Here is a 256,297-nt window from a genome sequence, read left to right on the forward strand (position 1 = left end):
TAGCGAAAGCCTTTGTATTTATTAATCTCGACGGCCCGCCAGTCAGCCGCCTCCTTCAAGGTGATGGGAACGGAGCGCACTGGGGACTCCAAGCTGTGTCAAGCCGTGAGTTCTTTGGACAGTTGATTAAGTTATTCCCAGCTCTGTCCTTACTTCTTGACACGTGAAACTTCAGAACTTGCTCCCAGCCCAGAAAAATCCAGCATCCTTAAGCCTCTTGATGCATTTCCTGAGTAAGCCAGCGAGCTCCGTTCTGCCCGAGTTTGCCGCATAGCCGTCATGCGCCCAGCCCTGCAGGCAGGTAGATGGAGAGCAGAGGCCCCTCCGTAAACTGGATGGACGTGCTCGTTTGGGCAGCAGACATGGTGGTGACTTCTGGTTCAGAATGGGTGAGGCCACGTTGGGGAGAGTAATCTAAAGGAAAGAAGCAGGAAAGCAATGTATCCTTGACCCAAATCCTCCAGGAAATGAAGCTGGTAAGACAGAAGTCCATCTCAGGAAGGTCAAAGACTGTGTCCGTAGACTTGAGAGCTTTGGAGAATATTCAAAACTCTTACACACACAAGTGGGGCAAGACATGCTCAAGGGAATGAGGGACGCTTGCTCTGAGTGGAGGTCACATAGCATCAGTGATGCAGCTTCCCATGTGTACCCAGACAGGGCAGGACACCGGCCCCATCGGAGGTCACCTAGCTCACCGGCAGCCTGGCCACTGGCGAGAGCAAATCTTTCAGCAAAGGGAGCACTCTGGTCTTCTTCCTGGCCAACAAGCCTCGGGCTTCCCTTCCAACCCTTACACTGAGCTACCTCTTTCCGATTTCTTCTACAGTTAGAGCCTCTCCATGCAGAGAAAGCCTACATCCCAGAGGATCTGATGTTTGGGACTCTGGTCTAAGGCTTAATTTGTCTGTTTCGGGGAGAGAAATGCTGAGCAGATGGAGTAATTGGTCACTGCTTCCCAGAAACCTGGATAATGAATGGACTGTCCCCCCCAGCTAAGTATTCGGCAGCCAGGCCCAGCAACCCGTCCCCAGCTCCCACCAACACTGCAATTAGTGATTCCAGCCCCGGAGCTCACAGTTTGGAGAGTTTAAAGTTTATTATGAGTTTAAGTAAATCCACTCATTTAGGTTTACCTTAAACAGCTTTCTGTAATCACCTTCATTACATTTTTAAATGGGGTTGGGGAGGATGGCAATTAGGAAAATTTGCTTCAACCAGGGGCATTTTGCTGCTGCATGGGAGTGTCACCCCTGCACATCCTCCTCCCCCCCCCCCCATCATCTGGAGGTGACTCAGCCCTGGCCGTGAATCACAGCCTACAGAGATGTAGGGACAAGCAACTCCAGAGAGAGTGTTGTAAGGAACGGCCCCGGCCGGTGAGCAAGATGGGAATGTTTCCACTTTGGCCTCCAGGGTAATGATATTTTTTATCGTGCTTTACTTCCGGCGCTGGTCCCAGGAGTTTCGCTATCTTTGGCTAGCGTTGCCTCTGTACCCACCGTGCCCATAAAGGTTTGAAAATTGACTTGAAATCTTCTATTAGGATTTCCAATGACGGATGAAGGCGTTGGGCAATTGCTCCGTACTCGGTCTACCTATGTGAAGTCATAGTCAGTATCATTGCCGTCTGGTTAGTTTAGACATTTCATTAAGTAGAGCATTGCCAGCGGAATTAGGAGTACAACGTGAGTCCGTAAGACAGAAGCAGCTAAGGCTTTAAGTAGACAGCGGTGGGGACCTGCACGGCGTGGATTCAGTGCTGAAACAGGTAGGTCTGTGTTCCTAGACACGGTGTAATTTGCGTCACAAACTAGCTTCTAATTAAATCTGCAAATAAAATTTCTAACGCGGAGCACCTGCCATGCAGAGTGGAAATTTCCCGAGCTTCTGGCTTTGGAAGCTTTACTTTTGGTTTTCCCAGCGGGTTGACTGGAGGTATTCCGGTCTCCTTCCCAATCAGAGACGATGATGATCTGCAGAAACCGCGGGAAGCTCGCGGGGTGCCCGGGGTGCAGGCCCACCTCAGTGATGCGATCACCGTCCGGAGGCAGAGGTCCCCCAGATAAGCCTGCCTCTCGCATCCCTCCCCTGCCCAGAGCCGGGTCAGTGAGCTCGACGTCACTCACCCCTCGGTGTCAGCATGGGAGGCTCACATTTCAGGCCAAATGAGCCTGGTGCTGTGTTTCCTCAGGAGAGCACGACACAGACTCACGGATCCTTGAGGAGCACTACTCTATGCCAGCATCCCGACGCACCTGGCGCTCCCCTTGCCCCACCCCACCTACAGGCGAGGCCACACCTGCCACGTCTTGGGATCTCTCCGACATGTCCTCACCGACGAAGGACATCCTCAGCCCAGGCGCCGCTCCCGGGCTGCCTTGGGAAGCTATACTTCAGCGTCTCCCCGGCTCAAAATGACTCGGCAAAACTTCAAAGCACAGGCTGTGTTCCTGCCCCGAACACACATTGTACATCTGCTTCGTTAAAGAAAATAACCAAAACAGAGCATTCTGAGCACAAAAGATAAGAAAAAGTCAGAAATTTCCCCGGTTCCCCTAAGATTAAAAGACAGCCATGCGTATCCTAGAAACTTAAGGTCTACAACTTTCTGAATTGTTCTTTGTCTATGGATTTGTAACTTTTTATGGAAGAAAGGTACATAGCCCCGTGCTAAACGTTCCTTTGCCGGAGCAGGGCTCTCTCCTCTCTGTGAAGACTGTGTATCCCCCGCAGCCGACCTCACCTGGGCTCCAATACAACGACTGGGCTCCTTTCCTTTAGAAAGTCTAAAAGGCTTTTCGTTTGTGTTGACAGCACATCGCTCATCTGTATCCAGAGTCTCTCCGGTTTGCGATCCACTGGAGGTTGGGGCCCTCTGGGCGGCCGGGGCGTATTGACCGCAGACCTGCATCACTCACCGTCTGGCGGCTGGAAGACCACAGTCGAGGCTCGGGCTGATTCGGCGTCTTCAGACCCCGCTTCCTGGTTCCTAGACGGCATCTTTGGGCTGTGTCCTCACGTGGCAGGAGGAGTGGGGGAGCTCCGTGGGGCCTCTTTCATGAGGCACTCACCCTCACAACCCGATCACCTCCCAAAGGCCCCCGTCCTGACACCACCACCTTGCCGGCTAGGATCTCACCATATGAACTTGAGGCGGGGCACAGACATCTAGTCCATAGCAGGGACGGGTCCGTAGTCTGGAACGGTCCTGTTAAAACGTAGTAAGTGTCCAGGAGGAGTCACACGTGTACACACTGACACTGTCCCATCTCTGCCTTGGATGGTGCTGGATGGGGGCCAAGACCCCGCACCTCACCAGGGCAGCGTCGGACAAGAGAGGGGCTGTGGGTCTGGACACCCCCTGAGCACCATGCCATCCGGCGGGGAGCAGAGCCCTGGGGTAGACGTGGCTGGACTGACGTGGGGGGCCCGTGGACAGGTCGGAGGGCAAGACCCTTCGGGAGAAGGTCTAAGTGGTTACAACAACAAAGCAGGAGACAGCACTGGGGCCGTGGGCGGCCTGGGCGGGGGTGAGGCCCCGAGGGGGGAACCGGGAAGCGTCTCAGTGAGCACTGCTGAGCAGCCATCTGCCTTCGTCTTTATTCACATGGTCTCTGTGAGGTGGGAGGGGTGGTGATCCCCAAGGAGCCTGGGGGCGAGGCGATGGACCTGGGGTGGGTGCTCTCTGAAGGTCATGCAGAGGACAAGGCATGCAATCTTGCATCAGTTTGAAACTGTTCTACAGATTTGAAACATCCCTTGCCCCCCTTCTGCATGCCCCTTCCATGAATTCTGAGCAAAATTTATGCCTCAGCAGCGCTGCCCTGGTCAGGTAGAAGGAGGGATACTGCACCAAAGAGACCGCGGGATTGCCTGGGACTGGCAGTCCTCGTGATTTAGAGTGATTACGCCCGGCTGTAATGAATGCATATTAGCCTTTCCTTCAGAGCCCACAGAACATTTGAGTCATAAACAAATTACTCTGAGCCCGTAATGCAGGAGAGAGAAATAGCAGCTAATTTAACCAGTGAATCAATGGCGAGACAGCACAACGTAGATCACGTAATTTGAAGCATAATGGAGAAAATGTAAGTCAGAACAAGAAGCCCACATGCTCGTAAGGACAACCCGGTTCTGCAGGCTCTCCGCACCGGATTCCAGCTGGAGCTCCACAGGGAAGCTCTGTGTCGCTCTGGAAGACGGGAGGAATACAGCGGGGCTTAAGGTGGCTCCACTCCAATAGGATGCCTTCCCTGGGAACAGGAAACCCGGGTAGCCCTCACCGGAGACCAGCCGGCTGTGCACGGCAGCCAGCCCAGCGAGGTACGTGTCCCAGAAAGAGCGTCAACTATGGAGTCAGCCAGTCAGCGTGTGAGTCTGGGCTCCCTCGCTGTCATTGTGACGCCTCAAACAACTACTGGACCCTTCTCAGCTTACGTACCTGGAGAATGGAGGTATGCCTACGGAGTAGAGCAGGTGTTTGTAAATTAGAAGCAACCAGCCCAGCGTGAGAAGCAGAGTCTCCTGCTCTGAATGGTGGCCCTGCCTCCCTAGGCAAGTGCCAAAGACTTGGCTCTGCCCCGTCTGCAAAACCGGTTGATGCAGGATTAAGTCACATGGTCAGCAGCTAAGCCCGGTGCCCAGCAAGCCCACGATAAACCAGCTGGTGTCCGTACTCCTCACCAATATGACACTACACGCATACGGCCCAGGTCCTGGCTTGTTCCCCACAGAACCCACAATAAATGCCATTTACGTCTCTCCCCCAAAGTCCCGGATCTCAGCTCTGCGTGGGGGAGGGTCGGCTATGCTTTCTTGAGACAATTCTCATTCCTCCGTTTGGATGTCATGGGGATTGTCTTATACCAATTGTTTGAACCTCCATTTCTGTACACGCTTCACACCATTTGGGGAGAATTCTGTTCCACAGAACGCGTCTTGTGGTGCACGAATCCTTCTAGGTGACGTGGTGGGGAGGGAAAAGAAGCCGGTTCCCGGAGCCCTGTCGAGTGCCTGCATGTGGTCACGGGACATGGTGCTTGACTTGGAGGCGTTGACCTCTGCTGAGATGACGCGTGGAGCACGCTACAGGTGGACTCCCTTCTACCCCTTTACCCCCGTGGAGAAGCAACTACCATGGGACTGGCAACTCCAATTTCTTTTCTGGGGGGCCAATACTCCACATTGCCCAGGCCATATCAGTTTACCACTTCGTGCCTGAACATTGTCTTGAATTGCTTCCCTTGGTGAACCCGTGTCTTCTGACTCAGAACCGGTTTCATCCTGCCTTGACTCATCACTTCTTCCGACTTCAAAGGAGAGGGGGGAAAAAGCCCGTTTCTGGCAATATTATGTAAATGCCCGCATGCCAAAAATAGTTTGCACACCTCGGAAGGGCACGCAGAAGCATCCTGTCACATTTGCTAAACCTCTAAATCAAAGTTTTATGACACCAGAGAGTTTGCTCAGACACCAGTCTAGCGATTTCTATGGGATTCATTTTCCTGAAAGAAAAGCGGGAGGTGGAATAGGAGTCTTTAGCCAGGCCGTTCGGAAGGATAAACATGGAGACCCAAAATGGGAGCGAGGAGAGTTTACAGGTATCCGCACCAACTGAAGCAATCAAATAGACAATAACAAAGCTCAGCCACTCTTGGTCAATGTCAACCACATCAAGATGGCGCACTCCGGGGGATCAGGTCCCCTGAGATCCCCGTCAGAGCCCCCAGTTTTGTTGGGTTTTACAGTTCCAGTTCCAGTGGTACCCGTAAGAGCCTGGAGGACAGCCTTGCTTGAGATGCAGAATGAGGCCTTGGGTGTGTTCTTTCCTCCTCAAAGGAAATGAAGGATAACCACGGAAGTTTCTCTGAAGTTAAGTGTGGGTAATGCATGCATTAATTCTGAGCGTCTGACACACTTCACCATGCAGGGTTTTTGAGTTAAGAAGGATGGATGTGCATCCCAGGCATTGGAACTGAACTCCCAGCTCCTCAGGGAAGGGAGCCCTGGTGCTCACGAGCCTGGACGCCATTCACGTGAGCATATATGACGGGCGTGTTGAGGTGCCAAGGCCTGCCCGCAAATCTGACAGAAACTTGAGAGGACAAGCAGATGGCTGGAGGGGCAGCATGGGGCCAGGTTTCTGAATTTGAGTCTGGATGGTGTGGACTTCTTGTCTACAGAATTGAGTGGGGGTGTTGGAGAAACTGCCTGAGCCCTATAACTCAGCACCAGGAAATGAGTCGGTGGGTGGCAACCAGTGGCATACTCATGCTGGCTGGTCTGCTGGTGGATCCGTGGTCCTGGGTGAGGTCCCTCCTCTTGCCCCAGGCTCTTCTTTAACACTCGTACCATCCTGCATCCTTGAAGCTCCGCCCCTCAAGACCTCCCTGAATGTAAGATACGGTTGTTCATACCCGTGACAGATTTCTCCACAGCCCTGAGCCAGGCTGAGCGGGCCTTCGGTTGAAAGAATGAATGAATGAATGAATGAATGATCAAATGTGGAGCCATAAGTGGACGGTTATCCCAGTCTCTGTGAAGGTCTGGTGCACGAGGACGGTGCTTGCACATTCTATGTATTCCATCCTAGTAACGACATCGCTAGAGACTGAACATTTGCGTCCCCCCAAATTTCACATGTCGAAATCCTAACCCCCAAGTGATGGTATTGGGAGGAGGGACAGTTTGGAAGGTTGTTAGGGATGAGTGCCCTTACATTTGAGGTCCCCAAGAGCTCCCTTACCCCCCTCACCCCCCCCCCCCCCGAAGCAGGTGAGGACAGAGTGAGAAGACAGCCCGGCCATTGATGAACCAGGAAACAGGCCCTCACTGGATACCAGATCGGTGCTTCCAGAACTGTGGGAAATAGACGTCTGTTGTCTGTAAGCTTCCCAGGCTCTGGTGTTTTCGTTGTAGCAGTCCGAGGAGACCAAGGCACACGTCCAGCACTACGGAGCCTGTTATAACGGGGGCTCTGGAAAGCCTCTGCCCACATCATCTGTGTTAATTGCTCATGACAACTCCCAGATAGGAGTCACTCCTCTCCCCACTGTGGACACAAGACAGCAAAGGCTCCGGGGGCTGCGTCTCAGGCCACAGATGGTAATTAGCTCCTCCGACTCTGAACACTGCTGCTGCCTTTCCTTATCATCGAAGGAGGAGAATCTGCTCACATCACACCTGACATCTGAGGCTTCAGTGCTTCCCAAGAGAAAAGAGGGAGAGAAGCTTCTCCAGGAGATGAGCCCTTGTAACTGATGGTGGGGGCTCAGTGGTGGGGCAAGGCCTTGCAGGAAGCCCACAAGGATGCTGACTTGCTCCCAGCTGCAAAATGACTCCTCATTGGTCCCTGCTTTCTCCTCAAAGCCATCTATCCATTCCTTCACTCATTCATTCCTTCACTCAACAAAGAGTTCTGAGCTCTGTGTTAGTCAGGATTCTCCAGAGGAAATGTATACCTACGGAGAGGTGTGTTGTAAGGAGTTGGCTTATGTGATCATGGAGACTGACAGATCCAGAATCTTCAGGATGGGCCAGCAGGCTGGAGACCCAGAAAAAAACAATGATAGGGTCCAAGTCCAAAGGTTGTCTGCTGCAGAATTCACTCTTGCTAGGAAGAAGTCAATCTTTTTTTTCTAGGAAGACCTTCCACTGATTGGTTGAGACCCAACATGTCAGGGAGAGCACTCTTCTTTACTTAGCGTCCACTAATTAAAATGTCAGTGTCATCCAAACACACCCAGAAAAATGGTGACCATATCCCTGGGCCCCATGACCTAGCCATGCTGACACGTTAAATGGTCCAACACAGGCTCCTATTCTAGGTCACAAACAACTCCTTCCACTGTGGCAGTGGTGGTCGATTAACAGTAAAATAATACAGAAGTACATACAATGCAGAGGGCTGGGCAAGGAGAGATGCTGAGCAGGACAGAACCAGCAAGGTGGGGATCAGGAGTGCGTGAGGGGGAAGGGGTGACTGGGGTGGTCAGGCTCACCGTTTGCACCAGAGTTTACGTGTCCGCCCCCCGATATGGGAAACCAAGGTTCCTATCAGAGGGAGGTTTTGTCCATCTACAAGTCTCTGCATTTTGCTTTTGGTATTTTTCACTCTCGTTTCTTATTGATTTTGCTTTAAGATGATGAAACAAGACCACTTCAGACGTGTGAAATAGATGTATACTAACACGACCCCGGCGTCCTCTGTTGTCTCCATGAGGACTTCCGTGAGGAAAGGGCTGTGCTGGCTCAGGGCGTGTGGACGAGGATTGCGTCCCCCCTTGCTGCCAGCCCTTCCCTCCTCCAGTTGCCAGCCAGCATTTCCTCACAGATGTACAAAGTGGAATTCCGTGTCTGTGACACAGGTGGGAAAGAAGGCCCCGGGCCGCACTGTGTCTTTGGTGGTTGTGGGGCCACTACGGTGTTGCCCTTGTCTTTTCCCATCCTCTTGCAACAGGCTCAGGAGTCTGGATCACAGAAATCCAGACGTGCACGTGGAAGGCTTCTCCCATCCTCAGGATCAGAGAACCAAGACCCAGCCAGGCTGGCACTCACCTGAGACCCCATCGATGAGTATCGGCAGGGCTGGGCCCCTTGTTGATAGGCGGTCACCCAGGCTGAGAGGATGGATTAGGGGTTCAGTGGAGGCAGTCACCAGGTGACAAAAGGCAAAGAATAAATGCCCTTCATGTCGATCCATCCAATCCTAGGTATGTGGGTGGCAATCAAAAGAAGAAGAAAATTGATAGTAATAAGTGGTAGTAATTAATATTTTTAGCGTTCTTGACAACCACGTCGGCCCCTGTCATTTCCTGTGGGCTGGTTCCATTCTAGGCATCGCACTAGGCAGTTTGTATGAGCCGTCCTGAACCCACGTCCACCCAAAGAGGCACTTCGCATCATGCCGCATCTCAGACCAGGGAACCGGGGCTCAGAAAAGTCCAAGACCTCACAGCCTCAGTGGTTAGGGCTGATGCACGCGGCCCCATTGGGGTGAGGAGGGTTCTCATCATGGACAAGGACGCTGTGGAAACAATGCCCATCTCTAGGGTTTCTCTTTGTGGCCCCCCAAATAGTTGGCTGTTTGGTAAAGGAATCCAGAGCCAAGGAATTAAAGGAGACCCAACAGCCCTCCTGAGACCATGACTGAGGACTTTCAAGAGGGAAAATTGCTCATGGGACACTTGCCTCCAGAAGGCATCAGCTCTGTAGCCGCCAAGTTCCCACTTGGACCCTTTGCTTAATTCCAGGATGACCTTCTAGGGATGGCCACTGAGCATGACTCTCGAATCATTTAGAAGCATAGGCGGGACCCCTGGCTGCCTTCTGTTTATATCTGAGCTTCTGGTCAATTAGTAGTAAGACTATAGTATGGGTTTGGAGAATGTGCCTCAAAAGGCATTCACACACTTGCAGGTTGGCTCAGTGGTCCAGCTAACATCATGAGAAATGGGTGGAGGGCCTGGTCCCTCTTCGGCTGCCACCCTCTAGGCCCGGGACAAAGGGGCTCATACTTTGATCTTTCCATTTGAAAAGGACCAAAAATCTACTCTGAAAACTCAGAGTTCCACATGGATCATTGGTGTCCATTCCGTTGCCATGTGTCACCTTCCAAAGCATGCGTGTGTAGGGAGGGAAGTGAGCGTGTGTGAAAAAGAGAGACGGAGACAGAGACAGAGACAGAGACAGAGAGATTGATTGAGATTCACTCCCATTACTGGCAAATGTCTAGAATAGAGTTTCTTGATGCCTTATTTTTGTCTGACATTTCAAAAAGATTAGTGTGTAGGTGTCCAGGTATTAATATTGATCTCTGTTCATTCCTTTGGGTAAACAGCTGCGCAAACACAGCACCACTTGATTACTTTAATTCAGAAATAGAGGGAGAAGAAAATCGCCTGTTTTCATCTTCATTTGATAGCTGCGGTAGGTTTCTTGATGAAGCAGGTGAGGTCAGTGGTGGGCACAGGTGATTTTCCTTGTAATAAAGGCATTTTCGTGAGCCCCATTCCTTGCAAAGGCTTTGTGGATCCTCGGTTTCCCCGTGGTAGAACAGGCAGGCTGGGACATGGCTGAGTTCCGTGGCTCCAGCCTGTGGCTTCTTTTCCATAGGAGCTTTGTGGTCTCTGGACCACAGAGAAGAACACTGCTGCTGTGATCCATTTTCTCATGTGTCCCCGACCACATGAGGGGGCAAATGACCTGTCTGGCTGCCCTCCAGGTCCTGTCAGGAGAGATGTGGCTTTTCCTCGTCTTCCAGTGAGGAGCAGGACCTGCGAAGTGGCTTGGAGGTGCACTCAGAGGTGCAGTTGAGGAGCACAGAGCGCAAGCCCCGCCAGCCTGAGTTTGGCAGTCCCGGGGACTCTGTAGTCAGACTGGGGAGCGCGGGGTGCCGATCCCATGCCTAACATGCTGGTGTTAACTGCAATGTTTATTCCTGTAATTATTCATTTATTTAGCCTGTGTGATGGAGAATTATGTGCTTTGGCAGGGTCTGTCCTGCTGATGGGTGGTGATTAGTGTTAAGGGGACAGGTGATTAAAACTCATTTTCGCTCTGGGGTTTCTGGGAAGGGCAGCACATCATTTGTGCTCCATGACAGGCTGTTCCTGGGGGCACAAGCTTTGGGCTAACCCAGGGCTCCCCCTCTAATTGCTTTCTGGAGTGTTTTTGCTTTAATTGGTTTCCTCTGATGGTCTCAGGGACCAGAGGCTACATCATATCAGTAGCCAAGGATCTCAATTTCCAGCGAGACTCAGTGCAGAGACTTCCTCTCCAAACTCAGTTCTTCCAACCAAGCAGCAACTAAAGATCTCAGCAGTGCCCTCCTAGATCCTCTCTAGAGGCAGTTTGTCCCTCCTGTAGCACTGTGGTTAGCCAGAGCCTCTTCTAGGCAGACCCTTGGGTTGGGACAGGCACCATATCCATCCCACAGCCAGGATTCCCCCACAGCACCCAGAACCTTACCCTACCAATAAAAGTTTTCTTGGGCAGATGGATGGACGGATGGATGGATGGATGGATGGACAAACAGATCTCAAAGGGGAATGGTATCACGCACATATCAAAGGCCAGCAGGTGACTGCTGGAGGTTCCTACCTTGATGGGTCCCAGGCACGTCTAGTTGAAGTTCTTTAACCCAGGAGATCTACAGAACATTTGTTGGGCATCAGGGGTTCAAGGGTTTCTCTTGCCCTTGGGTCACAGAACTAGTAGAAGGGCTACCCCTCAAATAACCACGGATAGCCTGGAAACTGCTTGCTCCTCAGAGTTAGTATGTAGCCTCTGGAAGAATTAAACTGACACATATCTGTGACCCCATCCCAGTTCTAACTGCTGTAACACCCCCTCACACGCAGTCAGCAGAATGACAGCCCCTAAACATGCCCACACCCTAATCCCTGAACCTGTGACTATCCCATGCTATGCACAAAAGGGACTTTGCAGGTGGAATTAAGATCATGGACCTTAAGATAGTGACATCATCCTGGTTTATCTGAGTAGGCTCAGTGTAATCCCACAAGCCCTTAAATGAAGATGAGGAGAGAGGAGGGTCATTGGGAGGGAATCAAACTATGAGAAGGCCTTCATCCCCTGGTGCTGGCTTCAAAGGTGGAGTTGGGGGCATCTCAGCTTGCATAGGCCAGGCAACTGGTGTCAACAGATGGACGTTTAGTCTCACTGTTCTGGAGGCTGGGAGTTCCAGGTTGAGGTCCTGCAGAGGGGATTCCTGGTGGGTGAGAGCCTGCTTCCTGGCTTGCATGGGGCCACCTTCTTACCATGCCCTCACAAGACAGAGAGACAGAGTTCTCTGGTGGCTCTTCTTATGAGGACACCAATCCTATCAGATCAGGGACCCCACCCTTATGTCTGCATTTAGCCTTGATTACTTCCTTAGAAGAACCAACTCTAAATACAGCCACACTGGAAGTTAGGGTTTCAACATATTAATTTGGGAGGGACACAGTTCGGTCCGTAGTAGAGGCCAAGAGTCAAGTATATGCGAACTTCCAGAGGCTGACGACAAGCAGGGAAAACAAGAAACACAGAGAAAAAAAGGGAAGGTCTTGTTAAGACAGAAGCAGAGAACGGAGTGACACAGCTATAAACCAGGAAGGCCTGGAACATCAGAAGCTGGAAGAAGCAAAGAGCAGATTCTTGCTTAGAGCCTCTTGGGGGTGGGGGGGGTGGGTCGTGGTTCTTCTCACACTGTAATTTTATATTTCTGGCCTTCAGAATTCAGACAGAATAAATCAGTGATGTTTGAAACCCCCAGTTTGTGGGACCTCATTAGAGCAGCCCCAAGAGACTAATACAGGCCCAGATCACAAACTTGTGGCATTAGAATTGTCTGGGTGGGCCCTAAAACCAATAACAAATGGCCTTCTAAGGGACACACACACTACTTGCTTTATCTTGCACGCTTTCCTCCCTAGCTGAGATTAGCCTGAATGGTTCATGACACACTGTATTTGTATTTCCAGGTAGATCTGGGGAGAAGAGCACCATCACCTCCATTCCATTCATTAGAATAATGAAATAAACCTACAAAATCCTAAGAACAGTAGGGACATCCTCATGCAACTTCAGTGTCTGTCCCTTGGTCCTCCTCTCCTCTTAGGTAGAAGGAAGACTTCAGTCCCCTGGATGGGGTCGGGCATAGAGCCCTAAGAAGCAGCTTTGCTGTTGGTAGTATGATTACTGTATCAATATTACTACTAACATTTAGTTAAATTAAATCTACTCTTCAACCATTTTTGTAAGAAATCAATATATATCACATGTATCTCTTTGTCTTGTCTTATTCTTTTCTATTTGGGTACATTTTGATGGTTCCATATAATTCAGAAAGGAAATCGAAAATGAAAGCTGCCAGGATTAATTTGTCACAGATCAATTTTCTTGTATTTGGGACAATCACTAATATGTTGGAGCCCACCCACTCCTGCGCTCCAAGGTTGTCATAATGGACTTTGGTCGATACAGCTTTTGATGGTAAAATGCACCCTTTGTGACCTTCTTGTGGTCCCTCCTGTCATCCTGTCTGTGCTGAAGACAGTAACTGGTTGTGATGAGCTATTTTATGTTATGACACACATTCTTTAATCTGAAATGTGTTCGCTGCTCCACAAATCCTACTGCAAAATGAAAGTCACTTTTCCTCATTGATCAACAAGAGCCATCACTGATGGTCACTGTGCTGGGAGCAGATGTGGTGGTGAAAGACTCACAGTCATACCACAGTCTTAGTAGGGGACAACAGGAACCCAGAAGTTCCCAGCATAGGGAGGGCTGTGCTAGGGTTAGGCAGCTGGGGTTTTGGGGGCACAAAGAGGGAGCCCCACCACCAAAGGGGAGTCGGTTCAGGCAGGGTTTTTCAGAGGTCTGTAGTTCAGTTAGGGAGGACCTCTACCTCTCTCAGCAAAAGGGAGGGAGACTGCTGGTGGGGGCCTTGAAAGCACAGTGGGCTCCATGGTTTTGTATTCCCAAATCCCAACCCCACAATTAAATAGAATTCCATCCTGGCCCCCAGCATATTAGGAGACCAGAGTCCTGGTCCCAGCTCTGTCACTAACTCCTTATTTGGGGTTATTTGGTGCATGGATAGTAAATAGCCCAACAGTATGGGTTAGGGATTGGCGGGCCTCCCCTCCTACTTCACCATCTCCTCCTCCTTCCTCTGGGTACCATGCTCAAAGCTGGGTCCAGGCCTCTTGAAGTGGGGGTGCCAATATCTTTATCTTCGAGGAAGATGACACTTACTGACATTCTATATTTTTCACTCCTCATCCAAGCTCCCTGCCATCTTGGAAAACCCCAAAAGGGTAACAACTTCCTCCTTGTTTTATCTTGCACGCTTTCCTCCCTAGCTGAGATTAGCCTGAATGGTTCATGACACACTGTATTTGTATTTCCAGGTAGATCTGGGGAGAAGAGCACCATCACCTCCATTCCATTCATTAGAATGAAATAAACCTACAAAATCCTAAGAACAGTAGGGACATCCTCATGCAACTTCAGTGTCTGTCCCTTGGTCCTCCTCTCCTCTCAGGTAGAAGGAAGACCTCAGCCCCCTGGACAGGGTCATTTCTGAGCTCTAAAAACCAGCCATTATGATTCCTATATTCCTAAGCTCATGTGAAAGTGAAGATGGTAATGGTATCCTCTTGGCAGCGCTGTGATGAGGTTTAAATGAGATGATCCATGTAAAGCTTAATGCCTGGTGCTTGCCCAGGAGACTCTTGATGGATGTTGGCTGCTGGCCTCAGGATCACAGACACTGTTGCCATCATTGTCATTGACTTCATCGTCCATAGACCCATAGTTCTCCAAACATCCTGGCAGCTCCAGCGACCTCATACATGGGGCTGCCCTGCCCTCCATCAGGTAAGGGAGACGGTTACTTGTGAGATGTGCCTTCTTTGTCCAGATGATGCCACTTACCCAAAAGAATCATGCATGTACATTCAACAGGAAAGGGGATCCAGGGACTTCCTACACTACAGGACTGATTTTTGTAAGAGTTCTGTGTGTGCATGAGGAGAGTGTTTGCTCACTTTTTGGGCACAGGTTTCCATACATGCTCCATATATCACACTCACCAGGGACATTATTTAATTCTTCTATGCCTTTAGAAATGTTGCTTGCTTCTTTATAATTAGGTAGGGAATTATGATGTCTTCCAGTAAGATAGATTTAACCATTTCTCCCATCAGGCATTGCTTTATATACTTTAAGGCAATTTTATTAGATGAATATGAATTGGAATTGCTGCATCGTACTGGAAAATTGAACAATATGTCCTACTGTGGTGACTTAGTTAATGCTTTTTTGTATGTATGCTACTTTTTGTCTGATATTAATATAGTGACCCTGCATTCTATTGGTTGTTAATTACATAGTCTAACTTTTTCTATCCCTTTATATCCAAACTTGTATGTCCTCAGTTTTTAGATGAGGTTCTTATAAATAGCATAAGGTTGAATTTCCTTTTTTAAATTGGATCTCACAATCCAGGTCTTAAATTGGCAAATTTAGCCCATTTACATTTATTGTGATCACAGAGCTACAACATTTGTTTCCACCATCTGACTTTTTTGCCATTTGTCCACTTTTACCATATTCCCCTCCTTTCTTGCCCGTTATTTTATTCAGGTGTTTTTTCCCCCCTATCTGTGTGACTCTGGGCAAGTCACCCAACCTCTCAGTATTTTTCTCTGTGAAAGTAAGGATAGTAATGGCAACTTACATCAGAGAAACTGTGTGAGCGTTTAATGAGTTACTATGTGTAGAATTTTAAAGCAGCATCTGGCATATCATGTTTGTAGTTTCTTACTCCTTTTTTCCCCCTTCTGGCTTAGAATTTCTACTTTTTTAGTGATTTTTCCTTGGTAATTCACCATGGATACTTAACAAAGTCTAAGGCAATACCATAACCCCCTTCAAACCAGTGCAAGATCTTAAAATCATGCTTTGCCTGACTTTGATGTTTCTGTCCAAAACTTTAGGTTTGCCTTTTTCAGACTCCCATGAATTAGAAATGTTATTATTTTACAGCGATGTTTTTCCTATTAAAAATGATTAATCACCACTTCTGTGCTGGACATTGATCTGGGCTCTGGGGTAACAGACAATGCCCTTTAGATTTATCCATTTCCACTTACATCATTCCTTCTGAAAACTCACACCTCCTTTCTGGGTCATTTCCTTTTCCTTACAGTGCATCTTTAATTACTTCCCAGATTAGGTGGGAGGATAGCGCATTCACTTCACTTTTATTTATCAAACATGTCTTTATTTTGCTCTTATTTCTGAAAGATAATTTTTCTCCATCCACAGTTCTAGTCTGACATTTATTTTCTCTCCAGAGTTTGAAGATATTCCACTTTCTGCTATCATTTTGGTATGTATGCTGCCAAACTAATTGTCATCTCTTTGCAGGTGATCTTCCAGAGTTCCTCTTTTTCCTTTGTGTTCTGAATTTTACCACAATGTGCCAAAGGAGTAGGTTTCTTTTCACTTACTCTACTTGAGTATAGTGTCTTTTATCACTGATGTAAAATTATTGGTCATTACCTCTTAATATATTGTCTCTGCTAATTTTTTGGCCATTTCCCCTTCTGAGACTACAAACAGATTTATATTAAAACCCCTCACTCAATTGTCCATATCTTTTGGTCTTTCTTATTTTTTTTCTCCTTAATTCTCCATAGTATGTCATAGGTGTTGTTTGAGATCAATCTTCCCATTCATCAATTCTTTCCTTAGTTGTGTCCAATCTGTTTTTTTTTTTAAGATTTATTTGTTTACTTGAGAGAGAGAGCATGTGAGTAGGGGGAGGGGCAGAGGAAGAGGGAGAGAAGAGAATCTCTAGCAGACTCCTCAATGAGAGCAGAGCCAAACACAGGCTTTGATCTCATGACCCCGAGATCATGACCTGAGCTGGAATCAAGAGTCAGCCGCTCAACTGACTGAGCCCCCCAAGGGCTCCTCCAATCTGCTTTTTTAACATATCTCCTAAATTTTTCATTTCAACAATTATACTTTTCTGTTCAGAAAGCTCTATCCCAGTTCTGTGCTCCATCTGCCTCTTGTTGCTCCCTCATCTTGTAATTCCATTTTATTTTCCTTAAATGCTTCTCAAACTACTATTTTGTATTCTTATTATGATAATTCTAGCATCTCATTTCTTAGGAGAGCAACCTGAAACTGCTGACTCTCACTAATGCCTATTTGTTCTGGCAATGGCTGACCATGAGCTCAGACAGGTGGACTTTAACTGTAGGTCCCCAAATGGAGACTATTTTCCTCAAAAGAGAATTTTAATTCATTTCAGCTTTGAACCTGGGGAAGCCACCTCTCAGGGTGATTCCAGCCCTTTCCACATTCCCAGACTTAATGTGGAATCTGAGTGTTACCCTTTCTCCTTACCGCTGACCCAGAGTCCCCACTGCAAGGATGCTTTGCTATGCACATGGCTCATGGCTCAGGGATTTTTGTTTTTGTTGCTGGTGTTGTTTTCCCTCTTAAGGTCTTCTCATGTTTTCCATGCAAGCCCAGCAAGGCAATAAAAATTATGTTTTGTGCAAGAATGAATTGTTTCATGGCAGGAAACCTCCCCAAGGTATCTCTCCATTTCTCATTGTCATCACCTGTGATTGAACAGTAAAGGGAAATGTAATCATGAGTGTGATGTCATTGACAAAAAACGGTAATGAATCACTTTCCAGATGATTCCAAATGAAGCCTTGCTCCATTTCTCTCTGCTTATGCTGTCTTTTAAACCATTATCATGGTTTAAAAGTGGTTCTGTGGGATTGTAGGATCCACTAGAACGTAAACTGCAGAAGGAGAGGCATTGTCTCAAGGTTACCCATCCATGGTTCCCCAGCGTATACAATGGTTCCTGTCATATAGTAGATGCTCATTAAATATTTGTCTCCTATTGAGCAAAGACTAGGTTGACTTGCCAAGCCTATTAAGAAGTAAATTATGAATCCCCATGTGCCATCTCCTTATTCCTCTCATCACCACTACCACACACACACAAACTGCTAGTATTGGGGGGATTGGATGTAATTTCAATACATATGTTATTGTACAATGACTTTCTTCAGGTTGTGTATACCCACAGGAGACAGGCTGCCCTGTAATTGTGTCACGTGACCATGCCTAGACCTGTCTCAATGGGAAAGCCTCCCCCAGAGTGTTGATTCAGGTCACCAGTTACTTTTCAGGAGTGTGGGCTGGAGCAGTGGTTCTCACACCAGAGCTTGTAGAAGGGTCATCTGCAAGGCTTGTTAGGACACAAATTGCTGGCCCCACTGTCAGAGCTCCTGATTCAGGTAGTCTGGAGTGGGTGTCAGAATTTGCACATCTAACAAGGTCTTTGACGCTGCCAGCCAGTGGCTGCACCTTGACGACCCCTGACCTGAGGTTTTCTTGCACCGCCATTTGCTTGGCACATCTCACTCTTTTCTCATTTGGAGGGGTCTCCAGCTTGAATCTGAGAAGCCTCCGTGACTCTCAAGGGGAATACCGATGCTTGCTGCATTTTTCTGGACTTTCTGTAATGGGGCATGCTAACTTTAGAATTAAAAAATCCAGTGAAACATATGCCTACACCCAGCAGCAGGTCCTTCCAGCCCATTCTAAGGCCCCCTCCATGGTTTGGGGCTTACTGAAAATTAACTTAAAAGCCATGCGCCAAAGCGAGCCCAGGAGAAGCCAGTTTGATGGGTACAAATTGCAGGCTCTTCTATGCAAATGTGTAATCATCAGTTGGTTCAGCAGCACATCTTTTATCTCGTCCCTTCTGGAAGGATGACACGTCTTGCCTCGTTTCATTGAGGAGATTGATGGTCTAGTGTGGGGATACAGACAAAGGCTCCCAGTGTTCCCTTTCATCTGCTCCTCATCCCAGAGCACCCCCATTGGTAATAAATGCAGGGTAAAAGATGGGGTGTCAGTGTAATTAGTTCTCAGCAGCAAGATCGCCGGTGATTTATAGACAAGGGTCCATATGCCCTTTGTTCTCAACCTAAAATCAATAGCAAAATGAGAAAAGTCCAGTGGACATTCATGGACAAACCAGGTTGGTTGTCTTATGGACACAGTGTAACATATCAATATAATATTATTAACATCCCAAAAAAGAGAGAGATTAAAAAACCTTCCCTGTTTATCTTTGACCATGTACTGTATCTGAACACTGACACTTAGGATGCTGTTCAGAAACTCCGTCTCTCCTCTCCTCTTCCTGCCTCTTCGCCTCCCTTTCCTCCCTCCCCCTTGGGCACAACCAGGGTGTGAAGATGTTCCACACATCGGATTCCTTGGGGCCAGAGTCCACGTGCACCTGCTGTCCGTGCAATGCGGCTAAGGACCCCATCGTCCCCTGCATCTGGCTAAGAAGAAGAATATCCCAACAATGCAGGCTATCAAATCCAGGCTGAAACCACAGAGGGGAATCTGAGCCAGGAGGGCTCTTCCCACTGTGTCTGCCTTCACCACGCTGCCCGCTGTGCCGGCGGGGAGGCTCCGGCAGTGGCAGCTGGGTCCAGAGCTCACCCCAGGTCTGTAGGGACCGAGGAGCAAACCGAGCTCCTGTACCGGATAAAGCAGGTGTTGGAGCACGTGCTTAGGGCTGCGTCAACAGCACGCCTCCTCATTCTGACCCCCAAGTGGAACAGACACAGGCGGGGCATCCCAGCCACGACGAGCAGGGACACAAAAGCAGCAAGGTGAGGACGGAACTAAGCCCTCTGAGCCGCTTCCTTTTCTGGATTCCTCAGTAATTCTTGCTGAGGACGTAGAGGGAGGCCTTAAGGGTTACCGTCATTAACATCCTTTCCCACCGAAATGGAAAGCTCGAGAAGGAGGTTCCACTTCACCTGCTTCGTGAAACAGCTTCCTAAGCAACTTCTGGGATGGACTCAGGAAACTCTGAGGAAGAGGGTCCCTCAGGTCTTCACGGGGGCTGGGGGGGGGGGGTTCATGGGGAGGGGCACACAATGAGCGAGGATTTCAGGGGGAGGAGGGAGCTGGAGCTCCGGCGGTCTGCTGAGTGTCCAGCTCACCACTCACATCCTTCTCTCAGACATCCTCTGCGGTGTCACCCCTCCTGCCAGAGGGTGGTGTGCGCTTGTCGAAAAAGAAGGGTGGAGGTGGAGGTGTGGGGGTGGGGGGCTGGGGAAGAAGGGGGAGGCGGAGGTGTGGGGGTGGGGGGCTGGGGAAGAAGGGGGAGGCGGAGGTGTGGGGGTGGGGGGCTGGGGAAGAAGGGGGAGGCAGAGGTGTGGGGGTGGGGGCTGGGGAAGAAGGGTGGAGGCAGAGCTATGTGCGGGCTGTGCCATGAAGGCTTCCTGGAGTCAGCGTCTGCAGATGCGCTGGTCTGACCCGCCAGGCAAAGGGAGCCTCTACCAGCAGGAGAGGAAAACTGGCCGGGTTCTTCCTAGGAAACGTGCCCCCTGGAGTGTGAACGCCCCACTCAGATTTCCTGCCGCCACCCCTGCTCCGTCCTTGTTCAACACATTCATATTCATCTCAAAGAAAGGGAAAAGTCTCTTTTGCTTTGGCCTGGTGTCCATCCGGCCTCTGAGATAATGGATTAGCCTGTTTTTAGAGCCATGATTGGAGGTCAGAAGAGAGACTTCCCAGTGGAAATATTCAGGGAAAATAGAACTTTCAACGAAGAGATGGTGATGAGGGAGGAGGGGATGGTGCAGTGGAGAAAGGGGTGGGGTCCCCAGGGAGGGTCTCCCTTCTTAGGCAGTGATCTCGTAGGAGGCTGGGCAGCAGCCCTGAGCTGGCTGAGCTTGGCAGCTGTCTCCAAACACAGTCCACAGCTTCCTCCTTCTGGAACTGTCCCTTTGAAGCCACTCCACGCTCTCCCGCACCCTCTGGCTGGGCTCTGTAATCTCACAGGTGGGACGGGAAGCTCCCCTTTCCCGGCAGGTGCTTTAAACATCTCCCAGGATGCTTAGTGATCAGAGAACAGAGCACAGTGCCCCCCACCCCTGCTTTACATGGAAGGGCCTGTAGTGCCCCAGACCATGGACACATCCTGGGAACCCATACTCTGATAAATTTCAGAAAGGTGGGAGGGGAATGAATGCATTGTGGGAGAAAACCTCTTGCTTATTGGTTTTCTAGCATCCACCCAAACCCCCACTTTCCCCTCGTTTTATCTCTTTGTCGCTGTTGCACGGCGAATGTCTCAATTCATCATTTCCGTCCCATCCAGAATGTGGTGCTTGGAGGAGGAAAATCCTCAGTCTTGCAAATCGCAGTGCTTATGCAGATGACTGGATGAATTTATGCCTTTAATTAAGGAGATGTTTCTGGGGACGCACTGGTTAAACTACAGCGCAGATGTGGCGTCGTGCAGATTAGAATGTGCTTATTGTATTTTTCTTTTTAATTACAGCTCCAAGGGCAGCAGTGAAGGAAGTGTTTTTGGTGGAATCAGAGGACTGCGGAGACTAGGGTTGAGGACTCCTGCTGCGGGTCCTTGTTGTGTTGCTGTCTCCCTACATTGTCCGTGGGCCTTGCCTTACTTGTGGTCAAACAGAAGCATGCAACCAAGTCCAACCAGATCGCATGCAAGAGAATTATGCGCATTTTCTAAAATAAAAACCGCATCCCCATATATAAGTACAATTGCATTCCCAGTAGCTAGCATTATAGTAATAGCGGAAAAACAGTTTCTATTATAAGTTTCTTTTTGATCGATAATAACTCATCCTGAAAATGGCTTTGAGGCCAAAATCATTTCCTGTTGGTCTTGGCCAGAAAACAGACTCTTCTTCTTCGTTCCTTTTTAAAAGCTTTTAGAACTTAATCCCTGTAGTCATCTTGGGAATAATGAAAAGCCATAGGAAAAAAACAAAATACAATGGTCATGATTCTGTTTAGTGTTCACATAATTTACAAGCGAGCCAGAACTGTAGCTCCCGGTGGCGACGGTGGCAGCTGTATCCACACACGAGGAAGCAGCCGTCCGATAGGAATAGAGACTTACGGGGCTTTCCCTGGGGGCTTGAGTTGCTCTGACGCTGAGCCAGCGTGCATAGTAACATTCCGACCTTACCTTAGCTGGTCCTCTTCTCAGCATTTGACCAAATCAGTTCCTCACTGAAATCAACACATCCTTCTTGTCTCATGAAAGGGAAAACACAGGTTATCTCTCATCTTACGACAGGGCCAATAACCCAGGTGGGATGAAAGCATCCTCAGCTGGCTATGTGGCTGATGTTCACACCTCCTGCTCCGTTCCCGTCATTATTTAGTCTTTCCTTTGATTCCATTTCATGCAATCTCATTAAACTCCGCCAATATCTTCAGACCCCTTTTATAGGCAAGGAAGTGTCCTTGGTGCAGACCCAGAAGCTCCTGGGAGACTCCAGTGTTTGATATAATCTACCATGAGAATATGCTCCCAAGGTGTTTTCCTTCAAAGTCTCAAACGAGGGTCAAGTCTACATTGTGGATCGTGGTCACTAGCTGAGCGGGAGACCTAGGCAAGGGTCTAAGAGTCCCCTACACGCGTCATGAGCTCCAGGGCACCCATCCCTGTTTCAAAGTGAGAAGCCCCATTCTCCTGCCTGCAGATGAGCTCAGGGAGACGGGTCCCAGCTTATCGCTCCTTATGGGAGGGTCTGTGTCCATGTCAACGAGGGACATACTCTGAAGTATGAGACTTGCACATTCTCTGTCTGTGATGCTTACTTGAAATCAGTGCAAAAGCTCATCCGACACTCTCAGAAGTCACCCACATGCATACGTGCATATTCCCACATACGTGTACACACATAGCACACACATACACACGTACACAACCCCTTACACATTCATGCACGCACGCACATCCAGTTACGTGCTGCTGAAGATGTTCTTTTTTTTTTAAAGATTTTTAAAAGAAGATTTTATTTATTTATTTGACAGAGAGCGTGAGAGAGCACAAGCAGGGGGAGCCGCAGAGGAAGCGGGGGAAGCAGGCTCCCCGTTGAGCAAAGAGCCTGATGCAGGCTCAATCTCAGGGTCCTGAGATCAGGACCTGAGCCAAAGCCAGATGTTTAACCAACTGAGCCACCCAGGCGCCCCTGAAGATATTCTTATGACACTATGGCTTCCAGGTCCTTGCTTGCTCATAATTCTGAGCCCATAATTTTGAACTATATAATGTTTTAAAAAATTATAAGTGCTGGGGCGCCTGGGTGGCAGCGTTGTTAAGAGTCTGCCTTCAGCTCAGGGCGTGATCCCAGCGTTATGGGATCGAGCCCCACATCAGGCTCCTCTGCTATGAGCCTGCTTCTTCCTCTCCCACTCCCCCTGCTTGTGTTCCCTCTCTCACTGGCTGTCTCCATCTCTGTCGAATAAATAAATAAAAAATCTTTAAAAAAATTATAAGTGCTTAAGAATAGAATAAGGAAGATACAGATAATTTCAGATTAAATATTCCTTCTTTCCTATAATAAGCCTGTGTCATATCATTTTGACCTTGTGGTTCTTCCTTGTTCAGAATTAACTTGCAAAGGACGGTTTCCCATAGATCTTGGAAAAGCTGTTTGTCACAGACCTGTGCCTACGATATCCAAGATGACCCTGTCGGCTCCATCATGCATAAAGGATTAGCTTGGAGCGATTTCCCAGTGGGGTGCCTTCGCCGGGACTGACACTCGGGTCCCCGTGGCAGCCGTGAGAGTCATCTTCATGTTGACAATCTATGTTCATGGAACAAAGGAGGTCTGGGCCACACAGGCCCCAAGCCTGCAATTCACGAGTTTTAAGTCTCTGCCGTCCTCTTTGTGTAACTTTGAGAAGCATCCTGGCCTGGTGGATGGGATGCAGGGCTGGAGCTCAATGTTCATCCCTGCCTGAGTCTTGCAGCCTCAGCTGTGCGGGCAGAACTAGACAGGCCTGGGAGCAGGTGGGGGGGGGGGTCATCTGAAATTAGCTGTATCTCGTGTACTCTATTAAGCCCTTTCGATTTTTAAAAACATCATACAGTTCAAAGTTATCGCTCTAAGTGGTTCCTAGAGATCAAAGTGTTTATAGGACCCAGGAAGAGGGAAGACCGCATTTTCATGAATTGTATCTGATCGAAAGTGACCAGAAGTGTTGGGAGAAAGGGAACAGGGTATACAGTGGTCTGGTTGGAATCCACTCCTGTTTTGTGAACACCATTCCGAGTATCTTCATTCACCCTCCCACTGCACCAGGCAGGACCCAAGAGAGAAAGCGAGTAAGAGACAGTGAGTTCACGTCCATGTGTGTTAACACAGGTCAGCCTGTGATGTGTCCACACCAGCCCATCTGGGAGCTGGTCTTGCAGGAAATGAGCCTCTGTGCTTTTCCACTCTCCGCTTCACCTCCCTGCCTGGTTCCAGGAAAGACCCTCCTTATGCAGGGATCCAATTCTCCATGGAGATTTCTTGTAGGCTTCCATGTACGGGGGACCCTGGAAACACACGTGAGTCCACGCTCTGCAACATTAGTGGGCAAACATGCCAAATCACCCCAACTCACCTCATCAGAGGCTCAGGCAAGGACAAGAAATGTGCCCTTTCACGGGACACTCATAGCAATTAAAAACAGAGTTCTTTCCAAGAAAACTGACTGGCAGTAAACGGGAGCTAGAGAATTCTTTCACTCACTCAGCCACCTCTACTGCTGTTTTGGCAGCAGGCACATAAGACCCCAACTTGTAAACCAAGCAAACCTCTGAGCCACAGACACCGCTTGGGTACCAGCCAATAGGTCCATGAAATTTCTCTCAAATTCCTATTTAGCTACAACTTTGACCAGCCCGGCAATTAAGATGCCAAGAACAGACGCCCTTGTTCTTTGGGAATTTATAAATTAACAGTTGGTAACGATCGGAAATGATGGAAGTGCCACCAAAATCCAAGTTCCTTAAAACACAGGATTCCCCAACCTGGTGAGGTACCGGGAACGCCGCAGACGCTACCGCGGTACTGTTGGCCATGATGATGGTTGAACTGGAATACCCCCACCCCCTGGTTCTTTACAGCCTGGATGAATAATTCTGCTGATGAAACACGTAGTAGATGAGAAGGAGCCATGCTAGGGGTTCCGCGGCATCATGAAGGGTTCTCCAACAGCTAACCTACAGCAAGTCCTCTCCCGTCTTCCTACTTGTAGAATTGCTGGCGAGTGCCGACTGTCTTCCCACGCTGGGCCAAAGTGACATGAAAGCTGAAGATTGGCCTCCTGTGGGTCTCCTGTGCCCAGAAAGGGCACGCCACTGGAGTCCTGAGACTCTCTGATGGTTAATTTCATGTGTCAACTTGACGGGGCCGTGATACCCAGTTTTTAGTCAAACATGAGTCCAGGTGTTGCTGCGAAGGTATTTTTTTAGATGTGATTAACATTTAAATCAGTAGCCTTTGAGTAAAGCGGATCATCCTTCATACACGGGTGGGCCTCATCCAATCAGTTGAAGGTCTCAAGAGAAGAAGACTGGAGTCTTCCATAGAGGAAGGAGTTCTGTCTCTAGACTGCAGATCTCAGACTCAACACTGCCTCATCAACTCTTCACTGGGTCTCCAGCCTGCCAAGCTGCCCTGCAGATTTTGGACTTAGGCTCCCACAATCTTGTGAGCCAATCCTTAAAATAAATCTCGATAGATAGATGATAGATAGATAGATAGATAGATAGATAGATAGATAGATGATAGATAGATGGTTGTTCTACTCTTGATAACAATTAGGAGCAATTGATGGGCTACCGAAATCTAAGTTTCTTAAAACACAAGGATTCCCCAACCTGGTAACAGGTTGTTGGACAAAAATTTATAGAGACAGATACAGATATGGTATAGACATTGACATCCCATTGGCTCTGTCTCTCTGCAGAACCCTGACTAATGCGGAACCCAAGAGCCATCCCACTGCCATTCTCTGGGGTGTGCTCTCCTTGGGGTGTGTTCTCCCGGGTTTCTTTCCACCAGCCTTCAGACAACCTTCACCCCAGTCTTGGTGAAGTATGCTCTGGCTGCAGAAAAGCCTGTGCACTCCACACGGATCTCGGACCTCAAGCAGGAGGCTCTGAAGGGCGCACCCTCTTCTGGAACATTATCTCTAGATTCTGAAATCAGTCCTCAATCCCATTTATTTGTGTTCCTTCCTCAATTTCTCGGGGATCCAAGGATGTCAGCAACCAGAGGGCGAGCCCCAGGGCACGTGGGTGGATACCACAACAGGCAGTATTTCCCACCTAATTCTCCCCCACCCTTTCTTCCTCGGCTGCTGCTTTTAGTGGAATTGGGTTTTCCTTCAGCCAAAGCTATGCTCAGGCTTTTAATTTTTGCCGTGCATACTAATGCTGCAGTGCTTGATAAAAAAAAAAAAAAATCAATAAACCAAGACTGTGTAAGAAGAAACGTTACAATTTAACATTTTTGAGCGTTGCTAATTTATTTAGGAGTTAACTTGAACCGAAATTCTCAGGAACGGTTATTACCATTCTGCCCCAAAGGCCATCCACCATGAGCGAAGACAATAAGAGTTTTGGGCCCTGCAAGAGCCCCATTTGTCACAGAGCTCATAATGTGGCTGCAAATCTGCTGTCCTCCTTCTGCCATATGTTTGCATTTTCAGTTTGCCGGGTGCTTTGGCTGCACTTGGTCAGACGGAAGCTTCCATCCAAATAGCCCATTTGGATGTGTCAATTTCCCAAGCGGGGGTCTGTTAGGCTCTGAAATAGAGTCATGGAATTTAGGATAAACGGAGTGGATGAAACATCTGATTTGGAAATATGTCATTGAAACATGTCCAGTCACAAATTAAAGCTCATCTGAGCCTCCGGTTCTTCTGCCAAAGGAGAAAGAACATTGCACGCAGGGGCCCTGGGGCCGCCGTGTGTGGGGAAGGGAGTGCAGCGTGAAGACAAACCCGCGTGCTTGGGCAGACGGGACCTGGGCACCTCTCGCACAGAAGCTGTCCCTCCCCACGGGGCTGACCCCGTGAGTGTCCCCAGGGGCAGCTGTCTATGCTGTGGGGTGGATGGGTACAGAGCACCAAAGGGTCACAGGTCCCCGAGGCACCTCTGCTCAGCCACATTCAAGCTGTGAACTCAGACAAGTCGCTTTGGAGGTGGACGAAGAGGACGTTACTGACTTGCTCTCACTCTCAGGGAGCTTGGCCAAGTCGTTTACTCGTTTGGATTCTCTGTCTCCCCTTCTCTCACATGGGGCAAGCAGTGCCCACCACATGGCGCTATCAGAAGTCAGGAAGGTTGTCTGGAAGGTGTCTTGCTTGGTGGTCAGTGCATGTCAGGGACAGTAGATAGAGTGGCCACTTCGTCTCACACAGATCAGACAGACATGTCACTCTGGCCTACAGCAAGGAAGCCTCGATGGGGAAGAGAAGGAGGGACGTGGGACTGCCCATTAGGGGATGAGGGGCAGTGATCTTTCCCTCTACTCATCTCAGGCTGTCCTGCCAGGCCCTGCCAATGAGACAGGGTGAAGACAGCTCAACAAGAGGAAACAAACAGAAGTGTCTGAGCACGTGCGTCTGGCGTGCACCAGTGGGAACACCCAGCGAGGAGTCACCCAACGTGGTGGCTAGAACTCGGGCCAACACAGGAAAGGGGGTTGTGGGCTTCAAGGTCGGGAGTCAAGCTATAGGAAGGTCTCTAGGAAAGGTGTGGTGCCCGAGGGTTGGTTAGTAGGGTTTGTTAAGCAGATGTAAAGCCTGCCTCCTCCGGGGCTAGGAGTGGTGAAGACTCCTTCTCTTCCAGGTACGGGAGACGGAGACATCACACGAATGGGGATTTCCTTTATAAATGAAATTGCCTTTACAAAAGGAAAAGTACCCTCTGTTCTTAAATCTTTTCCTGTATCTGCTGGTTCTCAATGGCCTTCAGCTCAAAATAGTCCATGTGCCAAAGAAGCTCGTTTTCTGGTGGCACAAATGTACCCTTTGGGGGCTCTGCGGTTGCTTCTACACTTCCCCTCCCCCACTCCGTTCCCTGGAGGCTCCAGCTGCTGGGAGGCTTGTGAGTCGAACGAATGTGGAGCCCGAGTGTACCCTGACCTCTGCAGGGGTGTGGCCCACGTGTCCTCCAGCTGGTGTCCCCAGTGCTGCTTCACAACATAGCCCGAACGGATGTTCACGTTACACTTGCCTGCTAAACAAACAGGGTCCTTATTCTGGGGTGCTGGTGGAGGAGAGGACAAGGGCCGGGGGCTGCTTGGGGCAGTGACTGGCAGGGCATGTCGTGGAGGTGGCAGCATGGCCCCGAAGACCAGCAAAGAGGGTCATGAGTGTCTGGAATCAAATCACATGACCCAGCGCTGCAGACACAGTAACAGACTCCCAGGAAGATGCCGCATGGGGTTGAGGAGACCATGAGCTTAGAACCACTCACACCCAAGTCTGAGTCTAGGCTGTGCCCCTCCTGCTTGCACCATCCGTAAAATGGGGAGACCCTAATCCTGCATCCCTGCACCAACCGGGCACCGTGGGGCCCCAGGAAGCTTGGACTGAGGCTGGCAGCTGGGGCATGAGAAAATCTTCTGGGGTCTAAATTCTACAACTGCCAGTGGGACTCACCCTTAGAAGAACAGTCCACTAGATGAAGATCTTGCCTACCGCTCTCTGGGGGCCACGTTCACTGGCTGCCACCCTTCCAATTGGAAAAAAACATTCACATTGACATGTTGGAGTCTCGACACATTTCCTCTCCCAGGAGTCCTTGCAGCTGAGAAAGAACGCCTTTCTGGAGCTGCTGGTAGAATTCTGGGTATCAGATGGAGACAGATTTTCAACAGAGGGACCCCCTGGTCATATCCTTGGAGTTCCTCTTGTCCTTCCCCAGAGCGAGGCTGCTGGGGTGGGTAGGACTGCGGGAAGGCTGGGGTGGGCTGGGCTCTCCCAAGTTGTTAAAAGACACAAAAGGACTGGTCAGTGAACTCTGGGGGATCAAGTGTGGGGATTTCTCCTGGTTGGGCATTTTCTCCGCAGAAAGTACCCGCTGGGCAGACTCTGCACAGGCTTCCGTGTCCCCACAGACACCTTTCCACCCACCCCTCTCTCCCCAAGCTTGTCGTCACTGGCCTTGAATACTTAAGGCTGGCCACAGCCTGACCATCGCTAAGCAATCCTCTAGGTTTCAAATACTTGCTGAGCGATGCCAGGTAGCCGGCTGGCTGGTTACCTGCACGGCTGAGCCGCACGTGTTAGAGAGCTGGCTTGTTATGCATCACCTGTGCAGAGGTCATAAAAGTCGCTCTCAGAGCATGAGGTGGAGTTAAATGTGAAGAATTTAGTACAGAGCCGGAGAGAGGTGGAACGGTAGCATAAATATTCTGCTAATGCGATCTACAGCCTCTTCCCCGCCAAATCCCCGGCCAGCCCGCCGGGCCTCTCCACACCAGAACTGCAAAGTTTCCCCCTAAAACCCAATCTGTATTCCGCCTCTCTCCCTGCTCGCTTTTTTTTAAGACTTAATTTCCTGAGTGATTACTTTGGAAAGGAGGGATGATCACTGGTTTACTGAGAGGCCATGCAATTCCTAATGGCCTTTCCAGAAAGTTTTTCTTCCTGCGTGCAGCAAACTTTCGTCCCAGGACCTCTGTTATCCCTCCTGCCCCGGCTGACTTCTCTTCACCTCAACTGCAGCAGAGCCGTGGCCTGGCTGACCCGATCCTAGAGATCCGTGCCCCTCCCCATAAACCAGGAGGTCCTGCCTCTCCTCCCAACCTCTTCCCCAACAACCACCTCCCTGCCCCCTTTCCATGCTCCAATTCCACTGGCCTGCCTGCAATTCTTGAAAAGTGTTTATTGAAGCGTCATTGCACGGGTCTTGATGAGTTCGGGCGTGTGCAAACCCCCACGGTGCCATCACACAACCACGGTACTAAGCGTATCCGTCACCTCCCAAAATGTCTTTGTGTTCTTTTTGGTTTTAGCTTTTCTTTCTTTCTTTCTTTCTTTTGGAAGAACACTAAACATGAGATCTATCCTTCAGCGTATTCTGAAGTGCATAGCACCGTGTTGCTAACGATAGACGGTGCTGCACAGCAGATATCTAGAACTTATTCCTCTTGCGTAACTCAAGCTTTTTACCTATTCACCAGCATCCCCCCCGTCCTCTCCCCCACGCCCTGGAACCCGCCATTCTACACTCTGCTTCTATATGTTTGACTCTCTTAGATTCCACTTACAACTGAGATCATACGGTGTTTGTCTTTGTCTGACTTATTTCCCTGAGCCTCGTGTCCTCCAGGTCCATCTGCGTTGCTGCAAGTGGTAAGCTTTCCTTTCTCTAGGGAATACCCCACGGTGTACGTATACATTTTTCTTCATCCATTCATCTGTCGATGGACATTGACGTTGTTCCCATACGTTGGCTATGGTGAAGAATGCTGCAATGAGCATGGGCGTGTAGATGCCTCTTCAAGATCCTGATTTAATTATTTAGATAAATACCCAAAAGTGGGATTGCTGGACCCTAGGGTAGTGGTACCTTTACTATTTTGAGGAACCTCCACGCTGTTTCCCACAGTGGCTGCACCAGCTTGCATTCCCACCAACAGTGCAGGAGGGTCCCCTTTCTCCACATCCTCCCCAGTACTTGTTACTTCTCGTCTGTCTGATAACGGCCATCCTGACAGGTGTGAGGTGGGATCTCACTGTGGTTTTGATCCGCATTCCCCTGACAGTGAGTGATGCTCAGCATCTTTTCGTGTGTCTGGTGACCATCCTTGTGCCTTCTTTGGAGAAATGTCTGTCCGAGTCCTCTGCCCACTCTCTCCCGGTCTTAGCCAGTTTCGTTCCCTCTGCCCCCAGGCTTCGCACATGATGTCACCCCCCTCTGGAAGGTTCTTCTCTAGATCTTTCCATGACCAACTCCTTGTGTTTGGAGTCTTGGCTGAAGACCCAAACTCTGCTGAGCCCACTGCCCCAAGTACTTGCCATTGCATGGTCTGGCTTTATTCTTCATGGCACCTTCCCTTTCATGTACAGGTGCGTGTCCTGCTGCCGTCCCGGGAAAGGAAGTTCTGAGTAATCACAGACAAGCCTGTCTCGCTCACGGCCATCTCCACATGCATAGATGGTGTTTATTCATATTTGCTGGGCTAATAAATAAATCTTCTTTCAAAATGGCACGTTCTTTCGTTTACCTTCTCCCCTCTCTCTGCTTTCCAGCCTCTCTCTTCATGGTCATCTTTTAAGATGAATGGTCTAAACCAGACCGATCTAATGTGCCTATAAATCTCCTGACGCTCTTACTGAAATGCGGATTCTGGTTCACAGGTCTGGGGCCTTGGAGACTGCATTTCAGAGGAGCTCCACTGATAAACCAGCTGCAGAATCTCTGACTCAACCCAGCCCCCCGAGCAGACGGTGTATTTCAACAAGCTGCCCAGGTGGACGCTCTGTGCTTTTCAGACCAAGAACCATGGGCTCAGCATTCGTCTGGCTTTCCTCACTCCACTTTTGTGCACCCCCATTCCTTCCTACCCCACCCCCACTCCATTTCAACACACGGAGCCCACCCAGAGCCCTCTGAGGCGGTGCACCAAGGCCGTGGCTGAATTTACAAGCCTCGTTCACCTCTCCTTCTTCCCCTTTCTGCAAGGTTGTTACAGGCCCTCCTTGGGAACTCATGGCCCCAGGAGCCTGCAACAGCCAAGTCCTACCTTACTGACCAAGAACCAAACCTTCTTCCTATCTCTGGACTGTGGCTTGGCCATCTTCCTTTCTGTTCTCTTTTTCTCTCTTCTGCGGTGGGTGTTCAGCTGCAACCCTTCATGACGACATCCCAGAAACCTCCCCACACCACCTGCCTTCTCCTGCATCCCATCCTAACTAATGGATATTTCCTCTTTTTGGCTCCCTCCTTTCTCCTCTAGCACCATTGTCAACTGCAGCTCCTACTCCGAATTGAAAAAGGAGGGAGGGAAGGAAGGAAGGAAGGAAGGAAGGAAGGAAGGAAGGAAGGAAGGGAGGGAAAGGAGGAAGGAGGGAAGGAAGGAGGAAGGGAGGGAGGAGGAAGGAAGGGAGGGAGGGAAGGAGGGAGGGAAGGAGGGAGGGAAGGAGGGAGGAAGGAAGTCTTGGATTGCTTCTTTTGACTTCTCTTTCTTTCCTATGTTCAGTGTTTCCAGAATTGCCCAGCTCAGGGCCTGGGTGTAGGCTGCTAAGCCATGTTCTGGGATCTCCGATTTGCTGGCGTAGCTGTGATAGGGCGTTCTGGTGGAAGGAGCTTCTACCATCTTTTCCCTGAGCCCCGTTGCTGGACCAGCACGGTTTCCTGCAGAGCTTCTGTCTTACAGAACAGGATACAGGACAACCTCCTTTTATTTCTAGCAGCTAAACTTGCTGCCACTTATTTTTTAAAAATTTTAATAGGCAATAGCTTCACTCTTTTGAGAGAACTGTTCTTTATGTAAATGCAAATCTAATGAATAAGAAATAAACGTCTCCCATAAAGCATTTACTGTTATGATTCAAAACACAAATCAATTTCTGTATCTTTCGGGTTTGATGGAAGTGCGTTTGGAAGGAAAATGGAAAGGCAGCCTCTTTTTTTGAAAGGAGTGTGTTCCCATCTGCCACGCCCCCACCTTTCTCTCATTTCCATGGTGAACTCGTCCAAGCTTACCTTTAAATGCCATCGAAAAGAGCTTTGCTTGTTCTCTTTCCGTCCTAAGCTAACCATGCCACCAGGTGCATCCAAAGAGGCACCATCTCCCCGCTGAGCGGGGAGAAATGTGCCGGTGGGAGCTCTGCAGCCCTGTGCTGGAAGGCTTGCGTAATCACTGCACTGACGTAGTGATCACACTGGGCAGGAGGCCGTGCACAGGCCAGTACCCAGATTTAGTGTTATTAATACAGGAGAATCCGCATAATCACCGTTCCCTCAACAAACAGCACGTCTGCTTAACTGGGACAATGGCCAGGGGCCTTTCCGTGTGCTTCACATCCACTCGTTTTCATGAGTCCAAAAGCTTTCCCTAGGCGTGGCCGGCAACCTACCTCTTGCACCTGAACCTCTGGTGTAGCCAGAAACCTCGGTTGCACTGGCCTCTTAGCTCTGCCTAAGTGTCTCAAAGCCTAGAAAGACTGATGTCAACAACAGCTAGAAACACACATTGCTCTGTTCCAGGGACTTTCACAAACGTGGTCTCCTGTGAGCGTCACAGCGGCCCTGCCAGGCTCGATCCAACACACTGCCCGCTTTGCCTGTGATGAACAGGAACCCGGGAAGATGCCAAGTACCCGCTGAGGTCCCACGGTGGGGAGCAACAGATGGGGGTCTCCACTGGGTCTGCGCGTGTCACAGCTGTGCCTTCCTCCTTCCCGACATGCCGTGATCCTTATGAATGCAGGCGCCCTCCTTCCCGTGGCCTTTCCAGAGCAAGGGGGATGCGTTGCCGAGTGAAGTCCTTTCTCGGTGTGTGCGTCAGCCGCATAAAAGGAGAGGGTGGGAGTAACGAACGAGCTGTCAAGTGTGGGGTGTGATTTTTATTTTTTAAGGCAAATGCAAAACAGATCAAAACATCCTTTATTCCCCCACCATTTGCCGAAAGAAACAACCTCAGCCTGAAGGTAGAAATCAATGTTCAAAGTCCTTGCCCATTTTTTAGAAAGATAAGTGCTGTGTTTAATACATAACAGAACGGCTGTCAAGGATCCACGACTGTCAGAAGTGAGGCAGCGGTAGGACCGTGTTAGACCATGTCAACATATTGGGGGAGAAAAAGGAAAAGAAAAAGAAAAATTAGGCGTGGAGCAGCAGCCCCGTGAAGGCAATCTGATCTTCTCGAACCAGTCCTTTGCGTTCCTGATTCACGCTGTTCTGAGCGTGGGGGTCCATTGGTGCCGCCAATGAGCAGGGGAAGGGGTTTCATTCAACTGAACTCAGTGATGCTTGTAATTTGCCTATGTGTGCTGCAAAACGAGCTAGATGCTAGAGGGCCTAAAACACGGACAGAACAGGGGTCCTAACCCTTGCGATCAGTAAGGAAAACAAATGTAGTTATAATTGAATTCTACCCGATGCATGGCCACGTAAGCATCGCCTCTGCCCAGAACAGGACAACCCACATCAGCCTTGGGAAGAGCCCAGTTTGGAAAGCAGATGTGCAGCGTGGCGCGTGGGTACGCCGTGAGCGAGCGGTGGCGGAAAGGGAACACCCTCTCTCTTCTCTCTAGGAGCGCACTTTTCTAGTTGCCCCTAGTCCAGCACAATTAACTAAGTCGGGGACTAAGACTTGCTCCGGCCTTAGCAGTCCACGCAAAAATCTCAGCTGCTCTCAGGTCAGCAGTGCACAGCTTCTGGCTCAGACTCGGGGCGGGGAGGGTTCTGCCTGCCTTCCTCCCCCCACCCCGGGGCTGGTTCTTGCTGGCTGAGGACACAGCAGCTCCTCTCCAAGCTCACTCCAGACTTGCTGAAGGATGCTCTGTGACCTCAGGTAGGTCCCCGGCCACTCTGGGCTCCGGATCCCTCCCCGTGAGGCCGAGTAAAGCCTCCCTTGTCCCCCAGGCAGTGTCTTCAGAGTAAATGATAGAGATGAGAGTGGGGTCAAAGTCAGACTGCATTTGGCCATTGGCCATGGGAGGACATGCTGAAGAGAGCAGACGATGGTGCCACTTTCAAAGTGAATAATTCCAAGCCACACATTAGGATGTCAGAGCACTCCACGTGCCCTCCCCGCTCACCCTCCACCAACCTTGGCTGCCCGGGGGCAGGTCCCTCCTGGGGGACTAGATGGAAGGACTAGATGGCTCGTTGCAAGGGCCCAGGGGAAACCGATACCTCCGTGCGGCATGCTGAATTGGTTTTCTAGGGCTCCCATCTCATGGTACCACAGAAGGGGTGCTTCTACAGCAGAAATTGATATTCTCAGAACCCTGGAGGCTGGAAGTCCAAGATCAAGCTGTCAGCAGAGTTGGCCCCTTCTGAGGTCTCTCTCTTTGCAGACGGCAGTCTTTAAGAGTCACACCTGCCTTCCGAGCATCCCCTGTGTGCCTTCCGTGCCCTGCTGGGGTGAAATCCAAGCAAGGCCATGAGGGCAGAGCCACCCTGGATCACGGCACCTGCCGTGTTCTCTCCCCAGAGCTTGCTGAGGAAGCACCAGGCTGGGTGGTTGCTCTCTGATGGGCTGTGAGCTCACTGCACCTGTTGCTTTGCTCAGAGCCAAGCAATCTTCAGGCAGCCAGCAGTCTCGGCCCCACTCCGGCCCCACGACCCTCCTCCGGACCAGGCTGGGCCAGTCTCGATGTGTCACAGCCCAGGTGTGAGGAGCTGAGAGGAAGGAAGGAAAGTCCCCGTTAAGAAGCATCTCTTTCACTCAAGAGGACACCGTAATGACTTTTTAAGGGTTTAGAAACTAACAAGTGTTGGCCAGGCTGTTGGAGAGACTGACAGCTTCGTACGATGAAATGCTGCCAGTTCCTTGAAAAGCTGAACGTAAAATTACGGCATGACCCGCTCCCCAAAAACGTCTTCAAACAGAAACGTGTGCACGCACGTCCGTAGCCGCACCTTTGCGAGAGCCCCATGTGGAAGTAACTGGAACGTCCATGACGGCGTCATGAGTCACCAGGCTGGATGGGTCCATGCGCCGGAGCACCGCTCGGGTGTGCGAAGGAAGCAAGTGCGGACACACGGTGCAGCAGGGGTGGGCCCTGGGGGCATCCGCGGAGCGAGAGCAGCCAGACCCGCAGGACACACACTGTACGTACAGCAAATGTCCAGAACAGACAGGTTTGCAAGAACAAGGGACGAGGGCTGCGGGCTCCAGGAGACAGGAGCAGGCCCAGTGATGGCTGATGGGCACAGGCTTGCTTTCTGGGGAATGAAACGTTCTGGAATTAGGGGTGATGTTTGCATAGCCCTGCGAGGGTTCTAAAAACCACTGCACTCTGCACTGTAAGATGATTAAAGTGGAGAATGTTATGTTATAGGAATTTTACTTTCAAAAAGTGTTATCTTTTTGGCAGATTATGGAAAAAAATTTCAAAAGAAAAAGGGAAAAGTCTCTGGAATTCTTCTACAGCTCTTACCCCACTTGGCCCTGTGCTCAGTACTTTTCCCTGGGCTGGGTACTCTGCCCTGTGTTGAGTACTCTGCCCTGTGCGGGGTACTCTGCCCTGTGCTGGGTACTCTATCCTGTGCTGGGTAACTATCTTGTGCTGGGTACTGTGCCTTGTGCTGGGTACTGTGCCTTGTGCTGGGTACTCTTCCCTGTGCTGGGTAACTATCCTGTGCTGGGTACTCTTCCCTGTGCTAAGTAACTATCCTGTGCTGGGTACTCTGCCCTGTGCTGAGTAACTATCCTGTGCTGGGTACTGTGCCTTGTGCTGGGTACTGTGCCTTGTGCTGGGTACTCTTCCCTGTGCTGGGTAACTCTCCTGTGCTGGGTACTCTTCCCTGTGCTGAGTAAGTATCCTGTGCTGGGTACTCTGCCCTGTGCTGGGTAACTATCCTGTGCTGGGTACTGTGCCTTGTACTGGGTACTCTTCCCTGTGCTGGGTAACTATCCTGTGCTGGGTACTGTGCCTTGTGCTGGGTACTCTGCCCTGTGCTGGGTAACTATCCTGTGCTGGGTAACTATCTTGTGCTGGGTACTGTGCCTTGTGCTGGGTACTCTACCCTGTGCTGGGTACTCTGCCCTGTGCTGAGTAACTATCCTGTGCTGGGTACTCTGCCCTGTGCTGGGTAACTATCCTGTGCTGGGTACTATGCCCTGTGCTGAGTAACTATCCTGTGCTGGGTACTCTATCCTGTGCTGGGTACTGTGCCCTGTGCTGGGTAACTATCCTGTGCTGGGTACTGTGCCCTGTGCTGGCTAACTATCCTGTGCTGAGTACTGTGCCCTGTGCTGGCTAACTATCCTGTGCTGGGTACTCTGCCCTGTGCTGGGTACTGTGCCCTGTGCTGGCTAACTATCCTGTGCTGGGTACTGTGCCCTGTGCTGGGTAACTATCCTGTGCTGGGTACTGTGCCCTGTGCTAGGTACTGTGCCTGTGCTGACCAGTCTGCCCTATGCTGGGTACTCTATCCTGTGCTGGGTACTCTGCCCTGTGCTGGGTATTGTCTCTGTATTGGAGAGCTTGTTTTTGGCTCCCTTCCAGCTGCAAGCTCCCTGGGGACAGGAGGTACAATGGGTGAATTCTCGTGTCCCCCACGAAGCCTAGCGCATCTGTATGCAGAGTCAGAGCTCATAGGCTGTTTGTGGAATGACCTTGAATACACAAAGGTCCTACTATGTGCCCAGAGTCATGCTACATTAGTATGTGGATGAGGGTCACCCAAGGAGACAATGCCCGGGGGCTTGAGGGAACACACTACCTCTTGGTAAAGATGAGTTTCCTGATGCAAAACCTTAGCAAATGAGTAAAACCTTCTAACGCAAAGTGCAGCTTTCGTGGATTGATGAACAATCTAGACTCATGCCCAAGACCAGGGCTGTGAGAAAGGGGAAGAAATTCAGTGGGACCCAAATAGCTGTCCACCTGCCCTAATGTCACCTGTCGTCTGTCCCTTCCCTCCTGCCACATGCAAACAGGGGAGAACGGATTTGCTCTGAAGCCTGCAGATGCCACCGCACCCCAGAGAAAGGAGGGTCGTGGTGAGCAGGGAGGTGGCTGGAGGGTCTGCACACACAGACCCAGGCCTGGAGCTCTGGGAAGTTAATTAGTTTTCTCCCCCTTCTATGTGGACTGAGAAGAAGCTGGCTGCCATCCACTTTGAATATCGTCCACCACAATCCTGTACACATCCAGCCTAATTTAATTTTGAAATTGCATTTGGAAAAAAAAGTGTGAAAATACCAATTGTATGGCATAATTTAGAAAACCCATTATCTACGGGTTGCCTGCCAATGCAGTGATGTGGTTATGGAGACTGTATCGCGTGACTCCTAACGATGGTACATCCTTTGAGTTCTCTGCCTCTCTCGGTTAGCAAGAACGAGAAAGAGAACGTGTCCGTGGACTGATCCTAGGCAGCGATTTATGTGGGCCCCAGGGCATGAGTCCTGTGAGACATGTCGGTTCTGACTTAGAAGCAAGGGCGCTGGGACCTTGTTCTTGGTCCGGGAGCTGCCCAGCCGGCCATCCCTTACCGCGGGCGTGCATCCCCATCGCCGTGGTTTGGAAAGAGGAAAGCAATAATGCTCACATGGAATGACGCGACGTCCCAGACTCATCAGTTTCTCCTCTTAGAATTTATTGCAAACGAGTTGTCAGGCTTTGGGGAGCTTAAATTTTGCACCATCAACTTTCGGCATAAAATATCAGGAGGAAATGGTTTATATCCTCTCATCAGACCCTTTGAGGGTTGTAATTCTCCCGATGCCAATTAGAATTAGACAAATCAACCGGGGGAGACACCAAGCGACCCCAGACTTGTCCTGAATCGCCAGTCAAATCCCAAACCTTTACACCATGGCTGACGGAGTCCAATTAAGCAAACGTTTTTATCTGTACATTGCCAAGATTCGATGAGAGCTATCTTCCCCCATCAAGAGAAAACCGTGGACATATACGGTATCTAAGCAAATCGGACACCGCCCACAGAATTCTAAGTATTCTCAGAAATCATATCCCTCCACTAAAATGCTATGTGATGCAAATTAATTTACTGAACAGAAATATTCCAATAACGTTGGCTATAAACCGAGCATCTGTATTTAAAAATCGTATTTTCCCACTCACCAACGTGATGAAAATCAGAATGTATTTCCTCAAGGGAAAATCACGTCTCCAGTAGCCTGGCTGAGACGCGCTCTGCCACGGGCCCTGTCACACCTCAGCATCCTCGCCCCTGGGGCATCCGTCCACGGGCCTGTCCTCACCTGCTCCGCCAGTCTGTCCGCAGCGACCCATGAGCGCCTACCTCGTGCCTGCCCCTGGTGACACAGCCATGGGAAACCCAAAGTCCCCTGCCCTCCCCAGCTTACATCCTAACGGTTCACAAGGTGGGGACATGGGATATTTGCGAGGTTCAACAGGGCCGGGCACTGAGGAGAAAAGCAATGCAGGCAAGCAGGTAAGTGTGGGTGGTGGGAAGGTTGCAAGTTCGTCCTGGTGCCCAGGGAGGCCCTGCAGCTTGAGAAATTATCTGGAGGGCGAATGTCCCCGTGCGCCCCCGCCATCTCTCCCTGCGGCCACCACACAGTGTCCTCTGCCCCCCTCCCCCCCAGCTGCATGGGGTTCCCATGTGGGCCGTGCACAGGGATGAAGCCGTCAGAGGGAGAATCTGGGATCTGTTCCTGGTTCTCAGAGTAAGTTGTCGCACATGGGAGTGACGTCGGACCCCAAATCCATCTCCTTTCTGCTGGAGAAGGAGAGCCTAGGGAGTCTATGATGGGCTAATTTGGGCTACACACCCCCCAAAAAAATTCATATATTCAAGTCCCATTACCTCAGATCATGGCTTTTTGGAGACAGGATTCTTACAGAGGTGATTACTGGAAAATGAGGTCAGGGCGCCTGGATGGCTGAGTCGGTTAAGCATCCGACTCCTGATTTCAGCTCAGGTCATGATCTCAGGGTTGTGGGATTGAGCCCCTAGTTGGGCTCTGTGCTCAGCGCTAAGTTGCCCCTCCCCCCGCTCACGCGCTCTCTTTCTCTCTCTCTCAAATAAATAAATCTTTTGAAAAAAATAAAAGGAAAGTGAGGTCGCGAGGGCAGGTGCTGAGCTAATCTGGTTGTCCTTGTAAGGAGAGGAGGTTAGGACACAGACACAGGCAGAGGAACGACCGTGCAGGGACCCAGCGAGGAGATGCCCGTCTGCACACCAAGGAGAGAGGCCACAAGACAGCCGACCCGGCTCACACCTGATCTCAGACTTCAGCCTCCAGAACCGTGAGACGAGACCGCTGGGCTGTGGAAGGTGCCAGTCGATGGGGCTGTCGCGGCCACTCCAGGAAACACAGAGCGCGTTTCCACACGGGAAACAGGGCATGGTCACGGCGGTAGCCGCAGGTGTCAGTGGCTGTCTTCTCGCCTCTGCCCGAGCTCCAAACCCCAGTTCCATCTGGGGAGAGCTGTCTTTGCGGATGCGGCAGGGGGAAGCGGGCTCCCGGATCCTATCCTGAGTGTTTTCCTCCTACGAGGCGTGTCCTCACCAGGCCGGGCTGAGGCCGTCCATCAGCCTGCAGTCCTGCCACTTCAGCTCAGCGTTCTGAGCAGGGAGAAGTTTTCAAATGACTCCTGAGCAGAGTAATTTCATTTGCTGTGAAGTAAAGTTAAAAGTAAATTGCACTAAATTAATATTGATTCAAATTAAGCCATTTATCTCTTTATGCATTTCAACTCCACATCAAATACAATCATTGCGTAAGCTGTTCCGCGGCAAATAGAATTACAAGTTAAATTGCATCTTGCGGTGGTTTCCCTTTTCTGGGAAACGAAATAAATAAGTAAACGTGCACACGCATGCAGTCCAAAGCTCACAGCCGAACCCACAGTGGTTTTCCAGCTGAATGAAACGGGAGGCTCTGTTCACAGGGATCAGAGTTGCAAGGTGGCTGGATTGCCTCACCTTCTGACGCGATGCTGTCCTTTATTGCTCTGAGAACGGTTCCCCGGCTCTGGGAGGCTGCAGGAGCCGCGTGTGTGCTTTCCGGACGCAGGCAGGAGATGCTGACCTACGCCCCCCGTAGCCGAGTCTTCGAGGGGCTCAGTCTCTGCTTGGCAGTGAGCAGGGAGAACAGCCTGTCCTCCCGTCCCACGTGCTGCTTCCGATTTACTTCTGCGCTCCTCCTCGGGGGCGGGGCCCTAGGAAAGGAAAACAGCTCGGTCGGGGTGGCCGAAGCCCCGAGTCACAAAGTCTGTTCCAGGCTATTGGCCCCATCAGTGGGTGCACACATGTGCACACGCACCACACACGCGTGCCTGGCCTCTCCCGTTTGAAGACCTGGGACGACACAAATCAGTATACGATGTTGGAGGCCAGTGCCAGATTGTCCCTACTGCCCAAAGCCCAGCCAGCCGCTGACATCACCACCGGCTCCTCGCTGGTGTGCCAGCAGAACAGCTAGGCCGGACCGTGAATAGTGTCAGGGACACTTGTGAGTGAAGGCCTTCCTGCTCTGCAGAAACTAAAAACCTGATCCTCCCGGAGAAGCTGTAGGGATCCCTGGGTCATGCCCTCCGTTGGTCTGTCGCCTTGCGATCAGAGCTCGGTTCTTGAGCTTCCTTCTGGCTGCGCCGAGGGGACCCAGGAACCAGCCTAGAGCACAGCAAGGCGAGAGGTGTGTCTCCACCTGCTGGAACAGGGCACTGCAGACGGGGGCTTAGAAACCACTGGAGTCTGTCCCAGGTCAAGGTGCAGGTAGGACCTGGACTCCTGGAATCCTGGTGCGAATCCGTCCTTGGGAATCAGCTACGGAGCCCACGGTCTGTGCATATCCCCAGGGCGGCTGCTTCCCCCATTCTCCTACAGGGGATTCGAATGGTCTCTACTCCCTGTGCTCGTCTTAAAGCCACCTTTAAACTGCTCGCAAGGGCACAGGATCCTTGAAATCAGGCGGTTATGCACCAGGAGTAATCACACAAACTGGGCATAATAATAAGTCAAATTTCTCTGCCTCTTTCTTTTTTTATCAACTGATTCCGTTGTCCTCACCCTGGAAGCATTGAGACCAGCGTGGCTTGAGGAGGCTTCTGGCTAATGTGTCCTCCTCTCCTGGCGAGCACGGTGTGGCTCAAGGACAAGAAATCACCAGAGCGCCCTATTACATGAGGGTCTTAGCTAGGACCTGGACACGGGACAGCTGTCTCTTTACCGAGGGACCATTTGCTGGTGGTTTGTCTGTTGGCACAGCTCCCTCCCCTCCAGACAGAGAGCACTGCCTCATAACGTCCTAACGAGAGTGTGCTTACCTCCGCGGATAAGGCCTGGTGTCACCTGGGTAAACGGTCAATTGATAATGAATCCATGCATGGGATTGGCTGGTCAGGACAATCTGCTCTTCCTGGAACCCAGCCCCCACCCCAGCATGATCAGGCACCGGTGACGGGGTCCAGTCCACAGGCCTGAACTTCCACAAGAACTGGGGCCTGTCCCCTGCTGTCTGCCCAGGATGGACCTCGTTCCCCACCAAGGACGTCTGTGTGGCAGCCCTTCCCCCCACCCCCAGCTCCAAAACCATGTGGGAAGCAGGTAAACCAAGTGCTTTGAACTTTCCAGGGCAGAGCTCAGGGGCACAGGACCTCCGCCCCCCACCCCAAACCCGCACACTCCCCAGATTAGATAGAACAGAAGGGAGCCTGAACTGCAGCCCAGAAAGAAACCCAGCCAGCGGTGATGACGCTGTCATTCATGGCAGCCAGACCTGGCGTGCGCCTGTCCTCCTCCGAGAGCACACAGTTGATTAATGGCATTTGGAAGATGAATGCTAGGAAAAGCAGCCCAATGCCATGAGACCGTATCTTGGGTAATGTCTCTCCTGCAAACTGCATCCTAAAGCACTTTCCTGGGTTACAGGAATGCTGTTACCGAGGAGCGGCAGGCAGGCCTGAGTGGGCCGGCGGAGCGGCACCGGGAAGGGGCCAGGCGGGGTCTGGGGAGCTGGAGTGTCCAGCCCTGGCAGGACAGGGGCACACAGCCCTGGGGTGGGAACTAATTCGGGAAACATCCATGGCATCGAGCTGCAGGATGAGGAGTGGGGCAAGGGGGTGGGTGGGAGCCAGGGTTAGGGGGTCGAAGAAAGAAGGAAAAACCCACGTGTGGCTCCTGCCTTCTCCGGGTCAGACACTGGGGGTGCTACTTACCGTGACATTTTTCGTAGAAGTCTCCAAGCAACCTGGAGAGACCCGATTGTCACAGAGCAGTTATGACTCCTGCCAAAGCCATTGTGCTGTGGGGACACCTGAGAAGCTGAGAAACCAAGCAAACCGTCCAGGGTGAGGGCTGCCCTCCTGCCTCCAGCCTCAGGCTGTTCCCGAGACTGCACCTCGTCCAAAAAGCTTGTGTCTTAGTTTCCCGTGGCCGCTGTAATGGATTATCCCAAAGTTGGTGGTTTAAAACAGCACATTTATTCTCTTGTTGTTCTGGAGGTCATAAATCCAAAAATAAATCCAAAACCACTTTCACACGGCCAAATCAAGGTGTCAGCAGGGCCACAGTCCCTCCAGAGGCTGCAGGGGAGAATCGGTTCCCCGCCTTTTCCAGCTGCTGTCCACGCTTGTGACCTCGTCCCCCCTTCTCAAAGCCAGCACTGCAGTAGCCGGCTCCAGGCCACGTTGCTCCTTCCCTAGTCAGTTCTTCCCCAACCCCGTCCACACAGGCCCATCGGATGATTTTAGTGTCCACCTAGATAATCCAGCGTAATCTCCCCATCTCCAGATCCTTAACTTGGCCGCCTCTGACAAGTTCCTTCTGCTATCAGAGAGCACTCCCAGATTCCAGGGATTAGGACGTGGGTACTGTTGGGGGGATTCCTCAGCCCAGCACACGGGCAACCCCAAATCTTGGCTACGAGCCATTGATTTCCATCCTCCAGAGAGGTCCTGGTCATGTTCCCCCCCTCCGCCCCCGTGTCTCTCCAGCACCATCCCCACATCTTCCCGGGGTGTGAAATGCCACAAAGAATTCAGATTTTGCTTGTAACCTCTCCTGAGTCAAAGAATTACACAAGTACGGTCAGCTCTGCGGTGAGGTGACATCTGGGTTCCCACCAGTCGAGGCTTATGCAGGAATGAGTCCTCACCCCACAGGGTTTGTGAGGAATGGGGCCGGGGGTGACAGTCAGGAACCTGGATAGTGACAGTTGCAACGACATCCAGGAGCGCCCTGTTCTGTAGTTACAAAATACACAGATACCACAGCCAGTGCAGCTCCTTAGCTTGGAGAAGCCCCGCGGGGGCTTATGGACGTGGGCGGTGGCAAGGCTGCCTCTCCGGAGTGACTGTGGGGGCGGAAGGACGGTTGTCTGAAGTCACACGGGAAAGTGTACCAGCTGCCAGGGACGGGCGTGGCTCCCGGCACACACGGCGCACGGAGGCGGGCATGGATGCCGGCTCCGCTCAGCTGGGTGCAGAGAACGGCATCTCCTCCACCCCTCTGTCTCTTCCAGACAAATTCGCACATAAGCACACCCGAAATTCGGGATTGCATCCTGCTCCAATTGCTCTCCAGGCTCATTGGAACAAAGTCCTGTTTGCAAAGCCCACGTTCGAGCAGAACTGACTGTGGGAAGGACAGCAAGGGGGCCTGCATCCGCTCTTCTACCTGGTGGGGGGTTGAAGGTGAACTGAGTTCCTTGGAAATCGGGGAGCTGGAGGGGAGCAGGGTGTGCGTGCTGGGGGTGGCGTGTGCGTGCACGTGCCTGCCCGCACACACGCGCACCTGCACACATGCATGAGTGGGAGGTGCTCAGAACCACCTTGTTCCTTCCCCAGTTACACCTCCCAAGACCTCACCACCTGACTCTGCTGTGACTTATTCTCTCTGCTTATAAAGCTTCCTCCATTTCTTAACATGCCCCGGAGGGACGAGGCCCTCGACTTTCCTGGATAATATGAGCCCATCCAAAGGACCCAGGTGGTGAAAACTGCAGACAGAGTCAGAAATGCAGCCACAGAAGAGTGGGGCATGGCCCAGATACGGAGGCCAGGGTGATTAAAATGACCAATGTGTCAGGCACGAAATAGTAGCTCCTGATATCGACCAAGCGTCGAGAATAAGGCCCCTTATATCACTACAGGAAATGGGCAATTTTATGCCAACTCGGAGCAGCGTGTCTTGAGGTAATGGTGGGTATAATTCATGTCGTTTGCACTGCCCCAGACCTACTTGCAGAGAGAATTTGAGCCAGACCTCAGGTTTCCTGGCTTCTGGGTTTTCAAGCCAGACCCTTAAAATATATACTGAAAATGCTAAAATATTTGCTTGGCTCTAAAGGGGATTAAGTACCGGTGAAAATGGCCGGACTGATGGTCCCCGGAGATAAGAGTTGTCCTCTTTACGTCTGGATGAATCAGCCTGGACTCAGTCCCTGGTTCACACCCCCTGCTCACACACACACACATGCACACACATGCATGCATCCTGCCCCTTTTTTGTTCTCACCCTTCACTCCAAATTTACTTGCCCTTTCGAGCCGCTCACCTGGGCAGGTGCCAGTGAACGCCTGAGGTGATCCCACCAAGCAGGAGCTAGAAGCTGTTAGATCCCGTAAGGCTGTCCCTGGAGTGCGCCGTTCCTGCAGCCAGCGCTCCATCCCTGGAGCAGAAGACCTGGCTCCCAGAGCGGAAGTGGGAAGGCTGTCTCCCAGAGGAAAACTTAGGAAGTAAGACTTAGCAAAGCGATCCAAGGAAGAAGAGGTCTGGTGGTCTATGTTACTCTTGAATGCTCTGAAACAGTACATATTTTTCTGTTTTGCTTTTGGTTTCTCCCGTGAAGCCATGTTATAAATACCTAAAAACAAAAGAATGAACTTTTAAATATGACCCCAGGCACCGCTGAACAGAAATAATCACTGTCAGCAATTTGGTGCATTTCGTTTCACTCCGTTTTCTAAGCATATGCACACCTGTGTAACCATTATACATTCGCACACAAGACTTTCAGTGGGGACCACATCGTAAATAATTTCGTCATGAGACTTTCTGCATAACGTTCTGTTACATCCACTTCCCAGTAGATTGGAAACACGCAATAGTGTAGTTTTACTGTAGAAGCTCTCACCTAATAACATGCTGTAGCCATTGTCCCACCAGTTAAGTAGTTTTTAAACCACAGTTTAAAGGTGGGCCTCCCGAATTTTTCAGCTGCTCCTCTGTTGAACACATGGGTGACCAGCAGCTCTGAGCCACCCCCTCCCTTGCAGGAACGCCGCCGCTGCCACGAGAGTCCCCCGCGGGTGGCACAGGTGTGATGGGTGCTTTAGGACATGTCGTCCACAGCAGTTTGCCAGAGGAGAGCCTTCCGCTAAATGGTCTTCTCGGAAGGCTTTGCTGACCTCTGTTCCCACCAGCAGGGCATGGTGGTGGGGCTTCGCTCAGCCTCTGCAGCCCCGAGGAGTATTTTCCTTCCTCCGGCCAGCCGGAGAGCACGTGCACGCAGGCGGAGCTGAGTTATGTCGCATGCTCTCGGGCAGTGCTGAGGGCTTCTGCGCATTCTTGCACCTGTTGGGCTGTGCTGTGTCTCCCTGACTTCATCTGCCCCAGGGTCTCTTGATTCCATTTTCTGCTCTCTGGCTAAGGCCAAGCCACCATTGCCTCCTTGGTTCAAGCTCCGTACCAAGCCCCTCCATCACCCTCTCCCGGCCCCTCCGCCCTCACCTCTGTCTGGTGCTGCCTCCAGCAGGTGTACACTCTCGGTTTACTCCCCATTAAATCCCTGAGTTCAGCACGATGCCCGGCAGGTGCTTAATTACTGTAGGCGAGTTGAATAAATGGATCTTGGGGTCTGAAAGCATGGCTGCAGCCTCAACAATGACCAAGAGTAAAAAGCCAACTGTTGTGGGTTGAATTGTGTCCCCCCAAAAGGAATGTTGCAGTCATAACCCCCAAGACCTCAGAATGCAACTGTACTTGGAAATGGGGTCATTGCAGATGTCATGAGTTGAGATGAGGTCATGCTGGAGTAGGGACGGCTGATCCAGTGTGACTGGTGACCTTATGTGAAGCGGAGAGAGATGCTCAGGGAAGACAGCCGTGTGAGGGTGGGCGCAGAGATTGCAGGCATGCGTTTATGACCAGGGACCACCAAGGGTGCCCAGCAGCTGGGAGAGGCTCCCCAGGGCTTCCAGGAGTCAGCTCTGCCAATACCTTGCGTTTGGCCTCTTGTTTCGAGCCATGAGTCCATGGTTATTTGTCACGACAGCTGCAGGGGTCTCGTATGCCATACCCGGCCATCCCTTAAAAGACAGCGCATGCGTATTTCGGGGGGGGGGCACCGTGACCTGCCAAGGGTGCTGAAGGCGCTAAGCTGGGAAGACGCACCACACTCATCAGGCAGGCTGGCCTCTCTCTGGAGCTCATCCGGGGAGAAGCTGGAAACGAGAAACACCCAGTCCCGTGGGTGGGGGTGGGGGAGCTGACCTGGGCCACTGAGGCCTCAGGGCCCCTTCCTTCCAGGAGGCCAAAGGGGCTGTCTGCTGTGTCCAGGGACGCTGGCCTCCAGCCTGCCACCCAAGGGCTGCTTGTTTCCTGTCGAATATTCGAGCCGGACTCTGGTTGGGTGGCTGGCTCTGCAGGGAGGACGTGGAGGCTTGTTGCAGCATCCCCCCCAAACCTGCTTTCCAGAGTGAGGAGCGAGCACGCGCATTATCTGTGCCTCATGCATATGTATTTATGGACGTTGAAGGAGGCCCGTTGCAGAAACGCGCGCTTAGCTGCTGCACACGGTGTTTTATTGCCCATGCGGGTCCTTTGTAATATCCTCTGGAAATTCACATTAAAGGAGATTTCAAACCCAAACGACTGACCTGGCGAGCCCTTACGGTCCCTGTCTGTGAGGAGGTTTTATTTTATAACAGTGTTTTATTCAAAGTTGTGCCTGCGGATGAGATTGCCCACGGAGGCGCTAGCATTTCTGCGATGCGGTATTAGACGTATTATTGGCCGATCAACCATCGTTGCCTCTGTCGGGACAATTTCCCTTTTATGTTCTGGGTGCTTAAAAAGCCTTAGAAGATCCTCAAGTATTTTTTAGCCAAAACGTGTTGCAGATTTTCCCCCCTTTTTGAAAATGAGAAAGGCGATGTAAATCACGTCTGAAAGCAGCCCCTCGAGCTTCAGTGGAGATAATGCACATGGAAGCAGGAAGACGTGTTCTCTTCGCTTCAGTGCAAGACTGTGTGCACACAGGAGCATGTGTGAGCCGGCTGAGACCAGGGTCCACTGAGATTTAGAGAATTTCCTGGTGTGGGAACCCCCTGCCCCCATCTGATGTCAGAGGATTGAGAGGAGGGGGCAAAATAAAGTTTTCTCTTAGGGAATGGAAAAATAATTTCTGAAGTGTTTCCTGTCCCCCACCCTGCCCGCAAAACCCTGGTGCTGTGGATTGAATTGTGTCCCCCCAACCCCTGGAAAGATGAAGCCCTACTCTGTGTGGCTGGATTGGGAGCTGGGGTCTCCAAGGACGTAATTAAGGTAAACTGAGGTCGTAAGAGTGAGGCCCTGATCCTATAGGATTGGTGCCCTTGCGAACTCTCTCTCTCTCTCTCTCTCTCTCTGCATCATGGCAGGACACCGTGAGAAGACGGCCTTCTACAAGCCGGGAGGGAGGTCCTCACCGGGATCTGAATCTGCCGGCACCTTGATCTGGGACCGCCCAGCCTCCAGAACTGTGAGAAATAAACGTGGGCTGTGAAAGCCTTTGTGTCCGTGGCGTTTTGTTACGGCGCCCGAGCCGACAGAGACGCTGGCTCTGGCTCACGCTCCCTGGGGCCTGCCCACCCTGGCCCCTCTTGAATCCTGGCCAACGTGGGTATGTGGACACCTCTGAGCCCCCGAGCCCCGTCTGCCAGCAGCCTGCAAGCAACAGCTGCTACCGTGGAGACAGATGGCGGGAAGGGATGGTTACAGGTCCGGCCTCACTTAGTACACGCTCGCTCTTCACTCGTACATATTTCCCCGCTTAGATGAACACCAGAGGGAGAGGACGTCCAGTCCATGCCCTTTCGTCCCTGTACGAAGAGTTTATTTAAGCCAGTGAGTCGAAAAGTCAACATGGAAGGAAACAGAACCAGAAGGGCGCGGGGGGAGACAAGCCCTTTCTCTGTTTCATCGCACAGACAATTATGCAGGAAAGTGACACCGTTGGCTCAGGCGGGGATCGGCCCTGAATGGCTGATAATGTCTCTGATTCACCCTCTGTGCTCCTTTGGCCACAATTTAAAAATGCAGAGTATGTCCAATGAGAGTGGCCCCTTGACCTACACGCCGGAGAAAATGAGAACCAGGTAAGGGTCATGGAAACTCATGCTCTGGGGCTGTCTTCACGTGTTCTAGGCGCGGGCTTCTCCGACGAGAGTCTTAAAGATGCTGGGGGGTGGGGGCTGGCCCTCATTCAGCCCCACGGCAGCTCGCCCCCTGGACCGAGCCCTGGGGCAGGTGTGGTTTCGTGCTTCACCTGCAGGGGAGACACTGGTTGGCATCAGTAATGCTGTCTTCATGCTGAAGGATGCAGGAAGGTCTGAGCGAGAGGCTCCATAGTATATAATAAAAAATATTCCATCTTTGTCCTGGGTTTCTGGCAGGAGCTCCAGAAACCCTTGGAATGACCTAAGTGATAGGAGTGTCTTTGTTCTGCTGGTGAGCTGACTCCGGTAGGCCCCAGGGGGTGTCAGGATCGGGGCTGGTCACCAGGAAGACCAACTACGTGGTTCTAGGGCTGGGGCTTTGAGCCCACCAGATCTCCAGGAGGGGAGAGGGCCTGGAGGTTGGGCTCCTTCCTACGGCCAGTGATTTAATCAATTGTGTCTCCATAATGAAAATTCAAATCACACCCTGGACACCCAGATTCGGTGGACCTTCCTAGCTGGTGGACACACAGATGTGCCCGGAGGCTGACACACTCAGGCTCCCTGGGGAGAGGGCCCTGAAGCTCTGTGCTCCCTCCCAGACCTGCCTCTGTGGGTCTCGTGGTTGTGTACCCTTTACAGTAGCAGAACTGTAGCATGGTGCTTTCCCGAGCTCTGCCTCAAGTGAGGGGTCTGCCTCAGGAGCCCCTGAACTCAGAGCCCGTTGGTCAGAAGAGCCAGTGGCCTGGGAGCTCCACCGGCAGCTGCATTGGAAGGGGAGCCCCCTGGGGGGAGGATCCAGCCCTTCATCTGCGGGGTCTGACGGTGACTCTGGGCGGTGCGTGTCAGACCCGTATGGCAGGCCACCTGGTTGGGGTGGAAACACAACAGACAGAGCAAAGGAAGAAGGAAGCTCTGTGGGGGTAAATCCAGCAGAAGGGGCTGGCTTATCTTAGGGGCTGCTGCCATTTCCACAGGGGGGTCTCCATTCTGAGAGAGCATGGCACTGCCTCCCCGCCATTGACAAAGTCACTGGTCACATTGGTCATCGTGTTTCCCCATCATCGGAGCTGAGCCACTCAAGAGCAGAAGTGCTCAGATTACTGTCACAAGGAAATAGTTCTGGAAAACCAGCTGTGCCACTGACGGCTGCTGGTGGGGCTGAGACGTGGTCCGTGTGTCCACCAGGCGCTGGGGCTCGTGGAGCTGCCTTGGGGGCCGAGAACCCTGATGACATCAGTCCTGAAAATTTGATGATGAGTGCTTTGCCTGAGGAATTCGGAGAGAATTTTAAAGAACAAAATCTGCATACACACCGCACAGGAGCCCAACCGGGGGGACGACAGGGGTCTTACTCTTGACAGCCACGTAAGGACACACAGGATGGTGGTGAGGTTTTGACTTTGGAATCAGGCAGCTTCAGATCAGAGCTGCGCCCTCTGTCCGCTCGGTAAACTGGGGTGCCCTCCCTGACCTCGGGGGGCCTCCTTGTGGGTATCGTTATCGTGGGGTCAGTAGTACTACTATTTCCCAATGCATGGTCCTGTCTCAAGGACTGGGGGAGAGGACCTGAAATCCTCCTAGAACCTGGTCTGACAGAGGGTGAGCGCGTAGTAACCGCTAAGTGTGTGACTGGTTCTACCTCCGTATTTAAGTTGGGAAGACCAGATAGTAACCCAAGCCTGGATCTCAGTATTAAGCATGGAAATTATCATCCAAAGGCAGGAGAGAGCAGGGAGCCCGAGGAACGGGGCGGGCAGGAGACACCGAAGGCATCCGTCTGCTGGATTCTCTTTCTGCGTTCTTCATGCCCACTCCCCACAGGGCACCAGCATTTCCAGCTGCGGGGTGACATTTCCAGGTCCGGTAAGAGCCAAGGGGAGTGGAGGCCACAGACGCAGGTGCGGAGGGAACCAGCTTCCCCGCCCACCCCCTCCCCTTACAGGGCCGTCCTAACGAGCAGCTTCCTCCCTCGACTTTCTCCTCCTGGGCGCCCACTCCCTTCCTGCGAAGAAGAGGCTACCCGAGGATTCCGGAACGTGGCTCGGTGAACAAACTCCTGGATGAATGGACAAATACCTACCGCTGTCTTCATAGTCACGGGGGAGGGAACATCTAATTCTTTACTAGGCCAATAAATTCTGTGTCCGATTTATCTTCCATCAGGCCAGCATTAATATTAAAATCCTCCATGAATCATAAATCTGTCATACATCAAGAAAAGCAGCACCAGGACATCAAAAGAGCCCTCATTAACAAAAACGGAATTAGTCCTTTGAGGACCCTACTCGATGGCCAAACAGAACATTTACAGTCTGGTCATCGTCCTAATGGGCCATGCTCTGTCGTTGGGTCAGCGTTCTGAATCTAAATTGGCCAGTGATGGGCTGGTAATCGCTGTCCGGGGTGCCCAGGGTGACTTGGGGGCTCAGACTCTCCACACAGAAGATGAGTGAGGAGACGCACGAGCGGGTGGGTGAGAAGGAGCCCCTGGAGCCCGACTCTGCAAGAGGGACCCCATCACCTTGCGGCTCAGCGTGACCCACACCGCATGCTATGTGCCTGTGCTCAAGAGTCTGCGTCCACGAGGTCGCCGCCAGGGGGAATTACGGCTCCCTTGGAACATGCCAGAATGATCCCAGCAAAACCGTCCCCTGGGGGACCCAGACGAAAGCTGCCCGCCGCAGCACAGGCTGGAGGTTGGTCTTTGGGAACCTGCCCCAGGGGACATGCACCACTTTTTCTTGGAAGTGGTTTCCATGACGGCAGATCCTCATGTGGGTTTTATGGAAGTAGAGGCCAAGACCTCCCGGCTGATTGTGGGGATGGGGCGCCGGTTCCCCTGGAAGGAACTGTGCCTGGCCTCCCTCTGGGGCTCATGAATGACCTCAAAACACAGCTTCTACGTGGAGAGTGACAGCCCCATTCCCAGAGCTCGTCGGGTCCCCGGCCTAGATTTAGGATCTCTTCCGGGAGTAGCCCCTGTGTGTCGGAAAGTCAGCTCTGTTCGTGTGGAAAGGAAGTTTTGGTCCTGTCTTGAGAGTCTCCCTTGTTTCCAGAAGCAGCTCACGAGGTTTAGGAAACAAACAGATGTTTATAGTGAAATCTCAGCAGCTGCCTTGGCCTAGATGGGAGGAACTGAGTCACTCGTGATCGCAGAACCCTGAAGAGGACGTTCCCAACATTTGGGGAGAAGCCATTCCAGAGTTTCCTCCATGCATGCATTATACATGTGCGTGTGTGTAAACCCACAGCGGGACCACCACCATCTGCCTTCCAAACGTGTGGGTAACTGAGGACGGACAACGGGTGTCAGGCCGTGCTAGCGAACATTCTTTCCTCCAGCTTTACTGAGATATAACTGACACAGAAGTGTGTGAGCTGGACGTGCACAGTAACGGCGGTGACACGTGTGTATCGTAGAATTATTACCACACTAAGGTTAGCCAGCACAGCCGTAACCTCACGTTACCACCTCCTTTTCTTTCTCTCTCTTTCTCTCTCTTTTTTTCTTTCTTGTAGTGAGAACATTTAAGATCGACTCGTTCAGCAACTTCTGAGTCTAGGACACAATATTATTAATTATAATCACCACCCTACACATTAGGACCCCAGAACACGTCCATCTTACAACTGGAAATCTGTACTTTCTGACCAGCATCTCCCTATTTCCCCCAACCCTCCACCCCTGGCAACCACCACTCAACTCTGTTTCTACCAGTTGGGTTTTCTTAGATCCCACGTGCACCTCATACCATATGGTATTTGTCTTTCTCTACCTCATTTCATTCAGCATAATGTCCTCAAGGCCCGTCCATGTTGTTACAAATGGCAGGATTTCCTGCACACACACACACACACACACACACACACACACACACACACACTTTCTTCATCCATTTATCCACCGATGGATGCTTGGGTGGCTTCCCCTTCACCCTGCGACTTGGCTCCTGGACCCCTGTGCTGACGCAGCCTCAGGTTTTATTAATGACCGAGGGAACACTTTGTCGTGCTCGGTGCTTCCGAGGTGCCGGCTGTATTCACCATGTCTGTCCCTTAATGGCTAAGTGACCAGGACAAGTGCATCCCCGTTTGAAGGTGGGAAACAGGCATGCCCAGGATCACGTAGCTAGTGAGTGGTTATGTGGCGTGGTGTGTCCAGGCCTTTGGACTCATTTTGTTTCTCTCTTTCCATCATACCCAGCAAATGCACCATGTGAATCCCGGTTAGCTGCTCTCTGCAAAGGGGCAGTGGCGTCTGCCGGGGTGAGAGTGAGGAACCCCCTGCTCGCCAGCAAATCCTTTCCTGCCCTTTGGGAGACTCCTGTCGGCGGCAGGCAAGGCTGACCCAGAAAATTACCCTGGATGCCAATGGACACAGGAGGGGCGGGGCTGTCGTGGGGGCCACACTGATAGTCACACGTCCACATGGAAGGTGGCAGAGCTGGCGAAGGAAGGGGGGACAGGTGAGCGATCGCTGAGTTGCACCCCCAGCTCTGCAGCCACTCCACGACGGGCATGCATGGATATGGGGGGCACTGCAGAGACAATTGCCATCGTTGGCCACTGTGAAGAACGTGGGTCACCTTTGGGGAAAATCCACCATCCGGAGGAGGGAGTCTGTCAGAGGGGAGACCGGGTCACGGGGGGCTTCTCCATGTCCACTGGCAGCTGCTAGAGAGTCAGACCAGGGCTCGGGGACCAGTCTGGTGTGACTTCTGGTCACCTGCTGGCTGCCTGGAAACAGGGCCTCGTGCCCTGGACCCTCCCAAGTGAGCAGGACGCATCCTGCTGGCATTTCAGCTCTGCAAACACATTAGCTCACCCTCTAACGGGTTTCTGTTTGACCGAGAGGAGGGAGCAGCTGTTCCTGTGGCAGGAGGAGGAAGGCTGTGGCTCAGAGGGCCCCGTGGCCCCTGCCTTGTCTCCAGCACCTCCCATTCCCCAACACTTTCCCGGCCCTCCTTCCTGCCCCGCGCCAGGCCTCTGCTCAGCCTGCAGGCTCACACGCTTCTTGTAGCGTCTGCCGGATGCCGACAAGACTCGGAACCCCGGAGCCTCTTCCGAGCCAGTGTCCCGGCCAGCCCTGCTCCTTGCTCCTTCTTCGCAGGCTCCAGGCATTCAACTCGTATTTCTGAAGGGCAGCCGTGTGCCCGGGCCCTGTCGAAGGGCTTGAGAAACAGTGAACCAGAACTGGGAACCCCCTGCCCTCTTGGAGCGCACACCCTGGTTGGGAAGACAGACCGTGAGCATTCCGAACAAAACGAGGAAGTCCTGGTGCAGGTCAGGGTGTGCGGGGCACGAGGGGCTGGCGGTGAGTGGAGCGAGACATGGTGTGCCCAGAGCAGGGACATTGATCTATCGAATGGGTGGTTGTTATGGACTGAATTTTGTGTCCCCAAAACTCCTCTGTCAAAACCCTGACCCCCAATGTGACTCTCCGGAGATGGGGCCTTTAAAGAGGTAATTAAGGTAAATGAGGTCATACAGGGGGTCCTAATCCAATAGGACTCGTATCCCTTCCAAGAGGAAATCAGGACACAGACACACACCATGTGAGGACACAGGGAAAGGACAGCCGTCTGCACACCAGGGAGAGAGGCCGTGAAAGAAAACAGTACCGCTACACCTTGCTCTTGCCTTCCCGCCTCCAGGGCCGTGAGGGGTACCGTTCTGCCATGTAAGCCATCCAGCCCGTGCTGCTCGGCTGTGGCGGCCCGAGCTGCAACCAGGTGATTGAGGAGAGAGCATCTAACCAAAGCCTGGAGGAAGGAACGGAGCTGACCACGAGGCCATGCGGGGACGGAGGGAGCTCTCGGAGCAGTAGGGAGGAGCTGGCAGGGCTGCGGAGGGAGAGCAGGGGCTATGGGGCCAGACCAGCTGGGCCTTCAGAGGCATTTGCGAAGCTCTGGGCAGCCACAGAGGCACGATCGTACCGCTACCACGCAGCCCTTCTCTCCTCCACGATGCTGAGAGCTTCTTATTGCTGGATCCAGGCCGTCCTCCCCCCCGGCAGCCCCAGACCGACTCTGGAACCAAGGAGGGCTGCCCCCCGCAGAGAGCCCCTGTGTGAGTCATTGTGTGAGTCACTGCGAACACACAGACCTAGAACCACAACCCGGATTCCACAGTGACCTCCGCATAATGGGAATCGAGGTGCACAGGGCAGGGGGCACGGCGTGGGAGGGGCCGTAAAGATCACATTTCTCCCACCTGCGCTCTGAACCACTTGAGAAATGATATAAGAAGCAATGTTAAGACAAGAGGTAGAGACCATACTGGAGAATGTCACCTCCACCTGTCACCATGGAAACATCAGGAGAAAAGAGATTTCCCTACCCTCCACCCCGACCCCTGACACACAGCATGGAAGGAAAAGCAGGGGAGAGGATTCCTCTTCCCCCTCCCAACCCCCACCCTACAAAACACTGTGGTCACTTTGGGCCTCTTCACTCAGGTAAGAAATCATGTCCTGGGTCCTGGGAAGGTCTTTTCTCCCTCTCTCTCTCCGCCTTCAGCTCTCCAGGTGGGTGGGCTCCCCCGGGGGTGTCCATGAGACAGCACCATCCGTGGTCCTTATTGATGGCGGACCCCCGGGCATCACTCACAAGCTGCTCTGGCAGGGTGTGTGGTGACGAGTCAGAAGCAGCGTCCCCGGCCACCCCTGCATCCAGCCACCTTTGGAACCACCAAGACAAAGGGAGGTGACACATTTCATTTCTCCAGAACCTTCCACGATGGGAGCCCTGTGTGGGTGGTAGCTGGCCCTGTGTCCTAAGCAAGGGAGGACAGAGGACAGTGCCACGCACGGGCTGACGTTCTGCACGAGTCTGGTGCAGGCACAGATGTGCATCTTTCCACCTGCCTGTCCTGTGTTTTGTAAAACAGGCCCAGCCTCCTCCCCCCACGCGGTCGCTGCTGGCACCACAGACGTGAGGGAAGTCAGGGTGGCAGAGTCCTTTGAAAACTGTCTGAAGCAAGAAACTAAAAGCACAAACTATCATTATTGCTGTCAGCACCGCTAATCCTTTCACTGGGGATGCCAGGGGTCCTGGACGGAGAACAGAACTCGGAGGTGTGATTAGCTAAATTTAACTCAGGACACAAAAGTCTGCAGCTTTGAGCTTCTCGCTTTGACAAACGATGAGCTTGGAACCGCTGCCGATCTTTTGATTTCATTCCCTTGGTGGCCGAAGGAGCCAGGAGAGAATTACTTTCAGACAAGGATCTTAGCTGTTTGCATAGCACACATTTCCATGAGGCTGCAAACGCATGCTTTATTAAATTTCCTTTGAAATATAAGGCTTTGATTTAGGGGCAAGAATGTTTCCTATGCCTTAAAAATGCCATGCAAGTGAACACCAGAGCAGAACGTCCTTGCAGGGTGAGAACCAGGCAGGACCCCCTGCTTCCTCCCCAAGCCTGGGCGCAGAAACTCTGCTTTGCGAGAGCTACAGAGAGCAGCGGGGACACACTGGGTTAGTCTGCGGGGGTAGCCTGGGTGTCTAAATGGCAGATATTTATTCCCAAACAGTCTGGAGGCTGGAAGTCCAAGATCCAGGTGTTGGCCGGGCTGGTTCCTCCTGACGCTTTTCTCCTTAGCCCGTGGATGGCCGTCTCCTGTTTCCTCGTGCGATCATCCCTCTGTGTGTATCTGTGTCCCCCTCCTCTTCTTATAAGGTCACTGTTCCTAGTGGATTAGGGCCCACCTTACTGATCTCATTTTACTTTAATCACCTCTGAAAAGTCCCACCTCCAAATACAGTCACATTCTGACTTGCTGGGGGTTAGGAACTCCAGCAGACGAATTTGGGGGGGTGCCCAGTGCAACCCACGGCACCTGGTGTCGGGGGTGCAGAGCAGTAATGGAAAGCCAGTGGGGTGAGTACAGCTGGCCCCCCTTCCTAGGTTCTGAGGAATCACATGTCCAACTTTGCATGATGCCCCACCAGCAGCACAGCTCTCCGGTGGCCTTGGGTCTCCGTTCACTTCTACTTCCCACCTCGCTGATAACATGGAATAGGCTCTCATCGAAGTAGAAGAACCACCTGTTTTCCTGGCAGGGGGTGTTTGACCTGAGACGAGGGTCTGGACAAAGGCCCTGCCTCTGCTTGTCCATCACATCCTTGAGACTGGTGTGGGTAACTGCTCCTTTGCGGTCAGGAAAGGGATAGAGGTGGCAGGGGACTCACCCACCCAAAGAGCTGACTCCAGAACAGGGGCAGTGAAGTCCTCAGTCATTAGCAGGGGAAAACACCACAGCGGGACCCAGGCTTTCCGAAAGAAATCAGCCAGTGAGGTGGGTTCTCCGTCCTCTGTGCCCGCTGGGACAGCCACCCAAGGGGACTCAGCCAGCATTCAGTCATTCTAGGCACTGCAGTCCTGGCCGGGGACCAGGGTAGGACAGGAGTGCACGTGTGTGTGTGTGCATGTGCGTATGTATACACATGTGTGTGCATAGATGCATATGTATATATGCATGTGCATGTGTGTATGTGTGTGAGTGTATAGGTGTGCATGTATATATGTATGCGTGTATACACGTGTGTGTGCATATGTATACCCGTGTGTGCACACATGTGCATGTGTGTACATGCATCTGCGTGTGTGTGAGTGTGTAGGTGTGCAGGTATATATGTGTGTGTATACACGTGTGTGTGCATGTGTGTGCACAGATGCATATGTGTATATGCATGTTCATGTGTGTATGTGTGTGAGTGTATAGGTGTGCATGTATATATGTATGCGTGTATACACGTGTGCATGTGTGCATATGTATACCCGTGTGTGCACACATGTGCATATGTGTACATGCATCTGCGTGTATGTGAGTGTATAGGTGTGCAGGTATATATGTGTGTGTATACGCGTGTGCGCATGTGTGTGCACAGGTGCATATGTGTATATGCATGTGCATGTGTGTTTGTGTGTGAGTGTATAGGTGTGCATGTATATATGTGTGTGTATACACGTGTGTGCGCATGTGTGTGCACAGGTGCATCTGTGTATATGCACGTGCACGTGTGTATTTATGTGTGAGTGTATAGGTGTGCATGTATATATGTATGTGTGTATACACGTGTGCACACGTGTGCACATATGTACGTGCATCTGCGTGTGTGTGAGTGTATAGGTGTGCAGGTATATATGTATATGTGTGCATGTGTGCATATGCATACATGCATGCATGTGTGCATACATGTGCACGTGCATGTAGGTTGCACCGTATGTGCATTTGTGCATGTGTGTATGCATATGCGTGCTTGCATGTGTGTGTGTGTGTGTGTGTGGGCGTGCACATCCCCTGGCTTCCCGGGGAGACTTCAGTCACACCCGCCCCCTCAGAACATCCTATTCTGACAGCCTGGAGGCCTGTTAGCCTCCTAGCAGACAAAGCGCTGAGGTGGGAGAGATTCAGAGAAGAGTCGCAGTCAAACACAGTAACAATAACGCTCTTTGATGAATGTTCCCCATCAAACCTCCGGAGCATAAGTCTGAGAGTGTTAAGAAGGCAATTGTCGGGGAAAAAAACTGCCACTTATCCCTTTTAACCTATAGGCTCCATTTAGCCAATTAATCTTATTTAAAAAAGGACAAGCAAACAATTTAAGTTTATGTGGTTTTGGTTTTGATCATTTTTCTGCTGTTAACAGACAGGGTCATTCTTCCTGATAATTAAGACTCTTATAGTCAATAAGCCCTCGCTATTAAATGTAACTAGTATTGATGGCCCACACAGCGGTTGCCATCTCCACTGCCTGCCGCGCGCTGTCCCTCTGTGCCCACGGTTCAAGCACCGCTCCTCCACGCCTCCAGCCTCATTAAACACCGAGTCCTTATGAATCACAGGTTTGGGCTTCTGTGACCACTGGAGGAGCAAGGGGTCGCTGATGCACGGTGCTTCTGGTCACCTGGTCTCCGCTGGGAAGTGAGACGTGGAGGCGAGTTGTTTAAGTCAGACCCAGAACTATTTACAACAAAACAAAATAAAACCCTTTGAGCCCTGCTTCTTAATCTTCCGTCTTCCGATCTCTCTTCTTGCTTCTGCCATCTGACTTCTCAATATATAGGTGGTACAACCTATAGGGGAGGAAAGTCCTCTCCTCTATCCTCTTAAGTTCAGTCCCTGGGGGCCTGCGAATTAAAACTGGCAACAGACACTCTGAGAGGAGAAAGTCATACACACTAATTTTCAGTTTTCGAGTGTAGGGCATCACACAAATAAGTGAGATTTGAGAGATTATATACATTTTACTAGGGGATGGGAGGAGCACAGAGGCACATCTGGGAGAACAAATGACTGAGGTGGAGGACACTAATGGAAACACCAGTTACTTTTATTGAGAGATAAATGGGCCCTTAGGGAAACAGGTGAGAGACACGATCGCCCAGAAGAGGAGATCGCAGCTGCCCCTGGGGTTGGGGATTAATAGTGATGGTTCTTTAGGGAAGCTTTCCTTTTAGGGAGAAAAGGGACTTCAGGAACTCAAAGGCCTTTGACGTAAAATAATTCTTGGGTCAAAGTGGCATATTTTGGGGTGACACATCCTGACCCCCTTGATGGGCCCCATTCTCTGCTTCTGTATCCACGAGGGTGCCCTGCCTCTAACCTCTACGTCCGGCTTCCAGGTGCACTGGTGGGAGGCAGGAATCGTGGCGGGAGGGGGTGCTGGGTAGGTTGGGTCCATGCCTGGCAGTGAGATGTAGGGAAATACTGGGGCGGGGGGAGGATGGGGTCTGCTGGGAAATGCTGAAGTAGACTCTGGATACCAGGCTGAAGTGCTGGGTTGCTTCCACGTGGTAAACAGCAGAAAGACTCGAGATGGTTCTGGAAGTCCGATGGTATGTGATTCAACCAGAGCAGTTTGGGGGGGTTGTATGGGGGGGCACAGCATTAGTAATAATTGTGAGAGAGAGGAAGTAGGACTATGCCAGGAAGTGACTTTGGGGGGGGACTCCAAGGTGCATGGATGCAGAAGGGAGTAAATCAGCCAGCGGCTGCTGGGCGACGAGCGATCAGGAGATCTCAGGTGCACAGCAAGGACTGTCGCCCGTGCATTTTCAGGTCCCTTGGGCTGAGCTTTGCTGTGTCACTAGGCACCAGGCACAGATGCAGGGAGGGGTGGAGAAGGGAGCCAGTAATTCCATCCACAGCAAATGTGCTCATACAACCTGTTCCTTGTTAATCAGTGGGGTTTCTGAGTTTAAAGGAAAGTCGTACCTGGAGACCTTGATTACTTCCGACAACACACGCACACACATATAATTCACACCCGCTAAAGGGCCCAGGTTTCAGTGTCCAGTTGGATGGCTTTTGACAAATATATGGACCCATGCACATTGTGAAGACAGCACTCCGATCACGATATAGAAATTTTCCCTCACTCTAGAAAGTTCTCCAGCCACTCCCGGTCAATCCCCCACATCCATGGGCAGCTGCCCCTCTGATTGTAATTCCCGTAGAGTTTTGCCTGTTCTAGAAATTCCCATCGGCAGAACCCCACAGTGTGTACTCTGGTATCCCTCTTTTCTCAGCGTAATACCTGTGTGCGCCCTATGTTGTGCCAAAGGTCTGTTCCTTTCACCGTTGAGAAGTATTCTTTCGCACGGACGTATAATTTGCCCAGGCTCTTGTGGGTAGGTGTGTGGATAATTCCCAACTTGCACATGAATTCGGCTGCCATGAGCACTCATATCCAGGTGGGGGTTTCTAAACATTTGTTTTCGTTTCTCTTGGATAAACACCTAGAAGGGGAACCATGGCATCACAGGGTAAATGTGTATTAGCTCTGGGGGACATGAGGGTTTCCAAAGTGTTTGTACGATTTTACCCCCACCTGCAACACGCTGCTGCTTGCTCCGCACTCTTGCCAAAGTTGGGGATTTCTGAGGCTTTTCAAATTAGTGTTTTATGTTTCCTTATGGCTTTAATATTTCATTGTTTTAATTTGCATCTTTTATAACTAATGATGTTCCCTGTACATGTGCTTTTGGCCTTATGCACATTTTCTGTGAAGTGTCTATTCAAACATTTTTTTCCCCATTTTTAAAAAAAATTGTGGTTTTCTGTCTCTTTGTTATTGAACCGTAGGATGACTCCCCTTTTGGCTGCTTACCCACCAATCCCAAAGAGCATCATCTGCAAAGCCAGAAGTTAGGGCCCCCTCGGCTCCCCAGGAGTGGCCAGCCTCCGGGAGAGGACAGGCCTGCGTCACGGACCCACGGAAGCTGGTGGCCCGAAGAGAGACGCCTCCCACTGTGTAGCTGGAAATCCTGATCAGAGGGAAAACCTGAATCATTAGATCAGAGGGTTAGTTATCGGAGTTTGTTGGTAGAGAATATAAAGAGTCATTCGGTTTAGGGGAACGTGCCCAGGTCCCCCACAATCTTACGGAGTCACACACAATTGGGGAAGCGAAGATGCACTAGGACTGAACTGAGGCAAATCCAGCCATGCGGGAAGTTCACCACATAGAGGCGAGGACTGTAGTCACCAGACATAGAGACGCCCAGGTGCCCTGGCAGCTGAAGACTCATCATCTTGCTGGTGACGTTGCAACAGGACAAGAGCGAAGGCAGAGAGATAGGTAGCAGCGATGGTCAGCGTCACACGTGGCGCCCCTAGCTCTCCGGCAGCATGTGCAGGGAGGGCACTGTGAGCGGTGCTGGGGTCTGCGCCGCGGAAGCAGGGCCGGGAGTGCGCGAAGTCAACCGCGTAATCCAGGGGCAGCCTGGACGGCCCCGCGCTCTGCTCAGACCAAGTCCGTGAGGCTGCACAGAAAAGCAGGCTTCTGAGAAAGCATGTCCCAGGTCCCTGAGGCAGGGGCGAGGGCAGCACCCTGAGGGCTAGAAAGAAGCGGACGTCTGCAGGGGTGGGGAGAGGGTCGGTCAAGCTCTCAACACCTCCATCGCGTGCCGCAGGGGCTGGGGTGGTACCCGTCTCATGAAGCTGCTCCAAGTTTCAAATCAGCTCGCTGCCGCAGAAGCAGCCAGCACAAGACAATGCAAAAAGGAGGCGGTCAGTGAGTATTTGTTGAACAGAAGGAATAAATGATAGCTTATCTCGCGGGGTGCCTGTCCTGGAAACCTGCTGACAGGAAGGAACAATCTTTGAGACACCCAAAGACAGCCATCAATTCTGGGGTTCAGAAGCCTCTAGGCTGCCTTAACTGGGGGACCTCAGAGGACCCAAAGAACCCACAGAACCTCCTAGAACCCCTTGACTTATGACCCAGAGACTTGGTGTTACCCAGTGTACAATGCAGTGTACTATGATTTTCTTTTTATCACCTACTGTGATTTTGATTCATGGAGACGATATTTGCATTCTGAGGCGAAACCTCCCGCAAAGTATCAATCTTTATTACACCCATGTTGGCAGATCCACCCAGGACTCATTTACCACATTTTTTATTTTTAAACCAGGCAATGAGGTGCAGAGAGGGATGGTCTGTGATCTGCCGCTTCCTTCCAGGCACATGCAAAAATTCTAAAATATGACAATACTTAAACTTATTCTCTAGGATTTCCAAAGTCTGCTACGGGGGGATTTGTGTGGTCCTGCCACTGAATTGGATAGTGGTTGGGAACCCCACATCCCCATCCTCCCTCACCCTGGTTGTGGCAGAGATCTCTGAAAACCTCAGAGATGACTGCCAGAATTATCTCGGGAGTAGAGAGCCCTGACTTTCCAATACCCTCAAATCATCAAGTCTCTTAACGATTTCCAAATGGGAAAGTCCTTGTGGATGCCTGAGTCCCATCTCTGGCATGCTCTTGGAATGAACAGTGGGGCTGTTACCAGCATCACTGGCCTATTGACTGCTCCCAGGGAGAGGAGCCCGTGGCCAGCAAGGACCTGAGTGCCCATCTGCGGTACTGCGGGAGTGCAGGCCAATGACCAGCCCTCCAGGGCACTGGGGAGCTTATCCGTAATGTTTACTGGTTACCTTGTGTCAATATTCCCACCAGGACTAATTCCAAGCTACCGACACGGCATCATTCAAACACGGAGTTGGGAAGAGATGCTCTCCATTGGCCCTTGCAAGCACGTGTGGGCTGGTCCCAACCACCACTGGGACCATTCTCTTCCTCCAGATTCCAGACAAACTTTCCACCTGCTGTTTACCCCTGCTGTCGGATCTGTTCCTTATTGAGTGTCTCCCCTGTGTGTGACCTTCTGCAGCCACCCCCCAAGAAGCTCACAGTGGAATGGGAGAGACGGAGATTTCACAACCATAAGGATGAGAGTGGGGCTCCCGGACCCTCTGTCGTGGGGTATCTTTCTCGGACCCAGATCTGTTGAGGGCATGCAGGACAAAGTGTGAAGGGGAGAGGGGAGGGGGTCCCACACTGGTCCACACAGCAGAGATGTGTGTGGAAGCCGGACAAGAGAACCATTCACGGTCCGGTACTTCCGATGTTCTGAGACAGCACGGGGGAGTCCAAGAGGCACCCACCAGCCATGTGCCAGCAGCAAGGGCAGCCTCCCGTACCATTCTCTTTGGATTCTTCGGGACTGATTTTTTTCTCTGCCAGGTCTTGTCACTTCTGTCCACCACCTGCCATTCCAGAAGCTTATGCTCGGCTCCTGTGACCAGCAAGTTGCCATGGGTATCATCAGACGTCAAGAGGAGGGTGTCCCTGGCTGCGAGCAGAACACAGAGACCTGTGCCCACAGCTGACTCCATGCCCACCAGGCTGCCGTGAGCACTGTCGCTTTACAGGGGCACGTGTTCTCCTCTCCTCTTTCCATGACCCCAGGAACCTCACCACATGACGGAAAACGTGGGAGACACGTAAAAGAAGAATCTTTAAAGCACCCCCCTCTCTGCCCAATCACCTTTAGTACTGGATCCATTTCCCTCACGTTTTTCTTCTGGTTTTATTTGTTTGTTTGTTGCAGACTTGAAGTCCTGCGCTTCACCCAACACCACGTGATTCTCATTTGTCGTGTAACCAACACCCTTCAGGTTCATCATTGTTTCTTTTATTGAGTTTTCATTGTAATCGGCTACCTGGACACATAGTTACAGAATCAATTGCATCTGTAAGATCGATTATAAAAATCAGTAGCAGCGCCTGATCGAACTCCTGCCTGTTCCCTCCCCACCGAGTTTACCATTTTCCAATTTTTTCTGCCATTTTTTTGGGTCTTTACTCCATGTTTGTTCATAACATTCCTGTTGATTTTTCAACTTCAGCCTTTATTTACTGGTTTACTTGCCACTAAGGACAAGAAATGCACACGTGCCCCCTCCCCACTCCCCCACCATCCCGCCGTAAGGATGGAGTCACCACCCTGATCAGATCCGTGTTCGGTTTTTGTGTTTTTATATACATGCAAACGTGGAAGGTAACACGCGTTTCTGATTCAGTGGACACTTTGAGATCACTTGTCTTTCCCTGAACGGCTGTTCATTCTCAGTACAGTTAACCGTCTTGGCTGCTGTCTCCCGGTTTGTGTGTCTGCTTTCTTTCCCTAATCTTGTAGAAGCAGACTCTGCCTGGAGTCCCCGCTCAGCTCACTCAAACACGTCTGGTGAACTTCATCTTGGGGACGTCCATCCCAGCCTCCTGACCTGCTCTGATCTGGACACGGTTCTGATACATGACCGTCATCCCAGAATCTCCTTCCCCACGACCCTAGGGACCCAGCTTTCCTGCGTGCCCCCATTTACTGATGTCATGCCTTCCTCTCTGGTCGACTCCTTCAGGTTCCAGGGAAAGATGCATGAGGCCGATTGTATCTAAAATGCTATTACTCCACATTTACACTTGACCACCTGGTGGGGTATAGTCTGCTAGTCTGACTCCCTGTCCCCCAGAACCGAAGGCAATGCATTATTCCATTTTCCCCTTGTTTCCAGAATTGCTCTTAAGAAGAAGTCACATGTCATCCTGATTCTTGATCTTATAGGAAATGTGTTCTCTCTCATCTCTCTCTCAGCTTTTAGGATTTCTGCTTTGTCCCCAGGGTTCTGAAGTTCCACCATGCTATGGTTTTATGTCTTAGTATGCATGACATTTTATCCATTGTGCTAGACACTCAGATGGTCTTTTCAGTTTGGAAATTTCAGGTCTGGAAAACAAACTTGAAGTATTTCTTGGATTTTAGAAAGCTGTTTTACTGAGAGGCAGGCTAATGAAGTGGTTAGATCTCAGAGAAGACAGCCAGCCTGCCTGGGTTCAAAACCTTGCTCTGCCATTTATTAGCTGGGTGACCTTGGGTAATCAGACTTCCATCCTCTCTGTGCTTTACTGTCTTGATTTATAAAGTAGGATAAAAATCATGTCAACCCCAAGAGTTTTCATTAGAATTACATGAGCAAATATGCAATGCTTGAGTTAATAAGCAATGCTTGGAACACTTTGAGGCACCTAGAATTACTAGGTCACGACCAGTTATCTCTGCTGTTCTTTGACGATTTATCCCTTAACCCTTTGCTACATCCATTCTCCTTCCAACTTCTCCTCCTCTGTTTTATTTTTGTTGTTGTTGTTCATTCTCCAATTTTCTTTTTTTTTTTTTAAGATTTTATTTATTTATTTGACAGAGAGAGACAGCCAACAAGAGAGGGAACACAAGCAGGGGGAGTGGGAGAGGAAGAAGCAGGCTCCTAGCGGAGGAGCCTGACGTGGGGCTCGATCCCAGGACCCCGGGATCACGCCCTGAGCCGAAGGCAGACTCCCAACGACTGCGCCACGCAGGCGCCCCAATCATTCTCCAATTTTCTTATCTTTTAAAGTTGCTTCGGCATTTTGCTACTTCCTCAGCTTTGCTAGATACTTTCTTCTGAGTTCTCAATTTTTGCCGTTATCTTTTTAATATCCCCAAGCCATTTTGTTTGTTTTCTTTTCTAAGTGTTCCTTTCTAATGACATTCCGTTCTTATTTCATAGATGTAACATCTTCTCTTATAAGTCAGAGGATATTATTGGCATGTTTCTTCTTTGTTTGGCTTTGGTTTTCATCTTCCCACATAATTGTTGTCTCTCTGGGGCTCTGTTTGCTTGCTTGGTATTTGTCCATGTGACAAGGCTTCTTCAAATATTTGGTGATTTTTTTTAAAGTTTGTTCATATTTAATAGAAGGGCCCTAAAAAGTTGATTAGGAATCCCAAGTAATTCTGATTTGTCGACTGTTCTTGAAACGGGGCAACCTGCCTGAATGTCACTGTGGGGACCCTGCTGTTTGTGTCTTTAGGTCTTTTCTCTTCGGCTGGTGAGATTTTCCAGAAAAGAATCTTCTGGTCTTCTCGCTGGAAGGGAGAAGTCTGATCACCAGGATCCTAAGAGGCAACCAGGAGAAAAATCTCCATTTAATTAAATCATCATATTTTCAATTTGGCTGTTCATTTAATCCTCACATGTGACCCTCTGTTTTTGCCTCTCCAGAGTAGACCTCTAGTCTCTTGTCAGAGCCAACACACTGAGAGGGGGACGAAGGCACATCTGGGGGAGGAAGTGGTCAAACCCCAGATTTGCTTCCAGGGTGCCAGGGGCATTAAGTCCTCGCCCACTGGGGGTCTTCTATGTGTTGCATGTTTTCCTTTATGTTTGTTTTCTTCTGTTTTCTGTGTTTTAGGTACTATGGGTTAGATTCTCCTTTCCTGGGTGGCCCGGTCTATAAACACTTGTCTGTCTGCCTCTCAGCATCCACAGTCATGTTACCATTTCCTTTTCTGTCCTCTTTGTCCTTGCGATCTTGGGTGTTGCTAAAAATTTCCACTGAATCTCCTTTTTAGTAGGATTTAGGTAGGGACTGAAGATAAATGTGTTTGCATTCACTCTGACATCTATAACCTACAATCCCAGGTGCTATTTTGAAGTGATGGTGTATTGTTTCGCCAACATACTTCCGAGTCTTCACTATCGTAAATAAACTAGTGAGCATCTTTGTGTCAAAGTCGTCTTGGGATGGCGCACCTAGGCTCCTTCACAGACACAGGCAAATGAGTAAGTCACATGGGGCAGGAGAGGGAGGGAGTTGAGGGAACTTGTCTTGAGTTAAATGCTGTGTCTGTCACGAACTAGCTATGTAACCTCGGGCCAATTGCTTGAGCTCTTTCTCCTGTTTCTCTACTTGGAAGACAAAATGAAGATGATGGTGTATCTGCTGGAAGAGTCATTGCATTGGCTCCATATGCCTGTGTGTCTACGGTACTTAGATTTGGACCAGGTGTCTAGTAAGTGTCAACTATTCTTTTCATAGGGCTTTCTAATAAATATTAGAAATATTAAATATTTCTTTAATAAATATTGCTCAAAATATCTGTGTGCATAACCACCAGCAGTGACTAAGACTTATCATTTCACTAACTGGTCACTAAAAATGTATGTGGCTCCTTCTAGTTTGGTAGGCAAACACACACACGTCCTCGTACACACATATTTGAGCTATTGTTTGATTTGCAATTTTTAGTGTCGAAATTGATGTTTTTTTCCATTCATTTACTTCCTAGATGTATGTTTGTGTTTGCGAATTGCCTGCTTGTGTCTTTGGCCCATATCTGTGTGTGTGTGTGTGTGTGTGTGTGTGTGTGTGTGTGTGTATTAAGATTTTATTTATTTATTTGAGAGAGAGAGAAAGAGAGAGCATGAGCACGGGGAGAAGCAGAGGGAGACAGGCCAGCAGGCTCCACACTCACTGCAGAGCCGGACATGTGGCTCGATCTCACCACCCAAGATCATGACCCGAGCTGAAATCCAGAGTCAGATGCTTGACAACTGAGCCACCCAGGCGCCCCTGGCCCATATGTATTTATGTTTTACTCATTGGTTGGTATGACATCGCCAACATTTACCAAGACTAACTATAATACTGAGGAATAGTTCATTGCTGTCGGCCCCACCTGCTCTCCCTGGAAGTAAGTTTCCATCAGACGGATTCAAACGTCTAGGGGGCAGTATGGACACCAGTGTGGACGGGAAGAGCTGTGTCCACCAGAAGCTTCTATAGACCCGCTTTGGAGGTGCTGTTGACCTTTCGCAGCATGGGGAACGGTCTGCAGCCTCTTGTGGTGAGCACACCGGGAAAGGTTTGGAGGCTCCCGGGGCAGAACACTCCTGGATTTACATCCCCAGGCTCCTGCCAAAATGATAAACCTCTTTCCATCTTGAAAATCTTGAGCAGATCCTCTCGCTGAGACCCCAGTGCCAAATGGCTTTGAGCTGTTCTCATAGATGGAAAACTCTGGGCCGGAGACGCAGAATCGACCATCTGGGCGAGAGCTGTCTTTCTTTTTGACAACTGTTGCTGTGAAGAGAAAGCAGCAGCCCTTGTCTTTTGCTTGGGGGAATGGGAGGGAAACAGCCTCTGACAATTAAGGCCGACCGATTTTTCAAACCGAAATGCAGAGGCCCAGCAGAAAGGTTGAAATGTTGAAATGCCACCGATGACAGATCTCTTCCAAGTAGCACGAGGTAAAGGCTTCCCAGGGTCCGTTTGCCCTGGTGCAAATGCAGAAAGGAGGGAAGTTTGTTTTACCTTCCACACCATCTATGGGGGAGGAAGGCTGATATCCTTTTCTTATTTTTTTAAGTGTATTTTCTCAGGGGCCAGATGCTACTCAGTCTCGTGCAGTTAGTAGGCTGCAGAGATTTTAAACCTGCAGAGGGCCTTTGAGAACATCAGGACACTTCCCAGCAGTCTTCCTTTGGGAACTAGTGAGATGCTCCCATAAAACTAATACTCCGTAGTCAGACCCACCCAGGAACAGGCGTCCCACGCCTGCTCCCAGCGGACACCAGCCTACTAAAGGCCAGAAGATGCTGTTCAAAGTGCTTTGTTTAGTCCGGGATTTGCCAAAGGATTAGATCTGAGAAACCTGTTTACCTATAGGAGCTGCCAGCAGGCCTCAGAGCTCCAGGTCCGGGGAGAATCTATAAGAGCCTCTGAAGACTCATCCTGCCATCTGATGACGTCAGAAGGAGGAGGAGCTGCCCAGCCATAAACGCTCCAGGGCAAGACCCTGGATCGGGAGAATCTTGGCCCCAGATCCTTCCCAATTCTGGTTACTCCCCCGACGTCAGGAGCCCAGGCATCACTGCTCAGCCTGTATCTCCCGGGGCTTGGAGAGTAACAAGCGGCTGGTGCGCGTGATGGGGGTGAGCTCAGGGCGGCGGGTGCACCCAGGGGTGCTCCAGAATCATCGGTTGCCAAGTACTGAGACTCTTGGTTACACAGTAAATGGGGGTGAGCTCAGGGCAGTGCGTGGCTCCCAGCAGGTGCTCGAGGCAAACCGTGCGGCCAGCGCCGATGCAGAGATGTGCTCTGAAAGGTGACTGTTCCGATGTCTTTCCTGCTGCCTGAACAGAGCTTCTGTGACCAGACTGTAGTCAGGGCCTGCTGCAATCTCCTCCCAACGGGGCCACTACCTTTGGATTTCCACGTCCATCGATGCAGCACCCCGCTGGAGCAAGAACCCCTTTCGGTCCAGTCGGTTTAGCCGGAACCCCGGCCCTCAGCATCTGATCAGTCTGTATTGATTTGTATGTGATCAATCCCTCATACCCTGGCCTGCTTCCAGCAAGAATCCCATTGGGTCAGTTTACTGAAGAATCACCCCGTCCTCTCACCAGTTTTCCAGCCACTGCCTCTCTCCAGTCCTGCTCCCTTGCTGGAAGTCCAACCTTCTGTCTTGTGCTCAGAATTGAGCTCAGACCACCCCCTGCAGAAACCCCTACCTTATCGTCACGTCGTGGCCCCAAATAGAGCCTGACTTTCGAGTTTAAACAAGTGTCAGAATCATTTTGTCCTTAGCATGCCTGCCTCCAATATTTCTAAAATAATTAAACTCTCACCCATCTTGCACAATAATCAAGGACACATGCCTCATGGTCATAGGCCCAGATCTCTGTACTTCATGCATATTAACTCACTAACCCCTCAAACCCACAAGATGCAAGTTATTATTACCCCGTGTTGCAGGTGAGATCACAGAGACTGCAGAGGAATTAAGCAACGTTCCCACAGACCCGCAGCTAAGCTGGGAGCGGAGCCGCGGATGTGCACGCGGGCTGCCGAGCTTGCAGCACGTGTCCTTGGACGTGGGTCGCACGCCTTGTCCACGTGCCACAGCCACTGTCCACAAGCAGGGAGCTCTGTCCCCCTTCCTGAGACAAAGTGATGGCCCCCGCGAGCCGTGGCTGTGCACAGTCACCAACAGCGTTTGTTAGAATGAACGACCAATGAGGGGAAAACACGCGGTCCTGTAGGGGAGGGACAATCCTTTTCCTCCTACCCTTTCAGGTACTCAGCTGGCACTCCGACAGAAAGCAGATAACCGGGAGAAAAACGGGCAAACGTATCTCATGTCAGTGTTCTGTGCCAGGACAGCCTTCGTAAGGAAACGAAGATCCACTGAGTGGTAAAGCCTGGGTCTTTCCAGGCGCGGTCTGACCAAGAGTGGAAAGTCACCAGACAAAGGGCACGAGCTCGGGGTGCTGGACTGGGACAAACTCAGCGCAGCCTCTTCATTCAGATTCCTCTCAGCACCTCTCTGTCTTTTCAGAGATAAAGCTCTTTTCCACCAGGCACAGTGAGGGCACCTCTCGCAGGGGGGCCTGTGACCTGCTCTGGGGAGAGGATAGGGCGTCCGTCCCACAGCTTGCCATTTCTCAAGTTCCTTCAGCTTAAAATATTCTATTTGCCAAATTGCCATGTTTGGAGTGGTGTGTTCTGAGCCCCGTCAGTCCGCATTTTAAATAAGTGAAGTCAGAACAACGAGCTAGGCGTGGTTAACCCATTTGCTCCCAGGGCGGGGCGGGGGGGGGGGGGCTGGCATCTCAGCCTCAAGCATCCACGAGGCACAGAAGCCCCACACTGACCCGGTGCCCCTGAGTCCCAGAGTCCTATTTCCAGATCGTTCCTTAGGCCGCCTTCACTCTGCAATGTTTGGGGGAAGCTTCTGTCTCATCTGTTCTCGAGGTGTCAAGGAGCAGCCCGTAGGACGGTCTCTGTGGCAGGATGTGCCTGGATCATCCTTATCCTTCCTCCAGGTCTTTGGGTCACATTAGGAGAAGGGTCTCACTATCTTCTTCCTGTCCCCAGGGTGGTTCCTTGATGTTTTCATGCTAACCCTGAGAAAACGTCTCACAACCCTCTCCCAGTTCACGCATCTGGCCAACATTCCCCAGAGAGGGATGGCCATGCGCCGTCTCAGAGACCACCGTGGTCAACACAAAGGAACGTATCTCTCATGGAGAATGCCAGCCGGTGACCCCACATCTGTCTACAAATTGGGAACCCAGTCTGTGGGTCATCTCAGAGGTCCATGGGGGGGTGTGGGAGCAAGCAAAGTGGGGGTAAATCACCCCATGCCTGAAGGAGAGTGAAATGCCTTTGCACCTGGTGATGAAACAGAATGAAACGAAGTCTTAACAGTTTCCAGTTTCACCAAGCCAGTCTCGGGTGGTCCTTCAGACTGAGTCACTGGGAGAAGGTTCTGAGCCTTTGCTTGAAGCCCGTGTCCTGCTGCCAGATCCTTGCAGCTTAAAGGAGCAAAAGTCCTAATCGGACGACAGTGCCGCCCTGTCTGCCTGCCTCCGGGCCCTGCTGACCGGGCGAGTAGCCTGACCAGACGAGTCTCGCTTCTAAGCACACACACCCTGAGAGCTATCATCAGCGAGCCTTTCAAGAGCATCTTTCCAACTTATCCTTTAGGATCTGGCTTCTGTCCCTCGATGAAAGTGGGCCGAGATGGTGTTTTTGGCCTTGGAGTCCCCAGGGTAATACTTAAGGTAGAGGCGCTCAGTTCTCTATCCTCCCTGAATTTCCATCCGTGATCCCCGTGCAAACACCGCGTCCCCACCCAAAATCTCGGCACTGCTGTCTTTCCGTCCTCCGCCAGCTGACGGCAGAGCTGCCGCTGCACCCCCACATTATGAATCGGAGTCCGAGGACGACTCCTTCACCCCCTCTTACGTCAGCACCCAGTCTTGTGAGGGTCCTGTCCTGAACGTGAGTGCCTTCTGTGCCCTCCTCCCTGCCTTGGGAGGCTGTGCCCATCCAGGCTCCTTGAGGACCCCTCCCACCACTCACTTGTGCTCAGGCTGGCTCTTAGCACTGCTTGAAAGCCACCAGCGTGCGGTTCTGAACTCTTCTTCGCTGGGCTGGCGTGTGTCTACTTGGAGGAGAGGCGTGGGTTACCGGTGCTGGCGCTGGACAGGCCAGGGCCCTGGACTGAAAGAGAGAAGGGGCATCTTCCCACAGACCAGGGATTCATTCCTTGGCCCTGCAGTGACTTGTCTTTCTAGGGGCCCGAGGACTTCTCAGCTTGGGGAACCTGGGCGCTGGGGCTGATGTCTAGCGAAATCTGTTGGGATGGAACCAGGCTTAGCCCAGGGTGTTTGTGGAAAATGCAGAAGGAAAGCCCCGAAGGACTTCCCTTCTGGGGTTTTAGGAACACGCACAAACCTCCCAGTTAACTGACGACAAGTTCACATGCTCCAAGCCCCTTCCACACCGCTAACGTGCTCATCAAAACAGAAGGTCGAGTTGTGTTTGCTGTGAGCCGAAGTATGTAGTAAGACTTGCACCGGGCATCTCTCTGCTCCCCACTTCCTAAGGAGGGGTCCAGAGACTTGGAGGAACAGCCCAGTGTTGTCCCTTACAACACACTGGCCCTCAGCGGTCGAGTCCCACATCCCACCTGCCGAAGGTTTCACCGTCTGTCTGGTCCTGTAAGCCCACGAGCGTGATCCTGTCTAGCTGTTGGTCAAGGAGTCCTCTCTACGTGCCAAGCGGTGCACAGATTTTCCCTCTGGAGACTTGTTGGGTGAGGTGGCCCTGTCACGGGGGAAACCAGCCCACCCAGGGGAGGCAGGGCGCTCACATCTGTGACTGGGTGTGGGTGGGGGTCTGCCACCCCTCCTGGACCTTCACCCTCATTCTTTTTTTTTCTTTTCTTTTTTTAATAATAATTTTTTATTATATTATCTTAGTCACCATACGGTACACCCTTAGTTTTTGATGTAGTGTTCCATGATTCATTGTTTGCGTGTAACACCCAGTGCTCCCTGCAGTATGTGCCCTCCTTACTACCCTTCACCCTCATTCTTCAACTTGCCGCCCTGACTCTCAGTCCTTCCATCTCTCTCTCCTGCCCCTTGTGATTTAAGATTACAGTTTTAACTTCTGCTGTCCAAGACTGCCACCAGCAAGACTCCAAAGTTCCCCCCGGTCCCCGGGGAGGGGGGGTAGACAGCCACAAACCAGCCAGAAACAGGGGCTTTTGGAATAGATGAAGGGAAAAACCCACCCATCTGCCTTGCAGAAACCCTAAAATGGAGCTCACAGGGACCCCTCTGCAGTGGCGAGATCAGATGTGGATCTCTGTACCACCTCATCAATAGAAATCCCGCTGGCAGGCCGCCAGGCAGACAACCTTGGGCTCAGGCAACCACAGTATTCGCTGGCAACAGTCTCCACGGGTCTCCAGCTCAGCCCATCACTTTGGGGGAGGGGGATGCTTGACCTTGGCTTTGCCGTATCCAGCACGTGCTATCATGTTGGCATGAGGGCCAGATTTACCAGCTTCTGTTTTCCTCTAAAGGAGGTTGGGTTTTCTCTCACGTTAAAAGCTACCACCACCAAGCTGCCTGCATGGTATGAGGGCGTAGGGGTGGGGGCAGGAGGGAGAACCCCAGAAGGAGACCTAGGTGCTCTTTTACCCCAGGGGGGGGATGGCTCTGCCACGACTTCCTGGGAGACCTAATGAAAGGAGGTGTATCCCTATCAATGCAGTGAATGAATGAATGAATGAATGAATGAATGGACAATGTTTTCCATCCCCATCGATGGGGGACTCACTCACCCACTCACCACGCAGCCGTGCAGTGAGCGAGTCCTCTGTAGGGCAGGCTGTGCTGGGCTCTGGGAGCCGTGAGTTAATTTTAGTTCCGTCCTAATTACTAATGAGCCCTGTAACAAGCGCGGAAACAAAACTGCCAGTACTGGCTAGTACAGACGTGCTGCCGTGTCTCCCGTAGCAGGAGGCGGAGCCGCGAGGCTGGCACTGGAGCAAAGAGGTACGGACCGAACATCCTGTTTAAGGAGAAGCACTTGTGTTTGAACATCTCAGCATCAAGGTGTCTGCGAGTGTCCGAAACCCACGCAGGGAGCACTGGGCTGTGAGTCCCGGCTCCACGTCTCCCTGGCTCTGACCCCGTAAGCAGGCTCCTGGGCCTTCCTGAGTGTTTCTCCCCCGGGGAACCAGGACTGACGTGCGCCTTGGTGTTGTCAGGGACCCGTTAGGTAAGGATGTGAAAGTCCCCTCCCCGGGAAGACCGGCTCTGAGGACCAGCTCCTTTCACTCTGCTTCTGTCTACTCACCCAGCGGGGTCTGCATTTTGAGGTGGAAACCGCTCATCCTCCCTTCAGACGTCAGCCTGGGAAGATGTGCCCGTGCAGAGCTGATGGCCCGTTGCTCTGGCTCCGGGTTAAACGGCTGGCGGGAGGGTGAGCCGAGTGCCAAACGGCGTGAGATTCCATCTGTGAGTGCGGGCCTCGCCGAGGGCCCGGGAGCTGGGAACGGCGAGTTTTGCTGATGGGCCTGCCGAGGGGTTGGCTCCTATTGTCTCGTGTCAGAGCTGCTGGCGGGGAAGCTGGGGAGCAGGCTGCTTCCTCCTGTTCCCGCAGACTCTCGGCAGGTGCTTGAGGGGCATCCCCAGCAGTAATTAGGGGCCTCAAGGACTGATGAATCCCCAGGGGATGGCCAGGTCCCACAGGGTCTGTCTTGGTTGCCATTCAAACGCCGAAGGAGCACGGGGCTACGCAGGCACGGGGGAGCCAACCCGGCCACCTTCCGCAGGCTCGGGCTGGCTCTCCCTGGAATCTTAAATCTTCTGCAAAATGGAGTCAGCGAAACCATAACCCAGGGACATTTCCGAGAAATTGCTCTCTAGAATTAGCTGCAATATGGCTCTAATAAAGAGAACAGTCTATAAAACATTATCAGTTCTAATTGATAATTGGATTTTTTGTGTTGCCATAAGTAAGGCTAAAAGCTTCAGATATTGTATTTAAATTTCTGCTTTAAAAATCCAGGGAAACCCAGCCAGACTCTTCCATTAGAGAGACAGAGAGAGGGAGAGAGATTTGCATAATGCACATCGGAGACAAAACCGTGTGGACAGCAGGGGAGCACAGCTTTAGTAATCCAGAGCTCTTAAAAAATTTCACTTCGATGTAGTCTCCTTAATCACCTCCCCTCCGCGTGACACATGCTTAGTGCACTGTCACCTGAATGTGGCACAGGCCTGGCCCGCTCTCCCCAGGGTTGGTTCCAGTGGGCGTACTTGGGTTGAGAACGGAGAAGGCCCTACGAGGAAGCCTCAGGCTGCAGGACGCCGCTTGGGAAGGTCTGGGCCCGGCCCCGGGCAGGTGAGCGCCTGTGGACGGGCCAGTGTTGAAGGCCGTTTGCAGTGAGGTTACCCATCCTGCAATCCTGGTGCCGGAAGCGTCCCCAAGGACCATCCAGCTTAGACCCTCATTCATGTGACCAGTGTGGTGCGGAGCCCAGTACCTTCAGAGTGCCCTGGGGGCAGGGAGGGACACCAACTTTAAGTCCCAAGAGGGGGCAGTCAGCAGTGGGTCAGCTGGCGCTCCAAGGTCAGTAACTAGGCGAGAGGACACGCAGCCATTACATAAAACGTGGCCATCCAAGCTTTCTGGCAAAGAGTCTCTAAAGTTCAACATTCTACACTGAAAGATTAATGCTTCAGTTTCAGGCCTTGGCTTCTACGCCCCATTTGTCAACGCTGAGAAAGCAATGGCACCATCAGTGCCCCTCCCCAGGGCCACTGAGTGGTCAGAGCAGGACCAGGCAGGGGTGGTCCAAACACCAGCGCAGGAGTTGGTCTACCTGACAGGTGTTCTCTGTTAAACTGATGAGGGTCTTAGGGACACAGTAAGGTTGGTGGTTAAGGCTGGCTTAACCCAGATCCTGACTGAGGAGAAGCACGACCTTGCATGACCTTGCATCACCCTCCATGACCATGGATAGGTCCCGCTGGGTCTCCAAGGGCAGATTTCTCAGCCCGAGCAGATGGGAGCAGGACCCAGGCCACAAAACACTCACAACATCTAGTAATTCTGCGTCCCTGTGATTGTATGAGAGGACCCTGACCTAAAAGGACCGAGTGAGCACCGTGGGGTCCAGCACAGAATGAGGGGAGAGGTCACAGAAGAGGCATGTGTGCCTGTGTACATGCATGCTGGCTGTGTGATGTGTCTGTAGGAGCCCAGACCGAGAGCCACGCAAGAAGCAAACCCTGGGTCTTTGCTGTGGTTAAAGATGGCCCATCCGAGGGTCCCTGACACCCACAGTCTTGAGTCTGAGTCCTGAAAGCATCTCCCTCCACCGTGGAAGCAGGAAGCTTGGGACCATGCAGAGCCAGCAGGGTGCCCCCTGGAACCCACCCGTCTCCCCGTGCTGCCCTGGCACGGCCCCCCGCGTTCGCCGTGAGAGGCAGAGCCACGGAGCCAGCCTAGCTTCCAGCCGGATGGTGCAGTCCTTAAATTTGCCAAATTGCTACAAATCAGCCTACAATCACTTCTGTTTGCATTCCAATTATGGAGGAGGTGAATTTCACCGACTAAACAATTCATCAACTGAAATTCCCCTGGAGAAATATTTCTGTTGTCGAGACTGTCACCTTCGGATGGAGACCCAGCACCCGTGGAGCCACAGGTATAAAGCCCTGGGGAGGGGGGGCGGCTCCCAAAAACCTGCCCCTCACTGCTCACCACGTGGTCCAGAAAATCAGAGGATGTAACCTTGGAGAGAGCCACGTGCAGCCCCAAGAGAAGGAGTCACTTCAGTGCAGCACCCTGCTGAGCCCTGCAGCCCAGACGGGGCAACCGGGTGCCCTCGCTCCTCTCCCGTGACCTTGCTCACCCAGGACCATGACCGTCGCTGCCACTCCCACCCCATTCATGCCTGGCTGGCCGGTGCCGGGCGTGGTCCACAAGCCGCTGCCATAGACACAGTAATAGGGTCACAATCTGCCCTATTAGAATGGGTCTCGCGGGTGGTCTGGCCTGTGCCAGCCTCCTCATGAGGCTGTGACACAGGCACTTAACACCAGAGATCTATCTTCCCCAGTTCTGAAGGCCCAACGTCCAAGATCCAGGGGTGGGCTTGGCCGGTGCCTCCATTCCAGAGCCTGCCCCAGCTCCTGGCCGTCTGCCAGCCTCTCTGGCAATCCTTGGCTTGTAGAAGCCTCATTTCTGCCTCATGTCCACACAGCATTCTCCCGGGGGGTCCCTGTGTTTACATTTCCCTCTTAGAAGGACACTGGTCACATTGGACCAGGGCCACCCCACTCCAGCAATCTCATCTTAACTGATGACCTCTGCAACGACCGTAGTTCCAAATGAGGTCATATCCTGAGGTCCCGGAGGTTAGGACCTAGCGTTTGAATTTAGGGGGGGTGCACGACTCAGTCCACAGCATAACCCACCTGTCCCTTTGGTACGTCCGTGACGGAGAGCTTCAGGACATGTGCCAGAGAGGCATGCAAATTTGAGTGCCATCCTGTCCCTCAGTCTTGCAGACTGGTTCCCAAAGGGATCCTCCCCCTTCCCAAACATTAGTGTACCCTCGTTGTGTCCCGGGGAACTCAGCGGAGCGTGGCCAGTGTTGTTTGTGCGCTGGGCTGGTCCCTCCCACCTTGGTGAGCCGTGGTCTCCTTATGCGTAAAGGGGACGTGGGTCTCCCTCCAGGGAGTCACCTGCAGATGAAATAGGGCCGGGTGAGTCCTGGCACCTGCCTCCTGGTGCCACCCCCAGACACCTGTGCTCTTGTCCTCACGTCCCCCCTGTGCTGAGGGGCTGGCCTGGGATCCCGACGACAGAGCTGCCTCCGCCCACAGACAGGCTCTCAAGGCTTCCCGCACTTACACCATGATCTCTGCCTGACTCTCCATCCTCCTCCCAAATTCCAGCCCCGCTTCCCAGGACCCCTCCTCCAATAGTGATGACAAGCTCCGGTGACCTTGCACTGAGAGCTGCACTAGGCCTGGATGTGTCTTCGGTCACCTCGAGGGCTCAGGATCCAAACTGAATGTCCCCTGTCTCTGGAATTGGGATCCAATCCCGCTGGCCGACATTGGCAAGCCCCTGGGGACCCTCGGGGGGCAGATGCCATGGGAGCGGCTTGTGTTCATACTGAGGGAGCTCCTGCCACGCTCCTCATTCAGTAGAGACCGTCCCGCGGGATTCGCCCCAGCACACGAGGCAGGGCAGGTGGCCCCTCGGCAGCCGTGTCCTCGTCACACTAATGAGGAGGAGAGAGCGTGTGCAGGGAGAGCTCCTCTAATGGGCGTCCAGAGCAGCCAGCTCTAAATGAACTGCCTCTCCTTTTCTTATTCTCACTACTCAAAAGAAGATTCCCTTAAAAAAATTAAAAGTCGAAGGGAATTTGTCAAAGGGCCATTACCTGCAGACACGTCTACCAGGTGCCTGTCTGAGCACTCGTGCATAATTAATTAGCAGCACAGTCCCTACATTAAAGTTAAACACCCATTTTACCATGTTCCATATTTTCTGCTCGCATCACATCAAGCGGATTTCAAGGGAGACAGGTATGGGTATACAGTGCCAGGCTGGAGCTCTCACAGAGGCAGACGTCCCCAGAGAGCTGAGGACGGGCTTCGTCCTCACTTTTGGGTTCCACCCGGACGCCGTGGGCGAGAGATGCATGTGGGGCACGGGCACTTTCCAGTGCGGGAGCTAGAGCAGCTCCCCGTGGCCAGCAGTGCGTGCAAACAGCAGGCTGAGCTTCCCAGCCAAAAAAAAAAAAAAAAAAGAGATAGGTGATTTGTAGTTACAGTTTGGGATTAAGCAAGAGAAGTAGGAAAGGAGTAAGAAGACAAGGAAGAGGAAGAGAAGGGGAAGAGGAGGAAGGAGGAGGAAGGGGGAGGAGGAAGGGGCATCTCTTTCAACCTTCTTGTCAAGGAGAGATGGGGTTTTCTTTCTAAAGATCCAGGCTCCTCTACACCCAGGAGAGTGGTCCTAGGAAGGGGGATGATGGGGGAAGGTGGCATGAGCTGTTTTGCAGGGGGAAGCCCATCCTGGAAGGGAAGGCACAGGGGTCTGTGGTTAGGGGAACAAAGAAATGCCCCAAACCTTGGGCATGCAATGCCCCAAGTCCAGGAGAAGGACATCTGGTCGACTCCCTGAGGCATGGAGGGGACAGGACCCCCTCGGCAGGCACCTATGGAGGGTCGATCTCTGAACATGAGGCCTCAGGGTCCCCCGTAAGATGCCCTGTGGCTGAGCTCAGGCAGGAGAGATTCCTGGGAATGGGGTCCAAGCCAGGACACAGAGAGCAGAGGCTTCCAGACTCTGTCTGGGGGTCACCCAGAGCACCCCATTCCGGGGGACACTGGAGCGGGACAAAGAGGTAACAGGAAAAAAGTGAGCAGTGGTGGACTCATCTCCAGGCTTGGTTCTGAAGGAGCTGGCGAGAGCTGCATTTAAGAAATGGCATGTGTTTAACCGCACCTCTCACACAGAGGAGCTAGTCTTGCCACTACACGGGGCGAACACCGGTGTAGCAGCTGGTGAAACCATGCGTTTGAGAAACCAAGGGGAAGGAAGCCCCCCCCCACCCCCAGTGCACAGTACATACACTTTACGGGACGAGAGCCACGCACGTCATACCTTTCAAGCCTTCGGTCGGTCTGGAAATCAGGGACTGCACCTCTGTTTTCACTCAGTGAAACTGAAGCAAACGACTTGTCAAAAATTCCACAGGGGGTCATTGGTGTCATCAATGCTGACTTTCAAGAGTAATTCAGGATTGCCTCAAATGGAAGGATCCCTGAGATGTCTCATAAGAGAGACTAAACATTCGGGTGCCGGGGTTCGGGGGCTCATCCTGGCTCTGCTGCGAGCTAGCTGCATGTCAGAGACACACTTCACCTGTGCTCCCTCATCAGGGACGTGGGGGTGAGACTGGGGTCTCCCCCTGGAGAGGGGCTGTTCAGACTGTCACAGCCATGCAGGGCGGAGGGCAGAGCCAGCGCATGGGTGCCGGCTGGGGGCGGGCTGCTCTCGATTTGGTGAGACACCCGTGACACACCCCGTGCTCTCAGAGATGATAGAAATCCCTCCCGCAAATCCTTTCCCCATACTTAGCTTCCCAAGACAACTACCACCTTCTCCAACCTAATGAGAGATCTTGCTTTGGTGTCTCTAATGGTCAGTCTGCTGAGTCAGCCTGGCTGAGCTGTCGTCCCCAGTGAGTCAACCCAACACAATACAAATGCTGCAGTGAAGGAGTTCGGCAGGTGTGGTTAGCATCGACAATGAGCTGGCTCTCAGTAAAAGAGATCACCCTCGACAATCCGGGTGGGCCTGGCCCAATCAGGCGAAAGCCTTTCAGAACAGAGCTGAGCTCTCCCTGAGGAGGAAACGCTGCCTGTGGGTGGCCTCGCCAGCTGCTGGCCGAGAGTCTCCAGCCTGCTCTTGCTGATGGCCCACGGCGTGGATTCCAGACTTGCTTAGTCAGACCCACCACGGGGGAAACCGATTCCTTGGGGGAAAAAACCCTTAATATATGTATATCCAAATATTTCTATTTCTACTGCAGGTACAGATCTGCATCTCAGATCGATACAGATCACATATGCACATATCTACATTTCACATACCCTCAGCTGTGCACACATCCACAGACATACAGAAACAGAGATATTGTACAGATGTGGACGTAGACATGCAGATACGGGTGTGGATACACGCCGACAGGTGCAGGTATGGGTATGCAGAGAGACGCAGATCCAGGTCTCTTACTGGCTCCTTCCCCCTCCCCCAGAAGTACCCTGACCGATGCATGTCCTAAGTAAGCAACAAGCTCAGCAATCGGGAGGGACTCCCTTCAGATCCTCCCTACTCTTCACTGTCACACCCTGGAAGTGCTTTTCTCTTGCCCAAGGGGAAATTGTATCTGGAATGAAGCTCTTGGACGTCTCTGAGTCAGCCGGCAACCAGTGCGAGCCCCGCAGCTCCCGGAGCCGAGGCCCGTGTTTGTCTCGGTTTCCCGTTGCTGACCCAGCAGCCGCTCCAGCAGACCTTCCTGAGCCAGAGGGAGAGCCTTTCCTTGAACGCCTCGCTTTGATTCTGAAGAACAAGGCTCCATGTCAAGCCATTTCATCAGAGCCGCGTCCCTGTCTCCTGCGTGTGCCGCGGGAGGCAGGCACTTCGCCTGTGTTTATAAACACGCATTAATCAGGGGCATAGGGCTTCCTAATTGCCATCAATCTCTGAAACCCCACAATGAACACAGTTTTCTTCTACATTATTTTACATCTGAAAAGGCTTGTTAGGGCCTCGTGTTTCTAGGTGATGCATACAGGCAGAAAGGAATAAAAACGCAGTCGTTATCGTGAATTATAATCTCGCGGCTCATTGTACTGCGGAATACGTAATAGCAAGAGCACAGGTGAGCATCTCTGGATACTTGGGCGGTGAATGGGGTCTCATCAGGGAGGATAATGCTGCCTGATTAACAATTACAGAATTTACTATAACACAGTGCCACACCGCCGTGCTTAATCGACACCTTCTGTGCCGTGCCATTGGCCGCGACCATGCGTCTGGCCCGATGTGGGCTGTGGCTTTCCTTCCTCTTCCCCGCTAGACTCCTCGGAACCACGCTGCGCCGCGTGACGCTTTGTGAGGCTGGCTGAGTGACCTGCGAGTTTGTGCCGCCATCATAGCTCCACCCGCGGGTTCACCGAAGCCCTTTCTTTAGGAGACAAACAGGCACGCAGACCCTGCTTTCTAAGGCTTGGTGCAGCGGAGGCTGGGCTCATTTTCAAAGTGTTGGAGGGACGCCCTGGGGCGGGACGTGATGTTTTTGATGGAAAAATAAAGATTGGAGAATAGCACACCTATCAGGGAAAACCCACGCGGGGAAACACGATTGCAACCTACCTGCTTTTCTCCATGTTTGACTGTGGTTGGAGGAGAGAGTTGGCTGCTCACTGACTGTGAAGTAACCCTTGAATAGTATCGACGAGGGGGGTGAACAGCACAGGACTCTCTTGTTTGCAAAGATCTTCACTTATTTACCTAAGGAATCCTCATATCCATCTCATAGGCTGGGGAGAGGAGGAGGAGGAGGAGGGCAAGCTTGGCGCAGGTCCCCGCTGCCCAGCACGTGGCCGTCAGACTAGCATGGCTCGTGCACTGGCCTCCGCAGTACTAAGAGCCCCTAAGACGCAATTTGACTCCCTCCCTGTCTTGCAGCTGGGGAAACAGAGGCTCGGGGAGTTTAGCCAGGCTGCCCTAGACCCCACAGATGTTTAAGACTAAGCTTAAAAGCCGCTGAGAGGGAGACTTCCATGCTGAGCAGAGCGTGAGTGTGTGAGGGGACTGTCCTGCAGATGGGAGATAGGGTCATGGGGCTGAGAACCCCAGGCAGCTTTTGCTGAAGAGCAATCAGCTCGTTTGTCTGGGGGGCCTGGTGACAATGACCCATGTGTTGAGCTGGTGGCTCCTGAGTGCACTTGGGACATGACATCACAGCAGCCTTTGGTCAACGTGGAAAGGGATTATTGTACGGTTTCTTCTGCAATCTGGTCTAATTTAGAGGGTTTTATTAACTCTTCTCTCCTCATACTAAAGCCCTCAAGGGGGGTAGATTTTAAAGTGAATTTGGAAATCGAGTTTGGAACAGAAGCTGTCCATGAATTGACCATAGTGGGGGGTGGGAAAGGCTGAACAAAACAGGTGCATCCAGAAAGGCTCAGGTCCGGAGATTTTTAAAAACGAGTGGATGGACAGGTTAAGATGATTCCTAACGGAAGCTTAGAGATACGCTAAAATCTTACACGTTTAAAATGCCCTGGCTTGCTGAGCACCAAGCCCCTCTAACACGTCACCCTGTTCAGCCTCACGCTAACCCAGTGAGGCAAGCAGTATTTCACCCCCACCACAGATGAGGGAACTGAAGCTCAGAGATGTTACATAACTTTCCTCCAAGGGTCACAGGCTACAAGCATCAAAGGCTGCGCCCCACCCCAACCCCACTTCCACCCCTCCATCCTGACTTCCCACGGTGTGTTATAGAGGTCATGCCCCATGGGTCCCCCCATGCCCAGGTCGGGGCAGACTAAAGAAACCACTTCAAAGCAGGGAGTTGTCGCTTCAGGATGGGGGAAACGGCGTCACATCCTTACCTCGTAATTCCAAACCGGCGGGTGGAGGCCTTCCCATGGAGGCGGTCTCCATGGAAGCCAAGTACCTAGATGCCCTTGAGCTTAGAGAGTTTTGAGCGTAAAGCTGTGTTTGTAACTGTGTGAGTTGGACCTTCCGAGTACCCTCTGGACAGTCCTACATGCGGACAAGTGCTCACAGCTTTATCAGCCATGTCAGCAGAGGGAGTGGTGTGCAGTGTAAGCTGCAGAAGTCAGGAGAGCGACGGGGAGCCAGGCTGGGGCACCTCTGCAGTGTGCGCTGATCCAGAACGCCCACGAAGCACAGAGGACCCAGGCTCAGCAATCAGTCCAGACAACTCCTCTCCTCGCCCTATGACAGACAACAGCGGCTAACTTCAGTGGGCTCTTACCTCAGGCCGTACACTGGCCCTGAGCACCCAGTCTGCAACCCTGAGCCTCATATTTACTCTATGCAGTAGACACCATCCCTTTTTATAGATGAAGCCCAGAGAGGTTCAGTAACTAGCTTAAGGTTGCAGAGCTGGGGGGAATCCAGGAAGCCCCTTAGACGTTGAGTTCTTGACCACCACATTCTAGAGCATATCCCTCTAGTTCCCGTGAGTTTGTGAATGGCAAGATTCTAGAATCCACCTGCAGAAAAGACTCATTCCTCCAGCTCATCTCCTGTGAGAGGCAGTGAGGCTGGAGCTGGCTCCTCCACGCTGCCACCAGGAAGGGAGAGCTGGCACTCCCTGGTTAGAACCGACGGATGGAAAATGGGGCTAAGTGACAAAAGTTCTGAGAGCGTTGTTTGTGTCTTGGTTATAATTCTGTCTGGAGCTGAATATATCCCAAGATTTTCAGTTGCATGAGCCAATAAATCCCCATTTTTGCTTAAGACAGTTTCTATCAAGTTTTGTCACTTTCAATAGAAAGAGCCTTAACTGATTCAATATTCTCTCATTTTTCACAACTTAAATAGCATGTGAAATCTCAAGATGAAGTTGGCCTCTTTCTTCCTCAAGATAGAAGCCGAAACCACAGAAAAGCTGAGCAAGACATTCAGCATCTTGGGGCTAGCTCTGTGATGACAGGCAGGTGTGCTGGCCCACCGATAACCCTAGGACTTGGGCTATGCCTTTGCCTCTGATGTCAGCTTTGGGCCACCCCAACTCTGGGCATGTGCAGGAAGGGGGTGACCACCCACATGTTCCCCTGTTGAAATCTACTACTCCCCTTATGGGCACACAATGAGATTTCAGAGGAAATCTACTTTGATACGTTTTGAAACTTCAGACGTGGATATCGGCAGGAGCCTGGGACAAGAAAAGAGGTGGCGTGAGAGAGAGGCGGATGTGATTTTTGCAACAGTGGGCACACCGCCTTTTTAACTATAAACAAGAGAAAGCGAGTTGAAAGCCCTATCCACAGGGGACCAGACATCTAGTGCTGCTTGTTATTAAGTCATTATTGCTTTTGCATGCTCCTGACAACACGATATGCCTCCAAACTGTTTCACCCACAGCTGATTAATGTGTTTTAGAATTTTCCTCCAACTATCAACATGGATGAGTTGATTAGCTCATTAAAAATTTTCCTCTTCTTTCAGAGTCCAAGAAAATCACATTTGTTGTAATTCATTGATTTAAATAGAGATGGTTGCCCTCCAATAAGTCCTAATTTCACAGAGAAAAATAATTGGAAAAGTTATTTATCTTAATGTCAATTGAACCTAGCTAATTAGACATAACCTCAGTGTTTTGTACTTACCGAACACTGGGCCCCTGAGTCCTGTAATGGGGTTTATGGATTTGAAAGAGTTTTGAGGAATAAGAATTGGAAAGGAGTAGGGAACTGGGGTCCTGGCTGGCCAGTCTGGTTCATTAGTTTGTGATGGTGTCCGTCTCTCTCTTCCTCTGTTCCTGCCAGTGAAGTTGCTAGATTCTTACCAGGCGGAACCAGCCGTGGTAACAATAAAGGGACAGTCAGTTAAACCCATCCTGCATGCTCACTCTGCATCCCTTGCGACGTTCAAGGCACTTCACACAAAACAGCACGTTTCATCTGACAGCAGGTCTTTCCTCCTTACTGTGGAGGAAATGGAAGCACCAGGAGACACCATCACTCAGCCCAAATCCTACAACCAACCAGCAAGTGACAAGCCAGCATTCAAATCTGCATTTGCTTTCTCACATCCACGTTGGCTCCTTTCCCATGAGAACAGGGGTTGGGGTTAAGGGCCAACCACAGACGTGGAACTTGGTGCCAGCACGCCTGGGCGAGTCACTGGAGCCTGAGTGTCCGCCATCTTGTTTGGAAAGCAAGGATGACAGAGTCTAGTTCGTGGGGCTGTTGGCAACACCAGGGAGCTTGTGTATTTGGAAGGTGTCTGGCGTAGGGAAGGATCTCCACATATGTGTGAATGTGACGGAAAACTGCTGTTGTGATCAGGATACATTAGATGGCCAAGGCGAGGAGATTCTGCAGGTGCCATTGAGGTCCCTTAGCAGCTGGTATTGAGTCATTCAAAAGGGGGACCATGCTGGGAGGACCTGGGTTCTAGAGAGAGAGAAAGATATATGGATACATAGATAGAAAAACAGATGCAAAGAGAGTTAGTTATACTGTGTTTCAGTTTTCTCCTGCTGTGTAACATATAACCACAAATTTAGTGGCTTAAAGAACCACAGATCTGTTATCTCATCGTTGCTGTGCATTGGGAGTCTGGTGGAGTTAGCCGAGCTCTCTGCTCTCGGGGTCACCAGGCTGACATAAAGGTACCCACCAAGGTGAAGTCCCATCTGGGACTAGAGTTCTTTTCCAAGCTCTCTGGTGGGTGATATTCTGCTTCTCGTAATGGTAGGACTGAGGCCCTCGGGTTCTAGAGGCTGTCCACTTCTCCCTGCCATGTGGTCCCCTCCGGAGCGTGACAGCTTGCTGCTTTCCAGACCAGCAGGGGAGCACCTGCTGCTTCTCGCCTTGTTCGAGGGATCGCCTGATTAGGCCTGGCTCATCAAGGACGATCTCAAGTGGGTGCTAGGCAGAATTCTAGGATGGTCCCCACAGTTTCCACACCGTGGTGCACACAGTCTGTACATCCTCTCCCTTGAATGCAGGCAAAATTTATGAATATGCTGGGATCACTCCTGTGAAGGAACAGGTTATGTTATATGACAAAGGTGAAGGGATTCTGAAGATGTAATTAAGGTCCAAACCAGATTATATAACAATGAGGACCATCCAGAAATGGGTGGTTTCCAGGTATGGCTTGATCAAGGACCAGCTCCACTTCCTTAGGATAATCTTGATTCTCCATTTCTCTATGCAAAGACTGGCTTCCCTCACGGAGGAGAAATTACTGGAGGAAGTCTGCGTGAGTGTCTGACCGTCCTCAGTGCAAGTGCACACCTCTTTTCCTCCAGCCGTCAAGCAGCAGAACGCCCCAGTTAACCGATGTCCGAGCCAGGACAACTCTATGTGCTGATCCGCCTGTGTCCAGGCTTCTGCCCATTCCTGAGCTCATGCCTGTGGCAGGGTGGGCAGAAACACTCAGCCTGACGCACACCATTCAGGGCCCACTCCCGAGCCTGGAGCTGCGGGTGGTATAAACTCTGCTCAAACCAGAGCTGCTGCAGAATGGGGAGGCTGCGTGGTTGCCTGAGTGGCTGTCCCCGGAGTGCCACAACGATGCTGCTGAGCGATTGCACTCATCAGGGCCTACAACAGCCACCAAGCAGTTCAGTGCCGGGCCGGGTGCCAGGCTAGACATGAAAGACACAGTCCCTGCCCTCCAAGAGCTCGCAGCTTTCTGGGAGACAAGCCAGTGCCAGACAATTCTAATAAAGCATGAACTCACCCAGAGTTGTGCCACATGAAACCCCTCCTTAAACTGGGACACACTGGGTTGGTACGGGGAGTGGGTTTGTGGCTCTGCAGGGAGAGGGAAGGAGGGAGGAAAGATGGTCCAGACCCTCCCCACTCTGCCAGCCATGCATCTGTGTATGGCCATCGGGGTTCAGGCCCGCCTCCTGTCAAAAGTCTCTATTAGTTATCTAAGCTGTGTAACAGATGACCACACATTTGGAAGCCCATAACACCTTCCACCGATGATCTGGGGCTTCCAGAGGTCAGGAGTCTGGGCACAGCCCGGCTGGGTTCACACAAAACTGGGATCAAGGCATCAGCTGGCTGGGGCCCCTTCCTGGAGCTCGGGGTCCTTTTCAAGCTCATGTGCTGTTGACAGAATTCAATTTCTTGCTGTTGTAGGACTAAGGTCCTTGCTTTCCTGCTGGCCCACGGCCAGGAGCTGCTCACGTGGTTAACACCATGGCAATGTCCTCTGTCAAGGCCAATAGGAGAGCATCTCTGTGGCTCTGGGTCTCTCTGACTCCTTTCTCTGATTGCTAGACTCTTATTTCAAAGGGCTCACTTGATTAGGTCAGGCCCACCTACACAAGGGAGGGAGTTATACAGGGTATGCAAACCAGAAACCAGAACTCCTGAAGGCCATCTTCAAATTGAGCCTGCCACAAAGTTCCACCCTGCTGGTGTAGGAGAGCTTCTAGACAGAATGGAGACTTAAAATGAACGATTTCTTTTTAAAGGAGCAACTTTCTGGAGGCCACGTTCATGGGTAAAAATGAAGCAGCAGACCCAAAGCCAGAACGATCTCCTTCCCAGAATGATTGTAAGGGGTGGGGAGCGCCGTGGTGGCCCCGTGCTGGCTGTAGCCAGCCAAGGGCAGTTCAGCCCAGTCCTGCTGCAACGGATATGTGAGGTCCTTTCTGTGCGGACTCTCTGCCCCAGGGCTTTGCACCTTCTGTAAGATTCAGGAAGCCCCCGGGACCTACCTACCGTCCTTCTATCCCATGTCTGTGGAGGGGCACAGAGGTCTTGCCTCTGATGTAAAAGGGCAAGCTGCTGCGAGCTAGCTTGGAGGAGCCCAGTGCCCCACAGAAACCCCGCTGAGGTCAGGAGATGTCACCCTGTGGAATCAGTGTCCAACTTGCCGGCAACCCACATAAGCCCGAGTTCAGGAGACAATCAGCCGTTGAGTTTAAAAAGACTAATAAGCCCGACTCAAACCAACCTGGGTAATTTCCATGCTCCTTCCTCTGCTACGGCTTGCAAAGAGAGGCTCCCAATTTGTGGGAGGCGGAGGAAGCTGGAGAGAGGATCAAAGGGGTCCTTTCTCTCCCTTCATTAAAAATGACACGTCTCGTTCATTTTGAAGGGAATGGGAGCTGTCTTGAGGTTCCTGTCCTAACACTTTGAGATTTTTCTCTGTTAAGAACTTGAAAAATATGCAAATACCCTGCATAGAACCAGGCACTCTGCTTTTTTTTTTTTTTTTAATAGGTTGGTTCTGATGAAGACTGATTTTGCTCAAAAGTAGCTGGTTTTCTTGAGCTCAGAGTCTGTTATCATTCTTCTGCCTTAAATGAGTTTCTGCTGTATTTCAACCCTCTGCTGAGGGAGATTGCAGGTGCAAAAGGCTTATTACAACAAATTACCTTGACATCAGCTCTTTCATAACATTAGCTCCTTCCTAAGAGCTCACCTCAGCCCCAGGTGAGCCGCTCTGGCCCCAGAACAGGAGGAAGATACCTTATTTCAGACACTCAGTGTCTCCGACTCAGCGGTTTCAGCCTCGGCTGGACTAATGCACACTGTCCCCTGAGCACAGCAGATCGTCAGCTTTCCAAGGGGACTCCTTTGCATAGCAACATGCACGTGTGTGCACACACACAGGAACGCATGCACACATGTTGTATGCACATATACCGTGCACGTGTGCTGCACCCATGTGCTCACTCAGTCTAGACCACTGGGATCAGTGGCTGAAATTAATGGGCACATGGAAGTCCCCAAGCTCAACTTTTCTTGGAGGGAAACCAAGGATCATCCAGCAAACATACTTCTTCCTTGCTGCCTTCCCTCTCTTCTTTCTCCATTCTTCTTGTATCAGCCAGGAAAGACGAGGTTAGGCTGCTGTAACAAGCAGCCCCAAAACTCAGTACTTCAACATAACCAAAGTCATTCCTCATCACTCAAGGTCCTCGCAGGTGGGTAGGGGATCGGTGATGACTGTCATTCCTCGGGGAGGGTGAGGCTTTGTGACAGCACAGCTCCTGCTTTCACTGCACGGATGAAAGAGGATGCGTGAATACACATGGGGTTGGGGTTGTCTGTCAGAGTTAACACACTCCTTTTGCACGCCCTGTGCTGCACTGACCAAATCACATCCCATGGCCACTCCTAACTTGAACGGTGCAGGGAGCCATGGTTCTACCATGTGTGCAGAAGAACCAGATATACTTGGTGAATACAGCACAAATACTTACCACACCTCCTGAATGAGTCGCTAGGGCGGCCATGACAAGCACCACCTGCCCAGCTGTAAGCACCAGAGCTACCTTCTCCCATTCTGCAAGCTAGAGGTCCAAGAGCAAGGTGTCAGCAGTTCACTTCCTTCTGAGGCTGTGAAGGAGAATCTGGTCCAGGCTTTTCATGGCCTTTCCAGCTCAAGAAAGCCATGCAGGTGCCACGGAGAATCAAGTATCATCCATGGAGCGTGACTTTGGAAATATGTGTGCTTGGGAAATCTCTCAACTTTTCAAGCCCTTACTTTCCCTTATCCATGAATGAGGGATAAAAATACGATCCTTTGGGGTTCTCCACAGAGCAAAATAAAAGAAAGCATGTAGAGGACCGAGTGTGCTGTGAGCAGAATGGGTGACAGGCGTCCCTGCCGCCCAGGGATGGATTCATGGGTTGCGCAAAGGCCTGTGCTTAGAAGGGCCCATGTGTGGTTTCATCTCTTGCTGTTTTGAAATTCATAAGAATTCATGAACAAAGGGCCCTACATTTTCCTTTTGACCTGGGCCCTACACACTTTGAAGCCATTTCTCCACCAGAAAGTGGGCTTCGAGGTGAACACTTATTTCTTGTTATTTTCTTTTGCAGGGAGGATCCCAGGGAGAGATCAGAACTCCACCATGAGGAAGGGAGGAGATGCCCATGCACCCAAGGCACGTCCCATCCTGGCTGGCAGTCCCTGAGGATGGATGTGCTGAGCAGAGGCGTGAGGGAGGGATTGGCAGGTGCACTTGGAGAAGGGGCCCCTCAGAGCTCCTGTCACAGGGGACATCGTGCTTACGATCAAACAGCTCTTGCTCATCTGGGCGGGGCTTAGCTTCGGGAGCTCAGTGTCCCGACTGCACGTCGTCCTCAAGCCTGCAAGTTGGCATCATGACCCCCAAAGTTATAGATGAGGAAGTTAAGCCTCAGCAATTAACCCCCAGCCCAGGGTCGAGCAGCTGACAGCCGGGTCGGAGCACGACTCCCTCCGCCTCAGTGTCCCTCGGTTTCCTCAAGGCCAAGATGTCGATTGCTCCGAGACCACAGCTAGCTGGTAAACGATGCATGTGTGAAAGGGTCCTGCCTGCGTGCAGTGCTGAACAAAAGTGCCCTCAGGTGTCACTTAGGATGTTTTCAAGTAAATAAAATAATAGAAAAAATTAGGAGAAGAAATGGAAGAGTCAGGAATCCTGAACAGTCGTAAGAGAGACTCACAAGAACAAATTATGTCCCGCGTTCTTTATTGCGTGTTTCCTCCCAGTAGAATTTCCAAAAAAAAAAAAAGAAAAAAGATGATTAGACACAGTTGGTGCTATATATTTAGACTCATAAAATGTTTGATAGCATCTTGTGGAATTTTTACTGGTAGAATTATTTAAATTGGCCGGGTCGAGAACATCGTCACAGAGATTGAAGGCTGGATTATTGCCGGTGAATACAGGGTCATAATAAATGGCAAAAAGAGATCATTTGAAGACTGGTGTTCTGGGGTTTGCAGAAATTCCATGTTTTAGTTAACTCCTCTATCAATAATTAAAATAAGTAATTCTGGCTCTCTGGGAAAGGAGGCTGTAGTTGATGTGTTTGGACACAGATATAGTCCAAACATCGGCGACCACCACCACCACCACAATCATCAACCACCATCGCCATCATCAACCAGCACCGGCACCAGCAGCACCATGACTGCCACTGTTACAACAGCCGCACATCTACCGGCACCACCAACACCAACACATCATTATCAGGAACAACCCCCACCAGTACAACAACTGCAACAACAAAGTCAACAACTGTAACCACCACTGTCACCACCACCACATTAACAACAACCACAAGAGGAAGCCTGGGTTGAACATCAGGATGGAACTGTGCAGAGACCGCCGTGATCGTGGCTCGTCCTGTCTTCGACTTTGGCTCCTGGCAGAATGGATTCCAGCTGGACACTGTCAAGCAATGAAGAACGGCTGGTCCAATCTGATCTCCTTCGTCTCCGGGCTTCCTTCCAAGACCGAAATACAAACCCCTTGAAAGCAAGAACTTTGCCGGCCTCTCCACTCTGCAGCGCTGGTGTCTGGAGGGGAGCAGGTGCCTCAGGCATATTTCTGGAACAACGGACAAGATGAAGAGGGGCTTTGCAAGTGGACATGCCCAGACAAGTAGCCTCTTGGCATCGAGGCTGCCCTGCTGGTTGATCCGCGGTGATGGAGGGGCTCTATGGAGGCTGATGCCCACCTTTCCCCCGTGCACGTCAGCATCGATAACAACTGAGCTCCCTAGAATCCGGCATGGTTTGCAAAGCACTTCGGCAGTGCTCAGAGTTCTGATCCTTGCAGCAACTGGAGGGGGTACATGGATCTGGCACTCTCGCTGCCTTGCTTTGCTCACCAGGGAAAGGACACACAGAGAGGGGACTGGCACAGCAGGGTCTGGGGGAGGCACTGGGGAGGTGGGGTCCGGCCTCATCTGAGGTGAGGGCACCTTCCTTTTCCATCTCTCACATCACCTCTGAGCGTTTCCGTCACCGGGACACCAGCCCCAGAGCTTTGCAATCGCTCTTCCCTATCCTTCAGCTCTGCCAGGTTTCCTTACTTACATAATCCGTGGGTTTTTCGAGGGTTGTATGGTGGTGTGTGTTTATAGGACCCACGGAAGACATTGTAAGCGCAATTGTGAGCCACTCCAACTTTCCCCACCTGTCTGGGGACGTGGCCGCGGCCACAGGGGTGTGGCTGAGGGGTATTTGAATTGCAGGGGGGGGGGGCGTCCTGGGGGTGGTAGGGTGTGTTACCGGTGTAGGGCTTGTGAACTCTGGCATGGGAACAGCTTCTAGAATCCCCCCTGCTACCCTGTGTACCCACTCACTAAGACTTGTGAATTAGAATTGCGTCTGTAAGGTCCAAGCTCGTGCGCGATGCCATCAGCAGTATTCGTGTGTGACATGCGGGTTTCACACATGTTGAGATATTGGGTCAAGTCTTGGTATATCCAGTGTCTCTTGTCTTCACCAAGGCTCAGAGTTTTAGCTGAAGGAACACACGTTGCCACCGAGCCATGTGAAGCGTCTCGAAGCAATAAATGTCTCAGTGACAAAACTATACAAATTCATCAATGATTCAACCTGTACCGTGTGGGGTAATTTGACCGCGGTGATACCGCTCAATGCAACGCGGCAGCAGCAGCAAGACGCACTGGTTTCTAATTTTTACAATTTTTTCAGGTTTATGGATTACCCTCAAATTCAAATATGAGGAAAAGCAGTATTCTAAATGAAGCCAAAAATGTAGACCAGAGGAAAATGCATTTGTCAGCCTTTTAATATTTCAAAGGCATTATGATTTTTTCCCTCATTTTAGATATCCATCCCATAATCTGAGTTTGTATATATATATATTTGTGTTTTAAATATAAGAGGGTCCTAAAATTGTATATGTTTCTTGCACCCCCAAACGTGGATTCGCTCCTGCTGGTGATGATTCTGAAGGTTCCCTGTCCCCAGAGTAAGCACGATCACTGGTCAGATTCTGTGTTTGCTCTCCAGAGGCTCATCGCCCACTGCCCGAGGCCTCGGCTTCATCTCTGGGCTCCCCTGTGCATCTGGGGGAAGGGTTGCGGTATGCTTCCCTAAAGGCTGCCGTTTCACGGAGGTCGGGCTCGCTTTAAGGTGCAGGTGGTCATGGCTTTTGCAAGCGAAGGTTGCCTTCTATTTGGTAAACCAGTTTTCTCATAACCTCCCTGGCTTGCAGTGTGTCCCAGGCCCGAGCAACCACAGGCAAAGCCGTCCTTCCTCCTCGAGGCTTAAGCCTGCGCTCCTTACTCATTTGGGGGCCTCTGTGTTTGGCTCATCTTCTCCTGAGTGATGGCTTCTTTGAGACCATCGGAAGCGCAGACATGGGTGGGGAGTTCCCACCCTCGATCCGCCCACTGCCCCTGGACTGGCTCTACCATTCGGCCAGGCAGTATTAATGCGGGAGTTTTGTGGAAGGCAGAGGCCCCCACGCCGACCCCCAATTGTCTGTGGTTCAAAGCTGTTGACCTTCCCCAGCCAGCAAGGTCGTGGGACCTGGAGACTCGGGCACTTGGTATGTGGGTACCGGCAGAGCGCCTTCCCCAAGCAGAGCTGTGGGCCTTCCCCGCACCCCTGCCCGCAGGGCCGCTGGGACCTGCCTGTGCTCCTCCCTTGTGGGACTTTGCTCAGACCGAGGGGAAGCTGTCCACTAGTACTAACTTTCTGACTCTTCTCAACTACTTCTTCTCCAGCGGGGGGTGGACCGTCCCTGGTGTCGCCAGCGTCCTGAGACTGCCCCGCAGGGTGCCCGGACCGGCCGCCACTCCCAGCCTGCGAGACCTGGGCCTCCCTGAGTCAGTCCGCATCTCCTGGGTGTAAGTATGGCAGCTCCCACTTCTGTATTTATTAGAGAACAGTCTGCAGTGCTCTAGCTAGGGGAGCAGACTGACGGGGGTAGAAACGTTCTCTCACGTTCTAGTTCAAGGGAAGCAATTCACAGCCAGCCGGCCATGTCTGCACCGTCCTCTGGGCCACAGGGAGGCACCAACGCCTGCCACCCCCAGGCCAGGCGCATGAGAGAAGGACCAGGGAGGCACAGCTGATCCATTTCAGGGAAAGATCCCAAGATGCAGCATGTCTCACTCCCACTCACGCCCACTGGCCTGAACAGAGCCAGATGACCGCACCGCGTGCAAGGACGGATGGAGAAGACTGTCTAGGCGGCCGTCTACCGGGCTACAGTCCTTTCCTGAGGACCCCGAGCGGGTTAAGAGGAGTAACGGGCAGCCAGCACCTCCCACACGTGACCGAGGCTGGTTCTCCCCACCAGGCCCCGGGGAGGGCAAGCACAACACCGCATGGCAGTCGAGTCCACGAGCGCGGGCCCATGCAGCGCGGGGAGCGTGTCTGCCACCCCGCCAGCAAGCCTGGGTTACCAGCCTCATCCCCGCCAGCTCCGCTTCCCGGGACCATCGGTCTGGGACAGACCCTCGTTCAGGCTCTTTGCACCTAAAAACCAGAACCACAACAAGGCAAGCGGACTGCTCGCCATCACCCGGGACTGCCCCCCCCCCCAGGTTGTGCAGGTGCCCAGGGCGTGGGGCTGTCCAAGAGAAGCGTGGATGAGGGGACTTCTCTCCGTCTTGTCTCCCGTGGGCCTGAGGCCGTGTGTGGCGTGTGTGCATGACTGCGTGCACACACGCGTGTGTCTGTAGGTGAGACCCCGGGACACATGGTTCCCTCTTCAGGCAAGAACGTGAAAATGCCGGAGAAGCCACGCCTCTCATCCCCTAGATAAAGTCAGGTCTCTCCTCTGCTGGAGGCGTGTGAGAGGAGCTGGGGCTGAGGAGGAAGATGCCCGCGGGGGGAACGCAGAGACCATCTCACAACCCCACGCCAGGACGGCAGCCACGTGACCCCATAGGTGCCATAGAAGGGACATGCCGGCGGCCCCACGGATGCCCCCCCTCAAATCCACAGTCTGCTCCGTTAGTGACAGACGGACTCTTGTGGCCCCGACCACAGGCTCGTGGACACACCGTCATCATCAGAAGTCACGGCCACACACCCCTGCACGAGGGCACACACTTTCCTACACACCCACGTTCCTGCAGCTGCACACAGACCCCACACCCTTGCGTACCCACAACACCCTCTACACACCCTCACGGGCTCCACACCTGTGCAAACACCCCACAATCACACCTCCAGAAACACGATTCTCATCAGGAACCGGAAACCATCCCAACCCATCGGTACGTTGCTGCATTGACATTTATGCCCAGTAGGTGTCAGACAGATATTACCGGCTCCTGAGGGGCAGTAGCCCCTTCAGTGAGTCCCCAAAGGCCAGAGTAATAAGATGTGTTAACACAAGAAACAGGAGCCAAAAGAAGAGTAGAGGCGCCAGGACTCTTGGCTGCAACGTCGTCCGGAAGAGCCCGTTACCTGGGCTCTCCTGGCTCCTGAATTAATGCGTGCACACGTTCCCCAGGTGCAGGAGGCCAGGTGCTGGTGGAGTTGGGGCGTCAGTTCACAACCTTTGGGGGTACCATCTGCATACAGTGCTCAGGATGGGTGGGGTGTGGGGGTGGGGGCCTCCTAATGTATTTGCACAACCCTATTGAGTGTGTCTGTCGGGGGTGGGGGAGCAGTGAGTGCAAACCCAGTGCATCGTGGTGGGACTGGGCAGGCCTGTCTGGGCACTTCCAGGTCTCCAAATGTGGCCCCAGGAGTCAGCCTGAGCTGATGGCTAGCCTGCAGGGGGCTGAGGGCGGCGGGCTCCCCTCAAGCCCTTGGTCTTCCTGGTGTCACCTGGGGACCTCACGGGGCACCCCTGCTCCACGCTATGCTGGCAGCTGGTCTTGGGTCTGAGTAAAGGGAAACGTGTGCTGGGAAGCAGAGGTCCCTGTGGTTATTTAGGAAAGGAATTGCTACATCGTATTGGGGTTGCTACCAGCGGCTTCCCGATCCTGTCTCCGTTTCTCAAAATGATACGTTGACTGTGGCTTAAAATACCCCAGACATTCCTCTCTGCCTTAATCACAATCATTAGGTTTGGAAAATAGCTAATGATGGGTGGGTTTTGTTGTTGTTGGAGTTTTTGCGTTCTTTGCTCCGCTTTCATAATAAGCCAGCTGGCCTCTGGCCCACGTGGACCAGAAGTACTGTGGCCCCTTCCTGACCCAAGGACTCGGCATCCCATGCCACGGTCTCTGCTCTGGGGTCTAATAGCCCAGGACGGCTTACGGGAGCCCTGAGAGGTTTCACAGTGAACCCCTGCTTGTAAGTGAGCCGTTCCTCCCCAACCTTGGAGCTCCTGACCCACCCTGAGCGCTCAGTAAACGTGAGCTGTTACTTGGTATCATTATTAATAAATTACAGAAGAGAATTTCTCCTTCCTCTGTCTATGTCTCTCTTCCTCCACACCTCCCTCTCCAAACCGCGGGGTGCCCTCTCCCTCCCACAGCACAGTCAGGGCCACGCTAGCTTTCGCAAGTATCAGCTTGGGCCTCCAATGGGTTGATGGGGGTAGAGAGCATCTGTGAACCCCCTTAAAGGAGGTGCACAATTCTGGACTTACATCACCTTCTATGAGGTGGTGGGGGGAGGGGCGCAGCTTTTCTCAAATTTGCAGAGTCCAGAAGCCCCAGGCACAGTGCGGCTTCACCTCCTTTCCTGGGAGCTGGAGTTTCTTCCACTGGATGCGGAATTCCTATTATCATGCTAATATGTTAACAGAGTAGTGGTTTCTCCCCATCAGGAATCCTTAACCCGAGTTAATCTGCAAAATCAGAATAAGAAATGGGAAGGCCCCTGGGGGCACCGCCTGATGTTAAATCCTGGACCCTGAGGAGGTGACCACCTGTCTCTGGGTCTTGGTTTTCTCCCCCATAAAATGAGGGCCCTGACTGGCAAGGTGACGGCAAGTCCCCATTTACAGGAGAGGCTGCGGTCACGCCTTTGGTCACTTTTATGGCCCCCTCACTCTTTGCTTCCTCCCTGGGAGGGCCTGAGGCTCTGACCCCTGCAGCTCTGATCTCAGTGCCCCTGCGCTGGAGGGGATTCTTGTGGGGAAGCTGGAGGCAGCACTCGGGAAGGGAGCACTGGGAGGAGGGGCGGTTCTCTCGGTGTGGCCTCTTGAGGGGCTTGGTCTCTCTTCCAGGCTTCTCATTCTCCCCCCTGAAGTGTCTACCGAGGTCTCAGACCAGGACCTGGGTTCTCCTCTCTTGCCTCACTTTTGGCAATACTCGTGTCTGTGTGAGTGGCTCCCACTGGTGTTGTGCAGTATACAACCTGTGAGGCAGTGCATGGTGATCCCGTGCGTCTGAAGTTTTCAGTGACTGCCCCGTATTCTGCTGACCTTTTAAATATACATAAAGGTGCATAAAACATCACTGCTCAGATTACTAAATGGTGGTAAAGCATACATCCATGTAACCATTGATGGGGTTTGGGAATATAGGGAGGTTCAGTGGGAGCCGACGACCAAGAAAGAATTCATGAGATGTCTTTGTGAAAAATGGTGGTTTATGAAAGCACGGGGACAGGACCCGTGGGCAGAAAGAGCTGCTGCCCTGGGTTGTGGGGGGTGGCTGACTGTGTACTATGGGGTTGGGGGAGGTCAGGAAAAAGGGAGGTTTCAAGAAAGTACTTTCATATGTTAAAGAAGATTCACAAGAGGAGGCCTTGCTATTGTCAACTTGAGGCTGTTTACCCCTCTAGTGAGGCGTTAGCACTGAGATGGTTGGGAGCTTCCTGGAGGAACATTACACTCTGCCCGCCTCAAGTGTCTGTCTGTGGGCCGCAGGTTAGTTCAATTGTATCTCCATTCCCTTCCGGAAGCTGGTTATTGCTGGAAATGCTTTGTTCTTGTAAATCCGCTAAGACATTTGTGAATTGCGGGACTCAAGTCTTGCAGGATTGTGGTCTCTGTAGGTTACCATTTCTTTGTCCTTTGGGGCCCCCGGGAGCGCCTGAGGAATGTCACGTCATCCCATGGGGGAGGTTGCGGGGTGTCAGTTTCTGCTCTGTCCTCAGCTTGCCTTCTGTGCCCTCATCAACCATCACCCAAATCCGGACATGGACTTGGGCCCAGGAAGATCTCACGTCTCCCTTCCACAGAGCCCGGGAGGTCAGGACTTTCAGGACAACCACTTCTTGCTTTCGCTGTTGCTGTTGCTGCAGTGAGGCCAGCCCAGCGCACGCCCCAAACACCACACCTGAGCCTCACGGCTGCTGGGAACGCCGTGTAACCTGAACCAGGCCATGGGTATTCCGGGTCTGGCTGCTTTCACTCAACATGTGCATGGATGTACTTGCGTTCATCTTTATTGCTGCTTAAGTCTTTCAGTGAGAATACACACCCTTCATGTATCTATTCTGCTGATGGAAGTCTGGCTTGTTTCCAGTTTGGGGCTATTGTCATCAGGGTTGCTATGGTCAGTCTTGCATACGTGACCAGGTGCTTTTATGCACCAGGCTGCATGCCGGCGAGTGTGAAATCAGCAGGTCACGGAGAATGCGTCTGTTCAATTTCAGCAGATAACGTTCCCTTTGTTGGAAAGTAGCTGGAACCATTAACGTGTGTTTCTGTCCTACATCCCCAACAAACAGTAGATAATGTCACATTTTTGCCAAACACGTAAGTTCAAAGGGGTATATTCTGGGATTCCTTTTGCATTTCTCTGATGATTAAGGATATTGTGCACTTTTTCTTCTGTGTGTTGGCCATTTTTAGATCCTTCTTTGTAAAGTGTCTGTTCAAGATGTTTGCCTTTTTGTTAATGGGCTATTTACCTTTTTAAAGTTTTTTTTTTTTTAACTTGTAGATTTTTTTTAAGTATTACCTCTCCCTCACCCCTCCGCAAGTCAATTTCCAAAGCCACCTACTTCTCATTTAACATGCATTTTCATATTTAACTCCAGACCCTGGTCTTCTGTATGGCCTCTTAAAGTTTGCCATCCACGCAAGTGCCAGATGTGAGCATGAAAACCAAGTCTCCATACGTCAGTCCCTGCGTCAAACCCTTCATCAGCTCAGCATACAGGAACTGATCTCTTAGCGGCTGCTCGAAGGCCTCTTTCTACTGGCCTCACCCGCCTCCTCGGCAGCTCTGGTGAGACTTTCTGTCCACGTTATAACACCAGAATACTCACCTGGCTGCAGGTGTTAGTTCACTCGTCTCTGACGCCAGCCGCTTGTCCCTGGAATATCCCGCATGCTTTTGAAAACCAACATTATTGAAGTCAGTTTGCAAACAATAAAAAGCACCCATTTTAAGTGTAGACTTTGATGAGTTTTGACAGATGTGTAGGCATGTGTAACCACTACCAAAAATATATCTAGAATATTACAATACTGCAAAAAGTTGCCTCGGGCCGCCTTGCAGTAAAACTTACCCCTCCCAGGGCCTCCCACCAGGCAAACTCTGATCTGCTTTGCGCTTCTCAGTGCCTGCTCTAGGATGTGACGGACTTGGAATCGTCATCGTGTGTGCTTCTTATCTTGCTTCCCTGATTGTGCTCAGTCACATCATTGTCTCCTGGCACTTGCATCCTTTGCCACACAACAGCGTTCCTTAGTGCGGAGACGCCACGATGCCGTAGCCCTGTCACCTGTCAATGGACAACTGGGTCTTTTCTGCTGGGGACTGTTAGGAATACAGCTGCTATGAACACGCGTGACTTAGTCTCTGTGTGGACGTGCCTTCATCGCCCTGGCATAATTGACCAGGAGCGCAGTGCTGGCATCTATGCAAACTATGGAGGCTGTCAGACTATTTCCCTAAGTGTTTGGGTACCACCAGCAATGCGTGAGCATTCCAGTTACTCCACACCTCACCACTCTTGGTGTCTTCACGGCGAATTTAGCCGTCCCGAGGTATAAAGGTGTACCTCATTTCACAATTTTAATTTGCATTTTCTGATGACAAAGAGGCTGAGCGCTTTTCATGTGCTCACAGGCCACTCATCTATCTGTTCAAGCATCGTGCCCACTTTTAAAAATCAAGTTGTCTCCTATTTGGTTCTTTCCAATATATAGTGTAGATACTTTCTCCCAGTCTGTGACTTAACTTTATTTTCTTAACAGTGTTATTGTTTTGGGCTTTTTTTTTTGAAAAGCTGCAGTTTTAAATATTGAATTAAGTCCTGTTTACAGCTGTTTCTTTTCTGCTTTGGCCCCTCTGTGCCCTATGAAATCTTTGCTTACGTCAAGAGGGTGAATATTTATTCTATATTTTATTCCAAAAGTTAATACTTTGAGTTGTTACTTTTAATTCTGTGGTCCATTTCATATTAATTTTTGAATATGTCATAAAGTGAGAATCAAAGCTCATTTTCTTTTTTTTTTTTTGCATACGGGTACTTGGTTGCTTCAACACTGTTTTTGAAGAGACTACCATTTCTCCACTAAATTATCTTGACATCTTTATTGAAAGTTAATTGACCATATAAGCATGATCCTATGTCTTGCATCTCTGTGCTGTTCCGTTGATGTATACGTCTGTCCGTATGGCTGTTCCTCTCTCTCTTGATCACTATGGTCTTACAGTAAGTACCAAAATCAAGTGGTAAGGCTCCCGCTTTGCTATCGGTTATGGATCGCATGTTTGTGTCCTGTCCCCCAAATTCACCTGTTGGAACCCCAACCCCTAATGTGATGACGGTATTCAGGGGTGTGTCCTTTGGGAGGTAATTAGGATTAGGTGAGGTCATGAGGGTGGGGCCTTGGGGATTGTTAGGGTTACTGCCCTTCACCAGGGAGCTCTCTCTCTCTCACCAATCTCCATCCTCAATCCCTGCTCCCGCCCCACCCCATGTGAGCTTGAACTTCCCAGTCCCCAGAACTGTGAGAAACACATTTCCGTTGTTCAAGCCACACAAGCCACACAATTCATGGTGTTTTCTTACAGCAACACCAACAGACTAAGATACTTTTTTTTTTCAAAAGCATTTTGCCCACTCTAGGTTTTTAAAACTTTCCAGATAAAGTTTAGAATCAATTCGTCAATTTCTTTTTTTTTTTTAAGATTTTATTTATTTATTTGACAGAGAGAGAGACAGCCACGAGAGAGGGAACACAAGCAGGGGGAGTGGGAGAGGAAGAAGCAGGCTCATAACAGAGGAGCCTGATGTGGGGCTCGATCCCAGAACGCCGGGATCACGCCCTGAGCCGAAGGCAGATGCTTAACGACTGTGCCACCCAGGCGCCCCAGTTTGTCAATTTCAAAAAAAAAAAAGTCTGCTTGAATTTTTATTGGAATTAAATTGAATCTATAGATGGATCAGAAAGAATGAACATGTTAATATGGAGTCTTTCAGTCTTTGAACAAGATATCCCTCTCCATTTATGTAGGCTTTTCTTTCTTTTATCGATGTCTGGCAGTTTGCCAGTGGATAGTTCTTGCATGTGTGTATGTAAACATATGTATATTCCCAAATATTTACATTATATATATACACACACACTACGCTATACTATAGTGTGTGTGTGTGTGTGTGTGTACTATGCTAAGTATAGATAACTGTAGTGAATAAGCATATATCCTTAAATATTTTGCTTTTGTGATGCAATTTTTAGAATTTTGTTTTCCCTTTGTTTGTCGTTGTGAAATATAGGGCCAAACTGATTTTTGTATATTGATTCTGTTTTCAGGGTACTTGGTAAATTTGGTTATTTGTTCTAACAATGCTTTTCTAGATTCCTTAGGATATTCTATATACATGACCATGTCATCTGCAAATAAAGACAGTTTAACTGCTTCTTGTCCAATTTGTATGCCTTTTATTTTTCTCCCTGTGTCTTTTTTGTAGTGGCCAGGACTGCCAGTGAAACAGTGACGAGAAATGGTGAGACTGGACATGAGTCCTACATTCCTGTAAATGTCCAGGTTGTCACATTAACCATACGCTTCGTTTGGTTGGTTGGGGTTTCCCTGGAAGCCCTTTTATCAGTTAAGAATGTTTCCTTCTATTTCTACTTTGCTAAGAGTTTTTAACATTATGAGTGGTGAATTTTGTCAAAAGATTTTCCCTAATCCACTGAAAGGATTGCGTGTTCTTTTTTTCTGTCAATTTAATGAACTATCTATTGAGTTTTTGAATATTCAGCCAACCTCACTTTCCTGGGATGAGTACCAGGTGGCATCATCCTCTTTGCATGTGCCTGGATCTGATTTCTTGAAATTAAAGATTTTTGCACAAAAATTAATAAAAGATACTAGTCTGTAGGAGGTTTTGCTTCTGTATTTGTCTAAACTCCACAGAACACTACTGGGTTGTTGTTTTCTTCCTCCCTAATCGAAACAGTAAAATATCTTTTTAAAAGGCAAGATGAAAAGAGCTTATTTTAAATTTACCCACATATTTACCATTTCTGGTATAGAGCTGAGTCTCCCTGTTATCATTTTCTTTCAGCCTGAAAACCTTGAACATTTCTAGGATGAACCTGCTGGCGCCACATTCTCTCAGCTTTTGTTGTCTCTGAAGGTATTTATTTCCCTTTTTAAAGATGTCGTTCTGGCATCTTCTGTCTTGCATTGTTTTTGATGAGACATCTGTGGTAAGTCTTCACTTCATTCCCCTGTATGGGGCCATATCTTTTCTTACTCTGAATATTTTTAAGATTTTCTCTGCCACTGGTTTTCAGGAACTGGGTGACAACTTGCTTTCATACGGTTTTCTTTATGTTTATTCTGTTAGGATCTGTGAGGTTGGTTAGACCTGTGGGTAGTAGTTTTATCATATTCGGAAAATTTCAGCCTTTACTCCCTCAAATATTTTTCTGAAACTTTTTCACCCCCTCCTGGGACCCTAATCATACATGTTACATGGCTTGGATTTTTGGTCTCCAGGTCACTGGAGCTTCTGCAGTTCTCTCCAGCCTTTTTTCTTTTTCTGTGTTTCAACTGGATAATTTCTCCTTCTGTATCTTTGAGTTGACTGATTCTTTCTTCTTAAGCATTTAATCTGCTGCTAAGCCGATCCAGAGAATTTTTTTTTAATTTCAGATATTTTATTTTTCAGCTTCTCGAAGTTCCATTTGCTACCTTTTTATACCTTTCACTTTCTCATTGTTTTCCTATTTCCCTGTCATACCCTTGAGCATACTGACAATTACTGTTTGAAAGGCTGGTTGATAGTGCCATCATCTCTGTGACTTCTGGATCTGTTTCTATTATGTGTGTTTTCTCCGTGTAATTGGTTATATTATCCTGCTTCTGCACATATATAGTAATTTTTATTGGATGCTAGACATCTTTACTATCGTATCGTTGAATGTCTGCATTTTGTTTTCCTTTAGAATACACTGAGTTTTGTTCTAGGTGCAGTTAGGTTACTTGTGGATCAATGTGATCCTTTGGGGACTTCTTTTTAATTTCTTATCGGACAAGTCTGGAGTAGCCTGTAATCTATGGCAATTCATCCTTACTAATGAGACATAGCTCTGGAGTGTGTCTGGAGGGTCACAGATGTTAAGCAACTTCACTCTGGCTGATCAGAGTTCAGGATTCCAGGAATACTGTGTGGGGTTCGGAAAATATTTGCTTTGCAGGGTCTTGGTAGTTCTTCAGAAGTCTTACAGAATGTCACCCTTTGCTGCTTAGCTTAGCAATACACTCTTGAGAACCTCTAGGCTGATTTCTTGAGCTCTTTGTTTCAACATGACTCTCTTCTCTCCAATCCTGAACTCCGACCAATTCCAGCTTCTCTGTCCTCACCTCAGTGAGCCTGCGGTCTGCTTGGTTCCCCTCCCTATGCCACAGTATGGGAAGTACCTCTGGGGAAGAAAACAGTCACCTCGCTTGTTGCTTCCTTTACAGATTATAGTCCTATACCGCCAGTTCTCCGATGTTTCATACATTTCATCCAGTTTTCTAGTTGCCTCTCGTAGGAGTACAAGTCTGCTACTTTTTACTCTGGATTGGTGAAGGCAGAGATATATCTTCCTGCTCACTCTGGAGTCAATAAAACCAGCCCAGCCTTTTAGTAAATGTCTGGCTTCTCATCTCTAATTACCTAGGATACATCTCCTGCCCTGCCATTATCTCTGAGTCACATGTTCCCAGTGAATTCCTTATCTTTCCCTTCCCGTCTCTCTTCCTTCTAGTTCCCTTTTGTCTGCTAAGCTCAAAAGCTTGGCCATCTTTAAACATTAACTTAATTGTCCATCTCTAAAATCAATTCCAGTTTCAAGTCATGCCAATTCTTCCTCAAAGATCTTTTAAATTTACTCTTTTCTCTCTATTTCTACTCCATCCTTACTGGGACAGGCCTTCATCCACCTCCTAATAGCTTTCTAAATGCTACTGTAGGGGGAGGTTGAGGAATAGCGTGTATGTCAGAGGCAAAGAGGACCCCACAGTGGTCAGCAAGGCTCTTCAAACATGTCCAGTCCCCTCCATATCCTGTGTCCTGGGTACTTGTAGGGCCATATCAATCCCCTCCACTACATTCTCTCATCTTCCCACATACTGTTCCCTCTTCTTCGACCACTCTTCTTCACCCCACACCAGTCGTACTTTGTCTCCAAACATCTACTCATCCTTCAGTTCTCAAATCAGATATCCCTTCTTTCAGAAAGCCTTCCCTTCTCACCTCTTCCCACAAATGACGTTTGGTGTCTTCTCCCTGGGTTTCTTTCCCTGTGGAGCATTTCTTCTATTTCTCAGTTTCGTAATTGTCTACATCCTCCATAGATCCTAGGATGATGCTTGTGTGCCCCATGTATTTCCGGTGCTGCTACAATCACCATCCTTTCATCAGTGCTTGGCACAGGATCTGGCATCTACAGGATGCTTGGTACGTATTTGCTGAATAAATGAATGGCCAGATAATTAAACAAGAGTGATGTTTACATTGTAGGTTTTTGATCCCATCAATGGATCCAAAACAGACTTAGAGACTTACAGAAAGTCAGAACTACAAAAGACCTAGAAGCAACTTAGTTAAACAGACTTAGAGACTTACAGAAAGTCAGAACTACAAAAGACCTAGAAGCAACTTAGTTAACCTTCCATTCAGTACACGTGTCCCTTTGTCACTTCCTAGTAAATAATCAGATAGGCTGTGCTGAACCCACTTACAATTGGGAATTTAATCTTTGTCATAGCAGCCTGTTCCATTTCCAGACTATTCTATTGTTCCAAATCGCACCAGAATCTTCTTCTACACAGCTTGCACCCACTGGTCTCAATCTTCCCTCTGAATCTGTGTAGGCAAGTGTTATCTTATATTTCAATAATAGCTATCGAGTGTCTGAAGACTTCCTATAATCCCCAAATCTTCCTGCGGATGACAATGATTATCACTGTATCAGCTGATATTTCTCAGGTGTTTACCTGCTTGTTTGAACTTCACAACAATCCCACAAGATGGTTCGTATTATCAGTACCATTTTAGAGAAGAGGAAACCAAAGCCCACAGGAGGCCCACACAGAGATAGACAGAGATGCTTGAGGAGCCCCAGCTGTTCAGGGCTCCCCAACTCAGCTCCAGACACATGAATGAGGATTCTGGAGGATTCCAGGTCCAGCCACCATCGGACTGCAACCTGGTGAGATGCCTTGAGGGACACCATCCAGCTAACCCAGATGTCTTAGAGATAAAAAATTTTTGTTGTAAGTCACTAGGTTTGGGGTGGCTTGCTATGTAGCAATGGGCCGCTGACCTCATCTTGCACCGCCCGTCGAGGCCAGAGTCAGGTGTGCACAAGGTGCATGCTCAGTGGAACCCACCTGCTGCTACCATTTCCTTACATAAGGTCATGTCAGTAATAGACGCTGTTCCCCACTCATAAGATGAGTAGGGAAGGAGGATGAAAAGACCAGGAAGGTAGGCAGGAGCCCGTCCAATCTGGTGCCTTTTGAGGGATGAGGGCAACTTCCCACTGGCAGGAAGCATCCAGGCTTTGGAGACCTCTTCATTTGATTCTCCTGCGTGGTGCTATCTTACCCCAGTGTCAGAAACAAGAGAAAAAGCCCCACTTATCTGAAGAGTGAACAGGGGATTTATGAGATTCCAACAGATGGGCTACAGCAGTAAAAGATACGTCCCTGATTTGGTCAGTGTCCCACCATATTTTCAGAAGTTGACGTTGTAGGGTCTTGCTTGGGCAGATTCTCCTTCTGTGCTCAGCCCGGAATCCCCAGCTGCAGGCCGGGAACTGCAGAGTTCAGGCCTGTGCTTCTGGAACACAGCCAGAAGAGTGTGGAGTGAGGCTCCCTCTCCCAGGCCCCCGGCACCAGGCCTCCCAATGCCTGGTGGTTTGATTTTTATGCTTTTGGTGACGTTTGATACTCTTATACCCGTCCCCAGCCAAAGCCCAAACCTTAATAGAAGGGGAAAGAAGAAATCCTTTTTTGGTGATGAGTTTCTCCCCGGTCGGCTCTCAGACTGGCACAGATGACAGAAGAACAGCTTTCAGAGAAAACCACAGGCCTAACCATAATTAAAGTAGATCCAGAGAATCTGGTTGCACCTGAGAAGTAAGAAGCCACCACCAAGGGGAAGGTAGGAAATACCCCTAAAATAATTAGGCTTTATCTTTTACTGAATAAAATATAACTTCTCCTGGTTGTCAATTTCCAAAGGACTGCTCTTTTCTAGGCAAAAATTGAATTCAAGGGTGTTCATTCCCTGGGTGAGTAGATGAAACAAAACCCCAGCTGTATCCAGGATTAACACAAAGACAGGAAATGAATGGGTTTGGAGGCTCTGTAAAGGTATTTGGAACCACTGGAGATTTTTGTCAGGAATTATTTAAGGCCAGCTTTGTGATGGGCAGAAGAGGGGAGCGATTGGGCAGGCCGGTGATGGATGGGTGAAGGGCAGTGCTGCTTGATCAGAATAATGCAGGAGGGGTGGAGAGAGGGGTGGTTGCAGAGTCAACTCTGAGGAAGATGGCCTGTGGGGAGAACGGGGCTCCCCAGTGATGGGATCTTGGTGACCCACCTTGTGTTCCTCAGCCCTGGGCAGCCCTCACACTACCTCAGCCCCCCTCATCTCTGTTCACCTGAACACAACCCAAGACCCTTCTTCACTCACTGGCACGTGTCCCTTCCTTCTCTGTGGCCACCCCCTGCCAGGCAGAGACAGGACTTCCAGTGGGTGGTGGGTGAGAGGTAGGCAGTCTGGGATGATGGGGCTTTCGGGGCCTGGCTGGATCCCTGGTGTCTGTTTACCCAAGATCATACCAAAAAACCTTCCACCCCCACCTAGCCCCACCACCTTTGGGATTTGTGGCTGACACAGCCTTGTGTGTGGACATTTCCAGCATGGAGAGCTAGCTTCCTGGCAAGCACCCCTGATGGCCATCGAGACAGCTCCATGTTCTGTTCCTCCCACGGACACTCCCCTTGGGCCATGGCTCTGCCTCGGATGTCCTTTTCCCTTGGCTGACTGCTGGCTTGGGTCTCATTTCCCTCCAACCCACTGTCTGCCTCCTTCTCCCCAAACTCTGCTCTGTCCTTGTGAGCCCTATGCTCAAAGCCCCAGTGGCTCTTCATCACCTGGAGAAATGATTCTGCCCCAGTGGGTACATATGGCTCACCTGGGACACCTACCGAAACCACAGCCATTTAGTCTGAATGTGAACTTGTTCAGGTGATCCAGTGTGTGGCAATTGAAAGTGTCACACTGGTCCACAGAATGAAGTGTGAATGTCTGAATCCACCCTTCAAGGCCCGGACCTATCTCCTTAACCTCGTTGACATCATACCCTGGACAAAGCTCTATAGCAGACGGGTCTCCTTCAGGTTGCCTCATGCGGCCACCAAGCTGGGAAGCCTCCCACCCACCCCACACATGGAAGCCATACTTTCCCTCTGAGACCCAGCTTTATCTTCACTTGGATTCCCTAGAAACCAGCCTGAGGGGGACTTCTGGGCTGATGCTTTATTGGAAGAGGTGGATTCTAGAAGTGCAACATTGGGATGGGGGAAGGGAGGTGTTTGGAAGGGAAATGAATGCAAGACGGGTGGTAAGTTACCATGTTGGCCACAGCTTCCCCAAAACACACACAGCGGGGTTGCCTGGTCAGGCAGGGCTTCTCCAGAGACACACTGTGGGAAGAAAGGAGAAGAGTTGTTCCCCCAGCCCCTTCTTTCCTTCCTTACTTCCCCCATAGGGTGTTAGCTCCCATATTCCACTAGCAAACCTTGGTCAGGTGACCTAGAGAGGCAAACAGTTAGGGTGTGGCATCCTCACTCCTCTTGGACCCCTTAGGTCTCCCAGTCCCACTCAAATGTAAATGTCAGTGTGTGAAGCACACGTGGTCTTGGACTTCACATTTTGATTCTATCTGACTCAGTTTTCCTCCTGCACCTGTCAGGTGAGTCTTCTTCCTGGAACTTACAAGTCCTCCAGGAATGCTGGTCGAAGAAGACCTCTCCTCCAGAAGACTTTGCAGGATCCACCCAGCCACCACCAGCCAGTGACATTTTGGAGTGGCCTCCTTGGCAAGTGGCTTAACAGAGTGGTGAGTAGATAGGCTCTAGAGTAGGACCACTGGGTCCAGGTCAGCATGCATGACCGTGGATGAGTTACTAACCTCTCTGTCTCAGTTCCCTCATCTATAAGGCTGGGATGGCACTAACGTCTCTTTCCTAGTGTGGTTGTGAGAGGTAAATGAGGTGATGCAAGTGGTAGTGTTGTGCTTGGTGCTGGATCTGTGGTCAGGAAGGGCTCTGTCCCTCTTAGGACAGCACCATGGAGGAGGAGGGGGAAATTCAGGTCTCCTTGGAGGTCTGCATGCTTTCTGGCCTCAAGACAGTTCCTTCTTTCCCTCCTCACCTCCAACACATTGCTCCATGGGGATACATTGTGCCTTCTTGCTTCTATGTGATAACAAGACACAAAAGGTGAATGCTGACCATTGCAATATGCTGCTCACTTTGGGAACCACACCCTTGGGGGGTTGGCAGAGGCTTGACTGTCAAAAAGAGCCCTTCATCAGCAAGACTGACACATTGGTTTTGACCTCCTTTTTAGAAGAACAAGTAGAAAATTCTTGATTTGTAATTGAATCATCTGCTACCTGGGTTGGACAGGCTAGGAGAGAAGACATGTCCAACACGGAGGTGGTCTGGGGGCCAGTGAGACCCGACTGGGAGAGGTTGGGTCTGAGTTGGCATGTTCTCTCTCATATTCCCCTGGCTGGTTTACCTTTGCCCCTTGGCACCTGGCCATATGCACCACCTCTGCCCCTCAACCACAGGAGACAAGTCTATGCCTGTTGACATTCCGAGGAAGAGCCCTGGTGTCACACTTCCCATCCACCATGATCATGGAGCTCCTCTCCACACACCCTTCAGCCTGACTTGAGCTGGGGCTTCCTTGGAAGATGCAGAACTCCGCACTGCCCCCCATGCTCTTCCCCAGTGCCACATCCTTCCAAGTCTGTTTCCTGTGTCATTGATTCCAGAATGAGATGTTCATTTGCTCTTTGAAAATAACATTCAGAGCCATTCAAACAAGACTCTTCAGCTCAGATAAATCACAGAGAATGGAACAGGAGCTCAGAGTTGTTTTTCATTTAGAGGAACTCTGCTCTCCTGGAAAGCACCCAGGGCTTCCCAACTGAAATACAGCCTCCTCCTTGATTTCATTCCACAAGCCCCCTGCCCACTGTCAGTTTGATTTAAGTGGTAATTCAATCTCAAAGTGAGCAGCCCCTTTCAATGGTTCTCATTACTTTTCTGCATAATGTTATCATATATAAGGACCTGGGCTGAGGGACGCTCACACCCCAGCCATTACTCATGCACAGTGCCTGGTCTGGGAGCTTGGTGGGGGTCTGGTTTAGGGAATCAGGTGTCTGCCTCATTCTTGGGGGCAATTGTGGTGTGATTTCTTCTCTCAGGGGAAGAACAAAGCTCAGCTGAGGATAACAATTCATTATTTTTTTTCCTCCATGACCCAAAGTGATGTAGTATAATGGGGACCCCTTGCTGACTGGGGAGCACATGATAACCCAGGTCTCAGACAGAACTGCCCAAACACAGAACACAGACTTCCATAAATCAAGGATGAAACATTCTCAGAATGCTTGGGTGCTCGCCTGACTCAGCTGCTTTTGGTGATGATAAGCCCCACCAAGCCTGCTGGTATTGATGAGACCAGCTGGAGGTGGCTCGTGTTCCTAGGAAGATTTGCCCATGTCTATAGCTCAGGCAGAGTCATTATCAAAAACTCATTGTCTACTGTTTTTCAGAAGTAAGTTCTCGTTTGTGTGGAAGTGTTCTCAGTGACCACACTCTGGGCGACTGTCTCGACAACAATCAGCAGGATGTCCACACAGCTAGTTCTTGTCAAGATGTCTTACCAAGCCAAAGAGAACAAGTAAACCGACCCTAGCATCTCCAGCACCAAGGAGAGCTCCAGGGGCCTCCTGGACGGGTCCTGGAGCAGAGCGGGAGGAACAAGAGCAGCTCGAGTAGACTCATTGTGTGTCACAGATAAGATGCAGCTTCCTCCGCACCATCTTGCCCCCGCCTCTGGCTCTGGCACCTCCAACCTCAATCCTCAAACCCTGCAAGCCTGGAGAACAGCATCCTAAAAGGCCAAAGATTTGGCTGCATCATTTCTGCCAAGTTCAAAGCTTTATAGCTAGGAAGCACAGAGAGATGAGAAAAAGAGGGAGCACGAAGCATGGGGTCCGGACAGATCCGAGAGGAGAGGGTCCTTTCCATACCCAGACTCTCTTGCCAAAGGTGAGCAGAGGGAGAAACGTGGGGAAGAGCCCACCGGATCACAGGCCAAGTTGCCACCAGTGTTTGCCTCCTTCTAGATCGGTGCAGCGGAGTCTAACGGTGGGCCGCGATACTGCAGGGCGGAGCGCGCAGCAGCAGAATAGGGAGCTCAGAACGTCAGGGATGAAGTGAAAGGAAATACGGAATCGCAGATGCAAACACGGGGGAAAAAGAGGCACATCTCTGCTTGGCAGCTGCTCCCTGTGCAGAGAGATGTGTTCAGAGTTACCCTGTTCTCTAAGTTTTATGACAGCGTGTAACCGTGGCAGCTGCTTCACCTTTGTCTGGCAACCTGAAATCAAAACAAAAACACTATTCTGGGGACAGTTACTTTAGAAAGGAAGCTCTGTCTCCTTCTGAAGCCCAGCTGGGCCTCCGGTAGAAACCCAGCTGCCGCAGAAGGCAAAGGTGACACCACCACTGCTCCGGTCTTCCCCGGACCAGCTGCTAGCCTCACAGCGGGAGGAGAAGGAGCTTGAACCTCCTTCTGGATTCACCTGCCAGACCCCCCACTCTTTCTTAGGGCAGATACTGAACAAGGACATACAGATTTCAAATTAATGATAGCATCTCCCTCTGACTCCCCGATGCTCTGGGCTAAATTGCGTGCCCTCCCCCATATTCACATGGTCAAGTCCCAGCCTCCAGTAGCTCCCAACGAGACCTTATTTGGAAATAGGGGTACTGCAGCTATAGAAAGTTCAGATGAGGTCATATTGGAGTGGGGTGGGGCCCTAAACAAAATGACTGGTGTCCTGATGAAAAGGGGAAATTTGGACACAGATACACACACACACACGCACACGCACATAGGGAGAATGCCACAGGAAGATTGGAGTTCTGCTGCCACAAGCCAAGGAAAGACCAGAAGCCAGGAGAGAGGACGGGGACAGATGCTTTCCCGGAGCCTTCTGAGGGAGCACAGTCCCGCTCACACCTTGATTTTGGACTTCTGGCATCCAGAACCGTGAGACTACAATGTCCTGTCGTTCTAGGCCACCCAGTCTGGGGTACTTTCCAGCAGTCACAGCAAACCAATAATCCAGGTGAAAACCCAAAACCCAAAACCCCAAAACAAACAACAAAACAAGACAAAACAAAACAACAACAACAAAACAGGGAAAAGGGGCCTATATTTCACTTCTGGGGATGCTGTGACTGCCTCCTGCCCAAGTTGCTGTTTTAGGGAAGATTGAGTGTGGGTCAGTCCTGGAAGCCAACCATGGCAGACCAGATGTCTTGAATGACCAACATCCAATCTATTTGAAATCACCCTCTGCAGGAAGGAGGCAAACTAGAATTCCCCTAAAGCGGGGTCTCACAATGTGGGCACGTTCCCATTTGGGGCCAGATCATTCTTTGCTGGTGTGTGTGGGAGGGCGCTGTCCTGTGCAGGGTGGAGGAGTAGTGGCATCCTTGGGCTCTGTGTGCCGGATGCCAGCATGCCTCTCCCCAGCTGCAGTGATAACCAATCCCAGATGTCTCCTCAGGGGGTTGTGGGGGGAGCAAATTCCACCCTTGTTGAGAACACTGTCCTAAAGGAGCCATCATGCTTTCTTAGACCCCACGCTCTTGCTTCTGAAGCTAATGCATGGACGAGAGGGCCCGTGCAGACTAGAGAGGCCCTGTGGGCCGTGGGGTCTGGAAGCCTGCAGTCTTTCTCAGCCTGGGCCATTGCTTTGGCAGGTTTTGCAGGAGACCCAACATACACCTTTGATTGCTGGACTCCTGAATTGGCTTTCTCTTGCAGGAAGTGACGTGGGGATCCCCAGCTTCCCGCAAACCTATGTTCCTGCCTTCTTGGTCCGGAGTTGGTGGGGGGATACTTGCTCGGGAGGTCCCGTGTAACACTCCACAGTCCTGGAATGCTCCGCCCATCTTCCCTGCACCTGGAGGGAAACCTCTCTAGCCCTTGTCCAGCCCCAAGAGGCTTCTGCTGTGTTTGTATATTTGGAAACCCATCACAGTCAACTCTGCTGAATTCATTCAGCCATTTCGGGTCCCCGTATTTATTTTCTTGGCTTCAGTTCAAAAGCAAGAGCTCTATGCACTAGTAAATGGATGCTAGAATCCCAATTTCCTCCTCTCACTGGTGCGCAAATTAAGTTTATTTTAATGGTATCCAGGCTGTTGATTTGTTTAAATCAATTAAATGACCAAAGTGGTATTGTTTTTTCTGCTTGTTAAAGACAGTTATGTATCCCATTCATCATTGTGTCTCAGGGTATTAAGCCCCTCACTGATTCAGGAGAGGTTTTTCCCTGGGGAGCCCGTGGTCACTTCAGCCATCTGCCAGCTCCCAGCTTCAGAAACAAACAGAAGCTCCTGGGATGTGTACGAGAAGCAAGGACAAAGACACCACTCCGAGCTAAGACGGAAAGGAAGCTTGTGTGTCACCACAGGTCCTGGGTGCTGGAGAAGGCAACACGTGGTTATGGGGTGGAGGCAGGAGACAGAGAGCCACCTGCTTTCCTGAGCTAATTAGGGGGAAAGAATGCTCACTCCCAGTTTCAAGGAACGCTTTCAATTGTTGGTCCATCTGCATGTTTAAATGTTTTCCTTTTAAGAGAAGGTGGTTTAGACCTTCTTTATCCAGCTCCGCAGACCTTTGGCTGGGGTCCTGACGTGTACATCAGCTCTTTTGTATTGACTGATCCCTAGGACCATTACTCCCAACTCCATCCTTCTTGTCTTTCTGGGATTGGTCCTTGGCCTTGGCAATGACTTCACCCAATAAAGAGAACCAGAAGACTTAGCAACGGGTTAATCATGCCATAGATATGTTTCTCTGGGGGTTGGGGTGGGTGAGGTTCTGGTTGAATGGGGGTAGATTGGGTGAGGTGTTGGGTCCAGCGCGGCCCCACCCATCCTGGGCTAGAGGCTGTTCACGAGTTATGTGCCCTCATGGTGCCTTGGTCTGTCCCATTAAATGGCATAGGACTTTGGTGGTATGTTCAAATAATTCCAAATATGGGAAAACACATGCGACATGTCCAAAGGTGCTTAGCAAATGTAGAATGCACGGGGTGTGAGCAGCGTGGCTTTACTGAAAAGGAGGCTGCCTCACTGCCCTTGCTTTCTTAGACTAAGCCTTAGTGCCACTGGTCTAGGGGCGTGACGAGCTCAGCAGCTGGGGCAGGGACTTGACCTTGAAATCCACATCAGGATGAGCAAAGCCACCGCCCAACTTCCTGCGTCTCCTGAAGGAGGACAGCAGCATTTCTCAAGCTCAGCACTATCGACATTTTGTACTGGGTAATTCTTTGGGTGGGGGGGCTGTCCCGTGTACCATCAGGTGTTTATTGACCTCCTGCTTCTATCCAACAGACTCTCCAGACTTTGCCAGAGGTTCCCTGGGGCCAAACCCACCTGTGGTTAAGGACTGCTACGCTGGCTGCAGGACCCTTACTCACACATCAACAGCCTCACCTGCACCTGTAAATTCTGTGTGTTCCATGCACCCCTGGCTCCGATAAAGGAGGCCCTTTGGAATTTCTTGCCTGGGCAGGGGCACACGATTGTAAGCTTTGGGCCCATCTTTTCCCTAGGAGGTGGTTTCCTCTGCAGGAATCTCTGCAGACATGAGCTAGACTCACACTGTTCATAAAAGTGCGATGGAAATGCCCAAGCCTGCTCTTGCAGACGCTTGTGTCTTGGGCACGACACTGCGGGACGGGCTCAGTTGGTCCAGACTCGGTTACACCCAACCCCAGGACCCACACATGGAGACCCGGAAATGTTTTCTTCCTCGTTGAAGTAGGAAAGCTTTTTCTTGAAAAGAATGCAGACCCAGGGAGGAAATCTTAGAATCTGTGAACTATGGCACAGAAACACGAATGCCCATATTCTTAGAGTTGGTCTCAGATAATATTGTTAAAAAAAATAAATGAACAAATAATCTTTAAAAAAAAAAAAAAGCCCTTTTGAGGTCATTGCCTCAACTCATGGCAATTCTTTTCTCATTTTTTTTCCATAGTATGTTTTTTTTTTTTTAATAGCAACATCAGAGTACTAAATATACACAGGAAAGTTGGTATAGCTGTGGCATGTACAATGTTTTCCAAATACATAGCTTTGAGATACAGAAACAACTTAAAAAAATCCGGAATAAAAGTTCACCTGTATGGAAATCACACCCAGCCCCCCACCCCCACTCAAATATATCATGTCATTTCTGTTTATTAACATGATTATGGTATGCATGTAAAGAAAAACACAACAGTAAACTACAATAGTTGAACTTTCAAGAGGATGGCATATAAATACGTCTATAAGGACAGCGTGGTATAGATATATGTATAACACTTAAACAGAGAGGCTCTCGTTTTGCTGTTGAAAAATCAGTGCTCCATGTGAAAGTATAAATAAACAGTTAACAGTTTATTGTATCAGAAAATAATTTAGGAAAATCAAAATAAACCCAGCTTTACTATACATGAGGAAAGGGGGGAAATAAGGTTCTACAACATTTAACTTAAAACCTGTGAAAATAGGCCACTGCGGCCACCAGCATTTCTCGTCCTGTGGTTCAGGTTCGTGGTCTGTGGATTTTCCAGTTCCGTGGGTGAGCTGGGGGGGAGGAGGAGAGAGATGGGCCCGTCTTTAAATGTAGGTAACTAGACCTGGCAAATTCAAGTGTCAATCAGGTACACTAAGAATGTGGAAAATGGAAATGGACCCCTCTGTTTCCCAGACAAGTGTCACAAAGATGCCCCGTGTGAAAAATCCAGCCAATAATCTGGATGTTTCTCTGGGTGTTCTGCTTATCCCACCCTAACGCCCAGGTGAGCCCAATGGCTTGATGATGTGAAAGGAAAACATCCAAATGGTTGACTGCCTTTCCTCTCCTGGTGGCACTCTAATGATCGATGGTGAGTTTAGTCAATGACAAGTTAAATCGGCAAAGAGGCATTCAAAAGCTGATTGGGCTTTTTTGGTATAAAACATACATAGGAGCCAGATTTGTCAACTGTGCAACCATGGACAGATTTCTGCAACCGGTCCCACCGGTTCAGTGTTGAACAAACAGTTTCCATTAAATGAAACAACAATTGAAGGGTTTCAGATATTTCCCTTCTGTTTGGTTATTGGTAGTTTCTAAATGGTTTGCAGTAAACATATACTCCTTCTGGGGAAAAAAATGTAAAAATAATTTAAAAATATGATCCATGCTTCCTCCAATGTCCAGTGTAACACTTTCTGGGTCTAACTCATGTTCGAGAAGAGTCCTGATCAATGGCAGGTATAGAGAGACTGAAACCTTAAGGTCTTGCTGACCCATACGTCAATCACAAGTGAGGTAACCTAAAACAGCTTCAACGACGAGTTAAGGTTGTTAAAGCTCAGGGAAGGCTTTGTTGTTGCTGTTCTGCTTTTCATTTGAGTCATTTTAACTGAAGGGTAACCGAGCTCTGGGCTCCAGCACCCGCCATCTTGCTTTTGCAGGGAAGGTGGGAGAAGGAAATGATCCAAACGGGGCTGCCAGAAGTAAGGGAAAACAAAACAAAACAGAACTCTAGTCTTTAAGAAAACAATTACCTGCAGCTCAAAGCTGGTCACATGTTTCCCCAAATCTCTTTTTCATTCCAAAACTTCACAAGTTCCCACATGTCCCTTTCACCACGACTGGTGAGTGTTTCAGGGAACAATGGATGCCATGGGTGTTGTTTTGTCTTCCCACCGAGCAGTACAAACACGGGGGTCTCTGACACATTCGCTGAACCTCAAGCCATTCCATGTCATCTTAGGCTGGGAATCCGTCTTTAACGATCGATTCTATGGTCAGTTGACTGAAGACCAACCTTGCTAAGGACCTTTCACACGTCTGAGGAAGCAATCCAAATGCAAGTGAAAAAGCAAACAAAAGGCCTATTTTTTAATGTGTCTGTAGGTCATGACAGTTCAGTTCAAGGAGAGTGTGACCAAATATGGGATCTGCTATGCCTGCTGACTTTTCAACACCAGCTGCCAATCCCTGTCTTTAATGCCCTTCACTGGGAGGACAGTTGTGCTTGTATGCGGAAGTGGCGTAGTACCTTAGAGCACCTTAGACCCGTCCTCTCCAGGATTTCCACGTAAGTTTGTGTTTTCCTGCTGTACACTCATCAAGAAAAACACTCATGTTGCTTTGTAGACCTTAAGTTGTAGGCACTCACATAACATATTAGAAATCGATATGCATAAGAGAGAAAATGCCGAGTGGCGTTCCCAGCCCAAAACAGACTTCGGAGGCAAAGGGGGAGGGTCCCTTCCAGTGGCAGTGGCTGCCTCACAAAACCTGGTCAAGAACAGTACTATGGGCTTGCTGTCACACCGTTCTGTGGATTTCAACAGCCTACGACTTCAGCAAAGCCCCTCTCTCCTACTCCTGATGGTCCCCCAGAGTTTGGAAATGGAGGTTGGATGTTATAATGGCTTTGAGATTGGCCCTTTTGGCTTGCAATGATTGCAGAGTGAAGGACGGATGGTTGTCTTAGAAATGGGACAGTGGCCCAGGAGGGTGGTATATGTCTGCCTTTACGGTTCCCTGCATAATGATGTGAAATAATTATATGAGGGTCCTCAAGGGGTTCCCCTTCCTTGACTTTTGTAGCTACGAGTCTTCGTGGTACGTGATGGTGCCAAAGAGTAGATGTTAGGACTGCACAGTGTTCTCGCTTCTCCCCTGGCTCAAGTTCTCCCCAGAATCTCTGGAAGCAATAAGTTGCCAGATTCAGCAAGGCTAGAATGAACTGACAGTTGCCAGCCCAAAAGCTATAAGCATCCACACTAGGGCATTTGATTGCAGAATTTCAGAAATCGGATGAAAACGAAACCAGTGTGATGAGCTGCGTTAATGTCCACATAAGAACGAAGCTTGTAGGGATTTGTAACTCGGTGTTGCAGGTATTTAGATGCTGATGTATGTGTGAAAATCCAGGTCTCCAGGGGATCCTATTTTAAGAGAGAGGCCACCTGGGACAACACTAATTAACTTTCCTACAGCATTTCCTACAGTCAGATCCCCTGCATCATTCCCAGCACACGTTACTCAGCAGCTGTTTTGCTGTGAGATTCAAGATATCGGCGAGAGTGAACTCAGCGCCAGGGGATGTCTTAGCAACTCTCTAGGCTTATTACATTAACCTATTTCACACTATTCATAGCACATGTGTGTTCTGATTCTACCCTACACGGAAGAGATAACATGACTACTGACACAGCCCTGACCCTCACCCCACTACTCACTAGCTGTTCAAGCTCCCCGCACTCCGAGTGCTCAGAAAGCTGTACGTCCCAGGTGGGCAAGGTCAGCCTGGGGAAACCATGTCTCTTAAGCTGAGGTTGTTCCATACATGACTTAGATTTATGGATTCATTCAAAACCTCTCTTGATTCTATGCACACGAACTCTTGGAGCATTTCGCAAGGAATCCAGCAAGTGGGAAATGCAATGGAGCTACTGGAAAGGTTTGTTCTAGCATTCCAGCTCCAACACACACACGCATTATAACCAAGTTGACTATTCTCTTCAGTTGCCTTTACAACTGGGCACGGGCTGTGCACTTACAAGGGTGGAGTGTAGACCTGTCACTGGCATGGTATCTGAAAATCAATGGAGAGAAGCCCCTGGCCTTGATGCCCCTGCTGTCCATGCACTACTGTCTTAGAGCCCGTGGCAAGCATCTGTCCTCTTGCTCCTGGGTCGTTGGGCACTCATGGTGCTTTTGCGTGCCCAGCTTTCTCGTCTGCTGCAGCCTACGTGTTTAACCCGCTCCAGCCAAAGTGAAATGGAGCGGAGGGGAGTGTGTGCGGGCCCATCGGAGCTGGCTGTCCGCTCCGGTGGGGTGGATCCTCTGATTAAACTCAAGCACTACTAACGGCCCTTTGGCAGAAGACGGGAGATTGTGTGGAGTTGAATCCCTAGCCAGGGATGGCCTGCTCACACGGGGACCGATCTGAATTCCAGAAATCGGCTATCATGTGTTTGCTGATTGAGATCTTTCTAGAATCATTTGAGGCCCAAAAGAAGTTTACTTCTGTTTGCTGATGACTGGGGCGATCTGAACAATGATTCTCTGTCTACGCCTCTACTTACCTACTCCTCACCCTCGAGTGCGAGCGCTAACCCCAGAAAGGCAGAACTATGCACAACCACGCTCCACACTTTTCGGAAGGGAGGGCTGGCAGCATATTTCAAAATGTCAAACAACTATTTAAGACCTCGCCAAAACCCCACGAATTATGCTGAGTGTAACACACAAATCTTGGCTCAGAGCAGGGGAGGAAGAGCAAGCTCGTCTTCATGGCCGGAAGCACATCGATGTAAAATAAGTCAGGAAGAATAATCAAAAACTCTCAGATGGCGAGAGTTTTGCTCATTTATGTGGGCTGTGCTATTTACATGGGAAAACAAACAAACGATCAAAAAACAGGATGGCATAGCCAATTGACAAACTGCACCAAAATAACCATTCCAAAATTACATGAATCATGGCGTGTTTTGGAGTATCTGCTTACTTAAAAGCAGATGTTGTTTAAGAACTACGTTGCTAAGTGTGATCGGTATTGAGGGTGAGCTTTGGAAAAGGCAGCTGCCTTCTCTTCTTTACCAGGAGGGATGAGTCTCCCTGGGGCCCCCAGTGCCCTGGGGGCTGCGTCTCTGTCCTTGGATTCCTTTGCCTCCCTTGAGAATTGGTTGCCCTAACTAAAACTCGACAACGTGCATATGTGCAAGGGGAGGGGTCCACGGAGAGAGGCAGCACTCGGGGAAGAGGGAAGATCATTGCCTTGCCTCCCTGCTTCCCTGCAGGGTCACTCCCTTCTAGAATGACGAGGGGTTTGGTGGGAAACAAGTGGATGGTTTGTAGTGACGGGGGCATCTCCTCCGTGGCACTGCACTGTATTTTCATCCAGGAGGTAGAAGCAAGGCTTCCTGGTTCTCTTCAACCCCAGACCAGCCCTCGTTAAGCCAGTAACAGTTCCCAGGAGATGCGGACAGCTCCCTCTTCTCCTCCTGCTATCACTCTGCCCCATACTCTCCCTATTACTTATCCCTCTCTCTGGAAATCATTATTTTTTGCATCTATGTTAATTATCTGCCTCCTCCCAGAATGGAAAGTAAACCCATGAGGGCAGGATTATGTGGCCAACGTGATGGGAGTTCAAGTCTTTGCATGAGCAGATGAATAGCAAATTCTGGCAAGCCACAAAGCTTCGTTCTCTTCCAACTGCATCTGGGAGTAGTGTCTTCTTAAGGGACTCATGTGGTGAAACAAGAATGGCCCCAGTGCCCTTCCCCACTGTGACGTGTAGGGTGACTCGGCGGAGACAGGGCGGGGGGGAGAAGACGGTTCAGGGGAGTGCCAACATTCACTCCTGCTGTGACCTCCCTGATAAGACAAGATGACGGCCACAATATGGCAAAGAAAGGTATGTGCTGTTGCTATGCACTGAGATGAAAGCCATGGGAAGACCCAGCCTGACCCAACAGGGCTGCAGGTCCTGACCCTGAAACTCAGGCCTGGCTCCTCATCTTATCTCCCAAGAGACTGGGGTCAGTCCAGCTTCCTGAGCTGCTGATAATGCTGGACCATCTGGAAGAAGAAGCAAAAAAAAGATGGAGTAACTCCATGAGCAATAAGAGGCCAATGGAGACCTTACAAGGGCGAAAGGGTCAATTCTCCGATAGGTGCATTTCTTAATATGACAAATGGGAATGGACATCCTCACACAAAATTCCTGAAGACCAGAGCCTACACAGAAGATTCTGCATGATGCTGAAATGTGGCTGAGAAAGAGCCATGTATCTATGAGAAGGAAGAGCGCTCGAAGATGTCAAGGTCATGGGAGTAACTACTGAATTCCTGGGGGTCGAATTCAGAGTTGGTGGGGTTTGCTGATAAGACCAGGTTCCTAAGTGTCAAACGCTCCATGAAGGACTGAGATAAACATGTAGTCAAATGCAGCATGAGATGTCCACCCAAACTCAGATGGGAAGGACCAGAAACACTTGAGAGAAACCAAGGCTTCCGAAGTGGCGTCTCCTTCCTGCACACGAAGGACACTGATTGCGGAGACTAGCAACCCTCTGACGTGCCCGAGGGGTCCCTACGCTCCCATACAGCTGCAGCCAGGGAGGAAGATGCGGTGGGCTCGCAGCCTGGCTTTGCCCTGGATGCTGCTGGAATCCGAGCCCAGGAGACTTTTCCGGCCAAGCCTGGAGCCCCCTCCTCTTGGCACTCAGAGCTTGTCACCTGTTACACCCATTATTTCAAGCAGGTAAAAAGGACAAATGCACAGAGATTAGAAGTAAGCAAGCCTAGAAGCAGACTGGACCAGACAGCAGAGTGCCCAACGCCCAGCCCGGCTGTCCGAAAGCTTTAATGGTAGACGACGGACAGTGGTCTCTGTGTGGCAGGGGCCACTACCATGATGTCAGTCACTGAAGGGATGAGATGGAGGTGCACTTACCAAACTATGCTCTTCCTCTGAGTGCTTTTCTTGAGGGGATAAAAAAAACTACAGCAAGTATAAGGACCGGGCGGATGGAATTCTGGCGGAGCACTGCAAGGAGCACTGCGGGGCGGCGGGAGGCTGAGGAGAGCAGAGGCCACTGCAGAGCATGGCCCCAGGCGGCTGCACCCAGCCCATGGACACATGACACGCCCGGACCTGTGACCAAGGCCTGACACCGGAAACTCCCGTGCACGCTCACAGTACAGACGTTCTCACGGGCAGAGCTGAATTCCGTAAGCCTGCTTGCTTTCCTTCATCATCCCTGTGCAGAGATGATGCCTCCACGTTTCCAGGTGACCATTGAAAAACTAAAATCCCTACACACTCTTCCTCAATCGTCACGAAACAGTAGCCTTCCCTGAGGTGGATTTCTTTTGACAGATGGCCACTCCGAGCAGACCTCCTGGTGGGGAACGTGCAGGCACGTGCTGGCCGTGCGTGTGCATGTGTGCGGCGCCCGGCCCTGCCCGGAGCACGTGCCAGGCGGGCTGTGTGTGTTTGGGGGATTTTGTTATTTTAAACTTCCTTTGAAATCTCGGGGTCACATGGTGTTCTGGAAAGAGTTCAGGTGTCGGCAGTGCAGCCCGAGGTCCGAGGAAGGGACCGAGCAACAGCTGGACGTGAGGTGTGGATGCCAAATTGTGGCATCATCAGGAATCCTGGGTTCCTACTGTCGGCCCCCTGCCGTCACCTCCCTGGCTGGGCTCCCTGGAGCTCAGGGTGTCGGAGAGCAGAGAGCAGCTTCCGTTGCCCCGGCGGGTGCAGACAGCCCTTGCCTCGCACTCACACAGAGCTGGGCCCGCCTGAGTCGGGAAGGCCCCCCGCCACCTCCAGAAACCTGGTGATGAGATGGGTGAACATGGCGATGGATGGAGAGAGGGGTGCCTGCCGGCGCCATGCAGGTGAGCCCCGGGAACCCACAGACGCCAGTGGCCGGCGTGTGCAGTCTCCACACGTGCCGAAGCTTCGGGGGAAAATGACAAAGCCAAAACCCAAACCAGAAATCGGACTTGCCCACGTGGTGAGCAGTTCCAAACAACACAGACCTAGCACCATGGTTTCTTCCTCCCCTGGCATTGCTGTGGTCTCCCAGATTCCAAGACGTGCAGAAGCATGTTTCAAGATGTTGTGGAGGGAGACTGAGCCTGATGGAAGAAAGAGGTCACCAGCCTGGCCAGTAAGTAGACACAGGGTTGGCTGCCCACCTGACCTTCAAGCTTTTGACCTGGTCTTCAGGGCGTTTCACGAGATGGGTTCAGACACCCTACTGGTGAGATGAAAGTCACACGGGGGCCATTCATAGAAGACAGGCCACACGCACCCAATCTGGGATCCCTATGAGGAGAGCACAGTGTCCTACGGAGCCTCCCATCCTCACAGCGCCCCCTGTACACGGCACGATGGGGCACCAGGGCGCCATTACGTGGCCAGGATTGGGAGAGAGGTGCCCGCCCCAGACACGGCACTATTTCTAATGAAGTATGTGTGGTTGGGATTCCCTGTCCTGAGGCTCCAGCCTCGAGCCCCTGCTTCCACTGGGAAGCCCCACTGTAGGGTTCTTGATGGCAAAACACAGGTGCTGACCAACCAGTGCCAGCGAGAGACAGCATCTTTGCTACAGGTCCCACCAAGATTCAAAGCCATGCTTGGGTTCTAGAAAGAGCAGCAACCTGTCCACCAACGTGTGTGAAACAAATATGGAACGCACGGTAGGGCACAGCTCCTGTGGCAGCAGCCTGGGTCCTCTGCACATGATTTCTGCACGTGATCTCTCATTCTCAAACGAACTGGGGCTCTTGTATATTCTTGAGCTCTGTTCTGACGTACGCACACACATTATAAGGATATATTCCTTTAATTTTTGGAACTGGAAAATTCTCTTTAATTCGGTCTATGCTTATATAACACAAAGATGGTCAAGAATCCACCCCCCACCGGATCTGACACTCAGCCCCACTCGTAAGCCGCCGGCTACAGAAATGTGTGCGTGGCTGTGACGCAGCTTCTTCAAACAATTAAATGAAAAAAAAAAAAGGTCGTATTTATGTGTGTGTGTCTCTCTCTCTATGTATGTATATAAACCACAGCATTCTCAATTCTGGCCCAAGATAATAAAGTATACAGCTAGGGCTACTCACCAAATACCAGCAAATGCAGGAGGTGTCGTTGAGGGGGTGTTTGCGTGGGTCCAGGCTGTCCCCCGGGGTGGACGGCCATGGGAAACCAGGTCACCAGAAGGGTTATGCTCACTCGTGGAACTGCATTTCCAATATGTGCACACTTATGCGCGTGTGCGCACGCGGGTGTGGGTGTGCGTGCCTGTGTGTGCGATATGTTGCCACAGTAGAAAACACCATCTCTTCTGTTCGTACGAAGCATGGTAAGTAAATCAGATTCTGTAACTGATAACATTTTTTTTTTAAAAAGGAACATTGAAGATCTTCAAAAATTGCTACAGTACAAAAAAAGTGTGTGTGTGTGTGTGTCGGTGTGTATTTATATATTTATATATGTATATTAACCAGAAATAGCGACTCTATTGGAAGATTCCCACCCCGTGTTCGGTAAGATTTCTACGCGTGGTTCGCTTGGCTTCGCCTCGGTCACCAAGTCCTTCGGGTCAGTACATGGCACATAATGGTATTATTGGCAAAGGTTCGGAATCAGTTCACATCCCAGGCTCCAGGTGCTTCCTGCTGGCCTTCCTTCCCCGTCCCCAGCTTCTTCCTTGCTTTTCTTCTTTCTGTTCTCCAAAGACAGCTCTGGCAGAAGGCAGTCCCCCATAGGCGTGAACATTTTTATAAAAATATATTTGGCCTATAGCGTTCTGCTCTTTGAGCTCCCCACCGGCAAACTCAAGCGGTAGGTATGGGGACCCTCCCCGTAGAAAGTTTACTTTTAGGTTTTGTGTGTGTGTGGTTTTTTAAAATTTTTTTAACTTTTTAAAATTTTTTTAACTTTTTTTTTTTTTTTTTTTTTTTTTTTACAGGTTCACCAACGGAATCCTGTGTGGAAAGAAAACAAGAAGAGATTAAATAGCAGGGAGACAAGGGCAGGATGAGTCTGTGCAGCCCCTCTGAGCCTCCACAACCGAGCCCCAGTCTGCTTGCTGACACCGGGGTCCCCAGTGCAGGGAGGGCGTCTGCCAGCCCCAGCACCGGGGATTGGAGCCCAGGCTAGCAGTGCCAGGGACCTCGTGCTAATGACGGCAGTTGAGGCAGGAGCCGTCTCTTCTGCCCGCATCAGGAGCGGGTCTGGGCTTCCTAAGAGGGGCTGGGACCACCCCTGCATTAACTATGAGGGGGCCACGCACCCCTAGCTTGCGGCTGACTGAATGTCTCTGATGCCAGGCTGACTCCCTTTCCAGCTCCTACCCGCCCCGTTCCTGGATGGCAGGAAGCAGTGGGGTCCCTTTCAACCCACTGCTCAGCTGGAGGCTCTCTGAGGCTGGGACTTGGAGAGATTAACGGATCGCATCAGAAAACCACCCCCGGGTCTCCCCAAGAAGTGATCTTGCTGAAGAGAGAAAGAAGGCGAGTCACCTGCTTGTAAGCCAAGCCAGCTGACTGCAAAGAAGGGCGGCTCTCCCCCAGCCCGGGCAGAGCCTCAGAAAGAAGAACCCCGGTCTTCCTGCCTCAGTGACAGAGCCCAGACGTCAGCATCTCCCAGAGTCAGAGCTGCGGCTGTTCCGGGCATGGCCAGGGGCGCTGGAACACGTCAGGGCTCAGCCTGGAGGCGCTTCTGCTGGAAGGATGGGGCACGGTTTCTCTCTGCTGTCACTTGGAGCCCCCCGCACCCCACGACTACAGGAAACGAGGACCCTCAAACAGTACGAAGGGGGAGGACGCTGCGCCCCCCTCATCTATGCCGGTGAGACAGCTGGAAAGGGGACAACAATCCCAAGATGCAGCATACAAGCCGTGGCCGGAGCTCTGGCACCTGCACGGCTCCCGGCACAGCGGCTGGACTGGCCCGTCCCAGCCCCTGCTGAGCGCCTCTGAAATCCTCACTCCGGCCCCGCCTCCGGAGACCCAGACGCTGCTCCTCAGGGACCGGCCTGTGGATCCGGGTTTCTACAAGCTCCCGGGGGGCGCTGATCCTGTGCCAGGCCTGGGCCCCTGACCTCTGTCTCACCGACGAGGGGGAGTGGGCTTTGTCCTGAATCGAAGAAGCCTGCGGGGTGACCCTCCCAGGGACTGGGGGCTGTGGGGCACCCAGGCCGGGACTGGGGGGAGGGGGCTGCAGGCCAGCATCCTGCTCCGCACCGTCCGCACGGGGAGCTTTAGCACCGACAGCCTCCTCCACTCGGACTGGGGGTGGGGGGGCTCTTTTCTCTGGGGGAGCCTCCTGGTCTGGACAGCAAGGCAGGGCCCCCGGTTGCCTCCTCGCCTTGGCTTCTACCTCCAAATGACACGTTTGGGCAACTCCGGGGGGCCTAAAATGGAGCATGTACTCTTCTCCCGTGGGACTGCGTGCTCTGTTGTGGCCAGGGTGTCACCGCGTGGAAAGGAACAGGACATCCCGTCGGCTGGGTGCCGGGCCACCCGCGGCAGCGTTACTCCAACGGTGCCCTGCCCCCGCTCACCTCCACTCTCCAGGATGTGGGGGGCGGTTTCAGAAATGGAGAGAAATGTCCCTCCTGTTTGTCTGTCCTCGTTCTCATTTTTGGAAAGCTAAAAAACGAGGAGACAAATGCGCCACGACTCCACGCGTATGAGGAGTCAAGTGCGTGGAGCCTGAGAGGAGAAGGGGGCACCACGGGCTGGGGGTGGGGGCTGGGGGCCGGCGTTTCGTGGGGGCAGAGTTCAGTTCCGGACGCTGAGGCAGCGCCGGAGGCAGGTGGAGGGGAGGCGCGCACAATGTCGTGAATGTGCCTGATGCCCTGAGCTGCTCCGTCAAAAACGGTGAAAATGGCCCATTTCATGTTATGTACGTGTTACCGCAATTTTAAAAGTTAAAAAATACACATAAAAAATATATGGGGACACTAAAGCTTGTGCCTGGGGACCGCCGGCCCAGATCAGGCGGCCTGGGACGGTCTCCGGTTTGAGCAGCGCCCCCTCCTCGCTGGCAGAGGGTCCTGGGCTGGAGCACAGGTCAGATGGCTGTCCCCTCACGAAGGGGGGTTTCCTGTGAGGACCGTTGCAGGGCTGCGGTCTGATCCCTTATTCCGACCGTAACCAGACTGACGGAGGAGACAGGTGCCGCCTCGCCCCTTCCCTCGAGCCTGCCATCTCGTGGGGGGTCTTCCGTATGGAGTTTATGCGGCCGCTGTCCCACCTTGAGTCTTCAGTGCTTCCCACACCGGACAAGGTCCTGCCTCCTTGCCCCGCATCCCTCCGCCTCCACGTTCCACGTCCTTCGAGTGTCTGCGGACGGTCACCTCCCTGGGGAGGCCTTCCCGGACGTGCCCTCCTTTCCTAAATGCGATCTCTAGTTCATCTTTGTCCATCCGAGCGTGCTGTGGTGGGACTTCACAGGTGTAGGCGAGCTACGTGGGCTCTCCCTGAGCGTGTGTGTGCCACATGTCATCGCAGGTGTCACAGGGTGCCTGCTAGGTCCTCCGAGGCTCCAGCTCTGTGCCTGGCCAGGAGTGGGCCATCAGAACCGGACGCAGTTCAGGGAAGAGGCATCTGGGTGGAAGTAGCCTTGTCCTCAGCCCCTGATGAATGACCTTGACGTGCAACCTGCAGGGGTTATGACGGGGAGAGCTGCGTCCCAGGATTGACGGAGGGGCCCCTGCGCTGCCTGGGGGTGGAGCCTCTTCCAAATCTACGGGCATCTGTCTCTACCCAAAGTCTCAGGATAAAAGAGGCAGAGAGAGAGGGACAGGGAGATGGCTCCCACCCTGTGCCCTGAAATGCTGCTTGAAGAGCAGTGCTGGCTTCCTGCAGAGGTCGATGGGTTCCCTGCAAGGGGCTCTGGCAAGGGCGGGATCACCCCGTCAGGCCAGGAGGACGGGCGTGAGGCTACCGGCGGCCACCTTCCACATCAGCCGGACGTTCCTGCTGCTGGCACTCAGCTCACAGGAGGGCTTGTGGCTTTCTGTTCCCAAGGCTCGGTGTACGAACCTCTCAGCTGGGCACTAACCCTGAGAGGGACCAGAGAGGGACGTGGATCCCAGGCCAGTGGGAAAAGACAGCCAAGGAGCACGCCCCCCTAACTCCCGGCTGGAGAAACACAGCAAGGGCGTCCACACCTGGTCCTCAGCTAGAAAGGGAAGCTGCGTGTTGCAAAGTGATCAGAGAGATTGGGATCTGGGATGAGTTCTGACTTTGGAGAAGCTAGTGCCCTCTGCTGCCCGGAAGGAGATTCTGGGCTCGCCTGGCCCCACCAGCTGCAGACCGCACCTTGGGTCCCAGGCTCCAAGATCAGTGTCTGCTTTTGCAAACAAAGAACAGACTGCAGCAAGAGCCCCCTGCAGCCAGTGGCTGCTAGTTAATTTCTCTGTGTCCTGCAAGGGGTACTTGGCCACCAAGCTCGCCTCGCCGCCGGTGCTCAGCTGAGACAGGCCGGGCTGCCTCGCGGGCTGCACGTTGCTTTGAAAACAGTGCTCCTCTGAATTGCAAACGCTGGATATGTTGTTAATGTATTTTTTAGAACAAAGCGGGAAGGCTCAGGTGCATTTCTCAGTTTTTATTAGTTATGTCTTCAGTGTGTTTTTGAAAATAATAATAACACATGATTTATTTCTTACTGGCTTCAGATGCGAGAACTTTTATTACTTTTCGGGCTCTGTTGGGAATAAAGTGGCCTTGGCAAATGCAAAGATCTGAACACTAATGAGGTTTTCTGAAGTTTACTTGTTATATGAAAAATGACAGGAAATTAGCCCGAGAGCCAATGGCAGGCGCGTGTCCTCGGCCCCTTTCCTCGGTGTGCAAGAAGGTCGGAACAACTGGGCGCGACCGTGGAGATGGTCTGACGCAGGAATTTGCCGGAATCGACTCTAGACGCTGAACCAGGGAAACAGGGTGGACATCTGCCCAGACTGGGGTGCCTGTGTCTGGGAGCCGGCAGGGCAGTGAACCTGGCCACTTTTGGGTCCCACGTGTGCGTGGGGGTTGGCGTGAGCGGACAAGATGATGTGGTAACAAACTGCTATATCATCATTAAAAACGCATTTGGAGAGGCTCAACAGCTATGCAAGAGATAAATATCTCCGCTGGCTCTTAAACCTTAATTAAATGTTTTAGTATTAATTGCTATTTATTTAAGGGACAATAAGTACCCTAGTAAATCTGAGCGATCTTTCTGGCCATTCTCCGCTCGACGCTCATGTCTCAGCATTAATTGCGAGAATCAGGGATATTTAGAATCCGAATGTTTTCCTCCCAGTGAGTGATAAACGGCCTGTCCAGCACGTGGTGAAGGAATCTTTAAGCATTTATCAAAGGCTAACAAGACTGTTTGCGTAGCCCTCCTGGTCTGCGTCTGCGGGAACGTGACGTGGCTGGTGCACCCAGGGGTGGCGGCTGCGTGTGGCTGGACTTGGGGGAGGTCCTGTCGGCTCTTCTCACCTCCCCAGACGGCCCTCCTGGGATCCAGTGTGTGGGTCAAGCTCGTCGGACACAGATGCGTCCCCTCCTGCAAATGGAGGTGGTCCTGAGACAGTTCCTAGGACGACCTGGCAAGTGGAGTCCAGACACCCTGTGAGGAACGTGGTCCAGGCAGGGCCCACCCAGGAGTGGCAGATGGGGAGAGCCCACCAACAGTTGGCGGGGTCCTTCGATGCAGTGTGTTGCTAGAGGAGAGAACTGAGACAGAAAAGCTTTCTGGAGCAGAGGAGTCCATAAAAGCGCTTTTCTACTTTTTTTTCCCCCCCCAATTCAGGGCTGCGGCTCCCGGTTCCAGTGTGGATGAGGAGGCTGGCGGCTCAGGCTTTTGGGGGCTCAGGAGCTGGTCTCCCGTCGACGCAGCTCCTGCTCCGCAGAATGGAGCTGAACGTCCCAGGACGCCAGTTTACTGGGAAAGCCCACCTCCCGCTGCACCAACTCTCTTCCCATCGGGGCCGGGCTGAGGGTGGCACAGGGGATGGAGGCATAGCGCGGGGGGGCTGCAACTGAGGCTCTCTGACGGTGGGCAGAGCCAGGCCGCCTGGGGCGGATCCGGCCCCACCACTTGCAACCTGACTGACCTCAGGCCAGTCGCTTAACCGCTTCATGCCTCAGTTTCCCCTCTGTAAGGTGGCATTTCTGGGAGGACAGGATGAGTCCCTAGACGTGAAGAGTGCTCCATAAACGCCCCCTGGAAGTCCACATTAGGGAACCTGCTCCCCAGCCCCCGCGGGTGGGGGGGTGCTCCCTAAAGCGAGGGCACGCCCACCCCGTGAGCCCGCTGCTCTTGAAGGAAGGGAGCAGAGGCCTTGATGTGCAGGGTCAGGTCAACGTCTCAGGCTTTCATGCATTTTTAAAATCCTAACAGGGATGCTGGCGACCACGGGGCCAACCCACAGAGGTTTCTCCAGGTGGGTGGGCACTCCGCGGCTGATAAGAAGCTTCCTGTTGCTAGCCTGGTTGGAACTCCCAAGGGAGCTCCGTCCCTGGCCTTAACGGGGTGAGTCACACTGAGGCAGACAAAGGCCCCGGGGTCTGATGGATGGGCCGTGCAGGGCATCTCGCCCTTGAATGGTCGGGGACAAGCGCCTCTTACCTAACTTGCCATCTCCGTCTCAACAAAGGCCTTTTTGGGGGGGGGCGGGGAGCACTTTCCATTCTAATCTAATCAACGTTTCTTTGCCCGATGGCTGAACACCGTGCTGAGGACATCATTTTGGCTTCAGGACGGAAGTGAGGGCTGGAGATTTGATTTGGAGCAAACACTTGACTCATTAGGGCTGGTTTAGAACTGACCTGTTCGCTCCTATTTCTGAAAGCCGTGGGTTCCTCCAGCCCCCGGAGGAAGGGGCACACGGCCTGCGAAGGGGCACATGGGTGCCCCCGGAAAACACCCCCCACCCGCTCTGACGATGATTTCTGCATCGGAAGGTGGGCAGAAGGGAGAAGCAGGATTTTCAAATATCGATGACCCTTCCTAGAAGCTGGGTTCCCTACTCAGGGAAGGGATCTGAGGTCACAGAGTGTCTGAGGACGAGAAAAAACGAGGATCCTTAGAAAACCCAACATCAAAAAGAAAAACAAAACCAAAAAGTCTAAAGCCCGGGCTGCGTCTATGGGCTGCGTGTGGACGATGTGTGGTCATGGGGGCAAAATGCTCTTTCTCCCCCAGCAGCCGGAGTGTTCGCGAGACTCGGTGCAGAAGAAAGCAATTTAACGTGAGCATTAAAGTTAATATCACTGAAAGCAAACCAAATGTTCCTCTCCAGCAGAGCGTGGAAACTTCATCCTGTTTTGGTGCCGGTCCCTGGCTTCAAATTAGTAGATGTCTCAACTCTTTGCTTCCTTCCTTTATCATTTCCCTTCTTATCTCTTATTTTTATATTCCAAAATCATATTTTAATTCTGCGTCGTGCCCTCCCCCTGATGTAGAGACACCCGATGCAGGTGTGATGCCCGCCCACGCGGCCGCTGCCCCGGTCTCTGGCTGTCGCGAGGCTGGGTTTCCCTGCCGGCCGGCTGTGCGGGCTGGGGCCTTCCCAGGGGCTGGGACGGCGCTGTGGTTCCTGAGTGTCTGTCCCACCCTCCATGGGGGCATTTCTAACAAGTGCAGCAGAGAGACCACAAGCCCAGCCCTCCTGGCTCGCATTCGGGATGGCAATACCATTGGAATTCCACCTGCCATGTCGAGAAGGGCTCCTAGTTGCCCCAGAGTGGAGGCGGGGGTGGGGAAAGTGAGGCAAAGGGGGAAAAAAAATCAGTGTCCAGAAAAGGACGTACGTACCATAAAACAGACACATGGCGTCTGCCCTGCCCCCAGGAGGTAAACAAGACTTCGGCCAGTCAGCAGGAGATTTCAAACCATTTCTCAGACACAAAGGCCACAGGAATAAGATGCCGATCAGAAGAAGAGGGTCTGCAGCGAGCAGAAAAACAGGCTTGCGTGTGCTCGTACGGAACACCTGACAGCAGGCTAGCTCGGGCCTGCTGCCGAACACGGGCTTGCCGAGTCACAAAGAACCCAGAAAGGTAATGCTCAGCTTGGACCCACTGGCCTTCGGCAGGAAGGGGACCCCCTCCCTGTGGCCAGCGAACACTCACGTCCACCCGGGAAGGCTTTGGAGGACGCGGAGTCTGAAGGAGCCGTGCACAGAAGGAAGCTTAGTTTTTGATTTGCAGGACAAGTGCAAAGCCTGGCATCTCCCCTCCAGGGGCAGAGATTCCACCCACTTTACTACACATGATGGAGTGGGCAGGGCCTGACTCCTGAAATGGGTTTCCTCTCATTTGTCACCTTTGCGACCTAAGCTACCATTTCCAAAGGCCAGTGAGAGCCAACAGAGCATTACCTTAGGACAAAAAGCAAGAACCCGTTCCATCCGATGCTTCTGAGCCAGGGCTAAGCGTGCCAGCTGTGCCCACCTTGGGCCCACCTTGCGCATGGACAGGGCAAGGCCAGAGTGGGACCAGCGGGAACAGCCATGGCCGCTCGTCAACCCACCCCCTCCCCCAAACTGAAGCACTGGTCGGCCTGGATTCATATCTGAACCAACACACATGCATTCGGTGAAACGGTTTGAAAATCCTTTTGCCAATTCTTTGTGAACTAGGCCTTCTGGAAGGCTGGGATGCAACCAGAGAGCTCCCCGGATGTCCGCAAACATGGGCTGCAAGGACAGTCCCAAGGCTCCTGCTCTCCACTCACGGCCAGGGTAAGGACCCGTTAGCTATAGGCACCACAGCCAGATGTCACCCCGATGCTCCTCGGCCTTGGTTCTGGGAGGAAGGCTTCTGGGCCCCTTGGGCACTCACCCCTTGCTGCTACTCCTGCCGCTGACACCTGGGTCCCTCGGGTCCGCCTGGTTTCCTACTCATTTCTTCCTAATGTCTGAGTGGTTGGAGAATTTTTTTTTTTTTTTTAATTTACAGAACTATGCCTATGAGCGTGCTCACTTAAAAAAAATAGCATATTGATATTTTAATCTAATTCCAGATAAACCCTCGGAAGCTGACTCGAGGGTTTCGTAAATGTTCCCAGGGATGGTTTTAGGGTCATGTCTTTTTTGAAGGATTACCCATGATTAATAAAAAAGAGTATTTAATAACCAGGGGTCTGGTTGGTATTTGATATTTTTTCGAGATGCGCTGCTGACATTTTATTGATGGGCGTTCAGAGAGACTGACGGGAGTGCGTTGACTTCGGAGGCCCAGTGCTACGAAGCCTGCCGGGATGCCTGCTCAGCCTTCCCCACAGTGTCCAGGATGGGGAGGGCCTGCCGTCCGCTCACCAAGGGTGCGGTCTGGAAGCGAATTCTGGCTGCTGCTGTGTTCTGTCTCTGGTGTGAAACACCTCCTTTTGTCTACACTGCCCGCCCCCCTCCTTTTGCTAGACTGGCTGCGTGCATTTGCTCAGCACCCCCCAAAGACACGTGAAGGGTGCCCCCCACAGGTCAACAGTGCCTGGCGGCCATGCGGTGACGCCAGGGGTTTGCGGCGGCGGGTCTGGCCCGGGCCTGAGCTTACCGGTTCCCGTTAAAGGTGGATTTGTACTCGGCCGTCGGGTGCAGCGTTTCGTCGGTGTACACGGGCACGGACGCCCGGACACACTCGTGGGAGCACTGGAGGGTCTCATTATAGGCCGTGAATATGTCCAGGCTGCTGGGAACCCGGGCAGGGGTGAAGTCCGTCAGGTTCTGGCAGCTCTCCTCCTGCTGGTTGATCTTCCGCTGGTGGCTGTTCCGACGCGTGTTCCCGCTTTGGGCACAGCTGGAAGACAGGGGAGTCAGGGTGGGGGTGCGGCGGGCAGGTGCCAAGCCAGCACCTAGACGTGGAAGCTTCGTCTCTGGGCATTAATTATTCCTCATTTAATATCAGATGGTAATTCCCAGCCTCTTCAGAAAGATCAACCACAATCAAACAATCAGCTCACTCGCGCTCTCTCTTTTTTTTTTTGTTCATAAAATTTGAATTTTAAATGTGGCCATTACTGCAGGGAAGATTATGAGGTAAGTGTCTGAGCTGTGTTATCCCAGAACCAAGGCCTTGTCTGGCCGAAGGACGTCAGCCAGGCAGGGGTGCTGACTCAGTTTCCCCATGAAGGGATGGGTACAGGTGGGGCTGGTCTCGTGGCTTGTTCTGGAAGGGGCTATGTAACTATCTTTGGGGAGAATTATTACGTGGGGAACCCCACGTCCTCAGCCCTGCCCCTTCCCATGCTCCCAAGTTGGACTTGAACGTGGATCATTGTCCATCCTTCATGGCCATCAGGTCTACGGAGAGAACTGTTCTGCACACCCCATGGATGTTTCCTGTTCCTCTGGACCACAGAGCCTTCCCAGCACCACTAAGGATGGACATGGGAATCCCACCCTTGTCAGCCAAGGGATCTGGGGGAGCGGACAATCGGTGACCTCTCCCAGTCACTTCCAGCAAGTCACGAGAAGGATAAGTGAAAGTCCCATCCCCATGGAGGAGGGCAGCTAGGAGGAAATTTGGGTAGCCCCCAGTTTGGGGAAGCAGTTCCCCTTCTCCCCTTCCCTGCTGAGCTCAGAGCCAATGAGGAAGGAAGAGGCAGAGAGGGGTGAGGGCCCATGAGTTCGTCTTCTTGTAAGTCATGGACAGGCCCCATCTCATCTTTCCAACGAGAGGAGGCCTGCTTCCTGGAACAGAAGCCCCACCCCATAAACAAAGACAGGAAGATAAATGCAAAAGCCAGGGGACCCCCCCAAGGTCATGGAACTCCCTCATACACTGGGTTGTCCTCCCCAGAAGAACTCTCTGAGGCTTCACTGCAAACCCAAGCGTGGGAAACCAAGAGGGAGCTGGCCCGCCTGTCATACTGCGGGTGACAGAGGCCTCCGTCCCCTCAAGATGGTCGATGGAATTTGTCCAGCCACACGTCCATGTGGTCCTGGGCTCCAGAGTCCCTTCCCCCGCTGGCCAGCCCCTGCCCAAGACGCCCTGTGGCGAGCTGAGTGTTGTCCTCATCACCTGTCCCAGAAAACACCTGGGTCTCGGGTTTGCTGGCCTTCGGGAGGCCTCACTGGTCTGCTGTGAGGTCTGCTTTGGGGTTGCACCAATTCCTGCCCTCCCGCCTTTGCCAACCCTGGAGACCGGCTTTCTCTCGGATCTCTGTTATCTGGACCCTCGGGCGGAGGGGGGGCAGTTGTCACCCATCAGCCCCATATGACTTCCTATCACCACCTGCCGGCATCAGGGATCGTTTGGGTGTATTACTCTACAAGGGAGTCTGAGCTTTGATGCTAAAAGGAGACACAGTTGCTGGAGGAGTGGCTGCAGGCAGATGGGGCCTCGGAGCGGTGTGTGCAGCAGGGTCACCCAGCAGTGCCCCGATTCTCCCGGGGTGGAGCACGTGTGTTCACCCAGCAAGGCCAACCTCAAAGTAGGCCAATTTCCAGGAGGAAATAGGCAAAGACAGGCTGCCTGGAGCAAAGCAACAACCTAATTCAGCAGACACAGAGCGGCCGCAAGAGGAAGGAAGGATGCAAAGCGGCGGGCCGGGCACGGCCCCTGGACAGCTGGGGGCACGAGGGGTGGGCGCGGACCTGCCCAGGCTGGTGCTGTGTTGGGTGGGAGGCATGGAAGGGCACACGTGCATGCAGACAGAGGCTTTGGAAATCGGAACACCTGCCGCCCGAGAAACCGTCACAGAGGCCGGGCTCACTGGCATTCTGCAGAGAAAGCCCAGTCAGGGGGATGCCCCCCAAGGACAGTATCAGGGAATGTGGCGCCTGGGGCCGGCCAAGCTGCCCAAGAGCTGCACCCCATTCTCTGGCCCAAATGAGAAAAACAATGCGCTGGGATGCGATGTGGGACCGGGTTTGAGAAGTAGGAAACTCTCTGTGCACACTTCCCAGGGACCCCCACAGCCCCCGTGTCTAGGCCAGAGGGGCCGAGGAGCCTTACCAGTTTTTTAAGACAAGAGTTGTAATCAGAGCAGCTATGACCATGATGAGGGAGACAGTGATGGTGATAATCTGATGAACAGCCAGACCTGGAAAAGAGGAAGGGGGGCAGCCATGAGACCAGGGCATGAGACAGAGGAGCCTAGGGAGGGCGCGGGCCTGCTCCTGCCAACTAGGGTCTCTCCTTCCCCACGGCAGGTGCCGCCAGGTGCCCTGGGCAGCAGGGCTACTGTCACCTGGAGTCCAGGAAGAGAGGCCCCAGCTCCGGCGTCTCTTGCTTCCCCTGCTGTGACCCGGCCACGGGCAGCTGTGTCCTTTCTGCACCAGCCAAGCCCCTCACCTGGCCCAGGTGAGCTCTGGCTGAGGCATGCCCCCAGGACCTGTCATCCTTCCCTTGCCTCCTCCCACCTGGGTAAGTTCTCGATTCCGAGCACCAGGCCTTTGACTGGGAGCAGGTTTGGCCTGACACCAGAGGGGCCAAGGCAGCCCAGGATTTGTTGGGAAGGTAGGGGAGAGTGAACATGGGTTGACCCCCTGGCAGACTCGGGGGTTAACTGGATCACTGGGCTAAGTCTTCCTCTTTCCAGAGTCCTCTCCAAGATGCTCACTGCCTGATGAGTTTCCAGGAATAAAAGGCCCAGGTCTCGTGGTTGATGGTTCCCAAAGGCCCAGAAAAAGATCTGCAGTCCGGCCTCGCTGCCCTGGGTCTGCTGTGGGTGTGAGCATGGGGTAGGAGGATGCAGGGGTGCCCTGGCGGGTGAGGAGTGGAAACAAGAAGTCAGGGACGGAAGCAGGGCAGCCTGAGCCCCACCTGAGAGCTGTCTGCCAACCCCATACAGGGGCAGCAGAGGACCAGGATTGCCTCCTACACTGTCCCTCTTCTTCCAACCCCTGCACCATCTTGCCCTAACCACAGACACTGGGGGTGGGCGGCGAGGCTCCTACCTCTGCCCTTCCACCTGAGCCTATGTTTCTCCTGACAACAGAGCTGTCACATCCTTCCTGGAACATGGACCCTGGGGCCATGCCCAGCAGACTCCACTGGTCCATAAAAGCCACCTGCAAAGGCCCCGTCCTCCTCTGGTCAGGAAGATCCTGAGGAGCTGGGCCACAAGGTCCGGGGGCTCTGCAGTGGGCCGTGCAGGTGGCAGCAGCTCGTCCCACCGGAGTGCTGATTTCCCGTGTTCTTGCCCCAGGGAGGTGCAAGCACTTGCCCCTCTTTCTCCCGGAGTCCATCAGCAGAGGCCCGCCCCTCACCCCGAGGAACCCAGCGGGTCCTGGGGTGAGAACAAGACACACGTGTGTCCCAGTGTGGAGGATTTCAGAATATAAGATTTTTCTGGCAGTCTCCCAAGGACACAGCCTCGCAAACAGATGTTACCTCTCTACTGAATATGATCCTCAAGGGGGAAATTGCTAATAAATGATTCAAAGTTGGCATGACCAGAAAACAAGCTTTCTCTTCCTGTTTGCCCGTCTTCCGGGCTATTTCTGTTTGTGGTGAGGGATTTCCGTCCTGAGCCCACAGGGTAAGCACCACTAGGAAGACTGGATAAGACATGAATGTAATGGAAATCTCTTCATTTTTTCTCTTATCCACTGATTCCAGAACCAGTTACGGAGCACCTACTGCCCGCCAAGCAGTGTCAGGTTTGGCAAACTCGGCCACAGTGCCCCCTCTGGGGAGCAGCTTCTCTGGCGCCCATTTTTTCACTTGATCTTAGCCAAAAAGCTGAGAAGCAATCCAGGGGCCATCTTTCAAAATGGCAGCAATCACTGCTGGTTCTGGCTAATGGCTTCGCACATGCCTCTGCCCAAATTGTGGCACCTGCTATAAACCTCGGGGCCAGTTTGCTCTGTCATCTAAGACTGCCAAACCAGCTTTCCAATAGGACTGACAGCTGATTATGCCGCAGGGAACACCCTCAGTCTCACCAACAATGGACTACCCATCAGCCTCAGTAATCCTTAACTCTTCAGCAGCTTCCCAACACCCAACTCAGCCCTGCTGGCAGAGCAAGGGTTGGAAAGGATGGTGATGGTGATGGTGGTGGTGGTGGTGGTGATAATGGTGATCATGATGATGGGGGTGATGATGATGGTGGTGACAGTGGTGATGGTGATGATGACAGTGACGATGGTGATGATGTTGATGGTGATGATAGCGATCATGATGATGGTGGTGATAGTGGTGATGGTGGTGGTACTGGTGATGATGGTAGTGATGATGGTGATGATGATGATAATGGTGATGATGGTGATGATGGTGATGATGATGATGATAATGGTGATGATGATGATGGTGATGTTGGTGATGATGGTGATGATGATGATGGTGATGATGATGGTAGTGATGATGGTGATGATGGTGATGATGATGGTAGTGATGATGGTGATGATGGTGATGATGATGGTAGTGATGATGGTGATGATGGTGATGGTAGTGATGATGGTGATGATGATGATAATGATGATGATGGTGATGGTGATGATGGTGATGATGGTGATGATGACGGTGATGGTGATGATGATGGTGATGGTGATGATGATGATGATGGTGATGGTGATGATGATGGTAGTGATGATGGTGATGATGATGATGATGGTGATGATGGTGATGATGGTGATGATGATGGTGATGATGATGATGGTGATGATGGTGATGATGATGATGGTGATGATGATGGTAGTGATGATGGTGATGATGGTGATGATGGTGATGGTGATGATGATGGTGATGGTGATGATGATGATGGTGATGATGATAATGATGGTAATGATGGTGATGATGGTGATGATGATGGTGATGATGATGATGGTGATGATGATGATGGTGATGATAATGATGGTGATGGTGATGATGGTGATGGTGATGATGAGGATGGTGATGATGGTGATGAATGTGGGGATGATGGTGATGATGGTGATGATGATGATGATGATGGTGATGATGATGATGGTGATGATGGTGATGATGGTGATGATGAGGATGGTGATGATGAGGATGGTGATGATGGTGATGAATGTGGGGATGATGATAGTGATGATGGTGATCTCAGGCATGCTCAACAAGTGGTAACAATTGTCAGAGGTGCATTATCCAAATTATTCCTGGCAACAACTCTCAAAGGTAGACACTAGCATCATCAGTTATGGAAGTGAAAACTGCATGGACCAGTTTGTGGAAATTCCTTGGATCACACAGCATCCGCTGGCTCAAAGCCCATACTAGGGCAGTAGTATAATATGATTCTGAGCTCAGACTTGATTAATCTGTTTTTGCTCGGGCCTTCTCTAATCTCAGTTTTGGTCTCCTTATTCCAAGGCAGAGGCTGGGGCCTCTCGCATCTACATTCCTGGGGGAGAGCAAGCTTCTACATCACGAAGGCAGGTTCTCGAGCCTCACCACCTCCTCCATGAGAGGAACCCTCAGGAAGTGCTCCAGGTCCATGCCAAAAGCTTCTCAGCCATTTGTTGGCAGGTTGCACCCCAATCCCCATGGCAAGAACTGAGTCTTCATTTCTTGGACTAAACCTTCCATCTTCTAGGTCGGGAGAATTCAATTTATGGAGGCTGGTGATGTAAAAGTCCACAGTGAGCAGGGGAGCCAAGAAGAGCGGCGGGGGCTGGTCCCACTGCTAGGTCAGGCCCAGCTGAAGGCTTGAGAGCCCCGCAAGAGCAGAGTGCTGTGCCATTCACTCCCCAACATCTGCAGGACCAGAGAAGGCCCGGGGCACTGCCAGATTTTGACCTCTCATCTTGTTACTACAGGAATTCTGTTGGGTTGAATATCTGCAGTGGCAAACGTCCTTGGAAGGGAGGCGTTCCATGACCAGCTGTATCTTAGATGTTTGATTGCCTCCCCTTCCCCCAGTGGGTGCGGATGGGAAAGCACTTAATCCCCCCCAGAGATGTAAGAAACTGAGGCCTGGGGGCAGAACGGTTGTCTCAAGGGGCCCTCAGAATGGAAGACCAGCCCTTTGCCTGAGGGCCCCATAAGTCCCTGAGCCCCCTTAAGAAAGGGGCCCCATCATCTTCATACCCACCCCTAGCCCCACATACAATCTAACACAGTCCCTTACAACTGTAGCTATGTGACATATTACATTTACAACTGAAAAGTGGAAAATAAAACCCAGGAGGATAGGGAGAAAGGTAATAATATGACCCTAAGGTTTGCCTTATTCTAGAGGTCCTTCTCTTGCCTTCGGTGTGAAACTCCTCCATAGAACGTACCAAATTAAATTTTGGAGGAAATGATAAGGGGGTTAATAACCAGCCAAGATCATCTGCTATGCTTTCTAGAAAGACTTCTTTATGCCAGGTACTTGCCAAGTCTTCACGTGTGATCGTTCTAATCCATCACCACCCTGCACTTTTGCACCCGCCTGAGCGATGAGGGGCCTGACGCTGAGGAGTAAGGTGACTTTCCCATCATCATTCGGCAGAGCCAGGATGCAAGGCAGTTCTCTGCTCTGGAGCCTCAGAGAAAAGCAAACATCGAACGCCAAACTAACCCATCTGTAGCTACATTCTGGTCATAGAACTAGCTAGAGGCAAACATCTGACTACTCTGCGCATACTTTCCTTGCAAGCAAACAGCCTTATGCTCCAACGCCTGGCGCATGAGTGCCGATGGGCCCCTGGGCTCATGCATAAAAGATCAATAACTACAAGAAGATCCCACAGACCCCATGCTCATGCTGGTGGAACAAGGATCAGGCCATTTGACATGTGGCAAGAATAACAGTCGTAAGAAGCAGGTTGGAAGAGAGAAAATCCATAAGGATGCCTCCTCACTTCCTCTCTCTGGGAGGTCAGCTACTAAGAAGAGAACAGAACAGCAAGTGAGAAGTGGTGTCCCCTTTCAATCACCTGCCCTGTTATTCAGTCCTCCTCAAAACCAGGAGTCCTTTCTTCATCTGTGTAAACCCCTTAAGTCTTTGCATGGATGCTGGGTGGGCAAACCTTGCCACGAAGGGCCACAGGGTAAATATTTCAGGCTTTGTGGGCAGTGTGGTCTCTGTCGCAACTTCCCAATCCGGCCATTACAAGGCAAGAGCAGCCACGGGTAATATGCAAACAAATGGGTGTGGCTATGTTCCAATAAAACTTTATTTACAAAAACAGACAGCAGGCAATTTGGCTCATAGGCTATAGTTTGCTGGCCTCTCATTTAGGCAGATAGCTGAGGGGGGTTTGCCTTATAAATTAAATCAAATATATATCTATTTTAAAGATTGGCTAAAGCTGGGACGCAACAGCAATCCTTCAGTTCTGAAGACTAGAACCTTCACATTCCGTCATCAAAGGTTCACTGAGTCCTGAGAATTTCCCTGGCCACTGCCAAGGTGGCCTCCACCTCAGCGAGCTGGACCGTTAACAGTCAGCAATGGGCAGCTTCGCCTTGCCGGGTCTGTCCACGTGGGGTCTGTCCACGTGGGGTTGGCTCGAGAATAGGTCACTTTGTGTGACGGTTGCCTCGAGAACTCAATTAGACAGGATTCTTGATTTTTGGAAACCAATCTCCAGGGAGAATTTTATCAATTTAGTTCCTCCAAGGACCCTCAGAAATATTTCAGCCACACGTCTTTCAATTTTCTCCGTTAAGGTTGAAAAAGAGCTGCATTTTGCAAAAAGACAAGAGCGATCCTATCTCAGAACTGGTGTGTCGAGCTACTGGCTTTCCCTGCCGCACGCAAGTGGCAGGGTTCTTAGGAGTTTACCCCCCCGGATTCTCTCCTTCCTCACCAACTTCTCCCAGTACTCACACCTTAAACAGTGTTCGCTCACGTCAGGTCCCTGCGGACTTTGCATAGCGCAGGTAGGAACATCTGTCCCACAGACCCTGCTGGCCCGGGGCAAGGCAATCCTTGCACAGCGTCTACACCAGCTGTCAGGCAGGCTGTGATCTGCGGAACAATAATGTCACCCGAAGGGGAGGTACACGCTATACACCCAAGAAAGGGAAGGAAACACAAACTTTCTCCTCTCCGTTTACAAGGTCAATTTTGAATCCATCTTCAAATCCTTTGCAATTCAGACACGGTCCCAGAGTGCACAGCACGCTGTGTGGGGTTCTTGCTTCCCCTTCCTGACAGGTGTTATTGTTCCTGCTAATTTAGGGGCTCTTTCTGCTCCTGGTAATTGCCACTGTATACTAATGTGCGAGGAATCAGCTGCCATCCAGATAATGAAAAATTATACCTGGAATAATGGATGGGGACAGATGGATTAGCAAACTCCGCATCAATCAATAGGGCTTTTATGGTTGTATTTGTGGTGGCTCGTAATAAGATCAGGCCCTGGAGATGGATGTGGCGTTGGTAATCCATCTCGGGTCTGGACGACTTTCTCATTAAATGAAGCTGAACTGAGCATGGGCCACTGTCCGTGGCAAAAGCTAACCCGTCGAGGGCCTTCCTTCCTAGCGTTGAGGGGCGCTGGTGGCTTACCCAGCCACACACTTGGACGAAGGGGGGCACGATGGCGCGGGGATTTGCTGAGGTGCAGGGACGACATCTCTTTGTCGACAGCAGCTCGTCGTACAATGCAGGGATCTCATGTGCCTGCACTGTGGGAACCAAGAACAGTGACCAACGGACCCAAGGACGTCTGTCTCCAGGGGCTTGGTGGGTGAAAGGTGACAGGGGTTCCCAAAGTACCGGTCCCGCTGCAAAAACACCACTCCTTTTCCACAAAGGCTGCAAAACATGGACTCCACAGCACATCCCTGACAAACAGTCTCTGGGAACTCGGTGACGCTCGCAGTGTCCCCTGCGGGACGGGTGAGGGGCTGGCCCAGCTTGCTTGAGAAGGGGGCACTCCGAGGTTTGGGCTCATTCTGAGGTACTTGCCAGCTCCTGGGGCGGGGGAAGGCTGCTGAGGGAAAACGCGTCTTCCCAGACCAGGGTGTTCTCAGAGAAACAAGGCCGCGAGCTTTTGTGGTGGGGACACAAAGGAGCGTGCCATTTTCTGAGTGACCTTGTAGAGCTTTCCACGCGGTGGGTGATGGGGGAGCCTGCAGATAAAGTCGCCTCTCATTGGCATTCTCTGCAGCTTAGGGCAGGACCCCCCATACAGAGAAGAGAGCCGCGCTCCGGAAACAGCTCTGCTAACACCACATGAGAACATGGTAAGGTGAGTCTGCGAGGAATCACCCAAAGGACCGAAGCCACATTGTCCTCAGCCGGGGAGGGGTCCTACTGGCATGGAGTGGGTAGGAGCCAGAGATGCTGGCTCTGTCCTACAACGCACAGGACAACTCCATGAGAAGGAATGATCTGGCCCAAAACGTCAGTGACGCCGAGCTTCCCCACTAATGAAAGAACGCATGACTGACACTAGGAAACAGGGTCCCCATCTCAAACCTGGTCACACCGTCCCAACTGACTTGCTGGGACACCATCACTGTGGGGCATGGGGGTAGCGGGTCAGAGATGTCTGGATCACGCCCCATGTGGCCACAGAAGGGGAAATGGGGGCTTCTGCCCATCACGTCCCCTGTTCTCCCTCCAGCCACTTCCTTCTTAGTGGCGAGGCGAGGCTTGCGGAGGGCACGCAGGACTGACCTCCGGCCACTGCGGCGAGGCCGCCTGCGTAAGGAAGTCACACTCATCTTAGCAGTCGTGGGTACCCTGTGTTGTTTTGGTAAATCGGTTCCTCTATGCTCCCCATACCTCATGAGGCGGGTGAAGAAATGCTCCGCATTTCCACAGGGTGAGCCTGACGCCCTCCTCTCCCAGCGGAGGAACACGGGCAGCCCTCACCTCCCACCCGCAACGTCGCGTGACAGTACGCTCAGGGTGTCGCCAGCCAGGGAAGCCCCCTTGAGCCTGGGTGTGGCTTGGTCGTGTCGGTGTGGTTGGTCTTAGCTCCAGCCTGACCAGGGGTGGAGCGGACGCCCTGGAGCCCAAGGCCCCCAGCACAAGTCACATTATTAGCACAGGCTATCTGGTAAACCGAGACACTCTTATCAGGCAGGACGGTCAGGGGATTTACAGCCCAGGAACTGGGCTCCAGGTCATCTCTTTGAGTAAGGTTAACCCTTTCCTGCTAAGAAGAGCAGCTGAGACCCAGGAAAGCCAGGACTCAAACGCAAGCAGGCTTGCTCTGGGGCCCGTCCTTCAGCTGCTCTCCTGCACAGCCCGCTGGAGAACAGTGGTCCTTTCACCCCGGGGGTTGGCCAGTGGCCGTGCTGCTACGACCTAGAGAGGAGGTGGGGGTCTTCATGTGCACCTCACCGACGAGGGGCTCTGAAAGGGACTTGAAGTTGGCCTTAGTCCCCTGATGTTAGGCTGACTAAAGCCATCCCATCGCCAGGTCAGCCACTTCGAGGAGCAAACTCCTTGGATGAGGAGAACTTTCTCTGCCTTTGGAGACTCCCCTGAATTTTAGAGCCTAGTGGGGAGACAGTGGGAGCTGGGGGCCAAAAAGACTGCTCAGCAGTCAGACCCAAATGCATCGGGGTCCATGGAGAGTTTGGGAAACTCCACTCACCCCCAGTGGTGTTGTCCTCATTCTACGGATTGAGTTGTGTCTCCCCAAAACTCACATGTGGAAGTCCTAACCCACCGCCTCAGAATGTGACCTTCCTCGGAAATGGGGTCGTTGCAGACGTAATTAGTTAAGATGAGGTCATAGTGGGGTCGGTGGCCCTAATCCAGTATGACCGGTGTCCTTATAAAAGGGGGAGATTTGGAGACACACACGCCCACAGGGACAAGATTGGAGCTGTGCCGCCAGAGCCCACGAACCACCAGAGGCTGGAACACCCTTCCCCGGAGCCTTCGGCGGGAGCGTGGCCCTGCCTCGCTCTCATCTTCTGGCCTCCAGAAGTATAAGTAAGGCAGCGACTCTGTTGTCGACACCACCCACTCTGTGGGACGTGGAGACGGGGGCACCGGGAACCGCACACGCCTCAGCTGAAGTGCTTCGTGGAGGCCCAGCAGCCTTGAGGGGGCAGTTCGAGTCACGGAGCCCATAACCCCCCGCAGCTGACTTCAGCCAGCCCGAGACAGCTGGTGCCGGGTCCTGGGAGTCCAGAGCCTGGACAGGAGACCTGGTCCCCCCTCCCCCCCCGCCTGGATTCCTGTCCACCTGTCCAACCTCAGAATATGACTTGATTTGGAGAGAGGGTCTTCATCGATTTAATTAATTACCTAAGGACCTTGAAATGAAATCGCCCTGGATTCAGGGTGGGCGGTCAGTGCAGTGGCTGGTGCCCTTATACAGCCCCGAGGTGGGCACAGAGAAACGTGGAACAAATCCATGTGATGGTGACGCGGGGGCTGGAGGCGTGCGGCCGTGAGCCCAGGGCCGCCAGCAGCCACCAGGACCTGGAGAAGGCAGAGAGGACCCTCTCCTAGAAATTTCGGAGAAGGCGTGGCCCTGCTGGCCCTTACTTTTGGCTTCAGTCCTCCAGAGCCTCGAGAGAATAAACTTCTGTTGTTTCAAGCCCCCGGCGGTGGGACTCGGCCCCTGGCGGCCCCAGGGGATTTGCACACTTGCTTTGCCTCACTTAACGCATCTGCAGATAAGATCCCAGGAGAATTTATTCGGAGGCCAAGGGAACATCGTTGGCCGCTTGGCCTCCGCACAGTGGGCCTCAGCGAGGGCAGGTGTCTTCCCCGTGCGGCCGTGAGGATGGGTCTCTAGAACCCCCTTCTCCTCTCTGCACACACAGAAATCTTCTGGGGCGCGTGGCAAATGGGGCTGAGGTTGGCGTCTCTCCCACTCCCGGGGTCGTTGACACTGCGCTGAGTAGGAAGGCCTGGAAGCAGAGGTCCGAAAACTGCACCCTGAGGGCCAAATGCAGCCCACCCCCTGATTCTGTAACCAGAGCTTTACTGGCACACAGCGACATCAGACTAAATGTCTGAGGCTGCTTTTGTGTTACCAGGGCAGGATTCCATCGTGTGGCCCGGATGCCTAAAATATCTGCTCTCCGTCCCTTCAGGAAAGAGTTGAGGACCCCTGCCCTAGAGGGCCCCCGAGAATTCCACAGTGGCTGCTGCTGCGTGTGCCTGGCGGGGCTGGGGGTAGGGGCGGCTGGGGAGAGAGAGGGCTGGCCCTCCGTGACCCTGCCCACCCCTTGACTCAGGGCCTCTCCCACCGCGGGACCACACGCGCAGTCACCCCTCGAGGGAGGGGGTGCAGGTGGGATACGCATTTCTGAGCTGAATTTAATGGTTGGGAGAAAGGGTTACACACAGAGGCTAGGCCCCAACCACCTGGTCCCTTGGACTCACAGTCGCAGGGCAGCAGCGACCAGGATGCGGAGCTGGGGCCCAGGAAACATGCCTCCCGCCTTGAGTCCTGAACACCCCAGAGGCCGGGTCAGACCTGCTCGTTCACAGGCAGCGTCGCTTCTGAGCAGAAAGACCAGTCCTGAGCGAGACACAGCCCCTCTGAGAGAAGGAGAGTCTCAACTTCCGGAGCTTTGAAAGCACGAGCACCGGGGCTCCTTCAGCTGCCTCGGCCTCCACCTCTCTTGCGTTGTTTGCCGCTCCCTCCCTCCTACGTCCAAGCACGCACACACGGGCACACACGTACATGCATGCACACACACACAGGCACATGAGGCACCACACACACGGGCACACATGTACACATGTGCAGACACACATGCACACACATGTACACACGGGCACACATGCAATCACACAAGGCATGCATGTACACATGTGCACACAGGCACACATGCACACACATGCGAGCACACACAGGCACACACACATGCGAGCACACAGGCACGCATGTACACACATGGGCACACACATACACATGGGCACACACAGGCATGCATGTACACACGTGCACACACAGGCACACACATGCACAGGCACGCATGTACACACATGGGCACATACGTACACATGGGCACACACAGGCATGCATGTACACACGTGCACACACATGCACAGGCACGCATGTACACACATGGGCACACACGTACACATGGGCACACACAGGCATGCATGTACACACGTGCATGCACACACGGGCACACATGTGCATGCACAGGCACACATGCACAACTGAATTTATTGCTCATCTCATTCAAGAATAGACGCTGCTGATGTTCAGCTTTGAGCTCAGTAGCCAATATGGAAATGACCCACTTCTTTCACTTAACTCCCAAGAGCATGGGGATATTTCAACAAAGGACGGCAGGCGAGGAAGGAGTGTGCAGCGGGAAGCCAGCACTGCTCCACGGTAAGGGGGAGTCGGGGGCTGGGGCAGGACAGCCCCATGGTGCCTATCAGCCAGCACATCTGGCCGGCAGAGGGGCTTGTGCTAGGAAAGCAGCGTGGTCCGTGGGCGTGGGCTGGTGGCTGGGGCTCTGGGGCCCACGAGTCAGCTGCGGAGTCTGTGGCTGGATCACTCACCAGCAGCGCCGGCCCCGCCCTCAGTAAAGAGTCCACATTTAGCCCGTACAATGGTGAATGGATCACACCTCGAAGCGAACAGCGCAGCCCTCCCCCACAAAGCCTGGCGCCCTCCCCCTCGGAGCACCCTCGCCGTGTGGCCTGGGTATTCCCGGCCCGCGGATGACGCGCGGGCGCTGCCGGCTGCTGCAGATCGGGAGCTGGCGCGCCGTGGGTGTGCGGACGCCAGAGACTCCCACCCCGGCTATTGTTCCCTCTGTGGGGTGCGGGCAGAGGCTCCGGCCCCCTTCCTGGCGCGGGTCGGCCGGGGCCGGGCGTGCCCACCGCGTGCACGGTCCCAGCGGACGCTCGGTAAGTGCATTCTAGATAAAGGGATGCACCGATGCCTCAACTGTGTTGGAAAGCCCAGGATGTGCTCCATGGCCAGATTCCCACCCTTGTCCAGTCCTGAGGCCTTAGCCCTGCTAATCTTTTCATCTGGGGCTCCCTGTGCTTCAGACGCCCACCTAAGCCTGAGGGGCAGGGCCCACACTGGAGGGTATCGGGCTCCCGCGGCTACGCACTTGTCTCCTACTGACTTCCAGTGACATGTCGGCACGTTGGCCGTGGCCCGGGACAGAAGCGCTGTCAGCGGCTGCACCAGACAGAGGCAGATCCAGGCATGGCCTCCCCCCTCCACAGGCAAAGACCCCCCAAGGGTGGAGCGGCGGTTCTCAGATGCTGGCTGCGTACCGCAGGTGCACGCACGGACGCCCGTGAGAAACCCCTTACCTGTCAGGGCGTCACAGGCAAGGACAGAATCACAGGACGCCCACAGACATCAGGGCAGGCTTGGCCCCGCCTGGAGTGGGCTCCCTGGCATCCTGTCCCAGCACGGCTCTGTGGCTCCAAGCCGCCTGCCTCCTGACCTGCCCCGGAGGCTGCAGAGGACACACCGGGAGCCCCCAGCCCGGCGCCCGGGGCAGAGGAAAGCAGTGTCTGGACTCAGCCCCGAGAGCCGATTTCTGGTGGAAGCTGCCCCGTCCCATATCCACGGGGGTCACTCATGAGGGGACTTCCGTGCTCCAGCCGTCCCAGGGGAGCCAAGCTGTCATGCGGCAGTGGCATGCCAATTTGCCCTTCGTGAAGAGTGAGGCCGGGGGGAACGTTTCCCTGCGCTCTGACACATCTCTTCCCTGGAAGGTCCCTGTTGGATAGAAAAGTGCTGTGTCCATTCAACACCTGTGAACCTACTATGTGCAGACACTAGGCTAGACACTAAGCTGCAGTCGGGGACAGCAGCAGCCCAGCCCCCACCCCGCACGAGCCATGCTCCAGGGGCCAAGGGGCAGGCGCCCACCAAGCGTGCTCAGGAGCAGACGTGCCCTGCATCCATGATGAGCACTTCAGTGACGACAGGAACCATGATGGCCCATCACGGAGCCGATACCGAAAGTTGGGGAAAGGGTCCTGGGAGACTGAGACAGACACCCCAGGGGAGGTATGTCACCATGGGGGAGCCCACGACTTCACCCCTCCCTCCAGCCACACTCCACTACGTCACTTTGCTGTGCCCCCCACCCAAGAATGGGGTGCCCTGCCCCAGCTCTCATCGCTGGGCCGGGCCGACAGTGGGGGCAGACATTGGCCCTGGCATGTTGGGGGGCTGGCTCCTTTGAACTTTTGGGGTCACCAGGAGAACAGTCCCAGGCCAAACACATGGAGCAGGGCAGACAGCCTCAGTGACAGAACTACGGCCAGCCCAGCTGAGTTGAGAGATGGACGGCCGCCCCGAGGCTGTGCTCCTGCCGCCGTTCAGCCTGAGGTCGGTGCTGTCTGTCACGTGCTGTCATTGCTGGGACCACAGCTAACTGACCCACTACGTGGAGAGGGGCGGGGACGGTCCTCCAGGCAAAGAGAAGGAGCTGCATGGGCAAAGGTCAGACGAGAGGGCCAGGGAGGCCTCGAGGCCGGATGGCCCCACCAACACCACACGGGGGTTACGCTCCCGGCGGGCCCGGCGGCTTCAGGTCTGGATTGCTCAGAGCGTCAGACATCACCAGGTGCCGCAGCGCACTCCCTGTGTTGCCATGGCCCTGAGCAGCCCCTCACACATGAGCCGCGGTCACAGGGTCTCCCTGAGGGAGCTGACTTCTGACACGCAGGAGGGAGGGGAAGGGATAAGGGACAGACCAGGTTTGCTTTGTAGAAGAGAAGGGTTTAGGGAGGTGGCTGTGGGCCCAGAGGGGTCGTGAGGGACGCAGGCCACGGCCTTCCTGGAGAGCCGTCGCAGCATTCCAAAGCAGTTTTGTGCTGTCCTTGGAACCGGGCACTCCGTACAGGAAGCTTAGCTCCCTGCTGGGGACTCCTGGTGCACGAGTTTGAGAACTGTGCAGTAAAGAAGCCTCTTTCATGAAGTTGGTCTGACCCAGCATCCCCCAGACAATCTGACACACGCGTTCTCCTCCCGCAGAACTCGCCCGTCCGGACCCTGGCAAAACTAGCTCTCCGTGGAGCTCGGCGACACATAGGCTCGGGCGAGGGATGAGCCCCCGTCCTGAGGGCCTGCTCTCTGCTGCTCCTCCAAGGGCAGAGCCCACCTGCTGCCCCTGCGGCCCTCAATAAACATCTGTGGGGTGGAGAGAGGACCCTCAGCTTACGAGACACGGATCCAGGGAAGATGCTCCTTGCTGCCTGGCCCTGGCTTGGACACGCGCTGCTTTGGCGGTCAGAGGTCAGAGAAGGGCTGTCCATGACGCACGTTGATGACAAGGGCCCCCCCCCGAGCCTCCCGGAGCACTGGTCCTGGGCTCCAAGCCGGGCGGCCCCACGGTGCAGAGCTGGCCATTCCTCCAGCCACCACAGCGCTGTTTCCTGCAGTGCCAAGGCCGTCCCCGTGGCTGGCGTCTGGTTTAGGGCCCGGGCCACTGCTCTGTCTGCACGCCGAGAGACACTCGCTCACTGACGGAGCTACGGAGCCCCCTCAACAGCTCCCTTCCAGCGACCTGGCGAGCTCGGAGTCCAGCCTTTAGGGTTAGACCGAGTCCGAGGGGCAGGTGGGAGGGTCCAGCCCGGTCTCCTCAGAGCGCCGTGCAGCTTGCGAACAGAGCCCGGTGGCTCAGCGGGCTGGCAGCTCTGCCTTCAAAATTCACTGACAGCGTCGACAGAGCCAGCAGGACGGAGATGCCTATCCCTGTGTTCCACTCAAATCCCTGTGAAGCCCTAAAGTTTGGGGAAATTGCAATGCAGTTTTGATGGGGTGGGGAGTGTGGGAAAGAAGGGCAAATGCAAGCGTGCCCACCAGCTTCGTACGGGGTGCTCTGAGCACTTTTTAAAGCTTCCTCGTGGGAATGTCCTTAATCCCAACAGCAGCCACTGTTTTTATGCCACTAACTGCTGTTTTATTAAAAACAATAAACAGACAAACAGATGCATTTAACAGGGCCTCATATCCCCTCCCCCACCCAGGGGCCCTGTGTGGCCATCCCATTGCCCTCGCACAGTTGTCTGATCCCCCTTTTCCCACAGGGAGGGGGCACTTGATGAGGAATCACTGCTGTCCTCACCCCCCACCCCCAGCTCCAAGGCAGGGCCACCTGTAGGGTCAGCTGGGAAGGGCAGGACGTGCCAGGCCTGGGCAGTGATGGCTCTGGGCACCAGTCCCCGTGATGCCAAGAGAGCAGGGAGGAGGGCCTGAGAGATGGGAGGCCTGGGGGGGGGGTGTGGTGGACAATGGAGGCAGACAGGGAACCATGTGCCCTGTGCTTTGTGGTGTGGTCCTCATAACATTTGAACCCACGTTTGCAAGACAGCCTTTCAAAGCTCAAGACAGGCCTTGTCAAAGGGAACAAGCAGAAACCAACAGAAAAACGTCCAAGCTCAGGCTGGGGGGTCGGAAGCCAGGAACTCCCTGTGAGTTTGCAGAACAGAAGAGGCGTTGTTCCCCCACCCTCAAGATGACAGCCGTTTGGAGTCAAGGAGGCGTGTGTAGGCTGCAGACTGAACCCTTCTGAGGGGGATGGGCTTTCCAGAAAGATGGAAACCCAGCTTCCCGTCTTCATGATCCCAACCCAGCAGCCTCTGGAGTCGGCAGACGTTTCCTGTGAAGGGCCAGGGGTTAGCAGTTTAGGCTTGGAGCCCCACATGGTCTACACTGCAACCACTCACCTCCGAACCTGCCACAGACCCAGGTAAAGAAATGGGTGCAGCTGTGTCCCAGGAAGACTCTGCCTGGGGCCACTGATATTCGAATTTCAAATAATTTTCATGTGTTATGAAATACCATCCTTTTGATTTGTGCCTACCTCTTTTTTTTTTAAAAAAGATTTTATTTATTCATTTGAGAGAGAGACAGAGAGAGCACAAGCAGGGGGAGTAGCTGAAGAGAGAAGCTGGCTCCCCCACTTAGCAGGGAGCCCAATGCAGGGCCCAATCCCAGGAGCCTGGGATCATGACCTGAGCCAAGGGCAGATGCTTCACCGACTGAGCCCCCCAGGTGCCTCGTGCTTTGTGCCTACTTCTGATCAGATTCTGTCTACAGTTTTTCATCCACAATGTCCAGCATCGAACCGAAGTTTACCAGGCACAACAGGGGACAGCAACAAGGAACAAAATCCAGGAGGAAAGAGACAACAGACTGAAGAAATGGTCTCACCGAATAACTAGGCATTGGTGTGATCCGGCGCTAACTTTAAAATTAAAGGTGATCAATATAGGGAAGAGACTAGATTACGAGAGGAAGAATTTCCAGAGGGAACGGAGACATACATAAATACCAATATCTTAACTATAAATCACGTCTATGGATAATTTACACTTGCATATATAAATAATACGTGTGGGTATTTTTGAAGAAAATAGAATCTATTCTTTCTAATTCCTGTGGGATTGGCCCCGGGCAACCATCGTTCCGTTTCCGGGTCCTGGTTTCCCCGTCCGTGGAATGAGTAACGGAGTCTACACCGGCGGTCCTCCAACGACCCTCCTGAGCGCGGACACTGTACTTTCGGCGGCTGCGGGAGAATCGAGGAGGGTCTGCGGTCCCCTCTCCCTCCTTAACTGTGCTGCCCCCCTTCAATTTGTTCTCCATACCGGGGTACAAGATTTCACTAAAAAGAACCTCTGGATTGATCAGCGTGGGGGGCCTTTCCAGCTGCAACGATGTACGATTCTGTCACAGAAGGTTTGTGACAGGCACCAGCTACACTCTTCAGAGGAGGGGAGGGACAGTCGGGAGGGGCCCCTGAGGGGGACCTATCCGGTGACAGAACAAGGGCCATGTGGCCAAGAAGCCACAGGAGGATGATGAGGTCTTTGTGGGCCCCCAAGGCCTCCCTCCTCCCAGGGCTCCAGCCGTTGTCTCATGCCTTGAATTTACCATTTGGTCCTGGTTTTATAGATGTCTTTTGAGAGGCAAACTCCTTGCAAGAATAAATCATTCAGGTGACAGTGTAACGGGGTGGGGGTGTGTGGGAAGGCGTGGGAAGTCAAGATCACTTCTTATTGGCTGAAGGGATTCAGAGAAGCAAGAGAATCCTGGGTCCTGATCCAAGTGGTGTCGTTGAGAAGCAAGGGACCGAGGGAGGCCAGCCCCCCGCCGGCCGAGAGCTCCATGCAGAAGCTATATTAGGCTCTGTTTACGTATGTGATTTACGCCCTGCAATGTAATAGTCCTACTTGCTTAGCACCTACTGTGTGCAAGGTGGACCACTCAGCCTTCCCAGCTCTGCAGGATGGCAATATGGGGCTCACGGCGATTGCACTGCGCTCCCCCCAGGCCACCCCGTCTACTCTCAGAGCTGGGGTTACCATCTCTACCCTGACAGTTCCCACAGCATCCTCTCCTGCTGGGACCTCTCACTGGCCACCTTCCCATCTGCTGGGAGCTTCCCCTGGGCTAACTGCACCCCCAAGCACAAAGCAAACCTGTTCCTTCCTTGCCCCCACATCCTAGTGGATGTCACCAGTGTTCTCCCTCCTCCCCCTTCTCCTCCCCCTTCCTTCCCCTCCCCCATCCTCCTCCTGCCTATTCAACCCCTCCTTTCATGACACGCTTGGCTTTGCCCTCCTCATGTGTCTGCGACACAGATTTCCTCCATGCACTGAGCCCTGGCTTCTGCAGCGAGGCCTTCCTGGCTAACTGGCCCTGTCTCACTGTGGGCACTGCCATCGCCAGCCAGGGAGATGGCAGGTGTGTGGCATGGGAGCGGGTCTGGTGGCATTAGGACTGGGGGGGTGGTGGGGGGAGCACGAGGCCCAGTCCAGGAGCCAGGCCCCCCACCAAGCCCCTCAGCCTCTGTGTCCACTGTCACCTGTGCACTCGGCTTCTGCCCAGGTCTGGCCGTGTGTCTGTGCCCAGTGACCAGCTCTTATCATTCTGCAAATGGAAACATACTTTGCAGAGGGCAGGGATGCTTTTCCCTTGCTTTTGTCTCCACTGCATTCTGTCCTCCTGGACAAAATACTCTCATCTGGTCTGCTTACCAGGTCTGTCTTTGGATGACATGCTGGATCCTGGATAAAACTGGGGAACAGACACCCAGGCGGAACATGCACAGCCATGGGGACCGTGGCGCACGGGGCTGTGGGCGGGGCCCTTTCCTCCAGCCCCGCAGGGAGCCGCAGCACCAAGGCACAGAGCGCCGCCCCCAGGATCATCACACAGCCCACATTCTGGAGCTGCGGGCGGTCACAACGCTCCTTCAGTCACCCAATGTGCCCTGCGCTGTGCCGGACCAAGACCCCAAAATCCCTCCCAGGCCACAAATGCTCTGCCAGATCCAGGAACCATGGTATCATCTCTGGAGGACGGTGAAGAAATGACTGTGACAAGGAAGGAACGGGTGGTGTGCAGGAGAAGCCCCTGGTGCACCAGCACGGGAGGCCCCTGGGGGCAATGGAGGGCTGGCCTCGGGGCCCCCGGCCAGGCTCCAGAAGTGGCCTGGCCATCGCCAGCTCGGTGACCCTGGGCAAGGAGATGGTCTGAGCACTCAGAGTCTTGGGTTCTATGGCGGAAATCAGCAAAAGCTGACGCCGGCCTCACTCACCACCCCGAGCCCAGGTCAGGGGGTGGGGGTCTCATCCCTGCCTCTCGGCTGCCCCAGCGGAACATCACCCTCTTCCGGGGACCATGGACGGCGTTGCTGGAGAGGACCAGACACATCATGTCTCCCTGTTTCTTTCTGTCTCTCTCTCTGTCTCTGTCTCCCTGTCTGTTTGTTCCTCTCTTGGAAGTTTGGGTCCCTTCCTCTCTAGTCCAATGGGACCAAACAGGGAAGACGTGGCCCTCGTCCTGAGGTGACGGTCCCCCTGCAGGGACGGGGGACGAGGGCTTTCACAGGAGATTTCTGAGCTTTGCTGTGCCCTCCCCCGCACCGCCCACGTGGCACAGGCCCCACTTCAGCCCATTGTTCGGGGCCCCACTTGTGCTGGGCTGCTGGGGACGACGGCTCCGCTGGTACAGGCGGGGCCGCTGGCCACACCATTCACTGTGGGCTTCCTCGGAGTGACAAGGTCACCTGTCAGGTCTCTTTGGTCACCTCCTGTGTCCTTCTGTAGCACAGAGTTCTCAAGGGCAGGGAAGCAGTCCCGCCTCGACAGCGTGAAGTGTATCCACACCACCTGCCTCCCTCTGCTGCAGGCGTGTGCGTGCACACGGGCAAACACAAGTACACACACACCTGCCCTTCCTTACACACCTGCCTCCCTCTGCTGCAGGCGTGTGCGTGCACATGGGCAAGCACAAGTACACACACGCCTGCCCTTCCTTACACACCTGCCTCCCCCTGCTGCAGGTGTGTGCATGCACACGTGCAAACACAAGTACACACACACACACACACACACCCTTCCTTACACACCTGCCTCCCTCTGCTGCAGGCATGTGCATGCACACGGGCAAACACAGGTACACACACACACCCTTCCTTACACACGGACCCCTGCACGCCCCCTGCATCTCTGTCCCTGTGCCCCTCTGTGCGCATGTTCCTGGTGGTGAAGCAGACACACCAAATCCTTTCGTTTTACCTGGACTGCCTCGTACCAGCTCACGCCTCCCACACAGCCTTCCCTCCCGGTCAACCTGTCCTCGGAGAGCGGGCTCTGAGAAGGGCAGATGGAAATGCCCAGAAGCACCGGAGGGCCCCGCGTGCCCACCCTCCCGGGATTACAACGTCCCTGCCTCCGTCGCTCTTGGCAGAGGCCCCGTGGGTGGGGAGTCAGGTGCTATCTCAGCTTCGCAGATCGAAAGACCAAGGTTCCAGGACAAGGTGACTTCTCCTAGGCCACTCCTCAGCCTGCAGCACCCCGCAGCTTGAAGGTGGCGCTGGACCCTGCGGCCGTGCCAGGCAGGGGTGCAGGTCCTGTGGGGCCCGGGGGTGCCCTGTCAGCTGCTTATGCTCCCCCGGGGTCTTCATAACCACGCAGGGAATACAAAGTTAACGGGACGGACATACCAGCAGGGTCTAAGGCTGAAATGCACCGGGGGGCTTGGAGCGAGCGAGCACAGCAGCGCTGTTACCATTGTGTGGACCCCCTAAGAGACAGGTTGGAGTCCCAAGAATGTGACCTCGTTTGTACACGGGGTCACCGCAGGTGTGATTAGATGGGGTCGTACGGGAGCAGGGTGGCCTCTACTCCGGTGTGACCAGTGTCCTGTAAGAAGAGGAAGAGACACAGAGGGTAGGGTGCCACACGGAGACAGAGGCAGAGGTCAGCGTGACTCCTAGGACCCCTGGGAGTGGAAGAGGTGGGCAGGATCGTGCCCCAGAGACCGTCGGGAGCGCAGCCCTGTCCACACCTGCATCCTAGACTTCCAGCCCCCAGACTGTGACAGGTGAAAGTTGCTTTCAGTCCCCAGCCTGTGAGGCTCGGTCACAACAGCCCCCCGAGGCTGACACCAGCAGTGAAGGCTGGATTCCGTGGGGTCAGATGGCCGAGTCTTCATGGGAGGGGTCTTCTGTGGCAAAGGCGTGGGCTGGACCAGCACAGCCTCGCCCTCCCTGCCCTGCCCTCCCTGCGGAGCGAGCGTGCTTTGTAGAGGATTCGAACCCGTCTGTACCCGCAGGGCAGGGGCCTTAGGGACCCAGCACCTTCCCGACACGGCATGCGGGGACCCGCGGTGCACCGGTCTCCTCTGAGACACTAAAGGTCACCAGCTGCCTCCCCAACTAAAATCCCATTTGTGGGCGGCAATTTCCAGGGCAGGGAGCACTTCCAGAGGCCAGGCTGTGCACAACCAAGAGAACAGACAACATAAAGCCTGGTGTTCCTTCCGCTCAACCACCGCCCTAGCTGGTGCCGCCCGACAGCAGACATTCAGAAGAACCGAATGCAATGGAAACAGTGTGTAGTAAATACGACTGTTTTCATCTTAAGCCATACAACGTGTTTGCAGTCATGGTGTGACATCAGCTCCAGAGCAGGCCTGGCGTGGTCAGTGCTAGCCAGGCGGGTCCTTCCGCAGAGGATGACGGCCTGCCACCCTGTGCCAGGCAGCCAGGTACCGTGGGGGGCCCGCTACAGCGGTATCGCTTATCACGATACTAATCTTACCAGTACACACTCTTCAGCAGCGGCTGAAAGCAGCCCCCAGACACACCCGAGTCCTAACTCTGTGCGCCTCTGAATGTGACTTTCTTCGGAAACAGAGATCTCGCAGATGTAATGAGCTAAGGACCTCCTCTGCCCCGGACTTAGGGTGGGTCCTAAATCCAACGCGGGTGGAGACAAGAGGGGGGACTAGGACACACGGAGACACGGGGGCAAGTCCACGCGAAGACGGAGCCGAGGTTGGAGCCGTGCCCCGGGAGCGCCCAGGCACTGGAAGAGGCAGGAAGCACCCTCCCCCGGGCCTTCAGAGAGAGCACGGCCCTGCCCACACCTGGATTTGAGGCTCCCGGCCTCCAGACCGTGAGATGATACATTTCTGTTGTTTTAAGCCCCTCCAGCACCACCACCTCGCCGCTGTTCGTGGAAATCTGTGTCCCGGGGGCCTTGGGAAACTCCTGCAGTGGACCCTGCTGTCTTCGCTTTACAGGGAGGGCTTGTCCAGGTCTCCTGTAGTCCCATAAGTGGCAGAGCCCGTGATCAGACACCGCTCACCCCGATTCCAAAACCCTCCCTCTTTCCACACGCACTCAAGTCCCAGCCAAACACCGAGGCAGGCCACTCACCCCAGCAACAGGGGACTTGGGAGGAGGACACTCTCCAAGAGAATGTGTATCCCAGTACCCAGTGGGCTCCGCTGGCCAGGCTGCACCTCAGATCCCCAAATGATCTGCCCAGCCTGGACTCCAAGCCGAACACAGAGGGCACGTCTCACAGCTTTCGGAGACGCCTTTCATCCCCACTCTCCATCGGGGTGCCCTGGAAACACCAAGATGTGCATCATTCATGCCTGAGCTAAATCAGTCTGGGAAGCTGACCGGCAGGGGAGGGTGGGGCGTGCGTCCAGCCGAAGGAGGCGGGGAACCCCGAGGAGCGCTCCCTCAGGCTCTAAGCTCAATGTTGGGCTGGAACTTTGTAATTTTCTAATCAAGGCGCCCAGATCGGTACCTGCCATCAAGGTTGGGAAGTGGGGGAGGCATTCCTCCCAAAGGCATGCAGAGAAGCCAAAGGCTCATAATGGGGGGAAGAAAACAGCAAAGCCGGGACACCTGTTCCTCTTTGGAAGAAGGGAGCCCGCCATCGCCCTGAGTCGGCCTCAGCACGGGAGCCCACGTCTGCCGCGCACACGGAGCCGGAGGCCCCGGAACAATTAATTTAGGAAATTGTCATCCCGGACTCTCTCCAACAAATTCCAGCGTTTGAGGGTGTCTCTGACGACCGTTTGTTATTGTTACTCATTGTTATTTAGCACGATTGCACGTGATTATTTCGATTATTTCAATTCTAGCCGTGGAGGGAAACGCAGCTGGAAGTCCCAATGGGACTGCCTTGTTTCCTCCCGTCCTAGGACGCTCTGTCTAAGGGGCTCTTTCCTTGGCGCGGTGGCATTGTTGGCCCAGGATGGAGGAGATGCAGGTAGGGTATGGACCCCTGGGTCCCTCGAGATCTGCCGAGTGCAGGATTCAGGCCCTGTGTAGGTCTGCTTCTCTCCCAAAGCCCCTGTAACCCACGTGGCTTTACTTCTTCAGCTTTCTGGTCACTTCATGATGCTGCCACCAGCCTTGGGCAAAGCACTGTGCTTGGCTGGAAGCTGGAATCTGACTGTGTGTGCATGGCATGTGTGCGCGTGTGTGCTGCATGCGAATGGCCAAGCATGGAGGCATGCGTGCTAAGTGCACACGTGTGTATGTGTTTGCATGTGGGACTGTGTGCCTGTGTGTATGTGTTATGTCCAAGCATGCCGGTGTGCATGCATGCGTCTGCACTCAGATCCACCCTCTGTCTGGCCGAGCTCAGCCAGGCCTATGTCTTCCTCCACGGGGCCTGTCCTGTGGCACTCGGCACCATGCTCTCCGACAGACTCAATAATAGCTCTGTTGATTGATTCGTTGACCTTGGACAAATCACTTAAATTCTCAGCCTACTCATCTGCCAGAGGGGGAAAAATATGTGAGTCCTTTAAAAATCATGAAGCATTATACAAACGTAAGGATTATGTGTAAGGCTGAAAAGAGGAGGAATGGCCAATCCAGCACTTGGGAGCCAAGGCTCCTTCTGGGCTAAACCCACACACAAGTGGCTTCACTGTGAGCTGTGGAGCTCTGGCCTGGCTTCGCTGCCCTTGGCCAATGACTCAGGCACACAAAGGGCCAACTGCACTCAGATGTCCCTTGAAGTCACGTTGGCACTGACCGGAAGCCCATGTGGCTCTGTGTGTCCTCTTCCCTACTCCCTGATTATAACCCCTCTCAACACCCCCCTAGCCTGTCCACACAGACCCCATTCCCTCCCAATCACTTCACCTCCCCGTCCCAAACTGCAGTCCAGCTTTGCGCTGTGATAGTCCAGGGCACGCCGAGGCCCCATCTTCTCCTGTAATTATATCATCAAACCTGAATCAGGACATGAGCCTTATTGAAGTCAGGAGGCCAATTATTCCCCAATCAATTTTGAGTAGGTAAGTCAGGAATTGTTCTTGGCGAGACCTCCTATAGATGGGGTTGAGCCAACCTGACCTTCACTTTGCGAATCCGCCCCAGCTGCACTGAGCATTTGAGAGCTCAGGTCAAAATGTAAAAGACAAATTCACTGGGGGGCGGGGAGAGGAAGAAATGAGAAAGCTATTCAGGCCTATCTGGCTGTGAACTCTTGGCAAAGCCTCATTTATTTGATGGCCTATGGCTGAATAAATGGATGGATGGATGGATGGATGGATGGATGGATGGATGCATGGATGCATGGATGGATGAGTGGATGGATGGATGGATAGATGAGTGGATGGATGGACGGATGGATGGATGGATGGATGGATGGATGGATGGATGGATGAGTGGATGGATGGATAGATGGATGGATGCATGGGTGGAAGGATGGATGGATGAGTGGATGGATGGATGGATGGATGGATGGATGGATGGATGGATGGATAGTTGACTAGATGGATGGACGGATGGATGGATGGATGAGTGGATGGATGGATAGATGGATAGATGCATGGGTGGAAGGATGGATGGATGAGTGGATGGATGGATGGATGGATGGATGGATGGATGGATGGATGGATAGTTGACTAGATGGATGGACGGATGGATGGATGGATGAGTGGATGGATGGATAGATGGATGGATGCATGGGTGGAAGGATGGATGGATGAGTGGATGGATGGATGGATGGATGGATGGATGGATGGATGGATGGATAGTTGACTAGATGGATGGATGAGTGGATGGATGGATAGATGAGTGGATGGATGGATGGATGAGTGGATGGATGGATAGATGGATGGATGCATGGATGGAAGGATGGATGGGTGAGTGGATGGATGGATGGATGGATGGATGGATGGATGGATGGATGGATAGTTGGCTAGATGGATGGACGAGTGGATGGATGGATGGATAGTTGGCTAGATGGATGGATGAGTGGATGGATGGATGGATGGATAGTTGGCTAGATGGATGGATGGATGGATGGATGGATGGATGGATGGATGGATGGCTCTCTGAATGGATGGATAGATGGATGGATGAACAGATGGATGGAAGTATGGATGGATACACAAAACAACTGGGTGGATGGTTCTTCAGGGAGGGCAGGCAGAAATGACAGCTGTGGCTTTCATAGTTTGTTTATGGTGCTTCTGTGCTTGTGCTGAGCCCTTCTGCTCTGAATTCCCAACAACCTGATGTGCACCCTCATGCCCCTTAACTGTCTACCTTCCCCAGTCCTACCTCTGCCCCTGACCCCACCACACACGGCTCCATATCAGCAGAGCTGGGTATTTAGATCTTTGTTTTTACAACCTCTGTCCTATGTCCTGTGTCCAAGGCGGGCCTTAGGGAGCAGTTGAAAAGGGTGATGGGCTTTTAGATTTTGTGATTTATTTTACTTTACTTTGTATTTTGAAATAATTTTAACTTAGCAAAAAGGGGAGAGGATGGACAGAGACCCCTGCCCCGGATTTGCCAATGGTCTCAGCACTACCTGATCCCAGACCACACGTCCTGTTTAGTCTCAGCTTGTCTCAAATTCCTGCTATCTGGAGCCACTTGCCAGCCTCTCCTAGACTTTTGTGGCCTTGGCATTACAGAAGTACCAGTCATTGATATATTTATCCATGCTTCCTCACGGGTTAAGGGTCGGGGGATGGAGTCCACGAAGCCATGCTATGTTCTTGGGGACTCCTATCAGCTGGAGCATACGGGCGACCCGTCCCCTCCGGGTTGGGGCCACTGGGACTACTGTGCGCTGGTGTTGTCTTCTTGCGAAGCAGCGTCTCCTCTTTGTGGAAAGAAGTATCTTCCAGGAGACAACTTGAGATGTAAAGGCCCCTCCTGGCCCAGCTATCACCCACTGGTTTTACCGCCTGTTGGAATTTCTTGCCTGAATTAATTGCTGTGATGGTGGCAGGGGTTCCCCAATCCTTCTGCACTAGTGCCATTAGCGGGCTCCCTATTGTCCAGAGGGGCTTCCCTTTGTCACATCTTTACTCACTTAGGGATCCCTACTTTACTCCTTGGGTTATACCACCAGTTCTTACTTTGTACCTGAAATTGTCTCCGATTCCTTCAGCAGGAGCCCCTGACGCCAGCTTCTGGTCTCCGGGCCGTGTCCCCAGGGCTCTTCGAGCACTTCCTTCCTTTCTGGGCAAGATGTTACAGGCCTGACTTGTTATCTCCCTGCCCCAGCCCTGGAATTGGCCACTTCTCCGAAGAGCCCTGGTCCTTTTACGGAGAATGCTGGAAACCAAGGCCCAAGTGTTAGTCACTCTCATTGCTACTGGGGTGTCTTTGTTCCTCAGGCCCCTCAGTTGGAGAGCCAGGAAACGTCTTTATGAAGACTCATCTGGAAAACCACGAGCGTGCACCGACACTGCACGGCAGGTTGAACAGTCTACTTGGAACCTCAATATGTGACCTTGTTTGGAAGAAGGGTCTTCTAAGATGAGAATGAGTCAAGACGAGACCATATTGGGTTAGGGTGGGCCCCGTCTCCAACGTCTGGCATCCCTGTAAGACGAGGAGAAGACACACAGACTCACACAGAGGGTAAAGTCGTGTGAAGACAGAGCAGAGGCTGGAGCGGTGTGGCCCCAGCCAAGGGACGCCTGGAGCCCCCCGACGCTGGAAGAGGCGAGAAGAACCATCTCCTAGTGCCTCCAGAGGGAATGTGGCCCCGCTGACACCTTGCTCTTGGATTCCTGGCCTCCAGGAATGGGAGAGAATACATTTCCATTGTTTTAAGCCCCCAGCCTGGAGGATATTGTTACACAAGCCCCAAGAAACCAATACGACCTCCAAAGGCAGGTGTGTTTACTGGCCGTGATGTGTTTACTGGCCCTCACTGTGTGTTTACTGACCCCCTGGGAGTGGCCACCCTCCCGGCTCTGCCAGCCGCTGCCCTGCTCTGATGCCCCCCTAGACCGGTGGAACAGCCTTGGACTTGCAGGTGGCCCTCCTCTGCTGTTGGGACCCCTGGAGAGTCTCTGCGCGGATGCTTCCTCCCGAGGGTGAAGGCCGGGGCCAGGAGCGAGATGCCCTGGTCCTTAATCTATACAGAGCTCTACCAGATCTTTCTTTTCTTCTTCTTCCTTTTTTTTTTTTTTTTTAATTTGAGAAAACTGTGATAAAACATACACATCACGTGAAACCTATCCTTGACCCTTTTGAGGGGTGCGGGTTGGTAGCGTGAAGGGTGTTCACACTGACAGGCTGCCAACCTGCAGATCTTTTTTCATCTTGCACATCCGAGACTCTGCCCCCTTTAAACACGAACGGCGCACCCCGTCCCCCAGCCCCTGGTGCCCACCTGCCCTTCTCCTCTCTGTCTCCACCAACTGACTCCTCTAGGGACCTCAGAGGAGCAGAATCCCACAGTATCTGTCCTTCCGTGTCTGGTTCACTTTGCCCCGGGTCACGTCCTCAGGGTCTATGCACGCTGTCGGGTCAGTCCGAATCGCCTTCCTTTTTTTTAAAAGGCTGAGTAATAGTCCATCATATGGCTCTGCCCTCTGTTGCTTACCCATTCGTCTGTCAGTTGGCACTTGGGATGCTTCCACCTTCCGGTGATCGTGAAGAAGGCTGCTGTGCAGACGGCTGCATAGATATCTGTTTGAGTCCCTGTGTTCAGCTCTTCTGGGCATAAGACCTGTCAGATCCTTTTCTCCTCCATAGACGAGGGGGTCTGCGAGCTGCACGGGGATGCCCGGGGGCGGGGGGCTGGCCTGGAAGCCCTCTCAGGGGCCACGGCCGGGGGGGCCTGGTGTGGGCGGTGTGCAGCAGGGACCCCTACCCCCAGGAGCCACTCGGAAACCAGAAACACAGGAAGAGCTGGCAGGGAAGCAGAAGGAAATGTACATTTGACCAAATTCGCAAGTCAGAGTCAGAGTCAAGGGCTACATGGCCACTCCCGGCCAGAGGAGCAGAAACCAAAGTACAAAAGAAAATGGAAAAAAAAAATCCAAGAACAACCTACACACAACACTCGGAATCTGTTGCCTCCTCCCGTTTCTCAGATAGCTTCTTTTTTAAAAAAATACACTGTAAGGGTCATGTCTGTGCAGTGAGAGAACATGAAAAATACCAAGAACCCATGTGAAATACCAGCCAAGATGACTAAGTAAGAAAAGACGGAATGCAAATTGGTCTCTGCCTCCTGGGAACTGATTTAAGAATCTGTTCAAAATCAAATTAACTTTTTGACTTATTTCCCCAGAAAGCTCGAGAAGGCAGCACCAAGACCCCGGGTTCACATTCTCGCGGGGGAGACACAGAAGCGTGGGGGACCCAGTCACAGATGCATTCCGAGCACGGGGCTCCAGGCTGTCAGCGCCGTGGGTGCTGCGTGGACCGGCTCCAAAGCGGGTGGACCCCGAGGCCCAGCACGGCCTACCTCGCTAGCGCCCTGTGTCATTCAGATCTGGGTGGTACCAGGAGGCACGCTGGTGAAGAGGGAAATCTAGTCCCCTGTGAGAGAGGGGGACAGACAGCTGTGCCCTCCCCACGTCTCAACTCCGTACCTGGACGCATCTAAACGCAGAGGCATGCCCCATGTCACAAGCCCACGGCTCGGTAGGACCTCAGCGTCATCTCCGACCTCCCCCGGGGCCTCCGTCACCGTTGACCCTTGTGTGTCACAGGGTTGCGTGTGGGTCCTGCCTGGATCCCAGCAGGCTGCCCTGGGCCCACGCTGCTTTGAAATACAGCGGCCAGCGAAAACCCTGAGAACAGCAATCAGACCTGTCTCTCCCGCAGCTCAGACCTTCCAGGGGCTTCTCCTGGTTTTTAGATGCCTCAGAAGCATTGCCCATGGGCTGAACACCCTGTGCTGGCGCTCACCACCCCACTCCCACCTTACTCTTCCCCTCTGTCCCCTGCACACCACAGCCCGTGCACACTCTGCCCGTGTGCACACTCTGTGCCCTGCACACCCTGCTCCTTGCACACCACACCCTGCCCCCGTGCACACTGCCCCTGTGCACGCCCTGCCCCCCAAACACTCTGACCCACTACATGGGCCTCCAGACTCCTCCTCGGGCCCACATCCTGCCCTGGGGGCCAGGTTCTATGCTGCCTGTGGGGCTCTTCCTTTGCACTCCTACCAATAACTTGTAACCGCTCTTTTCCTTTCCCAGCACACAGATTCCCCGGTCAGAGCAGCACACCTCTCCTGTAAGCTCTCCTGCAATCTTCCATATGTTTCCAGCTCGCTCACTGCGGTTTGCAATTAGGCCCTGGTTTGAGCGCATTTCCACATCACCACCCTTCCTGAACCACCGGCTCAAGAGAACAGAGCCCCGGCTGGTTCACAACAGTTACTTCCAGGCCATCACCAGGGCCTGCGTGTAGTGGGTCGGTGATGATCTGAGACATGAATGAATGAATGACCTCTACGACCCCACGTGGCCTTGACCTTCCTCTACTCTGGGGTAGTCACCGAGCTCTGGGTCATCCTACTTAGGACACTGCACGTCACAAGAATCGGGTGAGGAAGGAAACGAAGCTTCGAGGACGAGCAGACTCTGTCCCCGGCACCAGTGAAAGGCTCTGTGTCCCCAGGTGGGCACCCCGCAGGTGGCGGGAGTCCAGCCAGCTCTGTGACACGGGGCTCCAGGTTACCACCGAATCCCAGTGGCACCTGACTCTTGAGTTCCCGGCTCCCCTTTTGGCCCCTGGGCACGGCTAGGCAGCTGGTGTTTCCCTAGTTATGCCCAAGCCCATGGACACGGGCCCCAGAAGGCCGGGACCCAGCATCCCAGCCCTGACTCTCCGGCACAGCATCCCCAAACCGACGGCCATATCCCTGTCACTGCGTGATAGTCAGGGTGAAGAGAAAACAGCACGTCCGCCCCTCCTAGCCCACCCCGGCCAGGTGATCAATACAGCTCGATTTCTGTACAAGACATGAGGAGCTGACGGAGGAGAGGCGGGCATGGCCAAGGTGCTCAGCAGAGGCAAGGAGCAGCAGAGCTCCCCACAGCCCGCTCCGGGGCTCTGCCTGCTGGGCCCCCACCCCCGCCCGGGCCTGAGCTCTGATGAGCGCCCCCAAGTCTCACAGATGCTCTGTCCACCACCCCACCAGTAAGTATAGGTAGGAGAGGGACAAGCTCTGCTCAAGAAACAACTTAAAATAACCCTGTTTTCTTCCAACTGTGCGAAACTGGACAGCAATCCCCATTTACCCAATGCATGCCATGTCGCCTCGGTCTGGCAGGCTTATCCCGTCCGTCGCAGGCAGCTGCATTGCTTGCCGGGGGCAGACAAACCAACCAGCACAGCATGAACCTCCAGGCCTCAGTCCACAACGAGAGCCCGCCCTCGCCCTCGGCCCACTCCTGGCCCAGCCCTCGGACTCCTGGGAGGGACCCATGGGGAGCCCACCTGAGCTCTGCATCCCAAGTGTAGACTGGTCCCCTGCCTGCACCCCCAGGGCACATGGCTGCCCAGGAGCCTGAGGCACAGTCAGGACCATTGAGGGAAGGAAGGGACTCCCTCTGGCCACAGGGGACTGGGAATGATTTGCAAGATGGGGATGTTCGTGGTGGGGTCTCTGGAGCAGGGCAGGAGAGGCAAGGCTGTGGGAAGGAGGGGGCCTGACCGCAGAGCAGTGGACAAGGAGGGTCCCGGGAGGCCACATGTGAAGGCTGTCACAGCCTTGGAAGCAGAGGACAGCCCTGGACCTTGGGAACCCTGCACAGAAGGGGGGTACAAATTTGGCCCCGACGTCATCGGGGGCTCCTCTTCGGGGCCGCCTTCTTTTTCTTTCCGACGATACCCACAAAGTCGGCTCACGCACCGCACCCAGCATCGCCCACGGGGCTCACTGCCCCAAGTCAACGTGGTCTGAGATCACATGGTGGCAAGGTCACCCACGCGGGCTGATGTCCAGCTGGGTCCCCAGGCTGCTGGGAAGAGACAGTGTTTCCCAATGCTGACCTCGGGGGTGCTGTGATGTCAGGGTGCAGGTGGCTTTCCTGCCCTTCTCACACACCTTCCGTCCCCCTTTGCATCAGATCCTTAAGCACCATGATGGGGTTCCCCCAGGGCGGGCACCTCCTGGGGAAGTAGCAGAAGGAGCAAGCGGGAGTGACGGAGGCCAGATGGGTCTGGATGGGGGTGGGGAACCCAGGCCTCCCTGGGGGAGGGCGCGCTCCCTCCGGGTGCTGGGGAACGGCAGGCCTGGGGGGCCAGGCTGCCCCCGGTTCCACCTCTCCTTCTGCTCCATCACAGGTGCTCAGACACCTTAATCTCTTTTGTTCTCTCCTTCCTGATCTGTAAAATAGCTTAAAAAGAAATAAAAATAAATATACTATACACCCCAATGCGTTGCGACCAGGATTGAAAGAGAAAGGCCCAGGGCCGTGAAGCACACTACAGTACCATCCCCGCAGCCAGGTTCAAACCACAATCCTACCCTTTACAGGCTGTGTGACCTTGGGCAAATCACTTAACCTCTCTGTGCTTCTGTTTCTGCCAATGCGGAACATCCGGACATTATTTGGGTGTCCCCGAAGTGTTGCATGCATAGAAGATTTGACTGAAGTGAAGCACGGAGAAGCTGGCTCGTGGTGAGTACCCTGGCCATCGGAGGGAACCCTTAGTAGGAGGGCAGGAGTCACAAACTGGACCGCCCTGAATTTTCCGGGCTCGGGGGATGAGTGCTCCTTTCTTCTAAGCGTGCAGCACCTGCTGCTGCCTTCCCCCTCCACCCAGAACAAGTCTTGGGGTTCAGGAGCTCTGGGGTTGTATTTGGATTTGAATTGTCATGACTGAAGGGGACTTGTGCAAATCATTCCCGTCTTCCCCGGGCTGAGCAGAGTCAAGGCTTGGGACGTGATCGCTTAGGAACGCGGCTCACTGGAGCACGGCAGGGCTCTGCTTGCACGGCGCAGACCTCGCGTGAACTGCTCCGTGCAGCCCGCTCTCTCCCCCACCAGATCTTTGATCCACATTTCGTAAGGGCATCTTGCCCTAGAATTATGAGCACAGAAATCAGAGCAAGAATCTTCCGTGTTCTATTTCTGGCTCTGACACAGACGCCAGCGTGTGGGCAGATCATAATGCCAGAATTTTCTCTGGTCTCTGGGAAATAGCACAAGTCACAGTGGCCTTCTCCTGCCCCTGCCACCCGAGGGGGAAGGGGCTCATCTTGGACCAGCCACAGGTGGGTCAGGACGCCCCAGACCATCCCCCCACGGCGCGCCCACTGGATTCCCCGTGCTCGGGGGCAGGGTCCGTTTTCCTTGCTCCGTTCTTCCAGAACGGCATTAAAGGGGCTCTCGGAACAGGGAAGGCAGCTGTTTGGCTACATTTGGTTCCCACTGGCTGCATCTTGATGAGGACGAGGGGCCGGCGCCGTCCTGCTGGTGGGGACGCCCCAGCCGCCAGCACAGACCTGAGCACTGGGTGTATTTTTATTGGCTGGATGAATGGAGGACAGAATAGAGGAGCGAGCCCATGGGACTCTTGGCAGCTTCCTCTTCCTGTAACCTGCTTCCAGACCCAGGATCTGGCCATGATGATTCTCAGGGCAGGTGGGGCCTTGGGCAAGTGCAGACCCACATTTCCCTCGTGTGATCTGAGCTCCAGGGTGTGCAGGCAGTGTGGGGGGGAGCAGACTGTTCCTATAAAAAGTAAATCAACCGAAACTCTGAGCCAAGCCCGGGGGGGGGGGGGGCCCTGCTGCCTCCTCCCGGCCTCCACAGGAGCAAAGAGAAAAGACTGGGGCGGCCCACAGCCAGGGGCCAGGAAATCCCATGAAGATTCCCAAGGTGGAAATAAGTGTCTTAATAGCTTTTCAATTGTCCTCCACACTAATATGCCCTGTGGCGGCCGGCTGGGTAGAGAGGAGTCCAGAACCCTATTTCAGCTCATCTGCAGGAATCTGGAGCAGAGGGGGCCGCAGGTGGGCGCCCAGGTCAGATTCTAGCCCCTGATCTGTGTGCCAAGGGTCACCCCATATTACAGAGGCTGGGGCTGTATGGTCCGGCCTGGGTCTCTCCGGGGGGGGGGGGGGGCTGAGGCCCAGCCGGGGCGGAACTGCAGGGCGGGCGTGGGTCCGCGTCTCTCCAGCACCTGTGGGCTGCTCCCTGCAGCACGGTGTTCGCAGTATGCTCACACGCCAGGGGTCCTACCGCTGCCCATGGCCCTGCTCAGGCTCTCTGGGGAAGGCAGCTATCCCCCTCCCTGTGTGTTAGGGGCTCTCTGAGCAGGGGGCCCGGCAGAAGGCTTATCCCTGGACCCTCAGAGGCCCGTGGAAATGTGCTCGATGGCGCCAAGGGTGAAACACTTGTGTCCACTCCCCTTCCTGGTGGAGCCTCTCCGTCCAAAGGTACACCTGCTGCCATTCCAAAGTTGGCTCCGGGCCCCCGCTCTGTGGCCGTCACAGTGAGACTAGGGGGGGAGGCACCCTGGCCTCTGGGGGGGTGCTGGGGGATGGGCAGCAGGGGGAGGACAGCAGAGCTGCTGGTGACGGGATCCCAGCCTCCCAGGACAGATGGAACTGGGAACAAAGGGGGAGGAGGGAATCCTCCCAGGAGCCTAGTATGACTTTGGCTTTTCTCTAGAAACTATCAGGCAAAAAGGTCACTGTGTGAGGGTCTCTGCCTTTGTCCCAGAGGCCCTTGTCCTTCTGGGGCTCCGTGCAAACAGCACCCCAAGTCAGAATGGGCTTGCTCTGCCGGGGCCTCAATAAGGCACCACAGACCCTTAAAGCACCTGCCTCTTTCTCCTTCTGAAGCCGGCCCTGCAAGTCTGACTTGTTGATGGCTGACCAGATGGGCACCTTCCCTGCGGGCTGACCCTGGCCCAGCCCCACGGCCCCTGCCTGCCTACCTCTTCCTATGGGATGTGCACCTGTCTCTGCACACCCCCACCGTTTTTATTGAGGTATAATTAACAAATAAAATTGTATATATTTAACATGAACAATGGGATGCTCTGATCTCCTGTACTTTTCTTAACTCTTTGGGGGCACTTAAAAATGCAAAGAGAAGGGTTGTAGCACGGTTCGGAGATGGAGGCACCTGGAAGGAGCCTAAACGCGACAGCTCTTCAGTTACTTAAAAAAAAAAAAAAAGCAACCAATAAAATGTCCTCATGGTAAAAGCTTTTGCAATCTCCATCTCTTTTTAATTTGGGGAGTTGAATCTGAGTGAGACTAAGAGAAGATACCCAGGGGAGAAGTGACATGCTTTCAGCTTAGGGGGAATGAGGGGTGCAGGCAAGGTTTGATCCAGCCAGGCAAGGATGGGAGCTGTTCAAGCACTGAATGCAGGAGGGCGTTGGGATGAGTGTCAAGTGTTGCTCGAGATGTCTGTTGTTCCTTGTGCACCTGACAGGTGTGCAAGAAATGCTTGTCTCCACGGGGATCGGGGCTGCCCCAGCCCAGCAGCTGCAGGCTCGGTGCCAAAGGACCAAAACAGCTGGTGTTTTCCCACCAGGAGGGATGTGTCTCCCCTGGACTCTGGCCTGAAAGGCAGGCCTTGGGTTCTTGGTGCCACTCCAGCCGCAGCGGACGGAGGGTCCACAACGTTCCTGAGATCTGGGTGAGCAGGAAAGCCTGCAGGCCTTCCAGGAATCGATCGGCCCGCATGACAAACCCACCAGGAGAAGTAGAGGCTTGTGTTTTTGCTTTTCTTTAAAATTTGTAAAAATGAGAGAAGATCAAGGGGGAGGTAAGCGCTTCCCCGCCGCCCGCCGCCTCCCCCTCGGGCACCCGACTCGGTGTGCTGCAGATTAATCTGGCTTCTGGAATGGCCGTGCCGAGCTGCTCTGTCTAGGACTGTCCTTCAGCGCCTCGTGAGTTATTTTTCCCCCGAAGCCAGAGTTAACAATGACATCGAACTTTACAAGAAACCTCTGCCACCAACACGCAGCGGGCTTGCCTCCCCCTTCCCCATCTCCTGCTCAGATGCCACGTTCAACGATCCACGAGCGGTCGGGGGAAACTCCAGAAACTCCTGGGGTGGGTGAAGAGGCCCTCCCCGCACAGGCTCAGGCTTTGCTCCCGGGGGCCCCATGGGTGGGTGCTGCCTGCTGACAGCATTTTTTTGCTCTGAGACAAGACAGAAGAGCTGTGCTTGGTTGGCAATGGGGTGCGGAAAGAAGGGGGGTGCTTCCAGGGTTGAATTTTGTCCCCCCCCAACAAAGGTGCTAACATCCTACTGCCCAGACCCCGTGAATGGACCATATTTGTAAACAGGGCCTTGGCAGATGTCATTAAGGGTCTCTAGACGCCGTCGTCCCGGATTATCGGGGTGGGCCCTGAGCCCGACGACAAGTGTGAGGAGTTGAACTGTGCCCCCCTCACGAGATATGCTGAATTCCTAGCCCCCAGACCTCAGAAGGGGACTTGACTTAGAAAGTGGGTCTTTACGGGGGTCATCAAGTTAAAATGAGGTCATTAGAGTAGGCCCTGACCCAACACGACCGATGTCGTATGAAAAGGGGAAATTTGGACAGAGGCACGTGCACAGGGAGCACCACGTGAGGACACAGGAAGGGGACGGCCGCCCACAAGCCCAGGAACCCTGAGGCCACAGAAGGAGATGCCTGGAGCGTCTCTGCCTCATGGCCTCAGAAGGACCTTCTCTAGGACCCCAGGCCCAGAACGGGGACAGTAGATGTCTGTTGTTCAGCCCCAGAGAGACTCAGAGGCCCTGCACAGAAACACCCCCCACCGCGAGCGCGGAGCTCTCACTGGCTCCAGCAGACGCCCCAGGGTACCATACTGGGACTCAGCCAACAGGCGCACCCCCGGGGCAAGGAGGTCATCCTGAGGGGCGCTGTCTGGGAGGGGTCTGAGCATGCAGCCTGTGAGCAGGGGGTTCTCGCCCCGAGGGCCCGGCCCGCCCCCTGCGGCTGGACTGGCAGAGCGTCTCGGTCAGCGTAGCGACACCCGTGGGGACACAGGCCCTGTCGAGGGTTGTTCCCGCTCTGACCCGCTCCCCTGCCTCAAGCACAGGGAGGACCCGTCAATATCTGGGCCGGGAGCCAGGCTGCTTGCGCATTCATTCACGGAAGGTGCGATGGACGGGCGTGAAGTCACGGTGGCTGAGTTGATTCATTAATGACCCATCTCTGGTGTTGATGTAGAAATCATTTCAGTGATCTTTCCTGGGACACAGCACAACCATGCTGTGCTGGCCCAGGCTCGAAGGAGGAGTGGGGGTGGGGGCTCTGCAAACATTGGAGCTACGGGAAGACCAACAGGGGGTCTGCGGCCAGGGCTGGAGGGCCAGTGGACACCCTGAGAGCCCACACATCCAGTGACAGGCCCAGCGAGGTTGGCTCCAATGGGGGGCTGATGACAGAGCTGCCAGGAGGGTGGGTCAGAGGAGGACTAGGTCCCAGGCTCCGGGTGGGGGGCAAGGCATAGCCATCCACGCCCACCTGGACCCACACCCATGACCACCACTCACTCCTACAATCGCTCACTCATTCAAGCCTGCTTGCTGGCACTCCCTAGGTTCCAGGCTGTAGTGGTCGTCTACACTGAGTGATGAATGACCACAAGCTCAGAGGCTCAAACCTCCTGATTATGTCAGTTCCTATGGGTCAGGAGTTCCACTGTGGCTTTGCTGGGTCCTCTCCTTGGGCTTTCAGAGACCCCGGGTGCCAGAGGTGTCCAGCGGGGGCCAGAGATCTCCACAGTCTGAGGCTCCTGGCGTTGCCCATGGCTGGGCCGTGTTCTCATCTGGAAGCCCAACAAGGGAGGGGCCCATTTGCAAGGTCATTCCAGACTTCATTTCTTCGCGGCCATGAGACTGAGAGCGATGGCTTCGAGCTGGCACTGGGGGGGACTGTCCTCACTCCCAGAGGCTGCCTGCAGTGCCCTGGCCTGTGGGCCTCTCAAAGGCTGTCCCACCACGTGGCAGCTGCTTTGCCTGGGCCAGCATGCGAGTCTCTGGCGTGAGTCTGCTGGCAAAGCAGAGTCTGTACGACGGAAGGTACCAGAGGATGATGTCACCATCAGCTTTGCCATATTCTACTGGTTGGAAGCGAGTGACAGGCCCTCTTCATGCTCCAGAAGAGGAGATCTCACAAAGCCCCTACCAGGAGGTGGGGATCATGGGGCACACGAGCCAGGGGAGGGGGTGACCAGAGAGTGCCTGCTCCATGCTGCCGTGCAAGAAATACTGATTACGGGAGCCGACTTTTCTCAGCCATGGGAGGGACGGCAGCAGAGGTGACGCACTCAGGAGCCCTGAAAGCACAGAGGGCAGGAGCTGGGGCAGGACCCGGGGCCGGTTGGCTCTCTGGGTGCCCTGGCTCAGGGCCCAGACGGACGAAGTGGGGAGCCGTCACGCAGCATTCACACATTAGCAGGGCCACCGGCATGTCGGGGCAGGTGGACCCCAGCTCCAAGCAGCGGCTCAGCGTGGAACAGACGGCCTCAGGCAGTGCTGTCCAGACAGCTCCAGGGGGGAGCGGACATGAAGATGCCAAGGGGAGATAAGCCCAGCCCCCGGCTTCAGCTCAGGGCACGCCTCCGCGCTTCTCATCCAAATTCTCTCATCCTCGCTGAAGGCAGCAGCGCTGACCGAGGCTTTGAAACCCACCTTCGGAAACACGGAATCTGAGCTCCTCCTCCCACCCAGACCGTCCACCAGGAATGTCCTGTGGCTCCCAGTCCTGCCACCCCAGCCAGCACCCAGTCCCCATGACAAGCCCCACTCAGCACCAGGAAGCAGACTGCAAGCCCCTCCTGGCTCCTGGGGAAACTCTTCCCAAACCACAATCGCTGAGGTCCCCCACCAAAGAGGGGGGGCAGAATACAGAATCGGCATGTTCAGAACGCGCACGAGTGCGGACCGCTGGGAGTGCCGCTATAGGCCGTGGAGTGGCGTCCCCCCAAAGACACACATGTACTCAGCAAGTCAGCCTCAGCCTCTGCTCCGGGGTTCCATGGCCTGCCCCCCACTTCTCTTCACCGCCATGGGCACTGGAGTGCATTTTCTCTCCGCCCAGGACTGAGGACTGAATGGTGTCCCTGCAGTACCCAACACACCCTCTTTAAGGACAGAGCCGGAAAAAGAAGGTCCTATGGGTGGGGCCCTGACCCAACGGGACTTGTGTCCTCCTAAGGAAAGGAAGAGTCACCAGAAAGCCTTCTCTCTCCACACACACAGCTGTGCCATCGGAGAGACCTTCCTCCCCGCTGCCTGCTGGTGGGGAGACGCCCCGGCCAGTCTGGGCCCCAGGGCCCTGCCGAAGAAGACTTCACACCTGGGTGGGACTGTCTGCCGCAGTCTGCTCCCAGCAGCAGGGGACCCGTGAGCCCGGGCCCCGCTGAGTGGCTCCCAGCTCCCCCTGCCGCCCTGAGCGTGTGGGGTGGCACACAAGCAACTTCATTCTCGTCTCCAAGACACAGCTGCCTTCAGGCCGGGTGAGCCAGAACTGCTCCCCACACTCCCCACGTGTGTGACGGTGGACGCCGGCGGGCGAGTTCTGGGCGGGTCGTGCACACGCACCGCGGTGCCTCGCGAGTGTGGGGTCCGCACAGGAGAAGATGCACCGTCTCTCGGCCGGGGCTCAGGCGACCTCCAACGGCACGGCGCATTCTACCCTGTCTCTCCTCTTCGCGTCCTCTTTCCCGCTCACTGAAGGCCAAAGACCTGCAGGCATCTCACCTGACGAACGCATTCGCACGGAAGGTGCACGTTTTAACTGTTCAGGAAAGCAGTGCGGAGCCAGCTGCGGGCTAGGCGCTGTGCTAGGAGCCAGGGGCACAGCGGGGGCGGGATCTGGGGGCAGGTTTCTTTCTGTCCCTGAAGTTGCTCCCGGGCTGGGTGATCACCCAGGGAAAGTGCTGAACACGCAGGGGGTATGTGCTGCCATTGGCCCTGGGGGGTGGGGGGAGGGGAAGACATCTGAGCAAGTGGCCATAAAATGACAAAAGTCATGGTAAAAGCCACAAAATGGGGACAAAGAATCCAGGAGGTCCTAGGGGTGTGGGCATCAAAAGGAGGAGGGGGAGGTGGACACCCCGGAGGAGGGAAGAGCGTGAGCCTGGCCAAGGACAGGCCTCCTGGATGCACCGGAGACATCGCACACTCCCTCCAGCTTCCCGTTTCTTAACTCAGGAGCCAGAGAGGTGCCTCTCCAACTTGGGGAGGGACAGGGAGCTTAAGTGTCCCGGACAGTGATGAACGGACCCGAAAGGACAAACTGCAGTTGAGAAGACTCGAGAGCTGGGGCGTGGCCAGGATGACGGTGGGGCATGAACCTTCGGGACTTCTTGAGAAATGGAAGAACTTCTGTCTCCCTGACCTTGTCCCATCGTGGCTCTGCATCCCACACTGTCCCCCACCCAGTGGACGTCTGGGACAACGGCAGGGCAGAGTGGAGGGCCTGCTGCAGTGCCCAACGTGGCCTGTATCCCCTTACACCAGTGGGTCCTCACCTCCTGCTCCCCTGACGTGTCAGCCTCCCACCGACGAAGGCCCTGCCCAGTCCTGCTGAGAGCAGGCAGCTGACCACTGACCCATGCTCTGGGTGCAGCACCAGCCCTGGGCCTGGGGTCCATAGGCCCGAACTGGCCACCCGTGTCCCCGTGGAGACGGACAAAACACGCATTCCCAGTAAAGCCTGAGCCTCGTTTCTAAGTCTGGGTCCGAGCGTCTGCCAGGAGCAAGGCCTGTCTTGGTACAGGTTAGAGATGGTGGTGGGTGTCGTCTCCAGGACCTGGCAACCCCTCCAGCCTCAGCAAAGACTCTGAAGGAGGAGAAGCTCAGCAGACGGATGGTGGAGGACGGCCCGCGATGCTCAGTGCACCTGTGGTGTTTGCGTAACAGCGACTTCTGGCTGCGGCGGGCGCGGGTCTCAAGGCCCCGGGAGAGGAGCGCAGGTGTTGGTACAGGGCGGTGTCTGGGAGGCAGTCTTCCAACTCCCCTAGCCCAGGACATGACCAGGTGAGGGTGCTGAGCTCACCTCCCCAGATGAGGGACCTCCAGTGAGGCCTGGCTCACGGCCAAAGCCAGCAGGCGGGGACAGGGCTGGCTTGCAAATGTGGGGATGGCCCTCCCACAGCTCCTGTCTGCACTTCGGGAAACACCGCTCCTGACCAGGACCTCCACGGCCCCCACACTAGCTCCAGCCCCATCCAGCCTCCCTCGCTCGTGCCAGGAGGCCTCTGCACGGGCCCCGCATCCCCACGCCCACGTCCTGCCCCACACACCCCTGCCCAGCAGTCAGGCCCAGCTCACATGCCCCCACCTGCATCTGAGACGGTGTCCGCGTCCCTGCTCAGCGTCTGTCCCCCACCTGGGGATGGCTCAGGGGCACAGACTCCTCCCGCTCACACAGAGCCTCCCAAGTGAAAAGGGGAAACGTCTGGTGCCGGGAAAGCGGGATTTCCCAGACAGACCGCCTTCTCCTCACCGCCTCCTGTTCCCCCCACAAGCGCAGCCTGTCCTGCGGGTTGCTCAGCTGTGCGCGGGCCGGGCCATCCAGCAACCGTGGGGGACAGTTCTCATTCCGCACAAGGACACTGTTGGCAAGGCACCAGCACCCAAATTCGACCTGTCCTGGGCCCTTCACGCTGGCAGGCAAGCCCGCCTCCCGCTCCCCCGCAGGCAGCAGCTATGGTAGCAGCAAAACTGTCCTTGTCTCCAGGGTCCTCTGCACCGTGCCTTCCCCGCCCCCTTCTGTCCCAGCCTCCACTCCCTCACCTCCGGTCCCCCCCCATGTGCCCCAGTGGGCCTTCATGTCAACCCTCCAAGCCTGCACCTCCGTGGGAGACAAAGGTGGTGGTCACCTCCGTGCTCATCCCTCTTGTTTCGTAGGAGCCCTGATACGGGACCATGTCCTCCCTGTCCTACTTCTCCTCTCTCCATCCCTCCCTCTTGTTCCTTCCCTCCCTCTCCCTCCCTCCTGTCTGCTCCCTCTCCTTCCATCCCCCTTCCTCTTTCCTTCCCCCTTCTCCCTCCCTCTCTCCCTCTCCCCTCTTCCTCTGTGAGGTGTTTTCTGCCCCAGGCTTCCCTGGTCCCACACTCCTGCATTCCTCCTCCCCCAGGCACCCTTCCTTGTGCTTTGGGGACTCTCTGGAGCCCTGTCGCTGTCCCTATCCCCCTCACACGCCGTCCACACTCCCTCCAGGTGATGTCAACTATCAGCAGGACCTTTGAAACCACCCGGACGCCCGATGGCTCTGGGGTCTCCAGTGCAGGGTAAACCTTCCCCCAGCTGCAAACACGCAAGTCCAAGGGGGCCCACAGACGTCCCCTTTGGTAGCTGACGTGGCAGTTGCAGTGAATCCGGGCCCAAGGGGCTGCTGGCCGCCCCTTCCCTTCTGCGCCCACCCCAGCTCAGGAGAGGCGCCATACATCGAAGGCACAAGTTGCTCAGATCAAACACTTGGGAGGCCTTCTAGATTGTTCTCTTTCCCTCACGTCACCCACCGATTCCTCAGCCAGTCCCGTGCACCTTCATGAGTCCCTCTGACCTGGACTCCCACCCCACTCTGTCCTCCTAGAGCTACACGGCTTCAGGACCGTCCACCAGGTCAGCCCACTCTCCGCTCACCCCACTATCCTCAGAGTAAACCCCGGAGCCCCCACGACAGCTTCCAAGCCCCAGCCCAACCTCTGACCGCCCCCCCCCCCCGCCCCCGGCCGTGTGGCCCGCCACTCCACAGCCCTTCTGTTGCTTGTCACGCTTCCACCACCGCGGCTCCTCCCTCCCACCCCCGGCTTCTCATCCAGCTCCCCGCCCCGCGCTGCAGGCATCCTCCCCACACACCTGGGTGGTCTCACTCATGTTCTGCATGTGTGTCTGTCTGTCCGCTGCCCCTGGAGGGACAGGGACTGTGTGTTGCCTTCCGACGTAACCACACCGCCTGACACACAGTAGGTGCTCAGGAAACGGCTCAGGCGGGTGAGCGAGTGAGAGTGAGTGAAGGCTGGATCTTCGGGGCACGAGGGCCAGCCAGAGGTCAGACTCTTCCATCTCTGACCCATTTGTGAGGCTCAGTATATACAAAGCATTTCTTATAAATGGAGGTGGTGTTTTCTCCAAGCCCCAGTGGCTCCCAGGGCCTAGTGAAGGGCGTGTGGGGGGAGGGGTGGGCCAGCGCCCTCCCCAGGCACGCCTTCTTCTCCAGCAGGACTTGGGCAGATGAAGGGTCTGCAATTCTCCCAGCTTCTGGAGAAAATCCCCAGGCACTGCTGACCCCTGGGTAGAGGGGGCAATGCCGACCCCCAGCTGGGGTGGATGGCAGCTCCTCCTGGATTGAACGGCAGCCCGTGGGATAGATACATCCTCGTCCTAACCCCCAGACCGCGTGAACGTGACCTTATTTAGAAGGAGGAACTTTGCAGACATGATGACATTGAGGATCTCAAGATGAGACTGTCCCGGATTCTCGAGTCGGGCCCTGATGCAATGGCTGGTGTCTTTATAAGAAGAGGTGAGACACAGACACAGAGGGAATGCCGTGTGAAGACAGGCCGAGGCTGGGGTGTGGCCAGGAGCCAAGGAACACCTGCCGTCCCCACCAGCTGCAGGAGGCAGGAAAGGTCCTCCCCCGCTCCGCAGATGGGGAGAGACCCAACGCCCATCGTTTCCAACTCCCAGCTTGTGGAGAGTCGCTCCCGCGGCCCCGGGACACTCAGGTGCAGAGGGAAGCTGGTTCTTTCCGTGCGACATGTGGGTAGGGGCGAGGCCACCTGTCTCCGGGGTGGGAGGCTGCCTCTGGAATGTCTGAGACGAGAACGGGGATCCTCGGGAGGCAGGGGCATCTAGGAATGTGGGGGACGTTTTTGGTTGTCACAATGACTGGCATTATTTGCGTAGGGGCAGGACGCTACCTGCCTGCAGTGTATAGGACAGACGTGCTCACCCACGGCCGGCCCTCCGTTCTGTGCGACTCTGAACGTCCTTCTGCTCACTCCTGCTATAAATGCTCTGAGCCCAGAGAGGCTCCTTCTGTTCCACATACAGACCCAGAGTATTTTTTGCATGGTTTTAATAAGCACCAAAGTTTCCAAGAACGCACCACCATGTCCATCGAAAGAAGGCTGGATTATTTTTGTCCCAAATGCTGCCGGGAGTTGTTCACCGTTTTCTGAAAGTTACCTGCCCCCCATGCACAGACGGCACACCTGTCTTCGCTTGTGTTGCCCTCGGGTTCCTGACGATGCCACACGGGGGTGGCTCCCGGTGAGGACGTGCAGAGAACGGCATCTGTCGTATGTCGCTTCACGTCACCGTTCCTCTCACCTCCACCACGGGTACTGGATGAGTCGGGAGGACCATCGGTTTCGGTCGGTTATAGTTTCTCCGCAAAGGGGCACTCAAAGTCGGTAAAAGGGGATGCTACCAAGATGCTTTGTAAACTCGGGCCCTGGGTCTGGAAGGGCAGGGAGCTGGCTCTAGGGTGTCAGCCTTTCCTCCTGCCCCACTGCATAGATGATGCCGATTCTCTTTCCGGCAGAGGTGGGAACAGGGATGGAGACCCAGGTGTGGCTCTCAGGGGCTCTGCCTTTGGCCCCAGGACACAACCATGGAGCCTCTCTGTTCAGCATGTGAAACGACACGGTGGGGGCAACCACCTGCCATGGGCTCTGCTGATGGAGAAGCCTCCCTGGAGCTTCTAGAAAGTTCCTTCATCACTGGGCCTCACATGTGGGCCAAGAACTTCCAAGGGAATAAGGCAATCAGCTTCCTCTTGGATTTAGGTCCTGCTCAGGACACCCTGATGCTTCAGGCAGCAGGGCTGTGTGGCGAGGAGGGACCCTCGGCGTCACGGAAAGGGCCCTGGCCCCCCTCCCCCGACTCATAAGAGGCTGAGCCTCCCTGAGCGTCAGCCCCCCGCCTTCCGAGGGCAATTTCGAGAACATGAAGAGTGAAGGACAAATTTGGCAAAAGGCCACGTAAAGGGATGTGTGCAAGGGACAGTCTGCAGAGAAGCCAGCTGGCCCCTGGCAGAGGACATGCTGACCGGCACTCCAGCAGACAGCCCTCCCCTAGACCGGGCCCCTGGACATGGTGTTCCCACAGGCCACATGTGGGGGCTGCTGACCTGGCAAGTTATGGGGCTTCTGCTGTGGTTTCCCGGGTGGGCTGACTGTCTAAATCCTTCCGGCACAGAGAGAGGTCATGAGACAGCCGGAACAGCATTGGCCAGGCACCTGCACCTACCCACCCCAGCCCCGTCGGGGGATCCTGAAGGAGGCAGGAGTCCCGCTACCCCAGCACAAGTGCCCTTCCCTCCCCGATGCAGCCGCAGAGCGAGGGGGCCTGCACAGGCCCAGGGCCCCCGACACGCGCTGTGTGTGCCCAGCTTACCATGTGGGTAAACTCAGCCACTTCTCAGAACCACCCCGTGAGGTGGAAATTATTTCCCAGTCTGCTGTCAAAGAAGCCGGCACTCCCTGAGGTCAGGGGGGTTCAGCAAGGGCATGCCAGTGGCCATGGACGGTGGGCAGCTAGGGCCTGGGTCACACCTGGGTCAAGGCAGGGGCTCCCCCTGTGAGAACCAGCTTCACCACCCCCACGTCCCATCCTCGGTCGGCTCAGCAGACACCTCCGCCTCTGCTCCCGAGACAGACTGGGCTTCACTGCTGACAGAAAGTTCTGGAAGAGAAGCTTAATCTTCTGGTATTGCCAATCATCACCTCCAAGCACAGACTCCAAGGCGAAGATTCACTGAACCGCATGGAAAGGCAAGACTCGAGGCCTTGTCTTCCCATCTGATCACATGGCACGACCATCACGCGTCTGCCTGTGATCCTGGCTGAGCCTCTGGAACCAGGTGGCCACCTCTGGGGTGCCCGGGAGTTCCACTTGGAATCCACCTGCCTGGGGGGTGAGGTCAATGCCTCTTGCAGCAAGTGCATGCACTGGGGCCTTTTCAAGTTGGACACCTGCCATGCAGGGCCGATTGTGGGAAGGGGCTGGGTGACTTCTCCCGCTCACGGAAAGGTGACGTCTCACCTTCACCTGGCAGCTCAGAAATCCCAGCCACAGCCGCTTACCCCACCGACCCCAGAGCCTGCTGTGCACGGAGCCACTGGACTCACTGCCTGGAGTGACACTGGACGGGAGGGGAGAGCCAGAGTCCGCCAGCCTTCTCCTTTCACTGATGACAAAAGGGTCAGGGCAGACCATTTTCCCAGCTGTGGGCAGAAGGAACACAGAGCCTCGAACGTTCTTATAGAGCTTCAGGGCTGGAGGAGGAGCCTCAAGGGTTTTCCCTCCGGTGTCTTTCTAGACATAAGGAGACTGAGTCCCAGGCCACCGGCTTCACTGCTTCCACCACGCAGGCCTCCAGGCTTCTGGTCCTCTGGTGCACTCTGCCCTCCCCAGTGCTCCGCCCATGCATAACTTGCTCATGGGTCAGCACCAGCCTCGTTCACTCTCCAGGAAGCCCGGCAGTGCCCTTCCCGCCAGGACCGGCCCCCTGCTCCTTTTACTGGGTTTTTAGAACTGCTGTGTAACTGCCCGAGCTGGGGCTTTCTGACACTTCCGCTACCGTCCTTAACTGTCACTTCTCTCTCTTGTGTCCTTACCTGTCTGACTTTCCCAAATAGATTTCAAACTCCTTGAAAAGACAGCCAGGACCCGGTCTTGTATCCCTTCGCGCCCCCCCCCACCCTGAAGTGCGGTATTTCGTATCAACCAAGACCGGAGCTGACAGCTCCCTGCACGACAGATCAGAAGCTAGAAATTCCAAAACCAGTCCTCTTCACACCGTCAAATAATTCTAAAAATAATGTTCTGTCTAATATTTAATCTCTACGCTTAGAATCATTCCCATGAGTGGATGAAAACCATAAATTCAATCCACCGTATATCAAACAGGTCTGTGATCCCTCCCGTGTTTATTGAAGCACTGGACGTCAGGAAGGCACATTGTGCGGGAATGGGGGGTGTCTCCTGCGCCCCCCCAAAACCTGCCTCGCCAGCAGCCCTTAGAGGAGACAGGTGTCCAGGGAGAGATGGCGTCAGTTCCAGCCCCTTCCCTGGGGCAAGGAACACGTGAAAGGGAAATAAAGGTAAGCCGGTGATAGGGGCGTCTCCAGGAGACTTCGAGGCCGGCTCTAATGAGTCGGAGCTCATTTACCCATTTGGTGTGAATGCAGCTTTGCTCAGCCAAAGCAGACGAGTGCTCTGGGAGGTTGGATGGGTGCAGAGGGCTGTCGGCAGACGCACGCCATCCCGCTGTGCCACAACGGGTCACCACGCGAAGCCAGGCGCATCCACTCCAAAGTCCCAGTTAAGACCCTAAAGCCCAGCCTTGCCGGCTACAGAGTGTAGGATGTTTGGCGAGCTCCGAACACTCATTTGTTCATGGATACTCTTATCCCAATTAAGCCACTCAAAACTTTTGAAGTTCATGAGTCATTTGCTTCAAATATCTTTAAATTAAGGACGGATTCATTTCCCTGGTAGCAAACACCCAGCAAGTTAATTAAAAGGGGCTCAGCATTTAAACCACCATCACAGCTTTAAACAGAAGGAGAAGAGCACGTCTCTCCCTGTCACAGCTGCCCCAACTCCCTTCCACTTCTATCCCAGCATTTTGAAAACATTTCCCAACATGAGACTTGCTCTGCTGTTCAGGTCAGCTGACCATCAGTGTGAGAGAAGATGACACAGCCTGTCCCTCCTGCTTACAGTGGGACACACCTAAAGGACACTGAAGGCCCCCTGGTGACAAGGACAAAGCAACTTGGAAATCATCCTTGGAAACGCATGAGTGCACCCCAATGTAAAAATTACCAGGCAGGACTAGGATGACATCTGAGCCATCTCCTCCTTGAGCTGCTGGGTGTCACGAATACATGATTGATCCAAATGGGAACAACCTTGAATGACCATTAACGGAGACCTTACAGGGCTTCGTAGCCCCTCCCAGGTGGCGTAGCTTTGCCAGGAACACGGACAGCTGAGGAGCGCATCAGATGTATCCGAGCAGGCTGCAGAATCTCCAGGTCCAGGGGCCAGCGGGAAGATCAAGAACAGCAGGTCTCAGAAATCTGTACTGAGCACCAGCTGTATGCCATGCACCCACAGCTTAGGAGATCCGCAGTGGGCAAATACAATAACCGAGATCAGCTGGCTTGAATTCCCCACAGCTCCCTTTACGAGTTTTACGATTAAAGCCCAGGAAATGACTTTGTGTTTTTCTCCCAGGAGACTTTGTGATTCCAGACTCAGAACATGACCAGCAAGAGAGCTGTCACAGGGAGATGGTGCTTCGCTGCGGGGAGTCCTCATCTCTTGACCTCAAGTGAACTTCTGCCCCATCTGACACTCACCCTCTGCCAGCACCATGTGAGGCTGGAGCTCAATGCCTCGGTGAACCTAAGCCAGGTGATTTTCCACCCCAAGAAACTCCTAGCTAGTGCCACCTATAGCTCTGCAAAGAGCACCAAGGTCAGGGATGAGGATGTGGGACTTCATCAAATGATCTCATCAAATGACCTCACAGTGGAGCAGTAAATGTAGCAGCAAGCTAGTGGTAGCAAACCATCACAAGGAAAACTGATTATTATCATCACTATCACCATCGTCACCATCACCATGAGCCTCATCACCATCATCACCACCATTATCATCACCATCAACACCATCATCACCAGTATCATCACATCACCATAAGTGTCACCATCATCACCAACTTCATCACCATTGTCATCATCACCATCATCACCATCACCACCATCATCATCATCACCATCATCATCATCATCATCACCACCATCACCATCATCACCATCACCATGAGCCTCATCACCATCATCACCACCATTATCATCACCATCAAGACCCTCATCACCAGTATCATCACATCACCATAAGTATCAGCATCATCACCCACCATCATCACCACCATCACCATGATCACCAACTTCATCACCATTGTCATCATCACCATCATCACCATCACCACCATCATCATCATCACCACCATCATCACCATCATCACCACCATTACTACCACCAGCATAATCACCATCATCACCATCACTATCATCACCACCATCATCACCACCATCATCATCATCACCAACTTCATCACCATTGTCATCATCACCATCACCACCATCACTATCATAATCACCATCACTACCATCATCATCACCACCATTATCATCACCATCATCACCACCAGCATAATCACCATCATTGCCATCGTCACCACCATCATAATCACCATCACCACCATCATCACCATATTAACAGAAGCAAACATGTAATGACCGGCTGTTATATTCCAGGCACTGACCCCCTGGCATATACTATCTCACTTAATTTTTGCAACATTATAGGGTGGTTAATTATGTAATTCCCACCGAGGCACAGAGAAGATAAGCAAGTTGCCCAAGTTCACACAGCTAATACAAGATGAAACCAGGAATTTGAAGGCAGACACTCTTAACCCACTACACTAAAACTAGGAAAGACTTCCCGGGGCGCCTGGGTGGCACAGCGGTTAAGCGTCTGCCTTCGGCTCAGGGCGTGATCCCGGCGTTATGGGATCGAGCCCCACGTCAGGCTCTTCCACTATGAGCCTGCTTCTTCCTCTCCCACTCCCCCTGCTTGTGTTCCCTCTCTCGCTGGCTGTCTCTATCCTATCAAATAAATAAATAAAATCTTTAAAAAAAAAAAAAAGACTTCCCAATGACTTCACTCACAGGGTGGTCTCCGGGAGAGCGACTGGCGATTCCAGCAGCTATTCCATATACTATTAGCTCCTGAGGGATTTCAGAGTACCCCAAATCTCCAGCCATCCGCTTTTCTATGCCCACTGGTATCTATGCTCCGGGCAGATGGGCAAATGTAACTTTCCCCTTCCAAACACCTCTCTACAGAAGCAAAAACAAAAACTCACAACTCCCCAAACACGATTCCAAAGACATCTCTTTGGACAACAGAACTGACTTAACAAATTCTTCCTGTCACTTTCCCAAACCTTAATTCTGTCCTTTGGGGTACCCTCAGCAGTGAGTGGGCAGAGCTGGGTGCGTCTCAGATGAGAAGAGTCCCCATCTCCCTGGTGGCTTGTTGGCCCCTGACACCTGCAAGCTTCTCCTTGGAGTCCTTCTTGCTGGGTGTGGACGCACCTGGCATGTACACAGGGTTCTTAGTTCAGGCTTGGTGGTGTTCCACCGAATCCTCACGACAACCATTTGGAAGAGATATTTCTAAGCTTTAATTTTCCTGGTGAAGGAAACGAAGCCAAGAGAGAAGAGAACTTCCCCAGGGTCACACAGCAGCAGAGCCCAGATTCACAGGTGGTCTGCGGCTTGCAAGTACATATGACAGGCCTGACAGCCTCCTGGACCCCCACTCTGGGGTCCCCAAGACCACTCTTGCAGCCTTACTTCCGTCTGAGATGGGTGAGCAGAAGTCGTGCTCCACAGAGATTCAGGAGCCCAGGTCTCTGTGTGGTGACCGCCAGGAAAAGGGGGTTTCATGGGGCTCCCACCAGGGCTCTTGGTGGCTTGGGCCACTTTTGTGAAATCAGCTGAGCTGTGACGGACCCAGTTAGAGACGTCACCTCAGCCCTTCCTGTCTTGCCCTGCCTTGGCCTGGACGCTGAAGGCTGCTGGCATCCCTTCTCAGCATCCAGCATCACTTCCCAGAATTAACATTTCTCTGCACTAAAAGCAAACACACATATTCCCCCCCCTTTAAATTTGTTTTGCTAAACAAATTAATCTAGCTCCAGATTACATTATGCAGAACCGTAAGTCTTGTCCAAGATAAGCATCTGTCGAGTTGGATTACCAGCGTCCAACGTGCCGCGAATTAACGTGCTGAGCCTTCTCACGCCGTCCGGAGCATTTAACTTCAGCAACAACAAATGTAATTCGGAGTAAGTGGGAACTTGTTTTCTCGTCCATGCCTATATAGTAAGTGACGTGTGTAGAGGGGACGACAGGAAGGGAACGCAGCACTAAATCCTATTATGATGGTGGCTTGTGGCTTTATTGAGGTAAAAGCAAAGGCTTCCGTAAAGTGCTTTTGGGCCCCTGGCACAGACGCAGCGAACTGCAGGCTGTGTGTGCCCGGGTCCCGGACAAAGGCTGCCCGGGAGATGGCCCGCGACCGCCTGCGGACCTTCTCCCGCTGTGCTCCAAACTCGCAGCCTCCGTCCCTGGGCCTGGCCCCGGCCCCGGGCTTTGAGATAGACTTGGGTTTGCTTTCATAGCTATGCCGCTCTCTAGGGAAGAATTGCTCAGAACATAAAAACTGCAGTTCTCTTGCCCAGGTGAAGGAAGAAGTAGGTCACGGAACAAAAGCCACCCACTCTGTGAAAACCTATCCAGCTCCCGACTGCGGCCAGACGCAGGGGAGCGCGGACGCAGGCTGCAGGAAGACCGCAGCGCCCATATCGCCAACACACCCCGAGAAGCAGCTCTTTTCTGTCCGGGGTCCGGAAGAGGGCCTGCACGGGGCTTGTGGGGCCCGAGGCCTTAGGACATGCAGAAGCAAGCAGACAGGGGGCGGAGGAGGCCACGCGGCACACCCCCCCCCCCCATGCCAACAGCCTGGAATTCGCATCCTGTTCTAAGAGCTAGCCAGTACTGCTGCTCGTCCGGGATGTGCCTGCCCACATCTGATCTGTGAACATCCTGGTTGCGGTGGGGCGTGGGGTCGTGGCCTGTCCACAGAGGCAAAGGGAGCCAGAGGCGGGCTGGGGCACAGGCGTCCTGGACTCTACGCGCTCCCTCAGCCGGCCGCGAAGCTGGGGACGTGCCTGTGGCCTGGGAGAGTTTCAAGGGCTGCTCGTCTGGAAGCAACCAGAAGAGGAGGTGGGGGAGAAGAAAGAAAAACAAGACTATGTGGCAGGAACTACTTTGAGGCCAAGAAATGGTGACTGTCCATATGCACCCAGAGTCACAGCAGAGGAACCAGAGCCGTGTGCTCTGACCCCCGTCCTCCAAACACCTGCGACACCGTCCCCCGGGAAGACACGCCCCGACCCGAGTCAGTTTGCAGAACCTCAGCGAACACCACGGGAGCTCTTCCTCACACCCGACCTCAACCTTTTCTGCTGCTTCAAGCGATCCCTATCCTGGGCCAGTGTGGCAGTCGCCTCTCCACGGGACCACGACCTTGGAGGTCTGGAGACTCCACACGGGCCCTAATTCCACCAGCAGGCCCATCCGCATCTTGTTCCCAGGCTGGCCCAGAAGTCAAGGTTCTACCATTCGGGAAGATGTGTCTCTGTGCCCTGCGGGGTCCGGATGCCCGTGACACAGGCAAGGAGGGCACAGCGTCCCCGTGTAGGCCACCCCTAAGGAGAGACCCTGTCCCATCTCCCTTCTACCAGCCAGAAGGGCTTGGCTAGAGCACAGCCCACGTTTGCCAGGACACGAAAGTCCACGGACACACATGCCCCCTCCGTCCCCAAGGCCGCCACCCAACTGTCAGCACTCGCCATTGCTGTAGTTTCTGCCGCTGAGAAATGGGGAGTCCCGCCAAGCACCGTCAGCAAGCACAGCGCGGCATCCTTCGAAAGCCACACCCCCAGGGTGTCCTCCTACCCCCACCGAACCCCAACCAGAAAAGAGGTGGCTGTACCTGAGGTCTCCCCCAGAATCCGTGGGGGCTTGACGTCTTCGCCATTGTCTTTGCTGGGACTGGTGGAAGGCTCCGTTGTGCTAACCCCAACCGGGATCCTATTCCTGGGGCCCAGGGGCTCCGTGACCCCCTTAGTCTGCAGCGTCGTGGAGGTGGCTGTGAGGGCTGTGGCGGTGGTGGTGGCGGTGGCCACAGTTGTCTTCCGTGTCTGTGAGATGGAGGCCGTGGTGGGGCCGTAAAGCCCTGGAAATGTGTTGGACTCCGGGGCCTCCTCCTCCCCTGTGGGCCCCCAGGCGATGAACTCTGTCTCTGTGGTGGGCCTGCTGCCCCGGAAATCAAAGCCGTGGAAGCCGGCCCCCTGCAGGTGTCTCTTCCCCCGCCCCAGGAGGGCCTGCTGGTCCGTGGTGGCCCCGCTGCCCGCGGTGGCTGACGGGGCCGAGGAGGAGGAGCCAAGGGAAGGGCTGGATTTGGCAGCGGCCGGGGGCTTGGCGAGCCCCCCTCTGGGCACCAGGGCGGCCACCTGGTCCCTGGGTCTGTGCGCCCGTTTGGCGCGCGGGCTCGGCACCTGCCCGTGGCTGCGCTCCACGCGGGCCGGGCGCGGGCTCCACACGGGCACGGGGATGCGCGCCGCCTGTCCGCTCTTCAAGCTCCACAGCCGGGGCGGCCGCTGCGGCGGCCGGGGCAGGAGCCGGAAGTCGGGGCCCGGGCCCAGGGACTCACACGAGGGCAGATCCATGGCGAGCTGAAACATGGCTATAAGTATCCAAGCATGGCTTCCTAGGGAGCAGCCCGGCCAGCGGATGGACATGGAACTGCGTGGAAAAGAGAGAGCAGTGTCAGCTGGGGGCTCTGGCGGCTCTGCGGCTGTCCCTCCACCCCGCTGTGACACGGACGCGCTCTTCTGGGAGCGAGCTCTAATCCTAACTTCACAAGGGAACCCGAAACCCTCCGTCAGCCGACCTCACAGCCTTGCCTGAGCGCCAGCTCTGCATAGCATCTTACAGGCACTGTCCCCACGCACCTGCTCCCGGGAGCCGGCTCCCCGCCTGCACCGCACCGCTCTTCCCAGGAGCGTGCAACACACATGGCTGGTTGACATGACACGGGAGGGAAACCGAGGCTCAGAACCCCCAACTCAGCCGACAAGATGATCTCAAACACCTTCTGTTCCCCATGGGGCCTCTGCCCAGAGTGAAACAGAGACATGGAGCGGACGTGAGGTAAGGGAATGGCAGAGCTGGGGGCTCGGGCTCCCCCCGGGTCCAGGGCTGAGCACCTTCCTCTGTGTCACGAAGTTACGGACCAAGGTGGGTGTTTCGGAGCATACAACCTCCCCTTCCTGCGGCCCAGAGGGACGGGGCTTCCACTCTCCGTGTGGCTGAGCCCGCCGGACTTCACAGGGGGCACAAAGACCAGGCATCGACTGAGCCCCCGCCCCATGCTGGGGTCCGCAAGCCCCACCACCCCCCTTCTCGGGCCAACGTGCGTATCTCAGAGCAGGCTCGGCCTCGGACGCTGTACGCTAGGAAAGCTTCTTATTTTTGGCTTCCTCTGGATTTGGTTCAGGAAAATGAGATCTGCTGTGGATAAGCTGGAAGTTTATCGATGCGCCAACTCGGCCCCAGTGCTGTTCTGTGGACATTTCGGCTTCCCCTATTTATCTTCAGCGCAGGCGCCCTTTGAAACCCCACCATCCGCCTCCTCTGCTCCAGGCATGGCTGGAGGAAGGGCAAACCCCACACGGCCCAGGGAAGGGGTGCACAGAGCATCACGTGAGCGGTCAGAGCACAGCGGACAGCCGCAGGGAGGGCTTGGGGGCCCCAGGGCCCATGCCCCCTCTCCCACCAGCTTAGGTAACTCAGGACAGGGAACAGGCGCCATTCAAAGTCGGGACGCGTCACCGGCGTCACGTCTGAAAATTGACACGGATCCAGAATGTTAGTGAGTGCTGCGGGTGGGGGCGGGCGAGGGCGTTCGGTGCGCGGAGCCGCCAGCCTGGAAAGCTGCTCCAGACCAGCCCCGGAGGAAAAAAGGCTTGGCAGTTTTTCTTCATGAGGTTCCGCGTGACTTTAAAAGGGAATAAATCAGTAAGTGAGCAGCGTGTGGTGTGTGAGTGAGTCATGTGTGCACGCGTGCACGGGAGTGTGTCTCAGGACTGCGTGTCTGCACGTGTGACTGCCGATGTGTGACAGCACGTTGGTGCCTATGAAGGACCAAATGTACAAGTGGGTGTGAGTGTGTCAGCAAGTGTGTAAGAGCACGAGTCCATGGGAGGTATCAGTGTGCCCGTCTGTCACGTGTGCGCGTGCATGTGTGGGTGTGGCTGAGTGTGGGGCCCGCACGTCGGTGCACGCATGTGTGCATCAGTGAGTGTGCAAGAGTGTGAGTCTGTTGTGAGGTCGTCTGTGTGCCCATCTGTCATATACGCGTATGTGTGTCTGTGGCTGAGTGTAGGGTCTGCATGTCGGTGCGTATGTGTGAGTGTGAAAGAGTTCGAGTCTGTTGTGAGGTGATGCATGTGCCCGTCTGTCACTTATGCATGTGTGTGTCTGTGCGGATGTGGCTGAGTGTGGGGTCCACGTCAGTGAGTGTGTGAGTGTGCAAGAGTGTGAGTCCGTGAGGGGTGGTCTGTGTGCCTGTCACATAGGCATATGTATGTGCAAGTGCGGATGTGGCTGAGTGTGGGGTCCACGTCAGTGTGTGTGAGTGAGTGTGCAAGAGTGTGAGTCCATGAGGGGTGTCTGTGTGCCTGTCACATAGGCACATGTATGTGCAAGTGCGGATGTGGCTGAGTGTGGGGTCCACGTCGGTGAGTGTGTGAGTGAGTGTGCAAGAGTGTAAGTCCGTGGGGGGTGTCTGTGTGCCTGTCATATGCATATGTATGTGCAAGTGCGGATGTGGCTGAGTGTGGGGTCCACATCGGTGAGTGTGTGTGAGTGTGTCTGTGTGTGAGCCCCCCCATTCTGCGCGGAGCCCCACGTGCCCGGGGCCGCCTCCTCTCTGGCGGGTACTTAGGCACGTGCTGCTCCCTGCCTGTCATCAGGATGTGGAAAGGAAGAAACTTGTATTAATGAGCGCTAATTACCGAAAAGGACTAATCCCCAAATAAAAAGGGCCCAGTTTTTTAATCAGAATGAAAGTGCTTTGCTGCAGAAATTAGGAATCGCTCATTATGCTGATGCCTCCGCACTGAGTTTCTGCCGGTGTGCAATTTCTCTGCACAGCCCGCCAAGCTCCACGCAGGGACCAGGGCCGCTGTCACCGCACACAGAAATTTGGGTCAGTGTGAAACATCCCCGTGCAGACAGTAAGCACAGCTCCTCTGTGGCCACAGGTGGCTCAGTGAAGATGGATGGTGTAGACCCTCTGGTTCTCCCACTGCTCTGCATGTTGCATGGGAGTCCAGCCCCTAGGGAAGTGGGACACGTCAAGCAGGAGCCGTGCCTCAGCCCAGAAGGCCCCACCAGGTCCCATCAGGCCCCACCAGGTCCCACCAGAAAACACCAGGTCCTACCAGGCCCCATGAGACACAACGAAGGTCCCACCAGGCCCCACCAGGAAACACCAGGAAACACCAGGCAACCCCAGGCCCTGTGAGGCCCCACAAGGTCTCACCAGGCAACCCAGGCCCCACCAGGTCCCACCAGAAAACACCAAGTCCTACCAGGCCCCATGAGGCCCCACAAAGGCCCCATCAGGCCCCACCAGGAAACACCAGGCAACCCCAGGCCCCACCAGGTCCCATCAGGAAACACCAGGCAACCCCAGGCCCCATGAAGCCCCACAAGGTCTCACCAGGCAACCCAGGCCCCACCAGGTCCCACCAGAAAACACCAAGTCCTACCAGGCCCCATGAGGCCCCACAAAGGTCCCACCAGGCCCCACCAGGAAACACCAGGCAACCCCAGGCCCCACCAGGTCCCACCAGGAAACACCAGGCCCTAAGGTCCCACGAGGCAATGCTAGGCCCTTAGCAGACCTCAGCAGACCCCACCAGGCCCCACAGGGCCACAGCAAGCACTCCCAGGCCCACTGGGTACCACTTGGCCCCTCATTCAGGCTGAACGAAGAGCAACCACAGGCGGACCTGTGTGCCATCAGTGCTGGGAGAAATATTGCCCCAGGAAATTAAACCCGCGGCACCTCAGCCTGCACCGGCTTGCTGGCCCCAGCATAACTTCACACACAGGGTATTTCTGTCATTTTTCACCAATCATGAGCTGTAATTGGTTACCATAGAAACCCCTCATTTCCACGCCACCCGGCTGTTATGCAGAAAAACCAACCGATGGCAAGAGCGGGGAGAGCTTGCTTTGTTTCTCTTCGAGTCCGGTTTCCTCTTTCTTACAGGGATGGATTTGTCCAGAGAGGGAATATGAGGAGGGCAAGGGGACAAGTCAGGACAGAGGCCAGAGACTCCTCACCGCCGGGCCAGCGTCGGGGCAAAAGAGCCCCTCCCATAGGGAGGCCGGGGCCGACTCTGCGGCCTGCAGGGATCGGTGGTCTCTCTACGGGGTTGAGGGTCCCGGCCCTAGACCTTCACACTCCCAAGGTACACACACGGCACTTGTCGGGATGACGCTGCGTCCCGGCATCAGGGGATCCAGCCACCACCTCTCTCTCCATCCTTCCAGCCGACCCAGACCCAGGAATGCTCTTCCCTCTGACTCTGTCCAGCACAGGGCTGGGAGGCCTCAGTTGCGCCCACAGCCCTCTTGCCCCAGGAAGGTGCCGTGGCCCTGTCAGCCATTTCCCAAGGGGGTGGAGGACCCCTCCCAGGTGCAGGAGGGAGGCCCTGTGGCTGCCTGCCCCACTGCTAGCCGTCAGAGTGGCCACGGGGCACACCAAGGTGTCCAGGCCACAGCGCAGGCAGCAGAGCCCATGTCAGCCTCCCCAAACCTCAGGGCATCCATAGGCCCCTTAGGAACACACCCCCACTTCACACCCACGAGCACGGCTACAAGCATGAAGCCAAGTGCAAGTGTTGGCAAGGATGTGGGGAGACAGGACATGGTGGGAACGTAGAAGGGTGTCTCCGCTATGCAAAACAGCTCAGCAATTCCTCAAAGACGTCGTTACTGGCTGACCCAGCATTTCCACTCTTGGGTAGAAACCTAAGTCCACACAAAAATGTGTCCACAAATGTCCACAGCAGCATTATTGATGACAGTGGAAAGCAGAAATCACCCCCGTGTCCATTAGGTGAACGGATAAAGAAAATGCGATCTGTCCCTGCAGGCAAACACTCTCTGGCCTTAAAAAGGAAAAGAAGCATCAACACACACAACAATGTGGATGGAGCTTGAACACCGTGTGTGGGCTAGAAGCCGCCAACCACATCAGGCTACACGTCGTCCGCATCGCCCAGAATCAGTCAATCCGTAGAGACAGAGAGCAGATTCCTGGTTGCCAGGGGCTGGGAGAGGTGACTGCTAATGGTTATAGGACTTAGGGGGGACAGGTATGTTCTGGAACTGATAGTGCTGATGGGTGCACAACCTTGTAAATACATTAAAACCACCGAACTGCACGCTGTGGGCGGGGGCTGAATTTAGGGAACGTACATCACAGCTCAAACAGTGGACGTATTCAAGGCGGGAGAGACCGGTCTGGGGTGGGCTGGATAACGTCCTGCTCTGGGTGCGGGCATAGGCCCTGGCAGGGGGCAGGAAGGAGAGGGTGCCCAGGCTGGAGCCAGTGTCTGAGCTGCCGGCACAGGGCAGAGAGGGTGCATGAGATCTTTCAGGCTCATGCACGGTCCTCGCGAGGGCTCGGGCTCGTCTGAGCGCCCAGCTGCAAGGCCCACAGCCTGCACAGGGCAGCGTCCCCGCTCCCCCACCTCCACCCGGCCGCATCCACGTCAAGGCTGCGGCACCGTCCCCTTTATTTTCTGGTTCACAGCTTTCTTGCTTCTCCCCCTTTTAAATTTTTATTGAAATCTTTTTTTCTTAAGAACACTTTCATATGATTCAGTGGATTGAGGTCGAATTTGCTACCTTCTGTATATTTTCTTCACAGAAGAAAACCGCAGTCAATTAAGGGAGACAAAGACTTGTCTTCCACTTACGGTCCCACTTTTCCCCGGGGGCTCGCAGCCAGGCCTCCCGTAAGCGGCTGACCCCTACGCGCAAGAATGGCCAGGGCGGTTGGACTCTGGGCTGGGCTGCAGGTCTGGCAAGCCCTGGGATGTTGTCTCTGGCAAAGACGAGCCCCCCTCCCCCCAGTACGACAGCATCGAGGAACACCCCTGCCCCCTGAGTGTCCGCTCCAGGGCTTGCCACCAGCTCGCCTGGGACACCAGCCACAGTGTGCATGATTCTGTTTGATGGAGAGGTTGGCTCACACCTGTTTGGGATGGTGACTCCCTCAGATATGTCCCATCCCATTTCCTCCGGCGATGAATTGGGTGAGCTTTGAAGTTATGAAAAGCAGGTGTCCCCCAATAGTGTGTGCTGTGCTTAGTGACCTGCTTCCCAAAATTAGCACATGGAAAGGGGAGGGAAGTCACTTTTCAGTGGAGACACCTGGCGCGCAGGACCTTGGCCAGTGTCAAGGTCACAGCCGCGGAGGTGAGTCATGACGGCAGGCGCTCCTGACATGGTGGGAAGGGCGCTGTGCCTCCTCCCGAAACCCATCACCCCGTCTAACCGTGAGAAAACCACCAGAGAATTCCTGATGGCGGGATAGTCGACTCAATCCCAGACCGGTCTTCCTCGAAACTGTCAAGGTTAGCAGTCTGAAAACTGTCACCAGCAAGAGTTGCCTACGGAGACGTGACGCTTCCATGTCATGAGGTGCCCTGAGTGGGATCCCAGAGAAGAAAAGAAGTCGGGAAAACCTCGCGAAATCCGGATAAAGTGCGGGATTTCACGAATGGCCAGGAGTGGTGTTTTCCCTTTGTTAGCACAAATACACGGTGGTGATGTCAGATGTTTACGTGGGGGCCTCTGGGAGCAGAGAACACAGGATTTCTACCTGCTTTTTCTTCTTTTCAATTTCTGTAAATTCAAAACTATTCTGAAATAAAGAGTTTATGGAAGCAAACACATCAACAGAGCGGGTGGACATGGGGGTCATGCTGAGGGGGTGCAGGTGGACTCTGTGGGGGCTCCCCGGGCTTTGGTGAACAGAGGCCCACCTCTGGGGGTGGCCTGGTGGGGACATCCACGAAGGAGCACGGCCTCGTCACCGTGTTTCCATCAGGCAGAGGAACGTGGCTTTAGGTAGGAGGGGAGACCCTGGTGCCTGGTGCGGAGACCCGAGGCTCCCCCGCCCCCGTCGCTCCATGCTGTCTGACATGCCGGCCTGCACAGAAGGGGGCCAGCACTCTGGCCCCTCTTTCCCCTTCACACGCTCGGGAGGCTTTCACCCGTGTGCCCCGAATGCCAACAGGACAGTGCAGTGTCTCCTGCTAGATTTCAGGCACAGAGACCCGCCCTCCCCACTTGGAGCAGGACACCCCAGCCTCGGCTGGGGAAGGGAGCACGCATACACTTCCTTCTGGAAGGCAGTCGCTCTTTCAATTTTCCTAATGAAAAAAAAAAGGGAGCCGTGACTCACTGGAATGTTTTCCCCAGCCTGATGTCATTAATGTCCTGTCTGAACCACCCCTGGCTCACTTTACCCCGTGACTTACTAGGATCAAAAGCGTCCCTGTCTTTCAGGAAAGGTGCTCTGGGCTGCCTACAAGGCTTTCATCTTCAGCGGCCCCATGGATGTCAGGCACAGACGTAATATTTGATTCACTGGGAAGGAGCCGTGGAGGAACCATTCATTTGCGTGGCACAGAAACTTCTGGAATGGCAAGAGGTTTCTGGGTACTCGCCTCCCCCAGTGCAGGGGGGCCTGCAGTGGGATTCTGGGGTCTCTTAGCACCCTCCCCCCTGGAGCGGGTCCCACCCCTGGATCAGGTTCCCAGGTCCCACCTTAGGTGGACCGGTGATGGGGAGTCCTGCCCTTCTTAGGGGAGCCGAGGGCCAGCGCCCTGCCGAGTAGGTGCGTTTAACGTGGCCTCCTCCCAGGGTCAAGGTCATTGCAAGGCAAGGGTGAGAGGAATCGGACTGTGTCCCCAACGTGTGTCCATCTAACCACCCCGCTGGCCTTCACCAACACACCCAAATCACAGGAGGTCCTGGCTGGAAGGGACAAAGATGGTCCTCGGCTCTAGCCCACCCCAGAGCTGGACTCTCAGCCCCCTGGTTCTTGGGACCTGAGCGGGTTTACCAGCCTTAGCAAAGGGTTCCGGGTCAGGCTTATGTGAAAAGTGGTGGGCAGGACAATGTAACACCCGTCTCCTGCCGAAGCTGGTTCTCCACGGGCCCCATGCCACCAAACACCAATGCCATCCCAAACCCTCGGTACCCGTGTGATGCCCGCATGAGACCCACAGAGGAGGGGGCCCGCTTGGAGTCTCAGTGAGCTGGCATCAGACCTGGAGTCTAGGACTCGGGCACTTGAGCCCTGGACAAGCCGAGAGCTGTGGGACCAGGGACATACTAAGAAAAGTAAAGCAAAAAACCCTCCAATAGCTGCAGCGGTGGTGGGTGGACTCCCGGCCCATCCACACAGTGGCTCCAGCAGGAGGGGAGGTGCTGGGGTGCGCCCTGGACCTCGGCAGGTGCCACTCCACGCCCCTGCCCACCTGGTGCAGCAGCCGGGGCCCTGGGAAGGTGAGTGATCTTAGCCCTGTGGACATCCAGAGATACTGGAGACATTTCTGTTGTCACTCTTCAGGGGGCTACCAGCATTTAGGGAGAGGCCAGAGTGCTGAGACCATCCACAGGGCCCAGGACGGCCCCCACAATGACTTATCAGCCCCAGTGTCCACAGGGCTGAGGTTAAGAAGCCCTACTGCCCACGTTCCATTTGTTCCTCCTGGGGGCTGGTGACGGGGGAAGGAGCATCTTTACCCCAAGAGGAGAAACGCTCTGAGATGACCCACCCACTCACACTCCAGAAGCAGCAAGAGACGGTGGAGACACAGGGGGCTCGGGGCCGGCTACCTGGCTTCCAGCCTAGGATTGCAACATGCTAGCTTGGGCGATGCCCATACCCGCTCTGTGCCTCAGTTTCCCCACACCACGGGGTGTCCCAGGCCTCCATGGTGAATACTTGAGGCTTGGCTCCCCGGAAGCACACACAAGCATCGGCCATGACCCCCCACTTCCCCTCGAGGCCGTCAGTGGTACGGAGGGGCCTTCTGCTCTCCCTGGGAGCTCTGGAGCAGGGCGTGTGCAGGACGCGGAGGCACGGGGGATGTTCTCGACAGCCTTCACAGGTGCCTGAAGGAGACTGAAGGATAGCAACGCGCTGGCGTTCTGGTTGCCTGGGCAACGTGCCCGCAAGCATTCCGGAGGAGTGAAGTGGTGACAAGCAGTGGGTGGGTAGCACCGTGGGTGGGAATGTTCTCTCCCCAGGAGTGGGGAGCAGGGTTTCTGTGAGTCTGACACACAGCCCTGCTGCCGCGGCCAGGTCCCCAGGGCCCTCTACACCGTGTCCGGTACCCTGTGCCCTACCTCCCATGCTTCCTCTGCAGGTGGGGACAAAGGTCTAGATGGGCCCCCAGCCCAAGCTGGCCCATCCCCGGGACAAGTCATATCCCTCTGGACAAAAGAACAGAGCTGGCCAAGCCAGACAGTAATAGCAGCGGGACCAGAGTCCTGCTGCCTGGTAACCAGAACTCCACACCAAAGCTGGCTCAGAACGAGGCTGCTCAGAAGGGCCTGGGAAGGCAGAGTCGATTCTGCAAGCTGCCGGCACACGTTCTCAGCCTGGGCCTCAAGTGAGAACCACCTGGCTGGGGAGAGGGTTGTTACAAAATGTGGAGACCCAGGCCCCACTGTGGACCCACTAACCAGCATCTTCGGGGGGAGAAGTCCAGCATCTGTAATATTTTCAGAGGCTCCCCTGGGGCGTCCAGAATTGAGAGCCAAGAACACAGTCCATTCCTCCCTCGGACCCAGTTCAGTCTGACTCCACCAGCTCTTGGAACGAGAGATACAGGACAGGGCAGTGGGGAAGGCAAGCCGCACGTGCGCCTGGTGCTGGGTGACCCCTCAGAACAGGGCCTTGGGCAGAGCACGGGCACACAGCCGTCCCCAGCCCCTGTGTCACATCTCCTTCCGGAGCTCGGCTGCCCCCAGCCAGGCCATCAGGCCAGGCGGACGGTCATGGGCAAGTTCTCACGCAATCCCGTGAAGTCAGGGCACAAACGTGCATTTATGGAAATCCAGACCAAAGAGAAGGGAGCACGGGGATTAAGGACGGCGCCGTGACCTGAACGGTAGCCCACGCGGGCTGAGCGGCAGCTCTGCGCCAGGCACCGGGCTCCACACGTTGCACGACTGTCTCCTGCCGGCGCTCGGCAGCCCTGGGGGGAGGGCTGTTACTCTCAGCTCTTCCTTGCACAAGAAAGAGAAGCACAAAAATAGCAGCTGTGTGTTCTCTGGAAAGAAGTCTCTCGACACAACTGGAAGCCTGGAGGAGGTAAGCACTCAGCCACAGGAGGGGCGCTGGCGGCACGCGCTCCTGCCAGGCTCCAGGTGCTCAGCGGTCCCGTCATCCCGCTTACGCGGGGAACTACGCAGCCCAGCTCCTGACGCGCGGCTCCCGGCGGTACCCCGCTCCTGCCTCATGTCGTGGCCCCGAAACGTGGATTCTCAAGAGCAAACGCCCGGGCGTGGCGTTCACAGCCCCCGCCGAAGGCCGCCACCTTTGTTTCTGTTGCCACCGTGATGCTGGCATGGACGAAAGTCACTGTGCACTCAAAGCGCTGTTGAAGCCACCCAAGGACAGAGGAGCACAGGGACAGAGTCACCGCCTCTCGGAACAACACAAGCAGGGCCTTCGTGGGCTCCAGGGGTTTCTCAGGTTGGCAGAGAGGGGAAGAATGGTGCCGATGGTGGTGCCGAGGGCTTGCCATGGGGGGGAAGAGCGAGCCGCCCGAGGGGAAGCTGTGTGGCCAGGGCCAGGGGACCGAAAGCCCAGCTCTGCTGCCAGTTCACCCGCCACTGGACAGGGACCTGTCTGGGCACCATCTCCCAAGGTGGTCACGTGCCTACCTTGTGCAAGGGGATGGGTTGATGCCCAGATGATGTCGGCAGAGCTCTTAGCAAAGGGCCCAAGACTGTCCCTTAGGAAGGGCTGGGGTGAAGCTGGGGTCTTTTCCAGGGCGGCCACTCAAGGCACTCAGCGCGGCGGGAGCACCCTGGGTCCTCGCACATTAGGAGGTAAACTGAGGAAGATGAAATCAGTGTGTACGAACCGAGTGGGTGCTCTGATGGAGGCAAAATCACAGAGAACCTGGAGAGGCTCACAGCCTCGTGGGAGGGCCCAGCGTTGGCCAGGAGCACCTCGCAGAAAAACGGAAAACCGTCCATCAGGCAGTCGACGGGGCTGGGGGACGGCAGATGACCTTGAAGGTGCTTCTGAGTCTATGATGTACAGATTTCAGGCAGCACGCGGGGCCACCTTCTGTGGTCAAAGGCAGACGCCGCCCACCTGGGGGGAGCCCCAAAGTCCTCAGCCTTCTCCACACCCTGCCACAAGCACGTCACCGCCCTCGGCCCTTCATACCTGAGCATAACTGAGGCTGAGAGAAACGGGCCCTTGCAGGGGATCAAGGGACTCATGCGGTGGTCGTCACGGGGCGCAGGGCCTGTGGTGGGGAGGGGGAGTCAGGGCTCCTCCGTGGCCCACCGGACATCCCACTGTTGGTCCACAGATGGGGAAAACAGGCAGTGGTAACCTGGAAACAAGCTGGACGTGCCCGAAGTGCATGAATCATCCATGCAAATCCCACAATGTAGGTCATGGCTCCATCTCGTCTCCAGCTACAGAATCCCCATCTCCCCATCAGGAGAGGACGTGACAAGGAAAACCCTTGCTCCCCCTGACCCCGATGCCCCACTTGGGCCCAACCCGCAGACGGGACAGCACCTGACACAGATCCCAAAGGGGCTGCAGGCAAGGCCAGGGAAATGCTGCCCCGGGCAAGTGCCCTGGGGGGTGATGTCCACCCCCAGAACTGGCAGCAGCCCTAGGACAGCCCCCCCAGGCCAGCTCCCAACTACCCGCCAACACCCGCTGGGAGATGCAGCCCCTCTCCCCCTTTACCAAGGAGCAGACATTTCGGAGATGGAGATGGGCTTGCCTAAGGGCAGCGCCTAGTGCACGGGGCCCTGGGGAGCACCTTGCAGCTGCCTGCCCGCCCGTGCCCCCGGGCTTGTGTGCACAGTGCGGCGGGGGCAGCCTCCAGCCGGTCTCAGAGTCACGGGGAGCTGGAGCTCCACCTGACGCAGACATCGCTGCTCTAACCGCCAGCAAAGGTTCCCCAGCCTCTGAACACACACGGCGACAGGGGACTCGCTACCTCTAGAGAACAGCACTGCGCAAGTGTGGGGCCGTGCCTCAGAAAGCCTGCCCGTGTGAGCCAGAGCCTGCTCTGGGTGACGTCTGCGTCCCGCTCCCAGCTGCGTCGTGCGGGGACTTGGGTCTGATCCGATCCCTGAGCTGCTCTCCCACATACTGGTGGCATGTACCCCAACACACGCACACAGACGAAGACACACACACACAGATACACACGGACACAGACGCAGCAGAGACACAGAGAGGAACATGCACGCATTCACACGCGTGCTTGTACGCGGATAAGCCAGGCACAGGTGCACACACACACACACGCACGCATGCACTTGTACACGCACACACAACACACATATACTTGTACACGCACACACATGCATGTGCTTACACACAGAGGCACTCACATGTATGCACACAGAGAAACATACACACATGCGTGCACACTTGTGCACACGTGCACGCACATTCCCAGCCACCCCTTTCCGGTTCTCCCTCCTGTAGCAGAGCTGAGAAACCCCACATCCTGGCTACCTCCACCAGGCACACGCCATGTCGCCTGAGTCTCCCAGTGGAGTGTCCAGAGCTTGGCTGCAAACACAGCTTGGCACAAAGCTGATGTGACAGCTACTGCTGGCGTGGGGACAAAACACTGTCGTTTGGGGAAATTCTTCCCAAAAGAACCCAGTGGAGCTGGGCCAGCTGGGTCAGAGCTTCCAGCTCTTCCCGACGAGGTCATCCCATCCTGACACTGTCCCGAGAAACAGGTGTCACGGGAGTTCTTGCTGGAATGTCTGGGGGAAATAAGAGCTTTTCCAGGAAGGCCCTGAGGTTCTGGGCAGGAGCTGTGGCTTGAAAGGGGAAGAAATCCTCTGTTTTCTGGGAAAGCCAAGTCGCCAGGGCTGGGCTCTGATGGACCAAGGGCCAAGAGGGCCTCTGCCCCTGTCCCCCACCAGAAAGCTCCCGGCTTCAAGCTCTGGTCGCTTCTGTGAGGAGGTCCCTGACCGGCTGCTGGTTACTTCCAAGAGGGGCTCGGTTGCAGACACACGGCATCGTCCTCTCAAGAGATGGTTTCCAGTGATTCTCCGGAACGTTCTCCACCTCGTGCCCCAGCATGGATGGCCGTGGGCTGCTGACAAGCTCCCCGGAACCACAGCTCTCTCTTGTGGCATCTGTAACGAGCAGGTCTGAGTCTGCATCGTATCTCCATCACGTGTCTGAGCTCCCCACTCCAAAGAGAATTTCCATCCCAGGCAGGGCAGGAATGGTCATCCCCGTGGTACAGATGGGGACACTGAGCTGATACGGGGGAAAGTGGAGGGGGTGATTAGGGGCGGAGGCAGGACCTAAATCTGCCTGGTCTACCTGTCACCCACGGCACCCTCCACGGTCTCCGGGAACGATCTCCACCAAAGGGGCTGCCCCCCCGCCCCCCAGTGCAGAAATCAATCCCCTTCAGTTGTCATTGAACGTCATTCACCAAGACCATGAGACTCCAGCTCGGTGCCCTCTCCCCGAGGACCACTGATCTTCAAGGGAGGGGGGAGGAAGGACAGGAACTGCCACCCACAGAAGCCAGGAACCTTCTAGGCGTGAGCTGGGCGCTGAGCTGTGCCCTCATGGGAACTCCGCCCTGGTGTGAAGAATACACCCCACGCTGGGCCCAGAGACTCCCCATCGTTCGCCGTGGTGGGACTCGGCAAGATCTTCTGTGAAGGGGCCACTTCCACACTCACCGGGGAGTCTGCACCCGCTGCTTGCAGCCACACCCCGCTCTGTGGACGCCACCAAGATGACCTACAACTGCTGTGCTCCAAGCACAGTGGACGTGACCCCTGGTGGTGCTGACGACAGCTTTCCCTCCAAAATTTACGTGTTGAAGTCCTAAGCCCAGGACCTCAGAATGGGACAGCGAAAGGGGATTAAGGTAAAAGGAAGTCATCAGGGTGGGTCGTAATCCAATAGGACTGGTGTTCCTATAAGAAGAGGAGATCAAGACACAGACACGCCCAGAGGGACCACGCCGTGAAGACACAGGAGCGGACAGCCGTCTACACTCCATGGAGAGAGGTTCAGAAGAAACCAGCCCTGCCCACTCCTCGACCTCAGACTTCCCGCCTCCAGCACCGGGAGAAACAGACTTGTGCTGCGAGGTGAGCCCGTCGTACCTGTGGGTACAGCTGTGCAGGCACCTTCCCTCCTCCACGGCTCCTGCCTCGGCTCCAGCCCAGCGGTCAGGGCTGCCTCTGGCTTGTCTCCAGGAGAGCTGGCGTCCCTGCTCTGGTTCCTGAGCGTGCAGGGGTCCCTCACAAACACGATCCCACCTCCTCGGTCTGCACCCGGCTGGCCGCCCCAGCCGAACCCCCCTCCTGCCCAGCTCGCAGCAGAACGCCACACGGTCTGCAGAGCCCTGGCCCCCTTCACAGCGGTGAGCCCCTCGGTGCGCTCGGATGGGGCACGGCCGGGAGTCTACAAGCCAGCTGATCGAACCTGTCCCTCCCGGTCCTAAAAACACACGTTCAGCGGGTCCTGTCCCTCCCTCCCAGCCATGCACGGTTCTCAGCCTCCCAACAGGCACATCTGGGCGGCATCGGTGGGGGGCTGTCCTGAGCACTGCCTCCACCCACAGGATGCTAACGGCACCCTTCTCCCCAAGTGCGGCAACCAAAAATGTGTCCCGCATCGGCACACTTCCCCAGGGGGACCACCTGCCCCGTTGAAAACCAGTGCTCTGAAACACAGCTTGATTCCGCCCACTGTCTCCCCTCTACCTTCCCCAGGCCGCCATTCCGCCTGCTGCTCCCACTGGCTTCCTGTCAACCATTCTCCACCCAAAGCGATGCTGAAACTCCAGGGGACAATGTCCTACTCCTTCCCGCTCAGCCTCCGTCCCCCTCCACCCCGAGTCCTTCACAACCCACCCAGCACAGGGTCTGCTGGCATCACAAGCTCCTCGCCTCGATTTGATTATTTCTCTGGGGTTGATGTCCCACGAGAACAGGAACTGCGCCCCTCTTCCTCAGCAGGGTCTCCGCGATGAGCGGGGCAGCTCCCGGCACAGAGCAGGAACCCCAGGAATATTCGCTGAAGGAATTAAGGAATGGGGGAAACCAGTGATTGAGTGTCCTTGAGCCACAGGCAGAGCAATGAGCTCTGGGACAGTCACGTGGCCGCTGTCCCTTGAGGGGGTCCTGATCGTCACGGTTCCCTGACAGGTTCCAACAACCCCTTCCCCACTAGTGCGGGAACAGTGCTGAGGACATGCCGCCCCATGGACGGAGCCCAAGCCCGCCGGCTGGGAGGGACCTCACCTTGTCCCCTCCCAGGCCAAATGGTGGATCTCCTCCGGAGACTGTCCCACTCTCCTGTACTTGCCCCCGCACGGGGGGCCGAGGCTCGTTTTCCTCCGGTTCTAGTTTCTGACACAACCTGACAACTCCCTCCCTCTCTCTGAGTCTCTTTGCGCCCAGCGATGGAGAGGTCAGCCTCACTTGGGGCAGGAAGAGCCATTTTGCAGATGGCGGGAGTTGGGGCTCTGGTGCTTCAAGGAGGACACCCTCCAGCCCCAATGCCCCCTCACCACCTCCAGGAAGCCCTCCATGACTACCTGCCCTCCACCTTTCTCTCTCTTGACCTCCCATGGGTTTTCCTCTGATGCCCAGACTCCACCCCCACCAGTACCTGCCTGTGACACCCCCCATTAGGTAGGTCTCTGCATCCTGCAGCATCAAGGGGACTTCTCTGAGGTTCCCTCGGAGGCCTTCTCCTCATAAAATAAGAGAGGAACTCAGCCCCAGGGCTGTGGTGGGGAGACACAGGGCACAGGAAACTAAATTGCAGCCTGAGGTGGGAGCTTATTAAGCTTGATTTTTATTTAATATTAATTACACTTTAATACGAACGTTAACTGTGCTTCATAATTTTAATTTTTATCCAATTATTCTGCAACCATTGATTAAGCAGCGACAACGATGGGCACTGGGGATCGAGGAGTGAGGCGGTAATGTCCTCACCTCCTCCAACCCCACGCACAGCTCAGGCTCGCAAATGTGCCGTCAGCGATCACTGATGGAGGGAATGAATGAAAGAAAGAAAGAATGAATGAATGAATGCAGGAATGCAGGAATGAATGCATGAGTCAGGAGCTTGCAGTTCACTTGGGGAAACCAGCGCTTTGGGTAAGAAATGACCCAGAGGCAGGGCAGTCGACCTGCTGGGGTGGATTCGACTCTGGGCAATCCTGGAGGGCAGCTCAGAGGTGGTGACGGGTCTCGAATGCTCAGTACAAGTTTACAGAGAAGGGCCCCTGAGAGCAGAAGGAGGTCAGGGTTGATTTGTGGGTTCCGCTTAGGGAGGCCAACAGCGGTCAGGAGGGCTGCGGAGGAAGGCTGGCAGTGGGAACTCCAACATCCCTTTCCTCTGGGGCATTAGGTGGCCCCTCAGTGTCACTGAGTGCTTTGCTGGGGCAGGAAAGGGGACGGGTTCTTACAGTCACGAGCTCCATCAGTTCCCACAACAACGGACGATGGAGGGACAGCCTGCCTCCCTGTGCCTCCGTTTCCCCATCTGAACAGAGGGAGAGGTGACCTTCTGAGAACACGCAGTAAGAGGGGAGCCAGGGGTTCAGACCCAGGCCCTGAAGCCCAGGCTCACTGCTGCTCCGTATTCTGCCTCGTCAATGTGCAGGGTGGAGACACACGCTTGGTAAAGCGATCCCCGTGGCCAGTTGCAGCAGCCTGGAGGCCCAGGACCCAGCTGCTTCTCTCTTGACCAGGAAGCTCCTCCCATGCACCTGTCACCCTCACCACGAATCACCCTGACACCACTTCCCTCTGGTGGACCCAGCCCATCGCCTCGCAAGTGTGGGTTTGGGGTCCGAAGTGGGGGGAAAGCTGAGCAAGCCATGTGGAGGAGGGCAGAGGGACGTGGAGGAGGGCAGACGGATGCACAGGAGGGGAGGGGAACATGGAGGAAGGGAGAGGGACACGGAAGAGGGCAGAGGGATGCAGAGGAGGGGAGAGGGACATGGAGGAGGGGAGAGGGACACAGCACAGGCACCAGGGAGATGCCCCAAGGCCCCGACAGCCCCTACCTTGGACAGGAAGCGTAGGGGCCGCAGGTGCTGGGCAGTACCAACGGGCAAGTAGAAGCCTCCGTCTCCTTATCTACAAATGGGGCATCTGGGCGTCACAGGGACCCCTCGTAGAGGTTGTCCCCCCAGACCGTTTTCACACTCCAGCCTCAAAGCGCTTGCCCGCGGCTCCCTCCCTGCTCAGAGCACCTGGTCATCTCCTCATGCTGGATCCGTCCTCCCACACCCACTCCCGATGTGCAGTGTGAGCTGCGTAACTGCTTTAACGGCCCCGCGCGTGCGCACTTCCGCCAGGGCATCTCAGAGGACCAGCTCACCCCAGCAGCTCCGGGGCTCCCAACGGAGATGGAGCTCGAAACCCCACACCCATCTCTCTCTCTGGACACCCCCTGGGCTAGCCCAGCACGCATGTCCAGGAATCCCCCGAGATCTGCTGGGTGTCCTGCACTCTCGGAGCCCCTGGACCAAGGGGGCAAGGCCTCTGTCCACCCACAGCACCGGCCCCCGCTGACCGACCAGCAGCACAGAGCACCCCCACTACAGCTCCAGGGCCCGAGCCCTACTGCCTGGGGCTGGCCCAAGGGAGGTGGTCAGCAAGCCCCCGGCCTGGACTGCGGAGGCTGGGGGAGGGACGGAGGGCTTCGAGAGCACTAGACACGCTGCAGCCCGTCTGTGCCCCCTTCACAGGACTGGGGATGGCTCTTCTACCAGAAATGGCTGGAAGTGTCCCAAGAACTTGGGAAAGTTCTACTTCTCCTTGTAGACCACATGGCCTGTGGCAGCCGTTTGGGTACTCAGTGTGCCCGTCTGTAAAACGGACTAAAATACTTTGCAGGGAGGATTAACTGAAACAAAGCCCATCTAGGACCCAGCCTCCTGTAGGTCCTCCATACACGGGAAGGAGCCACGTCGCTCTCAGACCGGGACAGCATCCGTGCCCACCAGGCCCAGAGGTGTGGACAGAAACAGTGACGTCCTCTCTCGTGGGCCTCCATGGGACTCAAGGGGCAGCTCCTAGCTCTAGATCCACGAGGACAAGGGGGCGCAGCCGTGGAGACTGCCAGCTGCCCCACTGCCTGGCTCCTGTCCTTAAAACAGGAGCTCAGGCCAATCGTAAAGGTGGGAAGGACCCGGACACCTCGGGGCGACTCTGCAGACCCATCCCAGCACCCCAGACTGTAGCTGCTGATGGTGGTATTGTGAGCAACCCTGGCCAGGGGACAAGGAAGGGCCCAGCGGGGCTGATTTCAGACCCTCCTGCAGGAGCTGGCTGGGTGCAGGCTCCCAGAGGAGGCTGGAACATTTTCTGGACTCAGACACTGCACCGGGCCAGGTGGGGTGGGTATGCCTCCTCTCGGCGGAAGGGAAGACAGACCTGTCTCTGCCAGGGGCTGCCATCACCGGCCAGGGTGCTTTCCTGCAGCCCCACCTCCCCACCGCTCCTCCTGTTCACACCAGCCTCACGTGTGCCAGGCACTCTACAGCGTGGAAAGCACGTCCCCTCGGCTCTGGATGCTACAGCCCAAGTGCACTTTGGGGGCCGGGGAGCCGATGTCAGAAGCCCAGAAACTTGCTTCGGAACACCCCACACAAAGGAGCTGAAACCAAGCCTCTGGTCTGCAGGCTGCCGTGGCCCGCCTCTCCTCCGGGACTCCGAGGCCACCACGTCCTGCGGGAGGAGGTGCCAGGAGCCAGCCAGAGCCCACCCAGGTCATCAGAACCGGAGTGCCGGGTACACCCTCTGCCATGTGCAAAATTCCACCAGGACCATCTCTGTTCTGCACGGATCGCAGGCCTGGCTCTGCAGCCCACGGCCCCGCGCGGGCACTGCCAGACTCCACTCACTCGTCATTAGATTAGAAACGTGGATTTTGGTGTAACCAACTGCTTGTTGGGTTGTGGACCGGGGAACCTTTGGCAAGGGAAAACAATTTCACCACCTTCATCCGCTGAATTCATACTGGGGCCTGTTCCGATTTCGCGGTAACGGTCTCGGTAACCTGTGTGGGGCAGAGGATGTCGGTGTGTTTCTCTCTCTCCTCACTCGCCGGGAGTCGTTCTGGATGCCCCGTTTCCTCTAGGTTGAGCTCAGGAACACTCCGTGGAAAATTAAGTGTCTGGACCGCAGCCAGTGCGCCTGGGGGGGCGGGAGCCCTCGCCATGCCGCGCACAGAGTAATGTGGGGAGGGCGACCCTCACCTTCCCAGCCCTGTGGCCAGGACCGCCTCTCAGAGTCCGGGAGGGCCTGAGCGCCAAGTGCGGCTGTGCACCCCGCCACCTCGTCTCTGGGGGAGCGAAGTCCTCTGCGCGGCCTGAGTTAATCTCCACAGCAAGGGGAAGCAACACAGCAAACATCAAATCCAGGCCCTTGTTTTCAGAATTCTATTTTCAAGTTAATCACTTGTTTGTTTTTAGGAGAGAAGCTACACCTTGAGTGTTTTCACTAAACAAGTCTGTGTTTGCATGTCGACCCGTGTATTTAAATTCCTCACGTGCTGCATTTCAGGCCAGGACTTCCCCCTCTGTCCCCCTCTGTCCCTCTCTCTGTCTCTCTCCCTCTCCACCCTTCTCCCCTTTCCCTGTCTCTCCTCTCTTTGGAGTCAGTCTGCCGATCCGCTAAAACAGATTAGTTACCAGGCCTGCTCCACACCAGATCCCTTTGGGCCCTGGGGTAAGACACACCCAGGGGTCTCGAGGTGAGAGGGGTAGGTCAATGACTGTAAGTGGGGAGCGTGCCGACCGCGACCCAGGACAGCTGAGACCCCACCAGATGGTAGAGAAACAGTATCTCCTCAGAGACTGGGAGTGACCAGGTGAGTGGGGGAGCCGCGCTTCAGCCAGGCCAGCCTCCTCCCAGCCTGTGCACATGCGAGATCAGCTTGAGTCCATGTCCACTCGCCACGGCCCAGCCAATACCCCGGGCCACACACCATCCTCTCCTAACCCACAGCCACCTGCATGGGCTCACAAGGTGGCACTCTGGCCACCTCTCCAGCTGCATCCAACAGAGCCTAGCCCCACATCCCTCTCCCTGTCCTGGGCCCCACCTCTGCATCCCCTGGGCTTGACATAAAGGTCCCTTCCTCTGAATGTCCGCTTGTCACCCCAGAAAAGGCTGGGCCCCAGAGAAATGCTCTCCTAGGTGCAGCCCCTCATCAGCAGCCACTTCAAGCTATAATCCTTCCCTCAGCTGGTAGCCCCATGGTTCTAGGTCTCTGGTGTGTTGGCCTCCCCAGCACGTCACCCAACGCCCACACACAGAGATGCCCCACAAGTGCCAATGGATGGATGGATGGATGGATGGACAACATGGATGGATGAATGGACAACATGGATGGATGAATAGATGGACAGATGGATGGACAGACGGATGGATGGATGGATGGATGGATGGATGGATGGATGGATGGATGGTGGATGGATGGATGGAAGGATGGATGGATGGACGGATGGATGGATGGATAGCTGGCTGACTGGATGGATGGATGAGTGGGTGGGTGAACACATGAGTGCATAGGTGGGTGGATGGGTGGCTGGATGGACAGATAGCACTAGTGCTTCTCCCCTCTCGTGGGATGTCTCACTGCGTTCACCAACTGCACTGATTGCCCTGGTCCTGGGTGCTCTCCCTTCTTTCCCTGACAGCAATGTTCATCACATAATTCAGTTCAGCACTGAACAGTGTGGCTGAGTGGTCTATCTCACATGCGAATGTTCTCCTTCCCTAAAGAAGCCAGAGTTACGGAGGGCAGAAACCGCCACTATGCTTCGTATGTTCTTTGCCTAGCTTGGCGGCATTTAGCCCTTGCCCTCCACCATGATAAATGCAGGAAAGATGTTATTTAGGTCTTTTCTTTCCAATCAAAGAGGAAACTAGGACCACGAGGAAAAGGTCTAGCACACAAACCCCAGGGGCTCCAGCCCCCATCCAAAGTCGGTCCGCCAGGCTGCCGCCGCCCGGGCCTACCCTCACGCCGGGCATGGTGTATGAGGGCCGAATCAGTGTGCTGAAGCCGACAGAAGGTGTGCCAGCGTTTCTGTAGCTTCTGTGCTGGGCTTAAAGGAAACCTAACTCCGAATGTCAGCTCTGAGACAACAGATAATCATGAGATATTGCAAAAATAATCCATGGTTTCCCTCAAAAACTTCCCCCAGGGTTCTGCTATATGGTGAGTGCCCATGGCGGACTTCATGAGGTTTTCAAGCCCTCAATCCTATAATCTCATGCTGATGACAGTTTTAAAAAGTAAGTACTTTCTACTTTGTTGAGTAGATTCTGTAAAGAGAGAGAGAAGAGAGACAAACACTCAGCAGTTTTTTAGGTGGAAGATGCCAAGCCAAGGGTCTGAAGGGAGGACCGGGACTCTCGGCTCCTGCCACCACCCACTGCCCAGTCCTGACACTTACAGGAGGGCCCTTGTGGGGGACGCGGCTCATGGCTGGCCGACAGCTGTCCTGGGCAGCTCAGGGCTGAGGAGTGGGCAGCAAGGACTCTGGTCCAGCTCAGGGGCGCTGACCTTCTGTTCTGACCTCTCTGCAGAGCAGAGACAACCCTCTGCTTGGAGGCTGAAATCCTAAAAGCAGGCCAGTGCCTGCCCCAACAAGTTACACTGAGGGATCAGAGGATTGGTGACTTTCAGAAGGACAAAGGGGACAAACAGTCCAACGCTCATCTTACCCCAGACCTAAAGGCTGGGGCCAGGATGGTGTCCTGACCACAGCCGGGAAAGGCAGGCAGAACATTCTGGAATCACGGTCTGCCCACATTAGCATCTCAGCCAATCTCCTTATTAATTTGCTGGCGCTGAGACTGGCAGAACAGCAAGGAGGGAGAAAATTCCTTGCTGTGCCTCATGACAAGAAAGCTATGTGGGGGCCTGACACGACTTGCCCGCTCCCTCAGAATCGGTGAGGAATCGTGGAGGACTGGGGTTTACCATTTCACTTACTTCCTGAAGCTGGGTAAGCGTGCGGGGCATGCTCTTGGAACTGGGGCTGTTCTGGGGGCACAAAAGGATTAAGGGACTTACCCACACTCGGGGAAGAAACAAAACTCGAAACCAGCCCCCCTGGAGGTTCTGGCTGTGGGAAAGGAGATAGGGTCGTCAAGGGTAGGAATTTGGACCCTGAAGCCCAAGGGGCTCAGCCGCTCACTCCCCTGCTGTACCACACGCGCCACTGTGAGCCTGTCTTCATCTGCCCATCACACACGACAGCAGAGGTTTTCAGGAAGAGGAGGGTGAGGGACACAGTCCCTGGCACACAGTAGGCCTTCCAAGAGACAACATTGCTATAGTGGGTGAAACGGCAGCCCCCAGAGAGAGACATCCACGTCCTAACACCCCAAACCTGAGAATGTGCCCTTATTTGGAAAAAGGGCCTTTGTAGACGTGATTAAGTTATAGATCTTGAGATGAGACTCTCCTGGACTGCCTGAGTGTGCCCTGATTCCAGTGACAGGTGTCCTTAGAGGAGAAGGCACAGGGAGGTCATGTGAAGGTAGAAGCAGAGAACGGAGTCACGTGACCACCAGCCAAGACACACCAGAGCCACCCAGAGCCACCGGGAGCTGGGAGACAAGGCACAATAGTCCCCTGGGTCTTTGGGAGGAAGCATGGCCCTGCGGACACCTTGATTTTGGACTTCTGGCCTTCAGGACTGGGACAGAATACATTCCTGTTGTTCTGAGCCCCCCGGTTCATGGCACTTCGTTCCTGCAGCCTCAGGAAATGCACACTACTGTGATCACCGGCTTCGGGGCCACCGAGTGGAGACGGTCCTACTGGCTACAAGGACGGAGTGCAGGTGAGGTTAGATCACTCCGCCAGCTCAGCGACTAGCAAGCAGCAGCTGCCTCGTGCCCAGCATCCGCTTTGTGGGGAGACCCCAGAGAAGAAGAAAAAGGCCCTGCCGTCCAACACACAGTTTGGGTTTACCCAGGGAAAACAGAAGGCAATCCCTGAAGGAACAGGTCCTGCCAAATTTGGTGTGCTGCCCAGGTCCCTCTGTCTGTCACCTGACACTTCCTGCCGTCCTCAACCTGGCAGAGGCCGCAGTAAGCAAGCAAACAGACCTTCAGCCTATGGCCTCAGGTTGACCAGATGGCTGATCACCGGCCGCCAACAACACCTGCCCCCACAGTTGGGCGTGCACCGGGGGGCAGAGGGGAGGCACCCACGGTGTGTGCTAAGATGGCACCGGTGAGCCTGCCTGTCCCCTGCCTGGCAGCGGGTGGCAGCCCTGGAGTGGGGTCTAGATCTCTGGTCCCAGGAAGGAGCTCCTGCCAGCCGCAGCTTGAAGACAGAGATGCTGCATTTGGTGATCCGTCAATGTTTCTAGTTGGGGTGGCGGCTGCCGCCAGGCTCCCGCAAATTGTGATACACAAATTGTTAGCAGCTTGCAGACCATTTGCAAATAAACCATCGCAGCGAGGCATTAAAAGATCCCTAAATAAGCATTCTCGCGGAAGGTAGTGACACAGGGCTTGTTTATATCCTTCCTGCTTGACACTTGTTCCATCAAAGGGAGGCCTCGCTCGTCCCGCGGAGAGGCTGTGCAGGCAGCATTTAAAATGCAAAGATCTGCTGATTTTTCATACGGAATTATACAAATGGAACCACTCTTCCATTTTATGATTGAATTAGGTAATGTATTGATGGTGCAGAAAGAAGCAAGGTTATGTCCTTGTTTTTCATGATTTATGGGCTTGGAGCATCTCACAGCTCCTGGCTCTGGACACAAGCTCGCTAACACGCGCCGTGGTGCGCACAACGCTGGCTGTCACGTAGACAGGACGGCCGCTGGACGCACCGGCTTCTAGGCCATTAGCATGTCCTCCAGAAAAGCCCTGCTCAGAGGGGAAGGCCCCAGAGGCAGGAGGCTGGTGTTGTCGTTTCGTCTGTTTTCTTCCTGCCACGGTGACTTATGATGACAAAGGCAGGAGACAACTGCCAGGGACCAGGTCTGACTCCATTCTCTGAGACCCTCAATGGCCAGCAGCCTGGAGGCCGGGGGGAGCTGAGCTCACCGGACCCTCCGATCCTGCCTCTGTTCTGTTCAATCGCAGCCCCTACTCGCCATTTACTAGCTGCCCTCGGACAAGCTGCTATCCTCCTGCCTCAGCATTCCCACCTGTGAAATGGAGAGATGCGTGTCGGCCTCTAAGGGTTAACGCTCAGCTCTATTTAGAAGCAAGTGGTGAGCCAGAGGTGTTTGCAAAAATCTTCTCATCCCAGGATTCCACCCAGGAAAGGCAATGGGTTTGGAATGTCTAAGAAGCAGGAGAGACAGAGCTCCCTGGAATGAGGATGAGCTGAGAACTTGCCCAAGTTGCTCCCCTCCCCTCACCTCTGCTCGCAGGCTGCTCACCTTGTCTCCACTCCCAGGCTGCTCACCCCACTCCATACCTTCCCCTCCCTTCCCAGATTGTTCACCCCCCTCCACGCCCTCCTGTCCCCTCCCCTCCCAGGCTGCTCACCTCCCTCCATCCCCACAGGTTCTCCCAGCAGGCAACCAGGCAGGCCTGGAGCTGCCCTGGGCCTTGCTCCCTGAACTCTCCCTTGTACAGCTCATTAAGCTGATGGCTGGGAAAGCAGGTCCTCATGAAGGTGGCCGTGCAGTCCCTGCCCGAGGCGTGAGGGGAGTCTCATGGCCTATTCCTTCCTGCCTTCCTGTGAACTCTTAAACCTGCAAGATGTGCTGAGCCAAGAGCAAATGGAGCGGAGGACGGTTTCCGTGGAGGAAAATTATCAGCTCCTTCACAGCTGCCCCCTGAGCAGCTGGGGGTGCATTCCCGGCCCTGCACACGCACAGAGTAGCAACGTCCTCTGAGCCTCAGAGCTCTGCAGACCGCAGGAAATTAAATCACTGGAGTGAGCCCGCCACGCCCAGCCCTGGTAGCCCTTCCTGGCCTTTCACGCACTGCTCCTGGGGGCCTTCTGCCCAACCAGCCTCCCTTTACCCTGTTCCTTTGGTTCTGGCCCCTGACCCCTTCCTCCTGCCCCTGCCCCCTTCCCCCTGTCCCTCTTCCCTGCCCCCCTTCCTCCTGCCACCCTGGCCCCCTCTCCCCTGACCCCAGCCCCCCTTCCCCTTAACCTGGTTCCTCCTGTCCCACTTCCCCCTGCCCCCCACCCCTGCCCCCTTCCTCCTGCCCCCGTGCATCAAGCTCTCTTGACCCGTCTCATGCTGTACCTGCCCGGGTTCCATCCCTGGGGCTCTCTGAGGGCAGTGACAGCCCTTCCTTCTCCCTGTAGCCCCTGCACCCATTCCGGAGCCGGCGTGAGACCTCAGACGGTGGTGGAATCATGTCAGTCGGGTGCCTCGTGGAGGTTATCCAAGCTCAGAGGCCAGGAAGAGCCAGGGCGGCGGGCACCCCGCACAGGAAGCCAGATCCCCGAACACTCACGGAAAGGGCATGTCCTCCATCTCCCTGCTGTCCTAAGTTGGTGAGCTCACACTTGCTTTTCACGCACAGCAAGGTCACAGAAGCTCCGATGGAACAGGAGGGACGGGCTCAGAGGTTCTCGGACAGGGTCCCCAGGCCGACGGCACTGGTGAGAAAGGCAGCTCTTGCGCCCCGCCCCAGACCTGCGCCGGCAGACGCTGGGCCCAGGAGTCGGCATTCCACAGCCTTCCGGGATGCGGACTCTGAGCTCGGCCGGCCCAGGGGGCGTCTCAGCCAACCTTCACAGAGTGCGTGCTACAGGCGGGCTCCGTGCCAGGCACTCACGGCCTTGGGCAATCCTGTCCTCCCACGGCCCTGAAGGATAAGACGCCAATTCACCCCATTCTACAGATAATGGGAACAGGGCACAGAGAGGGTGAATTGTGCACCCAAGACCACATAGCAGGTAAGAGTCCACATTTGAGCTTTAGCAGCCCGACTCGTTCAGAGCTCGGACGCTGGCGGGTGATGCCACTGGAGCCACAGCAAGGAGCAGAGGGAGCGCTGGGGACCTGGACCCACACGGGGGCTTATCACCATCCTCATCATAGCCACATCCAAAACCCCGCGAAGGCTCAGCATGGTTCTGGATGCCGTGGGGCTGGGGGTACAGGAAACACGCAGGTGGGCCAGTCCCGGGTTTCAGACTGCACAAAGCCAGGCAGACTTGCCACGGGGCCACAGACCACAGAGAAGGTGAGCCCGGAAGGGCCCCGGGAACCCAGGGGCCTGGAAGGGCTGATATGTCTCAGCCTGCAGAGTGGAGAAAAGGTGGTCCAGGAGGTGGCTCAGGGGGATGTGGGCCTGGGTGGGGCTGGACAGAGGCAGCCAGGGGGGCAAGGCATCCCTGAGTGTCCCTGAGCAAGGAGACTGGAGCCAGGATGCCCACGGTGGTGCTAAGGGCTCACCAGCTGCGGAGAGCCCCATCCATGAGCAGCACAGCCCTCCACATCCCGCAGATTCAAGACACACGCTGCTGGCACCGTTAGCACCGCCAAGTTGACAGATGGGGACGTGTTGCCATTCCTGGCATCGCAGCGCCAGTCGGCCATGGCACTGTCAAGGGACTCTGGGCCAGACTCCCTAGATGCAGCCTGGCCCTCACACCTCCTGGTCATGTGGCCTTATGAACTTACTGGCCCTCCTTTGTCTCAATTTTGTCATCTGTGAAACGGGGATCATGACAGGGTGCTGAGGATTGCCCACGGCACGTGTCCAGCACGCAGAGCAGCACCTAGAACCTGTAGGCCCTTGCAGATGGGGAGACCGAGGCAGAGAAACTGAGGGGCCCCAGCTTACAGAACTGACTCACGCTCCCCATGCAGTCCCTGGGACCCCAGACACGCGGCCTTCCCGCGCATGGCTGCCCTCTCCTCCGTGGGAGACAGAGGGGAGGTGCCCATTCAGGACGCGGCATTTCTAAAAGGCCTTGCTTGTTGGGTGCTGTGATGGAGACAGGGCACGGTCAGGAGGAGGAGGGGGAGAGGGAGGGCTCCCTCTGCCCCAGGAGCCACCTCGCCCAGGCTTGCTCCTTCGGCCCCAGCTGGGCTTGTCTGGCGAGGGGAGCAAAAATGCTCAGAAGAGAGCCCAGCCTCCAGCCAGACTCCCAGACTCTGGATGCAGGCCGCGCCCCAGTGCCCGCCCGCCTGCCCGCAGATCTGCCCCGAGGCTTGCCCCAGGGCGGGTGTGGCGGGCGTCCTGGCCCGGCTCCGGCAGGCGTTTGGCCTCCTCTCCTTGGCCTGTGGCTAGCAGCCCGGGACGCTGAAAGTGTGGCCCCGCTGACACCCCTCTCCGCGGCAGTCTGTGGCAATTTTGCACACTGTCCGTGCTGCTGAAAACATGGGCTTCCGAAGGCTTTCCCCAAACACTGCGGGCATTTAGCGGCCGCGGGTTAACAGTGGGCGTTTCATCCAACTGTCTGTGGTAACACTTGCTGTTTGTCCCGACCGGACAAAGGGATTTTGTATGAGTTTGGCTGTTTAATCTGAAACCTGCACCTGTCTCTTTGATTTATTTAACCCTTCCCTCAGGATTTTAAGCCAATAACGGGTGCTGGAAAACACTCCAGCTCAAACAGAGCTCGCTCTGAAGTTTATCTTTGCAATATTTCCAAATCCTCCCGCGTTCTAATGTCAAAGGCCTATTATTTAGCTCATATATCGTACAGGTTATAAGACACTAAACTGTAATCCTGCAGAGAAATGCTCTATTTCTGCTCCCCTTCAGCCAAAAGTCCGTGTAAAAACACCTCTGGAAAGACGCCGGGGCTGGAATGAGAGCTCCTGAGTAGCAACGCTACGATGAGCTTCACCATTCTTCCTGGGATGGAAACAAATTTTAGATGTCTAACACAGAAAAACTCAGCGCGCCTGAAAACACAGCTGTAATTCTCGTCCCCGGACAGTCATCTTTCCCCGGCGTTAGCACCAAACCCAGGGTGACTTTGCAAGGGAGCAACAGGGACAACAGTGACCTGAATGGTGCCCAGAGACGGGGCCAGCAGGACGGGGCTCCGTGCAACCCCACACTGGTCATTCATTTGCGAGCATCTCCTGACCCGGGGATGGAGGAAGGCAAAGCCTGGAGGACCCCCGACCCAACTCCTTCCCAGCCTTTGCTTCCCGTAGGAAGGTGTGGCGAGAGGATGGTGTACCCCCAAATTAATGTCCACCTGGAACCTCAGAAAGTGACCTTATTTGGAAATAGGGTCTTTTAAGACGTAGTCCGTCAGGACGAGGTCCTACTGGATTACGGTGGGCCCTAAATCTAATGATTGATGTGACGGCTAACCTCATGTGTCAGCGAGACGGGACCAACAGGGCCCCAGACAGTTGGTCAAAGGTCATTCTGGGTGTGTCTGTGGGCTGCTTCTGGATGAGACTAACGCTGGAATCGGTAGACTGAGCAAAGCAGAACACCCTCCCCGATACGGGTGGGCCTCACCCAATCAGTTGAAGAGCCGAACACAGCAGCACCACCAAAAGCCCAGAACTCTGCCCCCGACTGCACTGAGCTGGGACAACAGTCTTTTCCTGCCTTTGGACTCAAGCTGAAGCATCGGCTCTTCTCTGGGTCTCCAGCTTGTGGACCGCAGATCCGCGGACTTCTCAGCCTCCGCCATCACCTGCCAATGCCTCAGAATAAACCTATGTTTCCTTATGATATACCCACATCCTACTGGTTCTGCTTCTGCGGACAGCCCTGGCTGACACACTGAGATACACACAGACGGACGAAGGCCTTGCTAAGACACAGCCAGACGCTGCAGAGACGCAGCACGAGCCAAGGCACGCCGAGGACAGCCAGCAGCCACCAGACTCGACGAGGCAAGGACGCGTTCTTCCCTGGAGCCTTCGGAAGGAGCACAGCCCGTGGACACCTTGATCTTTGACCTCTGGCCTCCGGGACTGGGAGGAAACAAACTCCCCTTGTGTTAAAACCCCCGGGGTCTGTGGTATTTTGTCACGGAAGCTCCAGGACACCAGTCAGCCGGGGCCACTTAGGATCCGAGGCCCTTACCAGATGGTCCAAGACACGAGGATCACACACTCATTCATTCATTCCCTGAGTATTTGAGGGTCTCTGTTCTAGGATCTGGAGACACAGGATACAAGGGGCTGCCCTCACAGGGTTGACATTCTAGGTTGACGAGACAGGTAAGACACAAACCAGGCCAAACGCAAGCCGATCAGAGGGTGACAGGAGCTCTGGCAAGGCCGCCGTGACAAGAAGCAGGACGTGGTGAGTTGAGCAGGGAGGAGCTTTGAAACAGGCCGGTTCCTCTAAGGCTGAGGGGAGCTGAGGGTGCCTGGCCTAGCACCGGCTCCCAGAGCCCGGGTCCCTGTGGGCAGCTCGGCCTTGGTCTCGCGGGCTGACACAGATAAGGGCACGCACAGTTGATGGTGGTTTCGGGTCCTTGCTGCGCGGCCTTGGCTGTGTTCCTAACGCTGCCTGGGAACTGGTTTCCTCGGCCGTCGGGTGCGAATAATGGCAGGGCCGCGGGGCTGTTTTGAGGATGAAATGAGATGTTTCACGGTAGATGCACCGGGCCTGTGGTCCTGCTGCGTCCATAACTCTGAGCGGTTATTCCGTCCCCAGGGTCCCCGCCTCCTGTTGTCCACACCTTCCCTAATCCACTCCTGAGTGTGGGTGGGACCTGACCCACTTCGACCCAAGGGGAAACAGCAAAGGGGGCGATGTCCCTTCTGGGATAACCTTGCACAAGATCGCAGCACCCGCCTTGCTGGGGGACTCCCCGGCTTGCTGATCTGGGGAGGGAAGCCGCTGTGCAGTGAGCCAGCCCTTGGGGAAGGCCCCAGAAACGGCGGCTGACGGCCAGCAAGAAAGGAAGCCCTCGGCTGGCAGGCTTTGAGGGACTGTGTGCTGCAGACAAACACTCCCAGCTCGGCAGGGACTCCACCCCAGTCCAGCTTCAGATGGGACCCCAGACCCAGCCGACGTCCTGACTGCAGCCTTGTGCAGTATGAGGCCGCTGCACCAGGCCCGGGCCCCGACCCGGGGAAGGGACGGTAATACATGTGTGTTGGGGTGGTTCGTCCGACTGCAGTCACTAACACAACACCGCTCATCTTCAGAGACAGGCCGGCACCAGAGGGCACAGTCTGGGGCCAGAGGGACGGACGCTTGGGTTACACACTTTCTGTGCCAGACACCTTCCTAAGTGAGTCACAGATAAACGTACTTCCTCAGCTGGACCCACAAGAATCCTGTGACTTTCAGGCAACGGGGAAGGGTCATCAGGGAGTCGTTCGACGCGGCCACTAGTGCGGGACAAAAGGACACTGTGACATTTGCTGGAAGGGCATCCCTACTGTGCGTGGCGCACGTCTCAGTCTGCCTCAGGCAGGGCTGCTGACCCTGCCCCTCGCCGGCCGGCCAGCTGGGCTGATCTGCGCTCAGCGGGCCACCCGCAGGGACAGAACGCACTGCCCACAGGAACGACACGTGGCCCGCTCCAGGCGATGTCTATATGTATTTTCACTTGATATTTACTTCTATATAAAAATATTTGCACACTTACATTTCTTCTTAAAATTCATGAATGGGCACTCCAATGTGAGCCGGCAGTTGGCTCCAGGACCACGGCGGTCAGAGGCATGTCCCGTTTCGTCCCTGATGGGATATATTTAACCACGGCTCTTAAGGACCTGAACACATGCTCACACACACTTTTTTTTTTTGAACTTCAAGGCGTTTTCCTTCGGAGTGTTTTTATGAAGCGACTTGTCCACCCGGTGTGAACGTCAGCGGATTGACTTTAAAAGCGCTTCTCCTGCAAGCCGCGGCCTCACACCCCCTGCACGGCGCACTTTGGTCTCAGAAGTTAGTTGTTTTTTGTTTTGTGAACCCTCCCTTCCCTCCTTCACCCGCTCTCTGTCTGCTGCTTGGCGTAGCAGAGCGGGCCAAGAGAAGGTGAGATCCCCAGTGGGAAGAGGAGGGAGAAGCCGCTGGCCACTTCCCGGCGAGGCCCTCCTCTATCCGAACAGCTCGTTTACTACAAATAAAAGCAATTAATCTTAGCAGCATGCCCAGCGGGGCGGCTGCCTACCCGGGGCAGCCTCTCTATTAGTGGAAGCAGGGTGTGCAAAGTCACAGGACCCAGCGTCCAGGAGCCCAAGAGCGGGAAGGTGCAGTTTACAGCCCACCCTGACTCTCTGCTAGATGTCCCCTCTGCAACACCCCTGCCACCTGTCCCTCAGCCCAGACTTACACGCCTCATCTGGCGGGGAGCTCACTCTCACCACAGGTGGCCAATCCACCACTGGACATCTGCCGTTGAGGTCCACACGCACCACTGGAAGGCCTTCCTGACCTATGAGCTCAGTTCTCCTGGCCTTGGTATCCTCCCGCCTCTCCCAGACCACCCCTCCTCATGAATGAACAAACAGCTTCAGCACGTCCAAATGTTCAGTCCATCCATCACCCCCATCCATCCACGGGGTCAACAAACACTGTCTAGACACGTACTGGGGACGTGCAGGGTCTGTGCCAGGCACTGGGACCCACGGGGAGCCCCCACCGCCCGGAGCGTCTGTCCCAGTGGAAGGACCAGAGGGTCAACATGGCCATTTTAGAGGGTCCCAGATGCCATACAAAGAGGGGTACGGCACAGTCTCGGGGAAGCCCTTTGAGATAAGATGGCCAGGGGTGAATGTTGGAACTGAGACCTGCAAGGGTGAGAATAAATGAGCCAAGGGAAACACTGAGCAGCGGGGCACTCCAGAGAGTCATTCCAGCTTCCAGAATGTTCTCTCCATGGCTCCGTATGACCGGCCGGGCCTGGTCATCTCTGCAGGGGAATAGAAGGAGAATGGTGGAATATGGGTCGGGATCTCCATAGTCACCTTTTGACTGCCCCCGCAGGCTTCCGCAAGCTCATTACTTCCCGGGCGTGGTCAAGCCCACCACGACGGCGGGCATCCTCTGCAGAAGGACCAGGCGTCTTCAGCCCAAAGCAGGCAGGACGAGGTAAGAACGCAGCTGTGAGCTTGCTTCTCTGAGAGCTCTCCACCTCTCCACCGTACTCCCTTCCACCCCAGGCTTGGGGAAGGCCCAGCCTTCTACCCACGTCCACCTCACAGCAGCTTTCGGCTGGTTTTTTTTAACTCCTGGAGCCAATACCATCGCATCTGTTTCCTACTCATGGCAAATTCAGTAACACAACAATCTAGAGGCTGCAATTCTCATGTTACCATTTTTTGCTACCTGGTCCCTTGGTGCCGACATTGGTAGAGAAGACCCATCTGCAGGCCATGTTGCCCCCAAGCTTGGAAGCCGGAGGAGTGGGGGACCCAGCAGTCCTCGGCCTCCCCCACCAGCTGCCCAGATCTGCGTCCAGGTGCTTTGTGGGCTGGAGTTCCCAAGGAGCCACCTTCCTTCTCTTTCTCTCTCATATGTGCATGTTATTTGAAAGCTGACTTCAGGGTCCGTCGGACAGCACGGGCTTTACGGTCCCCGAGAAGGGCGGTGTAGAAGCGGACATCGGGGCCCCAAGGGACAGCAGCGAGGGACAGATCTAGCCTCGCCAGTCGGACCACAACGTCATGTACCAATGAGGCAACCAGGCACGTTCCAGAAACCAGTGGCCTCTTCTGGAATCCTTGGCCAAAGCTCGGATTCGTTGTAAATAAACTCAGTTTTTACTGCCTTCACACAAACCATCTTTTTTTGGAACTGCTTAAAAAAAAGGAAGGAAAAAAAAAAAACCCCGAGCAAGTGCATAGGAGATGAGGAAATTGAAGGAGCGTGACTAATACACAGGCACCAAAACCGAAATGAGGAGGCAAACAGACGGTGCCCACTGATCCTGCAGCAGCAAGAACAGCCTGGAAAAGCATCCTCTCCTCAAACCTGCCGAGGGTCCGGAGGCATGGGAGGGGAGGCGCCGCAGGCAACCTGCAGGACTGGCTGTCCCCACACGAGGACACGGAGCTGGGCGCCAACGGGACGGACCTCCTCGCCGGGCAGGTGTCTGGGTCCCGGTGGGAAAAGTGACCGGACGCTGCTTCGCGAAGCAGCAACCTCACTGACTGCCCCGGGAACGTCTTGCTGATTCACGGAGACACTTCTCTCTCCCCTCTCCCATTCCTCTGCCCGGAAGACCTCCGGGGCAGCGTTCTGCGGGCTTTAGCACCACCATCATCAATAGATGGGTTACGTAAGCTCCTGGACCCGGGTGTGAGGCACGCTGGGTGGCAAAGAATTTACCCTTGCCCAGAGAGACCTGGCCTTTGCCCTCGGCTACTCGGAGGTGTGACCAGGCCCGCGGTGAATGCCCTCTTGATAAAAGCGTCTGTATTTTCCTGGGGGCCTTGGCCACAAAACAGTCTAGCAGTGTGACTGATGGGGGCTTTGGGTCACGTGGTATCTGCTTGACTTCCCAAGGGGCTGAGACCGAGGTCAGCCATGTGGGCAGTCAACTCAGTCTATGCGCCCATGCCACAGTGAAAACCTTGCACCCCAAGATTCCGGTGAGCTCCCCTGGCCCTCCACGGGCCCTGCCACACACTGTTCCCCGGAAAGTAAGGTGTCCTGACTCCACAGGGAGCAGATGGCTGGAAGGCTGTGTCTAGTTCCTCCCTGGATCCCACTTGGTGCGTCTCTTCCCTTCACAGATTTTAATCTGTATCCGTTCCCCATAAAAAACCCTACCTGTGAGCATAGGGCTTTTCTGAGTTCTGTGAGTCCTTCTAGCAAATTACTGAACCTAAGAGTGGTAGTGGGGATCCCCAAATGCTGCAGTTGGTGTCAGGAGTGGGGTGGTCCCAGGACCGCCCAAACGCTGAAGCCGCTGACAGAACGAGGGTACTCCTGGGGACAGCTCCCTCCAACACCGCAGAGGCACGCTCCCACGGCTCGCCCTCGGAGGGTCCGGGAGGAAGACAGTAGCCCAGGAGAGGAGGGTGCAGGCTGTGTGTGGGTCCTGTCCCCTCCTTCCAGTCCTGATGCTCTGACACCTGGGGCTCCCGGGGTGGGGACAGCATTCTCCCGCCTGCAGGAAGATGCTCGAGCCAGCACCCAAGACAACTTCCCCAGAGCCACATGGCACTGTGATTCATGCCCTGTGCAGAATCTGTGTTTGAAAATGCTGAATGTCGAGAAGGAACAGCAGAAGTACGCAACACGACAGAAATAGGAGGGCACAGATAAAACAAGGCTTTTGTTTGCACAGAACTTTCTGCCAGAGACCCCAAAATATGGAGGCGGGGAGGCAGAGAAGGGTGGAGACTGCTCACTCTGCCCTGTCCCCCTGCCATCCAGAGGGGGAACTCTGAGAGCCTCCCATGGAACCAGAGCCCCGGAGCGGGGGCCCTGAGACCAGCGGCCAAGAGCCTCTGCCCACCACACTAGGAGCCAGGCCAGAGGCCGTCCAGGTCAGAAGGCACACCCCCGAGTCTGACTCAAGTCCTTCCCTCCTCTCCCAGCACTTACACTTTCCTGCTAACTTCTGAGCACACAGCAGGGGTCGGTCAACTATTTCCAGAAAGGCCCAGAGAGCATGTGTTTTAGGCTCTGCAGGCTTGGCTGGGGTCTCTGCCATAACCATTCGATTCTGTCTTTTGTAGCACAAAAGCAGTCACATAATGTGCAAATGAGTGTACGTGGCCATGTGCCAATAAAACTTTATTTATAAGATCAGGCAGTCATGGCATTTGCCCCTCGAACCATAGTTTGCTGACCCCGACCTTGAGAAGGGTTACTAACCCCACAGCTCCCCTGAATCCTGTCTCCAGTGCTCTCTCCCTGTCTACTGCTCTGTGCTCTAATCCAGCCTCGTGGCCAGTTTGCCATCTCTGGGAATAGGGCAGCCAGATTCAGCAAATAAGAGTCCAGGATGCCCAATTACATTTGCATTTCAGAGAAACAAGGACTTTTCTTTTTTTTTTTTTTTAGTATAAGAATATCCCATGTAAAAGTTGGGACATACTTGCAACAACAAAAAAAGAGTCTTTGTTGTTCGTCTGAAGTTAAGTGATCACTGGGTATAAATTAAAATAACCGGGCATCCTGTATTTTGCCTGGCAGCCCTATCTGGGGGCAACGCGGTTTGACGCATTCCACAGAGATCTCGGATCTTCTGCTCCCACCTCAGGAGCAGAGCCTCCCCCCAATCAGTAATTCTGATAAAGCCTTGATTGGAGCAGGAAAGGCCAAAATGACAGTGGTGAATTCACTCAGTCACTGAGGAAGCCAGAACTCACACCCAAGTTGGTGCGCTCGGAGACTGCCGGCCACCAGCGAGCCCGTCTGCGGGGACGGCTGCCAGCTTCAAATGCACGTCCACAGCTCACAGTTCAAAGAGGTCTCGCGGACTCCCCACCGCACCCCACATCTGGAATAGAAAGTGCAGAGAGGGAAGGAAGCAGATGGGCAGAAAACTGGACGACCAGGGGCATCTCAACTGACGTATTTGTACCAGGGACCTACCTATTGCTACGTAACAAGACCACCAACTGAATAGCTTAAAACAGCACCCACTCCTCAGCTCCCAGTCTGGGTCAGAGCACGGCACAGCCCGGCTGGCCCTCTGCTCAGGGTCACACGACTCACACCGGGGCACCGTGGGCTGTGTCCTCCCCTGGAGACCCCAGGAAAGATGACACCTGTCCCTCAAGCTCAGGACCGAGGTCCTGTCTCCTTGACTCGTGGCCCTCTGCCCTTTGAGACGTGTCACATCCTTGTGTTTGCGATCTCTGCCCCCACCCCTGCAGCTCTCCATCTTTCTTTTGTCTCTGGGTTTAAGGGCACAGGTGGTCACATTGAGCCTCCTGAATAATCTGGGATAATCTCCCTATTTTAGGATTAACTGATTAGTGACTTTAATGACTTGTGCTTAAGCCCTTGTTGTGAGTCAGGTGGTGTATTCAGGACGTGGTATCACACCGTAGCCATGGCCCAGGAATAGGGAAGGACCGCTCAGGCTTCACAGCGCCCCCCCCCCCCCACATCACCCATGAGATAGGGACACAGCGCTGGACAGATGGGACCCCATCCCTGGAAACGACTCTGGAGAGAGCTGGTGTTTGCAGGGGTACTAGTCCCCAGCAACGGCTGCTCTGGGGCCTCCTGGGGCGTCGATGCCGGACATTCTGCTGCCAGACTCCTAGGCTGAGAGGTCCATCAGCGCCTGGAAGCACAGCGCAGGGTCCACAACAGAAGCTTGCTGTATCCCCACAGCCCATGGGCAACGCTGGCAGAAACAGCCCTCCATCCATAACGCACCCAGACAAAGACATCCGGCTGAGTGTGGCCCTTCGAAGCTCCTGGCCGCCTGGCTGCTTCATTTCTGTTTGATATGCTTGGAAGTCCTTTATGTCACGGTGTTGGGGGTCCGGTAACCTCGGTGACACCGGCAGCCATAAGGGAAGGCCCATGTGACCCCTGACGGCTCCTGCCCCCTAGCACGGCAGCACAGGTGCCCCACAACTAGCCCCCAACGGAATCCAGACCCTGGGAGAAGCCTGCCTGCCTCGCATGACCGTGCACATCTTCACCCGATTCACAAGCAGCCCAGAGACTCCCGGACCCCCTGCGCCCAGCCCCACGGAGCCCCGGGACGGAGGGTGAGGGTGCCGCGAGGACTCCACCAAAGAGGGGAGGACAGGGCTCATGAGAGCGCTCACTTCTGAAAGTCTCCGCTTTTAGCAGGCACCTGAGCGCAGGTGGGAGGTCCGCGCCGCAGGTCCCTGGTCAGATCATTACAATGAAAGCAGGCTCTAACCAGCTTCCCTGTGAAATGCTGTGTTCCCATTAATTACATTTTCTGGTTACCCAGGGATTCAATTTTGTTCAGTCTCTGGATTTACAAAAGCACGAAAAATAATGGGCCAATATCTTTTAGATTAGAAGCACAGCTAACGAGGTTTCCATGTCACGATGCCATCGTCCTTTGAGGAATGGGGGTGTAACGGGGCACAGGCCAGGACAGGTGCTGGGAAAGGACAGCAGGACCCACGAAGTCCATTCCCTCAACTCCCGGGGTGCGCTCAGGAGGGCAGACCACCCTGAACCTGGGGCCCCACAGCTGTTAGATGGGAGACCCAGGCTCCAGTGCTCTGGGCGGGCGGGCTCGCGGGTAAGCCGAAGGATGTGCGCACACTCCGTGATACATCGTAAGTTCCTCCTCACTGTTAGGGGCTTTGCTACTTTTAAAAAAAGGTTTTATTTATTTATTTGACACAGAGAGAGAGCGCGCAAGCAGGGGGAGCTGCAAAGGGAGAGGGAGAAGCAGATTCCCGCTGAGCAGGGAGCCCGATGCGGGACTCGATCCCAGGACCCTGGGATCATGACCTGAGCTGAAGGCAGACGCTTAACCGACTGAGCCCCCCAGGCGTCCCAGTGCTTTGCTACATTTATGAAGACTGTCATCATAATGTCAATGTTATGACCATTATTACACTTCGGGACTCAGTTTCTTCTCCTATATAAAGTCAGCAAAATCACCCAAGTCTCCTCACTGCTGTGAAGACAAACGGAAACAATGCATGGGAAGTGTGATGCACACTTCAAAATGCCAGCAAGTGTTACTACTACCACCGTCTCTACCGAGAAGTAACGATGGATGGAGTTCAGGATATTCTCGAATGGTTCGCGTGCCAGGACATCCCTTAGAAGATACTTTCCAGAAACGTAAATCCCCCAATATGCACTCAGTTTGTGGTCATTTTCTTTTCCCCTCCTCCAAAAAGGGAGAGGGCAAAAGAACATTCTGGAAAACCGTGCTCCAGTTCATTTGGGTTTGCTCCCGGTTTCACACGCTTCCATGAACAGGTGACCCAGCGGGTTCTCGGGACAGGAAACGGCGGAGGGGTGAGGCTGGTGGTGAGACTCCGTGGGGACTGGGTGCTGGAGCCGAGGGCAGCCGCTTGCCGGGAGCCAGCAGCAGGCGACACGGCATCGTTCCTCTGTGCCAGCAAGACGCTGCTCTCAATGAAAAGCGACAGGCTCAACAAGCCGGGCCGTCACCGGAGAAGCTCCAAGTTCACAGCACGTGGCTGGGTCACAGAGGTGCCACGCTCCTGCGGGGTCTGGGCTGCTATCTGGCTAAAAGGATAAACGTCGGCTCAGGTATTTTTCAATAGACCATACAGCTCAGCTTTGAGGTCCAGGAAGAGGGGAAAGCAAAAGTCACCGAGAATAAGATTCATCCCAGGGGCAATTGCTTTAATCCATTCCCAAAATGGCTCATAATCCCTCTTTAGTGTAGAGCTTATAAACAGTGCTGCTTCTCACCCGAGCCTCCTCCCTGGGGATGTGTTAGGAGTAAAGACAGAACAGCTGCTCCTCGCCGGCACCCCAGCGCCCGGCCCACAGGCAAAGCAGAGGCCTGTCTGCTCGGTGATGGGTGGGGGGCTGGGCTGGCTGTCACCGAGCAGCCACTGGCACGCGCCAGGCCCTGGGCTGTGCTTTTCACGCAGTCACCATCCTCCCAGCCCGGGTGGGATGACACCTCCACTCCCCATCCTTCCGATGAGGCCTCCGGGCTGGGAGGGAGCATGGGAGCCGCCCAAGGCCACACACGCGGTGCAGCTGTGGACAAAGCCCGTGTCTGGAAGCGCAGGCATGGAGGCACCCCCGCAGAGAACTGGAAACGGACCCCCGAGCACCCAGATTCACCCACGCTCGCAGCAGCACCACGCACAGCAGCAGAAAGTAGAATGACCCAAATGTCCATCCGTGGACGCATCGAAAACAAAGTGCGGTCTACACAAGCGAGGGAATAGTACTCAGCCATTCCGAGGAAGGGAATGTACATCGCGGTGTGGGGGAAGCTCGAAGCAGTGCGCAGACGGCCGGAAGCTGGCACAGGTCACATAGTGCACATTTCATTCATAGGACTATCCAGGATAGGCAAATCCAGACACAGACAGCAGACTGTGCAGTGGGGGATGACAGATAATGGATACAAGGCTTCCTGCAGGAAGGTGAAAATATTCTGGAACCAGACAGTGATGGCAGCTACACCACAATACTGTGTATGTGTTAAGCGCCAATGACAGGTACACTTTAAAACAGTTAATTTTATGTTATGTGAACTCCACCTCAATGAAAAAAAAAATAGAATTAGTTGGCTGAATCTGGGTCCCTCCTGTTGGCTGAGTATGGGTCCCTTCTATTGGCTGAGTCTGGGTCCCTCCTGTTGGCTGAGTCTGGGTCCCTCCTGTTGGCTGAGTCTGGGTCTCTCCTATTGGCTGAGTCTGGGTCCCTAATGCTGGCTGAGTCTGGATCCCTCCTGTTGGGTGAGTCTCGGTCCCTAATGCTGGCTGACTCTGGGTCCCTCCTGTTGGGTGAGTCTCGGTCCCTCCTATTGGCTGAGTCTGGGTCCCTAATGCTGGCTGAGTCTGGGTCCCTCCTGGTGGCTGAGGCTGGGTCCCGCCTGTTGGCTGAGTCTGGGTCCCTCCTGTTGACTGAGTGTGGGTCCCTCCTGTTGGCTGAGTGTGGGTCCCGCCTGTTGGCTAAGTGTGGGTCCCTCCTGTTGGCTGAGTCTGGGTCCCCCCTGTTGGCTGAGTCTGGGTCCCTCCTGTTGGCTGAGTCTGGGTCCCTCCTGCTGGCTGAGTCTGAGTCCCTCCTATTGGCTCCCCTCCCATCAGTATGAGTCCCATGAAACCTACATATGCCCCGTGGCCACTGACATGAACTCTACCTGCTGTGACTCAGTAGGACTCTGAATTCCTACATAAGACAGGGTCTCAGACTGATGGGAGGGGCTGGGGGAGATTTTGGAGGGGGCGGGGTATGAAGCCCACCTCCCCGTTGCCTCTCAGAGATGCCCTGGACTTCTGTCTGTCACTGAAAAATAAGTGAGGGATAATAAAGTGCAGAGCCCAGCAAGAAGGCCCACCAGGGACATCAGCCCTGGACGCAAGTCATCCCCCAGGCGGGGGCGCCCAGCGCCAGGACACACACACGCATGTGTGCCTGTGCTCCCCAGCCATCCCTGTCCAGGACTGCGGCAGGACAGCAGGCTGCCCGGGGGTCTGGTCAGGCTCCTCTAGGAGTCCTTGGGTGCCCCTCTGCTGACCTCTCGTGGCCTTAGAAACACTGCTGAACCCTGCAGTGCCTCAGTTTCCCCATCTGTGAAATAAGCCAATGACACTTCCTGAACTTGGAGGGCTATCAAGAGATTTTGTTTATCAAGGTTCTGAACTACTTGGCAGCTGGATGGATGAACAGGGCACAGATTTATTAATTGGTGATGTTCCAGTCCACTGACACCCCACACCCACTCTGCCCCAGTCCACTCCACAACACAGACACGCACACACACACACACACACACCCCACAACACATGTACACACACACACAGACACGGACTCAGACACCTCCGCACGCACACTGACACACACATACACCTGTACGTACGTACCCTCCCTTACACTCCACAGACACACGCACACACACGCACACACAGCCCTCCTCCTAAGCGACTCTAGCTTTACTGCCACACGTTTGGACCCACAGGTGACAGAGGAGGCTGCCACCCGGATTCCATTATTTGGAGAGGAGACACACTCCCCCCGAAGTCTCCCCTTTTCCACTCGAAACTTCCAGCCTGACTTGATGGTGTTGCTTCATCACCTTGCGTCTTGGGGTCTTTTCTCGGAATGTGAACGTGCCTTCCAAGGGCGGGCAGGATAAGTTGAGCATAGCCTGAGTGGGGACGGGTTTCTCCAAGGGGAGGGGCCGGAGGGGTCTCTAAGGGTAGAAGAAATGCAGAAAAAGGGCCAGAGAGAGAGGTGGGGTGGTTGGAGCGGGCTGTGCACTGTCCCCATGTGGTCTCAAGCCGGCACTTTTCCTAAGAGTAATTTAAAGTGAGAACTGGCCGGAAGATTGCCGGGCAGCCACATCTCTGATCAAGGGACCGGCCAGGCTGTCCTGCTGGCCTGAGCCCCTCACCAGCTGGGGGGGCCTTCCCAGCGGCTGGCTCTGCAGTCGGCTTGCTCTCCGGCCTCTCAGTGGCCACCCTCCTCCCCACCGCACTCCCCAGGGTCTGTCTTTCCCTTTTCCCCCTGAACACACCGGGGCATTGGAGCAGTGCTCCCCCCAGGACCTCCTGAGGCTCCGACTGTGGACAGAAGCCCGAGACCCGGGCTTGGAGTTTAAGGTCCCTGCACCCTAGCCCTGCTGTCCTGTCCAGGCTCCTCCCTCTGGTGCTCCACGTGCACCTCCCTCCTCAGCTGTGCAAAACCTGCAGACTGATCCAAATGCACCTGCTCCACCCACGCCTTGCACCTGCCCCCCCCCGCCAGGAGGTGGGAAGGCTTCAGCAAGTCACTGAGCTGCTGGGTGCCTCGGCGGCCCTGTGAAGCACGGAGGCACTCGAAAACAGCAGCCGCCCTGCTGCCCCTGCCTGGCTGCACCTTCCTTCTTGGGCCCACCTAGCTTCCTTCCCTCGTCCTTCCTGATGGAGGCCGAGTGTCACTTCCTCCAGGAAGCCTGCCCGCTTGCTCCAGGTAGAGATCCACGCTTCTTCCTCTTGGCTCCTGAAATTTCATTTGCACCTCTGCCCCCACTCCCCTTAAAAGTTCCTGCAGGGCCAGGATAGGCTTCTCCATCTCCACGCCCGGCACAGCACCTGTACGCAGTGGGGGCGCCATCGTCGTCTGCTGAGTGGAGGCATCAGAAGGGACTCTTCCTCAGCCCCACCAGGCCCAGAGCCAGCCTAGGCTGCAATCCTGGGGACCCCCGGTAGACAGTGCTACCAAATCATAGCCCTGACCCTCCCACCCCACCCAGTCGCCCTCGAAGTGAGCTTGGGGCTCCGGGTTTCTGAGCATCAGGCTTCTGGGAAGAGAATCGAATTAGCCTGGAAAATGCTGAGGGAAGAAGGAACCTGGATCTGTGGGAGCTAAAAGAGACCTCTGGGGTAGTAACGGGCAGTAAATTAGCCCAGTGCGGAGCTTGAACCGCGAGCCTGCAAATGCCCCCTGCAAAGCTGCAGGGTGTAATGCCACAGCATCGGCGGGGACCCGGGCGCCTAATGGGGCCGTTCCATCAACATTTTCTGGGATTTTGAAATGCGGTGTCATAAAAATAAACATGCTTACTCTTGTCTTGCATAATTGGCTCCCTAAAGAATCCTTGCATTCTGAAAGCCACCATGTCCCTCGGCAGGAAGTACAGCTTTTTTCAGCATCTGGGTACAGTCCTGCATTTTCTCTGTACAAAACAGAGGGGGTGGGGGGAGTGAGAGAAAGCGGACTCCTAGGTGGGCTTTTTCCCCTCTTCATTATTATGCACGCCTTGCCAAGTGCCAGAACAGGGTTTTCAGCGGGTCTGGAGGCTGAGGCCTTTGTCACAAGGCTGGCCTTGGGGTTTTGGGAGGTTCATTGCAATATGCAAGATAGAACGCCCCTGCCTGGCAATCGACTCTGTTTTACAAAGTCCGTTTTAAAAAATAGTAGTTGCGGGTCAATGGAGCCTATCAGCCCTCCCTGGGCAACTTCTCCACCTTTGCCTAACGTGGCTTTTTGCAGCAATTTGGGAGATGGAATCCAGAGCAGAAGGTTTGTTTCTGATCACAGGTCCAGGAGGGCAGCGACGGACTCTCGTGAAAGGTGAGCTACGTGATTGAGATGCCCGAGCGCCAGCACATGCAGCCAGGTCGAGTGCCACCAGAGGCTCTCTAGGAATAGAGAGACAGGCGTGCACCTGACCTGCTCCCGCCCCCAAATCGCCCCTTATCCCCCAGGGCCATCCTTGACCTGTATGAGGACAGTGCTCCCACTCCCAGCAGGAGAGCGCTGCCTCGAGGGTCTGCAGCCAACCGTGGGGCAGAGCTGGTGGGGTGCCCCATTCATTCCCCTGTGGCTACCCAGCTGGTCCTCAGGCAGGCCTGACTTCGGGGGCCCTGGACCCCCAACCATATGGACGGACCTCTGTGGGTGCACAGGCACTCTACAACCATCATCTTTCCGAGCAGGCTCAGGACACCGGAAGGTCAGGACGTGGCCTTTTCACTCTGCGTCCTGGGCACCCACGTGTTCCATGGTGAGCCAGGCAGGAAGGGCCGTGTCCCTCCACGCTGGGCTCCAATCCCCTGCCTTGCGGCCCGCCTGGTGCACGTCACGGTCTTTGAAGACACCCAGGGACACCAACGTCAGCACCCCGCTGCCCAGTGTGAGCCCCGGCTCTGCTCCTTCCTTGTTGTGTGACTCGGACAGATCAGTCCACCTCCCTGAGCCTCCTCGGGGAACAGGACATCAACAAAAGCCTACGTCACAGCAGCGTCATGGGGATGAGTGAAGACGCGTCAAGTGTTAGGGCAGCGCCCGGTACGCGGTGATCACGAGTGCTCACCAGTACACACGCACATCCGTGAAGGTGTTCGGCCCATGACCACTCACAAGCCCTGTCGTCCGCCCTCCTGGGGAGGGAAGCGAGTTCTCTGACGCTCCATCCCATGCCCAGCGCTGATATGACAACCGGTCTAGGATACTCTTCTCTCTAAGCCTCAGGAGAACTCAGAACCCTCCTCAACACGGAGCTTGAGGGAGCAACCACCCCTCAGCGCTGGTCCCGGAGGGGGTGTCTGCTCGCCAGCCCCAGGTCTGGGAAGCCTGTGCTCGCGACACCAGTTAGCACCTGCGAGCAAAGACCCTCGACGGCCAGCTGGGCCCTGATTCGTGTCCACGTGCATGGGACTGGCCCAGGAGGCCACCGTCCTCCTGCCCCCAGCTCGAAATGCAGGCTCCGGGATAACTGGCAAATGTGCTGTCTCCCCACGTAACGGCAAATACTTGCTTCATTTTTTCCTTTTAGCAAACCAGGTTCTTCAAAGCTCCCGGCTCCCCCTGAACTAACCCCACCTTGGAACGTGCACGTGGCCTCTGCAATTGGGTTTAACGTCTCCCCCAGGGAAGCTTCCTGGGAGTGCTGTCCTATGCTTACGGACTCCGCACTGTCTCTGTCGTCTAAAAAGACACAGTAAAGCCCTTGGCTATAAGGCGCTCCGTGAGGGTGCAGTTCCCTAATCTGGCCCCACTGTCCCGCTGGAAGGAAGCCCACGGTCCCACGCGACTGCCTCCCTGCAGCCCCGTGGGCCACACCAGCCTCACGCAGCAGGGAGAGGTCAGGGGCCGGGGGGCCGTCTGCAGGGCCACCTGCCAGCCCCCTCTGCTCCAGTCCCAGGCCACGCACAGCCCTCCTCCCACCTGGGGACCACGCCCAGGTCAGCAGGAGCCCCTCTGATGCGTCCAGGGTCCGCCCTCGCGGTATCTCTTCACCGAGGCAGGACAGAAAGCTCTGGACTCGTCTTCATCTCACCACGACGCGGCACCACGGCGAGACACCGCTGACACCCGGTAAATGTGACCAAAGGAGAGATGCGTAACTAAACGACCGCTCGCGTGCGGAGCGGAGAGAAGGAGCACACGCAAAACCAGAGGCCGAACGGGGGCCCCTGCGCCGTGCACTCCCACCGGCTTCACCGCCCAGGGGGCTTCTCTGACCCCCTCAAAGCCTTTCCGTCTGCAGCTTCGGAGGACGTGGGGCGGCAGCCGCACTGGTGTATGACCCACGAAGCAGAAAGAAGCCCAGCGCTCAGCAACCAGGGAGTGGACACACCAACTGTGGTACGTCCAAAAATGCCGTGCCCCTCAGAAGTAACACAGAAACCTCGAGAGACCGCAACCGAAGAAAGCCACCCACGCCCACGGCGCAGTGTGTGGTCCCGCCTGTGGGGAGTGCCCAGAACCCGCGAGTCTCGAGACCAAGGTCAGATCCGCGGTCGCATGAGCCCAGGGTGGAAACGGGGGCTAACTGTAAACAGCACCAGGGATCTTAGCGGCCGCGACGAAAATGTTCGCACACGCGGCACATTTACTAAAATCACTGTGTCCTGCACTTAAAATGGGGGGATGTCATGGCATATAAATTATCCCTCAGTAAGGAAGAACGCGCGCGCGGCCGTGCCCACGGTCGACAGTCCTTCCACCCAGACTTCTGTCACGCGGACCCAAGCTCGTCAATGTGCTCATTCAGTAACTTCCGCGGTATAATCTCACCAGCGCACTCAAGAGGGGCCCCATGGATTTGGTGACACATTTATTTTTAATTATTAAGTAGACTGACTAACACTATCTGTGTCACAGACATGTTTTCATCCCTTCGTGACGTTTCATCAATTCCTTGCTACAAAATCATCTCTCCTTTAGACTATAAAACTTCCACCAAAAACTCCGGCTGCCAGAAGGACCTGTAATTCCAGCATGAGCTGCACACAAGGACCAGATGCTCCAAGTGCTGGCCTGACGTCACGGCCGACAGATCCTTTTGGTTTGGTTGTTTTTTGTGGTTGGTTTCTTTGCTTTTCCCAAAAGGGCAACGTGTAACTTAACCAAAGGAGTAAGAACGAGATTTTTATATACAACACAGGAGCCATGAAGGGCAGTGGGAAGAGCACGAATGGACCTGGGAGTCCATGAAACTCAGGTCCACATCTCAGCTCTCCCACCACTAGCTGTGTGACCTTGGGGAGATCACTTAACCTCTCTGAGCTCCGGCTTCCTCCTTTGTGAAATCAGAGCAACAATGGCCATTCCAAGGGTCATCATGAGGATCCCGAGGACGGACTGAGAGGATGTAGACTGGCTGGGTCCCCAGCACAAAGCCTGGGTTACTAGAGGGTCAGAACTACTGTGGCCCAGCACCTCCCGCTGGACCAAAGGGACGGAAAGACAGAATTAGTGGGTCTTGTCCATGGGGTCTCAGAAGCTCACAGCCAAATCCAACGGTGAGCTTCCCATGGCATTAACCAACTCCATTCAACAAGAATTTACGGAGTGGGGGCACCTGGGTGGCACAGCGGTTAAGCGTCTGCCTTCGGCTCAGGGCGTGATCCCGGCGTTATGGGATCGAGCCCCACATCAGGCTCCTCCGCTATGAGCCTGCTTCTTCCTCTCCCACTCCCCCTGCTTGTGTTCCCTCTCTCGCTGGCTGTCTCTATCTCTGTCGAATAAATAAATAAAATCTTTAAAAAAAAAAAAGAATTTACAGAGTGCACGTGCTCAAGGGCACACGCGTGTGCATGGACACACACATGTGCACACACAATACACTGCAGTGCTTTTATCGTAAAGAGCGAAAGGAAATGAAAGCAGCAGAGCCACAAACCAATGCTCTGCCTTCCCGAACTTGAGGCCCATGTCTTACTGATCTAGAAACAAGACGCCAACTGTTTCTGCCTTTGACTTAAATTCCTCAGAGCACGGTCTTGAAGCCACCCTATGTGCCGGGGTAGGAAAGTGGGACTGTCCCCAAAAAGGCTGCTCTATTTTCAGAGCTGACCTGATTTATATAAGGATCTGGACAGCTCTTCTCATCCAATAATTATGCACCAGGTCGTTTATTACTGTCACCGATGATGGATCTGGTAACATTAGCAACACCGTACGTTCATATGCCACTGTATTTTGCATTCTAAAAAAATGTGCCAGAACCACCACATAGCAAATTCCATAAAGTCATGTTTTTACCCCTTTCCCCACTTCCACGGTGCCCGACTGTCGTTAAACCCCAGTACACGGTGCCTAAGAGTTACACCCCCCCCCAAACAATCAGATGCTAATCTTTGGCAGATAAGTAGAGAATATCCGCTTTCTAATGAAATTTTTATTTTAAGTTAATAGTGGATTCACAAGCCCTGTAATACGTAACACGGACAGATCCTGCACCTGGTTCCCCCAGCAGTAACATCTTGCAAAACTAGGGTGCAAAAGCAGGATCTTGGCATCGATGCGATCAAGACAGAAAGCATCCCCATCACCGCAGAGATCCCTCGTGCTGCCCTGACGTACCCGCATCACCTCCCCTCACACTCCCCACCCTCTCCCTCACCCCTGGCAATGACTGCCCTGTTTGTTTCTGTAACTTTACCACTGGAGGGCGCCTTATGGGGCCGTCGTACAGCACGCAACCTTCTAGACCGTCTTCTTCATGTAGCGCCATTCTCCGGACACGCATGCAGGTTGCTGGGTATAGCAACAGCCCTTCCGTGGCTATCGCTGGCACTATTCCATGGTGGGAAGGCACCCGAGTTAGCGACGCCGTTCGCCCACTGAAGCGCATCTGGGTTCTTTCCGATCTGAGACCATGACAAACAAAGCTGCTGATAAAACGTGTGTGCAGATGTTGGGGGACACGTCTGCATTTCTCCGGCCCAGATGCCCATGAGCTTGAAAAGCTCCACGACGACGGTCCCATGTCCCACGTGACCAGCAGGTTCCCCACATCCTTGCCGCACGTGGTGGTGTCGGCACTGTTCGCATCAGCCGCTCTCCTAGACGAATAGTGATGTGTGCGGTTTTAATCCGCATTTCTCCAGCGAGTAAGCATGTTGAACCCCCTTCCGTGTGCTTTCTGACTACCCGACTACCCTCTTTGGTGAAATGTCCCTTCGTGGCTTTCACCTGTTTCTAACTGGATTGTGTTTTGAGAGGTGTTTCTTTCTTGGAAGCTAGTCCTCTGTCAGGTATGCAGTTAGCAGAAATTCTCCCCCACCCTGTAGTGTCTTTTTACCCTCTTGGATGAGTCTTTCACAGAGAAAATGATAAATTCTTGATGAGGCCCAATTTATCAGTTTTCTTCCTTTTACGGATCGTGCTTTTAGTGGCAAGTCAAAGACCTCTCCGCCTAGTCACACATATCTTGAGTACTTTGTGTTCTTTTTTTTCTTTTCTAAAAGCTTTCTAGTTTTACCTTTAATTATGTGACCAATTTCGAGCTAATTTTGTATTAGGTACGAGACTTAACATTGAGGTTCTTGTTTTTTTGTTTGCTCTTGGCTACGAATGTCCCATTGTTCCAGTACGGTTTGCTGAAAAGGCTAACCTTCCTCCAGGGAGTAGCACCTTTATCCAAAATCAGCTGGGCGCATCTGTGGGAGTCTGTCTGCGGATTCTCTGCTCTGTTTCGTTGATCCATCTATCCCTCCATCAATGTGACCCTGTCTTGACATGACAGCTACATGATAAGTTTGACCATCAGGCTGATTCCTCTCGTTTCATTATTCTTTTATTTTATCAAAACTATTTTAGTATTTCTAGTCCCTTTACCTTCGCATATGCATTTTAGAATAATCTTACCTATGCACGCAAATATTTTGCTGGGATGTTGAAAAGAATTGTGTTAAACTTCGATATCAGTTTGAGAAGTGACCTCCTTCCTTGAGTCTTCCTGTCCATGAACATGGTATGACTTTCCCTCATGTAGACCTTCTTTCACGTCTTCCATCAGCACCACGTACCTCCCAGCATGTGACTGACTCATCACCATATCATGCTTTGTTACCTTTATACTGAAATATTTCATTTTGGGGGTGATTGTAATTGGCACTGCATTTTTTAATTTCAGCGTCCATGTGTTCATTACTAACAGATGGAGACACAATTCATTTTTATACATTTATCTTGTATCCTCCAACCTCCCTGAACTCATTCATTAGTTCTAGGTTTTTTTTTTTAAATAGATTACGTGAATTTTCTATGCAGACCATCACATCATCTGCAAACAGGTTCAGTTCTATTTCTTCCTTTCTGCATGTTTTTATTGCACTTTGTTCCTCAGGGTGCTGGCTGGGGCTTCCAACACCTTGCTGAGTAAGAGCGGTGAGAGCAGACCTGCCCGGCATGCTCCTGATCTCACGGGAAAGGCTTCCAGCTTGTGGGCTTTTGCATATGCTGTTTATCAAGCTGAAGAAGTGCCCTCTTCTACTCTCCTGGAAGTACTTCTCGTGGACAGGACAGGTGTTGAATTTATCAAATGCAGAGGATCCTATGATATTCTTCTTTACCCTTTCCTTTGATAGACTGCCGTGACTGATTTTCAAATATTGAACCATCCCTGCATCTATGAAGCAAACCCCACTTGGCCATGGTCTATGCTTCTCTTTATCCATTGTTGAATTTTGTGCACTAATATTGTGGGTTTTTTTGGTTTTTGTTTGCCGTTGGTCAGCAGTCAAGTTAAGATGCGGCGTGTTCCCCTTTCTTCCTTAGACTCTCAATCGTGTGAACACAGCAAGTTTCCTTCTGCCGCAGGACCTTTGTTGTAAAAACTGGTCTCTTCACCTGGAGTTGGAGCTCCTAATGTAAGTGCTTTGCTACCCACTGGTCCCCAAAGTGCCCACCACACACACGTACACACTCGTATACACATGCACACACACCTGTGTCTGCAACAACATTCCCAAATGCCTCCACTGGAATCAGGCCTTGGCGAGTCACCATCCCTCCTCCTCCCGTGAGGCCCGGGGTGGCGCAGACGCGCAGCATCACGCTGGTGCTGAGTGCTGTGCGCAGGGGACAGGATGAAGGCCCTGCACTCGGGTCGGGTCTGGTGCACGTATGCTGCTGGGGGAGCCACTGGGATGTCCGTCCCGGGTGCTGGCTCCGGGCACACGGGCGCAGAACCCTAGCACCGTCCCTCTAGGAGGTCCGCTCTCCCTTCGGGAGGGTGACTGGCTTCTGTCTTGTTCTCCCACGTGCTGATCTTACCCTCCACTGACTGCCCCCCGGGCTCTGACACCTCTGTTGTAAGTGAGCAGCCCTGTCGCTCCCTCTTCAAGTCCCCAAAGCGCTTCATTACAACGCAGCGTGGACGCTACTCTGCAAGGTGTCAACAACCGGCTTGCAGGCCAGCCGCCTACCATGTGAGTGCATCGGCCCCCGACGGAGGCAGCTGCTGCCCCGCCCTGGCTCGATGTTCTGCCTCTGGCACTAGCGTGACCAGGCACAGACCTGGCACTCAGCAAATGTCAAACGTCCACTGCTGAACGAGAGGCGCGCTGGCCAGCCTGGCCCTTCTCGGAGCTCACATTAAGCACCGGTGCCAAGCCTGACTTCCGTTGGGAGGGGGCGTGGCAGACTCTAACACGCTTACTTCCCTCACGTCTGTGTTTCCCCAGGAACGTGTCCAGTATGACAACCGGCAGCCCCAGGAGGCTGGTGAGCACCCCAAATGTGGCCCCTATTACATTTCTATTGGACACTGCTGGTCTCCACTCTGATAACAGTATTTTCATCCCCACACGTATTCCCCCCTCCATTACTGGACTGCGGGGTCTCAAGGGCAGAAGCCCCCTCGTTCTGGGTCTGCATGGCACCTGCTCGCGGCCGGCCCTCCCCAGACATGCTAGAACTGAGCTGGGAGCTCAAGGTGTGGACGAAAGGAATGAACTCAGATCAGAACATCCTCTCTAGTGACACAGACGTAGAAAGTAGACGTGTGTGAGTAACGAGAGTCACCGTGCTGTCCCCGACACCCCCACGACTTATTTACTTCATAACGACAAGTCTGTATCTCTTGGCCCCCCTCGCCCACCCCCACCCCCATCCCAGCAATCACCAGCCTGCTGCCTGTTTTGCATACTTGAGAGTTGCTAAGAGAGCAGATCTTAGAAGTTCTATCACAAGAAAAAAAATTCTGTAACCGTGTGAAGGGACGGACGCTAACTACACGTTACCGTGGGGATCACCACGCCAACGGCCCCGCTGTACACCTGACACTAACAGTGCTGCGTGTCCGTTACCCCCAACGTGTATAAAAAACAGACGTGTTTTATCTGAGTACAGTGCAAATTCCGTAGCTCACATCTGGGGCAGGAGCACAGGTGTCAGAGGCATGGGTGTGTCACTGCCTGTCCTCACATCTACCTACCTGCCCCCCCCCCCGTGCACTCACACACTGACCAGAACCTTCTCCTGCAAGTGAACTGGCTCTGTCTTGAGTTAACCTTTTCCTAGTCCTGGGGTAGGCGTATGAACCGTTCCAGTGCCCGGGAAAGCCAAAGGGAAGGGAGAACTCAGTCCAGTTGTAAGGCCAATAGTTTGCATTTGGCCCCAAGACACCCTCACCCATAACTCCTTGTCCTCCCTGGATGGTACCTTTTCCCCTGAATCCCACGACCACATCTGTGCCACCTGCCTTCACGTTCTCTTACCATCGATACCCATTCTTCCTCCCAGACACTTAAAACTCAGATACTTTCAGTCCTATTGAACTGATAATGACTGCAAGAGTTCAATAGGGTTGTTTTTCCTAAACACGCTTGCATTTCAATTCTGACTAATGCTCGCAGGAAAGGAAAGAATCTCTAATGGTGGAATCGTGAGGACTAGCTGTCAGGCAGAAGTGGTTTATCTATTTGGGGCAGGACAGGGCCTACACATAAGGTGGGCCCCGGCAGGGAATTCTTTTCCTAAGCCTCAGTGTGGAGTTAAGGACGAGTAACCACAGGGCAAGACTTGATGAAGCCAGGGCACTGTGCCAGGCAGACACATTTACTCACGCACACACATCTTCTGAGCACTGACTGTGCCACTCACTCTTCTCAAGAGCTAATGAAGAATGAGACTCAGTCCCTGCCCTCATGGGCCCACAGTCCAGAGACCAGGGCTCCTCTTCCATATCAAACAAGAAGCCTGAACAGGTTTCCGGTGGACACACCCCCTGGGTCTCCACTGCCAGCTACGAGGTCCTGACGCTGGCCTTTCCGGAAGCCCCTGAGGTCATGCACGGGCAGGGCGGGCGACCAGGCTTCACCAGCCACATGGCCCAGCCAACCGCCCACGGGGGGCTGGCAAAGGTGGGAGAGGGCAGAGCAGCAGCGGGCCCTGCCACGCCAGCCCTCCTTGGCTGGCCACCCAAGGGAAAGCGCGACAAATGGCAGGCGTCCCAGTGAGTGGACAGAGCGAGCACAGTGAAGGGCAGGCTGGGAAGGCTGACGCACAGATGGGCCCGGCATGGCTGCCACCAACCTCCTCTTGGGAGGGGAGAATGAAGAAATAAAGTGACACCCTTCTGCAGAGCTCATGCAGGGGATGGAAATGCAAATATGAGCCCCAGCCCCTCCCCCATCACCAGGTCCCCTCGGTCTAGCAGCACGACCCTGGCCTCTGCCAACATGCCGCCTCTGCTCCGGCTCTCTTCTAGCCATGCCAGAAATCCTCATAATGATGAAAACCCCCACAGAGGAATGTCGGGTTTCTGGCTTCTCACTGTCCCTGGGGTCCTTGCACAGTTCGCCCGGCCACTTCTCTGCATCTGCCCGGCGTCCCAATTAACTTGGCCTGTCCGGAGGCTGCTGGGAGACAGTGAGGCAGCTGCCCCCCACCCCCGCAGCAGCAGGGAATGAACCCTGCACCCTCTTCTGGAAGGGGCATCAGGGACCTGGCATTGAAGAAATATCCCACTGTTTCTCGTTGACTGCTGGAGTACAGGGCCCTGGCCCAAGGGAGGGGGCTGGAGCAGCCAGGCCTCCCCCAGGCGGCCAGACCTGCTCCAGTCCTGACGTGGACAGAGAACTCGCGGAGTTGGGGCCCCCGAAGTTCTAACATGGACGCACCGCAGCCTCTGACTTTCTATTAACTGAGGGTTAATCGGAGTTATGTGACTGCCACTCCCCACTTGGCGGCCTCATGACTCACAGACTCTTTGAATTCCTGGAAGGGGGTCTTAGAGAAAGAGAGTCAGTGGGCCCCACGGCTTGTCTGCTCCAGCTCCAGCAAGCCCCGGCTCCTGCCTCCCCCTCGTGTCTGACTGGCATCAGGCAGGAGAAACCCTCTCGAGCCAGACTTCAAACGTGAAAATCTAGATCAAGGATATATTTGGCTTTCCAAGCTAATCTTTACATCAGTTTGGTCTCTACTGACTTGTAGCCCTTTGAAGAAAACTTGGCAACCACGCATATGGAAAGCAGATGACTCTTACGTAACCCCAGACAGGAGCCCCTGGGCTCTGGAAGGCTCGGCAGTCACGGGTGGGTCGGGGTTTGCTGTTTACCCACTTCATCATGACCTAGGGGCAGCTTTTATCCACATGGCTGGGCAGTGGAGCTTTCCCACAAGAAGCCCAGGATAATAAAGGCGTCAGGAAGCACGCCCAGCCCACTCGTGCCAGACGTCTTGATGGTGCCCAGGCCGGGGGAGCGGGGGATGACGAGGCCGGGCTGGGCTGCCACTGCCACCTGAAGGACCCCAGCTACGAGGATGCAGGATGCGGTGGGGAAGCAGGCTGTTCCCTCTCCGGAAACGCGGACACAGGCGTCTCGGGGAGGCGTGGAGCTGTCTCCGCTTGTGCGCTGGCTTGCCCTGCTCCCTACTTATCGCCCTCTTGGATGCACAGAGGAAAAGGAAGCGATAAATCAACAGAAGGGACAGACTAGGAGGAGCCCGCCAGCCCCTCCTCCGCTTGGACAGTGGCTCCCCTCGGTGGGCGTGGCATGAGGGGAGGGGGACGCACCCCGGTGGTGGAAAGAGTTGAGCTGCCTCTCAGATGGCCATTTATTCCAGCATCGCTGTCCCTGACGAGCACCCCAGCCACTGACACTCGATGGATGCCGGCTGCAATCAATTTGGTAGCAGCAGCTGGAAATGGGCACGAGCCAGGTTTCACCAGGAGGGCGATGTCTGTGGACAGAGCGTCTGATTCCGTCCATCCTCTTCAAGCCTCCGCACAGCCCCAGCTGCTGGACGTCAGAGGCAGGGGTGGTGGCAGCCCACCCACTGGGTCTATGTGGTGAGGCCCAAACATGGTACCATGTGCGTGGCCAGAGCTCGGGGGACTGCGAAGCACCCCGCAAAGAGAGTCACATCACTTTGTTACACACGCACCCCCGAGCAGACACACACACCGGGGCCGTGGTGGGTGGGAGAGCGGACACCGCGGCCCCCAGGAGCCGTCCTGGGAAGGAGCCGTGGGCCGGCGAGCCGGGGCACGCCGGACGACACCGAGCAAATGCCTCGCACGCTCCCGGCCCCTGACAAAGCTGCGGCACTGTGGGCTGCAGCCTCCGAGGCCACTTACAACAACGAGGCCGCCAAACTCTGCTGCGTGCTGAGTAAGCACCCCTCCAAGCTGGGCTCGGTGCTCATTTATGTCTGAGCTCCAGAGCAGCTGGTCAGGCTGCCGGGCTGCTTTCAAGAGATACCTTTACCCGTGCCTGGAGCTTTGATACAACTACCACCAAAAAGGCACGAAAACAGCTCAATAAGACTCCATCTGTTTCTGCCTCATGAGAAGAGAAGGCTCCATGCACAGCTCCGGTCACACGCAGAAGCAAAAAACCAAGCCCAGACTTTGTCTGCGGAGCCTGAGCGGACAGCTATTCTCACTCAGGTCATGCTCAGAGCTGCCTTCGACAGACCTGGACTCCGGGTTCAGCGTCTGCCTGACGAACCAGGTTCGAAGCCTGGCCGCAGGGTATCCAGGGCTCACCTGGGGAGCCACGGGGTGGCTTGGGAGCAAAGGTGACGGGCTTTCTCCAAGGACAAGGGGCATGTCCAGGTCTGAAGCAAGCAGTCCTGGCTTCGTGACCGTTACCCCTGCCTGTTGTGATGGGAAAACAGCACGGACCCTCCCGGCAAGGCCCCTCTGCTGGCCAGGGGATGGCTCTCACAGACGTGACAGAGCTCTCTCCTGTCAGCCTCCTAGACAGGTGACAGCTCGTCCTCAGAGGCACACTTACAGAAAATCTCTTGTGCTAACACTGAAGAAAAAAAAACACACAAAAGGTCAAACTTCAAAATCACCAACAGAACTATTTCCTACAGCAAAATCCCAAGGAGCTTGCACTGGGGGGCTTTAGAGGAGCTGTTTAGTGAATTCTGAACCAACAGAGAGGTTTCTTTCCATGGTATTTACTCTTCTCTTCCCCTTATCAAAATGTACTAATCTTTCAATCTAGCAACTTAGTAATAAAAAAAGAAAAAACCCCACATAACTTGCCAGCCGTCAGTCAGAATCAAGCCGCCAGACAGGAGCTCCGGACGCAGCTGGGAGCCAAAGATGCACCCAGAGCCGGGGCTGGGACCCTCTGATCGTTCCCGAGGCCCTCCGGGGCTGGCTGAGCCTTGAGAGGCAGATGGCAGGGCACCTGGAGGGGTCACCGGGCAAGGCTGCCCTCGCTCCATTTTGTCTGCGTCCCAGAACACGGAGCCTAAACCTTATCTAGTCCAAGAACAGGGTATCGATTCAGGCCACCGCCAGTACCCAACAGGATTGCATCGCCGTTAACCTTTTACAGTCCACGCTGGCAAACAAGACCCAGCCACCAGGAGAAGGAATGCCGCTTTCCAGAAAAAGGCGGATAATAACATTTGACAATTTTCACTAGATGTTTTCAACAGTCTTTACCCCCGGGATGGGGGATTGTCTCACAAATCAAAGGTAGCTAGAGAACGCTTGGCGAGCTCTGTGCTCTTCTGATTTCTCAAAATCAGGACGCGCACTTGAGTCTCCCTTCGGCTCACTCCCCCTGGCTTTGATGGGGCGGCGGTGGGGGCGGCTCAGGCAGCCGCTCCAGCACCTAGCGGCCCTTTCCTCCCCAGCACGGGAGCGCAGTGCATCCCAGTGGACAAACTCGAGAACCGCACCACTTTTCCGCCTCCGCCTATGTCCTCCTTGCTTTCGGTTGCAACCCGGGACCCAAAAACGCACCAGCTCCGCGAAGCCCCCTGGCAGGCAGGCGACGGCTTGGAGGCAGCCTGCCCCGCCAAGGAGACAACTACGCACGACTGGGCTCTAGGCCGCCCCAGCACGGGTTGAAAGCCCGAGCTCCACAGCAAGCGGGCAAAGTTTGCTGGAAAGGGTCTTCCCGTGTACCCCTGCCGCGAGTTCTGAGCTCGACCCCCTGGTTCCAGCCGGCCCTGGAGTCCGGAACCAGACAAGCCCCGGGGCGCTCCCGCGGGTATCTGCGTGTGTGGGTGGGTGGGGGGTGCCCGCCTGAGCTCCCCCAGAGCCCCAGCGTCTCCCGCCCCAGCTGCCCGCCAGCTGTGCGCACCCGTCCGCCCGGAGGTCACCGGCAAACAGCTGGATCGGCAGCTGGCCCCCGGGAAGCCCCTGCTCAGCCCCGGGGCCCCGAGGAAGGGGAAGGGAGAGCGGAGTGGCTGTTTGATTTTGGTTTCCTCCAACTCCCACTGCCAAGCTCTCGCCGGGAATCGGGAGCCGGGAGCCGGGGGGAGCTCTAGCTTTCTCCCGCGGCCCCGGTCCCCGCCCTGGGTCCACGGCCCGCCGGGCCCCGGGGAGGAGGCGCGCCGGGGCGGCAGGCCAGGACACTGCGCTGCTGGCGCCCGGAGCCGCGGGCTCGCCGGGCCAGCCCCGCTGCACGGGGATCTGGGGCGGGCGCCCCTGGCCGGACCCGCACGCGCGCAGCCGGGGAAAGCCGGCCGCTCCCTGCGGGGCCGCGGAGCTCCAGGCTCCAGACTGGCACCCCGACCGAGCTCCCGGGGCCCCCTCTGGCAGCTAGCGGGGAGGGTCCCTTTATTTGCAACGTTGAGGAGAGCGCCGCTTCAGCCCAGCCCGGCACCCACGCACCCACGCACCCACCCGCATCCCGGCGCTGGCCGGGTCGCTCACCTGAGTCCTAAAAGCTGTTGAATCCACATGGTCACGTTTCGGGGAGCGGAGCCTCAGACCTTGCTCGCCCCGGCCATCTGCGCGGCACCCGCGCCCGCTCGCTTCCGTCCCGCGGCGCCGGTCTCTGGCTCTCGGTCCGCCGCCGCCCGCCGCCCGCCGCCCGCCGGCCGCGGGGCGCAGAGCGAGTCAGAGCGCGGCCGCGCGGGGCTCCATGCCGGCCGGCGCGCCGCCGCCGTTGGGGCGCATGGCTCAGGCGGGGCGGCCCGCGGGGGCGCACATCCTCCGGCCCCGGCGCGGGGCTCGCCGCCCCTCCGGGGGCGAGCCAGCGAAGGCGGCAGCGAGGCGGGGGCGCCCACGGCCGGCCTGGGAGGGGCGCGCTCGGGCGCTGCGGCCGCGCGGTGAGAGTCGGAGGAGACGCGGCTTCGCCCTCCCGGGCGGTGGGGAGGGAGGCCGGGCGGCGCCGCCGCGCACGGTGCGTGTCTCGTGGCGCCGCTCTCGCCTCCGGTCCGAGCCCCGCGCCGAGGGGGCGGCGCGGTCCGGGGGTGCGGGCGGCGGCGACGCGGAAGGACGCGGGTCGCCTCCGCGCGCCGCCAGGTCAGGGGGCTCTGCCGGGGGTGCGCCGCCGGCCGGCACCGCTCAAGTTGGCCGGGGGCTCCGTCTGAGCGCTCGCTCTGCAGACGGCCACGGCGCTGGAGGCCGGCAGGAGGCGGGCGCGGGAGGCGCGCGGAGCGAGGGCGCCGTGGAGCGCGGGGCGTGGGGACGCGCAGCGGCGGCGCCGCGCCGAGGAGGCGCGCGGGGATCCCGGGGCCCCGCCGCCCGCGCCCACCGCGCCCGCCGCAGAGCCGCCCGCGCCGCTCGGCCGCCTCCCTCCGCGCGTCTGCCTCTCCGCGCGCTCGCCCCCGCCTCCCCGAGCGGGTCCCAACTCCGCCCGCCCGGCCCGGCTCACGTCACCCGCCTTCCCCGCCCCTCGACTGGAGCCCGAACCCCCTGACCGGAGCCGGCTGCCGCTTGCTGCCCCGCCTCACCGCGCGGGGCTGTGCCCGGTCCCGGCCACACATCAGGCGGGGTCCCCGGCCGCCCCTTCCCCATCCCGGCCTCGTCCCAGTCCCCACCTTGGGAAAGGCTCGAGAGAGGCCGCGGGCTCGGATTGGACCGCCGGGCGCCGCCGGATGGTGTTGCCACGGTAACCGGATGGCCTGCGAAGCAGTTCGAGGTTCCGACCCGTTTACGGGTGCTCCCAGTGGACCTGGAGAACTAATTTGGGGAGGGGGGCGTTCCCGAGGGAGCACTGGTTGGGGGGCGCCTGGAGCGAGAGGCTGCGCAGAAAGTTTCCTCCAGGCGGAGCTGCACCAGAGGCGCCGCCAGAGTCTGGGAAGCGGGAGGGTCCGCTCCTAGGGGTCCTTCTCTTCCCGCCTCCCCAGCCCCAGCCTTGGGCCCTGGAGAAAGAAGCCCCTGCGTTCCAGGTCAGAGGTTAGCACCTTCTGCCCCAGCCCAGCCCGGACCTGAATGTCCAGGCTCCCACAGACCCCCGGGCCGAGCTTCAGGCAGCAGCCGTAGCTCAGCCAGGCCCTCGCTCCCTAGGAGTCGCTAAGAGTTCCCAGTCCTCGGCCTCCCAGACTCCGCCGCAGCCAGTATCCCAGCCGTTCCCATCCCAAGACTCCCCATTGCTTTCTGAGTGAGGCTCTGTTTGCAGGTCAGTGTCTGGAGGAGGAAGGGCCCTCGATGCCGGCCTCTCACTGAGAGAAGTGACCTACAGTGAGGCGCTCTGCCTACCTGGGAAACCGCCCGCAAGCCCCGGCTGTCCCCTCGGCGCCCTCCAGGTTGGTGCAGAATCGCAAGCCTTAGGGGTCACCTGGCACAGCACTTCCGTGGCAAGCGCGGAGGCGGTCGGGAGTGGAAGGAAGGTTAACATCAGACCTGACCCATGCACCTGCCTCCCTTAGCCAAGCTCTGGACTCACCCCAGTCTTGTGAGTTCAGCATAGAAGCCCCACGTGGCTGGCCAGGCCTCTCTGAGAAGGGACAGTGGGTGGTGGGGCAGATCCAGGCCCTGCATCCCGCCTGCATCCCTGGGCTTCGGGTCTTCGAGAGCCGTGGGAGTCCACTCCGCCCAGAGAGCAGGTATGGGTGACCTGCCTCCCCTCGAAGATCCCAGACGCCAAAGGCAGGCGGCAAGGAACTGCGGGGGCAAGAACCCAAGGTTTGCCGTGCACGTACACGCCAGTGCTGTTTACTTGCTGAGGGGGCCTGGGGGCCTGATCTAACTTCTCTGACCCCGCTTCCTTCTCTGTAAAATGGGTTTCATTTTTGTGGGGAGTAAATGAGGTGGCCTCACACACAGCGTCACTATTAGGGTTCAAAGAAACACCAGGCTGAGTCAGCACTTTGCCTGCCTGGTGCTTCCGGGGTGGTCTTGCCCCGGAGCCTTCTCCCTGAGGAGTTTGGGGGAACAGAGCCCACCAAGGGGGACCCGGAGGGACTGGAGCAGCAGGCTGGGCCCAGGATAGGCAGGGGAGAATGGGGTACCCACAGTGCTGCCACCTAGCGGGACAAAGTGGGGGTGCTGCGGGAGGGAGGCCCTTTCAGGAGCCAGAGCACCCCTCTAGCCAGAGCACCTGCTCCGGGCCAGGTGGGGCTGGGGGGTGGGGGCAGTCCTGATCCTCTCTGTTCCAGGAACCCCTCCAGCAGCCGTGTGCAACGTGGGGACCTTGTCTCAGAACATGTATAAATACATACGCTAAAATACACTAGGAAGAGTTATTAGGAATTCAGTTATATTGCAATGCGTCATAAACTATTAAAACACATTTTTGAAATAGCAATGTATGTTCTTTAATATTATGTCAAGTAATGAGTGGGTGGATCGAAAACATAGCACGATTTAGAAGTGGGGATATGCAGCAATGGTATTTCGAGACATTCGAAATGTCGGTCACATGACGGGGGATGCCGGCAGGTTCTGGGTTTGAGAGCAGGTTACAGGGGCCTCGTGCCACGGCGGCCTGTTGCCTACACTTGGAAGGAAATGCTGGATTTCAGTTGGAATTTGCAAGGATAAACATATCATTTTTCCCCACCCATGTATAAAGACCCCTTGGGTTCTACCCACATACCCTGGGAGTCCCTGGATCCCCGGTATGAAGCCCCGGCTAGATAGGAGTGTGTTCTGAAAACGGCAAGGGAGTAAGCTGGCAGAAGGAGCAGGAGAAGTCAGGGTCTAAAGAACACAGTAGCTGTTGACCAAGTGGGTGCAGACGTCTGGCATCTCTGGGGGAGGGGGCTGCCCTCTGCCCCACCCAGGCCTGAGTGCATCAGTAAGGACGAGGCACACGCGTTCCCTTTTTCCTCCGGGCCCTGAGAGCTACTGCTCAGCTCCCTCCAAAGAAAGCACCCACCTGGTATTCTGTTTGTTTTTATATTTTTCTCTTGATGAAAACATTGTCGTTTTTTTTACATGCTGTAAAATAGTAAAACCAGGGCTTCTATTTCACCCTTCATGTAATTGATTTCCTGTGCTTTGAGGGCATCTCACATTTCTGACCTTTCCATGTTCCTCCTCTCTTGGGAATTGGGGGGGTGGGCGGATGTCATCCCACACCCAGCACACAGACTGTCACACACAGGCACGGGCCTCCCCAGCTTCAGCAGGTGCAAAAGGGAGTTTTCAGAGGCAGCCGCTATAGAAAGCTCTCCCGGCCCCCTCCCACTTCTGGTTGCTATCCCCCTACTCAGAAGCAAGCCAGCCCCTGAAATCCTAGAATTAGCTTGCAGCACACTGGCCTCTCTGAGCCCCCTGGCCTCTGCCCTGCCCTATTTTCCCAACAAAGGAGTTGGCTGACCCCCTGCAGGTGTCCTCTTTGAAGCTCTCTTAGGCCATTTACCTAATGGCCTTCACAGAGTGGACTATTTTTAAAACCCTCTGAAGCCAAATTGAGCTGCCATTGTTCATTTTTCTCCCAAGGAGGTAAATGTGTCTTAAGCATGACATTTGATTAAGTAGCTAAGTTTGTGATTTTAAATGGAAGGAAAAACACTGATTAAAATTATTACGTTTCTTTAAAGCAGTCACACTACTGTCTTCTCTGCCCCCTGCCTTACTAGCTCCCGCACACAAGAAAACTTGCTTGTGCTGGGGTGGGGGTGGGGAACGAACTCCCAGTCACTCTTCCTTGGGGGAGGTTAAGTGCCCAGACTTTGAAAGTCGTCCCCTGTCTTCTGAGCTGTTCCCCAGGTGAGGTTTGAACACAGCTGCCGGCTTCAGCTGGGCGAAAGAGCGAGGCTGCCACGTCAGGGGCCAAAGAGAGAAGCCAAGACTCCCCCAGCCAAAATGACTCACAGGACAGTCAGACCACAGCCCAGGGCCAGCAAGAGAAAATGCCAGGTCTCTCCTGTCCATTCCAACATGCCCGTGTATCTGAAAGAGGAAAAGCTGCTCTCTCCACTTGTTCTGAGCAAGTGATGGACTCCAAAGGCAGGTGAGAAAAGGACTGCCTGAGAATTTGAGCTGGCTTGGGATGGAAGAAAAAAAAAAACCTATTTCAAGGCTTTTAGGGATTCACTGTGATGACAGTTTTGCTTCCTCAATTTAGATGGGCAAGGATGATGAGAAGGAGCATTCATTTGCAGTTCAAAATAAAGTGACAATTTGAACACAGTCCCTTGGCAGAGTGGAGTCCAGCACTTGGAGCCTGCAGCTGGAGAGAGGAGGAGAAGGTCCAGAAGTGGGCAGAGGCGTGCAGGGAAGTCGGTCAGGGGCTGGGGTGTCCCCCCGGGGGGAACACAGTGCCCAGTTGAGTCCTCGTGTTTTCTCTCATAACTATGGCTGAGACCAAAGTCTGAGGGTTTTGTCCTGTGTGGTGGTTCTGCTCCAAGGCAGTTGTGCTCCTGTTAAAGGTATGTCCGGTGGCAATGGAAGGGGTGGTCTCTGCTGTGGGGCAGAGGCAGCCAGCAGAGCCGATGGAGCCAGAAGATGTGAGGGAAATCCCCTTCCTCTCTCATACTCCAGAAAACGCTGGGTCTTGGGAGGTAGAGGGAAGGGGTGCTGGACTGCACAAAGTACTCGGGATGGGGCTCATTTGGATATTAAAGAGAAGGGGGGAGGGGAGATCCGGGACATGGGCGATCAGCCCCTTGTTTGATGTGGGGACTGAGTCTCTCACTGGCACCCAAAGGTCCAACACCTGGTGGTAGGAGGATGAGAGGATGAGTTCACCCCGTTGAATGAGCCCCGAGCATGTACAGGAAGGACCAGTGAGTGTGGCTCCCTGCAAAGAAGGACGCCTCACTGGAGAAGCTCCTGAAATGGGGACGACTGCAAAGTGAAGGAGGTCTGACCTGGGAGCTGTTGCTGCTACTGGCTGGTCTCAGGCAGACAAGGCAAAGCTGGATGCCAGCGTATCTCCACTGCTGATGTTCCTTCCAAATTGATTCATAAGCCACATCAGTCAAGGCAGACTAGATTATGTTCTATCAACAGACAACCCCCAGAGCTCTGCGGCTGAACCCCACGAAGGTCAAGTTCTCGTTCTTGCTCATGACCACCAACAGTTGCCATCAGCTTTGCTATGCACATTGTCTTCATTCTGGGACCCAACCTGAAGGAGCTGCTCTTACTTGAACGTCCCCTGTCACATGATGCAGGGCATGGAGTCACAGTGAAAGCTCACGGTAGCCCTTAAAGCTTCTGCTAGGAAAGAAAACATGTCACTTCTGAGCACATTTCACTGCCCAAAGCAAGTAACATGGTCAAGCTGACAATGGAGGCTGAGGAATCATAAAGCTCACACAGGGAGGGACAGGTGACACCCTGGGAGGGACAGGTGACACCTTGGATACTCACACAGTTCCCTAAATTTACCAGTAGAGGTCAATGATTCAAGAAGATGGTTTGTATTTCAATTTCACAGAGACCCTAAACTTGACAATGCCAGAATTTGTTCAAAGGAAGGAGCATGTTTTCGGGCAGACATGCTGAGTTTGCATACCTTTTCTATCTCTGAGCTCTAGAGAGATCCTTGACTTTGAAGGCTGGGAGGACCCTGGACCTGATTGCATCACCCATCCAAGAGTCAGGCACCTGACTAATGTTGGAAAGACAGAGGCAAACACTTGTCAACTACAGTGAGGTGGTGGGGGTGATTTGCTTACCCCTAGCTATAGCCATGGTCAGATAATGCATCTTTGGAGGCTACGCTTCTATCTAGATGGGAGAGTTGTGATTAGTCAAGAAAAATCATCATTATCATGAGCATCATCATTATAGTTACCATCACCACCATCACCATCATCACCATCATCACCATCATCATCACCATCATCATCACCATCATCACCATCTCCATCATCATCACCATCACCATCTCCATCATCACCATCTCCATCATCACCATCATCAAAATATCCATCATCATCACCATCATCATCACCACCATCACCACCATCATCACCACCACCATCACCATCATCATCACCATCATCACCATCATCATCACCATCACCATCTCCATCAACACCATCATCATCACCATCATCATCTCCATCATCACCATCTCCATCATCACCATCATCAAAATATCCATCATCATCACCATCATCATCACCACCATCACCACCATCATCACCATCATCATCTCCATCATCATCTCCATCATCATCACCATAACCATCAACTTTAAGAGTTTTATTGTTGCTTAGGATCTACTGAGAGACCTGTTTTTAACACACCAAAATGCATCTGACCCTTCTATGGCCCCCTTTTTAGGCCAGGAATCATCAGACCCCATTTCCCCAAGCAGCAGTTCAGGTGACGTCAGGGCTGCTCACAGCCAATCCAGAGACTAATCAAGCAGAAAAGCCACTTCCTCTAACGATGCCTTGTCCAAGCTGTTATTCTCAGGCTTGAAGAGGCTTCCGGAACATGCTAAGGAGGAAGGAAGACATGTCACTTATTGAGTGCCCTGATGCAGAGCAAATCCCCAGCTGGCTTGCTCCAGGGTGGCCCGAAATTCACCCCAGTCTTTAAGCATCAGCCACCATGATGAATTTTACATTTCTAATCTCATTTAACCACCACAACAACGCAGAGAGGTTGATAATATCATCTTAGCTGAGCTGAACATTTAAAATATTAAGCACTATGCAGCTCGAACACTGGAACGGAGGAGGCTGGCTTATGGCCGTGGAGCCAAGCAGGGGTTCTGGGTGAGGTGCTGAAGCAATATGGGGTGGTGCTGGGAAAGTTCAGGGGCTGTTTCCAACTGTCATGTCGACATTTCAGTGTCGTAATAGTGTACTATTTGGGCACCCACCTGAAGCTCAGGCCTGATCACATAGGTGTGTGCATAGACGGAGTTCAAAGAGGATGGTCCAAGATCACCCAGCAGGGAAGGGCTGGCTCTGGTCCAGCCCCAGCTGGTCAAAGGCAAGGCTCTATTTACTGTATCATATGGGTGACATGTCAGGCAAAACCCTTCTCCCCCATTCTATTCCCCACTTGCGGAACATGTCAAAAAGCATCACCCCTCGTAGGTAGCCTGTGTTCAGGGCAGCAATATCCAGAATACCAGTCATTGCTGCGGGCCATCACATTCTTACAGCGTAGCTGCTCCCTGAATCTCACCTTTGAACTGTGCTTGTATGAAATGTGCACTTCTGCTTAGTCTTCTGGGGAGTGTGGCTGCAGTCGCACACGGCTGACCATCTGATATCCATTCTCCCCTTCATCCTTAGTTACAGAACGTATGGTGGTGTTTGTGGGGGGGATGACAAATAGGCCAGGCCAAAAGGGCATCTATCCCAGCCTCTCTCGTACCTGGGGTGGCCCGTGACAAAGTCCTGGCCAGCAACACGCAGGCAGACATTGCTTGACGGAACTTCCCGAAAAGGGGACTGACCCTCTCGCACACAACATTTACCTTCCTTCTTCACCTTACTCCTGCCTGGAACACAGATGGGATGCAAGAGATGGAGCAGCCGTGTTGTCAACTTGAGGTGGCAGGTGTGTGTGTGGAAGCTACAAGCTGTGAAGACCAGAGTGAGTGGACAGAAGCAGTCTGGGCCCCTGGGGCATCGTGGACGTCCATATGAACCTACCTACAGACCTAGTAGCAAGAAAGATAAATCTGTCTTAGCTCAAGCTACAGTTTGTTCCAGTTTTCTATAGCTTTTGGGCAAATGCAATGGAGCAGGTCAGTGCTTCCCCGCAAGGCTGGGAAACCCTGAGCACGGGCCGAGCTTCTTGTCAATGGTCTGGGGAGGAATTTTACTACGTCACTAATGTTCTAGCCCAAGAGGGGGACAGGAACCTGGAATCAGCAGGCTGAACGGAGACCTAGCGCGTGGGCTTCACGTCGCCCACTGCGCATCCCGAGCCCTGCCTACCCCACCAGTACCCAGCCCTGCCTACCCCACCAGTACCTAACGGGCGTCTCTGGCCGAGTTCTGACCTGGGGTGGGGGTGGGGTGGAGCTGAGGATTCCTCGGCTTTTTGTTCCAGGGTTTCTGAAGGCTCCACTGAGAGAGCAGGCAAATGCCGAGTCTCCTGGGAGACAGTGACTCCTGGCTCTGGGCTTGATGTCTGGTGCCCCCAGCTCTCCTTTGTTGCAGGGCCAACCAAAGGCTCTGGAGAAGGCACTGCAGATTCGCCGGGTCTGGAGCAGATGTTTAAAAGCTGAATCAGGCCCACGGCTTCCCAAACGAGCTTGAGGAGTTTCATTTCTCCCGGCTAAATAAAGCAAGGGTAGCAGTCCAGGATCTCTTTTCGTGGAGCAACTGTACTAGAATTCCTCCCCCCGCCACCCCCGGCAGCCCCTCCCACTCACCCAGCGCAGAGATCTCCAAAATCAGCATGGGCACTCGCATGCAATGAGAGGAGCCTATGGTAGCCCAAAGACCACACAAGTGTGTGTGTGTTTGTTTTCTAAGAAACAAGGAATTCGGGTCCTGCCTCCACCACTTGCCCTCTGCGTGATGTCAGACCAGTTACATCACTCCCCAGACTGGTTCTCACATCGTGAAAGTGGGAAGTAAAGGCTGTGCCTCGGAAGGTTAAATTAGATGAGCTCTGGACGCGCCTCCGCGTTGGGGGCTCATGGTTGCCGTGATTAGGAAGAGGTCCACGGTCAGCATCAACTACTTATTAGCCTTTTCTTGATGCAACAAGCATTTATCGTGCAGGGTCACAGCTGCCAGTTTGTTCAGTGAAACACACCTGATCTCCACCCTCATAGCACTTAGAGCTCAGGGTGGGATTCGGGCAATAAACAGATGCGTGAGACACAAATGCATGACTGCCCATCGACAACCTTCTGAAAGCCCTCAGCTGGCCCCTGCCTGTGCTCAGCGCCATCACCTTCTAAGCTCTGTCTGCTCTCAGGGGCTACAGCCTGAAGCTATACTGCTCGGCTTCCTTCCTGCAGGAGCCGATGATGCTGTGAATTGCTGTGGACGGATCGCGTCCAGGTCTCAGAAGAGAGTCAGCAGCAGAACACTGCCGGAAAGCAGGTGCTACGTCCACGCATGTCCGTGAGCGTGATACCTTCCTCAACAGGAATTAAGTGCCCACTTACTGCAGACAAGAATCTGCTAAGAGCTGCAGGGGGTGTCAGTCCACCTGTGCCCTTAGAGCTTGGTAGGAAGAGGATGACGCATGCACATTTGGGTCAGCTTCCCTTCAGGCACAATGCCCAGCAGCTTAGGGTCAGTCATTCTTAAATCCATCCGCTCACTTAGCCAGAATGTACTCTGTGACTGCTGAATCAGACCAGTGAGGCCTCTGCTCCTCTCCACTTCATTTCAGCGGGTTCCAGAAAACAGAGACGAGACAAACACCCCTTCAGAGCCTGCACTTGGGATTAGGGGCTGCTGAGGCCGGACATTCGCCATGCCCAGATTCCCTGGGGCCCAATCTCAAGCCCCAAACATCCAGGGGGGATAGCTGTCAAACCCTCTGATTGGGGCATCTGCATTAAAGCTTGCTTGAAAGTGGGGAGGGGGCAGCTAGCCTCATCTGCACCGTATTTAAGGAGGTGAGTGCCAGTCTGGGGGAGATGGGTATTGCAGAGGGGGGCTCTCAGCAAGCAGGGTGACCCTGTGTCCCAGTCTGGCCCCATCGGAATAATAATTGTCCACCGGGTCCCATCGCCCCCTCCAAGCGTCCCAGTTTGGACTGTATATCCTGTGCCGACCCCATCAGTCAAGCACTCCCACATCAAAGGCTCTCAGGCATTGGGAGAGCCCACCTGGGGGATAAAAACCACCAGGGGTCTTAAGATCGAGGAGTGAGGGTCCACACAGAAATACTTGCACATGTGTATTCATGGAAGCATGATTCACAGTAGCCAAAACATGGACACAACCCCAATGTCCATCAATCGGCACGTGGGCAAAAACGTGGTCCATCCACACAGCGCAATGGCAGTCCGCCGTAAAAAGTCATGAAGCACAAACACGCCACAGCACGGATGAACGCTGCCAACGTTATGCTGGAGAAAGAAGGCCACTTACTGTTTGCTGATGCCAACTGTCCAGGGCAGGGAAATCTTTAGAGACAGAGAGCACATCACGTGTCGCTTAGGCTGTGGGGGCTGGTGCGGGGAAGACAGGAGAGACATAACTAAAGGGAAGAATTTCTTTTGGGGGTGATGAAAATGTTCTCAAATTCACTGTGGTGGTGGATGCATGTATCTGTGGATATTCCCAAAACCACTGAGTTGTACACATTAAATGGCTGAGCTGTAGGGTATGGGAATTACATCTCGATAAAGCTGTTCTATGTTAATTCTACGGGAATTAAAATTTAAAAACTTAATTAAAAAAATCATGCATAGGTGAAAGAACCATCCAAAGTAAGATGAGTCAATAGATTTTACTTGAATACAGGGCAAAAGGCGTGGATATGGAATTTCTCATTGCAACTAACATTTAGGAAACTACCACTTGTCACAGTTTAGTGTAGGTATCAAAGAAGAAGCCCACGATCGTCTGGAAAGGCTATTTCCTGGCTACACACACGTCTGAGGCCAGGTTTTCTTCATATACTTTAACCAAAGCAACTGTAAACCTGAGTAAGGACGCAGATATGAGAATCCAGATGTCTTATGCAATGTGTTTTTAATTTGGAAATATTATTCTTAATAAAAAATGTTCTTTACATCAACATTTTTTTTTTTAAGGAAGAAGGAGTTGGAGACCCAGTGGCAGGCTACTGGCCTTGGCTAGGAAATGGGCATAGTATGATCACTGACCTTACTCCGTGCATGACTGATGATGAAGATGATTATAAATATATCAATTCTAGCTAATATTATAAACTAGTTGCTATGTATCAATTGCTCTATGGATTTGAGCTATTTATTTCCCACAGCAGCCCTGTAATGTGAGAATGTTATCAGTCCTGGAAGCAGCCCAGGATAAGTCCTGGGTAAAAGGCACAGCCCTCTGCCATGCCTAATGCCCAGATCCTCCCCTTGGGGCTTGGAGAGGTGGGTATGTACATCGGTGACTGTCACGTCTTTAGTGGGATATGGATTAAGTGTGCAGGGGTTGTTTGCGATCATCGGTACTGGGGAAGAATAGCCCCCTCCCCAGGCTTCCAGATGGGACTTCCAGTGCAAAAATGTAGTTCTGGGGGCAGAGTTAGAAAATCCGCTTGACTGCCCACCTCGTCCACGTCCTGATGCATTTGTTTTGCGCCTGCCTGCTTCAGGTCAGCCTGTGGGTAGGGTAGCCCAGTGGTTAAGAGCCAGCTGCCAGACCCGGATCTTGGCCGAGCCACTTAGCAGCAGTGAGGCCTCAGGCCAGTGACATCACCCGCTTGCAAAATCAGGATAACGGTTGTATCTGATTCATGATTGTTGGGAGGTGTTAGGGACTGAATATTTGTGTCCCCCCCCACCCCAACTCGTATGTTGGAGCCCTGACCCCCAAAATGTGATGGTATTTGGTGGTGGGGCCTTTGAGAGATGGGTGACATTAGATGAGGTTATGAGGGAGGGGTCCTATGAGGCGGGAAGAGACCCCAGAGCTCATTCTCTCTGGCGTGCGAGGACGCAGTGAGAAGCCGGGAAGAGGGCTCTTGCCAGGAGCGCAGTCCTGGACTCCCCGCTCCAGGGCTGTGAGAGCTGCCGTTCTGTTGTCCAAGCCCCCAGTGCGTGGTGTTTGCCGCAGCAGTCCGAGCCAACCGGGACAGGACCCCAGGGAGTCCACCCAGCTCTTCGCAGGCACCACCTGCTCTCGTGGATTCAGAACCCACCTGATGGGGCACTTACTCTGAAATGCATAGAGCGAAGGGCCAGCCTGCCTGTTCTGTCCAGGTTTCTCCCCATGGTGGGCATGCCTAATGTGAGTTTCCTGGCTGGAGATCACATCCCGCTTTGGAAGGCTCCTTTCCTTCGCTTTTGGCTGTGATTTCCCTTGTTTTTCTGCAGCTCCACAGTGGGATGGCCCACTGATGTGAGAATCTTGAGACGTCTCTCACCACCCAGCCTGCCCAGCGGGCAGCCCCCTGTGCTCCCAGCGAGCAGTGGAGGCAGACATTGGAGAGAGGAGGGCGGTGCAGCTGACAGCATCCTGTGTGATTGGCCTGACTGCTCCCCCGGGGATGGGGGTCCACTTCTCCCCTTTGTCCCACCCGGGGCACGGGTGGCTCTGTCTTTATGCGCACAGTGCTGTCGGAGGCTCTTCCTGACCTGGCCAAGGTGAGGGATTTCCCTGGATTTGGGGCAGAGCAGAAATCACCGTGTCCCGAGGCCAGCAGTGCAGGATGCTGCTACGGAATTTGTCCTGGATTCTAACACATTGAAGTCCCTGGTGGTCCCAGGGGCTCCTGTGCGGCATTAATGCATTTTTGCCAGATCTTCAAAAGGCCCAGGGCAGGGAAGAGAAAACTCACGGTGAGAGCATTAATTTTCCAAAGCCCTGTTTCTACATGTGCCACTTTCCTCGGCCTGCTAGTGTTCCGGCTCTTAGGAAGGGCAGGGCACAGGGTTCGAGCATGAAGTCAGAGAGCACTAATTAGCCCTCCCTAACTTCAAAAATAAAATCACCGTGCGGTATGATGATCGTGATTATTGTGCCCATTACTACCACCACTCCAATCACTGGTGCGCTAGCCCTTTCATCCCAGAATTTCAAAGCAGAATGCTTTATAAGGAGATGGCTATTCATTTGTTCAATGAGAAGCATCTTTTGAAAATGGAGCTTTCAGACTCTTGATGGAAAAAAAAAAAAAAAAACCCTCTGATTTCTCCCCAGCATGACTAATAGGATGACAGAGTCCCTCAGGATGGATGTGTCTGGCAAGTGGGGTCCAGGCACTGATGTCAGAGGCAAAAGGTCCCCACATGCTGCAGGATGGGGGACCTTGGGTATCGAAGCTTCTGAAACTCTCTGCACCCAATTCTGTCCCCTTCATGCCCACCCCTTCCCAGGAGCCATGGCATCCATCGAAGGTCAAGGGCAAACCAGATCCTTGTTGCAATGGAGAGGCACGGCTGAGGTGTGACTCTGGCCTGACTGCTTGGTTCCAAATCCATGTTGCCCAGGAAATGTCAGTTGTGAATCCTTGGACAGGTTGCTTAACCTTTCTGTGCTTTTGTAAAATGAGATGAATGCTAGTTTCCACCTCGTGGGAGTTCTAAATAATATATGGAGTCACCATAGGTCCAGCCCTTGGAATGGTGGTTAGCACAAAGTAGGTACTCACTAAGTTATGGGGACGTGGATGACGGTCACAGTGATGCTACTTCCTGTCTAAAAATTCAACAGTGGCTTCCT

General features: G+C 54.0%; 1 protein-coding gene across 1 annotated transcript; it reads right to left on the reverse strand.

Moving 5' to 3' along the window:
- Positions 1 to 120,992: 120,992 nt before the first annotated feature.
- Positions 120,993 to 242,685, reverse strand: AJAP1 (adherens junctions associated protein 1). The gene is made up of 6 exons (XM_045803367.2): positions 242,526 to 242,685; positions 185,754 to 186,565; positions 134,739 to 134,826; positions 132,336 to 132,578; positions 130,597 to 130,728; positions 120,993 to 123,761 (listed from the first exon to the last, which is right to left on the reverse strand). Exons 1-5 carry the CDS (start codon positions 242,552 to 242,554, stop codon positions 130,656 to 130,658), a joined length of 1,245 nt encoding a protein of 414 aa, XP_045659323.1. The 5' UTR covers positions 242,555 to 242,685; the 3' UTR covers positions 120,993 to 123,761; positions 130,597 to 130,655.
- Positions 242,686 to 256,297: the final 13,612 nt, after the last annotated feature.

Source organism: Ursus americanus, chromosome 33 (genome assembly GCF_024610735.1).
Source record: "Ursus americanus isolate L20-20 chromosome 33, mUrsAme1.1.p, whole genome shotgun sequence".
NCBI lineage: Eukaryota > Metazoa > Chordata > Mammalia > Carnivora > Ursidae > Ursus > Ursus americanus.

Coding starts and splice junctions, on each gene's coding strand:
- AJAP1 (XM_045803367.2), bottom strand. CDS start 242,554: ATGTGGATTCAACAGCTTTTAGGACTCAG. Junction 186,566..242,525: donor CAACAGCTTTTAGGACTCAG/GTGAGCGACCCG, acceptor TTTTCCACGCAG/TTCCATGTCCATCCGCTGGC. Junction 130,729..132,335: donor TCCACCTTTAACGGGAACCG/GTAAGCTCAGGC, acceptor TGCTCGCTGCAG/ACCCTCTTCTTCTGATCGGC.